At 39.8% G+C, this 243793-nt stretch overlaps 2 protein-coding genes across 7 annotated transcripts; one reads left to right on the top strand and one right to left on the bottom strand.

The window, feature by feature from the left end:
• Positions 1-2818: 2818 nt before the first annotated feature.
• On the top strand, positions 2819-66851 carry SLCO5A1 (solute carrier organic anion transporter family member 5A1; the record flags this gene model as incomplete). Its single annotated transcript, XM_080609714.1, has 9 exons — positions 2819-3734; positions 31956-32088; positions 37518-37744; positions 45688-45852; positions 50631-50829; positions 59624-59783; positions 63384-63625; positions 65126-65190; positions 66406-66851. 9 exons carry the CDS (start codon positions 2819-2821, stop codon positions 66849-66851), a joined length of 2553 nt encoding a protein of 850 aa, XP_080465840.1.
• Positions 66852-79637: 12786 nt separating this feature from the next.
• SULF1 (sulfatase 1) lies at positions 79638-141327 on the bottom strand (the record flags this gene model as incomplete). Of its 6 annotated transcripts, XM_080610896.1 has the most annotated exons (19): positions 80431-80461; positions 85678-85711; positions 86611-86734; positions 86845-86987; positions 87110-87282; positions 87674-87739; positions 88137-88231; positions 88317-88413; positions 89864-90110; positions 93034-93250; positions 106908-107037; positions 108045-108101; positions 108368-108496; positions 109058-109233; positions 110255-110405; positions 120840-121009; positions 123016-123167; positions 135426-135665; positions 141156-141327. In XM_080610896.1, 19 exons carry the CDS (start codon positions 141325-141327, stop codon positions 80431-80433), a joined length of 2604 nt encoding a protein of 867 aa, XP_080467022.1. The 6 variants fall into 6 exon arrangements, with proteins under 6 accessions (XP_080467020.1, XP_080467022.1, XP_080467023.1 ...); XM_080610894.1 differs by lacking the exon at positions 85678-85711 and having other exon boundaries at positions 79638-80461; XM_080610897.1 differs by lacking the exon at positions 108045-108101.
• Between the last annotated feature and the right edge of the window lie 102466 nt (positions 141328-243793).

The following is a 243793-nucleotide window of genomic DNA, read 5'->3' as shown; positions in this document are numbered from 1 at the left end:
CAGGGAAGCCACGCATTCTGGCACCTGTACTCAGCTGGAATAAATTCCTGAGACAAACAACTTCACTTAGTCTTAAGCACAATTTTATTTCTTGATAGGTTTGCTACTGTGGAAAGAATTGAAATTGTACCTGTTTTCAGGCTTTAGTGTTTGCAACTGCTATGTTATTCTCCAATAATGTCTTCCCTGAGCCTCCTTTTCTGCAGGCTAAACAACCCCTACTCCCTCAGCTGCTCCTCATGAGACTTGTTCTCTAAAGCCTTCATCAGCTTCATTGAACCTCTTTGTATGTACCTTTATGTCTTTCTTGGAGTGAGGGGCCCGGAACTGAACACAGTATTCAAGGTGCAGCCTCACCAGTGCCAAGTCCAGTGGGATGTTCACTTCACTAGTCCTTCTGGCCACACTATCTCTGATACAAGCCAGGATACTGTTGACCTTCTTGGTTACCTCAGCGTACTGATGGTTCATATTCAGCCTAGGAAAAACAAAGTATTGTTTTGGCCGTGTTGAGTTTAGCTGTTTGAGTGCTGAGCAAACACAAAGAGGTATCAAGCAGAAGCTTGATAAAAATTAAAAATAGCATCCTATGAAACTATCTTATCTATCAGGATTATAAATAAGTAAACAAATGTGGTGAGTCTTTTTTTTTTTTTAAAGGAGGGGAAACAAATCAAGGGTAAATCCTCAGTCCTGCCAGAAAAGCACTAGCTGTTCAGAAATGTCTAGGACATTGTAATTCTTTGCTGTATTCCTTGGCATTATTTTATGGCAAAACTTGGAGCAAAAAGAGGAATACCTCATCAGCTCACCCTGCATCAAACCACAACAAATGTCACCATTTGCAGGAATATCTAGACTTAGTACTAGATCTTTAAAATAAGAGTTGGGAGAAAAACTAGTGCAATTCATAACACTACACAAACTGAGAAGGGGAGTAGTAAAAAAGTCTGTGAGGAGTAAACATCAAACTTTTCCTGCACGAGCACAGGTTTTGTGCATGTTTCCCACTTTCGGAGATAGTTTACATTGGAGACAGGACCCTGGACAAAGTGGATCATCAGGTGGCCCAGCTTTCTATTTTCCTAAATCATTAAATAAATAAAATAATCACTGTGGCCTTTCTTATCACTTTGCAGCAGACACTATAATTGAGGTCTCGTCTCCCGAATACTTCATGACCTCGGTGTGTACCGCAGACACCTCGAATGCTGCCTGGGGCTGACCACTGTGCCTACGTCTCTTGCGGCACTCCGCTGACTTTCTCAGCCACCGCCGCGAAGCTTCGGCGCCCGGCAGCTTCCAGAGGCGGGAGAGCCCCGACACCGGGCAGCCGGTCGCAAAGCCAGCCCTGTCCCCGGGCTCACCCTCCCGCAGGGGCTCCGCAGGCTCTTGCGGGGAAGTGTTACTAGGGCTGCCGCTCCTGCCCTGTCTTTGCAGGCCGCGAGTGTCCCGGAGCCTCCTCCTTGTCAGCTACGAGGGGAGACTGGAAGAGGGGCGAGTGCCTGGCGGCTTCGCTCAGCCTTGCCCGGCCCGGCGGCGGCAGCTGCCGCGCCTGCGCTCCACTGAACCGCCCGGGGAGGCGGAGGCGGCCGAGGGGGACCTGGTGTTGGGTGGCGGGCGCGGGGCCCCGCTGGTTGCCAGGCTGTGCCGCCTCCAGCTCCGCAGGCACGGTGAGTAGCCCCGTCTTTCCGCCCTGCCGCAGCCGGGAGGAGGGAGCCCGGTGCGCCCCACCGGCTCCCCCTCTGCCCACACCGGGGGTCGGAGGAGAACAGCCTCTGGGGCCCGGCTGTCCGGTCTGCCGCTACCTCCCCTGCCCGCCCTTCCATGCGGCCGCACCGAGCAGAAGGCGGGGGGGAGACAAAAGCGAACAAAGGAGGCAAAACGCGTGTTTCGCTGCCGGGTAGGCAGGGCTGAGCATCACTGGTCGCTCGGCGGTCCCGGGTGTCCGCGGACTCGGGGGGCACCCAGAAAAGCTTTGGCGGCGAGGTCGGCCCCGTGGTGCTGGCTCCTGGGATGCCCGCCTCCGGTGCCCGGTATCGGCTTTGTTCCCCTCTCCGCGCGCTGCCGCTCCCCGGGCCGCCGGGTTGTAGCGGAGTATTTATTTCAGCGTGTTTATTTTTAGGCTGGAAAATAAAAGGCTTGGCACGGCGACCTCTGGTTGTCTCATCCGGCGCCTAATAAAAGGGTCGCACTCTGGTCTGAGGCCCAAGGACGTGTGTGTCAGCCCCTGTTCTTATGTAAATCCGTGTGCTGACCCCAAGCACGCGGTCCCTGGGGCACTCCCGCGACCCTCCTCCCGGTGTGGGTAGTAGGCGCTCCCCGGAGCTCAACACACCCCGTGGGGTCGGGTCGGCAGAAACCGGGGCTGCGGTGGTGGGGCAAGGGGCGGTGGGGCCGGCGCCGCTGACCTCCCGTGCTTGCTCTCCGCCCCGCAGATCGGCAGCACCCCCCGCATATCGGAGCTCTGACACCGGTGTCAGCGGCGCGGAGAGAGGAGGATGCGGTCGGCGGAGCGGCGGCAGCGGGCGGCATTCCCCCTCGGCGGGCGGCCTGCCCGCGAGGCCCCGGCGGCCAGCTGCTGAGCGCGGCGCCGCGGGCATGCTGCGGCGGGGTGCAGGAGCCGACGGCAGCGGAGCGAGACTGAGGGAGGATGGAGCCACAAAGGACTTTGGCTGACACGTGCGGCTAGGGCCACCCCTTTCCCTCCCTCCTCCCCTCCCCGCTATGCTGCGCTCCCGCCGGGCCCCTCAGCGCCCTCGACGCACGGCGGCGATGGAGCCTGCCGGGCTCCTCTGAGGCCGCGGCCGGACCCAGCATGGCCTCAGCGGGCACCCCGGCGCAGCGGCGCCCCGGGGCGGAGCGGCCGGCGGTGGCGGCAGGGGGCCGGGCGGAGGCGCCGCGGGACCGCAGCCTGCCCGTGTCCGGCGGGGCGGCGCCGCCGGGCCGCGGGGCCGCGCACGGCTCCCCCCTGGCGGCTGGGGGGGGCGGCGGTGGGACTCCGCCGAGCCCCGCCGCGGGACCGGCTCCCGAGGACGAGCGGGGCGGGAGCGCCAGCGGGAGCTTCCCCTGGAGGACGGAGAGCGGAGGGCCAGCGGTGCCCGGGCGCGGGGTAGCCCCGGGGCCCCCGCTGCCGCCGCCATCGGTGCTGCTGGCGGGCCCCCCGGGCAGAGCGTGCCTGCGGGCTGTGCTGGCGGACTCGCGCTTCTTCCTGGTGTGCATGTGCTTCCTGACCTTCATCCAGTCCCTCATGGTCTCTGGCTACCTGAGCAGCGTCATCACCACCATCGAGCGGAGATACAGCCTCAAGAGCTCGGAGTCAGGGCTGCTGGTCAGCTGCTTTGACATTGGGAGCCTGGTGGTGGTGGTCTTCATCAGCTACTTTGGGGGGCGTGGACGGAGGCCGCTGTGGCTGGCTGTAGGGGGGTTTTTCATCGCCCTTGGGGCTGCACTCTTCTCGTTACCTCATTTCATCTCTCCGCCGTACCAGATCCAGGAATTGAACTCCTCTGTCAGTAACGAGGGCTTGTGTGTGACTGGCAATGGCACCGCCAAAGAGCAGTGGGAGTCGCCAGCCTGCTTCAAGGACTCCGGTGGAAACGACCACTCTCTCTATGTAGCTTTATTCATTTGTGCCCAAATCCTCATTGGCATGGGCTCCACACCCATCTATACCTTGGGACCAACCTACTTAGATGACAATGTCAAGAAGGAAAACGCCTCGCTTTACCTAGGTAAGGCATCTAAGAACTAGGGTGCTTTTTGAAGGCTGAGCCCCAGATCTCTCTGAGGGACCAGTTGCAGGTACTGCTGCCCTGTGCTTTCTGAACAACATCCCTGCTAAGCTTTCCTTCCAAAGTGAGCTGTTGAAGTAAAATTGCCATGCTTTCTGGTTTTTAAGATGTTTTGTGGAGTGGTGAACCACAGTGACAGGTGGAGCTAAGGTGGTGGGTGTAGAGGCTGCTGGGCTCTCACGCTCCTGCATGGGGAACAGGATGCCAGAGAAGGTTGGCTTCCCTGGCACTTTTCAGCACTTGACATTAGCAGGTGACATGTTCGGAAAGCAATGTTAAAGTTTGCGATGCCCCTTCAAGTTTCTTTTTTGCTAATGCAGAAGCTGTATATTCCTAAATTTTGGTCAGGGTGCCTCAAGCCTGGAGTCTCTATGATGTTAATGTTTTATGAGCAGTTTGAGAGATTTTGGCATGCTTTGTTGTACTTTCCTAGCATTCGTTTATCTTTAGCTAGCAGTGAATTTCAGCTGGCATTGATAAGTAATCTGGCAACTCAGAAAGAATTAAAACAAGTTGATAAAACAGCAAGTAACACCTTTAAGAGCTCGATTACGGGACCTCAAAGGACACAACAAAACGACAGTCCAGTCTGGCACCTGGCTTTCAACAGGTACAGACAGGTCTTACTGATAGTTGTGTTCTTATCACAGGAGAAAGGGGTTTCTCAGAGAACTGGGTACTAAACTGTTTTGGAGTTTCAACATGATAATGAACACCATACATTTTTGATAGCTTGTATTGACTGTTCTATGACTTTGCATTAGTATCCTGCAGGATTCTGTAAGAAACGAACCTCACATACTCCTTCAAATTCTTTTCAATTAAGGAGAGGCACTTACAGGCCTGAGAGCTGCCAAGGGCTTTTGGATGCTCAGCATTACTGTCTGCAGTTCAGCTTACTTTGATTTCATGATAACAGTGGAGATAATCATTCCATGTAAAACAGACATGAATGAAAGGAATACACTCAGGAGTGTGTGTGTGTAATTACTTTATGAAGTGAAAGTAGTGATCCAGATGAGTATTTTTATTCCTTTTGACCTGTTGTTCTGCAATTTGTCTGTTCCCTGAACTGTTTTAAAGCCATGCATAGTCTGTGTGCCGTGTCTTGAGAGAGCCTGGGGCACTTTTGGTTTTCAGAAGGAGGGAGAGGTATTAATCTGTTTTTTTCTGTTGTTTTCACAGCATTACTAATCTGCCCAGTGAAATACTTGTCAAAGGGTTTTTCCTCTCTTCCCTCTGAGAAAGGTTAAGTGGTAAGGAAATATAGATTAACCTAGAATCAACTTTATTGGCAATATGAAAAAGCAAAGCGTCTCATTGGTGAGGTTAGTAATTGTAGTTTGAAGCAGCAGAGATGAGGCTGAAACTTTTACAAATAGATGATTTCATACCATCCTCAAGCACATGGGAGAAAAGGAAATGGAAAAGCTGTAGGTGAGAAATGAAGATTAAAAGTGATGAACTGTGGAGAGGAGGAGGAAGTCTTTATCAAAGGGGGCAGCAAGGTCAGTGGTTGGAAATCCTCACAGTGCGGGCTACTGAAGGGCTTCTAGAACAGGAAATCGTAATAAAGTGACTCAGGTAACTTTTAATTGCATCGAAGATCAGCCTTAAAGTTAACAAAGGTAAAAGACACCAGCAGCTGTTGGAAGACTACATGTGACCCTTTACCCGCCAGGCACTCAGGGCAGCTTTGATCTATACTGAGAGTCCCCTTGTGGAGTTGAAGGTTGTATGTTGTGATTCAGAAGAGTAAAGATGAGGTACCTGGCTACCGTATACATGAAAAAATTGATGTCTGATTGTAACCACAGGGAGAGGAATTAAAATAAACTCAAGGCATGTTTAAACATTGAGTAAAATGTACCATCACATCCGTTCAGTCTGTAAGCTACTCAGGGCTAGAAGTGATGTTGCTTCCCATTGGAAATCTTTTTTAAATAGTGTGAAATTCTATGTAAACTTTTAACTTGTTCAGATTTGAATATTTGCTTCACTACAGACTTAGGCAAATGACTCGGGCAGGAGTAAAGTCTGAGTTCTGCAGGAAAAAAAAAAATAAGAGCATTGTTTGCCATGTTGATGTGAGCAAACATGTTTTTTTGGAGCTTCTCAGTGGTTTGGAATGTTTCCTGTTCTCGAGGAGAGGGATTTGTGGACGGCTGGCAGCCCAGCTGGGAACAAGGATAGGATAGAGGCAGCTAGGGCATGGCTCTGCAGGCCAGCTACTATGGTATGATTTTATTACTGGGGCAAGCTATGCACATGATGTCAAAATGTAAAATGTGTGTATGCATGTAGGTGTGAGCTAACCAGAAGTCTTGGAGTGGGCCATGAGAGCTGAAGTTTTGAAAAGAGAAGAAAGCCTGTTGAAACAGATCCCAGTCACACTGATACCTATGTCTGAGTGAGGACAGTGCCTTTAAAAAAAGTAACCTCTAACACAAAGTGAAAGGTCACTAACATGTTTGTGATCATGCTGGCATTGCATTCTAGGGCTTTCTTGTGTCAAAGAAAAGTAGCATATATAAATGTGTTCAGATGAGAAACATTTGTTTACAAGCGTGCACATGATGAAAGTTCCATTGAGCTGCAGAACTGGAGAGCTCTTCAATCCTGCAAGTGTGTCCACTAAGGGTAGGTCAGTAAAGCTGCCCTGAGTATTACTAATCCTGATAGTACAAAAACTCACCTTATGTGGCTGTGGAAGCTATCTTATTTATTTTCCAAGTTAATCCAGCTCAGGGCTTGAGTGGCAATAGCATATCCTCTTAAGTGTAGGCATGCAAGCTGTATGTGGACAGCTGTTTTAACATTCCTGGCTGGAAGTCCTGCTCTCAAAAAACATATTTGATGCTTGGCTGGCTGCACTTAAGTCCATCTGTCAGGGTGGTGTGGGGCCAGCTTACAAGGTGTTATGTCATTTTTAGTAAGACAGAGGTGCCAAGCAGGGCTGTGTATTTGGGCTGCCTGCATAGCAATGTACAAGCTCACTCTTCTGTGGCATGTTTCTTCCTTGTGAAGGCAGTGCCATCTCCAGGTCCTCCTGCCCCTTAAACCTGGCGGTACTTTGATGCCTCGATGCTAACTTTGAGAAAATGCATGACATCAGGCTTGGAAGCAAGTGGTGATTGTAACAGGTGCCTAGGAAATACAAGAACCGGCTCCCTTAATCACAGATAATCCAAAATGGAAGTTACACACTTTCTATAAAAACTGGGCAATCACTAAATTGTCCTTGTCCTCCCCTAAGGTCTCTTCCTTCTGTGCTGAGTTGTACCATAGTATGTCTGTTGTCGGCTGCCTGATACGTGCAAGTTTTCCATTTGATTAATTAAATTAATTGCAATTTAATTTGGAGTTGAATTGTACTTCACAAGTCTTGGTGTTTCTGTTGCTTGTCAAATTCTAGCACTTAAAATACAGCATGTTTTTCCTAAAAAAAGATTTTTTTTTTGTTTGGGGTTTTTTTTTTTTTTTTTTTGATAGGGAGCCAGTAGTTTGTCTTGAATGTGAGTTTTCCTTGTGATTGTATCATGATTTTTAAAAGCAGTTCCTTAAAATTAACTGTGGCACTTGGAAAGGGAAGTTTTGTTAGTGGCATTACAGTACCTGAATCATTTTTAGATATTTTGCTTCTTTTGCAAGTGGGTATTGTAAAAAAGGTATTTACAAGGTATTTACTTTGAAAATTTATGCACAGAAAGGCAATATTTAGTTTTACATAAATATTTTAGCATTCAGGAGTGGCTTTCACCAGTACCCCAAGAATGACTAGTGGATAAATTAGTCATTGTGCTAAGGATGTTTTGTTTCAGTTTCCAGAACATTGTAGGTTAAGATATGATATGAGAAAAGTGTCTAAGTCGGTTTAATTTCATGCAGACTCTCCATAGTTTTGGGAACAAACTGTAATTACAAAATGCAAAGATAAAGCTTTTATGAGATTAGAGCTGGAAAATTGCATAAACCTGTGTAAGTGGGCTTGCTACAGATAATGGCTTGAGAGCTGGGGAGGTAAAATGCTTTCCTGACCCGGAAGAAGAATAAATATTTAGAGTAGCTCCAAAAATAGTTTGGACTCTGGCTCTGTTTTCATGAGGATCATTTGTGGGTTGCTGTTTATAGCATTAGGTAAACCATTTCACTGTGACTGTATTCTGCTTGGAAATCACCTTCTAACCAGTGTTTTTCAGCCAGGTGTTCTGTGTACCCCTCACATCTCTTACAGACTTACCCATAGCCTGTATATATTGTATATGTTGATTGTATTTATTGTATTTCTAGTTAAATCTACCCCTATATCCACGTCCCACCTGGAAGGAGAAGGCAGGAGGAGTAGCTTCACATACTCCTTAAGAAACCCACATTCTCTGCCTGCTGGGTCTCAGGGCAGAGTCCAGCTGTTACAGGGCTGAGCCATAACATGCCATTGTCTGCATATTGGCACAGGAAGCACTGGATATTTGTTTCACTTTGATTGATTTGTTTTGGTCTGGCCACTTCTGGGGTTATGAATGCCACTGGAGGACAGGAGCTGGAACCTGCTGAGGGCATCAGGTCCTCTGTATGGATGCTGCAAGATCACTGAGGATTTCCAAGGCAGCATCAACTTTCTGACTCAGCAGAACGGGCTGCCTGGAAGCAATGAAATGGCTGACCAACATTTCATTTTATTCTCATTATTTAGCCTATGACCACTTGTGGTTTACATTGAATATGCTTCCTGCTATCCGATACCTGAAAAGGCTAGTTTCCTACAGGGTTTTCTCAGCATTGATCTCTATAATTGGTAAACCATACAGACATAGTATATTTATTTTTACAGCATGCCTTTGAGGAGGCAGGATTTTATGAAACAAAAATTGAAGCAAAAGGGCATGTTTTTTCTTTTGCTGTATTTCCCTTGTAAAAGAGCAGCGTGCTGAGCTTATTCCTCAAATACAGGATCTGAGTTTATTTTGTTGAAAGCCACATCTTGGTGTATCTGTAGGCTAGCACTAAGACTTGGCCTATCAGCAGTCTTTTTTGTACAAGCACATGCTTGCTTTGTTTGCACACTCTGCTGGGCAGAGGTAGTTGCAGGCTGAGCGCACTGTGCTCTTGCCTGGGCTTAGAAAGCACCATGACATGCAAGTAAAGTGACTGCAGGTCTGTTTGTACACACAGGTTGTACTGTTTTCCCACAGAAGATGATTTAGAGGGTTCAATATTGTGCTTCTCTGGCATTTCTGTAACATCTTTTTGTTAAAACACTGATCAGGCACCAGGCATGGTTCCTAATGATTATTTAAAGTAGCGCTATGCAGTTTTGTTGCCCTTTCCTATAGCTGAGGAAATAGAAAGGATAAATTTTACTTCTCCACTTTAGTCACCTGCTCCATAGGTGGACTCATGCTTATTTTTTTTTTTTTTTCATAGATGCCATTTTCTTAAGCATTTAGAGAAGGTGAAGTTCTATGTCTGTGTAAGCAGTGTGTGCATACAATGAGTTCAGTGAAAGGTTGGGGCAGCCTTTCCTCTGGTTTTCTGCCTGAGGGATTTAGTGTCATGAGTGATATACCTTCCATTGCCCTGCCAGTGTCATGTCCTTTAGGGATGCTTTCTGCATCTCTTGCGTTGTGACCTTGCCATGAGCTATGTCATTGTTCACAAGCAGCTGTATTGACAAAACATTGCTTGAAGCAAATAGCAAAATGTGCTTTGCCCTTCATGGGAACAAGAAGAGACTTGTTCACAACTTCCCTGTTAGTCCCTTTTATGTTGAAGAAATAAAACTGAATTGGATCCAGGGGTCTGAAACTCACTGAAGTCCCAGACTCAGTTGTTTTCCTTGCTTAGCACTTGTCTAAATGCTTCACATTTCATTTCTGAGGCTGACAATACCTTGAACTTGGAAATGTTTTCCTGGGGAGCAGCTCCTTTCTTCTTTTCTGAGCTCTGCAGCAGGGCTGGTTTGGGCAGACAAGCATCTGAACCTGCCGTGGTCCCCAGAGAAGCTTGAAAACTTAGATGTGAGAGTGGCCGTTAAGTAACAGCTTGTTGCTTAAGGTACAAACACCTTCTCCCAGGAACTGAAGGCTCGGGATGTAGCGTCTGATTACCCTAGGGCTGAAAACTTTAGCTGTCTGCTGGGTACACCGACTGTTTTGTAAATGGTCACTGTAACTACACCTCTTGCAAGTAGATTAGAGATGCTTTGTGTTCCATGTATTTTCACTTAACTTTCATTCAGTGACTGCCTCACCTGGGAGGGCTTAATTGCAGTGAAAAGTGCTTATGCAGTCAAAAGAGAGGAGACCGGATATCTCTCTATCTACCCTCATTCAAAGACATACAAGTTTCTGTCTTGGCTGTGCAGGGAACGCAGGCCATTATATAAGTGAAGCTTGACCTGGTGTTTCATCCTGAAGGCCAACAGCTAAAAATTCCAGTTTTAAAAATAGGTAAATGGATTTCATCCATGAATTTTAAAAGATAAGTAAACAGCTGTATTAGACTCAAGTCTCATGCTGTCTTTTTAAATCCTATTTTAGGTTGTTTTTACCCTGCTAGCACTTTCAAAACCTCTTGTTACTTGGGAAGCATGAACTCAGCTTTCATTTTTTGTTGTTTTTACATGCCTTTCCTATTTCTTTTGAAAAGAGATGAGAAGTTACTGTGCAGAAGTGGCACAAACTTGTACTGGTCCCCTCTTGGCAGTTGTTGCCTATGGGGGTCAAAGTAAGTGTTAGCTCTGTCTGACACTGCTGATGGATGTGGTGGTGCCAGATGGACTCTGAGGGCAGGGCAAGCCATCGCCTGCCTTCCTGTGAATCCTTGCCAGAGCTGTCAATTTCATCTCCAAGTCCAAGGGTGCCTCTGCAGCCTCCCATAGCAGCTACAGGGGATGCTGGGAGTCATTAGAGCTGTAATCTGAAGGCACTGAAGTGACACGGTCAGAAGACAGAAATGTTTTCCTCAGGAAGCCTCTAAGAGGGAGGGCTCTGCACACGGAGCTAACATCTGAGTCCTGGTGTCCATGCTTTTATTCAAGCACAGTGGTGCTTTTAACACAGTTCACTTGGACTATCTGGGCACATGGGCTGGAGCCAGCAAAGTTGACAACAGACAGCTCTGCAGTGTGCATGCGAGCTAATTTCACTTGTGTCAGATCCATACCCCAACTCGTTTCAAGTGCTGAGAATATAATGGGACATTTCCTGTGATGGGAAAGAATATGTCAGCATCCAGCAGCATGGAGAAGCATAGGCTGTGTCCTGCTTTGCTGCTGAAGTGTTAGGAGTTCGGGCATATGTTGTGCTGTCACAAGCCCAGAAATTCATTCACACTGCATGGCATTAACGGGAGAGCTAGGAAACCCCAGTCTGTCCTCTTCCCTTCTCTTCTGCCACAGGGAATTTGGTCTTACCTGAGGAATTGGGAAGTGTGAACCCAGAAAATCGAGAGCTATTTTATGCTCCCATTGCACACAATAGTCTAATCTGAAAGTACTAATTCTCATGTAGATAAACAGCTTGCTTGACAACAAACACAAATTACACCAGTGAAAAACATCATACTCTGGTATGAATTGCATTTTATGGTGAGTTTGGAGAAGATGTGGTAGGAAACATGTTTATTTTTACTTGTGATTTGAAGAAGTAGATGCGAAAATTATTCAAAGAAAAGAAACTGTATCACGTGAAGTATTTGCCAAGCAGTGCTGCATGTCTACTAATGATATGCTGCTGTGCTGTTCCTATTTCAACACAGGTTCTTTTTCAGCAGCTTGCTTTCTTTTTGTTAGTTTGCTGGGGTGTTTTTTGGGTGCTTCCTTTTCCTTGCATATATTGATGTTGAAACTTTCTTTGCATTGCACCATGCACAGTAGGACCTAATCTGATGGTTACCCCGTGTCTTTTATCACTGATGCTTACAGGATTAGAATGAAAGCCTCGAGAGTGTCTCAGCATTGATTTTCTTAAAATCTAGTGCTCCACTGAAACCAGCTACCAGCTCTTCAGTTCTTTGAATCCAGTAAACTTTTGTAAATTAGCAGCTACTTTCCATATTTATGTCTGTTTTGAATCAGCTTCTTCTAAGTGATAAAAAGTAGATGGTGGATGGATTCTCCTGTGATTGTATACCTTCCTTCTGGATTAATTAAGATATCCTCCAGAGTTAGAATATTTCAGATAATCCATATGTTAGGTAAGTGGATCTTCTGATAACTTCTGATTTGCTGTTTGATACTCAAGCTGTAGTTTACACTGGTGTTTGTCACAGATTTGTTCACAGCTGTTGGCTTCAGGTGTCATATAGGCACTCCTGAATTCAAGTGCTCTCAGTCACACCTTGGTTCCCACTTCTCCTTTTTTTTCCATGCCTCATTAGATGAAAGTCTGAATACCTGACCTTCCCAGAAGTCATTTTAAGTAATGTGTTTTTATAGATAAACCAAAGTAGACAGGGAAATAGTTGTGAGCACACTGTGGTGGTTGTTAACCTATAATTACTGAAACAGAATGTGTCAAACAAGCCTCATTTGTGTCTAAGAATGTCTAAAGGAAATAATCTTTAAGATAATATGAGATGTTGCTATGTGTTAAGCTTTCCCTGTACTTAAAGAGATATTGGTGTATGCAGGTGAGCTGTTGGCTCAGTAGACTTTGCTATATGTAAGACAACTGAAAACACTACCTTTTCCATTAAACATCCCCAAGGAATCAGCTCGTAGACTCAGAGGTCAAAACCACATGAAATTCATGAACAGAATACCCTGAGAATGCTGGTTAGGTGGGATTTTTCAGCTGAAGAAAAACAAGGAAAGGTGAAGGATGAGGGGAGGTATAGTGTCGCACCAGCTGTGCCTCTGTGGTGCGGTCCAAGGTGGTGGTGGGCAGAGCTAGAAGGGGCTCAGGGCCATGGGCATCTGATGGGGCCACTTCCAGGTATAATCCATGGGAAGGGCTGAAGCTGCTGTAGGTGTCTGTGAAGTTCAGGAAAGCCCCTGGCAAGGCTAGGGAGTTTTGGGGAGAACAGAGAAGCTTTGCCTTCTGCCTATGTTTTTTTTTCTCACCTGCCCAGTATTTCCTGCTATTGCCCAACATGCCTCTCCACGCTGTTCATCAATCCCTGCCATTTCAGTAGCTGTAGTTTAAAAACAATAACAGAAGAATTTGACACTTTGTGATTTTTAATACGAGTTTACATTTCTGTTTGTAGCTTCATTTCGGTGAATTGAAAATGGCTTAATAGAGAGTGTAACCTTCTGGAGTGCAAATAGCTTCAGTAATAACCCTCCCATTTAAATTAAGTAAAAAATTTGCGGAAGACCAATACATAATATTAGTCTGTAATGTCTGTAAACAGGATGAGCAATTTATATCAACTTGATTTAATACAGCTGTCTAGTGACAGAAATAGAGGGTATCCCTAAGGAAATTTTATAGTCATGGGGGAATTTAGATAACACATGAGCTTTTGAATCTGCAGTTTTGTAGTGCTGAGGCACACAAATTCAGGCATTTATTTGTAAGTTACATAATTGACCTAAAATAGAAATTTCAGAAAACTATGTTTCTTCTGCTAATAGCATGACTGAGGGAAGGAATTGGCATTTTTGGGTTGTTTGAAAAAAACAGGTGTTAGTTTGTTACTAAACCTGCATTGTGTTATTGGAGGAATATACGTCCTGTTACACAAGGAGAGTAGAAAGGCTCAGAACTCCTCACTGCATCACTGTAATGTGATGCCATACTCTAAATAATTTTTCAAAAACATAACTGAGGACTGAATTGATGATTGAAGAGTAGTAATTTAAATTATAGTTCCTAAGTGGGAATTGCACTTTTTTTGATATGTGAAAACTCTGTATATTGATTGACCTAAATGATTGAATATTTTAATGGGACAGTGATTATAACAGCAAAGATATAGCTGGCTAGTGAATTCCTTTGGCTGCAGAAGCAAAGTAGGCAATAGTATCTGCATGTTTACTCCCATGGCTTCTCCAGATGCTCTGGGAGAAAGAAGGTGATCATTTCTGAGAGTACCTTCCACATTTAAGACTACTTCTGCAACTGAGCCTATGAAGAAGTATAAAACCTTTCCTCATTAGCTTTTGCTCCTTGCCTTACTTGAGATTTGTTAACAGTTGATTTTTGCTTAGATGTGGGCACTTATTATGCTTACTGAGTTTACAAATAATTGCACTGACTTCGGGCACTGAGAAGCAAGTAGGACACTGACAGCAAGCAGGCAGGCATTTTACCTTGAAAGCAAAATAAGGAGTGGATAAGGCTACCACATCCATGTGTTTGCAATGATTAAAAGAATATCAGCCTACTGTAAGAAATTAAGTAAACCTGATTAATTAGTATTTGCCAGGACAGCTAATGGGAAAAGTGTTGAAAAACGCTTTAAACGTGATGAGTCAGAAACCTTGGCTGATATATGCCTTCTCAGCCTACCATAAAGGTAAAAGGTTCAATTTACTAAAGAAAAATAGAGGAATATGTGAACTAATTTTGAGAGTTCCTATACTGATACTGTTAAAGCAGCCATTACTCCTTTGGGTAAGTAGTCATATTTGAAGTATTTGCAAAAGTAAAAACTGTTTATGATCAGAAAGATCTATAATTAACTTTCCTTCAACTTTATTCCCCTCTTTATCCTCCCCTGAAGCCCCACACTCCAAAATGAAATCCTACAAAGAAGAAGAGCTTCCCGTGGGCCTAATGCAGTGCAGTGCTTTTAAGAAAATTTAGTTCTCAGAGTTGTACTGTGTATTTATACCTATTTTGAGTCTTACAGAGACTGAAGAAGGGATTTATCTCATGTCACAGTTTCAGGATATGTGAGAAATAACATGTCATTGTTTGCCCAAGTTGGCGTACTGAAATCTTATACTAACTGTTAGGTCAAGATTTACCACTTTTCTGTAGGAGGAGAAGATGTAACTGATCCAGACAGTAAGAGGAGTGTTGAATGGACATGGTAGAAGAGTTTGATAGCCATGAGGTTTGTGTTAGCCTCCTACACTATGAGCCAGCTGATTTTTTGTCTGAATTGTGCCTGACAGGAAAAAAATGGTGCAGTGTGTAAGGAATGTAGTGAATTTCCTTTGTCTAGTTTAATAAGACGCTCAGAACAGTTATTTTGTGGTCTAAGCATTAGGATTTCTCCAAAGAACAACTGCTCTACTAAGCAACTCTTCTGGTTTAGTGCTGAATTAATCCCAGTTTGCATGGCCTGTCCAGAGATATTAGAAGAATTAGTTGCGTAGCATTAGAATAGATTGTAGGGTAACCCTTGTGTCAGAGAGTCCGTGCATGCTGTTAGGACTGCTGTCTGCTGCTTCTCTACTGAATTGGGATGTGGAGCGTGTGAGCAGTGTGGTGCTTAGTTTTTGTATACAGTTCTGCCCTTAATTTAGGCTGTGTTGCACTCCTGTTACATTGAAAACAAAAAACTTGACATTTTTTGCTTCTCACCCATTTTCTTGAGTTACAAAAGGGTGTGAAGCTCAGGGAGCTGGCAGCTGGTGTCTTTCTGATGTGGGAGATTTGACTTGAAGAATATATGTGTGGGTGTGATGATACGAGGCAGCCCCCTGGTACAACCCCTTGGTGATGTGCTGCATAGTCGTCTTGTACACAGTTCCAAACTAGACATTAATCCTCTTATGTGGGATTGTGAAGCAAGTAATAATAGAGCATAAGTCAGTGCCATCAGTTCAGAGCTGCTTTTTTGGTAAACATTATCTGCCACTTGTATCTCCTTGATTCTTTAGTACTTCTTAAACTTTATATTAACTAAGTCCTTCTTTCCAGCTGCATATGTTAATGCTTCACAATAGTAATGTCAGCTGCAATCAAGACCTTTCTATTCATCTTTCTAATTGATGCACTTGCTTTAAAAAGGCCACAGAGATTTTGAGTTTTATAATTCAACTCATTTCCTCATATGAAGAAGTCAGATGAGGAAATAGTGAGAGATTAGTCTGCATAAAATGTGTCAATTGTCTTATGAGGCACCCTGAAAGCAATCAGAGTTACATCTCTAGGCTGTTCATCCCATTTAGAGAATATGAAGTTGACTGCTGTGAAGCAGGGCAGACACGACAGGCGTGTGCCGGAGGAGAGAAGCAATTAGCTCTGCAGCAAGCACAGTCAGAGCAGAAAGGAAGGTCTGGAGGCGTTTAATTAATACTAATGTTTTTGTACTGATGAGGGCCAAAGTCGCGGTAGGTTACTGCTGCCTTGGTCTTGTCGTTCTCAGGTCTGGCTTCTAATGAACATTACATTTAGAAAAGCTTTCCAGAAAAGTTAATAAATCACACTAACCATGGCACATTCCCAGGCCCCCTGAAGGTAAGGAGGTACACCTAGTATTGAATGGGAGCCGGATCCAATCTGTAAAGCTTTTTCACTTTTAAACAGATAATAAGTTCTCTTGTGATTTTTTTGTACCAAATTTATTTAAGTAATCTGAAATAATGAAAATGCATGTGGTTTATTAAACATTTCTCAAGTCACCAATCCAATTAGGGAAAAATAAAACAAGGTTTCTTTGCCGTTGGGAAAACAGTTTGGGAGCAGGTATCATTTTCATTAATCTGAGTTCAATGGCAAAAGTACTTCCAGTGGAAAAATGTTTATCCATCAGTGTATACTTATTTTCATAATTTGACATTTTGAGATGCATTTTTTCTCTTTAATTCTTAGTTTTTACTATTGATTTCATCTTCCATTCATTCTTGAGTGGAAAGTACTAATAATATCCCATTTGGTTTCAAGACTCCTCTCTGTGCAACTCCTCTTGCTCCTATTTTCATCTAGCACATTGTTCAAGACATATTTAGACTCCAGTAGGCTGGAGAGGATGAATTTTTCCATTTGGTTCCACTGAGGATACCAGCTCTGTGGCTTCAGGCTTACCCAATCTTACATTTTGTAAATGTTTCCCTGATGGGTTTCAGTAATGTGTGTTAATAAAAGGATGATCTCTGTGGTGATTTCCTCTTTGTGCAGGGGCACTAATGTAATCCAGTTTGAGTTGTAATCACAGACAATTTGGATGACTCCCAGGGGCCATCCACAAACTTTTCAGTTTTGTTTAGAGATTGCCTGTGTTTAGGTAACCCTGTGTCACCTCTTCTACCAATGGTTTTCTGTACAAACAGCTTTATTGTTCCATTTTGGGAGCAAACTTCCATATCACATTGATGCTAATATATTGTTGCATTGCGCTGAGCGACTGTTGCTACATATATTCATATATTGTGGGCTTTGTGTGATTAAAGTATTCTTACTGCATATTACTATATGGTTCAAGAGTTATGTATCAAGGTAATTAGTCTATACTTTCTACAAGGAATAAATCAGAAGTACTGGATTAGAGTCACAAAGTTTAATGATTGCTTACATCACAAGAAAAAAATGGAATATAAATTTTCCTGGTTTGATGGATTTTTAAGTGTGTAGCACTTAATTTCCTTAGTCATCTGGGATTCCCCAGCTGAATGTTATTAGTACAGTGGTAATAGCTTACAGGTCTGGTAAACGAACATAACAAGTTGAATTCTGAATTACAGGCTTCTGAATCCCCTTAATAGCATTGATATGCTGTTAATATAAAGCAAAAAAAAAAAAACAACAAAACAAAACAAAAAACAAAACCAAAAGGCTAGTGTTGACTTGAATTGGATCTGGATGCCATGTTCTCTGAAGACTGTCCTTTAGTTTCTGTCAGTCAATAGTTGTGCTTTCACCTCAGCATGGCTCAGCAGGTCTTCTACTGAACTGCTCTTTCCCTTCCACTGTGGGTGTGTAATGTTGCTGCTTCCCTGACACTGGGTTCAAGGATTCTGTCACTACAGTGTGGATCAGATCTGCTGCTGCTCTGACACAGAACTCCTTCACCAGCATGGGCAGGGCCAGGTTCACCCCAGATCTGCTCCCTTGTCTTGCTGGCCCTTATGGGAAGGAGGAGGACAGCTGGGGCAGCCAGAAAGCAGCTCATATAGCTCATGTATTTTTAGTATTTGGAGGAGAGGATTTTTCTTTTATATCATATTTGGAATGATGACTTCCTCATTGCACATCTGTCAGTGCAATATTTTCTCTGCAGGTTTTTTACCCTCTGTTGTTGAAAATGTTTGAAGCTCACACACTGTAGTTAACAGTACATTAGACATTGACACTCTTTTTACACACTTTTAAATACAAATTTTCAAGGTAATATTGTAACTAATAGTAATACATTGTTCATTAATGTGGTGCTTACGTAGAATAGCAGCCAAATATAAAACTTACTTGGTTTTATGCAACACTGGATAGTGAAAATAAATTATAAAATAAATAAAAGAAAAATGATGGGAATTGATCATTCCTGTAAGAGACTGGCTTCATTTCTTTACTCTGTAGTAGGATATTTTTTCTCCCAGCATCTTGCACAGACAAGCATATATCTCCCGAGGACTGCTGTCAGGCTCACCTTGTGCTCCCTACCTGAAACATTTCAGTTTCATTTCTGAAAACCAGGACATTAGACTCATGCTGAAGTCTGCCTATTGTAATCTGCTTTCAGATGCTGTGATGATGAATCTAATAAAAAATAGATAAATAGTGTAGGGTAACCTTTGAGATTAAAATGCTGCCCTTTCACTGAGTAGCACACAGGAAGACTGATGTTATAGCCTAATAAGGTGTTTGATTCAGAATAGATTATTCTTACAATGAAAGGTCAAAGATTTTTAGTTTAAAATTAATAAAAGAGGAAGATAAAGGAAATGCAGTAACATTTTTTTGTTGTTGCCTTAAAAATGGCAGTAAATGGAAGTAAGTGGTTTTGCAGAAGTGTTAGCTGGTAAAGCTGTGTGAAGGCACAAGGCAGATCAACACCAGACACCAGTGCGAAAGGGAACCTGCATTGAACCCCACCAGTGGGGAAGGGCTTATTTTCAAGCCTGACTTGTTGTTCCCCAAATCTGCGCTCCTGTTTCCACCCAAAGGTCCTCAGGATGTTCCTGAAACTAGGCAATAAGGAGAAAAAAATGTTTTAAAATTTTGTTTCTTCCTGCAACAACCTGCAGATATTTCACTGACTTCTGGGGATTTTTTTTCCTCTGTATCACATCAGTGTAATGGAGAATATAGTGTGATCTAAGCTTTTTACTTTTTGGTTTCTTTTTTAGGCCTATGCAGTTTATTTTTTACTCCATCTCCTGAGCCAGTTTTTCTATGATTGAAACATTATGTATTTTCTGCGATTATATGAAAACTGAAAAAAAAAACAAAACAAAAAAAAAAAACCAAAAAAAAAAAAAAACCAAAAAAAAAACAAACAAAAAAAAAAAAAACAAAAAAAAAACCACAACAAACAAAACACAACAACAACAAAAAAAACCCCAAAACCAAAAAAACCCAAAACAAAACAACTCTGTTAAAGACAAGATTTTCTTTCTGGACACTTGCAAAGGTACAGCTGAAATGAAGGGATGGATTCATAAAAATGGCTAGGGAAGGCAGTGTCCGTCAGCCGTGCACTGAATATCTCAAAGATAAAAGCCTGGGATGGTAACTATGAATTGTGCTTCCTCCGGAAAAGGAGTTGTGTGCTGTTAATACTTTTCTACACATTGTTTCATATGTGGAAACTGAGAAGCAACATTTTAGTTTAGTTACTCTGTTATATTTGCTAAGAATAAGTGTCAGATTCTCCCGGTATCTCTGCTGGTTTGTCACTGCAGTGTTTCGATCTTTTAGTTGCTAGTTTATTCCCAGCATTTTTAGTATTTGAAAAGCATAATACTCTGTTATTATCATTTGTCTGTTTTGAAGGCAACATTTGCCTGTGTGTTTTATTATATGACTTAGCAGATGGTGATTTAACTGCACTTAATCCAGCAAGAATCCTCGTTCTGTAAGTATGTTTCTGGCTCAGAAAATCTCTGCAAAACACTTAGAAAGCAGTGAGCAAATTTGGGAGTGCAAATGGAATAGCCATGATGTGTTTGACAAGGGTTTACACAGTTTTGTGGGTTATAATCAGCCGCTAGACAAGGATGTGTCACTCCAGTGTAACGTTTGGTGACCTCAGTGATGCAGCGGGTGGGCTGCTTGATTTAGGGGAGGAGGAAATTGTGTCAAGAGGTATCTCAAATTGAATTTACTGTGCAGTGTTTGATTCCTGTATTCTGTGTATGACTGTTACAGTGATATACCTGATAAAACAGCTGAAGAACTTCACCTGTATAAAAGGCTACAGTAGATGAAGATCTGTATTTCTCAGAAGGTCTGTATTTCTTTCTCCAAAGACCCTTTTATAAGCTATTCTGTTTTATTTGAGCCGTTTGCGGTCTAAGTGTAGAGTCAGCACTGATGGCAGAAGTAGACTTTACCAGTATGACCCTGAAAATGTAATTAAGGGTCCAGTAGTGTGTGAAGACAACCTCTCTTCTATGACTCCCTTACACTGACAAGATGCCAGATCAATTTTCATTAGACTTGGAACAGCTCTGACAACAGCAGAGACCACTGGTAACACTTGCAATCACGGTTATTCCAGGTAACTCTGGTATCATTCTGACAGGACCTCCCTGTTAATCTCTCTCTTTCTCTGTGAAAAGAATTTAATAATTGAGGTTAGAACTTCCCAAGAAGCCTAAGAAAATCAGGAGGTCTGACTTTCAATGAATTTCAGTGGGATTTAGGGCTCAAATTTAATTTTCTTTGCAAACACAAGCCTAAAGGTTCAACAGGTAACTTGCTTGTGGTAAACTGGTGGAAAGCTGTGATAGTTTGCAGATCATATACATAAGTGTAATCTTCCAACTGAATTTTCCTAATATAAATAACAAAAACCATGTTTCCTATAAGAAGGGATACAAATGGATGAAGAAACTAGAAAAAAAAAGTCACCGAATTGCTTGAGAAAAAAAAATCTGTTATGAAATGTATTTTATTTTCATATGTACTTAATACTTTTTCCTAACCCTGGCTGAGCAGTCTCTGTGTCTTCAGGCATCAGTACCCGCTCATGTTTTTCTGGGATGTTCTTGCTTTTTGGTGAGCCTAACAGAGATGCTTCAGGGTGGCTCAGGACAGCATGGAGCTCCCTCACCTGCCACAGTCTGTATCAAGGCCACCTATTCTGGGTCTCTCTCTGCTAAATGGTCAACTGATACACCAGTGAAATATGTAAAGGACAGGGGGCCAGCTGTGGTCCTTCTCTTATCTGGGTAAAGACTTTTGGCCAAGAAAGAAAGATGAAGAGGTTTCTTGTCCCTTGGCATCCTTCTTCGCAAAGGATGATGACTTTTTGCAAGATCTACTGTTAGAGATGAAAAGAGAACTTATAGGATAATTTCACGCTTTATTGAGCCAGGACTATTAATGTTCATTTACTCTGATATCTGTGTTGAATCAGATTTCATGAGGGCATTGTCTCTATGCAAAGCTCTATTTATATAAAACCATTTAGCTTAAAATGAACCACTTACAGTTAACAGAAAGTCTGCCACATTCATAAGAATATAATATAGTTAATTATCCTGTTAAAAAGTTACTGCTATGAAAGTGTGCCTTAAGTTGGCAAAAAGTCATTTGTATGTAGCCTCTAGCCACCACATCTGTGTGCTAAATGCGAAAGCATATTTTACTATTGGAGAATAACAATATGCCTAATAATATACTAAACTAAGTAGTTGAGAAGCAAAGCTGCCATGCCTAGTTCTACTCATGGAAGACAGAAAGACACAGGAATGAACACTAATTGTTTAAAAAAATCACAGACTAAATAAAAAGATATTGGCCAATTTTCCGCAAAACATGGCAGCTGAGTACTTAAATTGCCTAATTAGTGTAAGTAACTATAGCTGATTTTGAATTTTTCAGGTTTTGTAAATCAGCCATGTATGATGTTTGGAAATGTATTTTTGAACATCAGGAAGAATCCCTGTAATATAAATACAGTTCTCTTGGAAATGCTAATACTGCAAGTTAGTAATACTTACATATTTTATTAACATATTAACATAACTTACTGTGACTGGGAATAAGCTGCAAATGGAGCCCTAAATCACAGTGACAATTTATATCTTAAAAAGGAAGACAAATGTAATTATGATATTAACAAGAACTTTTTATAAAAGCAATAAATTTTTGAGTGCTACACTTGGTGTTTAAACTATGCTATTTACTAGCACTGATAAAGATGTTCTGATGGTTTTGCTCTGGCAAATTATGATTCAGTTAAATATTGATTTTGAGGATATATTGATTTAGTATTTTTACTTGTGCAGATTTATTTTTTATATTTATATTTAACTTACATTGTATTATTTTGACCTTAGTGTAGTAATACAAGTTAGTGTTTTAAAAAAATCAAGTTGTTTTTACTTGACACAGACAAAACCAAACCAAAAGAAATTTAACAAAACCTCACATCCCTTGATCGAGGGGGTTTAGCAGGGCCTTTTCAGGGATTAACAACAGAAGCTCTGTGCTTCTATATTCCATACCACCGACTGTGTCTAGAGTGGTAGGGTCATTTGGGAACTATTTGTTTCTTCATGGGGCACCCATTAGCTCCTTAACTGTGGGGAAGGAGGTGCTGGGGCATTTCTTGCTGGCATTTCTCAGTAGTCTGGGATATCTGCATAAGGGTGAAGATAACCCTTTCCTAACTCAGGGTTATTTCTTCTTTAATTCAACGTATTAAATCCCAGGAGTCTTTTAGTTCAGTGAATCCAAGTCAGGGCTTAGAAGCTCACAGTGGTCCTGGTATGTGGTGTTGCCACAGGGATATACAGAACTTTCTTTTACTCTGCTGATGCTAAGGCCATGTAGTCTGTGGTTAGGCTTGTCATGGCCTGGGTTTCCTGCAAAACCTAGTATTTAGATAGTATCAAACTAGATATCTAACCTTGGCTATTGAAGATCTGACTAAGCACCGTTTTCTTCTAGGCGGTTTTAATTGTCCTGCCCTAATTGTATTAGAAGTTGTGATTAGAGTCATTAAGAACATTTTGCTGTTTCATCAAACCCAAAATCTTTTTTATAGTGGGCAGTGGTGGAGAAGGAAGAGGAAGCCTTTTATTGCCATCATCCATCTGCGGTTGATAAGGAGACTGTGCTTCAATGGTGAAGAAATTAATGCTGGTGCTGTAGAAAAATCTTTGTTGTCTCCAAGCAGAACATGAAGTTGGATAATCTCTCATGTCTATCTTATGATCCCTCTATGGAGACACAGAGAAGGAGAGACCCATTGCCCAGTATCCAAAGCTCAAGTTTTTTTTCTAGAAAAAAAAATCACCATTTCAACCTAATTCCAATGTCATGAAAATGCCCAAATAATGTTTGTTCCTCTGAGGATAAAGAGCAAATTTTGAAACTTTGGAGGTTTTCATAAAATGGTTATGTTGTCCTATAGCCAAAATAAATAGCCTCTGCTGTTTATAACTGTTACACATAAATGGAAATGTTTTTCAGACTCTTTGACCTGTAATAATATTTTCAATATGGTTTCAAATATCGCTATATGAGTCTGCATTTCACTTTGCCAATTTTTGTTGGATTTTTTTTTAATTGAGTCTATTGCAGCATTCAGCCTTTTTGAATGTAGAAGAATAACTTCTTAAGCAATACAATAAATGTTAATAAAGCTACCAGGGTCATCTGCAAATTCCTGGAATAATGTGCTTTTGCTTACAGGCAGATTCTCAGTCAGATACGAGTAATGAACTGTAATTCCTGTTATTTCAGTTGAAAGATGAAAATGTAAGTGCAATTTGCAAAGAAAACAAGAAGAAATGCTATTTGGCTTGCTTTGCTTTGCAATCTATTAGCAAGAGGTAGTCAAGGGAAAAACAATCCCCAACATTTTCAATAATTAATCTGTGCCTCCGAGACAGAAACAAATTTTTGAAAGGAAATTAATTCTGAGATCATGATTGAAGCAATTTCCCCCTTTACTTCTTTCTTCCGTTGTCTTGCTGGTGGGACAGAGGAAAAGTCAATATATATAGAAACTCTCCGACAATCACACCTAACCTTCCCTTTCAGTAGATATTTGGTCTATCTCCATTTCTTCCTCACAGTTTCTTTCCTAGGCACACAAAAGTCTGGTTTTGGATAATGCTGAAGTATGTAAAATGTGTATCAAAGCTGCCTCTGAAAATCAGATATTTACCAGTGCCATTACCTGGTTTATGAACAATAGCCAGATCCATAGACATTAGGTATTTAATGTACATAGATTTTGCTAAGGAGTTGGTACTTATTCCTGATTCTTCCCATGAGGCATGATGGCATACTCTTAACATCTGGTCCTGTGCCTGATAAATCTCACCAGGCTCTTCTCTGCTTTTCCTCCAGGAGTGTGTGCGTTCTCCTGGTTCAAAGAAGACCTAAATTATATATTCCTGTCTGCTTACGCTATTAGACTGCCTGAATGTGATAGAAACCTCGGACAGATAGAAATGATCTGAAAATCTCTGAAATACTCTTCTGGGTTAGGTTCTGCTGCTCTTGTAGCGATTGACCTGGGCTTTCTCACTGCAATTTCAAATTCATAGGATTTAAAAATACTTCAATATCTTTCTTTCATTTGCTTATTCATGATCTACATGGTAAGGTCTGCTTGCAGGCCAAATTTCGTATTTCACAGCTTGATATATCACAGTTATGATAACCTAAAGTAAAAGGTATCAGATGCAGATGAACAACCCAGCCTCACTTCAGTTTAATTAGAAGTAATACTAAAGAAATGAAAATTAGTTTTAAGGAGTTGAGATCAACAGATTCTGTAAGCACGTGCCTGGGGATTGTCCCTAATGAAAATTAAGTGTAAATGTGGTCTCAACTGCCAAAGCATTAGAAAAACCAAAGCCAAGCAATTAATAGGCAGAGATTGAGGTATTCCCATTTGACATGACTTAACAGAAAGAGTAAGTGTGAGTAAACAGGCTGCTTCAGTATCTCTTAAAGACACCCAACAGCTTCATAGAATCATAGAATGGTTTGGATTGGAAGGGACCTTAAAGCTCATCCAGTTCCAACCCCCTGCCATGGACAAGGACACCTTCCACTAGACCAGGTTGCAAAAAGCCCCATCCGACCTGCCCTTGAACAGTGCTAGGGATGGGGCATCCACAGCTTCTTGGGGAGCCACCTGTTCCAGCGCCTCACCACTCTCACAGTAAAAAACTTCTTCCTAATATCTAACCTATTTCTACCTTCTTCTAGTTTAAAGCCATTCCCCCTTGTCCTGTCACTACATGCCTTTGTAAAAAGTCCCTCTCCAGATTTCTTACAGACTCCCTTTCAGCACTGGAAAATGCTCTGAGCTCTCCTTGAAGCCCTGCCTTCTTCAGGATGAAAAACCCCAACTCTCTCAGCCTGTCTTCATAGGAGAGGTGCTCCAGCCCTTGAATCATCTTTGTGGCCTCCTGTGGACTCGCTTCAATGGATCCACGTCTTTCTTCTATTGAGGACCCCAGGGCTGGGTGCTGTACCACAGGTAGGGTCTCATGAGAGCAGAGTAGACAAGGAGAATCTTCCCTCTAGCTACTGGTCATGCTTTTGATGCAGCTCAGCATATGGTTGGATTTCTGGGCTGCAGGCACACATTGCTGGGTCATGTTGAGCTTCTTGTCAACAAGCATCCTTAGGTCTTTCTCCTCAGGGCTGCTCTCAATCCATTCTCTGCCCAGCTTGTATTTCTGCTTGGGATTGCCCAGAAACCATGTGCAGGACCTTGCCCTTGGCCTTGTTGAACTTAATGAAGTTTCCCTGGGCCCAAGAAAAGATTTCTTCACCTGATCTCTGGCTGCTTGGACAATTTCTCAGTATTCCTCCCAGTCTACCCGTCCTTGCTTCCACCCTGTGGAGATGAATTTCTGTATAGTCACTGTGACTCCACAGCAAAGCAAGTGACTTGGAGCAGTGATAGTAAGTATGAGTGGTACACTTTGGGACAGGCAGCCTATTTTAGCTTTCTTGTTTGGGTTTATTTTTCCTGTGTTTTTTTGTAATATTAGAATTGGATCCCATGAAAAAGGTTGTAATGGTTTAGAATATGACCACAAATGGAGAATACAAAGCATAAAGCAGCTTAGCTGTTTAAGCCAGGGAGTGATCCAAATGATATCTTAGTAATAAATCTGTAAGAGAAAAGTGAAAATGTAATGCTTTTCATTTGGCATTGGCAAGTCACTGGACATACTTGGATTTCAGCATTTTTAATGGAGTGGTAAGATGGACCACTCATTTTAGGTATTCATTCATACTAGAAATATAAAATTATGCTTTGGTTGTGCTCCTCTAAAAATTTGTCTCCTAGATCTGTGGAATCCACTAGTGAAAACAGAAAGATCAAGGGAGGCTGCCAGGATAGTTTTGTTGCTCTGTTTTATTGTTTTGAGTGGAGCACTGAATCTAAGAGACTTTTAAAGTCATGGTAACACTAATACATTTTGAAAGGAAGTGGTTTAGAGATTTGAGCTGTACGTTATCATCTGAACTACAGTAATGCTCAAAGCATTGTTATTCCCTGAGCAAATAACCACATTAAAGAAGAAAATCTTGAAGCATGTATAGATAGGCTTGGTTGTGTACTCATGAAGAAAAGCGGGAAGTAAACTGATTTCCTGACTTAAAACCTTTTGAGAAGTCTGCCTGACTTCTGCTCACAATTCCTCTCCGTTTTGTGTCCTCAGGCTCAAAAGAGTGATTAAAACTTACGGTTTTTGGGGTAGCTTCTGTGTGAGTGAATTTAGACAGGATGAGGTAAATATGCTGTTATGAATGAGACCAATGTTTCTTTGAAAGCTGCTTTATGTTTGTTCTTTGCTATCTCATCAAGGTGCTGGGACATGAGAGGGACAGGGGAGAGCTGAGGCATGTTCCCCATTGAAACCTCTTCCTGTCAGCTTTGTTCCGTGGGGAAATTAAAACCTGCTTTACACTCTGAAGAAACATCCTGCTGTTTTTTCTCCAGTGACGGCATAGCTCAGCTTTCAAGAGAATGCGCTGCTAGTAGGACCAGAGAGTATGCTATGGTACCATAGCATGGTGATGTTTCTTTTGCTTGCAAAATCCTATGGTAACCCCAGGTAGCTATAAGCGTGGGGCTCTTCTTGTGAATTCATATGAATGTTTTCTTCTTTTGTTGTTTTTATTCTCCCTTGTGCTGTTTCTTTCAGGATTAATGCAGGACACTGAGTTATGGCTTTGATGAAAAAGTTATTTTTCTGGACTTCCCACTCTATAACTATGGGAGATTCATTTTATCTTTTGTATCTCTTGATTTCCAAATCAAGACCCTCATACTAATGACAGTTAAGTTTTTGGAGGAAAAAATTGATATCTGCAGATATAGAAGGATTATCTTTCTCTGTCACTGCAAAATCTGCTAAAATTGCCATCCTATTCTGACAGAAAAAAACATGCGCATCTATCTGTCTATCTCTCTATCTATCTATCTCTCTATCTATCTATCTATCTATGTGTATCGATACAAATTCCTCCAGAATGCACACTGTAGCTTTTGCAGGATTTTACAAATTCTAAAACTTCCATTGAAAATATAATAAAGGTCAAATTCTGCTTGCCTTACACATGTATGAAATGAACAGTTGTACTACGATGGTGCGCTGCCAAGATCTGAACAATGAGATCTTTCAGAAATGTTCCTCCTCATCCAGTGATAAACTCTGTGTGGTGACATGTGTGTGCACACAGAGGAGATGAGAGGGGCTGGGCAGTTATTGTCTTTGTTTTTTCTTTTTACACCAAAGTGGGCTTTTAAGAACCCAGAGGCCAGAAGGCCTATTGTAGCTCACTGATGTTGTGTACTTTCTGTTCACCTAGGCACAATATGATGCTTGTAACTCTTTGGTTCTAGCATACTAGTCTAAAAAGGCACAGTCAGAGGCTTAACATTGCATGCCCTTGAGGATGCCATAGGGACATATGTTACATATTGCCATATGCAAAATAGATTGAAGTTATCATTTGGTGTGATTGGAGGAGGAAGAGGACAAAGTATTTTTATGACCTCTGTCTCAGTGTATTTTTATAGTGTGGGTAGATTAAAAAAAAAAAACAAATCTTTGGCAACAAATTTATTTCATGCATGTGGTGTGAACACAGGGATTTTCAGACTTGCAGAGTATGTGGCCAATTTTATTGTAGTTGTAGAGACTTTGCTGCAAAAATCTCCATGTAAAGCTTTCATCTGTTGAAGAAGAATCTCCTATGAACAGAAGCAATTGACAATATTATAATTTTATCAAATGTTGTCGGAATGGCAGCACTGCAGATGTCAGAATGTCAGAATTGCAGCATGTCTCTGGATAAATTTTCAGTGGAGAAGAATGGCATTGCTTAATCTTATTTCACTTTGGTAGGTAAATTCCATGTGTAATTCAATTACTGTTGCTTTGACTGTCTCTCTGTCTCCCATCCAACATCTTCGCTGTGATGGATGTTTGTGGCTAAGCCTGGCTAGCCATAGCCAGCTGCAGTTTCAAAACTGAACAGCTAGAAGTAGGTGATCTGCAGATATTCTTTCCTAGAGAAGTGTACGTGGTGACTTGCCAGCCTTAAACATGCATGGCTGATGCAGTAACTCTCAGGGGTATAATTTTTCATCTCAATTAAGACTAATCAGAAGAGAATCAGATGCATGTTGTAACCCATACGTCTATGTTAACAATAGTTTCTTCATTTAATCTTTTGAAGATGACTTATTCTTTGGAGTAGAGCTATAATGTGTAGTGTGTACATAATTTCTATTTTATCATGGGAAAGGGGATATCACTGCTATTTTATAGCATACTTTTTTATGACTTAAGAAATTTGAAGGCAACTTGCAAATCTAAGCACCAGTCAAGGTTATGGCTAAGAGATTAAAAGACAAATCCTGGATTTCCTTAAGTGCATTTTAAGGAAGCATCTAGATACCATGTGGCCTGCCTCTGCCTCACAGTACTCCAGCTATATGTCTTCTGATAAAAATATTTGTTCTGTTGTTGAAACCTGTCAGCTGTTGAGTCAGTGCAACTCCCTAGATCAAGATTGTAGATCGTGGCCCAAAGAGACAGGACCAAAAAGAGTTATCTGAAATGGCAGGTAGGGGGCTGAAAGTAAGGTACCCCTACATCATCTGCATGTTTCAGAACCTTTTTCATTCAGAAGCTGGAGACCTCCTTGTGACCAGAGTGGAAAATTCTCCAGTTCTCCATAGAATTTTTCATTTGTTGTGAAGTGGGTTCAGTTTTAATGATGCCCTGATTGAACCTTTGCATGTAGTTTTTTTTTTCTGTATCATCCAGTAATCTTGGTAGCCTGTGGGAATCAGGAGCCTCTTTATTCCTGGACATTGGGGTGCACAGCTGTGAAGGCTGTGAGCAGAATTTCAAGGGTCCAGGAGCCTAGAGCAGCCTGCCAGAGTGACTCTTGGAGATGGTTCTCCCTTCATTTCCAGCAAGATTTGGAGGTTTGGGGCAGATTTTTTAAATACATAATTTTGAAATCTCTATCTTTAGTCCTATTTAGAAGTCCAAATAGTTTATTGCCCTTGTTGTCTGGGTTCTGATAGTGGCCAGTACTAGTGCTGAGGAAGATGCTGTAAAGTGTCTTAAAATGTCAACTGTGGAACTCATCTGCTCACAGGTTTTATCCTGCCCTGAACCAGGCACATGGGGACTCTCTGTCTTCTGAAAGATCCAGAAAGTTTGTCTGTTAGTTATATTTAAAAACGCCTTAAAGCCTGAACAGCATATAGTAATTTTAAAATGCTTTTGAAATTGTCAACAGCATTCCCTTGTCTAATGGAGCACGGTGAACCCTGTCAGTTTTATATTTATTGTACAGTATTTCTGCTTACGAAGAAAACCCTCTGAAGTTACCAGGTGTACAAAATACACCGGGTAGTGCTTCTAAACATAAGCAGTTGCTGCATTTTGCCTGTTTCAGTGGTGGAATTGAAGCTGAATAAATGCAGCACAAGTATTTTTTTTGAATACTGAAATGAATGGATTAGGTCACTCTTTTACTCTCTTTGTGTTTCCTCTGTAAACTTTGGAGATCTGAATTTGCTGTAGTTGTTTGAATCAATCTTCCAAGCAAACATTTGTAAAACAAAATTTATTATAGCGGGTAGAAGTTGTGGTTTTTTTTTTTTTATTTATTTTCCTTTTTTCCATCCTTATGATGTGGATTTTGCAAGTAAAGTTACTGTGGGGTTTATCTAACTGCTTACTGCTAAGGAGCATTTTAGGCATACAGAGAATTGTTTACAATCAATCCAGAAGTGAACATGGCTGGAACAAATTTAAATAGTGAACATGGTTCTGGAAACCATTAAACAAAAAGGACTTCAGCAAAATCTAATTATTTGAAATTACAGTTTCATGAAAACTGAAAGTGTGTTTAAGAAGGACTAACTTAAAAGTGGTGTGTTTAATTGATCTATAGGCTGGAAGCATTTTTTGCTATAGGCAGTTTACTTTTTGTGGCAGCTTTTGTGATTTTGTTCCTTTGCAATACAGCTCTCAGATAGCAACCCCTTTTTACTCATGAGAATATGCTTTTTCTTCTTTCTCTTATTTCAAAATGTAAGATGAAAATGTATTAGTTCTTTTCATTTAATCATGCAAATTTAGTGATTTCATTTTGCTTATTTTGTGAGATATAGTTTACTATAAATGGTAATGCAGAAACCCAAGCTCTAACAACTCAGTTATGCTTTCTCAGCTGCTGCAGTCCAGGATGCAGCATGTCTGATTGAGGTTTGGACCAAAAAGGATGGAGGCTGCATGCTACTGTGGAGGATGACTGGTCCACAGAAACCCTGTGGAAATAAAGAGGTTTTGTGGTGAAGACTTTCCCTTCATTGCACTTTCTGTAGATTGGAATAACATTGGTTACCTTCCAGTCATCAGGGACCTCCCCAGACTCCCAAGACCTTTGGTAGATGATCAAGAGGAGTCCTGTCATAACATCTGCTACCTCTTTCAGTACTCTGGGATGAATCCCTTCAGGATTGTGAACTTGTGAACATTCAGCCGATACAACTGGTTCCTTACAATACAACAGTCTTTGCAAGATGGCTGTGGTCATGATTTTGTGGTCAAGATCATACAGATCTTTTAAAAGGTGTCTGAATTTAAAGTTGTGATAACCGACCTTGGCTTAGGTAAAAAATTGATTTAGGATTTGCAGACGTAGAAGAGGAAAGGAGAAGAACTGGCAAGGCTTAAGGGCAAGGCTAGTGACGACAGCCTTTAAATTATCTACCTTTCAAAACCTGGAATTTAGAGTGGGATTCCTAATTCTCAGCATTCAGTTCTTGTCAGCAAACAGACCAGGTGTTTTTAGCTACTCCTGCTGGTTTCTCACAACTGTGCCTCTATTGGGAGATGCAGAAAGGTTTCCTGTATCCCAGGTACAGTTGTGTCCTGCCCCCATTCTAAGATGTCGCCTCCCTGCCTCATTTTACTTGCCTTTTGAATTAGGACATCTCTTTTAAAGTAGCAGTAAGATTTTAAATCTAAAAGATCAGATGTTCTAAATAAGGCAGGTGTCTTGCAGGAAATACAGTGTATATGGTTGTGTGGTAGCAGTATGTGAAACAGTGACAAGTCCATGTCTACATAAATAAAATCATAATTCTGTCAATCTCTGAAATAAGAATATTTGATTTTATAATTTGGATTGTTCTTTTAAACCCAGTATTAGTCTTATGGTAACTAAGTTGGATTGTTTTACTTTATTCTTTGGTGTCTTACATAGTTTTTATCCTTTGCTTTCCTGTTTGCTTACCATTAATTACGTTTTTTCTATTTCTGTATTAAGTTTTGTTTTGATTCAAAGGAAATGTTACCAAATATGAAAAATGCTGAAGTCAGGTATGCTTTCCATCCAAAATGCCCAAGTATATACTTCCATCCATAGTTTGACTTGAAAATACACATAAAAATTTCTAATCAATATGCTACTTATGCAAAAGTTGTTACCTTTGAAGGCTGCAAAAAAGGGCTCTGAAGTTCTCAGCGTTCAAAACTTCCTGCTTTAAGAAGCATCTTTTGTTTTTGGATTTTATGTGTAAATTACTAATGAAACATTCATTTTACTGATGTACGACCCTGATCTTTTATTTCCTCAGCCATCATGTATGTAATGGGAGCACTTGGTCCTGCAGCTGGATACTTGCTAGGAGGACTTCTTATTGGTTTCTATGTTGATCCTAGGACAACCGTTTATATTGACCAGAGTGATCCAAGATTCATCGGAAACTGGTAAGGATCAAGCGTTTTTCAAAACTAATCTCTAAATGTCCAGGAGGGAATTGAGACAGGTTGGGAAATCATATTCCTTGAGGGCTTGTTTAAGGCTGTAGAAGGAGGCCAAGGAAGAGGAGACTTCTGTTGGTTGCTACAAGCTAGCCTCTGACAGAGAGGAAATGTTTGCCACAGAATCTCATGGGCATATTGCATGGAAAACCTTCTGCTTCTGGCTGCTTCTGGACTGCCTCTGACCACTGTGAGGGTGACTGATGGCAGGACAGGATATTGGTATTGCAGGAGGCCATCAGGGATCACAGCTGACCAGGGCTGAGCCCGTCCTGCTGGAAGATGGATTAATCCGTTATTTAATATTCCATAGCAGACAGCATCAAACACTGAGCTCTGCTGCCTGGATGGGAAACAGTAGGCTTAATTTACCCTGGTACAGAAGAAGGAGATAGGATGGCATCAGAACATGGCCTTTCCAGTCTTGCTTCGCAGGGTGATAGCTTGTGTTTAGCGAGCAGATGATGTAAACCATCACATTATTTTCTAGTAAATAGTATGCTTCGAGCAGCACTGAGATGTGACAGCTATAGTTGGCTGACGTCTTCAGGCAGTCTTTGAGATATGGCCTCCTTGTAAATGTTTCTTTGAAGAAGCACGTGTTGAGGAGGCTTTAACTGTCTTTTCTCAGATAATTCATAAATCTGCCTTGAAGTGTTCACGCAAGCCCAGGAAACACTTAAGTTCGTTATCCCGGAAGGAGACTTCTGGTTTGTAGTTGTGGAGTGTAGCATTCATTCTTGTACACTGGATTAGTGTTTGTCACTGAGCCATTGCAGTCAGATCGTATCCATTTCTATTTATCCTGCAGTGATGTCTCCTGACAGTTTGATGTGAAAAGTTCTCTCTTTGTAGTGTTCATAAACCTTTGACGATTTAGTCCTGCTTTATTTGTCATAGTCCAAGAGCATTACTTTTCAACAGAAACTGTGAACAGACCCATAAATATATTTGTTAATTGAAATCACTAAGTATAAAGAAATGTGGATTAAGCTTTGACTTTATCTATAATGCAACCAGTGATACAGCTGCCTTATCATCTGGGCATACCTGTGTGTGTTAACAGCTTAAACAGCTCTGGTGAAGGTAAAGTAACCAAAGCAGCATGGACACGTCAGTTTGATGCTTCTTGGGCCGTTTGCACCAGGCTCTGTGGATGGCCAATGCTGGTTGTTTAAATCTAGCTTTGATAAACATCCAATCGTGTCATAGCCAAATGTGTAAGAGAGATTGGTCAAAAAATATGCCTGTCCTTGTTCATGAATTAACAGTTTAACTACTCCTTGTCAAAAGGAGTGAGTGGCATGGCCAGTGCCAGGGATGGATCCCCAGCATCCTGTGGGAATACTGTAACTGCTGAGCTCCATGGCAAAAGTGGTGAGAAGTCAGCTATTACAACCACTTCTCTGGGCAGGCTTACAAAACATCTACTATGCAAGGCCTTGCAAGCAAAACAGGGAAAAGAGCCTAGTTTGTGCATTCAGATTTTATGCCAACTTGCTAAATACATTTTGTATCTCTCCAAGGTTTAATGTCACCTGAATAAATGTGTTGGTGATTTCAAATTTGCATGGGGGTGCCAGCAGAAGTGACAGAAATATGACTGAAGCAAGGGCATGAAATCAGCTGTCGTAGCCTTTCAGCAGGCAAATTGTATTCTAACCAGCTTAAACAAGTAAAAGTCATTCAGAGTTTCCTTTTTCCATCACGTTGATTAAAGAGTCTAGCTTTCCCTGAAGGGTGTTCCAGGTGCTTATGTTACTGTCTTAATTTTGGCTATCTCAATTTTTATTCTTAAATTTCTAAAGACTGTCGCCTGCTCAAATCTCTGGCAATTTGTTTCACAGTCTGTGGTGGCCTGTCATAAAAATTTGGTGATGTTCATACCATCTGCACTTCGTTCTCTTTTCTGTTTCTGAAGCTTTGTCTACCCATTAAAACGAAGACCATCATGGTGTAAGGATTGATCTTTTGTCCTTAACCATTCACTGCCTGGTTGCAGAAAAGTGTAGACTTTCCTATTTTTCAGTGGTAAATAGATTTCCACTAAAATCTATTTTCGGGGACCAGAGCATTTTCTATTTTTATTTGTGTAATGTAACAATTTGAAATATGAGTAGCCTAGCACTTACTTCGGATGACACACTTTTAAAAAGTAGGGTGCAATTGAGATAAGTTAATGGGCAGTTGTATTTGAGATTTCTCAGCCTTGTGAAGTGAATTAGTGTCTTTTGTTCCCATCTTTTCTTTATTATAGCTGTAAGGTTTCTAATGTAAGTTATTGCAGGGACCCAGTAAAAAAAGCCCACCATATTATTAAAGGAGGTAATGGCGCCAGGCAAAATACTAAGTACATTAACTATGATAAATGGCAACAAAAATTGCAGTAAAGCCTATTTTTTACTTAAGTTGGTCCTTTGTCAGAGGTATATTGCATGTATGCAGGGAAGTTAACTTGGTTCATCTTTTGTGAAATTTGATAAACAAAGTAAGTAGTTATTTCTCAGGGTTATTTCTGGTCTGATTCTTCCTCGATTTTCAGAGAACTTGGGCTTGTGCTCCTGGGTTTTACACACCTGGGCTTCCTGTAGGTGCTCTGGGCTTTTAAATTTCAGGCCAGCTGTCTATGCCAGCCCATCAAATGTTTAAAATTGCTTTTATTCAAGTGTGGTAACTGTAGGGATATCTGTTAGAAATCATCCATTGCAAGGCCAAATGCAATTTGCCTTTGAGAATTGTTAATATGCTATATAGGGACCTCATTAGTTGTGAAGTAGCCCTTGGCAGTCTGTCAGCTGCTTTGAATCAAATTTTCTTTTGCTGACACTTGTCTGAGTGTTTGCCTGGTTCTGAATCTGTTGGATCTTCCCATATAGTCTTTCATCAGCATTCCACACAAGAAGTTTAAAGGAATTTCTCCAGCACTATCTAGTCCTTCCTTAGCTTTAATTGCTTTTATTTGAGGTCCTAGGGCTTGTGCATATGCCTTTGAGGTATTCTCCTGCATATTTTCTTTGACTTTAGAAGACAGAAAATCAAGGGCTTTTTAATTAAAACAGATCCTGTTCTGACCTCTCATTTCCTGTTGTAGGTGTCCTTATTATAGAATCATAGAATAGTTTGGGTTGGAAGGGACCTTCAAAGGTCATTTTTTTTTTTTATAATGTCTTTTGTCTGTTTTCCAATTCTTCAATATTTCTCCAGGAAGATGTGTAGACAGTGCAGGTAATTTCATCCAGTGCTGCATCTGTAACATCTCCAGCACTTGGTATGCTACCATAACAGTCCCTGTGGTTTTAAATTTCATCTCGTGCTATATCAGCCCTGTCTCCTTTGCTGTTTCCTCCTGAGTGGGTGGTTTCAGATTTCTGTGTATTATTGCCACAATTTGTTTCTTTGATCAGTGCCATTTCAGCTTCTGACTTTGAGATCCTAAAAGGGATGTTAGTTCATTTTTATACTGTCTAATGATTTATTCCCTGTCTGATAGTGCTGAATAATCCTCCTAAAAGTCTGCTTTCTAATCCATGTATGTTATCAGCTAAAATGAATGGAGGATTTTCTGTTTACATAATATCAAAACTAGTCAAAACTTTCAGTCACTTAGATTTGCCTTGCAAAAGCTTCCCCTGCAATCTTTCTAACAAAAATGGCAATACACATGGCTGTTTGTTTGGTGTTTGTCTTTGCATTTGTTTTTGCTGTTTACCATACAAACCATTACACATGCATATGAATATCATGGAGCAGATTCTCCTGGAAACGATGCTAGAGCACATGAAAAACAATGAGGTGGTTGGTGGCAACCAACATGGCTTCACGAAGGGCAAATCATACCTGACCAATTTGGTGGCCTACCATGGAGCTACAGAACTGATGGATAGGGACAAAGCAGTTGATGATGTCTACCTGGATTTTTGCAAAGCATTTGACACTGTCCCACACAACATCCTTGTCTCTAAACTGGAAATACATCAATTTGATGGATGAACCACTCGGTGGATAAAGGACTGGCTGAATGGCTACATGCAGAGGGTTGCAGTCAACAGCTCAGTGTCTAACTGGAGACCAGTAATGAGTGGTGTCCCCCAGGGGTCGATGTTGCAGCCAGTCTTGTCCAACATCTTTGTGGTGACATGGACAGTGGGACTGAGGCACCCTCAGCAAGTTTGCTGATGACACCAAGCTGTGTGGTTCGGTTGATACACTGGAGGGAAGGGATGCCATCCAGAGGGACCTTGACATGCTTGAGAGGTGGCCAGTGCCAACCTCATGAAGTTCAAACAAGCCAAGTGCAAGGTCCTGCACCTGGGTTGGGGCAATCCCAGGCACAGCTACAGGTTGAGCAGAGAAGAGATTCAGAGCAGCCCTGCAGAGAAGGACTTGGGGGTGTTGGTTGATGAGAAAATGAACATGAGCCGGCTTCAGTGTGCACTCGCAGCCCAGAAAGCCAACCGTATCCTGGGCTGCATCAAAAGGAGAGTGACCAGCAGGTCGAAGGAGGTGATCCTGCCACCCTCTTCTGCTCTTCAACAGAAGAAGGATGTGGACATATTGGAGCAAGTCCAGAGGAGGGCCAGGAAGATGATCCAAGGACTGGAGCACCTCTCCTATGGAGACAGGCCTGGAGAAGAGAAGGATCTGGAGACTTCCAGTGCGTAAAGGGGTCTAACAGGAAATCTGGATTGGGAGTTTTTGTAAGGGCATGTAGTGATAGGACAAGGGAGAATGATTAAACTGACAGAGGGGAGATTTAGATTAGATATTAGGAATAAGTTCTTTACTGTGAGGGTGGTGAGACTTTGGAACAGGCTGCCCAGAGAAGCTGTGGCTGCCCCATCCGTGGAAGTGTCCAAGGCCAGGTTGGACAGGGAATTGAGCAACCTGGTCTAGTGGAAAGGTGTCCCTTCCCATGGCAGCATGGTTGGAACTAGATGATCTTTAAGGTCTCTTCCAACCCAAAGCATTCTATGATTCTATAACTCGACAATTCTACATTCTCTAGATAATACAGTATCACTTTACTGGAAATTACTCTAGAAAGGTAAAGGCGAGCATCTACTTCTCAGCACTTGGTACTGTATAATTACCAAAAGTGAAAAATTAGGGGAATTCAAAGCTGACACTGTTTCATAACATTTGGTAGGTTCTGGATGAATACGTTTGTGAGTAGACATGCCAACAGAAACATCTTCTAATTAAGGGTTTTAGTGCAGTGAAGGCTCTCACCCACTCCAATTCTTTACTCTTAATGTCAATGTTCCATATTTTGCAAATATGTCTTTCCAGCCAGTACAGTCTATAAGAATCACTTTGTTTTTTTCATTTCTTGTAATGCATTAACTTTCATTTCTGTTCCTGTCTCCTGGCATTAGGTGGAGTGGATTTCTCCTTTGTGCCATTGCAATGCTCCTTGTGATATTTCCCATGTTTACCTTTCCGAAAAAACTTCCTCCTCGACATAAAAAAAGGAAAAAGAAAAAGAAGATGAACTCTGATGATGTTTCAAGTGATGACGAAGTGATGAAAGAAAAAACAAATAGTAAAATACAAGCAGACAGTGCAGTTCCTGCCTCTATGGGATTTGGAAAGAATGTTAAAGGTGAAGTTTGTTTTTAATTTTTAAATACTTTACATTTTGTATGCAAGGTTATCTAGAATTATGTAAGTGTAATTGAAGGCAGAGTTGACGTTCTGTATTTAGTAGTACGTTTTGCTATTGAGGTTTGAATACGTGGTCATCTTCTAAAATTACAAAATGCAGTGATGAGTGTAAAACATCCATTTACTTAAATTATTGAAGTGTTTAGTGTGCACCTGTAACAAACAAGTAGCCTATTTCCTATATTTATAGGACCTCTATTACTAGACATATTTGTGCACCTTACAGTTTGTAACTGACATACTTCCTTTAAGTTGCCTTTCACAGAATAAAGTGAAACAAGTGAAAAGAACTCTAGTATGTGAGTTCAATTGCATTCACATATTTGGGTAAGCTAATTAAGAAAGGTTGTTTGTTTCATACAGCTTTCCTGGCTATTTTGCACTGCAAGCCATTTATTTGCAGAAGGCTATGACAAATGAAACCTGTGCGAATTTTGAGACATGAAGGGACTAAAAGACTGACAAGTAATAGAGATTTTTATTTTACTCAGGAAGTAAACCATTAATGTAAAATCTAACAGAAAATATTGAAAATTAATAAAATGCTACAGGAGGAAGGGTAGTGTTGTTAAAAATTAATTACTGTGAAGCATATGCATTTGGAGTTGACAATATAGGCTTAACAGTGTCATAATATTGAACAGCATAGGACAAGAATGAACGTGCCTTAATACTGTTGTGTTGCCAATGCTGTCGTGTCCTCCCTGGATTCCATGATACAAATACTGGTTGTGCCATTTTGTGGTAGCCAGATGAATGCAGTGGGACTAAATAAAAACATGAAATGTCATTTGTACCACTAGATGTAATTTAAACTCAAAACTTCAAGTGTTTCTTTGTTGACATGACCACTAGTGTATCTTTTTCACTGGGTATCAATCCAGGATATAGTCATTGGTAGATTTTTTAATGATGCATTTATGATCAGTCTTTATATTGAGTAGGCAAGTCTTAGTAAAACCAATATGCTGGTTTTAGACTAAAACCAGTGTAACTCTGGGTAATGTTCACCCACATGTATATTATTTGCTCTACATTGCATTTATAGCTGTACTCTCAAGGTACCTGAAGTTAGTGTTAATTTCTACGGAAGTAAATTAAAAACTGGAGACTAGAATTTTCTTATTTATTAGCTTATAGAACAGCATCTTAATCAAGGCACAGAGCAAGCAAGGTAAACCTGCAATATCAGATCTTTCTCCCTTTAGCTACTTTGCAAAGTAGCTAAAAAAGTGGCGGAGAAGGAAGAAGAGCATGTTGTCTACTTCCTTCTTTAAGACTCTTTATTCCCTTATTTTTGAGTCCCCATACATGATGTTTTCTCCTAAATACATACAGCCAGTTGTGGGTTTGGTCTTTGTTTAACTTCAAACCTACTGGCCTCTGATTAGCAGAAGTAGTTCAGGGCTACTCTGTTGAGGTTTTTTTCACTAACTTGGGGAAGTGGGAAGGGGAGTTAGTCTTTGCTGAGCTCCTTCCTAGTCATTGCAGGTGAAGTCATAGCAGAGGGGCTGCTTCATCCTGTAAGTATACCTGGAAAACATACAGGTATTCTGCATCTGAACGAGTTTGCTGGTGCTAGTTCTCTGTTTCTGTACATAATTTCACCTTCCATGTCATGTTGTGTCACTACAGGCACAATAGATACACAGAAAACAAGCATTCTTTTAGGAGAATGTTTCCCAGTACTTTTTTTTCACAGAAATTAAAACTTCTGTATATCTAATTTTAGATATTTCTTTGATATGTAATTGCCTAAATGTGTACCGTACCTTCTACAAAATCCTATACTAATATATTAAAGGATCTACCAAATCAGAGCTTTTCATACATGAAACTTTTCATTTTCTCTAGAGGAAACACTTCACCAGTGAAGCAGTCTTGTATTCCACATGTCAGAAAGATATTAAATGAGTTGAGATAACGCAGACAAAAGTATTTTGCTGTAAGCTGATAACAGCTTTCCCATTAGGTGTCGTTTACGCTAGCAAAGGGGGCCTGCAGCAGGAATGCACTATCATTTAATTATTTTTCAAGTTTAAGTGGGCTTTTTGGCATGAGATCATGCCTCAGGCTTCTCAGTTGAGGTAATTTCATCTATAATGGGAAGGAAAAAAGGATTGCATGTGTCTTAAGTCATTTAGCATTGCTTATTCTGAGATGCAATGTTGCATTGAATTCGCATTGAATTTCAGAGTTTCATCTTTTTATAGCACGATGGGCAGAAATTTCACTTAGGCAGTAGCCTGGAGACTGATGATTTAGTAGGTCATGTCTTCTGTTCTGTGTTAATCAGTATCAATGATGCTGTAGTCTGCCATGACAGAGGTCAGTGCCATCCCTGAAAATCCATGCAGCTTTGGTAAGGGAAGTCTCAGAGAAGAAACTGTTTTGATCTTCTGATATGATGTCATCTTACCTGGGAAGCCTGACAGAATGATTCATGGCCTGCTGTCACTTGTCCTAATTTCACATGGGTTAGTTCTCAAGATGAATGAAAAGGAATCAAAAAAGTATGACAGGAGAGGGATGGGGTCCTTTTTCCTGCAATGGATGCCAGTACAGGCTGAAGAAATAAACCAAAAATGGTTCCATTCTGGAAGTAGCCTTCAACTTGTGACCTGAGCTTTATTTTGGCCCACAGTAGACCTGAGACCAGTTAAAAATATAGATACATCTTTGCTTTTTCTTATGTTTTGAGATGTAAGGCTTTGGAATCCAATCTTTTCTTATCTATGTTGCAAGTAAAAAATGTGAGAAGGAGAATGCTTCTAAGACATATATCAAATGTATTAAATAAAACATTAAATAGGTCACATTAAATTTGATGTAGTTTAGTGAGAGAAATAAAGGCAACTAAAGAAGATTTCTAATGAAGAAGCCATGGTTCAATCCCATGCATGCAGATAAATCATGAACCTGAGCAGACAAAACCACTGTTTTCATTTATTACATCGATCCCCTTAGGGTTTTGTCCATGGAAACTGTATCTGCAGTCCTTACCAGTGTATTGAAACTTACTGCGCAACAAATAAAGGAGCAGTGTAAAGAAAGCACATGTATACATTACCTAAAATGTACTCATCTAATCTCAAGGGTATTGAGTATTTTGTAGTCTACGGGTTGTTTGTTTTTTTTATATATATATATATTTGTCCTTATATACAGCCCTTACTTAAACATGGAATATGAAATACGTCTGTCTTGTCATGTCTACCAGCTGTCACATGCCCTTCCCACTGAGTCCCTGGCAGGGACAGAGACAGGTTAATAACACTTGTCAGGGCATCAGCAAAGGTAAAAGAAACTCCTGAAGGGCTGGTGGCTGTAAGGTAAGCCCACTGCAATGCTTCCCCAAGGATCTGGATTGGAGTTTCTGCAGTATCTGGAGACCAGTTGAGTCAGAAGAAGAGCAGAAGACAGTGGTCTGTGTGCGGGGCTCTTGGTGAGCACTTAAAACGTCAAGGAGTTCAGCAGTCTGTGGGCTGGAGATCCTGCTGTGACACTGACCTTGAGCAAGTTGCTCTCCCCTTACGCTTTCTTAGGCTGTCTTGAAGAGCTCGAAATAGAAAAGGCTGGCATGACTCCATGCAGTGATGAGCAGTGTTAGTTGGAGCCTTGAGAAGCTGCTCTAAATCAAGTTAACAAAAGTAACAATCAGATCAAACTTGCTCTGAAACTCCCTACTTTTCATGGGATATTAGGGGCTGTTCAGCGATTTGGCCACCATCCAGGTACTCAAGGCATGTCCTGAAAATGCTTGAGGAATCAAGCTGAATGCAGTTGTTTAAATGGTATGTCTGTAGATAATGAAATTAAATACATAGGAAAATATAATTCTAGATTTCAGTGATTAGCTCCGTGCAGGATCTGTTTCAAGTAGTTGTGTGTGACTAAAAAATGCTCATTTCCATTCTGATAAACAAACCAGAAATTCTGTTTCAAATCTTGGCTCTGCTTTGTACTGCAAAAAAGTGGAAGCTAGCTCTGAGACCTTGATGCAGAGGCAGCCTCCTTCAAAGGCTGCAGACATGGATAGTATTGTCCAGCCTTGGAGCATCAGCAGAAAGGAGGTCTTTTAGCTAATATCTGTGTCACTCATACAAGGGGCTTCAGTGATGGACAACAAGAGAATAGTGCTGTAGACTGGGATGGTTTAATCCTCTGGTTGTGTTCATTGTATCACCTTGGGCTAGATGCACAAGAACAGGGATAAAAGAAAACACGTAAAATGATGAAAAAGGAGGTGAAGTCAGAATTACTTCAGTTTTTATTGAAATTCTGTTTATAGTGCTTTAAAAGTTTTGTTTAGAGAAGAATTTATGAATATTTGTATTGCTTGCAGATTTTCCTTATGCTTTTCCCTTACCATGGATCAAGCAGTGGTCCAGCACATGAATGAAAGAAAATGAATACTGACTAGAGAAAGAATATTGTCAAAGACCCTGAAAGGAAGGAAATTGTTGGTAGACTGTCTAACAAGTCCATCAAGGCAGGTTTTAATTTACTCCTAGTTACATATAAAGGAAAAGAAAGGAAAGGGAAAGGGAAAAGGAAAGAGAAAGGGAAAGGAAAGGATGTTTTAAGACTGGAATTACTACGCAGACATGTATGTTTGCAGACGTACTAAATGATAATTTCAGTTTTAGGAACGTAGTCGATAGAGATTTGCTTGTTCAAATGACAGAATGTGGGAAACTGCAAGTTCTCATTGGTTTGTTTCTGGTGCACACTTGCAAAAAAGAAGAGATGCTTCTTTAAGACCTAAAAATCAGAACCTGACAGGTTTAATAGTGGTTTGAAATCAAAACCTAGCCCTATGTCTAGTCACACAAAGATAATATGACATTGGAATGTTTTAAATCCATGATTGATTATGTAGTACAAAGGATCCTTGAAGATTTTAGCGTTCTTATTTTTTACTAGAATTAGTGTGGTTGAAAGATATGAGACACTTATAATGCCTTTTTATTACAGGTTTCTGAATTCAGAAGTGTAATACAGATTTTGTTGCACAGGATTTGACTGTAATCATAGGAGGAAAACAGGGAAAACCTAATTCTGAATAATTATTTTTTATTTGAGAATTTCTTTCCATATAACATCTTTCCCATGTATGCCAGGCAGTTGCTGTGTATAAATCACAAAGAGCTTCAAGTCTCAATTGCTTCAGGTGGTGTCTGTTAGTGCAGCATGCACGAATAAGCTGTTTCATTTCATACCAAAAATGATAGTAATCAGCAGAGCTGTTCCCTGAAGAATCCTCCACACGAGTGTAAGAGAACTTGTGCTTATTCTAAGACACTGAGTTTTATCTATTTATCAGTAGAAATCCAATTTCAAAATGCTAATTAGTTTTGAAATTAATAATGACCTTTAAACTGAGTGCTCAGATAAGATGCAAGTAGGAGTCAACAGAAGGTACAGCTCTACATCCAAACACCAGAGCAAAATGTTTGTTAACTCTGCAGTTCATTACCTTATTAGTTCTTCAGTATCTTTAGATCAAAAATACTAAACCAGACATTTTCCTGAAGCTCAATTTTACCAGGAAGAGCTAAACTTTACCAGGTATTATGATATTTGGGCCATGCCCTGTAAAGTAATGGATTTAGCAAAGATTCTTAACTTACCCATTGGCCAAGGACTTCCAGCTCATTTCTACAAAGAGCACTTAGTTCATCGTACTAGTGAAATAATAGTTCTCTTTCTAATATCCAGTCTTCTGAAAGTTACTATCTTATTAATTTTCTTCCACATGTTTTCAGCACCGGTGAGCAGCTGCTGCCAAATAGCTCATTTTCAATCCTGGCATCCCCTCTTTCTGCTTCCTGACTCCTTTCTTACAGCAGCAGCAGCAGCAGTATGGTCATAAGTTCTTGCTTCTGCTACAGGGGGAGAAGCACTCAATCCTGCACCTTGTCCCTGTGGAAATCCTGCTACAGCTGCCCTGCTGCAGCCGTGTGGCAGCCGTTTTAAACTTCATCATATAGCCCCATGAGAGGCTTTGCAAAAGCTGGGTTAGAGCATTTTGGCTGTTACCCTTTGATTTCTTTTTCCGTCTAAGTCCCCATCAGCTAACCCAACCCAACCCAACCCCAAAATAGACACAAAGCTGAAGCTGGTGAGATTTGAGAGCTGACATCTGATTATATTTTAGATCTTTTTTTTTCTCTTTCATTTCCTTTTGAACAATGAGATAAATTTTGAGCAGCTGTATTTTAAACGCGCATCATATGTGGCAACAATTACTGATACTATTTTATCTAAACTTGCCACTGTAATGTAGTTTCTGAAGGTGTGCAGTTTTGTTACAGTTTCCATATATTCATGTTGACTATATGTCTCATTCTCCTTTTATCTTGTTTCTGTTTTACTACTGCAAGCAGACACATATATTTGTGAAAAAAAGCTGTAGGTGATAAAAACCATTAAGATTCTAATATACGAATGCTTCTTAATGATTTATTCATTACTTATTTCCAAGTTTTGTGTTTAACATTTTGTACTTAACATTTAATACATTTCTTCATAGGGAGCAGTAAGGGAGCATTTGTCTACATTAAAATTATAAACCCTGTACTCATAATGAACTCAATATAAATTTTGACAACTGGCATAAGCTAAGACTGAATGCAGTAAGACAACTTAGGTGCTAATTTGCAGCCTGACAAGTTTCAACATGACAAGAGTCTAAATTCTGTTTGCTTTAATACATATAGCCTACTGGAATCAATGTAGAAAGTAAGACAGATTTTTGACTTGACAACTTTTAACATAATTGAAATTCTCACTCCAGAGCTCTTACTCAACGTGTTACATTTCTAATGGGTGCTGTTGTCATTGAATTCAATGGGCTTTGATTCAAGCAGCATTCAGTTTTTGTACAAAGTGAAAAGCAAATAAAAAACCCCAAACCATAGTAGGTTAGATATAATACTTGAAGAGAAGATCTGATCTTGGTATAAGCTCAAGGAAAAAGAAAAAAGTTTTAAATCACACTGTCTAATCTGAAAAAATTGTCTTGAATAGAGATATCATCTTATGATGATAATTTGACATCACTACAAGACTCACTTAGAATTATTTAGGAGTTTCTGTTAATTACAGTGCTGAATTTCATGGGGTTTTGATATTCAATTTGAGAATAATTGCAACATCTGTGAATACTTCTTCAATTTAAGTTAATGATGTGTTCTCATTTTTAATTGTTTTACCCTTCTGAGAATATTAGATGAGTTGTGTGTAAGCTATGTTGAGATTCAGTGATATCACTGACATAATTTTTCAGTATGCTTTGTCTGCATTTACAGTAGATACTTTAAAATTGTATAGAAAATATTTAATTAAAAATCTTTTTGTTCTTTTTTAAAATTCTGGTATTATTATCTCAGTTTTCAAGCATGGTCCTTGAAGCAGAGTTACAGGGGGGAAGTATGTGATCTATTTTCCTCCTGTGGAGTGCAAAACTCAGTGCTGTTGGTTCACAAGTGTGACATGTTATCTCATAGAAAATTTCAAACTGAGACATCAGAATACCTCCAAAATTGCTACATTTTATCGCTGTTATTTTTTTTCCCTTTTGAGTGTTACCATGTAGACCCTGTTTCTTCAGATGGTTTTGTTAAAACAGACCTCAGTTGTGTGTGTGAAAAGTAGGACTGCAGCCCTGGGGCGATGCAGTGAGATAGGGTAAGAGCAGACAGTGAAGACTGCAATCTCAAATATGCAGTCTCCCTTCCGCTTAGCAAATGTAGCCAGATGCTGGCAAGCCATTCTTGCCAGTCCATCTCAGAGAAAATGAAGTTGGTTTGTTTCAGTTTACTTTTGTTTCTCGCTCATTATTGATAACATTTGTTTGTAATTTTTGTCATTTTATAGAACTTCCAAGAGCAGCTGTCAGGATCTTAAGCAACATGACATTCCTTTTTGTGAGTTTGTCATACACAGCTGAGAGTGCCATTGTCACAGCTTTTATTACCTTCATTCCCAAGTTCATCGAGTCACAGTTTGGCATCCCAGCTTCTAATGCCAGCATCTACACTGGTAAGGCATTGCCACATAGTATAACCTTGCAAGGGTTGGTTTTCTTCAACTGATGAAATGAATCAACGTAGGAATGAACCAAAAATGTGCTTGTTGGAACAGGTGATTGGATACAGCTTTGTGTATTCTGTTAGATATTCAGGCAATTTTTTGATGTTTCTTATATGTGTTTAGTAAAATGTGAACCCATTTATATTGTTAAAGGGCTGGTGGTTTTTACATAAGCCTAGACGGACATTTTCTAATACACTAATGGTCTTCAAGGAGGGGAAAAAGCAACAAAAACAGGCTAGAGACCCCATAGGCGTTACTGCAATTTGTGATTTTTGAAGATTTTTGAAGGCTGTTCTTATTTTCTGTGAATATTACTTCCTCTTTGATCTTTAAAATACCCTAATCTTTTTTTCTTCCCCAGTGATGAGTTAAGATTTATCTGTCCCATCCTTCAGTTATCTCTCTCCTTCAGACTGGTGGTTTTCTCCTTACTTACTTTTTCACAGAGTGCATAACAATCCAGTGTAGCCCAGAGAGCTCCCCAGATCCTTTCCCACTTGTATTTCTAGGTCTGAGACCCCTGTTTTGCAGGTGTGGTTCTTTCCCTGCTGCTGCAGCAGTGTACAGCCAAGCACAACTTCTAACAGCTATGAAGTACCAAATTTTAGGCTTTGTATTGCTCTGCGGGAGGGCAAGGTGCGAACTTCCCTAGGGAAAGGGGCCAAAATATTGTGCAGAATTGGGGCCTGTGTCGTGAAGGCCATCTTCCTTCTCTCCTAGGGGCATCAAAGACACTTATCTTTATAAGCATCTTTTTGACTTCTCCATAGTACTTCCCATATAGATAGCTGCTAATTGCAAAGCAGCTAATTGCAAAGAGTTCTTTGCTCCCCCATGCTTCCAGATACTCTGTGTGAGAAGGAGCAATGGAGTGGAGAGTGAGTTGTGGGAACAGGGATGAAGTATGAGGCGAAGCTGCCCAGGGGCATCAGTCAAGGAAAACACAAAAAGTAGCAGAAGAAAGAGAGAAGACACATAGACCTCACGTGGGAATCGTGTCATCTGCAGTGGCTGGAAGAAATATGAGTCTTTCTAGACTGCAGAGGGGAAACATCAGAAAAGCATCATAGTGACTTTTGTTTGAGAGCTTGTTGAGATGAGATTTTCTTCAGGGCATGAAATCCCTGTGTACTGCATATAGTGAGGAAACATTGATTGATGGGAACCTGGTTCTATCAGAAGTTTAGGGTAGCTACACATGTGCTGTAATGAGTCTTGATGGGTTTGATACTCTGTAAGTTGCTTTGTTTGCAGGATAATCCAAAAACATTATTGCTAGACAAGATATTCAACAGCCAGTACATTAAAAGAGAAAAGAAAGTGATGCGACCCTGTCCAGAGTGTGAAGCTATGTTGTTTTCTCTGTTATAAATTCCTTGATAAAGACTATTATAATGAATCAGAAGAAGAAGATGGAATAGCTTGGGCTGGATGTGCAATGCGGACAAGTGACCGCTGCTTCCACAACCCCAACTCCTAAACTTAGCATTAAAATCAACAGTTGTTATTAGTTTTATAAATTCTTTTTGTAGCTACTGGCTGATTAGTTAAAGACATTCCCAGTTTACAAACTTCTGGCTAATAAAAGGAGGATTTAACATGTTATTTATATTACTACATCTACGCTTGCATGTGCATTGCCAGCTAAGTACATGTGTTTGCTGAATCCCTTCATGTGAGTAATGTGAAGTTATTATTGGTCATTTTCTATCTCAATTCATAAGCAACAATTCTTTCATTAAGTCTCAATTTCTTTCTGTTTTTTAAACAAACCTGGCATTAATCATCAGCAAAAATGCCATGTGCCAAACTTTATGTCTTGAACTTGTGCAGCTCGTGCTCCAGTCTTGTCTTGCTTGGAGTTTTGTTTATTTTGTGTAGAGAAGGTGGCATTTAGCCTCCAGGCTTTAAGTCCACAAAAAAAAACAACTTCTGACTTTATAGAATACAGGTAGATCTTAGACAGATCCGGGTTAAATTTTCAGGTGCTTTATTAACAGATTTACACGTGAAAGAGAGAATTACAATTCAAATAATTTATAATTGGAAGAACTGTGCGCTATATGTCATAAAGCACTGTTCTGGTAACATCTGCTAAAATGGTTACAAATGCATTGGATCTACCTTTAGCTTTAGAAAAGGTATAATATATATCCCAGACAGAATTAGTTTGAAAATGTCCATTGTGTTCCCTTTGGAAGTGTAGCCTGCTTAGCAGATATTGCAGTTTTCTGTTGCCAGACTATTAGTTGCTGTTAAGATCATCTCTTGCTGCTGTGGCAAGCCTCAAGTGCTGCAATATCCTGACAACAGCAAAAAGGACAAAGCTTGAAAACTGCTGACTGAAAGCCGATATTGCCTTGAAGCACTGTATCCAGGAGTGTATTTAGCACACGCACGATTCCTGTAAGCCAAGCTGTCATTATAAAATGAAGGAGAGTGCAGTGCAACAGCTTAGTATCGGATCTTAAGCTTTATTCCTCTAAATGCCTTTGAAAAAGAAGAATGTGTGTCCTGATTAGATGTACATGCTTTGCTTTGCCCTGGAAACTCTCCTGGAAGTGCTGCATTCCTTTGACAGTACATCACTTCTGATTTCACATTCTCCGTGGAAAGAGAGGGGCATAAGGATGAAGAGTTTGTACTCGGGGCAAAAGAACCTGTCAGGCTTCCTGACAGGAAGGGAATGAGTGCCTCTCTCTACAGCCTTCACCACAAACAACAAAATCTGCTCTTGCCCTTCCAGTTTCTCCCAGAGAGCGAGCTCCGTTACCAGCTCTACTTTGCATGGAGAATTGGTCTTTATGCATCTTGTGTGTAGGCTTTCATTCGACCTTTCCATCTTCCTGAATGAGAGTGAGCCTTGGTGGGCAATTTGCTCGTGTTCTTCTTGTGTTTAATGTTCTGATCTTCATGGTGTGGCAGAAGATGGATGAAACCAGCAGCGCAGGGTAACTCACTAATGGAAGAACCACTAACCTAACACCTAGCAAAATATTGACATGCTCAGTTTTTGCAAGGTACTAGACAGAGACACACAGAGTCTCAGTTTTAGTGAAAGGCTTTTCCAATATCCATGTCTTGAAGAGAGTAAGAAAGAAAAGGTAAATTCAGGTCCAAAAGAGGTTAAGATCTCAAGCCTAAGGTGGAAGAAAAAATAAAATGCTGAGGTTAATTTATTGTCGGTAAGCTCTTACCTTGGGCTAGATCCTTAGTTCATATAACTGATATAGCCATGGATTAGGTCCATGGAATTTGATTCGCCTAACAGAGGTGTTTTAGAAGACATTGCAAATGATCCTGGTCTGCCTTTGGTATGGATGTCAGCTTCTCTGACACAGATTTCATGGAGCAGGGCATGCCTAATAGACTCAGATGGCTGAGCTACAATTTTTACCCAGAGAGAACATTCTCAGTGCAAGTGAAAGGATTTGCATTATTTCTCTTCCTCGTTCATATTCAGTCATTGAATGTGAGAGATATAACAGCCTTGAACTTTGTGAAAATCATTTAATTCTCGTAGAAGGACTTAAACATCTAATTTCTGCTCTATGAGAAAGACTGATTTTGATTCTGTGGAGGGTTATTATTAAGAATCTTCCTCATGAAATTGCATTTTATTTTACAATGCCATTGGTGATGGCAGTATAATTAAAGCAGCAACTATTTTTACCTCTTATTTGTATTTTCATGATCTCAACATTTTGATAAAAATAATGTCCCCCTCAACTTTAGACAAATTGTCAGAGAATGAGAATACTTTGCAATAATATTAAGGACACTTGCAAATTATAGTGATGCTGGTTTCTTTAAAAAGAAGATCAACGTCTTTAAGAGTTTGGATTACAAAGTATAGCTCCTTCCAAGTAGATGAAGCTGCCAAAAGTTGTTCACATTCCATATTTATGGGGAATGCATCTTTATTAGCAAAGACCTAATTTAAAGACCTTCTTACATGTCAGTGAAAAGCAAAAGCCAAGATAAGTGAAGATGTGCAAGACATTCTCAGATTTAATGCCTCCTTAGGACCTGACAAATGAGGATGGACTGGTGATGTGTTGCTGAACTGCTACCTTATAACTACAGCAGCAGAGCAAGAGGAATTTCATAGGCACATCTTTTGTGTCTTAAACTTACCCAAATACTAATTCTAGTATCTTAATTTCTCTAATTGTGTTTGATCAATTTATACTCCATGTGGCTGTGCCAAGATGAATGAGGGCGCTGATGTAGGAAAGCTTAAGTGAAGTATTTAGAAGGCAGAATTAGCAGCCTGGCTCATGTGTGCACTCCCAGGTGGGCAGACTTCTGGGATCTGGCCTGAGGTTAGCACTTGTGATTCACTGGCATTAATTGTGAGAGTAGGGAGAAGAAGATCCATGTCCAAATCTGGATTTCTTCAAGTTTTCAGTACTTAAACTGAAGCAATATGTAGCCCTTCTCCCCATTCTAAAATAAATACAAAGCAATGTTTCTGCTTGTCAGTACAATAGTTCTCTTATAGTGCTTTGGCTGCTGGTAATATCATAAGGAGGCTTTTATTAATTCTTTGACAACACTCCAGAGGTTTGAAAAGTCTGACTCAGTTTGCTAACAGAGAATTAGACAATGGAGATCTTAGTGCAGCATTTGCAGTCATCTAATTAGGGAATGAAACCAATATTTATGTTTTATACCATTTCTATAGGTCCTGTTTTAATGTTGCTCGAATTTCTTCCTGGCAGGTGTGATTATTGTTCCGAGTGCTGGTGTTGGTATTGTCCTTGGTGGCTACATTATAAAAAAACTGAAACTTGGTGCGAGAGAGTCTGCGAAGTTGGCTATGATCTGCAGTGGTGTATCTCTGCTGTGCTTTTCAACTCTCTTCATTGTTGGATGTGAAAGCATTAATCTAGGGGGAATAAATATACCTTACACTACTGGGTAAGTATCTTGGAATCATCTGTGGTAAACCCATCATTTTCCAATAAAGAAAATGGTAAAGAAATATAAAAAATGCTGATGACTGATATACTGAAGAAGCCACATTGTTCAAGTGAGAATTTGGTGAGTATCGTGATATAAATACACACTGTTATTGTGTGTGGTCCTTTTTTTTACATCTGGTTTATAATGAAGGTTATGTAATGACTCACCTTTTTGAGGGGTGGGAAAATGCACCAGAATGGACTTTAGTGATTTTTGCAGGAAAGAAGGAATAGTGTCCCATAGAGTGCTCAGACTTTAGCTGGTGTTTCAAAATGTTTTTGGACCATGAAAATTGTGAAAATATTAAAGGGATTATAAGGATTATTTCTGAATAGGTTTGTTTATTATCACCATAATAGTGTATTATGTCTATACTCCCTGTTTGACAGTAAACACTTGGGCATGTGCTATCAATGTTAGTGATGTGAGCTGCTTCTGAACCACTTACTAGTTGTATGAATGCCCTCAGCAATCGCTGGGTCATCATCAAGACAGCAACTAAATCAGAACCCTTAAAGTTATATTGAGAAGGAGGAAGGCTATAATGAAGTTGTGGAGGGAGGAAGGTGTTTGGAGTGAGGGATTTAAACTGAGACAGTAAGAAATGCATAGAAGGGCATTTAAAAAAAAATTGGGGATATTTGGAAGGAAGACAGTGTGATAGAAGTTGTAAGAAAGTGTTTTGCTGGAAGGTAATTCCTCGGAAGCCTGATTAATTTTCTTAATTTTCTTGCTTATTTTGTTCATTACCTTTTCCCCCAAACTGCTGCCTTCATGTAGCTTAAACACTAGAACAGAGTAAGCATTTGAAGAGCACGAACTTACCTGAAGCAATTTATCCCTTTGCTTTTAGATCTGAGACAACATCTGCCTTTTATTTATGGCCAGATGCCAGGTATCAGATCCACGTGAATATCTTGCTTTTAAGGGCCAGCTCTGGACTCTTAACGTTTTGAGGTTTGGAAGAGAATGTAGAAGTGTGAAGCAGGAAAAGATATGATCAAATGGGGAAAAGAAGAACTGCAATGGGGCACTGAGTAAGCCAAGTGAAAAACAAAGGGACAAAATGGGAAGCAAGAGCAGAAGAAAATAGGCATTGTTTACACAGAGAATATTTCGCATTGCGTGTTGCTGGGTGTTATTACATTGCTGTCAAACCTTAATCCTAGGACAAGGAAAAACAGCAACTGAAAGTCATGAGCTGATGGAAAGCTGATTTATTCCTTTGTATTCTTATAACCTAGAGTTAAAGCTTGGTGAGAGGCTGATTGTAGAGGGGAGGAGCATGGCGATATATTGTCACCTGAGCATAGTGGGCTGAAGAAGGAGAGAATGAGAATGAGAAGGGATTGGAATGCTTTGATTGTCCACCTGCTATGATGCTGGTGGCAGTCTATGGTTGTAGATGAAGAAATGAAAATTATGAGGAATTAAAGCATAATTTCAGATAGCAGTTAGCTGAACTGTGTGGTAAGTCAGAATGTCCCTGCCTGGCTAATGAGAAGGCTGTAGTCTTCTTTTTGTGAAAAAGTGCTATGTAATTTAAATCTATTTCTAAATTGAAGACAAGGCTATATTGCTATGTAACACATACCTTCACACTGGAACTGTAAGAGTATCTAATTATTTTTTTTTTCCAGTAAGTGATAACATTTACAGTAATACGTAGTATGAATTGAAATAGGCACTTAATTCACAGCTGTTCTGAAATTCTGCAGTAGCATTACTTCTTTACCACCTTCATCTAATTGTTCTTAGCAAGAAAAGAGGTGAGACATGATAATGGCAAAATTCTCAAAGGTGTTGAGGTATATCGATTCTTTCAAATCAGTATGCAGAATGTAATGTCATCAGAAACTAAGAAATGCCCGGATGTTATATAGCATGGTTCAGGAGTTTGCAGCCCCAGCCCTATATGATTTTTTAATGCAGAATCAAATCCAAATTTATTATCAAAATGATAATAAAGAAATAGCACTACACATAAATTCAGCCTGAATATCTGACAAGATAAACATTCTCTAAATCCTCATGATCAATCATTTGATAGCTTTGAATCATTTACTTGGTAGGCTCTTTAACTCAGACATCAAAGAATGGTATTGTTCACGTAACAAAAAAGCATGCTTTCATTTTGAGGTTTAATAAAACACATGCTTCATTCTCTAGTTCCAATGAAGTGCAGTATATGGACATCAGAGCCAGTTCAACAGGCTAGATTGAATAGGAGAAGCAGTACAGCTCTTGGTTCAGAGCAATGCCTTGCATGATGCTCTACCTTTACATGGCTTTGCCAGTCTGATCTGAACTACCTCTGCTGACAACAGCCCAGAGATGTCAGCTACATTGGACAGTGTAGACATACCCTGCAGGAGAATCGTCTCTGGACAAACATGTTCACTTCTACTGTTCTTTTACATTCAGAAAGTAGGGTTTGTTTTTTTCCTTAGATGAGCTGAAACATAAACCAGTACAGAGGAGAAGGATAAGCTGGGGTTTAGTTAACATAAAAATATGTATATGCTGGTACTCAGTAAAGTAGGCAATGATATTTCATAATTCAGTATGTTTCATAACTCAGTATTTTTCTAACTGCAATGAAGTGGATGGGACCTGGAGGCATGCACAGATTAGAATACATTTGCAAGGGTTTTCTGCTGGTTTATGTTAGACACAAGCAGTTTTGCTGTTGTTGGTGTGTCATCAGCAGTTCTGCTATCAGGAAGGTCAAGGGCATCTCTGTATTATACATCCTAACACTTTAGAACCTGCTTAGAGGATTGCCTCTGAAGGTGTGTTTGTTATTTGAACACAGTGTAAGGAGCCTTACAAACCACAATACAGCATCCCTTTTCTTGCACCATAATCATCTGAATGGGGATTCCTGAATCGGTGAATTGTCTTCTTGTCCAGACAGCTTTTGAGTATCTCTGAGGAGGGTAGCTCCACAGCCTCTCTGGACAACCTCTGCCACACACTTCTCAGTCACCCTCACAGTGAAAAAGTGTTTCCTATTCAGAGGGAACATCCTGTGTTTCAGGCTGTTCCCATTGCCTCTGGTCCTGTCACTGGCCACCACTGGGAAGAGCCCAACCCAGTCCTCTTTGCACCCTCCCTTCAGGTATTTAAATACATTGATGAGATCCCTGAACCTTCTCTTCTCCAGCCGAACAGTCCCGGCTCTCTCCACTTTTCCTGAGAGGATGGATGCTCCAGTTCCTTCAGCACCTTAGTGGCCCCTTGCTGGATTCTCTTTTACTGGAAGACCACAACTGGACCCAGCACTGCAGGTGTCACCTCACCAGTGCTGAATAAAGAGGAAATAGCAGCGATCAGCTGCTTTGGTTGTTTATAGACCTGTCTCTTCTATGTTTTGTGATACAAGGCAACTAAAACAGGCTGCATTGGGAGCTCACTCACAGTAGCAGATTACTGGATTAGTTCAGTTTCATTTCTCATGTTTCTGGTATGTGACGAATCAAAGCAGACTCTTTGATTGCTTTCTGTTGATTTGGTGCAATTAAGGTTGAGTTAAAGCATACAGTTGAGTTACTGATACACTTCACATAAAAAAAAAGTAATTCTGTTCTTCCTTTTGTACCACCAGCTTGGGTTTCTGTTATTATTGTATCTCTTTCAGTCCAATCAGCCAGTTGGATCCCCTAACTTGAAAGCAGTGACTAATTAGATCAAAACAATAACAATAAAGGAGTCCAGCTAACACAGTGAGAGGGTCCCTTGTTTGACAGCTACACAAAAATTGCGTCACTTCTGCAATTCCAGCTGCTTGCGAAGAAGGAGACTGCAAATCTCTGTCATCAGAATGTCCTTCAATACCAATCCAAAAATATTGGTATCAAATTAAGATAATCCTTTTCATCACATAGCCCAATATTGTTACAGAAATTCTGTGGTGAGGACTTGTCTCCTTTCCTTTTTTTTTTTTTTCCTTAGTCCTGTAGGTTACTACAGTGCTCTAAAAAAATATGAATAAAACCATGTGCAAACCAATTCTTTGTTTAGCTGTTACCAAAATATAGTCAGTCACTGTGGGGTTTTGTTTTTTTCCTAAACTCCATTTCATTTATATTGTAGCATCATGGGAAGAGAGTCTACCTTTATGTTTTCCAATATGTGTACATTGACTGCCAGCACAATGAGATTTCAGTCCAAGCCTGGGTATCTGAAATAACAGGTCACAGTTCTAAAAACTCCAGGCACTAAATCTTACCCTATACTTTTCCTTTTCTTGTTTTACTACTATACCACAAGCCTTCCATAGAGTAGCAGTTGAATAGGAAAACAGGATTTAGAAAACAAAATGTTAGGAATTAGAGTAATTTTTATTGTTAGTCACATCTAATAAAGGTCTCCTCTTTATTAGCTTTACTAGCATCATGTCATGGAGACAAAGAACAGTCTCCCTGAGAAGTGAACAAATGCAATTTGTCAGTTGGGATTCTGGGTTTTGTCCCAGCACACACGTTTAGCAAACTTGCAGTTGAACCTTGTTAATGAAAGAAGCTGTGTCATTGTTTGCAATTGAAGGAATAGTTCAGGAAATGCTTTTGTTCGCGTCTGGTTTCTGTCAGTGTGCTCATGCATGCTGGATATCCTTGGCTGCTCAGGTGCAGTATCTGTACCCTCTGAAACAAGCGGGGCAGCTATTTCTTTGACATTCTATGTGTCTAGAGCAGTGGGTGCATTGAAACTAAGCTGGCTTAGTTTTTCCCACAGGCTACAGCTCACAAGCAGGGCTTACTAGCTTGGGTGCAATTTCTGTGAAGTCCTGCTTTTTTTTTTGACCAATATGGGTGCAGAATTCAAGTGTCAAAGCTCTGGTTTTCTTTGTGGAGAGCAGGTAGCCTCCCAGTGTCAGAAGGCAGCATTAGTAGAGTACTCTGGTTTATCTTACTGCTGGGAAAAATTATGCCCTCCTGGAAGAAGTGTTCATAGAAATCTGTTATAATATGTGCTAAAAGGTAGATTAGTGTGATGAGAATGGGGTTACATACATATGTGTAAGTAAAGATTTCACGTTCTCAGCATCTGAATTCCTTCATTAGTTTCTCATCATTGGCAAAGGAGTGAACAAGGAGTGAACAGTGAAGGTAATAAAGATGAAAACATGAACCTATTACAACTGTTACTCCTCTCCACCCAACCTGTAGCTGTGCTTGGGGTTGCTCTGACCCAGGTGTAGGACCTTTCACTTGGCATGGTTAAAACTCCTAAGGTTGGCATCAGCCTACCTCACAAGTGTGTCAAGGTCAAGCTTTTGGAAACAGAGCTAATAGGTAATTTTTGTATCATGTGCTCTTGAAAGGTTGGAAAAAAAATCTCTATGCAAGGTATTTGCTGTAAACAACAAAAAAATCCCCCTTACAGTGATGTGCAGAGGTACAAAAAGTGATGAAAGCTGCAGAGACACAGCTTGCAGTAGCTTGTTAGTAATTTGAGCATATTTGCTTTGCGTATCGTAAACTTAAGGCTTCTTCTGGGACAAACAAAAAAATGCCCCAGAGATTAAATTATCACAGTGGCCTCATTTCAGTTTCCAGTTTTGTGCTTCTCATTTCTTGCATGCCTGATTTCATTCACCTTTATTTTTAAGCTGATTTCCTAAGCTCTGTGTCATGGTAATGTTCAGCAGTGCAGCTGAAGTGAGTTAGCCACATAAGCAGAGCAAGCCAGGGAGTTCTTTTTCATGCGCGTGGAACAGCACAAGCCATCTGCTGCTGAGAATAGGTTTGGGTGACGGTGGAATGAGAGGTCAGAAGAATGTATTTCACAAGGTGGGAGAGGCTGGGGAGGGCAACCCAAGCTGTATCTTTCCTGGCAGCCTGGGTTGTCCCTGGACTTGTCTATGTGCAGAGTGGCAGAGCTCTGCTGGCAGCCAGGATGTGGGCAAAAGGGTCTCCCAGCCAGGCTGAGGAGTCCCTGCTTACCCCAAATATTCAGGCATCTGGGACATCAAGCTCATCAGGCTGCTGAGGAGTGTATGAAACTCCAGAAATGCTGCCTCTCCTGTTGGTGTGAAAAACTTCTGTCACTGTGCTGGTGAAATCAGTATGTTCCAGAGGAATGTTTTGATGATGTGGTGTTTTCCATTGGAAAAAAGGTTCTGTTGAGAGATTACTGGAAGAGTCTCCCCGTTGCTATATGATGTGTTGCTGTGTATTGCTTTCTGGAATCCAGTGTGATATAATAAGACAAGTTTCAGCTGATAGCTGAGAAGGCAACACAACCAATATCAATCCTGGATATTTAATTTCCTGGTCAAGCTGCAACTTGTTTCTAAAACTGTGCCTTGTTTGTTTATGGCACAAGAAAGAAAACACTCAGAAAGGCTTTGGTTAACATCCAACTAGACCATAAAGTGTGAAGTGGCTCCAAGAGCTAAATTTGTGAACCTGATTTGTGTGATCAGTAGACAGTCAATAAATATTTAAGAGCTACTTAGTAATATTTTATGGGCTGCAAAAGTGCCCCACTGGAAAGACAAGCATATTCAGCAAAAGCAAATAGTGGTGTATAAATACATAAAAATGAGTCAAATGGAAGCCACTAAGCAGCAGTCATACTTTTTAGTGTCGCTAATGACAGGAGGTGATGTAACGGACTACACAGGTGACAGTCATCGTGTGTAGAATGTCTCCCAAGCCAAGTCTCTGGTCTAGTAGGGTGTAAAAGATGGGAGCAAAAGAATATCCCTTGTGGTCCATGGGATAGTTGGGGTGCAGCAAGTCTGATGCTAGCTGTTTACCTTTACAGTGGTCCTGCCCACACATTACAGATGTGAAGGCAAGCAAAGGCAACCCTCATGGGGCTCCCCAGCCATGACAGTCTGTGAGCATGTGTACAGGATTTTAAACATTGCAGCCATCAACCCAAACCAGATTCCTGTTCAGCTCCTGCACAGCTGAAGAGGTGCTAAAATTCTCTGGATATCTACTGATGTGCTTGGAGCAGAGATACTGGAGGTAGTTTTAAACAGCAGTGGTCATTGAACAATACTGAGAGCAGCACAGTTAATTCAGTATTACATGGAAGGGTTGGCATACCAACATAATTCCGAAGGCAAGATGTGATATGGTCATCAACTGCTTCCTCATTAATGAGGACCTTCTGGATAATACAGATTGATACCTTACATCCTCTGATATTAGCTCTATATACACTGGGTCCAGTTATGCCAGTCTGTTTTTAATTTCAGAACAAATTAGTATTCATTTTCTCTTTAACTCTCTCTGTTTCTCTGTAACCAAATTTGCATATACAGTTACATAGGGGTTTTTAACTATTCTTTTTCTTCAGTGAGGTTGCCTTTGTGCCTGCTGATGCTTTTCCTCCTTTGGTACTCCAGCCCTTACCCAACCTAGGAATGTTAGAAATCCAAGTATCACCGTGCACTTCCCTTCAGTGTGGGAAGTAGCTGGGTGTCTCATCCATTTGTGCCTGCAGCTGGACGTTTTCAAGTGACCTGAGAGTTGCTTTTGGCAGCGCTGAAGTGATATGATATGTAAGACAGGAGTTGGTTAATTTGGTGACTGTGTGACTTAGCCTGTGTCAAAACCTGTGGTGGTGACAGCCAGATCAGTTGTAACCAGAGTTGATTTCTTCCTAGTGGTAGCAAAAAGCACTATTTTATGGGGGAAGAAAACTGCTTCCAAATTACTTGCTCTCTACAGACAGGGCCAAGATGTGCCATGCAGAGGTCTTAGCTTAGCTGGAGCAGAGTGAGTCAGGAGGGACTTGGAGCTGTCCCAGTGCAGTGCTTCATTTGGTCCTTGTTGCATGAGCCACTGAGCTCAGATGAGTGCCATGAGCTGCTGCCTTGGTGGCGTCCCTTTGCACCTTCATCTTATATGAGGATGTGCCCAAGCTAGCATGGCACTTGCCAGTGAAGAGTTGATAGAGTAGATGAGATCTGTCCAACTACCTGTTTGGAGCAACAGTGATAGATAGCCAAGGCCAGGTTGGATGGGGCTTTGAGCCACTTAGACTAGCGGAAGGTGTCCCTGCCCATGGCAGAGAGGTTGGAATGAGATGATTTTTAAGGTCCCTTCTAAACCAAATCATTCTGTGGTTCTATGATAGTGAAGAGCCTACTTTTGGAGGTGTATGTGTCCTTCAGCTTTTGAAATTTTCTTCAGTTCTTCGGAGTATACTGCCAAACCCTTCTTGAGAGGACAAAGAAATTTGGGCTTGGCAAGATTTTTAGGAATCATCTAGGGAAGTGGAGTAGTGGTTCTTTTACAGACATTCAGTAAAGCACAGCATTCCTCCAGATCTAGAGAGCTTCCTGTAGGTTTCATATGAATAATACAAGCATTAAGTTTTCTGAGCAGTTGTTGGCATGTGGGCAGAGATGCCTATTAGTTCACATAATGCTTACATCTTGTCACTGAGCCTTTCACTAGTAATCAACAACAAATTGCTGCACCTCAGGATAGATATATAAGATAACTCTTAAAGGGAAAAAAATAAAGGAAAAATTCAACTATCATCAGGCAAATAAGGTACAAGTTTTAAACTTCGGTATTATTTTTGTATTATGTTTTTAGTTAATGGCAAGAATGCCTTGGTTATTCTATATAGTTTAAATCATGGCTACAACTGGAGTTAATGCAGTCTTTCTGTGATAATAAATTCTCAGTTGCAGAGTTAATGAGTAGGATGTTTTCTGCCTCTGAACAGGAGGATATCTTTGCTTTCTCTACTAGCATGTTCTTTTTCCTTTCTTCAGTCCCACTCTTGCCATGGCCCACAGGAATCTGACTGGGAGCTGTAATGTTAACTGTGGATGTAAGATTCATGAGTACGAGCCTGTCTGTGGATCAGATGGAATAACATATTTTAATCCTTGCCTAGCTGGCTGCATCAGTGGTGGAAACCATAGCACAGGGGTAAGTGCTTCACCCTCCCAAACACCTGCCACCTGCAAGTAGCCCCTTGGGATTGATGCCGATCAAAGACTGCTCTGTTTCTTGCTCAAGCATCCCCCTTCTAAGCTTTGGAAGAAGTGTTCTACAACTGACCGGTCCATGAGTATTTCCATGTCCTGAGAGGCTGATAATGCTATTACTGCATGCTCTCCCCCCTCTTCATTTTAGTTATGTACAAATGTGAGGCACAAGTTCATTTGTACCAAGTAAATCCTCCAGCCAAGTGAGTGCAAAGTGCCACAGTGTAGGGAAGGTTGGTGTTTCTATTACAGACTTGAATGTCCCTGACGGCAGTGGCCTGTGTGTCTGCTGTTCCTGCAGGAACTCTCCTTGCCTGTTCCTGCAGGAACAGCACTTGAAGAGGCTTGTTCCTGCAGGGGTTGGAGCAGGGACCTCGAGTCAATGTCATCTAATTCAGCTTTCTCCTAGGCATAGGCAGCCATGACATACTATCTTTCTGCAAGCTCGTCATTGTTACTCATAAGACCTGTTTTGGGTTTTTTTGGCTCCCTCTCTGAATGGAAAGAAAAATTTGACTCTTCAGGTAGTTGGAAGTGTTTAAAGCTCCCATTTAAATTGAGTTATGGGCTGTAAAGTCATTGGTGTTTGTGACAGCCTTGTCATTTTGCATGTGTAGCTGTTGCACCTTCAACAGTGCATTGATAGGTCTTCTGTTTGCGTAGACTGCCAGTGTATTCTGCTCTGGTAAAATAGTTTGGCCATTCTCATAACCTTTCTTTAAACCTCTCCCAGGCTAAATGAAGTGAGTGTCATTGAACTCAAGTAACCAGAATGTAAAGGAGTTAATAATCTACTTTCTTTCTTGGAAATACATTGCCTGTTACAGCCCCGTCTTCCAGTTATGTTGGACTGGAGAAGGGCATCCTGCTGGTAAAATCAAACCATGGAAATTTGGCAGTTTCTAGGAGTGGGCAAAAGAAAATAGATGAAATGTAGAATCTGACCTGAATGTCAACAGGGCATTATATTTGTACAAACCCCAAACTTTTAAATTCTGTTACAGAACCATCGTTTAAAACAGAATAATTAAGACAAGATGTAAATACAGATTTTCTCAGGACTTGACTGTGCTTTCCAGAAAGCTTATTTGTAATGCTTTATAAATAAGGATTTGCAGTCCTGAGCCAGCCTGTGAAGCAGAAGGTTGTTAGGCGCAGTGCTCTGCTTTCTAAGTTGACTAAATAATGGTCTGAAATGTCAGGTTCATACACAAATGCCACAGAACAGATTATTTTCCTTTATATTTTTGTTTGTTAAAAGTATCTTCTTGTTTTCTAGCAGAAAATTGCTTTGGCCCAATTGGAAAAGCCTGTCATGTGAGCCTATGGTTAACTTTCAGTGTCTATATAAATCTTATTTGTACTTTGCTGGATTGAGACATAGATTTTATCTATCTTTGCTACATTTCACCTTATATCAAACTGGCACTATTAATACATTTACTAGGGAGGTAATTTGGGAGTGCTTTTCACTACAGATTTTGAAACAAATTATCTCCCTTTACAACTTAATAAAAAAATGCTTCTTGGCCTGAAATTTTAACTTGATAGATAACAATGAATAGAATAGGGCCAATACTGGTAGGAAAATGCATATCTTCATTAAATAATGCTTTATGCAGGGTACTTTTAAAAAACCAAATATAATCTTGTGCCACTGTATAACACACAAACTGTTGCTAACCTATAACATGTAGACTTAAATTTGTAATATACAGTGGTTTCAGAATTAACCATTTGAAAATTAGAAATGGGAGTAAAAGATGCCAGTGTGCAGTTCTTACCTGGGTTTTATATGTATGCCTCTACTGTATTGTTTCCGTTGTGCCATGTCTTTTTCATTTAGTGCACGGACTTGGTTTCTCTGGTGATAAACCCAGATTGTGTCGTAAAGATGGCTATTTTCTGTATAATGCCTATTTGGCATTTACATTTGAAAGCAGTGAGATTAAGGTGAAGGACTGTAGAGAGGAAGCAGGTACTCACTTGATATTAGAGTGGAGCCTTTGGAAACTGGGTTCTGTCATTGCCTTCATTGCTAAGTGATGTTGGGCAAGTCACTTAAGCAAAACATTTCCCAGCTGGTCATTAATCTTGTATTTTTCATATTCCAGAATGAGGGACATGAGCAATAACCAGAAATGTCATTTGTAGGAGCACTGACTGCCTAAATTGTATGTGAATGCACAAAAAATTATGTTTAGAATATAGTAAGTTATATATAATGGAAAATGTTCTGAAAAAAAAAAAATTCAATTGTCTAAAATTAGTCACCCACATTTATGAAACTTTTGATCTGTTTCAGTTACTTAGCTACAAAATAGAGATAACAGCATCAGTGCTTCATCTCATAACTGTTTTGAAGATAAGTTACTCGTTTTTGAAAAGGTTAAGCTATAATGGTGAGTGTGATAGAAAAATACATATGAAAAATGAGTTATTCTGTCTTTGTAGAGGAATATGTTTAGTGTGAGGAGAAAAATACCTGGAGTCACATTTTGAAAGTGGGAGGTAAAAATTGATAAATTGTTATGCTAACTTCCATGGGGAAAATATATAAGACTTTATCAGAGCACAAATACAAAGGTATACATTAAAGTTGACAAGCAACCATAATTTGGATATTTCCTTGTGTCCAAGTGCTTAAATTTGCAATCTTAAGATGGTGTCATAATGCATCTTCTGTGCACGTGTGGTCTTAGGTTTTATGATTGAAAACATTGAAAGGAAAATCTCCTTTGTGTAACATCACATGACCTGTTTCTTCTCTAGTGCTAGAGTATTCTGATCTGCTACACACCACTTTGCCATTAGATTTGTTGAAAACAGTAGTAAAATAAGTGTGACAGGAGGCTATTACTGATCTAGCTCTTTGTCATGGTTTACGCCCACTCTTCCTCACTTTGCTTAAATCATGATTCCCTTTGCCAATGAAATGCCACTTCTTTATTCAGCCTCTTCATCCTAATTTCAGCCTCTCTGTTCATTTAGGAGTTTTTCCTGTCCTCCAGTCTCACTGTTTAAATCTCTGCTTTCCCCTTATTCTCTGGTTTTGTTCCTGTGCACATCCCATCCACATCCACTCTTACATCCAGCTGGAAGGTCCTGAGCTCCAAGTGTGAAGTGGAGCTTGTTGCTCTTTAGCTGAATTTGGGTGTACTTCCACTGAAGTGGCAGAAGACACTTCCTGAGTATGAAAGTCAACAGCCTGCCAAATTCCAGAAAATGGCATTGTTAGTGTTGCTTAAAGAGTGTTTCCTCACAGTTTTTGTAGTACAGTAGATACACATGTTTTCTTCAGCCTCCCTTCCAGAAGTGATTGATTTTTTTTTTTTTAATGAAGCCTAAATGATACAATGGGAGGTCAATCTCACTATGGAGAGTCCTGTCCAGCTTTAAAACTACTTGGATGTTAACTTTACTTGTACTTGCGGTGATGATGCTAGAGACAGAAGACTGAGGCGTACCGTGGGACTGTCTCTGCTCCGTGTCTTTCTTGCATGGGTTTTTGATGTGGAGATGTTCTTTTCACTCTCCCCAGGTAAGAAATTACACAGAATGTGCCTGTGTCCAGAGTCGCCAGGTGATCACTCCCCCAACGGTGGGCCAGCGTAGTCAGCTCCGGCTGGTTATTGTCAAAACCTACCTGAATGAGAATGGCTATGCTGTTTCTGGGAAGTGTGATCGAACCTGTAACACGCTTATCCCGTTCCTGATATTTCTCTTCATTGTTACCCTCATAACAGCATGTGCCCAGCCATCAGCAATCATAGTGACACTCAGGTGAGAACTCAGTTATGTTTTTTTTGCTGTGCCTGCTATCATCAGTGCTTGTGTCAGAAGAGGTTGGGGCAATGCAGCCAAACTCCTTCAAGCTTATGTATCCTTCAGAAGTGAATAGAATAGGGCTGACAAGGACAGGGTGGAACTTGCTTGTATGTAGAATGTGTAACAGGATAATCCACTTTAGGAAACATGCAGTGCCCAGCAAATTTCAGGCACTATAAAGAGACAACAAGTCTTTTTGAGTAAGAAAAGAATTACTCCTGAAGAAGTTTTCAACCTTCTTAAAGCATGGTTTGGATTTTCAAGTACAAATGAAAAAAGTTAGTACCTAAAATTATCAGGAGTGGGCACATCAGACTTCCCATTGCTCATGCAGCCTTAGTTCAACTACCATGTGCACAGCACTGTCATAATTCAGAGACTTCTGACCTTATTCCTTCTGATTCCGGGTTTTCCATCTGTACGATGATAATTATAAACCCATTATCATTACGCTGCGATTATGCAGAAGTAAACTATAGTCAGTCAGTGGATATTAATGTTGCACTGAGTCTAACAGTAGAGACGTGCATAATAGACATATCCAGCAGGATTTTGTAATGTTCAAAGAAAAAGAGGATGGCTCACATACATGAACAGTAACACCCACTGTCTCAGACCACATATTGTGCACAGTGCTTCTGTCCAAGTTCTGTGACCCAAGCTGGTTCTCTGATTTCTCAGTTTCTGAGTGAGTGCTTGACTTCAAAACCTTGATTTTAAGGCTGCATCCCCTTGTGCGTTTTTATCTTATATTTCAATGTCATTAGAAACTGCCTAACTTAATTTCAGACCTTTAGGTTAAGATTTAGAAATATTTTTTAATTAGAAGAAAATTTGTGGTTTAGCAAAGTTGTACTTGCATTGTGGAATATCATTACTTTGTATCTGCTCTTTTGAAAGGTTGACATTTTCCCTTGAAAACCAGTGGAAGAAATCTTATATTACTTGTACTGAAGAGTGTTCAAAGAGACTGTTTGGATGTTTCTACCAATATTTTTCCTAAAGCAGCTCTGAAGTACTTAGTGCTGCACAGAGATCTGTTACATTCAGAAGCTGAGTCCAGCTTTCAGCAAGTTAAATCTCCATTAAGCCTAATTTATCTGAAAAAAATAAAGAAAGTAAAACAAGGCATTACACGAAATAATAGGAAATTATAATGAGAAGCCATAAACATTTTGGATGGATTCTCTAAATTTCCTTGATGGGTTTGAATCAAATTCTTCAGGCTTTACACAAGTAAAGAAAGGTTAAAAGGTGTGATTGAGATTTTGATTAAGCAGGAACAGCAGGGGTTGGCAGCATTTTTTTCCTAGCAATGAGAGTTAACAATATTAAAAGCTAAATGGAAGAAATTTAAACAAAGATCTTTTTATAGCTCAGAAAAAAACCAGGACATCCCACAATGATTATCTGTTATGACTGTTTCTTCAGAGGAGTTTTCGTTTTGCCTGCTAGGTCTGTAGATGATGGAGAGCGGCCCTTTGCACTAGGAATGCAGTTTGTTTTATTACGAACTCTTGGTAAGTTTTACAATTATTCAGCATTTCAATAAAGGTTCCCTGTATTCAGCTTAAATGTACCAGAAAAATACTAAAATTCCATAAATCTGCAAACAATTGTCTGACTAATTTTATTAGGAACTTAAAATTACTAGCTTCTAAAAATATTGTAGCTGATAATATATTTAATTTTCTTTTTTAATCTATTACTGACTTTCTGGAACATTTTTGTCCCAGAGATATTTTAACAGTTTCAAATTTTATTTAAAAATTAATAGTTACTAAATTTTATAAGGATTTTTTTTAGAAACCAATTCTTATTGCCTTTAGCAAGAACAGTAGCTTTTTTGCATTTTTAAAATAAGAAGCAATTGCTGCTTAGTGTCTAATTTCAAATGTTTCAAAGCAAAAAGAGTACATGTTAAAAGTCTTCCACTGAAGTAGTTTCTTTCAAGCTATTGAACTTCTATAAAGAAACACTCTGAAAAGAGCACTCGGGGTTCATCTACTAGAAAGCATACGACTAGAGCAAGCAAGGACTCTTTAAAGAGAACAAGAGGAAAAGCCTGTATAACCGCATCTGGAAGTTTCCTTTGAGGAAGGGCATTTTGGACTTGTCTTAAAGGTGTTGTGTTTCTGGAGAAAGCAGGAGCCTTCAGTGGGCTGGCTGCATTTCTAGCAGTCTTAGAAAAGCCTGTTTCTGTAGAAGATTGATTTGAAAGAAAATGTATAATCATTTTAGTAGCCTTACTGCTTCCATCCATCTTTAGTAAGACATTTTGTAGACTTTGGGGATTTTTCTCCTAATCTAAAGCAGCAACCTCAGCCCTTTCCTAGCTCATGGTCAATGGATGCTCAGCAAGGAATACTCTGAAGACAATGCTGTATTTTGTTCCTTTCCTGCGTTTTATTTCCTGAGAGCATTATTGGATTCTCTTCTGGGGGACACATAGCTCCAGAAGAGATGTATGTGGACAGCAAGTTGCTTGTAAGGTGCTGCTGCATTGTCTTCTTTGCTTGAATTCTTTCCCATTTGTGGTACATTTCATGTGTAGGATATGTAGTGTTGGTGGGAAGATTGGCTGACCAGTTTTCCATATCCTCCACTTCATGTGAGAACAGTGATATAGAAATCTCAAAAAATATTAACCTACACTGTTCAGCTAAGGCAAGTAGTTTCTTTAGAAGCCCTCCACTATATGCTAACACATTATTTCTGTTGCTATTTTCTTTCAGCTTACATTCCCACTCCAATTTATTTTGGGGCTGTTATTGACACCACGTGCATGCTTTGGCAACAGGATTGCGGCGTACAAGGATCTTGTTGGGAATACGATGTCACCTCGTTTCGTTTTGTCTACTTTGGGTTGGCAGCTGCTCTCAAGTTTGTGGGATTCTTTTTTATTTTCCTGGCCTGGTATTCCATTAAGTGTAAAGAAGAGCAACTTCAGAGACAGAGATGGAGGGCTTCGCCGGTGAACACTGTGAGTGAGATGGTTGGCCAAACTGGACCCCAACAAAACTATGCACGGACTAGATCCTGCCCTACCTTCGGCTCCCGAGGGGACATCAGTGTGGCACAACGAATGAATTGCGTAGCACAGACATACCCTGGCCCTTTTTCAGAAGCAATAAACTCCTCATATGAAAATGCATTGGAAGAAGTCACTGCTGAGCTATAGACCCATGGCTTGGTAATGTAGTATTTAGTTTTGTTGGTTGACTTACTTATGGCGCCTTGTAAAACACCTGTGCCTTCTATTTTTAACCTAGATGTAACATGTGATAAAACCAACAAAGCTTAATGCAAACAACCATAGTATGTTCCTGAGGGCTGGATACCTCATACCAACCTAAGTTCTTATTTCTCCCCTCCCAACAATGGAATTTTAAAAATTGTGTTTGTAATTATTTCAGATGTGTCCATTAAATGTCCATGCTCTGATCTAATATCAATGTAAGGGTGAGATACTATGGACAACAGAAGTCAGTGAAAGAGTGACAAAAACTCATATCATTAATGTCTAGATGTCACAAAAATGCTTAAACGTATCGTCAACTTCATATCCACAAATTGTATTTTTAAGAGATGAATAATTACTGTGAGTTCTGCTACAAAGCACAACTGAACTTGTTTAAACTATGCAACTTATTTGGACAATTGTATGTGCAGCAAATTAAGTTTAAAGTTTGCTTTTAAAGACATTACTGCAACTGAACTGAAAGGGGCTACTTTCAGACATAAGCATTAAATTTTAAAACAACATAAGGTTTAAAGTACTGTTACTAACATGTTAAGCCATACAAAAGTTATGCATCAGGTAACGTTTGCAAAAGTTGAGTCATAATATTTTTATCCTGTCAAAATGTGCATTAATTTTCATTTGATGGGATGTAGTCATTCTTCACAAAGTACACAGGCTGGGAAAGTATAATGCTTGGAGTAAAAAACTTCAGTATTAATTTATAATAACATTAAGATGTAGGAATCACACACACATACCAGAGCGGATATGTGCATTTTTCTGTCATGTTATCTGGGGAGCTGTTACTAGCATCAGATCCATACTTTTCCTGAAGAAGAAAATAACTAGGTATAGCTTGATAAGAAGAACTTGCCTGTGCTTCAGAAACACATGCCTGTCTACTCCAGCTTCAGTGAACAAATCTTTAGGAGAGCTAAGGGCCTCATTTCATGTTTGAGTGGCCACCTGGGACACAGCGGGCCCCTTGCAGCCTGTGACGGCATGGGGTTTGGGCTGGCGTCACTTGGTGCCCTGCTGTGGGAGTGAGCAGAGACCCTTTAAGTGGGCTTCAAGCAGCCTGCCCATTGTGGTGCCTGGTATGAGCATGGAGGGACAGGCCTGGAGGTCCTAGTTGAATGGTTTGTCCAACAAGTGGACACCTTTCCTTTTCCCAGCTTCATTAAAAGCTTCTGTGAAGGCAAAGGGCGAGTCATGTCTTCTTTGCCCTTCCAAGGGAAGAGCTAACAATAGAAATTATCTGCAAGCATGGAACCGCAGGGTGTGATGTGGCCTTTGCATATTGCAAATTACTGTAGTGTGCTTTCTGCCCAGGAGGTGCTGAGACTTTCTATTCAAATGTACTTGGCATTTCATTTCTTGCCCAGGAGGCTTTGTAGTGGCATGCACATGATGTACTAATGATGTCTCAAAGGGCAGAGAATGATTTCAGGTGGACGGTAGGAAGTCAAAGTTGTAATATGCCCTGCAGGGAAAGTCTCAGAAGTTTTGGAAGTTAAAAGCACTCTTTCAAGAAGACTCATTGATAGTCAGGTTTGGATTTTACCATGTAGCGAGCTTGCATGAAAATAAGTAGAAAAGAGCAGAACTTCTACATATTTTTGAACAGAGTTATTCTTGGTTTAATTTTTAATTGAAAGTTGATCAAATGTTATATGGAACCAAGTCCTTGAAATTAAAGGCAATACTCACCTTGGCACCCATTGCGCTGTCTTGGGAAAAGCAGATTTCCCTCTCCTGCTTTGCTGACTGCCTTTCCTAATCCCATGCCTCTTTTTGACTGGCACATGGGACTACCCATGGGGCTGTTTTCCTTGCTTGAAACAGTAGCTGCTTATTTCAGGGTATCTCAGCCCATTTATATGGCTTGGAATAATTTCCACTCGCTCTGTCTGCAAATTCAGATGCTTCTACCCCAAACTACAACATAGAGGAATATCGTTATAATCACCTCCTCCTATTAAGTACATATTAATAGCTTTCTGAGATCAAGCCTGAGAATTTTTTTCTCTTGTGCAGCCACCACATACAATATGTCCTCAGTCAGCATGTGCCACCTGTTACCTTCTATACTTCTCAGTCTGAGAAATAAATTTCCTTAGCTCAAATGTATTTGGTATATTTCTTTTCGCCATAGGAGGTCAGAATAGATGATAAAAATGTTCACTTTTTTCTAGTCTCAAATGCTTTTTGCACCAGGAATTTCCTGCCATTGCAAAAATTGAGGCAAAGTAGTAGGACAAAATGTAATTGCAGCCCATCACCTATCCCTTTTAATCATTTGGGCATTTTAATCATCATGGGGTGAGCTGAAGAACAAGTCTTCTCAAATACCTCAGAAACAACATTTAGAGAATTGTAAAAGGCCGGAGATGAATCATCTACTCTGATCTATTTTATTTCATGCCTTGTATGTGCTTCTTTTCCATGTAAATAACAAAGGAGAGAAGATTAGGCTTGTAGGATTGTCAGGAGCTGACACTGATGGCAAAGAATGAGAGTGATAGAAGCGACACATCTGCAACTCCTGCTGCTTCTGAGCTGATTTCAGGGGAATTCAGAGCTTGGTGGAATGGTGGCCACCTGTTTTTTTAGGAAATACTGACACTTCAGCTTCTAGAAACACTAATTTTTTTGAAATGTTTGAGAAACTGAATGTAGGATGAAAGATGTTCAATTTGGAAATACCAAAAAAGCCTTGTTTACAGACTTTCAATCGCTTTTTAATTTTCCTTAAAATCATATGCAAAACAAAAAGTAATTTGTTACTTTTAAACAAATTTGTTAGTATTTCTACAAAATCACTTAATTAAATCAGCATCCTCTGAAAGAAAGAAAACCCAAACTCTGGCCTGTTTCTGATTGATTCCTGAAAGAGGTTTTATTGTGAGAAAGCTGTAACAGTCTAAACCAAGCCAGTAAAAGCATACAGGGGAAGCGTATTAACTTCTTAGAGAACTCAATTTCAGCATTGTCAACATTGACTGAAATCTGGGCTGAGACCTGCTGAGCACACACTATTTTCTGAGGTTGTCATTGCTGAAGGAAGAAGCACAGTTGCTAGAGAAATTGTGTGCATCCCTAGCAGTAGTCATGATTGATGTATGGTGATAAACCGACTCACAAGAAGAAAAAAGGAACTTTATCTGTCATCTAGTGAAAGTGGCCATGTTATCTTCCTGCTGTGAAATCCTCTGACCATAGAATATATAATTCCATTAACTTGTAATTTGTGCCACCTTCCCTCTCTACCCCCAAATACTAAAGGCTGCATAGTAACGAGTACAAGAAAAGGTACTGCAGGTGTCCTGAACACTCACAGGATGCTATTGCTAGTAGCAAACCCAAGTCACCTACCTGAAGTTAACCAGCCAGGGATAGTATGGAGCAATCATATTGTCATTATCTACAAGTCCACAAAGTACCGTCATGCCAAGGCACAATGCTCAAGAACAGACTAATTTCCTTTTGCACCACTTATTCTTGATTTAGGGTGAGGGGCATGAGAGGAGAAGTAGCCCCTTGGACTACTTTTAGGGGGAAGCACTTAGAGAAAAGTAGCCCTCTATGGACCTGACTGAACTGGTCCCTGCTTAGCTTCCCATTCATCCTTGTTTCCCCAAAAAGGGGAAAACCTCAGAAAGAGCATAGCCATTGCTTGATGCCAATTTGCCTTTTGATTGCCAGTGCTGATGAGTTTAGCAGCCTCAGGAGATAGTTCACAGATCTTTTGGAGGTTGGAATACCTGGAAAGTTGGACTGTCCGTATTTCCCGTTCTAGGCAAAAGCCCAGTGGTTTTGTTCTCTGGTCTTCTCCATGAGCATATTGGATATAATATGGTATAATTTGTAACTGGTGGCATTTTATATCCTTTCAGTACAGTGTGAGAGCTTCAAGAAACACATTGAATATTATGGTGCAATTTATATTTAATTGGAAACATTTTGTTCTTTAACCAAACATTATATCTTTGAAAGTGCATGTAGTAACATGAAGATCTTCAGAATTTGCTGTTCTATAAGTGAAGAAGGGGCACAAATCTCCTCCTAGGTAATAGAATTATAAGCTTGAAAAGCCCCAGATTAGTTAACAAACACCTGAGTGTAGTGTTTTGAAAAATATGGATTCTTCTTTTTTAAAAAAATATAGCTTATTAATTCTTAGCATTAACTATCCATGCATTATGGCTCTGATGCAGCAGAACACTCAAATATGTGTGTAAGTTTATATACTTATTATTTAAGTAGTGCACTTAAAAATAATGCATGTATGTAAGTATTGGACTGAATCCCATTTTCATTCAAAAAGGAGTCCCTGTACCCAAAGAGTAATTTCCGTGCTGAGGTTTTTTCACCATGGATTCAGTGATCATTATAAACAGAACAGCGCAAAGTAGCATTTGAGTACTCCCTGGAGGCATTCGTGTGTGGCTACTTCTGTATCTGGCAGTGGAGGAAAGCCTTCATTTCCAAATAGAATTCAAATTAAAAATATTTTGTGGACATGCTCAAAGATACATTCTAGCTTTTCCTGTCATTCTCTTATTTTCTCAGTTTCTGGCTGAAAATGTGTGTTAGGTGGGGAGATAGATTAAATTAGGGCATTTTTCTGACCTTAAAGCTAATGAAATTGCTTCAAGTAATGCTTTAGATTGAGCCCTTTCACAGAATTTGGAGTAAAGGTTCAGATGGCAAATTTTCAGTATCTGGCACAAACAGAGCAGAGCACTGTCTGCTCAGTGTAACTCAGACAGAATGGCTGGGAGAGGGAGCAGCAGGTCCTGTACTGTTCTTGCAGGTTTTCCCCCAAAAGCCTGAATTATTGCTGCCTTATTACTTCCTGTGTGTGTAATATCACAACTCTTCATGGTGTTATATTGACATAAAACTGATGATAAATAGTCCAAAGTGTCTTACTTCTATTTTGGAGCCAGATTCTCAGTCTCATCAGTGTGATGATGAGGCTGAAGAGTTGGACCAGTAACTTGGGTTGGACATTACCAAGCTGGTGCTTTCACAAGTATGTGTGAGCTAAGACATATCAAGTGCTTGTTTAGCATTTATACTCTGTTCACTGGTTGTTACTACTCTGTTATTGTTTGTTAGATCAAAGACAAACTATTTCCTAAATAAGTTTATCTTTTTCTGTTTTCTCAATAATATGTATTTTATAGCAGCATAAGAGATGCTGTGCTGCATGCTGCAGTGTCCCCCAGCAGAAGCCATCCAGCTGTGGTTTCCTTCCAGGGGCTTAAAACACCTGGTAATAGAGATTTACCTGAACTGCAGTCTGAATCAGCATTGCTTTGGACAGTGTTTGCCCCTTGTAGATTAAACCTGTATCAATACATTTCAAGTTCTTCACAGATCAGACTTGATTTTACAGACATTTTTATCCCTCAGAGTGCTTAGAAGATGGACAGTCAACATGACATTATGGTGGTAGAATTAGGGCTTTCTTTTTATCTTATAACATTTTTTTTTATGAATAACAATTCAAAAAGGTTACATATATACACTGTTGCAGAGTAGAGATGTGGAGCCTTCAGCTTGGGCAGTAGGCATGGCCAGGGTTCACATAATTTGTCTTCTTTACACTGAATATCACAAATACATGTTATTATGTGGCCAGAAGTTTGAAAGCCTACCTGATTATCAGGAAGGAAATTTTTCTTATCCTTTCCACAGAATATATTACATAAATTAAGGAGGACAGCTAATACTGTCTATAGCTGTATCCATTATGCTGACTATGGTAAATAACTGTACTTTTTAACAATCCCCCCTCCAGTCCTTTAGATAAGCTATTTTCATTTGACTTAATACAGCCTTTTTAACACAGGTAGCTCTGCAAGTTCGAAGTAGCCACAAACATGTCTTGGTTTCAAGTGTTATGAAACAGATGGCTATTTATTCAGGTTTCATTCTACACTTCTGACATTATCTTCTACATATTCTTCTACTTACATTATCTGTTGTGTGTACTGTGTTGTCTTAACAAACCAGTTGTCACAATGTTATCCTTTAACAACATTTTGTTCATGATATAGAAGAAGTGAAAAGCTGTGGAATTCATGAAGGGCTACAAAAAGCATCCAAAACATTGTTCACCTCAAGGAAGGACGAGACAGCTTGATAGTCTTTGGACAAATGACTAAACAACACTGTGGTGCTACTAGGTACTGAAGTATTTTACGATGTATCCACTATGACTTAAATGACATATTCAAGGCATATCAGTGATGCAACTGCATGTGTTTTTGTTCTTGAAATCTGTACTGCTCCAGCAAAGACAGTGTTTTTAATTCCTGGTGGGCCAGTTCCTGCCTAGCTCTTCTGTGGGAAAGTCATTTCAGGAGGCTATATAGGATTTGGCCCAGTGCTAACAGCTAAGGTAAAAGCTGACCACAGAAATCTCATGTAGGATGTATTCATGCTGCTGTAGCATGTTATTTCATTTAGTGGCTTTGCTTAAGCAGAGGCTGAAAATAAATCCTATAGTAATGACGAGAAACATCAGGATAAATTCTGGGACCCATTAACCAAGCAACGTTAGTAAGCAATTCTTTTTTGTTAGTAAGCATTGAACTGAGGATTCGAATGTGAAATACTAACATTTTTCCATGGAATACCAAAAAGAGAGGGGTAGAATAAGAGCAAATTCTACCTTTAACAATTGAAAAAGGTCAAACCTGGCCAACTTTAAAGTGAGCTATGGTTTAAAAAGAGTTTCTTTCCCATTTTGAACTCTAAAAGGTAATTACTTTATGTTACTGTGCCTGGACTGCTCATACAGAGGAGGTATCTGTATTGTAAATAGCACTAGGAGGTGCACCTCTGACTGACAGGTCAGAAATGCTACCTCTGTAGCAAACCCTGTATTTGAGAACACGGAGGGTAATTTCAAAACAAAACAAAACATTCACAAAATCGTCTGGAACTGAGTTTTAGTACAAAAAAAAAGAGTTAATTTGGAGTCAGTGAGATCCATGGTTGAGTGAAGGGTTTTCTCCAAGAAGAAACTGCTCTTTTTCCCAGTTGAGCAAACTGGAGTTTTGCCCTTGGCTGCAGTGCATACTTCTACCAAGTGATTTAAGCAGAACAGCAAAGGTCTGGGTAGTATGTTAGGAGCATGGAGTGGGCACACTGCCTGTAACTGTTTAGTTTTTCAAAAACTCATTATTAAGCAAATGTGTAGAGTATTAAGGAAATTTGTAGAGTATGTCTGACCGTATGAGTGTGTGGGTGCTGTGCTGTGGTAAAAAGAGACTAATTGGTTTATGCGGTTTGTTTTGCATACTTCAGGCTCCTGTATGGGGTTTTTTTAAATTGGTATTTATTTCTCGGCAGAGCTTAGAATAATTTTAAAGCTGTGTAACACATCATTTAATGAAATCTGTTGTCAACAGCTGTTGTAAACATGTGTTTACAAAACAAACTCTTGAATACTTGATATTTGGAAATAAAAAAATAGCGTATCATGCGTGTTTTATTTCTGACCAAAAAAAGCAAGCAGCAAAAAAGGTACGTTGGTAGCAGTGCAATCATTCTGGATCAGGTGATGAAGTATTTGGTCTTTTAATGAGTCGTCACACAAAACCAAACCTTACCACTGAATTCAGTGACCACTGAATCCCAACTAAGTACTGGTAGTGCAGAAATAAACTGTAAAATTTCACCTTTTTCCTCTTTCCTCTAGCACTAAATTTGATTGATACTAGTTATATGCTAAAAAATACGGATTTGTTTAAAATAGATATTGACAGTTAGAAAAAATACATAAGGTACAAGTCCATGTGCATCTGTGCTACTCAGTAGAAGAGCGACAGGACATGAATCCAAGGACTGGACTCTGAATGTCCACACTGCTAAGTGCTTAGTTCACTCCTGGGCTCTGATTTGGACCACACCAACAAACTACCTCCATGTGGTTTGTGGGTAAGTGTTATACCTAGGTTTCCTACTCTCTGGACTCACTTTAATTTAAAAGTATAGGTGTATCCATGGACGGAAATTCTGTCCCAAGGCAGCCGTGTCTTTCAAGATCAAAAGAACAGCAGATTGAAGTTGAAAGTGTCTTTCTAGACATGTTTCATTACTGAGCCTTTATACTCAAAGTGTTTTGACCTGCTGTGCTCATCACGGCTGGATGAGCTGTGGCTTGTTTCTACGAAATTTTCTCACCTCTTGGTGTACTGTGAGTATTACGAGCCCCCACACCCCTGTAATGACCAAACAAAACTTTGCTGCCACAGGGAAGCTGAATTCGCATTGATTCAGGACATGGCTTGCCTTTTGGAGGTATCTGAGTGCATTTGGTTTTAGAATATAGGCAAAAACTGTGGTGGTGCACAGCACCTACCAGAATCAAGCCCTCAGCCAGCAGCACAGCTTCAGCCAATGTATGTGACGAGGGAGGAGTTACTGTTTTCATGAATGGTAGAGAAATCCATGTGGTCCAGATCCTCTCGGACTTCAAAGTAAGTCTTAACAGTTTAAATTTCCAATACATATAAGCACACAAAAAAGAATCTTGCAGATCCCCCTGAATGTCACTTGTGTCCAAGACTAGAACTGTTAAACCAAGGAATGTGCTGTGGATGAAATTATCATCAGTATAGTTCTAGCACATCACGGGTATCATTGCTATTTGAAAACTGAATACATGAGCTGCCTTGGCAGGGGCTGGAAGAACAGCAGGGTAGTACAGAGTCAAGGAGAGGCACTGTTGTGTTGCTCTGCACTGACATCTGCTGCCTGAGCAGGAGTAAAATTGCCCAGGGCAGCTCCAAGGGGGCTCAGGCTGTGATTGTGTCCCTTCAGGTGGTTCATTATGTTTTTGAAGTGACTCTGTGACTTGTACCCCACTTACTGCACATTGGTTCTCATTGAAAAATGGTGTCAAAGCACACAAACTGTATTGGCTTTTGCTGAAACCAAAAAGGGATGGTTTATTACAGCGTAACACCCACTGGGCACCAGCCACCCATGGGTGCTCAGGCCTCAAGACTATTCCTGAGCAGATCCTCCCTGAACAGGGCTGTTGCAGCTATTGCCTTCTCAGCCATCACTGGTTTACACACAAATGCTCTCCTGCACTGCTTGCATGACTTCCAATGTAGACAGCTGCAGGCATTTAAAGGGATTTTGGTGGGGACAGTGGAGGCGGTCTATGCTCAGACCTGCACTCTGAAAAAACCCTTCAATCGACTGCCACATAAACCTAGAGGTGGCTGAACTCCAGACTGATGCTGTGATCCAAACGTGTGAGGCTTTTTGTTTTGGTTTCTGTTTGTGTGATTAACACCCGTAAGACCACTAAGTCATGTCTGAAGTTCTGGAAATGAAACATTGCCTATCTTTGAGGGCTTTTCTTGAGGGCTTTCAGTTGGTAGGTCTCAGAAAATGTCTCACACAGTCCAAGGGTGTAAGGACAGTACTTGCTGCTTTATTTTAAACCCCAGAAGAAACATTTACATAACAACGACACCACCCAAAGATGTGCAAGCCTTAATGTTACTCCATTCCAGCTCCAGGCCCTCTTTAGAATGTAACTGTGTACTGCTTTTCAGAATAGACACACCTGCCACTATTCTTGCTCCCTGCCCTCTGCTTGCTTCCTGTGAGGAGCATTTGCCTATAAAGTCAGATTTAGGCATTTGTTTTCTTCCTGAGCCTGCAACTGCCTAGTGCCTGGAAGAGACTGACAATCAGCATGTGCTGCACATGGACTCAAATGCCTTAGCTACAAGACAAGTACTGTACAGAAAGAAATCCAAAATGCATTAGGATAGCAACTCACTGCTTAGGACATCTACTTAAGGATATGACAGCTTTTGGCTTCTTTAATTTGGTCTGGTTTTATATTTGGTGCATGTTTCCAGAGAGCAAAGTGCAGAGCTCATTGGTCCCTGTACCTCTTAGCTGTAGAATAAGTCTCTCTTGTATTTTTCCCCCCTCTATATTTCCGTAAGAAAGCTTAAAAAAGGCTCCCACCTGGTTTAGAAGATAGATAGATAGGACACTAAGCTTCTGATAGTCTAGAAGACTGGGCACTGTCCTGGAAGAAGGAAGGTTGATCATTTTCAACATGAGGAAGATGTGATCTCTTCCATTTCCTGAGCGAGTACTTGAAGCTCTCATGTAAGGAGGAAGGACAAGTAGGATGAATGGGCCGACCACACTATTGCACAATTCCCTTATCTCTAACCAAGCATTAAAAGAGAAGAAAGCATCTTGCTTTCAAAGTGCACTTTTAATTGGGGGCACATCGTTGGTGCTGGAGAACTCCCTGCACAAAGGTATGAGAGGTAATTGTATGGGACCTTGCTTCAACTTGCCTTTGTCCTTGAAGTCCTCCCAAACTTGCTGGCTCAGCCTGCTCTACATACTGCTTTGTTATGCATCCTGTGTTTGCCAGTGTGCTTTCCAGAGGTAGGCATCTCTCAGGGGTCTGTCTGGCATTGCAACAACTACTTTTTGCACACTTAAGTTGATCCCCTTTCCTGATTCCAACAAACATCACCTGTAACTTCATCTCTGCAGGAGCACCAGTGTCCAAGGACTGTGTAGAAGAAAAAAGAGTTCACAAAGCATAGCTTCAGAGGCTGATTTTAGCTATTAAGCTACTCTTACTCATAGGCCATGGAGCAAATACAGAGCACAAGTAAGAGACAGTCTACCTTGAAACCTAAGTTCCCTTTTGTTATGACTCTTGCACAAGGAGACACTCCTACTGACTAGAGGGCTGTGGTCCACCCTTGTTAAACCCTGCGAGTCTGGTCTGCTGTGCTTTGCTGTCACAGGGAGAGCACTGCAGGGAGGAGGGAAAGGTGGCACAGGGTAACTTTACTTGTGGGAACTGCAGTTTGTGCAGCTCGGTGCATTGACTTCAAGGAAGAAAGGACTCGGTGAACTGGGGATTTAAAAAAAAAATCACAGCATGTCTTACACAAAAAGTATGTATTATTCACATCCTCAGGAATAATTTATAAGTAACAGAATGTAGTGTGTTATTTCGTTACCCATTGCTTTAAATGTGGATGGATTCTTAAAACTGAAACTCAACATATTTTTAAAATGAATCTCAATTAGGAGGAAAACTGGATCACCTGGACTGCTCTGAAGCAGGTAAAGTAAAACACTTTTTATTTCAAGAAATATTGCTTCTAGACTTTCCTGAAGCCAGAATTGTACTATAAAAGTATCACAGAAATATTATACAAGATTTAAAAACACAGTCTGTATCCTAGTAACTTAAAACCTATGTACAAATAGCATCATTCATGACCATAAATACGTTTTCTATCAATCAGCCCGTGACACATACATCAGACAAAGAGCTAGTAATTTTAACATATTTACAGAGTCCATCAAAAAGACTGCTTCTTAAAATTATTAAAATCCTACCAAAAGAATCTCCTTTTTAAAAAGTTTCAACTTAAAATACAATGCGATGAATGTAAGTTTAATCTGGAGTGCTGGCAACAGCCAAAAAATACTCACTACACTAAATAACATGAAACAGATAGGAAACACACCCATGAATCTGACACTATGGAATTACATCTGTTTGAGGTAATTCTCTTTTGTTGTTGTTGTGCTAATTATTTAGAAATTCATAAAGAAGCAAGGGAAGATGCTAAGTTTCGATTAATACAGATTTTCAGTCATTTTCGTATATACTTTATAAAATTTAATGTTTGGTAAAGTTGAAGAAAAATTTAGAATACAACAACAAAAATCATCTAAACTACTATTTTCTTTTCTCATGTGCCTTTTTTATCTAAAATAATGTAAATCTAACATGATTTTATCATTCCCTTTAATACCTGTTGAAAAGAAAAAGAATTTAAGCCTCAAAAATGATGATAATGCTTTCAAGATATTGTTCAGGATAATAAAAATCAAATGTGGTGACAAAAACATATATGTATTGATGTAAACCTTTTTACCAGTATCAGAAAAAAAAAAGTCAAAAAACCTCATAGATTTTTAATACTGACAATATCAACATAGAGGGAAACAATCAAATTTAAACAAATCCTTCTACAGTTAAACAATCATTAGCCATACCTTTCTGAGAGTAAATTTAATTAAAGTAACAAAAACATGCAATACTTTTGCTAAAATAATATTCAAAGCATCTTTTTCTTCAATCCATGCTGTTTGCCTTCTTCTTGTCAACCTATTTATTGATTTCCCAATTACACGAGAGAATGAGCAAACTAACACATAAGGTATTAGATTCATAAATGGTATGGCATACAGATTTTAAAAGTGCATTTTACTTAAAAGCATGACATTAGGAATTTCCAGTGGTTAAAATAACTTATGAAAAAGACATTATGCAGAGAGACTGGGTAGACTGAAACACTCATTCATGGTGGGAACATTTGGGAATAAAGTAGCTTGAACATCCTCTTCATAGAAGTAACTTTTAGCCTTTGGAGAATGTGCTATTGCCTTTGAACATTAACACTGTTTCTTTTAATAAATACTGGAAATCTTGCTTCCCATTGGGGAGAATTACTGTGAGTATGTGTGTGTTGAATAAAAATAAATGCACACAGACAAATACTGAACTGGGCTCAATTTAGCTGCAAAATGTATCTACAATAAACCTGGAATGTCAGTTGTCATGATTACCTTTATTAGTTTGCTAATAAGAAAAGGGAGAACTTATTTAATGGTTTACAATTTGATCTAATCCAAGGAAAGTGGAGCAGAGGCACTGCCTTCTACATTTAGGATTTGTGAAGTTTCCCCTGCAAGACTCTGTTCTGTTTTTTTTAAGGAAGTTCTTGTTTTCTGGGTACCGACAGATGAATCCCTAATGGATACATTTACAGCCTGATGAATGAGGGGTTCATCGGACCTTATGGGGAGATACATTTGATCTTCAAATATATCTTCCACAGCATCACTGTCCTGATGAGTGTCTTTTTGAGGAATGCTGATGGGTTGTAGAATGAAGCTATGCCGGGACTCCAACTCTATCAAACCATTTCCACTGAAATCCATATCAAAACGGTCTGATTTTTTATCCTCCATCCATTTTTCAGCTTGATGATTATTTCTCCAGTGTGCGTCATTCAAACGACTTTTCTCAGGAATATCATTGTTTAATTCAAGTTTCCTCTCCTGACTTACATCCACTGTGCTCGAAGTGAAGGCTGCAAAGTCTGTTGGCACAATAAGCTGCAACTCTTCTGCAGGCAGGCCGCTCGATTCTTCAGCAGAAGTCATTTCCACCGAGGTAGATGGAGTGGATGATTCATCCCCATCCTCATTGGTTCGAGCAGTGTTAGCCCTGTCTGTTTTATTTTGCTGGTAGTAACTGTTCAGCAGTGCAAACATTCTATCTACATCCTTCAAGTAATTAGTCCAGTCAGCAAGACTAAGTCTATAGTTGTATCTGTATTCATATACACTTTCATTCACACTGTACAAGTCTTCCAGTCCTTGCCAGTTGATGTTGCCAGTGAAACTGGGCAGGTTAGCCTTCCCATCCATCCCATAATTGTCCTCTGTTGAAAGAAGGAATAAAGCTTAAAGGTGAACACCAGCTTAAAAGTGCAAGGAAAACTTCCACATGTGTTTCTACTCCAACTTGCTCAAAAGTATCACTATTCATACTGTAACTAGCTCAAAATGTACAATGCTCCATGTCTTCTGCATCAGATTAATGGTTCTGGCCTCAGGTGTGTTTGTAGCTTCTGCTAAACACACAGCAAGAAACTCCCTGTCTTCTGCTGCATCTTTGGACTGAGTAAAAAGGAACAAAACCTGGTCTAATGGACCTTTGTGATGACATTCAGAGAAAAGTGCTCTGATATTTCAAGGCAGGAAAGTTGCTTCAATATGTGAATAATCCATTCGCCTTTCCTGAACACTTAACCAAAATGTGCAATAACTGAATTATGGTTAAGTATGAAAAATGGGACTAATTCTGAAAGCCGTTAGTAACCTGAACTTCAACAATGCCCACAGGAATCTGGTTTCTGGGTAGCTTGAAACATACATCTACAAAACAACCAGCCACATTTTATTTAATAAATTATAGGTGAAGGTAGGCTTTTATTTACTTTGTAAACATTCATTTTAATTTACATCGAGCAATTAGGAGAAATAAAAGCTGTAAAAAATGTGTTGTGAATTAACTTTTAGCACTGCACAACTCTGTAAAATAGTGTTAAAATATACATACAGATAGAATCTTCTAAAGATTTTGGTTGGGGTTGGTTGGTTAGCTGGGGTTTTTTTATAAAAAAGCTTTCAAAGAAAACATCTAACAGCTTTATCACATAATAAGTCTGAATGAAGGGCACAGATACAAGTCTATAAGTATCTGCATTTTATAGTGATCACAGCCAGGAAAAGCAGAGACATGAAGCAAATTCTTTTCCAAAAGATTTTTGAAGTCACTACAGTGACTACAATGGCTCAGTTTACCAGCTGTAGTGTAAAGCCCATTTTATCTTGACAAGTAACACTGAACACCACTATTTCATTTAAATCACTGTGCAGACTGTGTTCAGTCCAAAGATTTTATCAACAAAGTGGACTACAAGTTAAAACTAATCAGGTAATGCAAAAGCCTGTCAGGGGAAGTGGCCAACTTGTCCTTACAAAAGATGTTGTAGGCAATATTTATTAATCAGTCCACTGAAATGACTTGCATTCTTTCTGGAAAACGTACAGGCAGGTAGGCTGATAGCAATTACCTTGGAAGCTGAAGTGCCTATAGTCAAACAGACTGAACTGAGCACAAATATTTATCTATATTGAGTCCTCCATTCCTACAGTGGCATCTCTATTAATTTGTTTGTATTTCAACTTGCCCTTTCTCATTATTCAAGTAAAACAGAAGATACAATGTTTTCTATTACAGCTTATATTCTTTGCTTCCTTACTTGCTTAGGGTTTCACAATAAAAAGAATTTCTCCACTATTAGTCCATCATACGGGAAGTCAGAAAAATACCATTATGGTCAGAAAAAAACTTCAGATTTTCTCCCACCAAAGGCAGATCACTGTTCTTACTTGGAAGCACCTGAATCTCTGCTTTTACTTGATATTTTTTTCACTTAATAAAACAGCTGTAAATACTTTAAAACATAAAATTTAAATATCTTATTTTTTAAAGCAAGTTCTATAAATACATATATCTTTTGCAAACACTTGGCAATCTTCCTGTTACAGGAAGCAATGCATGCTTTTTGGATTTAGTAGAACAGCTGCGACAGAGCATTTTCCTTCTTTCTTTTCCTGAGGTAGACAAGAGAAACAAAATCATGGCATGGCCACATAAGAGCCATCTTTTAAGTTGACTTATAGATAATTTGTTTCCTGAAATAAAAAATAATTAAATCGTGCAGAGGTTTCACGGAAGAAGTTTTACTGTTCCAGCGCTTAGAGGTATAAAGGGCCCTAGAAAACATCATAGGAAGGGATGCATTTTTCAGGAACTGAGTCACCAAACCCTGTAAGATATTAACCACACTGCAAATGCAACAATGTTTAAATTCTGCTCTGTTATTATTTGTACTGATGGTTTCATATTTTTTTTTCCTTTGCCAAATCAGATCCTGTATAGGAATACAAACTGCTGTAGCAACAGTCAGTGGCAAAAGTGGTTTAGCATGTGATGGCAGAAACTGAAAAAGGAGTGCTGCCATTTGACCAGTAACAGGCTTGGGGATGGATCATGGCAGTGGGGGGCAAAGCAGGAGTTAGAAAGATGCCTTTGGGCCCAGAGGAACCTTTTCTGCCTGTTCCAGGCAGTGGGACAGAGGGTTGAGCTGAGCAAGCTGGGGTGCAGGGGTGGCAGGGTGGGCAGTGGGGAAGTCTGGGGAGCAGCGAAGATCAGGGTTTCTCAGCAGCCTTAGCAGACGGGCAATGGGGCTGTGCTACAGAGAAATAAGATCAGCAAGGAGTTAGTTGTATTCCTACGAAATAGCTCAAAGACTGAGTCGGAGCTACATGGTCCTTCATGCTGGATCTATTTTTTACTCTCTAATTCTGGCATTGTTTCTGCACTCTCAGGGGTCTTTACAGCTGGGAAGGCACTGGAAATTGTTTCCATGATCTTCATGTCAAGCAGAAGAACTTGTTTAAACACATGGGACAGAGTTAACTTGTATTCATACATGTTAAACAAATACGAAAAAAATCTTAAGATCCTAGGCCTGACTGTAAGTTGGTTGGGTCAGCAAGTTGCCTCACAGCTTAATTCCATGGCTTAGCAGTAAGCATGAAAGTTTCCCACTGAAATTAAAGTATACAGGGGGGAAGGAGAGAGGAAAGAAAGGTTTTTTCCCTGTAAGAAATCTCATTAGAAACAGATGTGAAACAGGAAAGTGCAGATGAGTGCATGTGAGTAACAGCGTGGCAGTGGCTTCCTTGATTAGCATTTTGGAATTCCTTAGTTAGACCCAAAAGAGAGAAGTTGTTGCTATCTGTTCACAGCAAAATTTCCTCAGATTCTTTAAAAATCAAGCAGTAGCTAAGCTTCACTCTCCAGTTATCATACTCTGGAGTCCCATGACGTCATCCGCATCTGTGTTGTCTCAAAGCTAGTAAGAGATTTGGATATATCTCCACTGAGACTAAAGACAAGTAGGTACAATCATCTCCTTGGTGGTTTTGAAAAACCTCAGACTAGCAGGAGAGCAGGGAGTAGTGTGCAATTCCCACATCCTGCTGCCAGCCATGTCTGGAGAGACATCTGTCCATTAAAGGGCATGGATGACACCAGCTCTTCCCCGCTGAAGCCTTCTCCCTGTATGTTAAGCCAAAAGCACTATACTGGCTGTTTCCATACAGGCTTCTCGTCCCACCAGCGTACTTGAAACAGTTTGCGCCGTACTAATGCAGAGCATTTTAAATGGAACAAGTCTGAGTGAAGAAACCATATGATCTGAAGGAAGCCTGAGGGTAGTTCAATGACTTAGCAGCATAGGGCTTTTTCTTTCTTATTTCACTGGTTTCTCTGCAGGCATCAAGAAAAGAGATCATTTTGATGGTTCCTGATAAATTGTGTTTGTTCATTTAATTTTCTTTTGCTTGTTTTAGAAAAGAAAACCAGTTTCCACAAAGATGGTGCTTGAACCAAAATGCTGAACCTAGAAATCTGTATATATTGAGAAACTGGGTGTATATTGCAATGGCACAGAGCAGTATCACTTCTGTTATACTATACCTGCTAATTATCCCAGTAGCACAATATTTATTGACTTGGTATCAGAAGTTAAAATGTTTCCACTGCTAAACATTGTAAAAAGAGATAATTAAGGATTAATCCTGTGTGTTCTACTGTTTAATGCAATTCTACAGTTCAAAAACGCCATTTCTGTTAGATCCGTAGTTAAAATGAGGAATACTTACAAAGACATCTTCTAATGAAAGACTTAAAAGCATAATTACAGGGATTACTTTCTATCATTGTAGTAACCAATCCCCACCAGGCTGAAACAAGCAATGCAAACAACTGGGATATATCCAAACAAAAACATCATTTTCCTACATCCTAAAACTACTGAAGTGAGAAAATACAAAATTGGCTGCAAGGGAAAATTAGCTGCTTAAATTGGAGATCTGTAAAACATTGAAATACATTATCTTAATTGTTCACTGACTGCTGAGAGTTAATGACAAGGTTCTATTCAGTAGACCCTGTGAAAAAAAGGTTTATGCAGACTTGTATACTCCCTGGAGCCAGTCTACTTCTCAGGTAAACACTGTATACCAGAAGCTACTCCACCAAAGTGAATAGAGATGAAAATGTATAAACTTAATGTACTGTGAAAAGGCATCAAGTCTAAATATGACACAACAAACTTTAATCTGTTTTTCATCATGAGCACAGGTGTTGCGCAATGAAAATCAAGCCCAGTCCTGTTAAAAACTGAGTTTTTTCAGTTTCTTCAGGCTTTTGCTTTATGATTGACTGGTTCCTCCACCAGGAGAAACTGGGCTCTGCATGATAAACATGTAGGTATGATATAGCTGCAAACAGATAAATATACTTGCAAACAGCAGTCTTTCATGTATTCCTTAGGTTCAAGCATTAGGCATAAAAAAACCCTCACGTGGTGCCCTTCCTCAGTTCACATACTACAACTTTTAAAAGAAATTTTGTTTCATGCTTGTGTGATCTGGTCTGAAAGTAACACCCCCAGCCAAAAGGAACCTCTTCTTTCTGCTGCACTTATATTGTACGATCTCCTGCTGGTTTCTAAGCACATGCTGCTCATACTGAGCTTTGCTTTTGTTTAAAACAGCATCCTAAAGCCAGTAGTAAGATTTTACTTCATTTCATAGGTCTCATTAGGCTCTTTGGATACATATACCTCAGAAAGTTTTTTAAGCACATTTGGTTTATGTTTAAAAAGCAGCTATACAGGCTTCCTAAATAAAAGCAGAAAAAACTCCCAACCCAATAACAGGAAAACAACCCAAAAGAGGTGATACTTTTTGTGTAATTTTCCCCAGGTAAACATCTAAGGAATATAGGCATGAAGTACGAGCTGTATGAAGTCTTGCTATGACAATGAGCTACGTTAAATGCAGAATGGTATGGCTAAAAATATAAATGGCCAGGTTCAGTGTAAAGTAGTTAGAAAATGCATGCATCAAAAGCTACACTGTGTGCAACATGGCAGGATACAGACATTAGTTGAAATGAACTGGAGTCATGCAATTATTTGGAAAGAAGCTGCTGAGAATAAAAAAGTGTGGATACCTGTGTGGATCATAGCTTCCTCCATCTTTATTTCCTGATATAGGAAAATACAAGAGTAACTTTTGTTAGTGTTTAGAACTTGTAAAACCATTCACAATGTAGTTTTCCATGCACAGCATCTAATTCCTAAAAAGAAATGTACTGTGTTAAATAAAGACAGAGCTGTAGTCCAACAAAGATTTCCTGGAAGTCTTTTATAAAAGAACTGAAAAACCACAGTTTTTCCAAAATAATAAACCCCCCAAACAATTAGATATTGTAAAAAAGTGAAACATTTGTAGCTGAAGAAAGAGATACAAAGGTGCAACACCATAAATGATGTAGAAGGGAATGTTCCTGTAAAAAAACCCCACAATATTCAATTAACCAAATTCAAGTGTAGTGAATTCCAGAGTCATGAAATATAATGCCAGCTATTTTCATATTCAGAGTCTCTTGTAAAGAAATATTGCTTTCCTCAAAAATGGAGGAGACTACTGCTGTTGAGAAGTTTGCAATGTTAAGTCTCAATTGTGTTGCAGAGCTTCCTGAAATTGTTCATATAGGCAGACAGCAATTGGGATGTTTACAGGACTTAGTACCTCACCTGCTACTGGGAGGCAAAACCTAACCAAATAAACCCTGCAAGAGAGAAAAGTTATGATTGTGAAGACCTGTATATGCTTGTTATCAATAAGCTAAAATAACATGATCAACTTTCTGCAGCAGTTCTGTCAAATGTTTTTGCTATCAATACCTGTCTAGAATAACCTGTGCCAACTTGCAAAGAAGCTTCCTAGTCATGCAGCTGTGCAGGAAGTTGTATGTGGATCATCCCAAACTATTCAAAGCAACACTTAGGAGAGTGACACTTCATGGATTTCATTAGTATTTAAGCAGATAAAAATAAATATCTGAATAAAATAGAAATAAACACTTTTATTTTTCTTGTACCTGTATCAAGTCCCTTTGGCCTTGGATTGCACTGCTTATAACCTTGACAACTTCGCAGTTCCATTAGCTGTATGTGTAGTTGATTCAAAATGCCTCTTTCCACTGTGTGTACTGTATTTGTCAGCTGAGAGATAGAGAAATGGAAATAAAAAATGCGTGTTAACAGAAAAAAAACCCCACCAACCCATACAGGAGTCTGGTGAAGCAACATTTTGTAACAGGGAAAGGGTTTACCTGATATGGATCAGTGTTCATATCAAAATACTCCAAGAAGCCAGTCACAAACTCACAAAATAGAAAGTTGTGGGTGTCATTAACTGTTCGGAGACACCAGTAAGTGTTGTTGTTCGAGCTTGTGCAAGCACAGAAAGAGCCCACTATAAATTAAAGAAACACATTATTAATTTTCAGTGAAAAATGCTCTGACTGCATGAAGCAGAAACATGTTACATAGCAGAGGATAACCTAGACCACATCTGCATGTGGACATGAGACTTACAGTTCCAGAATGGTGCTGTTTGCCAGTGGTTGTTGTCGTGGGTAAAACACGTCAGTCCAGGAAGGCTACACTCATCTCCTTTCTTCTGGCGCCTTTTCCCCTTCCTTTCCTTCTTCCTTCTCCGGTTCTCTTTGAACAGTTGCAGTTTGCCATCCACTTCCTGTGCTGCTTCTCTGTTTATAGAGAAAGTTGGGCATGCTGACAGAGAACAGTCTCTATTTGGCTAACAACAGCACTAGCAGTTTTTACATCTTTGTCTTTTTTAAAGGTGGACTGATGAGAATATGCCCTTCTTCTAGTTCAGCTTCCACCCCAGCTGTTATGACAAGGCATTCTCTTCAGTAAGCATGAGAAATAATGCATAAATATTATCCATAAACTTTCACAAGTCTGTCCAAAACTAATGAGGGTTTCTTGTGAGTGCTTGCTATATGTAACCTTTTATTTCCCTCCTCTCTTCCCTTCCCCTATCCATAAAAAAAACCTAAACAACCCTCTCCCAGATGTATTTCTCTGGTCACCAAAAAGCCAGCTGAGAGGGTGAGAGGTTAATAACAAGCTTACTTGAAGGGATGAAGATGGCTCTTGAGTTTCTCTTGGGCCTTTACTCCTTTCTCTTTGTTGTAATAACTACAGAGAAAATTATTAGGAATTATCAAGTCAGGAAATCATTTTCAACATAAAACCAAACCAGAAATATTCCATCTATAACATTTTCTTAAAGAAATACACAGAATGATTTTTACTTCATTTAAAGAATGTGTGAGTGATTGTATGCTAAATTATAGCAAAACTACAGCTGGATTCAAATACGTCAGTAAAATGCAAACATATTTAATCTGAAAATGTTAATGTTTCTTTTAATTCACAGTAACTCCTACTTTTCAAAGGATCTAACTAAAATTAGTAGCTACAGTTGTTATAAATATCGATAAAGCTTATGTTCTTTTCTATCTCAAAAAACTTAGAAAATGTGTAAGCCTTACCAATCAGCATAGCTTTCGGTGTTGAAAGCCGTCTCCCTTACCTCTGTTTACTACAATCACATTCGTCTGGTTTTCTTCTTTTCAGGTGTCCTCTAACTTCCCTCAAATTCTTAATTTTGTCTTGGAGAGCTTCAATCTGAAGAAAATATTTCTGAGTCAGAATTCTTTTTCAGACAGGTAGCAGTGCAAAGGCTTCACTCAGATTTTAAAATACCTCTTACCTCCTTATCAATGTAAGCCTTGTGGTCCTTCCAGGCTCTGGCAGATTGGTACAGCTCCCTCTCACAGTGAATAGTGTCATTTGGAAGAATAAAACATCTGTAGCCATGAGTTTAAGAAATAGGAAAAAGGTCAGTGCTTTCTCAGTTGCCTACCCATTTCTTTTTTCTTCCAGCATTCCTAACCAATTCTTTGTGATATTATGTTAAGAAATAAATAAACTCTTCTCCTGTTGACTTAACAATATTAATAATTGCTTCAATCTGTTTTCTCTGCAAATTAATAATTAAAAAAAATCCTCAACCATGACAGATGCTCTGTGCCTGCTAAGCAAAAATGCAATGGCAATACCATCTTGGAGATTCTTTATTCAATTAGAGATTAAATTGAAACTGACATAAAAACCTGTTCAGAAGTTAAAGCTTCTTGTTAACCAAATGTGCCATTGCTTATTTAATCACCAGCTTCTGAGAAATATACTTCTCTTGCCACATGAATGTGACCCATCTTCCAGCTACACAAAATAGTCAAGAAAAAAACATAGATTCAGTGGACTGAAGATCAATATAATCAATAAAGATTAATAAAAATCAAAGTTAGAGCAAAAAGTTCAAACAAATGGCTTAAAAAACACCAATAGAACACTCAAGTTAAAAAGTGTTCAGAAATATTCATATGTGTGTTTGAAAACAACAGCTCTACCAACAGAAAAACACACAGGTGCAAGATCAAGGAGATGGACTGAGATGGCAAATCCAACAGATTGCAGGCTGGGGTTCCAAACTTATCATGCTGACAAACAGAAATTGCTTAATTGTGGAAATATTCCAATTTTACAGGCACAACCTTTCTTGGGTCCTGCTTCATCAGAACCCTTCTTGCAATTTTTGAGAAGAACAGAAAGGAAGATGTAGATGTTTATCTCTCTGCATGTTATCCCATTATGTGTTTTTTTTCACTCAAAGAATTCTGAAAGCAATACTGTACTCAGTAAAAGTCAAAACACTTTCTGGAGCAATAGTAACTTCCTCAGAAAACTAAAATCATTGTGGGTCTTTTCAGGGATAAACAGGTCTACTGTATTTCAGCTAGTTAGTGGCTGCAAACAACTAAGCATTAAGAAAGATGATGTAACAGATCTAAGCTTTCCTCGTCTAGAGTGGGATTTCAGTCATCTCAAATTTAGGCTTCTCTGCTAAGCTGGTAGCCTAGGCTTCTTTATAAAGAACAGCAGGAGTGTCAGCTTCACAGAGTGATTAATCTATCATAAGATGCATATTTCGATTTGGAGGATGAATCTCCCTCTGGATATGCCTACTCCTCCTCAGCAATTAGACCCAAACTAAATGTCTTCCTTTAAAACACACATGCTAAACTTAAACGATTCCACCTACTAACAAATACAACCCAGGTTTATCTAAAATCTACAATGACGTTTTTAAGTTCCGAAACATTGTAACTATAAAATCATTAAAATTTGAGAGAAAACAAATAGAAATTTAATTTTTTTCATTTTAAGAAAAATAAAAACACAGAAAAGCAATCATACTTGTGCGTCACTCTGACAGAGTTGGGTTGACCTATAACATCAGCACCATCAGCGATCATTGAGTCACCAGCAGCACCATCAGTTTCCTCTGCTTCTCCCTCATTTTCAGCATTGTGACGCTTGGTGATACTTTTGGTCTTTAACACTTGCAGTTCTTCCTCTTCCAGATTTATATCATAGATTTCACCTTCAAATTCCACAGACAAGGACCGGGTTTGGCGAGTGTGAACAAATCGGGGTTTGTATTCTGAAGCAGAAGAAAGAAACATTCCCATATGTTGCATATATATATCTACATGACCTATGCCATGAACACAAAACATATTCCAAACAGCATGAATGTTTTGCAGTAAAAGCAGTGGCGGTGAGGTGGGTTTGTGTCTTTACAGAAACTTATTTAATGATTTTTTGACACATTAGAGCCCTCGCTTTCATGAGTAGCATGAAATTTTGATTGCTTCAAGGTTTGTGTTTCAAGCTAGTTTGACCTTATGCCACAGTAAGCATCTGTATCTCCAAATACAATCAGTATCTCAGAAATCAGATGTCTAGAAAAAGACTCAAAAAATCAGAGACCACAGGATTAGAAACCACTTTAGATAATGAAACCATTCAGTACCGTGAAACAAAGTCACCACCTGTAAATTGGCACATGACATGTTTGAATTTTGCTTTAGAATAAAACTGAGTTTTTTAAAGGATAACACTTTTTTCTTTTTAAATATAGGCACTAAAAGGGCAAGAATCCATCATATATCAGTATATATATATACATACATATACTTTGACAGGCACATCATTCATATTTATGTGCACAAGTCAGAGATCACCAAAAACTTGCTGCACTATAAAGCTACAGTGAGATTTATTAGGTCACTTTTACCCATTGAAAGCTCTGAGCTTAGTAGGGTTACAGCTCTTTTAGTTACTATGTGAGTCAGATTAACTAAAACAATTAACTCTGAGGGGGTTTTGATGTTATATACAATAATACCTGTGTCTGGGTTCAGTCTGGAAGACCTTACACTTTCTACTTCTTTTGCTAAATGTACTTGTTGCAAATCAAGCTGATAAACTCCACAGTTGATACCACACCAAATCATGCTCTGTCTATCAAACATACTCAGAGCCCTAGAAATACATAAATGCTTGTAAAAATCAGTTGTAGGGCATTTCCATTTTTACATCTATGCTGACTACACCTTTGTCACCTAAGAGTAAGTATTCATGCAGCAGAATAAAATGGAAACTGTAAGAAAGTACTGCCTTTGGCCAGTAGCACCAGTTCTACTGCAGTTTTTATGTTAGTGTCTTTGAGAGACTCACACGGAGCCTTTCCTGCAGGAATCTTTTAGAAGTGCAAATAGAGATCCTCATCCATTCAAACCACCCTGTCCTAAACTGTTTCAGTGGTTGCCTGCTGTCAGGTGAAAAAAAGGCTTCCCAGTCAAGACATTCATCTTTCTAAAGAGAAAGCCCCTCATTTCAAAGCATCTTTCTCATCTAAACTCTTTAATAAAATAATGTAGAAAGACTCATAGGATCAGATGGGACAATTTCCAGCATTTTAACAGCCTCTGATGATAGTATTTATGAATCAAGAAAAAGAGTAGAAAATATAAGCAATTTATGTAAGTATAATCTAAAAACTGAGGCCCGAACTCATCATTCCCTTAACAATGTCTCATCATCATGAGTCTTTCCCTGCTCTACTCAGAGGAGTGCTAAGGTAGATTTGGAGAAGGAGGAGGGAAGAGGTGTAAGAATGCTGTAAAGGAGACAAGTATGACAAATGGACTTTTTCTGATGCCTCCTTCAGTTATTTTCTATCCTTTCTCTGCCTTCTGCCCCCAAGTCACTTTCCCCAGTTGCAATCCTCATTCACCCCTTGCTGGTGCCCTGGGAACACCTCTTTCCAAGACCTCTTTCCAAGGTACACTACAGGTACTTTGAAAATATAATTTGGGGTAACATTCCACAGGGTGACAATCACCCTGTCAGTCTGTGACATGCAAACTTTTCAGCAGAGGTCTGCCTGTACATGCTGTGAGGTTCCTTAGATCATACTGAACAAATGGAAAAAATTATATCAAGGCAGCATTTAGTCTGAACAATGAGACAACTCAAGACAGACAATATTGTGGTTGAATGTACAAAGAATACCAGGGATTCCTGTTCACATCCAGAGTGAGGGAGGCTTTAAATCAGGAAATATTTGGAATTATATTGACATTATTTTCTTATTTCATAGACATCTGTGCAGCATCTTTTAAATTTTGCATTTATCATACCACTTCACTGTCTTCCTGTTTTAAAGACCAGCCTTTATTTCGTTCCCCAGTCTAGTATTCTATACAGAAAGCAGGAGAATACAGCCTGCTCTTGAACAAAGTCTGAAATCCGGGTTTGATTGCATTGCTGTAGCTGCAGAACTTCATCACTGGGCAGATAGAAGAAAATACTTGTTCCATTTAAAATAATGGCTTTTTAAAATAGGCTTATTTTGTAGAAATCGTTAGCAGAAATAAATCCTGCCCTAAAACCTGCTTGTACATTCCATTCAGCTCATGGTCCACTAGAGGACACTGCTACCTCACTCGTGTCCCCGCCAGACAGTTGCAGCTGAGCAGTATTCCAGTGCGAAAGCAGCCGCAGCATTGCGCATGTCTCAGATGTCTTTGGAGTATCACCGAGTAGCATGTGAGTTCAGTGTTAGCAATGTAAGAAATCCCTTGCACTGGCCATCTTGACATGTAATGGTACCGATTCATCCGCAGGTGCCGCGGAGCTGTCATCGCCACCGTCGCTGCTACCACCACGGCCATCACTACCACCACCGCCACCACTACTGGCAGCATTAGCGCCACCACTGTCACCACCATCACTACTACCACCACCACCACTATTGCCATCACCACCTCCATCATCATTACTACCACCACCACCGCAACCACCACCAGCCTAAACACTATTCCTCACTGTGACGCAAAGGACAATTATTATTCTTATTATTACTACTACCATTATTATTGTTATTACCAAGGCAATTATGTAGAACCTGCTAATTACAGATGCATTCATTAGACACAAAGGTGAAAGCAAGGGTATACCAATAAGCCATTTCCCTCTGCCCTTTGCCTCAAAGTCCAAGAGATCAGATTAACACTTACTTTGCGTATTAGGGTTTCTCAGGAACTGTCTTTGATTTTTTCTTTGGGTCCTGCTGTTCCGGTAATCAGTGTCTCCACAGTTGCAGTCTTTGTCTTTACTGTTGTATCCCCGGGAGTGAATGCTGCGGGTCCTTTTCCTGATGGCAAGTATGTCACTAGATACCTTACACTTGTGAATTCGAAGTTTGCCGGAAGCATCCTCTGTGCACTGCCACTTCTGTGAAACAAAGATGATTTCCCAGCAGCCTTCCAAACCCCTGCTACTTTCAGGTGGATTATAAAACAAGACGGGCAAATTTCTTTAAAAATTAAGCAGTCCCTTAAATAACAAACTGAGAAGAGAAGCTAAATTTTAAGGACTAAATTCACTCACATTCTTCTCAATATCTCTCTCATGCTGGGCAAACATAAGCTTGAATGAAATCACTGCAAATCTGCATAAGAAAATACAGCTGAGCCAAAAAAAAGATATATAAATCAAGAGTATCTAGACTAAACATATCCCTGAAAGGAGCAAGTAAAAAGTCTTAATTTACTGAGCCAGGGAGTACAGCTGTCAGGGCTGTTTTCACCAACACTTTTATTTCTTTGAAAAAACAAACTTTTTCTTTGTTCTGTGACTTGGAATTTCTAAAATGGTTGAGGTGAAAATTAAAAATCTCCACAGATGAAGACAAACTGGCTTAGTTGTAGAGTTCCTTGGAAAGAGAAGAACAAATTGTGGGTGTGATTTATAGAAAAATACATAAACCACTAACAGCATGTAATTTATTACCTTTCCAGTGGCCAGAATTAGGACCTGCATCCTAAGACATGCCCCTGCAAACCATGACACTCACACTTGCAAACATTGCTGGCTCTTTATATTTCACATGAGAACACAAAAGCCTGAGAGCACGATACCCTCAGCCAGCCTCCCTATGCCCAGAAGGTACAAGTGAGGTGAAAGCCTTAGGGATGGTGAACAAATAAATCAGCTTGAATAAACTCCTTTGGATACCAAAGTCTTGAGATTTGTATCAGACTTGGGAGGAATAGGTGCAGTCTGGAAGGAGTACCTGTAAAAGGCATTGGACACATGCTGAGTATCAGAGCAACCGTGGAAGAATGAGATGAAACAGAGCTTTTTCAGCTTGCCTGCACAGTATCTGTCTGACTTGATTATCAACACCACTGAACCAGATGGAAGATTCCAGGTGGATTTTTCCAGTGGATCCCACTGTCTTCACATTTCAAATTAAAAAGCAACTGGGACTTTAATTTCCTTTTCGTACTGAACTGCCTTAACAAAGCTGAATATAATTTTTTTAAAAACATGGCTAGGTGCTGACAGACCAGAGCTCTTTGCCTGTGCCCAGAGGTTGCCATATACAGCACTCTGCACAAGTGTATATACATATACACCCTGCACAAGCTAAGCAGCCCGTGAAGTTTTTAAGTCAGTTGTAGCCTGGATAATGAAACAGAGAACTAGAAATAGCTATGCTTGTTTACAATTTTAGTACAACTATAGATGACTATTACCCAGTGAGTTTTGTTCACTTTTGTTCACATCTTTAGCCCAAATGACCAGAGTCTGCATACAGAGCACTTAAGTTTGGCTGGATAGCATAGAGAACAAAACTCAGTAATGTTACTGATAACTGGAAATTTCTAGTTGCAGTTTCAGCTCTTTCTCTATAATGTGTCATTTTTTGGTTCCCATGACTGAATATCGTAGCTTTCTCATGCCTCATTAATAATAGCCAGACAGCTAGACGCTGGCACTAATGGAGTCCCCAACTTAATTTTTGAAATGGATGCTAATATCAGAACATACACATTTCAGTAAGTCTCTTCCGTTAACTAAGGGTTGTTCTGGACTGTTTCTGGGGTGCTGTCTAGCTGCCTGAGGAAGGAAGGAAAAAAACTAAGCTGCGGGTATATTTGCTGACCTGATAACCCAAGGAGTGAGCTGACGTGGCCCTGAACAGCAGCACTGTGAGAGCACTCTCTGTCCTAACATGTGGGCTGAGTTAAAAGATGGATCCAGTGCTGCCTGTGGATCGTCATGATTGATCCCAGAACAGTAAACCATGTGTAAAAGGCCATAGACTGGCACAAGTCTGATGGCTGCCTGAGAAATCACACTCGTGTCTGGACTTTCAGTGTAAACATACACCTACAAGTGACAGGGTGACTTTCTACAAGTAAAGGTGCCTGAGAGCCGTAACACTTTGCAGGATTTTATTCTGCAACAGCATGTGCACTCTTCCTACCACAGCAAGAGAAGATTGTTACAGGATAAGAACTGACTGCACCACCATATTTCCTGTGTTTATTAGGTACATGTTACATTTATAAACATATGGCACTAGTTTTTAATGAGTCTCAAAAGCACCATTTTAAAGTAAAATAAGTATTCTCTTTGTCTAACATTAATTATAGCAAGAGGTTCCAGGAGTGGCTTCAGTAGCCATTTAGATCATTTTCAACAGTATTATGACTAACACTGAAACAAGACTCTCTGTGTCTAGTACAAGCCCATAATAGTTCTCTATTTAAAACAGGGATTAAATGTGATTCAGTGATTCAGTTACTCTTTTTTTTCTTTTTTTTTTTTTTAATTTTACTTTAAAAGATGTCATTATAAAGATGCTCCAGAGTTCTAAGATGGAATTTCTAGACTAACTTTCCTGAATCTTTGCCCATGCCAGTGTAATCAGGCATTGAGCATGCATTATGCAGTAAGTCATAATGATCCTTCTGCTCATCTTTAAATCTATAAAATGCATTAATGCACATAAAAGAAGGTTCTGGTTGATGCACTGCCCCTTCCCCTCCTCTGTTTTCTATCTTGCTTCCCGCTATGAATACCAAAATATTGTTTAATGTCCAGGACTATTAGGTTTGATTTCTGGGTCCCCATTTCTCCATCAATTAAAAAAAACATTGGCACACACACCACTAAATATATCTTCATTATATTTTAATTTGTATATGTTTTCTTATTTTCCTTCTGACAGTGACGTTTCACAAGATACCTAAGCCTATCTAACAATTCACTGTTGCCATAGGAATATGGGATAGTTCTTGCTTCTGGCTGCATGTTGACTGCACTGATTTATTCTCTCCACAGTAAGAGAAAAGGGAACTAACTCAGAGTTAAAAAACCTAAAACAGTGGAGGAAAAGCAGGACCCTGCCATTTTGGCTGCAAAAAGCTGCTCTATCATTTCAGTCATGTTGTGAAACTTAACCTGTGTCAGCCTTTTCCCTGTCATTGACTCATCATGTCCTTCTTTCACCTTATTTCATCACCTACCCTCCAGCAACTATTTCCCTCTCACCTCAGTTCCCCACCTTCATTTTTCCTTCTGCCTCAATTTAACTTCAGAGGGCAAGCAAAACATGGAAGAAAATACCCCTCTTCCCCCCTGCCCCTGGCAGAAAACTGCAGAGGCAGCTCAGGAGATGTTAACTTGTAAAAGGACTAAGCACCTCTGAGGAGTGGACAAAGACTTTGGGTTTGTCTAGTTTGAGAAAAAGTCTAAGAGGCAACCTCATTGCTCTCTACAGCTTCCTAAGGAGGGGAAGTGGAAAGAGAGGTGCAGATCTCTTCTCCCTGGGATTCAGTGACAGGACAAGGGAATGGTTCAAAGCTGCGCTAAGGGAGGTTTAGACTGGACATTAGGAAGCACTTCTTTATTAAGAGAGTGGTCAAACACTGGAGGTGTTTCCCACAGAGGTGGTCAATGCCGCATACCCCAAGCCTGCCAGTGTTTAAGAGTCATTTGGACAGTGCCCTTAATAACAGACTTTAACTGCTGGTCAGCCCTGAAGTGGTCAAGCAGTTGGACTAAATGACTGTTGCATGTCCCTTCCAACTGAACTATTATTTCTGCTCCTCTCCTCTCCTCTCCTCTCCTCTCCTCTCCTCTCCTCTCCTCTCCTCTCCTCTCCTCTCCTCTCCTCTCCTCTCCTCTCCTCTCTTCTCCTCTCCTCTCCCTCTTCTGTCAAGCCTGAAGCTCAAACACATACATACACACACCTGCCCCTCCATGGGGAGGCAAGCATTGGACTACAGCAGGACTGCAGCAGGAGCTTTTCCTTGGATGATGTCATCCTCATGATGCATTTTCTTCTGTGGATAAAAGTTTGCCCTTATAAAGTCATTTCAAAGACAAAGGGGAGCAAACGGGCTCGTTAAAATGGCATTGCTTGTACTTGGTTGCTTTGCATTGCGTTGCTACTGGCATGCTTCCAGTTGCAACTTACTGCTACATGAGCAAGACAACAGCAAATGACTTCATAACTACCTTGGGTCTCAGTTTTCTGGTATTAATCAGTTTGTGCACAGCCTTAAAATTTAGTAAGTCTATTTCATTACTGAATATAATTAAGACATAAAATATGCATTTGGCATGAATCATTGTGATGTGCTGCACTGTAAATATCTACTTAAGCAGGATTTCAAATCAACTTTGTTCAGTTAATAGGTTGTGACAGCTTTGAGAGAGTTGCTGCCCCCTTATATACAGGGGAAGTTAATTAGACAGTTCATGAAAGGTGTCTTAACAGTAGGCTAGCTAAGGGTTTCTATGAAATGTAATTACTGTGTATTTGCAGTAGACACTTCAGTGTTAAACATCTTGTCAGATTTTATCATGAAGCTATGAAACCCTGAAAAACATGTAACCGGAAATATAACAGAGCCACAATATTTTTACAGGTGCTTTTTCATTTTTGTAGTGTATTGTTCAGCCTAGGGAATGCTAAGATACAAAAAGGAAGACTTCATGAATTTAAACATGTCCTCAAGATCTCATTTCCCTTTTTTCCTGTTTTGAAAGGTATGATCTAAATTGCAAACCAGTTTAGATAAAAATGCCATTGTGGGTTGTGTATGTTTGTACCATTTTCCTCTATTAGCAGTAACCAGATCTGGGGTAGTGTCAGGGGACCTGATGGGATAATACTGGTAAGAGAGTCTGGTTTAGGGCTGTGCTACTGCAATAAGAACCGAGTCCTGTTTTTGCTTTCTCTGTGCCATTCAAAGAAGCCATGTCACACAGCACATTGAAAAGTGGCCTATAATTATTTGGCTGTGGTAAATAGCACAGTTTATTTCTGCTGACCTGAATACTGAGAAATGTTTACGGGCTAAGGCCATGTCCTCTATGCACTCCCACAGAGCAGTCATGAACCCAGATCCTGACTGAGGCTCCTAAATGCTCCTGGAAATATTAATTTGTGTTGTTACAACTCAGCAGTATTTGAACACTGCATGAGAGTGCAGCCGTTTAGCAGGGCTGGTGTGCCAGGTTAGCTCAGTGGATTTGGAATTGCTGCATTTTTGTGGAACAAAAATCTTGTCCTGTATTTTAGAACTGTGTTGACACTGCCCATAAGGGCAGATCCCAATTTTTGCACCACTCCCTCATAACTGGACCATGTTCTATTGAATCATGCACAGCTCTAAAGTCTACTGACATTAATATATTCAAAGATGGCTATTTATATACAGCCTTACCCCCTGAGAAAGTGTTCCCGAAAAGTGCAATGGTCGAAGGTTCAACAGATAAGGAAGCAATTTTTCCTATAAGAACTGATGTAATATAAGAGAAAAGTACGACAGTCTTTAGAAATACATTCAGTTAAATGCACAGTTAAATTACAGAACTGGAGGAAAAAAGAATGAAGAAATTCATCACTGTATAACAGAAATAGCCATGAAAATTGCCGATTTTGAGCTACAGTGTTTAAGAAATAGAAGAAAGAGAAAATAGCCTAGGAAGACTACACAATTTTTTCATTCTTGATGCATAAACAAGATTTATTTTAAGTGTCACAGTTATAGCAGTTCTATAGCTATAAAAAATGCATAGGCTGCATTGTCAGCTCTAAAAGTGTAGGCACTTAAGTCAAGGCATCAAATATTTCACTTCCATAGCATTCTCCACCAAATCTGCTAGCTCGTCTGAAGCTCAACATCAACAGACTTTAGTTATCATCCAATAAATGTCCATTCTCAGGTGCAAACAAATAGGAGCCAATGCAAAGGATAAATTTAGCCTTTCAGTTATAAATAGCAATACCAGTAATAATCCATTACTATTTGGTTATATGCATTTAATTTGCAGAGGACTTAGTTTATATTATATTTCACTGGATACTTTAAAATAGAAACCATGTAAGAAGAGAAAGGAGTATTACAGAAAGTGCTAAAAAATATTCTTGTGTAACCTATGTTTTCTGTCTAAACATTTTCGGTACACAGAATTGTTTTCAAAAGTACCATTCTACCATTTCTGTTAGAGAACATTGATAAGATAGTGGTAAAAATGTGAACACAGTTGTGCATCCAATGAAACCAGTGATCTTCCCAGGCTGGAATGTTTCTGGATTTTATCCAGAGTGGAGCTGGTACTTCAGATTAAGAATTGCTTAAATTTGAAGAATTGTCAAATCTGGAAAGAGCTGCCTTCTGTTTAATAGGAAATTTAAATATTTAGGCTGAAATATGAAATATTTAGGCTGAAATATGAAATGCCATGCTTTCAAGAATTATTTTTAGAGATAAAGGACCTTATCTTCATATTTGGTTTTAAGTCATAAACAGAATGGTATTTTAACAAGGGATATCATAATTTTGGCAATTCCTATGAATTCTTGAGCAACTAAGTTGCAGGCATGTTTCTGTCAACTATGAGGGATGACTCTGCAGTACCTAAAGTGAGCAATAGCTGCAAGAGCTCTTCGTGAAAGCACTGAAATATGTACTTAGTTTTAAGCACGACTGGTCCCAAACACATATGCTTCCAGTTAAGCCTTTGTATAGATGGTCTGCCAAATGATGTCTAAGAATAGGTGGTATCAGTGGGCAGATGGCAAAGTTGGGGCTGTTCAGCCTGGAGATGAGAAGGCTGCGTGGAGACCTCATAGCAGCCTTCCAGTATCTGAAGGGGGCCTACAAGGACACTGGAGATGGACTATTCATCAGGGACTGTAGTGACAGGACAAGGGGTAACGGGTTCAAACTTAAACAGGGGAAGTTTAGATTGGATATAAGGAAGAAATTCTTTACTGTTAGGGTGGTGCGGCACTGGAATGGGTTGCCCAGGGAGGTTGTGAATGCTCCATCCTTGGTGGTGTTCAAGGCCAGGTTGGATGAGGCCTTGGGTGACATGGGTTAGTGTGAGGTGTCCCTGCCCATGGCAGGGGGGTTGGAACTAGATGATCTTAAGGTCCTTTCCAACCCTAACTATTCTATGATTCTAAGAGCCAGCTTTGAATCGATGTTCTGGTAAAATCAGTTGACCACCAGGGCCTTTTGAATCCTGCAAGGATCAGGGGGTTGCTCTGAAACTGGAAGGATCTATGAGTGATGTTTATATGCTATATCATAATTTCAGTTAGTTAGGTTTTAGTTGGTGTTTGGGGTCTGGCTGTCAGTGGCTAGCCAGCCATCTCACACTTCTGGCCAGCTATTACCGGCTTATGTGTTTTTATTCATACTTCACAGCTGGTCATAAAGCTGACCTTTACAAATGTATGGTCTGTGATATTTATTTTATGAGAACATAGATACTTGAGCCAAACCAGACTATACCTAATAAGCCCCATTCTAATTTCCTTTACAATATTATCTGCAAGCTGATTGATGGCAAGTGTTTTAATGTTACGAATAGACATGCTTTCAACTGAATGCTGATATGATAATGTGATAAATATGAATATGAACAATAAACTTACATCCTTACACTAGATTTTTAAATTATGAAGGATATGTGAGAAAAACGAGGTATGTACAGATGACATAACCTGCTCTTTGGATCAGAGCCAGAAGAATCTTGCACATTTACCACAGAGCTGATGCGTGGATTCAGCAACATGTCTCCAGTGACTACCTGTAAAGCCTTAAATCACTGTAAAATACCTTGAGACCTAATTCATTAAAATCTCACTGTACTGTTTTCAAGCGTACTCTTCAAATGGAACATTATTTCTTTAGGGAGATTTGGGGATACATTTCCTCAGGAGGAAACACAGTATTCTGCACCTCTAAAGCTGAGATGCTTAAAAAAAGAGCACGAGGAAGGTTAGCAGCTTCAGCATTATACCTGTCTTGTTCAGTTTGTGTTCATGGGTATGCATGTCATACAAACACAGGCAGCATGACACATTTTTCCATTCTGCCCACTGTCAATGCTCGTTGGAGCTGGCAGCAGACCACAGATCTTTACAAGTTTCAGACCTTTGCTGTTCAGAAACTGGCAGGTAGTGCTGAACAGATGGTAGGAGATGTATGCCCATAAAATAAACAGACCTGCGTCTGGGTTTGGTTTCTGAGTCATCCAGCCTAAGAGCTGAAATGTTAAACACAAAGGTTCACAGTCCTCATTTTGGGTGGGTTTGTTTGTTTTTTTTTTTTTTTCCCTGTTGGGAAATTTAAAATAAAGTTGTGGGTTGTGTAGTTTTTGTAAGAGGATAAAAACGCATGTTTGGCTACAGATTGAACAGTACACTGGAGACACCCGGCCTGTAGGTCACAAGAGCTCAAAAGGTAATTGCTATCTGGGAAACAGTGTTAAGTTCCAGAAGTCAAAGTTATGCCTCAGGAAAATCTTTTATGACTCAGACTGGTGGAGAGAAAAAGAATAGATACTTAGGAATTAACTTATTAATTACATGTTTAGGTAAGCAAAGAGAGAAATAAAAAGTATAAATGAAAACACAGTTAACATGCTTTTGTTTGATATTTGCTAAGTATCCAGAAAAATTTCATGGGTGAGAAGATGGAGTGAGTTCAACAAAAATAATTGCCAGAAGATTTAAGAGCAGCTTGCCTCTAAACCTCCTGAACTAACATATATTCTCATCTTAGGTTATTTCAGTGGAAATCTGAGAGGAGATTTGTGTCATGATAAGGTTGCATTAATCCAGAGAAACACTTGTTCACATGCTATTATTTCTGCTCTACTGGAAAATTAAGGAAGTTTTAGTTAAAAGTTTGCATCAATTGTTTCCCATTTTAAAATGACAGGGAAGGAAGCAATGTTACAGATGAGTAGATATTTCTGTACTGTGTAGCTTATTACAGTAAAGCTTAGAGGGTAAAAATGTACCACTGAAATATAAAAAAAAACCCTGCAAACAATTTAAATGTTAAACCCCATCAATAGTCACTACTAAACCAACAGGGCTCAATCAGGTGACCTCAGTAAGTTACACTACATAAACTGGTGACAAATTTGACATATAAACTATGAAGGAAAACTCCTGTTCCCATCATAATTTCTAGAGCACTGTCTGCGATGTGAAAGAAGGACTGCAAAGGAAACCTCTACCCTGCCCCAAGGCCCAGAGCTGAGCAGAGAGCCCACCTCACTGATGCTCCCTTTGCAGGGCGAGTCAACGTGGCCTGGATGTGATGAGACTGGCTGTGCTGTGGGTGAGTGCAAGTCAACAGCTGAGTCAGGGCGGGAGCTGAAATCTAATCTGTAAGCAAATACAACATGGGCAGGTGACCCATAACTCACAAGATGGACAAAACTAACAACACTTCCCAAGTTATGAAGCAGAGGGGAAAGAAGAAAATGTGAAATCCTCAAGCTCAGGTATTAAGCAAGCAAAAATTAAGAGCATGTGCAATTGCTGGAAGGAACATCTGGAGGTCATTTAGACCAACTCCTCCTCAAAGTAGGAACAACATTATTAGGTTTGAAAATATCCCTGGATGGACATTTCACAGCCTCTTTGGGCTCCAGTGCCTAATCAGTCTTATGGTAACATTTCTTTTTCCACACACCTAGTCAGACCTTCCTTTGCTGCTACTTGTCTGTTGCCGATATCCGTTTTGCTGTGCACTTTCAAGAAGTGCTTGGCTCTGTCTTCTCTCTAAGTAGCCATTAGTTGAAGGAAGCAATTAGATTCCCCTTTTGCCTTCTGTTCTGCTGGCTAAACAAAGCCTGCCTCTCCTCAGTACTTCCTCACGACCTCTGAGGTCCTTCACTGGACTTACCAAAGTCCCACCGCTAATGGAGGTCACAACCCAAATGCAGCACTCCAGCTGCAGCCCACAAGCACCAAGGATAGGCAAGTACTCACTTCCTATGACCTGTTAGCTGTTCTTTTGCTAATGCAGCTCAGCAGGCATGGTCCTCACCTCCACGAGGACCCACTGCTTGCCCAAGTAAATGACTGTTTAAACAGAACTCAAAAGTGAACATTTACATGCAGTTGTGCATATCTCATTTCTGATATGTTCTCATGATGGGGACTGAACTTTGAGAAACTGTCCTCCTGTAAAGGGGATTATGGAAAAATAGCTAGGGGAGAACGCTCTGCAATGGAAGGGAAGAAATCTATCAATAATGCTAAAAAATGTACATTAAAAAAAAAATCACAGTGAAAATAGTTTAACTCAGCTTTATATATGCATTTTATACCTATTTTTTCTTGATGAAACAAAACTTTATTTATTTAGTTATTCTGGTCATTCAAAGCCTTGCTGATTTGCAGCTAAATGTAATCCATAATCTAAATTTCCTGTATCTTTTTGGCAAACAGCCATTTAGAACTTACAAAATTATCCAATAATGATAGCAATTATACAGAGGTTTAATATTTCCTTTTTTTTTTCACATTTTATGTTTACCTATTTTCAGATAGCCATTGAACATAGAAAAAAAATTAAATTTCAAAACCTTTAATTTAAAAATGTCTTTATTCAGCCAGTGGGGGTTTTTTTCTCCTTTTTTTTTTTTTTTTTCTTATTTTAGTTTATTTAGAAGTTACTTATTAAATAGAATATAAGTTGAAGCAATTATGAGTACCACATCCTTGAAGATTTTAAAACTTGTAGGTCTCAGGATTACGTCTCATTTTAATACAGGAAAAAGAAATTTTCTTCTTTTTCAACTTCCATTTGTGTTTTCCATTTCAAATATACTAGACATTGACCAAAGCAAATTAAATTGCAGATCAAGCTGTAAATGTACTAGACAGTACATTGGTGTATTAATTCCCCAAATGCTTAATCTTAGTTCCATACATTTAGCAGCTACGTCCCACAGACCAGTAATTTCACTATTTAAAAATCTGTCAGCAATCACTCCTTCTGTGAAGGTAGTTTTAATTTAAGTGATGTTAACTGCAACTGGTTAGAGTAAATGTAGGAAGTATTATAAACCGTCATAATTAAAATGAAGATTTCTTTTTTATATATTCATCTTTGTAATTGAAATTAAAGAAACTAATCTCATAAGATAAAATTAAGTTAAGACCCGCATAATAGTACATCCTCTTTCTCTTTTCCAAGAAGTGCGAAATGACTAGGAGAAATGTGCTGGAGGAACACCATAGTAAACTATGATGCCTCATATTACACACTGGAAATTATCTGGGCTAAAGTAAAATTATTCAGCTTATTAAATTAAACTTTAAAAGAACTTTTTTACATGGAAAAAGGCCTGTGGACACTTATTTCACACTGCAATGCCTCACTGAAGTTCATGTTATTCCAGTGATGCATTTTAAATTCACACCCTTCCTATTCATAGAATCATAGAATCACAGAATGGTTTGGATTTGAAGGGACCTTCAAGATCATCTAGTTCCAACCTGCTGCCACAGGCAGTGACACCTTCCACTAGATCAGATTGCTCAAAGTCCCATCCAACCTGGCCTATTCTACTTTGACTTCCCTGTGAGCACTTCATGTATTCCATCCCTGAGAAAGAAACTGCCCTTGCTTCTCAGGGCTGGTGCAGGAGGAAATAGGGCAGGAGAAGAGGCTCCATTCACCATCGGTTGAACAAATCCAGAGGATGCATTATCACCCCGTTTAACTTCAGCATCCCTGCAGAAATCCTTCAGGATGTTAGAAGTATCAGGGGCAACTCTGATCTCTTTGTTTTGAAAAAAATAATTTATGAATACCAATGGCTGGATCTGAAAATTGGTCTTAAAGAGATCAGTTCAGCCCTGTCCTTCATTCAGCTGTGAGGGATGGCTGCTGGGCTCTAAGTGCATCTTCTGCACTTAAAGGACCTCAATGGGAGTTTATAGGTGCACGAGTCATTACCAAACACCATGGCTCTCATAAGCCCCTTGCTGGCTCAAGGACTTCTCCTTCCTTTGATTAAACAGGATTCACCAATATGGGATGGAAAGACCAGTCTACCACAGTGGGCTGGGAACAGGGCTGTGAGCACTGTTTCCTGCTGCTTCAGGTGTAATATCTGGTCAGGACACTTAACCTCTTCTATTCACATGTGGAAAACTAAAGTTGTCCAAAACCTGGGTTTTGGCATAAGAGGTAATAAATATAAGAAATAACTGCAAAGAAAATATTTTGGTATTTTAAAACTAAACATTTTAGCGTCTAACAGTCTAAATGACTCCATTGATCTCGTTTAGTTTTTATAAAAATACACAGTTTTTCAAATTTAATCTCTGTTTACAATGGCAGTGTTTAAACTCCTGAAAACTTTGCCCTTGGGTGAGACTGTGATATTGTGTATATCCCTTCAAAAGTGGCTACGTTTAAGGAGCATGTGTGAGGGTGAGAGCTGTGGCAGAGGACCTGACTGAGGATATGCCAGCCAAAACATATTCTAGTCCAATCTGGGATTAACTGAGATTCACTGTAACACTACACTTGAATGAATGAGAAGGGGAAAGGCAGGGACAGAGCATTTCTCTAAGTGAGCAAGCTCTCCCCAGCACCCTCAGGTTTGCTGCGAAAAGCTCTACCTGCCATGAGTGAAGCACCATGGGTGGCTGCAGATGGAAGTGGAGCACAGTGAATGCTTTATGCCCCCGTTCAAAACAGTTTACCAATATTTCAGCACCAGGTTTACAGCTGGCTGCAGTGGTCTGAGCAAACATCTGAGGGAAAGGAGCAAGCGCCTGCCTGGGAGAAATCAGCTCACACTCCAGCGAGGAGGTGTGTGGGGATGGGGATGGAGGGGGAGGATGGCAGGGCAGGCATGAGCTGCTGCCTGGGGCCCCTAGCATATGCCTGGTTGTAGGTGGTGTCAGTGGGAAGGCATACAGCTCCATTACACATGTCCCCAGTAAATTCATCTTCATATGTTACCATAGGTATAGCATTAATTCAGAATGGATTGAAAAGAACTGGAGAAAGACTCACTTTTTCTTAATTTAGCTCCCTCCCTGTATACACACTACAGAGCTGCAGGTGTAAGCATAGCAGTTAGTGATGCAGTAACTTCAGGTTTTATGAGCAGGCAACTAGACCTTTGTATCAGAGTCAGGAGTTATACTGAGATCATTAAGTTTCCAAGAGGAAAAGCAAGGCTTCGGTAGCGGGTATCACTGTCTGAATCCTTACTGTGACCTTAAACGGCAAGTGTATCTGAGCAAGGGGCCCTTCTATTAAAGGTGTTTCAATAAGTAATAAAGTATGATGATTACCAAGTGTGTTGTCCACTTTATCCCAGCAAATGAAATCATGTGTAACCATAGGACTAGTCAGTTTGCATCAGTAATTCTGAATTATCCCAGAGAGTACAAGCTTTCAGTGCTCAAAAAGGTTACCTCTCTTATTTCTAATTATCATTGAATTATCTTGCATATTGAGCTATACACTGAATCAAATTAAAATTAGTTATCTCATGTTATATTTGAGCATGGGAGTTTTATCATAAGCCCTGTACTGAGACAGCAAACTATGGACCAGCCCTCCAACATCTTAAATTGGACAATTGCTTAGAACAATTTGTGTCTGGTTTTCTTTGCTCTGAAGGTATTGAGAAGAATAGCAGTTTAGCTATCCTCCAAATGCATATTCTTTGAATTCTTTTGACCCATAGCAAAAATATGTATTTCTCTGTGGCACCAAGAAGACTGCAGTTGCTTGTGGCTTACCTGTCCTGGTTGTTCACAGGCTGTCTGGTATTTTGCTTGCTGGCATAATTCTTTTACTCTTTCATATTTTGGTAGCTGATTAGACTGCTGAGTGTTTTTGTTGGGTTCCTCCTTCTTGCGCAGAAATTTGCTTTAAAAAAAAAAAAAGTTGAAAATTTTAGATATATTTTTCTAAACTGTGGAGATAATGAATTTAACTAGAAAAGCAAAGCTACTCGAAGATTTTACATCTCAAGATAAAAAAATCCAACACATTTCTGTTACTGACCTTAAATGTAGGTCATGTAGTGAAAAAAAAAAGGCTCAGGTGATTTGCTGGAAATTACCCAAAGAGAAATAAGGGAAATAAGGGCTGCTGAAATATGTCTAAGTGATACAGTTCAGCACCATTCATATATAAATGGATGTTCTTTCACAAAGCAAAGCACGTTGAATCAGTACTCGCCTGGCTGAAAAGCCCAGCTGAAGACACTACAGGGCTCCCATACTCATTCAGCTTTAGCCTGGCTGTATCTTATACATTACAATGTGCCTATATGCACCATTTCATACTACATCACCCAAAATTTCCATAGTCTGTAAAGCCACAAAGTGCCATGAGGAAATTGCTGTAAAATTTTTACCCAGAGAAAATTTTCACAGCAGTAATTGGCAAGATGAGAGTAAAGAGTGTAAAGAGGTATCAGTGAAATGAGGAGCAGTTACAGATCTCATTTATACATAAACCTTTTCTTAGCTAGAACAAAAATGAAGAATGCCTTGGATATGTGATAGAAAATACAAAACTACTTGGTAAAAGGATTCTGCTGGATTTGAAACAGAGATTTTGTAAGAAAATGAGTCAGATAATGAGACATAAATGGGCATAAGTACAATGTTAAAGAAAGAGGAGGTACAAGCTAAGAAAGTTACCAGAAAAGCATGCTTTCAAATTTCTTCAGAGACAGGGATTTGGGAGCAGCTTGCAAAGCCAGTGGTGGGAAAATAGGAAACAAGTCACGCCTGTAAGTTTGCTTGCAAAATTTACTACTTTGCTGACCATAAAAAGGAAGAGGAGGGAGCAGAAAGGAAAGCATGTACAGGAGAAAGTTCTCAGCAGGCAGGCTGTCCCAAAACTCTCTCACCCCTAATAATTACCCTCTTTCCACCAGAAATGTGTCACGCCAAATTTTGGTCTTCTTGTTTGTTCGAAATCTGAAAGCAAAATAATAATATTTACTGCTGCCACCTATGTACAGCACTGTCAGTGTTAACAATTCATTTTTGAAAAAAACCCACCTCTCCACTTATATGTACACCAGCAATTTTATAGATGTGCTGTTTAAGAGACTCTTCAAATGCAAAAGCTGTGGTCATTGCCATGACACAGCTCATTTTCACAGAATCTCTTTTTCCACTCAGTTGATTTACTTAGGTGTTTTCTTCTGAACTGGCTAAAAAGATACAATGCTGGGACCCACCTGTTTCCTGGTCTTTCCATGTCCAGAAGCTTTAGGACGGATTTGCCATCCATATCTGGAGGCGTGTCAAGTCCTGCTATATCCAGAATTGTTGGAGCGAGATCAATATTCAGAACTATCTGAGGCACTCTGCAAATCAACAGAAAAGGTCATAGTTGTCATATGTTCAATATGTAAGTCTTCACATTCTCTTGGAAACAGAGTGGTAATTAATGTTTATCAGGGCTTTGAAGAGGTAAAGCTCTACAGAAGTGCCAAGTTCAGAAAACCCTCTTCGAAGTGTACAACTCAGAACTACAGGCCAGCACTGCAGACTGTCATCACAAAGAAAAAGATAAGCCCAATAAAACACTGAGAAGCAGTAGCCCCACTACTCTTATCTCACTGACAATGACGGCATGATGCCATCCATTTTGATAAACCAGAAGGTGAGCAATAAAGATGAGCATCTACTTTTTAAAAGGAAAATCCAAAGCCTAATCTTACAGGACCACACATCGTACAATTTTCTCTTCTGCATTGTAACTTAATAATATGCAAAATGAAAGACATTCCTCTTTATTAGACTCATTGGTCTGCAAAAATATGACATCCTTTATGAAATGAAACTCCACAAAGCAATAATTACATGCTCTTAAAAACATTTTACATTAGGCTCAACAGCTGGGCTAGAGACAAAAGAGAACGCACACTGATCCCGGCTCTACACTTGGACCACGAATAAAGAAGGGAACTCGAATATCAAAGTCATATGGCATTGACTTCCCCTTGACCAGTCCAAACTGCCCGATGTGGTAACCATGGTCAGCAGTGTAAATAATGTAGGTATTCTCCAGTTCTCCCATCTCTGCAAGCATCTGGTATAACTGCAACAGAGCACAGGAAAAATTCTGCATTAAATATATCAAAACAAGTTTTGTGCATAATCAGGTATAACCATCATTTTACTCTCTTAAATTTACTGAATGAAATATGGCCTTGATGAAGTTGTTGAAGCGGTCATTCTCGGGATGGACACTTTTACATCTTGTCTTTACTGTGCTGCCAAAAATATCAACTTACAAGTTTAATTTCACATTTGTCAGATGAGAAAATTAAACAGGTCTGGAAAATTAGAGTAGCAAAATATGGTAATACTGGTGAAGTTGCATTAGTGTGTCCAAAAGTCGTGTACTCAAACAGCTCAAACACACTCGAACAGCTTGGGAAAAAAGTCCGCTACAGCTTTAGGGCAAATGGTACTTAGATTTGATTTACTGTGTTAGTCTACAACTTTCTCATTCCTTACAGTTGTGGGCTTGGGAAAAGGCTGTAAATTTTTATTAAAGTTTAAAAACATCTCTCTGGGGGAAGATCTTTGGTCATGGTGCTTGATTTTGGAACAAAAAGTCATGCAAAGTACACCTAACAGTTTGTGTATCATGTTACCTATAATTAGCTGTACGCTGCATTGCCTAACTTCTGCAGACACTAGCAGACTGACACCTGAGTTGCTTTGATTTGCCGATTCCCAGATTTCAGCTGAAGGACGAACTGTGAAGGGAGTGTGTGAAATGAATAGAAGCTGTCATATGCACACCTGTGTCTATCCACATGTACACGCAGGTAATGCATCTTCTGTTAATACCAGGCTTTATATTAGGCCCAGTGACTTTTCCCTTAAAAAAAAAATCATCAGTTTATCCACTCAGCAATTAAAAAAAACAAGCAAGGAGCTTGATACTACGTTGCAGAGAACCAGAATTCATTTCTACTGAGGATACATGGAGTAATTCTTTGTAGCCCAAGGTCTTTTCCCAGGCTGTGGTTGGTGAAGGTAAAGAAGGAAATAGTTTAATTTTATTACCAACTAATAAGTTTGTATTCACAGCAGTTTCTTGAACTCACTCTTTCCATAGAGTCGTCAACAGACATCAGGGTCTGAAGCCTTTTGCGCTGCAAGACATTTGTAAACTCCATGTGGATAGGCAGCATGGGCCCTGTATACTGCATGATCCAGTGCTTATCCATGTTTGGTGCATAGTTATAGCTGGGAGTGCTGGGAGGAAAAGAAAGGATCACAGGCATCAGAGGAATGTGGGAACTTCCCTAACACAGGAATAGCCAACAAACAGTTAAACCACAGATTCTATGTTGTATCTGGTATTTCCAATGTGAAATATCAACAAACATTCCTTCAGTGGCTTCCAAGCTTCAGGGGTTCATACATCACTTCCTCAAAAATTTTAACCACTTGCTTTCTGAGCTTTCTTTCAGGCTCAAAGACCACTACAAGATCCATATTAATATCTAAGATATGCCCAAATGCATTTCTCAAAGGAATGTGTAAACATTAAAAATGCTTATCTGAATAGTACATCCCATAACAAGCAGAAAAATGAAGGAAAGTCAGAGATCAAAGATGATTACTTCCCCTTAGTACTAAGGTAAACTGCCCTGATCTTCCAGTGGGGAAATTACCTTTATATTAGCAAAAGTTAGACAAAAGTCACAAGGAAGATATTTTTCTGATGGATAAAGAAATTCAGTAGTCAGTTCTAAAGAACAGCAACACTCGGGTTATCAGAGAACTGAGAAAGTGCTGCAGCCAGTGACATTGACCCCAGACCCATGTTCAGTCTCCAAGACTTTCCCTTGGCCCTCACCTGAGCTATGTCTCAGTGACACCCAAAGATGTGCAAATTCCATTCATACCAAAATAACATTTATTTATACATTGAATACGGTTGAAGTGTTATTTTTATAAAGCAAAACACAGTGCTTTACCAGCATAACATGAACTGTGATAACAATGTTGAACTAATACCGGTAGTGATACTATAGTACTAAGAAGTATGTCGCAGAGTCCTACTGAAGCAAAGAATGATGCTTTAGGAGTTTGCACAAACATCAAAGGAAGATATAAGAGGGATGTTCTGTCCACAGCCAGTGAATTTTTGAAGGACCTCATGTAAGAAACAAGAATCCATTCACAGATCTATCATCTCTGAAGGAAAGGCACTGCAAAAAATATGCCAAGTAATTCTGCTGTATAGATTTGCACGTTACAAAAGCTCTCCATTAATCCTGCTTTTATACCTAGCATACATGATAACTTAAAGGTGAAAAGAAACCAAAAAAACCTATCCTGTAACAGTTTCATTTGTGTATGAGCATTTTCATTCTCTAAAAGTTGCAGAATCTAGGCTTTGCCATTTTGATTTCCAATACACTGCAGTATATGATAGAGGCATTGCAGCCTTATCTTTGAAAAATAAACATAAATAGAAAATGAAAAAATGCTGTTGTGTGAATTAATTTGACTTCTGCAGTTGTCTTTTCAGTTTATAACAAAAATTCAATTCAATATTGATTTACTGTTTAGATACTGATAATTCTAATACGTGCATTATCCAAAGCTACATTTCCCCCACATAAATATTTATGTGTAGTTGTCTTTTCATAAGAGGTAGCATGGAACATTTTCAGAACATTGTATATTGATAACTTTAAGTCACACCTTTGACCAGTCCTTCATTTAGCTTTCATTTTTCTTGTCATGGTTGTACATGACCACAGAATGGTGGAAGCAATTTATTTTAGTGAAGCAGATGATTTTACTTTATCAGATATCATCTGCATAACCTATAACTATATATTCTGAGGATAAAAGTCAGCTCAATGGACAACCTAATAGACTGATAGTCAACTGCAATAATTTAATGGAGTCCATACTTTAATTGGAGACTGTTTTTGAGAATCTAGGTAGAATGTGAGAAATATGTGTGTGTCTAGTACATACAGCTAGTTTTGACTAACCTATTTAACCATTAGCCCTGGGCAAAACAGAAGTGAGACAGTGGTATCACAGGATATGTGAATTTTTGCTTCAGATTAAGAAACATGGAAAGGTTAGATTCCTACTTAGCAAAGACTAAACATAAACTACAACTACTCTTCTGCTGGGAAGTCTTTTATTTCAGGCTGAAAAGTCAAAATTTTTTACATCTCCCATGGTTAAAATCTGATTTTTAAAAGGGATGTTTCTACTACTACAAAATTAATGAAACTGAGCCCAGAAGCGCAGCCCTCTAGGTTGCTGGCTAGCCATCAGCCCTAGTAGATGGACTGATGGAGCCCCAGACCTTGAAGAAGATGCAAGTCGTCAGAGTTTTGAGGTATTAGGCACACTGACAGTGCAAACTTTCCTCTGTTTCTGTGTAATTTTGACAAACAAGATGCTTTCCCATGAAAGAGCTCAGTTTTGATTAACCAGTGTTTTCCAGCAAAAGCCTGGAGTTTTTTTTAAGTGGACTACTGAGTGTGCCTGCCACAGAGGGATGAGGTGGCTGTGAGCTGCACTCAGCCAGCAGCACTGTGACAGCCTGCCTCTGTGCCAGGAAGGAGAGCCAGCTGCTGAAGCAAGCTCAGGTCTCATGTTCCCAGGCCATTCTGAGGAGCCTCCTCTACATAATGGATAGTCTCTAAAAGCAGCACTCAAGGGTTTAGCAGGGCAGTTAAAACCTTTCACAGACACTTTCCAAATGCATTGCGAATTTTCTGGGTGAGAAATGCAGTAGGCAGAGAGTGAGCAGAATTTTCCTCCAAGACACTTGAAGGAACAGGACCTTCTGAGAAATATCCAGTGCCAGTGGCTGATGGAGAAATGTGACACAGGGGTCCAAAGTAGAGGGGAAAGAGTACTAAGGAAGAGACAGAAAGGAATTCAGATCATCTGTATTCCCTGCATACCCCTTTTGTTGTGCCTTGCAGAAATCCACCAGAACAACACTACTTGCCAGGCACAAGATCTGATGTTGCCTTCAGATCTGTCTACCTTTTTGTGTGTAAAACAAACAAACAAACAAACCCAACAGAGGTGAATTCTGGGGAGAATATTGCTGATTTTTGAAAACATTTCCAAGCAGACAGACATCTTCCATGTCAGTGATAACTGTTTATCACAACATTTTTTCTTGAAGCAGTTGGAGATATCAACTAAATGTTCAACTGTTATAAGCCCTTGAAAGTCATCATGGCACAGTCTGTCACTGTTTCTATTCTTCCATTTTGGGGAACAACTTTACTGTGTATTGACAAGTACTGCTGTAAAGTAACATCGACATCTACGTTCCCTTGATTCCTCTTTGCACTGGGAATATGAGATTGCAGATACATCTTGTGTCTTCTATTGCCTCTTCTCGCTATTGCCTTTTTGCAGTAATGGAGCCTATCTTGTCTTGAGCACATTTTGTTGATCCATGATTAGGAGACAATGCCAGGTACCCCATTATTTTCAGGTTATCCATGGCCTGTAAGTCTGGCAAGGAGCTACGGCTCACCTGCCTTTTGATCTTTGCTGGCTGCTCTGAATAGCTCTCAGATGCTGCCCCAGAGTGCAGTTTCTCATTTCAAGGTCATTCTTGCTAGTTGATCAGCAAATAGTAAAGCACTTAAAATTCTGAATGTGTGCCCGGAGACTGACTGAGAGTTCATTTTACATGTTACAAAAATAGATACATGAAAAAGTGCTCCACCTCATGTAACTGTTCTAAAAACATACTACACAAAGATTAAATTTGTAGAGAGGGTAAGGACTGAGAGAGCAAACAATTAGTTTACTAAAAAGGTACAGTATTTAGAATTCATACAGGCTATACTAGCTTGGACAAATCTAGATCGCTCAGTTGCTCACTTACATTTGTCCAACACATACTGTGTGGAACGTACTACACAGAGACTTCTTGAAACTCCACGATTGGGCAGGACACTGGAACATGTCAGGTTCATAAAATTTCAAATTGCTGCGCTTAATTTAACTGACAAAAAAACCCCAAAACAAATACTTAAAAATAACAGTGCTGAACCCAGTCAGGCACTTCGCCATAAACACATGCTCAGTGTGATAACAATAAATAAACCCTGAGATTTCATAACCATTCACCTATGTGAATAAATTTACAGAGAAATCACCCCATTTCATGTATACATTTGCAAAAAACCAAAAAAGCAAATTGGTATTAGCCTTCTCTAGGCTTTAGATTACAGTCTCCTCGGGAGAGTAATAACTTGTGGTTTGGGTTCTGCTAGCACTTAATTTCTCTGTATCAACGTGTATTATTTTTGTTCATGCTATACCATGAAAATTGCACTTCCTGTCTATTTACCACCTGCTAAACTGCAACAGGAAAGCCCTCAGCGGTGATATTAGGTGTTCTGTAGGTTATGGAAGGAATAAATACCTGTAAATGCTAGTGCACTTTTCTCTTTAAAGAAAGATTCACCGTAAGATCTATCATTTGTTTATCTGTAAGCATCAGTTCAAACAGATAATTAAAGTTATAATGAGAGGAAAGGAATTAGATACATGAACAATCAGCATTTCATGTCACACATTTTAATTACTCTGACAGCATATTTGTATTTAAATCTTAGCTTCAAAATAGAAAATGCATCTCATTTGGCTTTTAAGGTATCACAATATCTTCAAGTTTGACAAGAAACAAAAAATCCTCAACAACACAAAAGAATTGATGTTTGTACTTGAGGACCTATTGAAATGGGGTCCTCAAATAGCAAATCATTCAGAAATTATTTACACTATCTTCTACTAGGAACTGAACTGCTTTTTGGGTGATATTCCATGAATCAAACGGAAAACAATCCTTCTGCAAATCATTATTACAAAAAGGTATTTTACAAGTTAAGCAAAGAATGGGAGATTCGGCTTGGCTGATTCTGTTTACACAGTTGTGGTATCTGAGTGGAAAAGAAATAAAGAAGAGTACAGCATGTTTCAAAAGCTCCCAGAATTCAGTGCAACTTTAAATTAACATTTGTTTTCTAAAATTTGATCTAAATATATACATGTCCCATATAGATGGGTTAATGTGGAAAGAAACAAGGATGTTTACAAACATTTGCTCAATTGCTCACACTAAAAATCTGTATTTGCCTCTATTTACAATCTCCTAATTCCCTCCTGTTCCTATTCAACAAAAGAAAATTCTGCCCACAAAAATACTGCCTAAAAATGTTGGTTTTGATTAATTCCATAGAGCTCTCAGGGGTTTTTATCCCAAAAGTGTTTGGCTAATCTTCTGTTTGGATTGGGAGTCCTCCAGTTAGTGAAAATAATACAGTACTTGTACACCCCAGGAACATTTTCATTCCATGAAAATAGAAGTCAACAAATCTTTAAAATAATATCCAAGCTAAAACTCATTGTTAAAATTAATCGGCTTTGTTCAAAATTAACACCTATATTATTCCTTGAGATATGATTAGCAAACATTGCATCAGCGATCATGTTTCTTCAGAAAAAGTGTAAATAAACAAAGGAAGCAAATCCTTTGTTTCCAGAGAAAGTAGACTTCCAGGCTTAGACAAATGTTCTTGGAAAGCAAGAAGCCTTGGTTCTGGGCAGAACTGAAAGTCAAAAAAACATGATCAGTGGCATGGTCAGTATTAATGTGAAGTTGAATTTCATCATTCTTGGTCTATTTTGTTTGCCTTTTAAATGGAGAATCTTTGAAACCCAGTGACATTTATATATTTGGGGATGTGAGGTATGAAAGTTTCACTCCTGAAGTGTAAACAACTGCTATATTTCACAATAAAGAAGAAAAAAAGTTGCTACCCATTAAATATAACACCTTTTTATTTTAGGAAAAAAATATTTGTTGCTGATACAGAAGTTAACTGTGTAACTAGAATCTTACTGCATTTCTGTATCACACTATTTCTTCTAGTCCTGTACACTGGCAATGATGTGTTCAACGATTTTGATCATTAATCTCTAAGTTGGGACTCCAAATAGGCCTCAGGCCAGCAGTGACAACACAGATTAACATGTGAAGATTTATTACTGATTCAAATGTACGATCCCACTCTAATGGGTAAGTGCCCACGTTACAAGAAGTACCATCATAACTGATGGATATGTGTGACTCAGACTCAGCAATTAGAAGGCACCCTGAATGCAGACATCTCACACCCCAGATTCACAATTAAGACTGTGAATGCGGATGCAGAGGTGCAACAGAACTGTTCTGCATGCTTCACTACTGCAAACACACGGCTACATCCAGACATGGTCAATCAGCACCCTTCACAGTATCTTTAAATATAAAGCTTTGCCTGTCGAATTATCTACATTTTCTCACATTATCTTGGGAAAATTTCCAGTATCTTCCAAGATACCATTTGTAGCTTCTCCTCCTTAGATTTTCAGCTTGGCAACAGTATAGCTTCTAGTCTATCTAATCTGGCTGTCAGTCCCCCGCCAGCCCAAGGATCTTTAACTCAGCAGAGACATCAGTGTTTCAGATTTCCATTTTTTACATTCTTCAGTAAACCTGCCTCCTGCAGATTTTTGCTTCTAATGTTTGTTTACTTCACAGCTTATAAACAGCTTAGGTATGATTCACAGTTCCCCAAGACTAGTTCATACTGGAAGGTAAAGGGAAGCTAAACTGCAAGAGGCCCTGAACATAACTGGGAATTCAGGTTTTCATTAGACCCTCTTTTTGGGTCAGTGCTTTCCCGCTCAGCTGTCTGATGGAAGGAGATTGCCTTGTAACAGCTGCCAAGGACACCTAGAGAGCCACCCCTTGTGTCATAACTTCATATTTAGCAATATTTCTAAAGGTCTACCAACCCTACTCCCCCACAGATGATGTTCATTACCACAGCAAAAATCTAGCTATTGCTTTCATCTTCTCAAATCCCATTTTCTTCCACAGAAATGACTTCTAGAGCCACAGCTAGAGTAGATGCATTAGTATGATTTCTTTTCAGAAAATATATCACTCATTATGGTGATAATAGCCAGGATAAATTTCCAGAAATACTTTTAGGTGTCACAAATAGGACATATTTAAGGTGGGAGAGTGAGAGAGAGAATGGATGCTTAAAAACTGTAGAGTGTCTGCTGCTTCCAGGATGATATAGTCTGTGTTTCATGTTAAACTGGAGCTAATGAGAATTAGCAGGAACCACTTAAAATTCATGATTAAGCAATGTATACATCATTATCTTTCTTGTCCTTGCAAGACTCTTCATGCCACTCAAGTGGGTTGTTTTTGCTGAGGACAGGACTGTAAAACAACACTGGTTTGTAATTCTTCCTTTTCTTTTCGTCTTTGATGATGTTTCCTACATCTTATGGACTTTGCTGCTGCTTTCATTTGATTTTCTTCTTTCCACGTTGTTAAGTGGGGAAATGAGACCAACAGACATCTACATTTGAGGGCAGAAATACTCTCTCTGAACTGGAGTATTTCCTGCTGTGGCCGCTCCCCTCTTCATATGTGCAAGTGGAAAACTTCTTCTAAACAAATATTTTATTTGTGTTTGGATTTGTTGGTTTTTTTTTGGTTTTTGTTTTTTTTTTTTTTTAATTTATAAAGACAATATTTCAATCACATGAGAGGTACTTTACCAGCAAAGAAACACCAGGTAATTGAAGGGTCTGCTTCAGCTACTGTCCTTTTAAGCAAAACTTCCCCTCACAAGTGGTTGACAGGCTATCTTAATCTTTGGTTTGTAGGTATAACCTTCCATTTCAGTTTGTAAAGCCAGCAAGCAGCTTTTGACCTGGTTTCCCTTCTTTGTAGGAGGTAGGCGTTACAGTAACACGATATAGCAACTACATTTTTAAAAACAAAATCCAAGGTCAGATGGCTGCCACCCGAGGTCAGAAAGAAAGGGATTCAAATGGTGCTTGACCACCAAGGAAGAAAACCTAAGGGTTAAATGTTCAAATTACACAAACCTTGGCAGGAGAGATTTTATTGTTCTTGTGCTGTTTTCACAGGGAACACAGAATATTTCCATGAGAACTAAACTTCCTATATCTTTTAGAGCATGTCACTAATATTTTTTGCTAGGGAAATCAGTTATTTGGAGGCCTCAGCCACCCAGATTGGCAGTTTATCTTCAATTTGTCTCGTTTCTTAGTCTGCAGACTGAACTCTAACACATGCAGTCAGTCAATGAAATAAGAAACACAAAACAACCCAGCAAGGATCTCTTAAGGTCATGAAAGAAAAAATCCTCTTTGCAAGAAGGTTGCCAAAAAATCAACAACACCAGAAGACAAGAAGCACCACAGCTGAATCTCATATTCTGCGCTATCTCATAAGCAGCCTAGCAGAGCAAGGTATTCAGACCCCAGTAGTCCACGCAAATAAAAATTAATTTAAGTACTGAAATGAAACTAAGCCTGCAAACAGATAACTCGGATCTTTACTTGATATTTGCAGATAGCATCGAACCTGTAAGGTGGAGAGGGCATTATAATTTTGGACACTAGCTAAACCCTTGGTTCTAGCAGCACAAGCTAGAAAACAAGTAGGCTAAAAACACAAAGCGGTAGAAAGTGCCAGGAGCATGATAAACTAATGCAAGTTCCTACAAGCACTCTTTTATCAGAGGACACTGAGCATAGAGCCTAAAATGAGTTGCTTTGGCCTGAGGAGAAGTAGGGTGAGATACAATGATTCAGTGCTTTTCTTCCAGACACAGTCCCCACAGCTAAGCGGAAACAGTTTCGATCCTACCCTCCTGAATGATGGATAGTCCCCCAGCAGACAGGATGGCTTGCCTGAGGCCAGGCAATCTGTGCCACTAGATGGGAAGCAATCTGTTGAACACAGCTACAACAAATAGATATAACTCTCTTCCTATGAAAAGGGGTGATTGAAAGAAGACATGGGAGAGGTCCATTAAATTTGATGTAGTGACTTTCATTATTCTTCACAAGATGGGAAGCAGAGGACACCCTGCATGGGCAAGCTCCAGCTTAGAAGGAAAGAAAAGGCAGTCCTTTGTCCCCAGTACACGGGATGACACTGTGGAACTTGTTGCCACAAGATGTGGGGCTGCCACCCCAGTTCAAATAGTGATCAGACCGATACAGAGAGAACAAGGCACAGTGGCCTGATGCTTTGCCTGAACTGGTAATTTTCAGAAGCTGGAAAAACAGGGAAAAGGAAACCCTCCCAGTTTTTTGGTGAGGTTTTGTCTATCTGAGTGTTGTCCCCTGCCTCCTCAAACAATCTCTGCTGCTTTCTGCTGGATCACATAAGTCAGGATACTGAGTTAGACAGTTCTTTCATACAACCCAATATGGCAGGATTTAAGCGTTCATGTCTATCTTATTTTACCTTTTGGGCATAAAAAGGTGATAATAATTCTTCAGCATGACTACTTGAGAAACAGTTTAAAGTGAATATATACAAACTTGAATCTCATCACTTCTGTACACAGGTAGAAGTTATCCTGAACATCTAACTAGCTACGAAACACTGCTGGCTGGTTTGCTTTACTTGCAAAGTCGACTCAGGAATGTGGGATCATTGAGAATATAGGATAAGAAAAATACAGTTAAGCGTGTAAGGTCAGGGAAAGTGGCATATCTAGAAAGTAGCAGCCAATAAGAGGACAAAAAAGTACAAACTAACAAATATTTAACCATGTGCCACAAACAATGTTTTTCTGGCCATAACGAGTGATGAGTTTATGCATGCAGTTTATGCAGTGACTACTACTTGCAATTTTAAAGTAGTTAATGTAACTATGAAAAACATCCCCGGGTGTGAGCTAGAATGTTCAAAATGCAATTTGTAGTTCAAAGAGCTTTTTCACTGTGTGATGAAGGTGATTCCTCCTCATTCTCAGAGGTCAAATCAATGCATAGTCCAGGTAAAGTATTTTATTAGACTTTTTTTCTGTGTGGAAAGGGGTGCAAAGGCATCGTTTAAGCACAAATGGAAAAAATGGTCTACATGCCCATGGTAGACAGAAAGGCAGTGGAAAGCTTCCATAACACCTCACTATGAGGAAAAGGACCCAGAATATGCCTAAGAAGGTATTAAGCAAGATGTGGAATTCAGGACTTTCCACAGATTTTTACCTGGAGTTGGTTTCAGTTCTAGAAGCAAAAAGAAGAATTCTTTAAAAATTATTATTGTAGCTCAGTGACCAGAAAAGATTAAGCATTTAATTTAAAAATGCAGTCTTTAAAAGGCTATTTTGGGAATCTGCTGGCATCTAGTCTATAAACAAATCTGCTGCACTCAAAAGCTACAAAAGGGTGTTTTTACTCTCAGTGTATTCACTTAGTTAGAGCCCAGGAAGCACATATCTTAGAGGAAGACGAAGGAAGTAATATCTTTCCAACAGATCCTGACCTGTGTCTACATATTTTCAGGGTATTGTAAGAAGCTGCCCTTACAAAGCCAACTACTGACCTTTTAATCTTCCACAACTTCCCAGGAGGAAAAGAGCTTCTCTCTGCTTTAATAATGGCCAGAGCTGTCACTCTCCTCCCTGAGAGGAGCAAGCATGGCAAAAGAAACAAGCAAATATTTGCTGCTTACTATGAGTTTCTTATATTTGAATTCTCTGTTCCTGCAACGTCTCCACAAACAAGTATCTCACAAGAAGCAGCTACAAGGAGTGGGTCTGGCAGTATGTGAATTTGACTTACATATGCTGTGAAGCATTGGGGTAGAGCTCTGAGAATTGTGGTGCCGAATCCTCGGGGCCATGGGGCGCAGCGTGGCTGATGACCATCATTATGGGCCTATGGGGATATATCCTCTTAGACATTCTGAAGTAATTAATGCTCTCATTAGTGATTAGGTCTGTGAAGTAGTCCTGGAACATACGATTAACACAAAGCAAAGTTACAAAGTGCAAGATTAATTAGATCACATACTATCATGTTATTATGCTATTTTCAAACCCTCATTAAAGCTTGGATGAGGAAGTAAAAACATACCATCAAAGAGATGTATGATTCAAGGGAGCATAGGGGAGACTGAGCAGTAATTACATTCTTAAGCAGGTGATGCCACATAAAATGAGACAGTATTTTGCAAATCAGATACAACAGAAGGCATTAAGTAAATATGATTACCAGATTTTGTAATATAACGCTAGGTAACATTTAAAAATAACAGACTATACTGACAAAGATATGCTTCTTGAATTTCACTGACAAACATAAGGTAATGGCTCCTAACTGCAAGAAATCATTGACGCTTGCATTGGTTTTCTGTTTACATAAACATTTCTTGCCCACATTTTGTTCAGAGTGTACTTTTACATATGTACAAAGTGGAAGAAAGCTACAACAGGCAGCAGATTGCAAAAATCTTTACCAAAGAAACTGAAAAAGTCAATGCACGGAGCAGTTGAATTCCTGCAGGCTCTGTTAATTTAATTGTGCAACTTTAAGATGTGCAGCTGCTGAGATTAAGGTTGTGACTCGCTAATAAACTGGCTTAACCCACAGCCAAGGTGGCAAATGGAAGCCTACGAGGGGAAGGGAGGAAATGGAACTAAGAAAAAAAGATGAAAACTTAAATTAAACCACCTGCCACCTTGGAGTATTCACTGTTGGCCTGGAGGTCTAGCGTGAGCTTCATTGAGAAAGTGCTGAGACAATGTTCGTAATTTCAAGCACTTCCAGGCATGACTAATCTCATGTTGTGGATTCGGGGCCCCGAACAGCTGCAAAAGCAGAGCCTGAGGGACAAGGTCTGTGTCGCATGTCAGTACTAGGACAAGCCAACCAGCTGTGACCTCCATGCTCGCCCGTTCCCTGTCCCCCCTGCCCCTTCCTCTCTCCTGTAGCATGCTCGGAGCACACCCAGTAGCCCTGACTGCTACAATCTCTGCAAGGATATGGAAGAGACAGTGAGTCACCTTTTGGTTTTCACTTTTGGTTTCCAATGAATGTGAGGCACCAGGGTTGTGATAATTTCTGGGTTTGTGGCCTGTTAAGTGAAATGCCTGTATGACTGTTTTCCAAAAGCATTTACTCCCCTCCTATTTCCCTATTTATTCTAGCTACATACGCAGGGTGTGTAAGGAATGTATAACTAACCAATATTCTTTTTTTTTTTTTTTTTTTTTTACTCTATATAAATATATAATCATGTAATTTCTATGTGTGGGGAAATCAGAAACAGGCATTGCAAGCTTCCAATAAAATCTCATTACATGGGTCAGAAACCACAGCTGCAACATCTGTATCATCTTCCGTAAGCTACAGTCTGAGGAAATTCCAGATTGCTTTCTCCAGGCTGGAAAGTCTGCGATCTGCACTCCTAAGCCTTTCTGAGAAACTTCACAGCAGGTCACCTTGGCATACTTTCCAAACTTTGTCAAGAGCATAAACAAGCTCTGAAGTTTTCCAATGGCTGTATTCTCATGCTTATCTTTTCTCATAGTCACACCCAGAGTCTGACACCAAAGGCTCCCAGCCTTTTTTTGGTGTCCACTGTATAATAGAAAACAACATTAACCAAGGTCTCTTATGTGGGTAGTAACTGACAACATTCAGCTCTGTTCAGATTTCAGTAGTGCAAGGGACACAATTATTTTGGGGAAAGGTCTTTATTTGCTATTTGCTTCTGCCACCGAACTATCACTTTCTAGCAGAGGGAGGAGGAAGGGAGAAAGGAAGGGATGAATCACCAGGCTCTATTGTGATTAATATTCTTATGTGGAAATTGATCTGTGGTGCCCTGGAGAGAAAATGACATCTCAATTTCGTGGTTGTAATTGGTTAATTAATTAATTATCTGGTTAATAAATTATCTGAAAGTTATCTTAATATGGATTAATGATGTGGCATTTATGTGCCTGGAAAATACCTTTGCATAATCAAATCCATGCTTCTCTTTGTTACCATTGCGAGAAATGGTGTAATTATAGAAGCGAGAGTTCTTCACTAATCCAACCCACTCTCTCCACCCAGGAGGGATGTAGCTGCCATTGTATTCATTGAGGTATTTTCCAAAAAAAGCTGTGAAGGTAAAAAATAAAAAAGAGCACACACACACATGAGGCTTTGCAATCCAAGACACAGTCTGCGTCAAAAGCATGCATGAATGAAGATAAAATGTGTTAGAATGAGTCAGAGCTGCTTTATCAAAAACGTTCCTTTTATACCTCAGGGGGCTTTGAAATTAAAATTAAGTTATTTCCAGAGCTTTTATGAGAGTTGAAAGCCTTCGTGACTCTTAATCTTTAGGAATCTAGTGCTCACACGAAATATTTTCAGGGTTTTTTTTTTTAGAATAAGTATGTTTCTCTTGGTTTCCACTTGAAAATGGAATAAAAATGCAGTGCCCAGAGGAAACATCTGAGAAACACCTTGTGGTTTTAAGCAAGTTCTGTGATGTTTCGGAGCTGTTTCTGACTTTCAAAAGTTTAGGCTTGGCAGCCTGGCTGCATTTGCTGGTTTGATAAAAGGCCTGGAAAGTCCAGATCTGCATCTCACTGGGCCATGTTTGGGTAGAGCAAGAGGGAATGCCCACCCTGCTTTGCTGCTGCAGCTTCTCTAAAGCAAAACTAATGAAGAGACGAAGACTTGGAGGTCAAGCACCTCTACCTGGCCTGCCAAACTAAGTGTATTTTTTTCCATTAGCTCCAGGTGACAAGTCAGAACCCACTCAGACCGAATCTTTCAGCTTTCACTGTTGGGCCCAGGAGGGTTTGCAGTGATCCTGCCAATTCCTCTAGAAGGAAGTAAAAAGAAAAACAATATCACGGTGCAGCGGGCTCCCAGCTATCTGGGAGTTGTGAATTGCTTATGCCAAAGACACACAGACACCAAAAGCCAGCCAACTGGCTTTGGGAGGGAAGATTAATGCTGGCATGGCACCCTGGCAACTACAGTCACATTGCTTCTAGGGGCAGATGGGTATGAAGGCTCTTTAGCTGCTTGTGTATAGTCTTTGGCCTGGATAAAAAAGTCAGTTTGGATGGCTCTGTCCTGGTTTTCCATTGCCTGGGAAGTGCAGTGGCAAAACACCTGACAGGGCCTTCAACTTGGGTTTTTAGGGATTTATTAGCTCCAGCTCCATCCCAGCAAGTTAATGGGGTGTCCAAGTAACTCCGCTGTTTGCATTCTTCATTTTCTTGTGGTTTACAAGAACCTGGAAGGTCACCTGTGACAGCAGTTCTGCTGCGCATGCCCCAGCAGTCAGCACAAAGGTACTCACAAAATGAGACACCTCTGGCTAGGAAGGAATGACAGAGACCTCTCCCTTTCCAGGGACAGAGCTCCTCTGGGTGATAGCTGCCCACCTCTCTGCACCTCTCATGGTGGACAGCCCCTGTCCTCACTGCCAGCCCCGGCTCGGCCAGCCAGGCCTGACTGCAGAGAGGTGCTATCTCCTGGGCATTGGGACACACATCAAGCCCCCACACTTCTTTTGTACTAGGAAATGAAGTCACTTTGGAAAACCTCACATTCAACTGAGACACATTCAATCTAACCAAAAAAGCATATTTTTGGAAGGGCTTAAATAAAGCAGATCTGATTGATGTGGGCATGGTGAACTTCCTGGGAAAACTGGTGGAAAAATCAGAATGTTCATAATTAAGACTTGCCTGAGGCAACATAAATATGGTGCAATCAAACCATATAACTGCCAAATGTCCCTAACCAGAGGTTACGGTCATATATAATATTACTTTCCTATACCACGTGGAATGTGACATATAAATAAGTCCTACAGATACTAGACCAGGCTTCCAGCTCTTCCTCCCACAGCAACCAAGAAAGCAAGCCAGCCCCTCTCCTTTTTTCTCTGGAGGCCAAACAGAAGTCAAGAAGCTTGAGGTGAAGAGGGTGAATGTGGGGAGAGAATATGTACCCAGCTCTGTTGCCTGCTGGAATGGAAACCATTCCTCTCCTTGAAGGCAGCCAAACTGGGTTAAACTCTCAGGGAGTCAGATGTCCAGGGAAAGTGTAAGGGTGAATGCTGAAACACTGTGAGATGGGAAGCCAAGGAAATTGTAGAAAGGGAAGACAGAGACAACCGTGAAGAAAAGTATGGGAAAGTGATGTGACCAAGACAGAGAAAGCATTACCAAGCCAAACAAAATCAAGGACAGTCTGTGGTTATAGCAGAGATCTGAGGTCAGCCCTCCTGAATGCCATCCCATATCCACCAGCAGCTACTATGTGACCTTGGGGAACCTCCGCATGCTGTACTCCTCTGTAAGGGACTCTACTGCTAACCAACCTCCACGAAGATCAGAGGTTTTCAGGCTGTGAAATTCAAGTTATGGCAATTTATCATGTAGAATGGTTTGATAGCCCCACCTATAATTAACATTGACTAATCCAGAGACCTGAACTCTCCTACCTACAGTCTTGCCAAACTTCAGTCATTAGTGATGATAGTTTCCATGCTATGTGACTCAGGCAATATTTTGCTCTGTGGAATGTTTTAGCTGAACAGCCCAGCAATTTCCAAGAAAAAGGCTAGGGAAAAATAAATGGATTTGCCCATTTAAAAATCATTGGCAAGCTTTTCTTTAAGCAAAGTTAGTGTCTGTAGGTTTTGATGTAGTGCCTTTGTAAATAACAGGGCTGGCTATGAACATCTGTCTCAAAATGGCCAAGCTCTGAAAAACTGTAGCACATGGATTATCAGGAAAGACTTACTACAGCTTCTCAGTTTAATGTCACTATAGGTTGTTCCATTAGGAACCTGAAAAAGTCCCCACACTTTCAGTATTGGCACTGAACCAAAGAACAGTCAGCTTCTTTCTCTCCTTCTTTCCTCTCTCTTTTTGATATTCAGGCATCACCTGAGAGAAAGCCCCCAGCATAAAATGCAGAGATGAAATGACCTGGGCATAAGGACAAGAAAAGATAAACTGAATTTAGAAAAGGAAAGGGAGGCTTGGAGCTGGTGAGGGTCAATTCATCTTGGAATTTCCTTGCTTTAGATTACTTAATTTTCTAACTTTAATAATGTTTTGTTAGCTCCCCTGTGGCCCCCTGAACTCCAGATTTTGGTCCATGTTATGAGACTTGGGATTGACAGCCTGAACAATTCACCTTTGTGTTGGCAACAATTTAGTATTTTATCCTAAAAATAATCTCGGAACTGTCAAGTTTTAAGCAGCCTCTGGAGTCATGGTTTGCAGAATTAGATGTTTCCCTCTGTTGCAGAATAAAGCAGTTCCCATGTCAAATGTATAGTAAAGCCCTGAATACTAATAGGAGCAGTGGTAGCCATGATAATGGAACATCACATTTACCACATTGCTTTAATCAAGAGTGGTTTGTTGGTCAAAAGCTCAGGAAGATACGAGCTTTTGACAGATGAAGGGAAAAAACAGGCTTTTACTGAAACATAAGATTTGAGTCCCGTCATGGCAGGGTTTTCTGCGTAACACTGAGTATAAGATAGGGCAAATGAGTCAGAGCTGGAGCCCTGTGCCAGCAGTTAGAGTCTGGCTGTTCACGCTCTGAATGAAGACAAGTGCCACACTAAAAGGAAAGCACAGTAGTGCCCATGGGGACAAATAATAACAGCATGTAATCGCAGTGGGTGTCCTGGTTGTTTTTTGTTAACCAGAGGATTGTAAACAAGTGCTACAGAATATGTTGCAGAACTGCCTAGAAGCTGACACCATGATGTGTAAATGTCCTTGCTGGATCTTCACATGCTTGGCTTGTAAAGACAACCCACATCTTTAACTTAGCTGTAGCCCAACACTTGCTGAATTGTCCAAATCTGACTGAAATCTGCTCAGCTTTAGAAGCCACTTGAACTCAGCAGTTACAGGGTTTAGGAAATCGTTTCTGCTTGTAACTAATAAAATGGAGATTATGGCTCAATGAGTAAAAGCCTCATTAAAGAGTAATGCCATTTCAAGGGACATCTTTTCATTATTGCATGTAATGGCCCCCACAGGGATAACAGGAAAGATAAATACCGATTTTTGCATTTTAATAAGGCAGTTTTTATCTGCATTCTGGCAGTTTTGCTAACTGTTCCCAGGACACATTGTTAGTTTTTAATCACATGTAGAGTAGCTTAGTATATCAGAATAATTGTATTCTGCATGAGTATGTTCAATTAAGTTTATGCAAACAACAACATGGTGAACAGTTATACAGACATCAATGCGTCTCAGGAGTGGTTGCGGAATGTACATGCTTGGTACCTAACATGAATAGACACCTTCATACAGGTTTTGTTTTCTCTTTAGCCATCAGCTGATGATTCCTGAACTGTTCTGAGAGTTATAGGGGCTCCAGTGCATGGAAGAAAAGGAGAATTTGACCCAGAGGATCTCTTGAGTTTGAAGTCAGGGTATTTATAGATGAATGTGATTCAAATTTTCATAATTTCCAGATTCCCGGTACTTTTTCCCCCAGTATCTTCCATAAGCATTATGACTAATGTTTACAGCATTACACAATAGAATTAGTCCCGTAATTTCTGCCGGCATTAGTGGATTAGAGTACAGGTGAACTGGGCTACATTTACTTGGTGAGACATCTCTGCACTCCCATGGATCAAAGGACGTATATTATCTTATACGCCCTTGTTGTTTGTTGAGGCTTACGGGAATGTTTCCAATTTAAAACAAACCCAAGCCTTTAAAAAGGCATGCTGCAGTAAGGTTTAGTCACCGTGACCCAGACGAGAGCTTTAAGTAGACAGCCCACTTCCTTTAACAAAGTCAGGAAACCATTTACAGGAGTTGCGAAGCACTGTTTATATGACATTTCAGGGCTGACACACAGTGATTCTGTGCTTCTGGGGACAGAGCCCAGCAAAACTGCAACTTCCGGATTATTCCAGTAAATTCCTCCTTGCTTTCTTCCCATTATGCAAGTGATAGATTCAAAACCGAGAAGTTTGATTTTTCCCTTCTGTGAGAAATTACAGAGGATTAGTGTATCACGTCATTAAAGTGCAGAAAGCCAGTTCAGGATGCCAGCACTGCCTAGGAAATGGAATAAGCACTGTCCCAAAAATGTGGTGAGGAAACTGAGGCACCAAGAGGTTAACTTTTAGCTAGACCTAAGTCATGCAGGAAGCTTGTGGCATTGCCAAGAATATTATTCAGATTTCGCAGTTCCCAGTCTTGTAATTTAACCACAGTAGAAAACCTCAGGTTTTCTACTTCTTCTCCAGCTTTGTAAGTCTTTCTCAGTTGCTGCCAGGTTTACCATTATAACCAAAAAGAGCATTAAAGATTTTATAACTCAGCAGTTGCAAAAGGCATTAGCCTATAACTTGATACAGCACTCGTTAGACTGGGTGATGTCTTTAACAAAGCCTGTATTATGGGCCAAGCTGGTAGCACTTTCCAGCACTGATGTTGTCTGACACTTCTCATTATAAGACCCTGTTTTCAGTTGCTTATAACTTTCTCATGCTTGGACTGAAATTTTCCACACTGGATATCTGCCTCAGGCTGATTTTTTTGAAACTTCTTAGCCCAAACAGTAGCCATCTTTGAGAACCGCAGTAATGGAAACCGAATTACATTTAACATCTGAAAAATATTAAGTGAGCTTTCATTTGATAGCACTTCCATGCTCAGCACTGAGAGCACGAACCCTGTCAATGATGGACTCTCTTTCAAGGAGGTATCTTTTATCACCCTGGTGAGAACTGTCCAAAGTTTTCTGTTTTCAAAAAAGTCCTGCAGTTTGCATGCGCTGGAGACCTGGGCACCTCAGGGCTTTATTTCTTGTCCACCTGTGAGCCGTGTCAGTAATGGGGAGAAAGTTGATTAAAATGCAGAGGGCAGGAGGTAACCAGATAAGCACAAGCAGTTTGGGGAATGGCAGGAGACCCAGCATAGGAGCTGGGTAGAGCAAGAAGAGGGGGCAGTGGAGGCTTGGGGGCCCAGGACTGGTAATGTCAACCACAAGAAACTGGACAGTGAGTGCGAAAGGAGAAAGATGCTGACTGACAAGGCAAGGGGGGTGGGAGAGGAAGATTTGCTGATCAGGCCACCAAAGGACATTGCTAATGGTAAGCAGTGGAAACAGGACATGCCTGTCAAGGACTGACTGGACCCAGGGGGATGGTGGGTGGGAACATCTTGAGGACATACAAGCATGGGGACAAAGATCAGAGCAGAGGCTGAGGTGAAGTCCTGCAGGGCCAGAAAACTGGGGTGAGAGAACCAAGGAGTAGAGAGAATGCATCACCCAACAAGGTAGGATGGAAGGAGCTAGAATTGCTTTTGGATAGTGGAGAGGCCACAGCAATTCCTGAAAGGACTTCTGATCTCACTGGTATCTTCCTTCCAGCATACTTCTGAAAACATATAGCTGCCTCCCCCTAAGCCCATATATGTTATAAAAACCCACCCTGCTTAGTTACTTAGTAAGAAAGCAGTAGATATTTGCAGAGGGGATCTGAGACCCCCATCCTTGCTGACACAGATGCCAGCAACATGCCTTTTGATAAAGCTGGTCTATCTTTCTAAACCAAGCAAATTTCACCCTCTAAAAAGTGGTTTGTTATTATGTAGTTATTCAGCCATGTGAACAAGAGATGCAATTGTTGCACAATGTTCTACCCAGATTTTCCTAAATGAAGCACTTGAATGCACAAATTTGCTAAAAATCTTTTAGTGTACAGTTTTCTGTACAATATTTAATAGTACAGAATTCTGCTTTAAGCCTAAGTAGGCAGAAGTGATGTGGGTTTTGATGAGGTCCTAGACAGAAACCAAAGTAAGTTTTACTTCACATGATACTATAGAACTAGAAAATCCTGCATGTTATTTTTTTTGGCCTTTTCCTTCTTCTATATTTCACTTTTTGTGAACTATCTGAATATGTTCAGCATATTTCATTTTTATTTATACATTTCTTAGTTTGATTGAAAGTGCAATTCTACTCTGTAAAGTGAGGCCTATTTTTAATCATTTAAAATATTTACAAGTTAAATTGTATTTGATGCTTCCCAGCCTCTTTTATACCAATTAAGAAAGAACCTGAAAGTTCAGAGTTTTCTCTCTCTTCCTTTATTTTCACTTTAGGAATATTCTGAAAACCAGGACTCATCCCCTGTTCACTCATCCCCACTCCTGTATCATATTTTGTGACTCTGTTTTGAAAGGGTGCATGAGGCAGGATACAAATTAGGTCACTGAAATGATGCAGATTAAAAATAGCATGTGCTGGCACTGAATTATATTGTAAGGCTGCAAACAGGAAACACACTGGCTTTGCCTCCAGAGGAAACATATTGTCTGCCTACACCTTCAGCAGGCATAGCTTTTGCTCCCTCTGTGAAAGATTAACTTTCCCCTGTGTGTCAGAAGGGAATGGTGCACAGTTTAAATACTCCTTAGCATTCAGTTTCCTGTCATCATGGCATTTTATTAGTTCTTTGGTCACTACACTAAGAAATGTACCCATAAGTGACAGATGTCAACTGACATGCATCAGAAGCTGACGTACTGTTGAACATATTAACTAGATGTCAACCAAGTGACCATTTCTGTTCATCACTACACAGAAGTCTGTGAACAATGTCCAAATGTGCCAGACAGTGACATCCTCCTGTCCAGTCACTTCCTGAGTTTTGAGTTTTGCAAAAGCAAGTAGTTAGAAATTTTTGAGTTGCTCCATTTTTGTCCCACAGAAGGCTGAGAATACCATCAGGACACTTCCATGCATGAATCCTGAATGTTGTTCTGCTTGGTTGATATTTCTGAGCAAGAAATAAAATATTGGGAAATAAATCTTCCCCAAGGCAATTCTAGAAAAATGGTAAGCAAATAATTGCCTACTTTGGTGATCTCAGCTCTTTCAAGTGGGATTCCATAAGGGGAGAGCCTGGTCGTGAGTTTGGTATGTTGCTGTGAGGCTGTCAGCAGCTGCTGAGCCTGGGCAGACTCCTGTTCTCTCCTGCACAGTTACGCTCGCTGTGAAGGGCTAAGAGGAGCCAGGATTAGAAGGTAGTAATCCTACAAAGTAACACTAAGCAGAGAGGGCTCTGAACGTATAAACATGGTCAGTCAAGGTGAGAATTTTAAACTTGTATTTCTCTTCGTATCTGCAAAGGGATGAAACTTCAGCTAGTAAAAATCCTGCAGTATACAAAGTGTGACATACTGTTTAACAACAACAGGATTGTCATATTTATGTCTCCTGAATATTGGCTGTGTTGCTGTCTTATCTTAATCTTCTAAAATACTAAGATAATGCTTAGCTACTGCTTGGTTATTAAGATGGAGGAAGCCAAGGTTGAGGTAGAGCACTCCTGAAGTTTTCCTTTGTGTTTGTGTAGGTGAATGGCAGTGTGAACTGGCAGCACTAAAGGCACATCTGAGAGGCAAAGTTATGTGCTGTAGGGCTGGCACAGAACAGTAGAAGGCAAAGAAAGTAAGGGACTTCAACAGAGCCGCAGGGAGGACTGGAAGAACAGCAAATAACCAGCCAATACTTTGAAAAGCGCAAAGCAAACTCTCTAAATCCTGCATCTAACAATCTTCTGAATAAAATTTCTGAATCTAAATAGCCGAGGGGATGCCTACTGACATTAACAAGTACAAGGTGAAAGAAAACTTCCCAAGCTTTTCTCCGTTTCCACAAAATTTGAAAGTGATTAAAGAATGACTCTTTTTCCTTCCCAGTATGAGCAGCTAGAGCCTATGTAACTGAAACAAATATCTCCTCTCTCTGAAGCTCTCCAGAATTGCTTTGTTTTCTCTTTCTACTTATGTACTGTGTCTTCCCTTCTATTTTCTACGAATTCCAGTTTCATGTTACCAATTTTGTGAACTTCCAACAATTAGGAAGCTGTGCAGTTGACTCATTGCTGCCCTCTAACATACAGCTTGTGAGTAAGGGAAACCATAAACATTAGAATCATAGAATCAGAATACTTAGGGTTGGAAAGGACCTTAAGATCATCTAGTTCCAACCCCCCTGCCAGGGGCAAGGACACCCCACACTAAACCATGCCACCCAAGGCCTCATCCAACCTGGCCTTGAACACTGCCAGGGATGGAGCATTCACAACCTCCCTGGGCAACCCATTCCAGTGCCTCACCACCCCCTCAGTAAAGAATTTCTTCCTTATATCCAATCTAAACTTCCCCTGTTTAAGTTTGAACCCATTACCCCTTGTCCTGTCACTACAGTCCCTGATGAAGAGTCCATCCCCAGCATTCTTGTAGGCCCCCTTCAGATACTGGAAGGCTGCTATGAGGTCTCCACGCAGACTTCTCTTCTCCAGGCTGAACAGCCCCAACTTTCTCAGCCTATCTTCATACGGGAGGTGCTCCAGTTCCCTGATCATCCTCGTGGCCCTCCTCTGGACTTGTTCCAACAGTTCCATGTCCTTTTTATGTTGAGGACACCAGAACTGCACACAATACTCCAAGTGAGGTCTCCCGAGAGCAGAGTAGAGGGGCAGGATCACCTCCTTCGACCTGCTGGTCACACTCCTCTTGATGCAGCCCAGGATACGGTTGGCTTTCTGGGCTGCGAGCTCACACTGAAGCTGGCTCATGTTCATTTTCTCATCGACCAACATCCCCAAGTCCTTCTCTGCAGGGCTGCTCTGAATCTCTTCTCTGCCCAGCCTGTAGCTGTGCCTGGGATTGCTCCGACCCAGGTGTAGGACCTTGCACTTGCCATGGTTAAACTTCAACAGGTTGGCATCAGCCCACCTCACAAGCGTGTCGAGGTCCCTCTGGATGGCATCCCTTCCCTCTGGTATATCAACCGAACCACACAGCTTGGTGTTATCGGCAAACTTGCTGAGGGCGCACTCAATCCCACTGTGCATGGCACCACTGACAAAGATGTTGAACAAGACCTGTCCCAACACCGATCCCTGAGGGACACCAGTCGTTACTGGTCTCCAGCCAGACGTCGAGCCATTGACCACAACTCTTTGCGTGCGGCAAACTTATCATAATATCAACTTATATAATATCATCCTATGTAAAAAGTGAGAGCTAAATTCTCAACATTTCAGACACTGAACCAGGTTGGAGGTATTGCACATTGCCTCTTCTGGACTGGAACTCTCTGGATCAGTGCCTTATTAGGACTGTCACCAAACTGAGTGGCTTTGGGTCACCCACTTGTTTTTCTTGTTGATTTCCTCTTAAAACACACAGAAATGCACAGGATAAATACCCATAGCATCTGGAATATCATCACAGAGTCACCAGTAGCCTATGTGGCATGTAGCTACTCTCTCTCCCCAATTCCTTCTTTTTCATTTCCAATTTTTCTTCACCCCCAGGTATTCTTGAGTCATTGCAATTTTACTAAACTTTAGAGCTGTGAAATGTGGATTATTAGTTGGTTGGTGAATTTTTGATGGTTTCTTAATGAGGCAACACTGTTCTTGAAAAATGTATTATACAATCTGCTGATAATTAAGCCGCCACTTCAAAAAAATAATTGTGGGGCAATTAGAAGGTAGGCTCATCTTGCAAGGAGTAAATGGTTAAATTCTTTGGGGCCATGTTATTATAGGGTTGAACAATGTACTTGGTCAGAATTGGAGTTCCACACAAGTATTTTCATTTGTTTCCATTTCCTTTTTCTCCTTCCTGCCCCTTGTTAAAACTCACCTACCCTGACAGTTTTAGGACTGATGTTCTCTCTGCCTACTTTTGGAAAGGGATTCTTTTCTTTTGATCCTTTTTTTCTTTTCGATTTAATAGGCCCAAGTCTGTATTTAGCAGACATCTACACATGGCTTCATAATACAAGGCAGTGCAGAAGATATGCCCAAAGCAGAGTGTTTCCTCCCAGAAGTGCAGAGATGGCTAGTGACAGAGCTATCTAGTTAATGCATGAAGCATTCAGCTGTGCAAGTATTAGATTACAAATCAATATGATAATAACTTTTTTAAGAAAGAAATCCACATGAAGCAGATCAAACAGAAAGGATTTCTGAGACATAAGCCATGAGACAGTGCTTATGTTTTAGGGTGAATTCTACACCTTTTTTAGCAGTGATTGCCAATTCACTCTTGTTCTCCAAAGTCTTGATGCTGACCCTTACTTGGGTTTAGCAGTGCTGTACTCAGATGGAAACTTCACTAAAACCAGCTTAATAGAGACTGAAATACTATTCAGCACATGTCCAGCACCAGGTTCAAAGAAGTCAAGTATTTGTCTGTTTTTGCTTTTTACACAGAGCAAAAGCTCTTCAGAACTACAGATGCAGAGAGACAGAATTAAGAGTGAACTGTCTGTGTACTGAAGATGGCAAACAGGCAGATAAATTGAGGTTTTGGATATAGCAGCATTAAGAGAATTAGGGCAAGCAGACAGCATGGAGACATTCGCCTGTTCTGTGTTTTGAAAGGGATCCATTCTTGTGCCTAAGTCACTGATAGAGACAAATTTCTTTGCTGCCAATTACATTGTAAAAAACACAGCTGGCACCAAGATCTGTGCCTTGTTGGTCCTGTAAAGGGGAGTCTTTGTAGTCAAACGGCGCTTCTGGACAAATTGCACTCTGATGACCTCGCACAACTCCTGTACCTTACGAAGGGGAAGTCAGGCTGGAGCCTAACGTGTCTACAGATTGAATCTTAGGGGATAGGTGATGCAGAAATGAATCAGGTTTTACATCAAGCTGAAGCACAGACGAGAGGAATAAGAAGAGTTCTTTGTAGACAGGAAAGGGATCTCCTGTCTACGGAAAACCACCAGGAATTTACAAGAAAACTATCAAATCTTATTGGTGCACAGTAGACAATCCTTTTTAAAGACATGTTTCTATTCCTTTGGAGAAAATGCAAATGAAATATCACCCCATGGCAAAGTTTAAATTATACCATTCACCTTGTTTCACTCCCATGACAGGCACTTCGCTCCTGTGAGGTCTTTGGCACCAGTCTCCAGCCTCGCCCTGGCATCTTCTTCTATAACAGTTAGCAGCTGTCCACAAGCAGACCATAATGCTGACCATAATCATGGCTGGAACTGCCAGTTCAGACCCACAATGCCACTAAAAAGCACCTCTTTCACACTAGGTTTAACTGCTCAACAGCTAATTTCCCACCTGGGACATCCAGATGTGAAAATATGCTGCTCATTACAAGTGAGTTTCTTTACATGGCTGTTAGTTGCAGATCTGGACCAGCAGGCAGCACTACCCTCCCTCTCCATAACACTAAACCTATGCTCTGTAAACTCAGTTTGGGACAACAATTGCTTCATTTTAGGCAGTGATTTGAGACCCGTTGCTGACTGTCATCTTCACTTTAAACAAAGAACTACTGTTGTTTTGTTTCTTACCTGTTCTATACCCAGTGTTATTGAGATACACAGCGAAGGTACGTGGCTCATGAGTAGCCTGCCATGAGGGAGAAGAGCAGTTTTCATTGTTGGTGTATATGTTGTGGTTGTGCACATACTTCCCAGTCAGCATGGAAGAACGTGATGGGCAGCACATTGGGGTGGTTACAAATGCATTGATAAAAGTGGCCCCTCCATTCTCCATAATCCTCCTGGTTTTATTCATCACTTGCAAAGACCCTGCAATAAGAGGTACTGATCATTACTGTGCTTCAAAAAAAAAAAAATAGTTAGAATATATTGGCTGCTATTATGCTATTAAAAGTAAAGTTTCAGTGATTAGCTTGCCTTTGGACATCAGTCTGTTCTATTCTGTAGCTTAGGTAATTTTAGAAGATAAGGGTTTTATTATATCACCAAAAATATTTTTCAGGATTCCAGAAATACAGAGTTCTTTTATCTCAGGCTTCAAAACTCTAATGTAGAAACAGAATGTTAAACTTTAAAGCCGTATCAGATTTATAGATGCATAGTTCTTCAAACATGGCTGTAGGAAAACAGTGTGTTACAGAGACTGTGTCATTAGTCAATGCACCAGTAAAATATGTAAAATACTGTGATTACCAATGAATCTGCTACAATTCTTTCCATTTTATCAGATTATATGAGAGAGAGAGGGAGAGGAAGGAGGTAAAAGGAGTGAAAGATGGTGGGAGGAGGGGCAGAGAATTCAGCAACAATTTTCTAGAGGAAAGTTTATGTGGATGCAGGATCAGCATGTCTGGCTCCAATGCCAAAGCACTGTGCTCAAAATCAGCTTCTAGGGATAAATCTGTGTACAAAAATATTGGCAAAATTCATCACCTTTCTCAAGAAATTACATTGATCCAGTTTAAAGTACAAAAACCTTTTTTGCATTCTTCAAAACATTTTAATGAACAACAAGGTGAGACAAGCAGGGCTTGCAGTCTTCTGATTGCAGAAACACTGAGCAGCTCTTAATAGGGCCTGTCAGTATTTGCTGACAGCTGTCAAACTTTGATTTCTGTTCTCCAACAGAGCAGAGATTGAAGGGTGAGGGTGAACCACAGATATGTCAGTATGCGCCCAGGAAACATACTGACATTGTGAATTGTAATACTTCCAAAATTTTGGTGGTAAAAAGAGGTTTCTGGAATTTTACTTTTTTTTCTCCTTGGTTTTACAATTAATTTTGCACAGTTAACAATTGCAGGTTTAAGTTTAAGTCCATTGATGCCACTGATAGAGTGAGAGTTTTTCTTGGTAGTTTTGTTAGGGTAACTTGAAAATAAAATTTTAAAAAAGTTAGAATTTATATTAGTAGTTAAAGTAGTGAAAGTTTTGCCTTTGGACTAAGGAGTCAGTGCTGAATACAAACCTTTTGCATCAAAATTATTTGGTTAAAAAGAGGAAGAGACAGCTCTTCAGCATTTCCTTTGCAGTGCCAATGTCTGTGTCTTTAAGGATACATTTAACACCCTGCATGTAAGTCACCATTTTGGACTTCTCTTTCACAGCCGTTCTTTTCCAAATGCAGAGTATCTGCATCCATGCTTTCCTGAACTTGATACATACAAAAGCCATGTGTTTAAAAATATAGAGGAGTAGAGGAGTAAATGAGAGGTCGCTGAACACAAAAATCCATTTGTATGAGCGGGCACATTTCAATGAGTTGTTGAGTAAAAGTCAAATGATAGATCGTCCTCATTCTACCTGTCTTTATCTTGGACCACAAGCTGGCTTTTTCTTTTTAGTTTTTGTTTTGTTTTGTCTTGTTCAGTTTTCGCCATAGCTCTCCTGTTTTTGAAATGTCACAGTTTATTGCTGACAGCTTAGCTGTAAAGTGCTTTGAGGTCCTCAGATGGAAAGTTCAGGTACAGTAACGCACAGTAACAGCAGAAGAGCTGATATGCACTTTCATGCCTTTATGCATTATGAATAACTAGCTGTTAGAGCGCTTCCTCATTCCTCTGCTTGGTCAGCCCTCTGCTCTTGCAAACCTGCTGTTTATGCGTAAGTTTTTCTTCCAGGTATGCACTCACTGACACTGGTAATAGATTTAGCCCCTCTGGAAATTCTAGAATAGGCACTTCAAAGCAGGTGAGAATTCCTCATTTGGAAAATTAAACACAACTAGGAGATGAAACTTGCTGATATAAGTTATAGCCCTTTGCTGTCTGTAGCTTTTGTCACAGCTTGTGCTCTTTACCATCTGGTCCACAGTCTTCAGGGCACATGTACCCAGGCACTGTCTGACAGCAGGACACTTGCGCTCTACCTGACCAATTGGGGAGCACCTGAGGGGAACCAAGTAACTGGAATGACCACTTTGGACACAGAAGTTAGCAAATTCTGTCAAGCAAGAAATGCAGTGTTACTTCTCAGGGGATTCTCATATATCAAGAAATATGTTTAGCAATCAAGGTTTCACAGCAAGTCTTAAAGTAGCTATGGATTTTTATCCAGGTACATCACAGGTGGGCATCTCTACAATGAAACAGAGCCACCTTGTCTTTACACAGGTTATCCTCATTTTGTCATTTTTATGTTTTCTGGTGCTTTAGTTCTAGTGCAGATGGAAAGCAAACCAAGCAAATTATGCTTTGTCTGATGTATCCAGATGATGCTGTGATCTCTTCAGCCAGTGCTGTACTCAGTGGATGGTTTCTATGGATTTCACTGGGTGGTGCATTGGGCTGTGAACAAGGGTACAGAAAAAAGTAGTTGTCTCAAATGGACTTCTCCCTCCTTTTTTTTTCCTAACCTTTTCCCTCTTCCCTGCCATCTCAAAGGCCTCTAGGTTGGAAACACTGAAACTACCAATGTATTCGTTAATTTTGACTCCTTTCTGACAAGATGTTATTTACAGTGAGGATTGTAAAAGTGGTTTGGGGATCACGGTTTGAGTACTGATGTGTGCAATTGATAGAGAATCTGGAGAGGAGGGGAAGAGACTAAAGAATGAGCAAAAGGTTGGAAATACCTGTCCTCAGGCCTGAACAAAGTACAGACCTGACCTCAGTGGGAGTTGGGGCCACTGCCCTGAAGAGCAACAATTTGTTTACTCGAGGGGCAGTTCTGGGCAGTTCTGGTTCCTGGGAGCTGGTGCTTTGCCTTGAGCAAGATGCCCATCTGTTTCAGTGCTGGGCAGTTATTTCTTTACCCTCAGGATCTTGGCAGGGGAGAGAAAGTGCAGAGGCATAATTTAACCAGACATTTCCCAGCTTCTGGGCCCAGGTGTTTGCTGAGTTTCTCCAAGAGCTGTGGGCCAGGCTACTTCATACCACGTGAGTTACCATCCACCAGCTGATCTGTAATATCCTCTGTGACACATTCCTCCCAGCATAAATAGGAACCGACTGGAGTTGTGGAGCAATTTGTGCATTTTATCTGATAAGTTGAACGAGATAGTAGCTCTGCTAAACTTCTTTCTATTTAGAACGCAAAACTTAAGGGGATGGTGCAGATTGATAAGAAGATGTGCATACTCCTTATGCTTCAAGCACTAGCTAAATGTATGGTCTCTGCCTCTTGTAGATTTTACTTTGGATAACTCCTGGGTATATCATCTGCACTCAGGCAGCTGAATATTTTTGTTCAATGCTTATACGTGCTCTGGAGACAAATTCTTCCTGATTGAAGTCTATAATGTACTTTTATGCTTTTATGTTAAAACATTCATTTAGAACAGCTTTTAAAAATGTTCATGCAGGGAATACAATAGCAAAGAATCCATATCAAGAGACTTTCAGTCTTACGATTTTTGGATACCAATGCCCAAGTTTTATTCTGTTTGTGGCAGAAAGTGTTACTTTGCACTGACCTTTGGGAAACTATTTTTTTCGCAGGAATCACTGAAGGGTGAGGGGATAATTCACACACGGAAAACAGTATGGCTTTACTTTTCAAATAAACAGAATGATTTATTAGCAGAAGTGCGAATAATGCAGTACAGTAAGTCTTGGGGCTGAATCCTGTTTCCTGTGAAATGATCTATGAAAAGAGGAAACCTGTGTCTTCATTCAGTGCAGTGGGAATGCATACACATCCAGACTATTGCTCAGCTGCCTGCTAATAGGAGCCAGAGTGCCCTGTGAACATCCAGAGCAGCTTTCAAAGAGAGGGGCTCCACAATATGAACAAAGTGGCTTGCCACATCCTTCCTCCTCATTCACCACTTGCAAACCCTCTCACAAGACTGAAGACAGCAAGTCAGTAACATTGCTCAGACACCTGTGTCTGCTGACCTACCTTCCCCAGTGTCTTGGAGAAAGTAAGCCTTTTTTAGACCACAAAAACAAAGGCATGACTTGACCCTTTTAACGAAGACTTCAGAACAACTCTATCAAGAAGAAATGCATTCCTATTGTAATAGCTGTATTTTAGGTCAGAAATAGAGCTGGAAACAGCCATTCATTATGCAGCATGGCTAAACAGAGCAGATGTTTGAAAGAGTGAGAAATAAAAAAGATAAGATGTGCTCAGATCTAAAGGCCTGGTCTTGGATCCCTGCTACATAAAAGCACTAACTCTCAGTAATAAAATATAGTTCATTAATTGTGTTCTCACAACCCTGAAGGACTGTGTAAATTATTATTGCATCATGACAATACAAGCATGCTAGCAACTAACGAATTATTTTTAGACCTACGCTACTTTTTGTCTACAACTTTCTGGCTAAAAGTATGTGATATTAGGAAAAAAAAATGAACTATTTTGTTATAAGTTTTCTGGAATGAAGTGTTTTGATTTTTCAATGTCATATGGCATTTTGGTTAGAAATTCACTATAGTTTTATTAAAAACATGTCTGACATTAAAAAACACTAAGAATGCAAGATTTCACTTTCAATTGATTTGCCAGTTTTTCACCTTTTTGATCCTACCTTCCACCCCCAAAACTAAAATATTTGCTTGGGGGTAACCTAAAATGATCATCTTGCTCTCCTTGATTTTTCACTTTGGGCAAGGAACCAAAAAATCAGTTATAGGCATAACTACCATTAGTATCTTTCTAACTTAATGGAAAACATTCAAAGGCCTCCTGGAACATCATCCAAGGGTTTTAACTTTTTCCACCCTAAGAAAAATACATAAAAATCACTTCTGGCTGGTATGTCCAGATTGTGCTCAGATATTTAGTATACTTGTGAAAGTAAAACTATCCTATTTTTATACATATAGCATAGTTTAAAAGCAGATGGATTTTAAATGGTTTAATAATTTATGGAAAAGATAAGCATCTGTCCTGAAACCAGACCAGTTTGTCTGTGTGCATAAACATGTCAGAAGACATACACACATGTGACAGATATGTAGAGAAAACAAATACTCACCTATGCAGCTCTGAGGGAAGGGTTAAAACCTTGTAAAGCTCAGATTTTCATGTGCTACAGAAAGCCACAAAGTGAAAAAGAGTTTTTGATGCAAGTTTTTTTTTGTATATCCTTGCATGTATTATTAAATCCTTTTATGGTGGTGATTAAAACCTTCCTTGATGGATTTTGATAAGCATACATTTCCTAAAGTCTTTAATTAAATGTGATGAATGTTATTAAATTAAATTAGTTAATTCATTTTCCAAACTTGTGCCACATTCTGATATTGTTGCAGTACTAGTACCTTCTCTGAATTTAAAGTACTTTCTCCTTGGCAGAAATTACTGAAAGACACATGATAAATGAAGGAGCAAATAACAATTATTTCTCACCTAGCTCCACATCTTGATCATCTGTGAGTACGAGGATGATATTTGGTCTGATATTTTTTCTCTCCTGCAGCACACGTCCTCTAAACCTTGGGGACTTGACAGTAGAACAGTGACTTCTTAGCAGTTCAGTACTGAGCACTGCCAAGATGAGTGCAAACCAGGAAGACTTCATAGTAGTTCCAGTATTTCAATGAAAAGACTGGTCCAGAAGTGCCTGAGTTCTCAAGACCTGCAGGGAAGAAAAGAGATTCTGTTCAAGCAATAAATAAATTTTCAGTCACACAGTGAAAGGATGACACTTAGTAAAGTCAAGCCCAAAACATACCATTTAACAAGATTATAAGCCATATTGTTGAATAAGAGCTCTACTCTGTCATTCTCTAAAAATAAATTCGGTCATTCCGCAACTATGCCTTCCCAAATAATTTTTTGCTTGAAGTCATGCCACTGCCTGAATTTTGTATAGACATGACTTCTAGTATACTCCTCACAGTGCTGCTTCTCCTACACCCCACACTTCTTTTTATGCAGCTTGTTCCTTATACGCAGTACCTGGGAGCAGTAAAAAATTGCTGGGATGCAGACGTGTTCAGAACATCTGTAGGAGGAGCTCTGTAAGAAGGAGAAAGCAGAAGGCTTGTCAGTCAAAGACCTCAGTACTGTGGCTGTGCTTCAAAGTCTCCAGAACTGTTCACTACAGCTTCTTTCTCTGCCCTGAAAGAAAAATGTAGAGAAAATTTGCATTTCCCCCCAAGTTCCCTACTTAATTTAATACCATACCTACGCAGTCGTTAGATGGCACCTTAGCTGCTAGAGATGAAGGACATGTATCTCACGTCATCAAACACACGTACTTTTCCAATATTTATAGCCAGCATAAGATTCCAAGAACAAGAGTTAATTCCATCATATGGCACGTGGTAGAGCAATAAAGCTATTTTAGGTTAAATCACCTGCATGAGCAACTAAACCCTTACAAAGCAGAGGAGAGAGCATGGCTGTCTTTTGCAATCTGCATTCGATCACTACGTGAAAAGTCATCTTCTCACTGACAAGAAAGCTCATACTAAGTGACAGTCCAGCATATCTTACCCAGCATTGTGAAAGAGCCTAACTGTCCCTCAATCAATCAATAACAGACCTGAGTGCCTCATCCATGATGCACAGTACCTCTGGCACAGCCTCATCCTCGATACTCTGCTTCCAGACTCAGCTTAGTACATTATCAGAACCTCCTCTCTGTACCTGTCAGTCAAACAGCCTTGCTTTTGTAAAACCTAATGCAAGCACAGAGACTTGTCTTTGCTGCAGCAGATTTAAACCTGTGACTGCAAATGAATGATTTGTGCGGAGAGGAGTAGGTAGCCACTTACACTTTAACACTTTTGGCATTACTGAATGAAGCTTTGCAAAATCATCCTGTTACGCAAGGGAAGGAAGGGAATATCTGAGGGCAAAAAGGAAGGGCTTGGGAAAGAAACCTCAGAGTCATGCCTACTCCCTCCAGGGTATTGACCTGCCACATACGTCCCTTCTGATTTTATTCTGGAGCTATGGATAATGTACAGTGGTATCAGTCAATAAAAAAACCTCAAACCACAATCCCACCCAAGCCCAAGAACATTCATGAGGTCTGCTCAAGGTGAAGCCTGCTTGGGAACTGGGATGCGCAGTATATAATTAGACTGGAGCATAATTCACCAGGAGATCTGCGTGCACCCACACCTGAGACTTCGCATTCAGACATGCAACATGAGCTACAAACAGATTAATAAGTAGAAATAATTTAATGAGAGCTACAGAGAAGACGCAAGAGGCCTCATCACTCACCTAAAAATGCATTAATAAAAATGTGCTCTAAATTTCAGGGGAAGAAGTCAGAGGAGAGGCAGCGGATGGGACTTGGTGTCGGACTGCTAGAAAAAGGATCGTGTTCTTATTTTCACATACACCTTTTATTTTAAGCTTCACAAGCTAAACAGTTTCATGCTCCTCACTCTGGCAGGCTGCAATTACACCAGAAGAGTGTGAACATCTTTAAAAGGAATATCCAAGTGTCTGTGGCAAAGAAATCTTGTCTTTCATTGTCTCTATACCAACAAACAGTCCAGCCTCCCACTTTACATTAGAGCACTGCAAAGCCAATACAAGGGATTGGAATTTTAAAGTTAAATACCATTTCAGTGATTACACAACATTCAGATAAGTACACTGGAAGTCTGTAATTAGTCTGGACTGACTTTTAAAAATAGTTCAATTTTCACGTATTTGTTCTAAGTCACATAAAAGCTGATAAAAGCCCCCAAGACCAGGGTTACCGGAGAAGTCAGCCTTCTTCTGACAGACACCAGACACCACATCCTCTCAGTGCAACAGCAGAAATACAATTTCTCTAAATGTCTGATCATTAAATAGCAAACTTTTGACTCATTTCACAAAGCACGAAAAGCTATGGGAAGTGAGACTCAGTGTTTAGTTTCTTACCTCAGTTGTACCGTACAGCAAACTCTTTCAGACAATGTTGACCCAGAAAGCACAGTCATCCTGACTGCACTGAGCAAACACTGGCACCAACATGTTTGAATAATCCCCCAAGGACAAAATTGCAAGTTCCTGACAATTACACCTCAGTGCTAATAAAATTTACACTAATCTAAATGAACATTAACAAGTATTCTTCATTTCATCCTTTTGGGGCTTCATTAGTTTTAAATCTTCCTTTTGCTTTAGTATGTTAGGGCCACATTAGACAAGTCTTTTCTAGGAAAAAGTGTGAAGGGTTTCTTTACCAACTCTTATTTTTGGTCTTTGCAGGACAAAGGAAGATATCAGGACTGATCTACGCATATAAAATTAATTACCCAAGATTCATTGAATGTTTCTTGCACAAAAGCACAGTGATGACACCTTTTCTTGCTCATTTCAGTTTTGCATATGATAAATCTTTATTAAAAGGTGATCTTTGATAACTTGCCCTTTTAAAGTCTGTTTCCCAGCCCTAGAAGGAAACGAAGTAAAGAAAATTATCAAAATATAGGCTTGATAGGGAAGACAAGGCTGCAATGTTTGTGTGGGACACTGGCTGGTAATCTGTAAGTGCCCCTACGGACACTGCAATTGTCTCGAGAAATAGATGAAAATAGAAGAAATTCTAAAAGGAAGCTTTTCAAATCCACAGAGAGAAGTAAAATTTTTTGTGCAGTGTTCAGAAATTGAGGCAGTAAAGATCTATAAAATGCTTTTCTCTAGCCAAGTAAACCAGTGATGATCATAACTTCTATATATGCTATTTGGGAAATTTAAGTGATATTTTCCCTATAGAATGTACATAGGACAACTGAAATGTAATCAGTAAATAAATGAAACCAGAAAATTCCAAAGAAATTGTTCTTCCTCATCTGGATGCAATTTTTCATTCAGTGATTCCTTTTTTTTTATCCTCCAGGAGCACAAATTCACAGTTTGTACTCACCTTTCATGGGATAAAATCTGATTTTTGATTGGTTCTATGCCGCTATTATTATAAAAGGCAGTTCATGGACTCACTGGTGTGGAGAATTAATTACCCGTGAAACTTGAATTACATTGGCAGGGCACCACAAAGAAAGGCTACACTACCACTCCATGTGATGTGGCACAACAACTAGGAGGACTTTATTTCTAGGTCTCTTAAGAGGATGTTTAGTGACTAGGAAGAAAAGCAAAAGGGAGCATAGTATTTTTTTAAACAAATCATAGATTTTATATACATTTTGGCCAAGATTTTTCAGTGCATTGACTGGAAGTGCTTAATTTGGATCACAACAAAAGACAGATAGTTTTCAAAAAAAGAGAATTTTCCCTTTGAATATCCACTTTGTTTTCATGTCCACATTTTTTACTATGATCACTAAAAGTGCCATTTTGTGTTTGGCCAATAAAAATCTGTCCAGAATCATACACTTTACTTTTGAAACAGGGCACTGAGCATCAACAAGAAGACTCGATTATGAGCTTTAAAAGTGTATGAATTTCTCCATATTTAACATTCTACAAATGTGGCTTCCACATACCCTTACACAGGGCATCTGGCTTACATGAACAGATTTCTTTCTTGCTTGTAAATCTGAAATCAAATGTGGGGATAATTAATAAGGACAGTGGCTATGCAATGTCCCACATTCATGGCCAAGTGAGACAACTTTGTCTTCTCTGCACTACAGAGCTGGTGCTTTCTTTTGATCATGATATTGAGGACATCACATTATCCAAAGTCATAGGTTAAGGCCCACTGTTCTAGTGGCCTTTCCTTAGAAACAAATACGGATCAACTATGGACAATAAAGGAAGCCGCAGTAATAATAAATAATAATAGTACTAGTAATAATGCGGACTGTGATTGTGGAGCTTAAGCACCAGAAGTCTGGATTCTGTTCCGCTTATATTAGCAATACATGTGCCCAGTGACTTGAGAATGTAAGGTATCATAGGGATCCTATATCAAGAAACTCCTAATGCAGTAGTAATTCTGTGGTTAAGTGTTTTGTTCCTCATTACTATCCAGTATCCTACCGATTATTTCTCTGTACTTAGATTTCCCTGCCTTTAAAAATTTACATAGTTGTATATTATTAAGATATAGTCCAAAAATGAATGTTTTGCTACTTAAGATATTTCTAAGATTTGCAGAAAAGTGCTAGGGACTTGCATAAAAATATATCAAATCATAGAAAAGAAGCAGGTGGCCTTGTCATTGCAAGTGAAAAGCTGCCTCATTTCCTTAATGCAAAAGATCATCTTGAATAATTTCTTCTTACAGGTTTCTCTGATAAATAAATGGATAAAACCTCTCAAACAAACAAGACTTCAGATATCAATCACCACAAGAAAATGAGTTTTCCTTCCTCACCCCAAGCAGAAAAGCATTATCTTCCTATGCATTTTGCCTATGACCTGCTGACAGTTTTAGCTTTAATGAACATTTTTTACAGAAATATGACCCCAGTGTTCTCCATTTCCTTAAAATCAGACTCTCCATAAGAAAAGCAGAAAGGCAAAGGACAACAAGAAGAATTCTTATAACTCATAAACAGCAGAGTAGAGATTCTGCTGTTGACAGAGTTTTGTAATTTCCAGTATGATCTTGAGGGTTGGTCACATTGATGAGCACCTTGTCAGCACCATTCCAAACACCTGCCAGTCTGCCTGTAGTGCCAGAAATCACTGTCACTGTCATCAAGTTAACTGGAAGTGGCTTCACACATCCATACCCCTGCAAAGGTCACATTCCATGGTTTATGCCTACCATTTTCAGTTCCTTGCTTTGAAGTGAGCTGTGTCCACCTAGCAATGCCCTGTACTCTGGAACATTTTGCATATGTGGAAACTCCAAAGTGAAAGGGAGTGAAAGATGTTTTCTCAGCCACACACATATGGCTTCTGTGAGCCTTTGATGTTTGTGTCAAAGGGTGGATGGACTTCTTAAAGCCTCACATAGTCTATGTTAAATAAATCATAACAGGTATGTGGTTAGAGACCCAATAAAATTAGTAACTTCATGAGATCAGTAATTGCATGAAGATTGTGCAGATAGACTGAAATTACATAAGGTCAGGCAGGTGAAATGTTCATCTGTCCAAAGCAACCTAGTGGTACAGAAGTCTTAAATCTTTCCTTAAAGCATATTACCTTGACAACAAGAGGGTTGTAACACCCTATAACAACAAAAACAACTCTCAGTTTCTCTAATACAGTGAAGCACTTAAGTGGAAAAAGCTGTTGAGAGATGACTGCTTAAAGTTTAGTAATGTTAATGCTCTTCTCACATCTTACACTTCTATCTTATATTTAAAAGGGAAACACTGCAATCTCAGACTACCAGGCATGACCGCGTAAATCTGCAGGTCAGTTTCCTGTGGGAATAGCAAGCCTGCAGCCATGGGAAACACATTTACAGTACAGCAGAAGTCAGGAAAAAAGTAAGATCTACCATCTCTTCTTAAAGGTTAATCCCCTAATCTTAGTTGTAAAGTAGAGGATTTGCAGTGAACAAAAAGAATGTAGTTCCTATCAGGGTCTAATCTAATAATTATCTATTGGCACACTTTACTAATCAATCAGTTATCTGCTCTCCTTCCAAACATAATATGTGTACTATAATGATGTATCATCAATGCCTCAGGCTAGATTAATTTAAAGTAACTATAATTTAAAGCAATTGAAGGCAGAGAGAATCATAACCTTATATTACGTTTTTACATTGTAATTTCACAAACAGTTACAGACAGGAAAGGAAAAAGCCTGCAGTGACTTGAAAGTATAATGCACACTTGCTAACCCACTTTTATAGCTTTGTACAGGTTAAGGAATATTCTTTTAGGTAAAAGTTTCCAACACTTCATATGTGAGAGTAAAACAACAAACTCCAATCACGTTTTAAAAATATGTAACTGCAGAAGAAATTCTCTGTATTTGAGAAAAGGAAAATGTGTCTTTGATTTTAATGCTATTATTATAGTTGAATAAAACATTAGAGAAAAATAAAAATAATGTTTTTTTGTGTTAGCTTCAAATCTGTGAAAGTTTTAAAAGAAAATTCTTGCATATTTTTCAGCATGCTGCTAAGTTACAAACTGCTAATAATATACAGTTACTTCAATTTATTTCTCACCATCTGATTTACTTTGTTTTAGAATTTCATATTTCAACACAGCCAAGAAGAGCACTTGTCATACAAAAGAGCCTGGTATAATTGAGCCAGATGACGTGCCCCACAAGTAAAATCAGCCATTCATGAAAGCTGGTCACCAGAGGCCATTTCAAACAATTCACATTTCAAAGTAATCTAAAGTAATCCCTTTTCTCTACTGATTTGGTTTCCAGGCAGTCTTAAGCACATGTGTGCAGCAAACAGGAGGCTTATTAAAACCTGATGTTATATTGGAAGTTATAATGCCATTGCCTTGTGATTGAATTCCGTGTCTGTTAGTCTTCAAAGAGAGGAAAAAAAATCAATTAAATTTATATGCTTATTAAACATGAGTGTCATGATACGTGCACTTTATTAGCACTTGCTAAATAATTAAGACTGAGAAAGATAATTAGATGTGCACTAGGGTCCAAACAGGCTTCTCATATCAGCTTTTTTTATCTTTAAAGAAAGTGGCTTTCCATCTACCAGGTAAAATTATTGCTAAGGGACTCTAACTGTTTTTCAAACATGAAGAGTAAATTCTGTGCATGAAAGAATTGCAGGCAATTTTAAAATTCCATTTTAAAACCACATATCTTTGCTATATCCCTGCTCACTTCAGCAGTGTGGGGCATTATGAAAACATACCTTACAATAACACAGTGCTGATTCAGTAATTCAGTAAGTAGTCTTGGTTGGGAGATCATATAACAGAGCTGAACAACAGCGACACAGTTTGCACATTTCTATTTAAGTCCACCAGCTTTAGAAACGGTGCAAGAGCACAGATTTTCACATCTCCTTTAGGTAAAGAACTCTTTCAATTTAAAAAGTTTGCTTCCTAGATATGTTTACTTCCCCTCAAAGTTCTGCAATTCTCTTTGAAAGAGGGAGTTTTTATTTTTTTATTTGGTAAATAGTTTGTTTTCCTAAATAAATGGACACAATCAACTTGAATACGAATACATCATCTTTAGCACAGACTATCTATGGATTTACGCATATAGGAGAAGGCAGAGAACATGTCCATTTTCTCATGGCAATGTACACATCTCCATTATCACAGGGAGAGGTTAGGGTAGGTTGTGCCATCATGTAGGTGGGTGGTCTTCGGGTGGGAGCAGAGCCTAATGCATGGCTGCTCTGGCCACTCTCCTTGCCGAAAGCACAGGGGGAAGGATCAGGAGCTCATGGGGACCAGAGGAGCCTATGTCAGGACTGAAGCATGAGGAACTGGCACTATGAATCTATATAGATGTCTGTACATAAACAGCAGCACCTGTACGCCTAGGAGAGGATCTCAGATGTACTTTAAGGTGTAGTGCAGTGTATTCAAATGACTTTTACTCTCCGTAAGTTCAAACTGACTTTAGTAGGAATTCTAAGATAGACCCAACAGATCAGGTCCTGAGTACTGCTTTTAAAGCAAGATTTTCCTCACTAGCTTACTTCATTTTGTCAAGCAGCTTTTCCAGTCCTGGCACAGTATAAATTTTACCTTCATTGATATACATGTAAAAGCTCCTTGGCAGATAAAGAAATCTGTTTTCAAATAAGTTCCTCCCTGACAAACCTGTACTACAGAGAAACCAGCTTATTAATAATAGTAAACACAGTCAGACAAAACAAAATCTGTTACAAAAAGCAGATGCTTCCTATCCTTTTCCATAAAGACTAGTTAGCACTGACTTGAAGCACTGCTGAGAAGCACATCACTCTTGCTATCAATCTTACTTTTAATCTCCTTTATAACCAGAAGGCCCAGTGTTCCCCAAACTGCTTTACCTTGGGGGGCACAAGGTACAGCCCCAGCCCCAAAACACAGGGGACTTGTGTCTATCACAGCAATCCTTCCAGTCCTGTCACCTTGCTGTCCCACAGCCCCCACTCAAGCACACACCTGCATATGCTTGGGGGGATTCCCAGTGACCTGCAACTGACACACCATGGGGAAACTCAGAAAGTCAGCTCCACATGGCCATGTCCTACCAGGTGAAAAAGGTTTTGCACAGGAATGGCAGCAAATATGAGCAAGAAACACAAGTGATGGATTTACTGCAAAATCAGGTGTTCCAGGTCCTTACTTAGACCCCAATACATATGTTCTGCTATGTAAAATAAACATGCCTGCTGGATTCAACAGGACTGGTCAGCTCCTTGAAACAACCTCTTGCAGGCTCTTTGATATATCCCTTGTGCAAAGCTGCTTTAAGATCTTTGCTAAATACTTCAAGAAAAGCTAAATACAAGAGGAAAGGCCAAAATATAAGAATCATCTGGATACTGAATTTCATCTGAAAATTAGTATTCCTTTCAAAAGAGCCCAAAATCAGAGTCACCCTTGCCTGTTCAAGGACAGAATATACCATATACAGCTTATCTGTCTGAGGAATATCAGTTCTCTCAGCCTGAATTCTGGTAATCTATTCTCAAAGAGCTGTTTGAAAATAATCTTCAGTCTGAGATCTAAGAGACTCCAGAAGGACTTGTTGAAATTATTCTGTGAATAATTTTATCTCAGAAAACATTTTGAAAGGATAGCACACATAAATGCGCTTGCATTTTCCAAGGGAAAATGCCTACAGAAAGGCTTTCTTCATCTTTCAAGCTCACATACAGGTACTTTCAATTTCACCATCCTAGCTTTTGTAGATGAGAGAACGGTTTTAAAGGATGCAAGACAAAGATGAATATATTCAAACATCCATAATCTTATTTACAACGCATTTCTTACTAAGCGAAGTTCCTATTTAGCAATGAAGAGACATGATTTTATATCATATTTATAAATGATATATATAACATATCTTTATAGATAATTAATGATAAGCCTGCTCATGAGCCAAGCTTCTACTAAGATGCCTGACACAACACTTATTGAAATATTTTCTCTATCAGTGACAGAGCAGGCAGTCCACCTTATGTCCCAGTGTCTGACTGTGCATTATGCACAGAGAGGGAAGACAGGAATGGAAACTCGTAATCATTAAGTAGAAGCATCTGAATAATACAGCACAGATCAGGAGTGGGAAGGAGCAGGATCTATCTGAAATCATTCCCACCTAATGGAGAGGAGATAGAAAGGCAAACTACAGAACTGTAGTGCTTTTCTTCATTTTGTGTAGGAAGGAATCTGGGAGGCATCCCAGTTTACACTGATTATTGTGGGGAAACCATCAATGATTGCTTTACTTGATGGTTTGTTTGTTGGTTTTTTTTTTTCCCTAAATGTAGATGAGATGTTCTTATGTGAAAGGCGTCTCATAAACTGCATCAATGACCCAATTCAGGAATGCTTAGACCACCATATAGAGAATCCACTTCTTTGTCCTTAGCAGGCTCAGCTGTGAGGTCAGACCAGGCTGCTCAGGACTTTACCAAGGTTTGAAAACTCCAAGGACGGACACTGTCCAAATGCACTGGGGCCCTGTTTTACTGCTTGACTGAGTTGAGGGTGAAATTTGATTTTCTTTACATTCAGTCTGAACCTTTTTTGTCCACATTTATGCCCACTGCCTCTTGTTTTCCTGGCATGCATGACTGTCAAGAAAGAGGCTCCATCTTCTCAATGACCTCTCTGTAGGCACTGAGGGACTGCTGTTAGACCTCCCAAAGCCGTCTCTGCTCCAAGCTGAACAACCCTGCTCCCTACACCCTTCACCCAGGACAAGGGCTCCAACCCCCAACCATCTTAATGGCCATCTGCTTATGTCTTTCCCATATCGGGGACCTAGAACTGGACATGGTATTTTAGATGCTGTTTAGCAAGTGTTGAGTCAAATACATTTTAATATTTGTTTAAAGTGGTATTGCTGTTAGGGAAAAGTGAGATGAACTAAGTGAAACAAAACTTCCACAGAGCCTTTCCTTTCAAAGTGAATGAATCAATAAAGATTTTCAAAGAGCTGGATTGACTGAAAACACGATTTTTCTATTTCTGGTTATTTCTGAACATTTTGTGTTTTTCTCAGGACCAGAAATGAATAGTGCCAAAAAACCCCCACAAGTTTTGTTACAGTTACTGGCTGACCAAAATCCAGAAGGCAGCAGTACACTAGTAGGCTGTTTTCTTAAGGACTCTGGCACCAAAGCAAGTCCTGGAATTCAGTGTACAGTAGTATCACAGAGTAATATCCGTGTCTCTCATTGCCCACAAGGCTAACACTCTTCCTACTGTCTTCTTCTTCCACTTATTTCATCATTATACACAGTTAATAAGAGATGTCTGACATCTGTCCCTCCCATTTAAAAGTCTTAAATGTTAAAGGCCAAATTCTGTTCCCCAATCACAGGAATTAGACAGAATTTCAGGCCTTATCCAAAGGCCCTTGAACTGGGCAGAAGTCTTCCAATTATTTAGGTGGGTCATTGCTTCAACAGAAATGAAAGCTTATTTAAACATTCTTTTTTTGTGTGTGTTTTGTTTTGTCAATAAAGCAGAGTGATTAAAGAGTCAGGATTTGGAAAAGAAGTGCAACTCTATATATGAGGGAAGAGAGATTTGAAATCCCAACTGTCCCAGGCCCCATGTAAATGTAAAGAGCACAGCTGGAATGAAACAAATGATCTGACTGGTTTCTGATGAGCTGGGTGGTGTAAATGTTTCACACTAACCACACTGCACACTCATAATATAGGAGCTAATTCATCTGCCATGAATACATAGCTGTGTATATTGTCCTTTAAAATAAATAAGCAAAAATGAGTAATTTATCAAGAGTTAAATGAATATTTTTCCAGAGGGACCTTTTCTGTCCCATATGGCTGATTTTAAAGTCTAAATGCAGGCAGCTTTTAAGCTACAACCTCTGTCTCACTATGTGAAACAGTTATTGCTTTAAAATATGGAATTTCAAATTTTTAGCACTGTCAACAAGTTCCAATTGTTCCTGAAAGTATCATTCAAGCTGCTTATGAGTTTCTTAGACGACTGAAAAACTCTAAACACAGGCTGCAGACAGTGAATAATGATAATTTTCCAAAGCTTCTATTTACAATGGCGCTGCATGTACAAAATGCATTTATTTCTAGATTTTATTTAAGAAATTTTGATGGAAAGTTTATAACTGCAATAAAGCAGTTTTATAGGAAAAGTCTAGCGGAAAAGAGGGAAATCATAACCAGTCCTTCATGTATTAAATTTTACAAATCCTTTTTATTTCTTGTTGTCTTAAAATCTATCAACCCCCCATATTATTCTTGAAGATATTATTATGATCTATTAATGCATTTCCCAGAGTTTTTTTACACTACGAATGAAGCTATTATAATGCATTTGTGTCCGCAGAAAGGCAACTCTGATCATAAGCTCTTATTAATAGAGACTGTCACAGGTTTCTTAGACTAAGATAGCTTCCAGATAATTTCCCCCCAAATTAGAGGTGCTTTCCATGGCTTACAGTGAAGAGCAAACAGTGCCTCTTGGACAGCAGATGCAGAAATTCCTAGCTTTCCTTAGCATCTCCTTTAAAAGCAGAGTGGTTTTAAGCAGACGAGGTACCCTAAATTCCCTCCCCTGGGCTGTGGGATGTGGGATGACAGCACCCATATATAGCACATAGCATAACCCACTGCTTGGTCACCTGCTCGGGTTACCCCACCTTCTTCTTTTTCACATTTTACTAGAAGCTCCTAGAAACTTACCTTTTCCTTAGCTGGTAAAACATGTTTAGATTATAGATATGTTAAAACTCAGGCAAAAAATATGCCAAAAATTTCAGGGTTTAGAGAGAAAGTTCTGAAATTAAAAATGCATTACACTAATGTATCATATGGCATTCGATTATGTTTCCATTAACTCCTGCATTTCAAACTCTATTGATCCTTGGTCAGAGGCATTTATCTTAACACTGCAACTATTTGTAAAACTCCTGCATGATTTTCTCTCTCCAAACTAGGCCTTTATTACAATATTGAGTTACATATTCAGATTTTCATGGAATAGAAATGCAAAGAGATATAGTGAAATGCCTGAGCGTTGGAATGTGTTTCCTATGTTTGCTAATGTAATTTTTATGTATCTGCAAATTAAATCCTCCTCTGTAACACCTATAGCCACATTTTCAGGGCATAGCATGGGCTCTGTGGGCCATGGCCAGGAGCAGCTGGGCAGGGATATGGCCCCATGGATGATGGCCTGGCAGGGCCAGGGGGATTTCAGGGAGATGCAAGGGGGCTCCTCCATCATTGTGACATGGGTAGGTGATGGAGGAGCCCCAGGGGGTGGGCAGAAGCAGGAAGGGCCAGAAGTACCTCATGGTCGTGACATGCACAGGCAACAATAGAATCAGTTGTAAATGAATGAAAAAGTATCTACGCACCTGAATGAGAATCAAAACCCATTATCTATAACTGCAGAAAGGTTGCCCTCAAAGCTGCAATGGACAAGAACCTTTCACAAGGCAACCATTAAGGATAAATCCACAGTTTTGTGGTGAAGATTGTAAATAGAAACAAACAAAAATTGTGATACAGTAGAACGGAGCATGTCACAAATCATCACCTTTATGAGTATGATAAAAAGGGATCTACTTATTATTAAATTGTCCTATCTTCTATGGTTTAACGTTGAGTTCAGCAGTCTATACAAAATAGAAATCAACTGTTAACAGTCAAATGATACAGATTTTAGCTTACAGGTGAGGACACAGTGGGAAGGCAATTTTAGGAAGCAAATACCCGCAACCAAATAGAAAAGAGCTTTTACTAATATGTTTTTCTTTTTAGCGTGAAATTGCTTAAAACCAAGGCAGCTGATTGACTAGTGTGAATCATATGCATCTCCTAGACAGCGCAATGAATATCACAAGTTAGCGTCTAATACCTGCCTAAGGCTTATGGCTGAAAAACTAGGCCTTCTGCCATATGTTATGGAAATATCCTGTTGAATAGGACTTTTGAACAAATTTTTAATGTGTCATTCTCTGTTTGCAAACTTTACATTGGATATAAAACCTTCAGTATTTTTTCCTGTTTTCTTACACATCTTTATGTAGTTTCTTGATTCACTGTGCAAAGAATTAGCTAATTGATTATCACTGGTATCAATAAAATAACATTGAAACTAAAACATAGAAGGATCAGCTCAACTACTCTGAGTCCAGGTTAAGCTTCCTACTTACTCCAGGACTTTAGGCTCAGAAGAAAATCCTTAACTGTTCAACCTGAAAATAAATTTCAATACAATTTCATGTTGTGGAAAGAAAAACAACAAAAAAACCCCACTGGAAGGCTTTTGTTTTCATTGCATTAAGAAATCAAAAAAACTGAATTCTTGAAAGCTAAACTGTCATCCTCTGTCCAGCTCTACCTTTAATGAAAGACATAGTTCAGATCATACATCCCTATGATAATAAAGGACAACAGTCAGAAGTACAAGACCTCCCTTAAAACCTGATAATATTACTGCTAAGGATGTTATACCAGAAGGGCTTTCCAAATCCAACACCATTCTGTAATTTATTATGGATGATGACTTGTCAAGCTAGACTGGACAAAGAGCTTTGATCCTTAATAATCACCCAGCTAAGCCTCCTTGAAGATGTATTCCTGACTTGTTTCCGTTCATCAATCTTACATTTGAGCTAAGACTGTCTTACACTTAGTTCATCTCTTTACCTGTAAACTTATCACACACTATTCAGAAATTATTAAAAAAAATTATGAGAATGCTGCATTTGGGTCTGTGTTCAAAGTATTACCATGGTTTCACTTACTGCTCCATACTGTAGGAATATCAGACAGAGTGTATATCCCGGTTTTGGCTGGGATGGAGTTAATTTCTTCCTAGCAGCTGGTGCAGTGCTGTGTTTTGGATTTAGTATGAGAATAATGTTGATAACACACCAATGTTTTTAGCTGTTGCTAAGTAGTGTTTATGCTAAGTAGCGTTTACACTAATTCAACGACTTTTCAGCTTTTCATGCCCTGACAGTGAGAAGGGTGGAGGGGCACAAGGAGCTGAGAGGGGACACAGCTGGAACAGCTGACCCCAACTGATCACAGGGATATTCCATATCGCACGTCATGTCCAGTATATAAACAAGGCGGGGGAAAGCTGACCAGGGACTACTGCTCAGGAACTGGCTAGGCACCAGTTGCCAAGAGGTGAGCAATTGCATTATACATAATTTGTTTTGTATATTCTAATTATTTTATTATTATTATGTTTCCTCTTTTTTTTCCTTTCTTCCTTCTCTGTCCCATTAAACTGTCTTTATCTCAGCCCATGAGTTTTCTTACTTTTATGCTTCTGTTTCTTGTTTCTTGATTATGACCCTGGGGTGCGTGGGGAGTGAGCAAGCATCTGGGTGGTGCTTAGTTGTTGGCTGGGGTTAAGCCATGACCCTGTATTTTTTCAGAAGTGTATAGTGCTTGTTACCTTAGGAGCCAAATAAGGGAACCGGGAAAGATTTACTGATGTTTAGCTATTTACTTAAACAAAATTCAGACTGGTTCATATTACAGTCTTCATCTGTGTTATGGTCCTCTGCCATATGTAAATATGGAACATTCTATATTTAAATGCTCCTCAACACCATTGCCTTTTCTCTCTTTGAAGACAGAGGGCATTTAAATTGCATAATCTACAGGGCATTCAGACTTCAGTAATGACAATACTAGTGGGAACTAAACTATGACATATCATTTGCTGCTGTTGTGGACTATCATGGCAGATACATAATTTGTTAACTAGGCATGTCATCCATTGCAGCAAGTGGAGCACATCTTGAACTGTAAATTAGCACAGTTGTGGCAGTGGATGAACTTGCTGATCCTACAATCAGGCTTTTGTTGTTATCTCGTACTTTGTTCCTAGGTCTCCAAACTACACGCTCCCACAGAAAAAAAGTCCTCACAACATGCTTGTGCCTCAAGGAACAGCACTTGCTGGCATTCAAGCAGGAGTCACCATCTGTTGTTGATGTTTTGGTTCATTACTGGCACAGACACAGGTAAGATGTTCTTTTCTATCCACCATTGCTAGAATTCTTTTTGAATCTATCTAACAATATCAACTCACATCTGAACCTAATTTTTGCTCAGCATCTTTCCCCTGTCCTTGCAGCAAGAAAGGAGTTTAAAATAACTGTCAGCATAAAGTCAAGGTTCCTTACCAGAAAGGAAACCATATTGCACATGGGAGGAACCACAAATTACTAGTGTAGTGAAAATATTTTCCCAAGTCTTTTCAGTGTAACACACTGGAACTTCAGTAAAAGGAAAATTTTATGGTCTTGTAATCAAAGTTTTCTCTACTTCCGTGTCTAACTATTACTCCTCTTGTCACCTGTGCTGACAATGAAGTATCTCCCTCCCACTTTTGGCAATTATTCTGTATCTTACAATAACCAGTGGTTATGATTAACATATTATTCTTACTAACTGGCCTTCTAGAAAAAGATATTGACAGTTGAAGACAGGATACAGCCATCAATAAGGCATGAAGCCTTCTTTATTTATCGATCTTTTCTGAACTCCACAACTTTTCCTTGATGCTCAGTGGTTATGCATTCAGTGAATATTTCCTGCCTTTTCCCTTCCTCCAAGAAAATCTCATAGTGTAAGCACATCAAAGCTGTTGGCTATAAGGAATTAGCAAGTGATCACCCTGTGGAGGGTCTCTCAGTCTACGAATACTACTACTAAGGCAATAAGTATGAGAGTTTCTTCAATGTGTAATTGCTTACTCTTCATCTCAGCAGGTTTTTCTTTACTTAATCATCAGCAAAATAACCCATGTAAATCACAAAATAGCTTGGTTGTTTGATCATTCCCTTTCTTTGTGTTAGCCCTTTATAATATTTAAAGGATATTTAACCTCCTATTTTGGTCAGCTTTACAAGGATGTTTTCCAGAGAAACAGTATGTCTCATTTGATGCTAAATTAATCATTTAAAGAGAACATGTATGTTGCTAGGCTGACAGTAAGTGTCTGCGTACGAAAGCAGGCCCAGTTGTAGGCCACAAGGAGTTGCTTCTGCAACAGACCAAGAGCCCTTCATCTTTATTGACCTAGGGAGCAGGTCAGATATGATGGCTGCTATAACAAAGGCATTTCTTGGATACAAAAATGCCTTTGCAGTCACACCAGCTAATCAGTCTGAAAATCTCAATTTTATTTGGCTTTAAAATACTTCAAGATAACAGCACAATACGGCTGAAATGGTAGTAGAAGAAAGGCTAATACTTAATCTTTTCCAAGCCACGACAAACATGCAAATTAACATCTGACTGGGATGATAAGCCTTTTGGCAAACTCTAAGTGTCTTTTCACCTACCAACTGTGATTATGATAACCATTCTATGATTCTATGAACTAAAGCAACAACTAACTCCAGAAGAAAGCAACTTTACGAGGTAAATAAAACACTTGCATCTTTATTATAACAAAAATGAAGTCTTTGCAGTAAGCAATAGGATATGTTGTCCCTGCTTTGTTCTGCAAACATTTCTCTTTTCTCCCACCATATGAGAAAGCAAGCGAACTATATGCTAACTATAGCATATTTAGCTGTTATTTTCTAAGATCAAGCAGATGGTAGAGAACTGTGTGCAAGAGGATGCTGAAAAGTAGTAACTTAGGATCCACCTGGATTCAGTTCTAAGGCCACCATGACGGAAAATTAATACTCTTACACATGTGTATGTGTTACATAAGAGGTAAAAACTTAATACTTAAAATAACATTTAAAATTAAATTTTAAATGACAATTTCAAAAGAAGGAAAACCTAACAGAAAGAATATTCTTCTCAATAACAGGATAAGCTCTTAGCCACAGAGATACACAGCACTCTGTAAAACTGCTCCAAGATTAAGGTATGTAAGTTACGTGGCAAATATCATAGGGATCTTAGTTTCTATCCTGCCTCATGGGATGAAAAGGAGTGTTTAACTGCTGGGCTCCTGCTGGTTTTGAATGAATATCCAATGCTTCATTAATATTTATCCCTTTTTCTTCTAACCATACTATACACGATCTCTTTCGGAGTTTCAGGAAAACCAGCAATTATCACATCAAAGGTCATCAGTCCACCAGGGAAACTTCAATCCTTAACTGGTGGAGAATTGCTTTAGCTTTTGCAAACATCTCAGATCAGGCGAGCAAGTGTTTTCCCTCCTCCCTTCCCTCCTGTGACTCTTGTTGGTTTTATTTAATCAGCTTAGAAGACCTCCTTAGTTTTCCTGTGATGCCATACGCTATCCTAGACATCAAAAAGACTTTTATACAGCTGTTGTATTTATATAGAGGAAATAAAAGAATAACAATGATTTAACAATGCTGCACAAAAGGTCCAGTATGAAACAATCTGAAAGACTCCGCTTAAATTTACCAAAAGATATTTTTGTTAAGCTCCATTCTGAAGTTATCGGCAACACTCTCTTACTTCAATAATAGTGGTAGCATTAAAGAAAGAAGGTGCTCCATGCAGATGACAATGAAAACAGAAATGTTCAACTTTTACTGAACAGCAGAAATCAGGAGAACTAAAAAATTAACAGACTCTACTCCTGCCAACAGCAAACATTAAATAAAAAAGGTATGTGTCAAACGCCAAGATTAATTAAGAAATTGTTTTCAAAATAATGATAATTTAAAAAATAATAAATGTTACTTATCTTTTGGCTTTATTGCCCTTATGGTTGTGCATTTTGAAAGTTTTTTGGCAATCCTAAGTCCTAAAGAACATTTATTTTGTCTTTCAAATGAAAGATAAGTTTTCCTAGGACCACACCATGCCAAAAATTAGGTGTGTGATAAAGCAGAGAGAGTTGGCAAGGCTAAAAAGGTGTTTTCTTCAGGGCTGAGGAAAAGAGAGTTCTGATGACACACAATGGGAAGGGCACCACCTTCATCTGTGTTTCCAGCCTCGCCAGAGAATGGATGACCAAACTTCATTAATTCTGAGTATTACTCTTTTTGGCTCTTGTACCTTTGCATAATAAATTGATTTAGGCATGTAGGAATCTTGATGCTAATCAAAACATGACTTCAGTGTCATGTAGCTTGCTAGCTTGGGCAGGTTACCTCCACTAAAACAAAGCATCATTCAGTGCTTAAAAAAAAATGATTAAAATAAATCAACAAATTTGGCAGAACTGTCAGGGAATACTGCTCCACTTTGTCTGAAGTATCATTTCTTTCTGACTGCTGTTTCTGGCTCTGATCCTCTGCATAACTCCCGTGGCCAAATCCCATTAAATAAGAGTCTTTCCTACTTTCTGTGTGAAGCTGTGCAGGGAATTAGCCTCCAAAATATTGTAAAGCAAACCCGAATAATTTTATCCAACTTACTGCTTTAATGTAATTAGTTAATTGATTTGATTTAATAATTTAATCCATGTTCCCCACTGCCTCCTTTAAAAACAGTGAGTAGGAGGGAACACTCTTATGTACTGAGGCGAGCCAGCTACATGTTTCTGAAGCATGTTTTTCATTTTGATAGAATTACAAGTTTGTAATTCCCTGTTTTCTGTTCTTTACAATAAACTAATCTCACATCTGCAAGGGTGGGAACCCATCTAAGAAGCCACAGAACCATATGAATCTGAAATTTCAGCCTTTCCCAGCTCTGCAGGCCTCCTTACCAAGACATGAGCTGGTATGTCCCTCCTGCATGAGAAACTTCCCTCACCAGGCACTATATAGAATAATAGAATAATTAGGGTTGGAAAGGACCTTAAGATCACCAAGTTCCAACCCCCCTGCCAGGGGCAGGGGCACACCACACTAAACCATGTCACCCAAGGCCTCATCCAACCTGGCCTTGAACACTGCCAGGGATGGAGCATTCACAACCTCCCTGGGCAACCCATTCCAGTACCTCACTACCCTCTCAGTAAAGAATTTCTTCCTTATATCCAATCTAAACTTCCCCTGTTTAAGTCTGAACCCCTTACTCCTTGTTTATCACTACAGTGAAGAGTCCATCCCCAGCATCCTTGTAGGCCCCCTTCAGATACTGGAAGGCTGCTATGAGGTCTCCACGCAGCCTTCTCTTCTCCAGGCTGAACAGCCCCAACTTTCTCAGCCTGTCTTCATGTGGGAGGTGCTCCAGTCCCCTGATCATCCTCTGGCCCTCCTCTGGACTTGTTCCAACAGTTCCATGTCCTTTTTATGTTGAAGACACCAGAACTGCACACAATACTCCAAGTGAGGTCTCACAAGAGCAGAGTAGAGGGGCAGGATCACCTCCTTCGACCTGTTGGTCATACTCCTTTTGATGCAGCCCAGGATACGGTTGGCTTTCTGGGCTGCGAGCGCACACTGAAGCTGGCTCATGTTCATTTTCTCATCAACCAACACCCCCAAGTCCTTCTCCACAGGACTGATCTGAATCTCTTCTCTGCCCAACCTGTAGCTGTTCCTGGGATTGCTCCGACCCAGGTGCAGGACCTTGCACTTGGCATGGTTAAACTTCAACAGGTTGGCATCAGCCCACCTCACAAGTGTGTCAAGGTCCCTCTGGATGGCATCCCTTCCCTCCAGCGTATCAACCGAACCACACAGCTTGGTGTTATCGGCAAACTTGCTGAGGGCTCACTCAATCCCACTGTCCATGTAGCATATTTGTAGCGTATTTGGTGAGGATACTGTTCTTGTACCCATCATGATGGGGCAGAAGGGGAGAAGAGAGAGACAGGCAGAAGAGCTGTTTCTCCTCTCAGACCACAGAAAAAACCTATCTTCTTCTTGGATGCTGACAAGGTTGGGAACATTGGCATTGCTACTACAGCTCTGCATCACATAATTGCCTTAAGTTCCTTGGACAACCTGCTAATGCAGGGCCTCCTATACAGTTAATTTACTTAAGGTAAATACAATAATTTGTTTTTACTGTACTTTCATATTACTGCACCTACTCCTTGGGTGTTCAAGAGTTCAGTGTTGTTGGCCTAGGAAAGTAACTCAAGAATTAACTAGGAGCATTACTATATAGAAATGGACTTAGTTAAAAAGTGACTTGAAATGTTAAACAATTGGTTTGTTCAAATAGCTAAAGTGACTGAACACTTGAGCTTGACTTGAGAGCATGAATATTCTCACAGCAAAACACAGCGCACTGAGGAATTTTGCCTATGGCTATGGTATGAATGAACTGAATCATCCCCTGAAAAAGAGACATTTCTTCAATCTTCAGCTGAGCATGTAAAATACAGAAACCAGTATAGAATAGCAAACAAGCTGCCATTTGAGCAGTGAAATTTTACTGTTTTGTTTTATGATTAGTACATTTGGTGTCACTGATATTGTAATCTTCATAATTTCTAGTTACTGCTCTGTTTTTAGCCCTGTCAATTTTGGCACAATTCAGATAGATTTGAGAAGCACAGAAGAAGGCAGCCACAGAATCAGCTGAGAAGTTTCATTTGGGTGCACTGAAAGTCCATTCACATAGCTGAAAGAAACTCCCAGGTAGGGAAGCATTGGCAGCAGACAAGGGACACATCACAGGTCTGTCATGTGAAAGCTAAGTATGCTGAACTGCCCTTAAGTTAGATCCTTAAAGGTGAAAATAACAGCGGAAACCACCAAGGCTTTCTGAAGCTTTCTGTTATAAAAATGAAGACACTATTCCTCTAGGTGAAAAACCCATTATCAATATCAAAACCTTTGTCCCATCAACACTCAGTTACAGTACTACATCATGAGTGTCTATGAATTGTTAGAAACACACTAGGGCTCTGAAGCTGCTACAGAACATTTGACTTGGGGAGTTACAGGACAGAAATGATGTAAAGACCTGCTCTGGTTAACTGTTTCTGGATGGTGTGATAAGCACTAATTTTCATCTACAAAGGAATGGACCTAAGCATTGTACACAACAGATCGCCTCTTCTCAGTTCTGCAACAGGGACACCCTGAAGATAGATTAGTTTACCTGCTGTATGCACTTAATGTTTCTGAAGCTTTAGGGAAAGATGCAAGTTTATGGCACAGGAACTTTTGCAGTCTGCACTTTCTTTTTCCAACAGGCTGAGGAAATTCAGTTGAAGAATGCAGTATCTGGATTACATCACCGGAAGGGCACAGGTTGTACAACAACAGGTTTTGCATTTTAATGAATTTATAGTAAGTCTAGCACAATCACAGTGAAATAAAAAAAGAAATGTCTCCAAAGCTTTATGTGAGATATGAGTTTCTTACCTATTGCCCGCAGGCACTGCATACTGCAAGACAGTTTCTTGTCTAAATATAAGGCCGTGACTACCTGATGGTTAATTAGCTTAACTTGCTGCTCTCATCAGATTCACTACTTTCATAAGTAATTTCTTAAATGCCTTAGCTCATGTAGACAAACTTAGGCAATTATTGACATAGTTAAAAAGGCTCAAGGAAATACAAGGAAACTGAAGTCTTACCAAATGTCCTTAATGAAGTTTTCTCTGGGGTCACAGGCAAGAGATTTTTCTGGCTCCACAGAGCTTTCAGAATCTGTTCCACATGGCATGTCTTTCTTTGGTCATTGTTTTGTTAAGAAAAGATTAAGAGACTTGCCCAGGCACATAGCAAGATGTGGTTGGAGCTACCTGTATTAGTGGGAGTTCCCAGTGCATTTAACAGACAATACTGACAGTAGTTTCCTTCTCAGTTTAGGCAATGTCTTAATTTTGCCACTGTTTACATTAAATGTCTAGGAAGTTTGGGTCAGAATCTTGTCTACAGTTATAATCTAGAAATACTTGCTGTATGTGATTGTTACCATCTAGATCAACAGGACTATACACTGTCAAATATCAATCATAAATGCATCAGACTCCTATAGTAATAAACAGGACTATCCCAATAAAACCGTTAATCACTTTTCAAATTGTGACACTCAATTAATGTTTTAGAAAGTTCTCGATTATAAGTTGCTATAGAAATTAAAAACATTTGCAGTCCATAGGAGCCTCTGCTTCAGCATATCTAAAGTGTTTTTCTTGTTACATTTTCTCTAGTTATGTTTATCTTGCCCATGGATCTTAATTTTCCATTGTCTAACAGAATGCCTTAAGCTTCTGGGTTTCATTTATATGCAAGCTAACATTATAGTTTCAGAACCTCCACTACTTGAAATAGGACTTTTGAAAAGAAAATTAAAAAGATCAATATACAATCATAAAAAACCTGGAAGAATATCCCAAAAGTTTATTGTCCGGAATTCTCTACAAAAGCAGCAAAGAACAACTTCATTTGGAAGTGCCTCTATGAGGTATAGAAACAGCATGTTTCAACTGCAGGAACTTTCACAGCCATCATAAGCCACTAAGATTTTAAGAAATCTGAGGTTAGACTTTCAAGATTACTCTAGAATATAGATGTCTCAGTGTCATATGAAGAAATGTGTATGAATATTAAAAGTTTGGAGAAACTGAAATAATCAGTGCTGGAGCACTGCTTCTTGCCATAGGCTTTCAAAAGCTGCCCAGGTCATGGTTGCCAGTGTCAGTCTAGGATTGATACAATAGAGAATCCTGATGTGAAGTACAGTTTAGACATGAATACACATCCTTAAAATCAATCTCTTATTGACAACTTAAAAACGTCTAAACTACTTAACCTAAATAAGCACCAAACTCCCTGTAACGTACAAGTAGCCAGAGTGAATTTTGGAACACGTGGATCACTCTGACTGAACACAGGTCCAGCAATTCTTCCTGGCACTTCAGAAAGACATGTTAGTTAAAATTAAAAAAATAAATAGTAAAAAAAAGAATTAACAAACTGTCTGAAATCTTGTGGCACTGTGCTTCCACTAATGAATAACAACCTCTTCCTCTAGATAAACAGACCATGCTATAGAAGCAATTGTTTCACTCCCCCCACCTTTTGTCACCTGCCAGGCTCAGGGTTACCACCCATGCCAGCTCCATTATAGGCTTGGCAAAGCAGCATGGAGCCCAGATTAATAAAGCCCAGCTGGATACAGGTTGACACCATCAAAAGCCTCTGTGTTTCCCAGGGAACTGGCTTAACACGGAGCCAGATAAGATTCATATGGGGTTATTAGCTCCAGTTCTGTGTAATGCAGAAGCAGCTGTACTGATTGTGGAATTGAGATGCTCCTGGAAGCAGTGTAGCCACATTCATGTGGCTCTGAGCTTCAGTTAATATCTGTGGCATGAATAATCTGCAACACATGGATAATCAAGCGCTGACTGTACCCTGCTACTGAATGGGTGCACAACCAACATATCTAGTGAGGCAGTACTGAGACAGAACTTAAGAGCTCTGAGCCTAAAAGAAGTTCAAAACCTTCTTTATTTTGAGGGTGTCAACAACTTCTTTTGCACAGAAAAACAAGACTGAATCTTATTATTTACAGGAAGGAATTTTATTACTTATAGTCAGAGTTACTCAAGCACAAAAATCTAGGAATCACTTCAGGTCTGTTGCAACCAGTTGTTAGTGCTGAGCCTCTTTCGAGGCTCACGTATGAACGTGACCCTGAGGACTTCACCCTGCTTAGCACTAAACAACTGAAGGCGGCGAGTGTTCATACTTTCTGGTACTAATCATTATTTGGAATTGTTTGGACTCTACGGAACTAGTTTTCTAACTTCTGGTTTTAATATTTTCATTGGAAATGTGTAAGTGTAATAGACTTATGTAATGCTTAATGGGAGTTAGCATTACTAAATGCTTGCCGAGCACCCTGAATATCTTAAACATGCGAAGGATACTCTACAGTTACTTGCCTTATGAATACAGGCATATATATCCCTCTTATGATAGGTAAATGCATATAAAAGTAAGTTAGCCATACACTGGATTTTAATTACCCCTGAGGGACACATAACAGGTTGAATAGGTTGGATTTTATTCACATTAAAATCACAGCAACAAATTTAATCCAATCACCATCTTTACCTCACACATACATCTGTATGTACATAAATAATTACACTAGGTGAGATTCACCTCCACATTGTAGACACCTAGATTTAATTCTCAAAATGTCGGTGTCACTACATGCAGTAAGTGTCTAAGCTCCACAACAGGCAGAAGAGAATCTAGTCTATTCAGTTAGGGGAACCTGGAAACTATTTGGCTGTCCAGGTGCAGCTCTTCAAACCTCACTGGCTATATCAACCCAAATGTTATTTCCTGTAATGGGAGACCAGATCTTCACACACTAACACCTACATCTAGATCTCTGAATCCCACACAGTAGATAAGGTAATTTGTGTCATTTCTGAGTTATTACCTACTCCCTTCTACTGAAAATATATGAAAACCCCACAAACTTGAAAATGTTTTAGGATATAATCAACCTACTGTACATACATGGACTAAAATCTCCCTGGAGATGCTCCTTCAAGTTGTGCTTAAAGGTACAACTATTGTACAACTACAAAAGGTACAGAGAAAGAGGAAGAGGATGAAAGAGTCACCCTAGGCAGAGTTTCTTAAATTTTTATGATTTCCTAACTTGTGTCTCAGGAGTCAATGATCACTACAACAAAACAAACCTAGACATTATATCTTATGTTTTTATCTACATCTACCTACAGGCCCACACAAACATTTATATATGCGTTATTTTCCTTTCTTATACATGCATTTAAAACTCGGTACACTTATTTCCTAGTAAGGGTAGAGAAAATATATTAGTGTCCTGTAATCTGTATCTGGCAGGAAAAACATAGGCTTGTGTTCAGAAGCATCAACTGTAATCTTGAATTTTAACAATATAAGCCAACGTAATACCACTGCTTTTGGAAGAGTGACACTGACATAAGACTTCACTTGCAACACTAAAAATATTCACTTACTGCTTTTCCTTATGTTTTAAGGAAGCTGTGCCTGAGTACCCAGTGCTACTGTGAGAGAAAGCTTAGCACAACTTTGCCCTCTAATGTTTTTTTTTTAGTTTCTCCTGAAGCCTTTTATGCCGTGGACAGTTCCCTATTCCCTTTCCTCTGCTCAGCTGTGACAAGTGACAAGCAAGCTAAGGAAGCTGTCAATATCCCAAATTTTGCTGTGAAGGGCTTGGATGCAAACTACATTGCATTTTCAGACCATATTTAGTCTCATCTTCCATCTGCCATTTTTACATCTTCCACAGCTTTCTACAAAGATAAAAAGGCAACTGGGAAGACCATAAAAAGGAAAAGATTCAGGGATGTGTTTAAAGTAACGGAAACTTTGATAAGAAAAAATGTGACAACAGGAAAGAGAGGAGGGAGACAGATGTGAGAAAGGCATGTCCATGCAGAAATCTGTGCTGATTAAGCTAATCAGGTTCAGTTAAACCTCTGCATGGACACTTCTGGGAACTGTGACATATATGTGAACAAATGAAAAATTTCTAACAGTACTTGGGTCACTACAGCATGAACCAATGTGCTCTTCAGCAAGCATGCAACAAATCAGTGCCCTTTCAGAGAAATTTAGGAGCTTAACTTCAGAAGAGCAATTAAATTAATCCATACCTATCGTACTGCACAGCTTAAGATACCTAAAGTTCCTTGGAGACCTAATGCTAGACTTCTGGATCTGCTCAGTTGTCACCTTGTCTTTGTTGCACTAATTGCCTAAGATCCTGCCTTTTAGCTAAAGCTGCTTGGGAGATGCAAAACAGGCATATGTCTCCAAAGAAGACCAATTTATGAGGCACACATTGGCCACAGAAATTCGTGGGATGTTGGGGATCCACCAGAAAACCGGAAGTTCAAGATTCAAGCTCTCCTGTTCGTGATGATGTTTGCAGCTCTAGCTCCAGTGCCAGGAGAGTGCCTCAGTCACCAGGCAATGGAGACAAAAGGTTCAGTCAATCTCTCCCGAGAAAGCTGCTCCGAGGCAAGATCCATATGCTAAGGAGGAAGAAGAGGGGGGCTTGGTTCTGCAGGTTAGGTCACTTGATGTGGGGACGGAGTGCTGGCATTCTTGAGACCTTTCTGCTCTTTATCAAACGACAATTTGGAGATAATGTACAAACAGCCTAGGAGCAAGCACTGAGACTGAGGACATGACTTCAGGCTCCAAGTATCTGCCTCCCAGAGAAGCCTGACTATAGCCCTGACGTAGGTTTCTGCGTTTATGCAAGAGACAGATAGGTATCTAGGATATCTGTCCCTTTGTGATCCACTATAAACTGTTTCCATTTCGCCTTTCTCAGATCCCAATCTGGGAGAAAAAATCTACCACACAGATTGTAGGTGTCTGATAATACTTAGCAAATTCTATTCCCAGAGTGTCATAACCTTAACTCCCTTTACTGGCTTTTGCCTTAGAGAATAAAACATTTCTCCAAGCTTTCTTCACCACTAAAATGTACAGGAGTAGCCATGTGTAGTCTATAACTGTTTGGGAAAAGTCAGGATCCCATCTGAGCGGCTTAATGCATTTTCTGATTACCTGTTAAAGATGACTCACAACACTGTGTAAATCTTGGTATTGTTACATGACTTGCTTCATCACTCAACAACCCGGGAAGGAGGCAGGAAAGCAGCACTTCAGCTCTGCTGAGTTTCAGATGTCTGATCAGGCTTCCTTGCTTAAGACCAATGTTTACAAGATTTCATAGAAGCTGCGGTTTTTTTATAACTGCAGTTGTAAGACTAATTTGACCTACTATACATAAAATATATTTGAACAAAAATGTGCTTAGGAAACAGTAATTATATAAATGATTCTTTTCATTTCTTCTTCTGATCAAAAAGAAATTTTCTACCTAGGTAAAGTCAGCTTCAAAATTGTTTGTCATTCAGCTAAAGGCATAAGAATTCCTTTGGGAGGTCTGACTAAATGCAGCTATAGATTTCAGAGCTGGAGGTTTAATAATTTCCTCTGCTGTACACTCAAAGGCACAGAGCTGTCTTGGGCAGAGGCTATGGTTTGCCAAACTCATTGAATGAATGCTAAAAAGATCCTGATCCACTCAAACATAGAAACAACTTGTCATTACTTGCACTGTCAATACCTGAAAACATGTGACCTTTGTTGCTGGCAAAGTGACATCTTATAGCCCAGAGGCACATTAAATGAGCTTAACACAGAATCAGTTTGACACTAACATTAATCTAGGGCATGTGGACTTAGGAGAATCACAAATCTTCTTTTATAACTTAAAGCAGGTCAAACATCTCCCTTTATAGAATCAGCATTTGAGTTCACACAGCTAAAGAAAATAACCATTATTTAAGACAACATCTCTAAGACATATACAAGATTTTTTAATTAAGTAGCTGCATTCTACCCTGCTTACTTTTTGTCTGCAGTTTTAACAGCACACATTATTCTATTCCTTACTAAACTCTTGTTTAGTTTGCTAGCACCAATAAAATTACACACCTCTGAAATGGCCACATTTCAATGACAGGTGAAAAAATCCCTCTTATTTCCTTCATATAGTGAAGTAACAGTGCTACATGAAAATGTATTTCTTTATACTTATAGAAAAGACATAAGTCTGCAAACAGAAAATTAAAAATGCCAGTGAAACATAAGGGCCAGAAATCTCTTCCCTTGTTACTTAGATAGAAGGCACACACATTTCAAGTTTGCATTTTAAAACTCTGATCTATGGAAGTATTTTGTTGCTATTCAATGCACTGATCAAGAAGGTACATAAACTGTTGTCCTGCACTGAAAATTCATCTTGCACCGAAGGTGACTCCTTCTTATTTAGCAGCATTTGCTTAGTGAATAACAAACTTCATAACTAATTCAATGGCAAAAAAAGAAGAAAAGTTTAGTCGTCTTTTTTTTTTTTTTTTTCCCCTTTTATCTCTTTCTGCCCACTAATGTTAAAAAAGCAAATGGGCTTTTAGAATCATAGAATAGTTAGGGTTGGAAAGGACCTTAAGATCACCTAGTTCCAACCCCCTGCCATGGGTAGGGACACCTCACACTAAACCATGTCACCCAAAATATATCATCTTGTGTATTAACTCAATAGTTAATTGCATACATGTCAGCTACAGTGGGGCAAGTGCCCCAGCAGTAAATGGCTTGTTCAGACATTATAATGGCGATATTCTAATAATTAATTTTATATGGGGCATCTAAAGATTTTAGCCAGCAATTTTAAAGGAATATGTCAATGTATCCTATATACCCTTAGAACTAGTGATTTATAAGATAGAAGTTATGTTTGTAAAATTGCTTGCTAGACAGTGGAAGCTGTATGACTTTTAATACATTCATTTTAACCATTATGAATCACATGCGAACCTCATAATATTGGTCTTATGACAGAGTTGCACATTAATAAAAATCACCACAAATTTTTCAGAAGTCTGAGAACCTGAATAAACAACTCTACCTTTGAAATGTTCCTGGAATATGACAGATCCACTCAGCTCTGTCTCATCACCTTGTTTTCAAGCAAACACCTGTAACCATCCCTGTGCCATCTATTCCAGTTAATATCCTTATTCCTATTATTAATATCCAGTTAATATGAGTTCATAGTCAGATCTTTGCTGCTGTTGCATTTCAGCATCATGCTTCACCTTCATCTCTGTATCACCTCTCTTTATTTTTATCCCAGCCCATGCCATGTGTGTGATTGAAAAAACAATATTCAGACTGGGAGAAAATCTCTCAGCAGAGACCCAGCAGAAAATCTCAGCGTACCTGAGGATCAGACCATGCATTCAGAAGTTGATACAATAGCACTTGGTAGTGACTAGAAGGGAAATCATGAGAAAAAGACAAAATTTACCAAAATAACCCCAAATATTCTCAAAATACTTATATTCTTTCATAAGGTAAAAAATTCACCATGATCCAGCTGAGTAACTTGACATGTAAAGGCCATTCATTATGTTTGTTCTGAGCATCACAGAATATAATCCTTCTATAATATTTAGTGTAATCTAAGCATGAGACACTGCAAACACCAATTCTATGGCATCATGGCCACCACTTGGGATATTTACAAATTTATCTAAATCACAACCTAAATTCAAAGTCCAGGTTTCCATAGAAAAACTGTATCCTTTTGCTGGTTTATGGTAATCTGGATGATTTCAGTATATATGCATAGTTTTAAATATTCAGGAACACACAATGTACATGATGGTTTAATTTGGTACTATTTCAACTATGAAAAATTGTGGGGAAGGCCTCCTATCTAAAAGAAAAAGTTAATGTGTGTATAACAATCTAAAAACTCTAGTGAAGAATGCTTTAATTTCAATTACAATTCCCCTTTCATCATATCTTTATTTGCTTTCAATTAGTTGCATGGTTGAACATTGTCACTCAGTCATGTCTCCAGCTACTTAGAAATAGAGTATTAATGTTTACAAAGACCTGCTTTGTTAATCAGTGATTATATTTTATTGTCTTAGTCATTCTAATTTACATCTTTCATGATTTCAAAATCCCACAGAAGCTCTGGACCTAATAAGCAAGGGGTCTGAGAACTCTGTCTGTCGGAACTGGCTTGGATACATTCCTAGAGGTAAACCTGCCCACTGTGTGATACACAACTGTTGAGTCATGAAGCCTGGGATTTCTCTGTGGCATTTATGATCATCCCATTACTGCATTATCCAAGCACCCCACAACCTTAAATGTATTCATTTTTTGCAGGTTCCCTATGAGACGGTGAAGCACTGTTTTCCCTGTGGCACTAACTGTAGTACTATCATAGAGGAAGTCTAGACTGGAGCAAGAAGGTGAGACTAAATTCTTCTAAATACCAGGCTAATCAATTAACTAGCTTTCTCACTGCAGTGTAGCAGCAAAGGAGCTGAGAAAAAGATGATGAATTCTTAGAGAATTGCTTGTGTACATCTCATATCTTGTCTGTACACACTCCTTTAGGAACTGCAAAACTGGCTGGAAACCCATGCATTCTTCCACATGCAGAATGAAGTGCAAAACATGGTTGAATTCTTCCTCAGAAGTAAAACCCTCACACTCAACATTTCTTCAGGTGAGAGCCTGTGCATCACTAACACATAATTTGATTGCTTGTAAAGAATGAAACCTACCAGGCCTTCATATGACACAGATAATAGGCCATTTTCTTCTTCCATCTGGGAACAGACTGAGGAGGCAGTAGGGAAAATGATTGCAACTTGAGGCAACAATGAGCAAAGAAATGTTGTCTTAGTTCTGTAAATCTGCAAGACAACAACAAATGCTGGAAAGTTTTCCCATTAGGGTTTCTTGGCCCTGAGTCAGTAAGCTGCTTTATTGCTATGTCAATAGCACATATACATACATAAACACATGTCCAAGTGCTTTTCCCACTGCAAGTAGATTTAAGCAGTTGCAGATATGTCTTTTTTTTTTTTTTTAGATGACCAAAAAAGGCCTCTGTGAAGAAATGTTAATCTTATCCATACACTTCACTCAAAAAACATTTACAGTTTTAATGTTACTGTATCTCACCACTGATGTCACATTAGGCAGTTCTGTCTGTATGGTTTTGCTCTAGCTGTTTTCTTTAGTCATTCTGGTTTTAAAACATAAAGACATAAAAAAGTTCTCTTTCTAGTATTCTTTCTTTCTATTTCCTGATTATATCATGCAATATAGTTCCCGTGTGAACCTCATGATGTTCAACAAGGTCAAGTGCAAGGTCCCACCCATAGGTTCAAACTATCCCAAGGAGAAATATAGGCTGGGCAGAGAATGGATTGAGAGCAGCCTTGAGGAGAAGGACATGGGGTTGTTGGTTGATGAGAAAATAAACATGAGCCAGATTTAGCGTGCGCTCACAGCCCAGAAAGCCAACTGTAAGCTGTGTTTACTGTGAGGGTGGTGAGGCACTGGCACAGGTTGCCCAGAGAAGTTGCGGCTGCCCCATTCCTGGCACTGAACAAGGCCAGGCTGGATGGAGCTTTGAGCAACCTCGTCTAGCAGGAGATGTCCCTGCTGTACCTAGATGATCTTTAAGGTCCCCTCCAACCCAAATATTTCTGTGATTCTATGATTCTATGATCATTACAATCTTAATGATGTTATAGGCCTACTTCCTAATAAAGACATTTGCATTTTTGAAAGAAAAACTGTGGGATGCCTCTGGGTCAAGCTACTGGCAGTAGATATGGGTGGCTGAAAAATTCTCCATTCTTCTTAAACATGCAGCAGAATGGAAATTTTTGGATGGAGTAGAGGAAATAGTGACACACAATTCTTTTACAAAATCCACTTTAAAAAATGACTGCATGAAATGTTAGAATTATTTTTGTCAGACTATGTACCTTATTTCGATGCTCTTCCACAGGACCAACTTTCCACTAAGGCGTGTTAATGAAACTGATACTGGATAGGAAGCAAATGACTTGGCTCTTACAGGAAAAAACCACCACCTAAATGTGGGAAAAGGTTCACAAATACTTCCAGAGACTGGCATTTAAAAAATGATCTTTAAATCTTAACAGTACAGTTACACAAAAGTTTCTGCCTTCAGTTTGGTGCAAGGTAGGGAGGGAAGTTTATGGATCTATTTTTCTCTTGCCCATCTCTTTTCCTGAGCATACTCTCAGCATACTGCCCACCAAACTGCTGACTACCATTCCCTTATTAAGGCATGCAGCGCAAAGAAACTTGCTTCTCAGAAAGCCGATGAAGCAACCTAATCAGCAGCTGAGAACCCCTTCCACTAAGGAGCAGGAGGAAACAGAGGAGAAAAAACTTGTACTTCCTCTTTGTACCTCTACTGGTGTGAACTAATTTAATACGGATGAGCAGCCACAAAGGCAAATAAGTGCCTGTTGCTTTGGGTGACATGTGGTAGGTTATGGATATACTAAAAGTATAAAAGTATATCCAGAATCTTCATTTTCACAGCTTCTAAAGTGAAAAATCCTAGATCACAGAGTTTCTACTGTATTGACAGGCTGTAAAAAACTCCCTCTGGGTCTTAATCGATGGTGTATATAGAGAAACATAAAACGTCTGTGTGTAAGAGGGTGATGGAAAAGGAAACCAAATGGAAAGAGCATGTGTTTACCAGGTCAGATCAGAAATGTGCTGTGGGCAAGAAAGTCACAAAATAAAGAGAAACTGAAGGCACGAATTTGTTTCTCCTTGGAATACCTCATTAACTATACCCATTACAGTTAAAAGCTATTTACCCTAATGCATTTAGGGGGAACACCCTTATCTTTCAGCTAATAGTCCCCTTCTGCATAAGCCTGTTTTCCAAACTGAAAAACTTGACAGCATGAGAGAAAAAATAGTTGAGAATGAATCAGTTTTGTTTCCAAAAGCGGAATATACTGAGATAGAATTAAGGTCACTGACGACAAAGGTCACCTGGGAGGGATGCAGAAGCAAATAGTTTAATTCATGCTTTTTAGCATGATAATCTTTGTGTGGGTGCATGTCTCAACACGTATATGCATGCAACATGGAGATGTATCTCAGTGACAGCGGATTTTTCCCAAGGGATTACCCTGGTTTTGGCAGGTATTTCTTTGTGAACTTTCAGCAGAAGACAAAGAAAAAGCCTCTACACAAGGAAATGAAGATGCTTCACAAGATCATGGCTAGAGAAAGGTTGCATAATTACAGATTCAGCATGATCTGGCTGCATCCTGTGCAGACAACTGATGACAACAAAATGTCACAGCACAGAAAGAGGAACCCTACAAAAAGACCATGGTTCTGTTGTACACCTTCTAGCAGGACAGTCAGCAATACCTTCTGCTGATAGACCAGTGGATGTTCCCTCAGTCTGCGTAAAGGGTAATGTGGTGAACTGTAAAAAATTATACTTGCACTTGCTGTATGTTTCTTTTCCTCAGCTTCCCAGCCTCTCCTAATATTTTACTGCCCATTGGGAATTTTCCAAGTTATTCTGTGAGACCCATCTGATCATGTGTTTACATGGTCAGATGGATCTCACGGGTTTCTTGCTTGGAGACACCAATGGTCAGCCCAGTACTCTTGACCTATATATAGATCTCTCACACAGATTCACTGTCCTAAGCCCTGTAACCTGGAGTAAAATGCCATAATGCAAGCCTCTCCAGTTCTTGTTTCAAGATCCTGTTCATTTCAGATGAAGTGAAACGGATTTTTCAAGCCCTTATACTTCCCCAAAATAAACTGATATCCAAAAGCCTTTTTGGAACTGGGACTAGGATATGTGTGTACTCAGTAATGAAACTACATTTCTAAAAAACCTGACCCCAAGGGTCAAGTTATATTCAACGTAATTAAATGAAGTTGGCTTTTGGAATGTCAATGGATAATGTGCCAGGAAAGTCTTTGCACTGAGAGTGTCATTAATAGATTATATACATAAGAGATATGATTTTTAAGCTCCAGGTCAAAAAGCCACCTTTTAATTTTTCTTGGAACTTTCCAACTATTTTATCCATAGCGCAAATGATAACACTTTATTTCATAATAAATATTCTAAATTCCTAATACTGACAAATATGAACTACATTTATGTATACTTCACAGTTATAGCTTCATTGTATGAGATATCATGACCTTAAATCTGTAGAGAAAAAGTATAAATTTTTCTTGTGAAATCTCTCTACAACAGCAGATGATGTACTCAATGAAAAGTGAAAACCTGTAAAGTTTCAGGTTAGATAAACAACACCCAAGCTTTTTTATTATTATATTTTTTTTATATTAATCTTTGTATCTGAAAAAATTGCTTCAAAATCCTCCAATATAAAATCCTTCATGAGATTATTTGTGCTTTCTGCCTTTGGACATAATAATGATCCGATTCATTCTCTTCAACAAAAGCAAAATCACTCATGCAAATCATATTATTTCGTAACTTCCACTTCTATGAAAATCTAAGGCCAAATTCTTGGCCCTACTCTAGTTGACCTCTTTCAAAGCAATCTAGGAAAAATATAGATAAACCTAGTAAAAAATTAGATAAAGTGGGGGGAAAACAAAGATGGAACTGGAGATAATGATTATATTGATGGCATAGGACAGCCGTGATATGCTGTATGCGAGCACACAATATGAGCTTTATACAGCCCTACATCTGGAGGGAAAAGAAAGCAGATTGAATAATCTTATATTCGTTCTAAGTGCTATGAAACCTTATCTGAAGATCTGGCAATTTAAATATTCTGTAATTAAAATAAACTATGAGCTAACATGTCAAATAGTAACGAGTTCCAAACAAAATTCCATACAAAGACTTGCACGTGAAATAAACTTGATGTATACCAGCTGTCTTGCATTGCTGGTAATGTCTTAATTTTAAATCCAAATTTACCTCTGCCACACATATACCTGCTATTAAATCACATGCTTTTGCAAATTGTTTAACCAGATATACTTTATGTAAATGAGGTGACAGAACATAATACAGATGAGAGAAAAAATGAATCTCAGAGCATTTCAAGCTTCCTCCTCTGTGCTCTGTCTTGTGGCTTTATATTTTTATTTGTTAAGTTGAGACATATGATTTGATACACAGCCTAGTGCCATAATTCCCACATCACAAGGTCACCACACAACTTGCTGTGACCTCCTAATCCTACCTAAAAGTCAGCCAGGCCTTGAAAGCACGTAACTACTGCAGATCTTTTGGAATTGCTTTGGCAGTCACATAAGACAGCTTGCATAATGCTTTTCTTTACCATGACCAGCTGCATATAGTAAGATTAGCTTCAAGTTTTCATAATCGTCATTTTCACATAAACAAGGGAAAATTCCAAACCATTACTTTTTGTTTCATGTATATATTTCCCTGCAGTTAAAGCACACTTTTATCTTGACATAACTCAAGCCTATAAAGTATCCTTTTTCATAAGCTCAAGAAAGGCATACATTTTGTTCATAGGATATTATTCAACAACCACAAAACATACAATTTCTGGATGTCTTAAAAAATAGAAAGTTAATAGTAGCAAACTTTAGATTGAAAAGCTATCTGTGTAATCATTTACTGGCTCACTAAAGTGTTAAGGGTCCTTGGGTTAGTCTTGAGCCTTTAAAGTTTGGCAGGATAGAACCTCCAGAAGATTTACTGCAGTTTAATTATTGACCTAACATAATACTCAGGCCATGTAGCACATGCTGATGGCTTGTTTGGTTTAATTAATTACTGAATAAGCATTTTATTTTTGTACCTTTGAAGATTTCCTGTAGTTAATGTGCCTCGGTTAATTCTCATAGCATTGGACAGAAGTCTGTATGTGTTGCTCAGTGAATTTATTATAGGCAAAGCCTGCAAAAAGGGGAAAACACATTAATAGTAATAGCTCCTAGGAGTCATACATTTTAGCCATAACACAACCTCTGTTCATACTAGATTTAAAATTTGTTTGCAAAACTAAACTTATTCATTCCTATTTACTTTGCTAAATCATCCCTCAGAACCAAGTTTATCCATGTCTAACTACTTTACTTAAAACTTAGTAAGATGCCACAGTTAAAGTGATCGAAACATTAGAGAGCCTACATTAATTTTTCAAGATCCAGACTTCCTTGTGTTTTGTTCATTATTAAAGTACCAAGCAATGTGTACCTGATTTTTCAGTGCCTTAATACACTGAAAACTTATGTTCTTATAAGCTGAGAAAACTTATGGCAGATATACTTCTACATGAGAAAAAATTAAATTAACTGTATTGTGAAATAACTGTACGGAAATGATAAGCTATATTTTATTTAGCTGTCAAAATCAAATGAAAGTGCTTTCCTTTTGTATACCTTGTGGGAAAGCTCTATCAAATTTAACAGATGTGTGTTATTTTCAAGAGTTATCTTACTGTTTGGCAAACAAAATTTTTGTATCTGCAGCCTCAGATTCTAATGGATTGCTCAAATAGCTACATGTGCATCATTAAATTCTGTCACTTGTCAGGATATTTTCTGAGACTATCTATAATATTTTAATAGAATTTTCAGGTTTCAAGATCCTTGTCTTGGTTTTCATAATGTTCATTAATTTATTTGTTCTTTTCTAAAACGAGGTAATATTGAAATCATGCATAAATTAGCACAAATGAGTCCATTTTGTCTTTAGGTAACTGAAAGGTAACTACCAGTATCTACTATATTAATTTAAATTCCTCGCTTATCTTCCTTTGACAAGAAGCAATTCAGATCTACTTTCTCCTTTTCTGACCAGAGCTACTATTAAGCTGCAAAATCTTACAGGTGATTCCGGTCAGAAGAAACTTTCACTGACAGAAAAGAGCTCTGTTTCACGTATTTTCATGAATACAGGAAATATTCTGTTGACATGGGCTGTAGCTTCACATTCCCTTAGCCCTGACTAGTCACAAGCTTCTGACAAAGGAGATATCACCACCTTCTCCCACCTGGCTGTGCTTGTCTCCAATGTACATTAGCACACTGGGTTGCTAACTGGGTTGTTCCTGGGTTGAGGGGAACCAGGTGAAAAAACTAATACGACCAAGTATTCATCGTGCCAGCCACAAACACCAGCATGTCAGCAAGCAGGTTAGTTTTCTGATGTGTCAGCTCTGTCATCTGGCTCCCTGTCTTGTCACACCACTGCCAGTGCTGTCACAAGAAAGTAGCAGAAATTGGGGCCATCACCCCAGCAGTCAGCACATACATCATGAAACCCTTGCCTTGGACATGGGGCACTAAAGCCACCAGACAAGTCTGTTCTTCCTAAACCAGCCTGTCAGTCAAAAAAGCCTCCTTTTGGGCTTTAGTTTCCTCTGTTGTGAAGTCTCTGTCAGTCTGTCTGCTTTCCTTCTTCAGGATCAATCTCCATCTGGTGCACCACCCTTCTGGGAAGGGCCAGCCAAAGCCTGGCGGCCTTATGCTTACGCTCTCTTGAATAACTCTGGGGCTTGACTTCGGTTTTGGACCAAGCATGCTTTACTGTTTCTTACAGCTGTTTTACAAGGGAAGTGGCAGAGAAGTCTATCTGTCTTCAGGATAACGAATGCAGTTAGATTCTCCATTTGAGAACTTATGAAAGATCAAACCTGGCCTTATTAGGAAAACTCTGGTGACTTGCACAGACACCAGTAATGGGAATGATGAACACATATGGGGAGCATTATTTCATGCACAGCTGGGTACCTGGGACAAAAAAAAAGAAATACCAGGAAAAATTGGGGCATTTATAGCTTTCAGGGAATGGAATGGCAGGAAAAGAAAAGAATCCTCCCTTCCTCTTCAACAAACCCAAAATGTAAATCAAGGAACCTGAAACACATAGATCCCTAGTGTGCTGGTACAAAATGAAATGTAATCTTTTGCTTATCCAATGCAGAAAAGGTCAATATAGTGGCACATACAGTACATGGCAGTGTACTCATTGTGTCAGTTAATCAGAAAGGACTGTGAATTTTAAATCACTGTCTTTTAGGTAGACAAGATTGTGAAGGTCTGAATAAGTTTAAATAAAAAGATGCCAGTATTTGTGAACTTAACCAATTACCTCACAGTTGTTATTATGCTGTAAATAAGTACTTGCAATATTACAGTCTTCTGAGTCTAACCTGTTTCTTACACAAGAAAGAAATACTGTCTTTATTTTCCCGCTCTTCCTCAGTTCAGTCTTTTTTTTCCCTGTAATAATTGAACCAATAGAAAGTTACAACAGTTTCTAAGCAATAAATTCAATGATACTTTTAAAGAAAACAAAACCCAAAAAAACCAACAAACCAACAAATCACTTGCATTCATCTATACATTATTTCTAGGGATATATCCCAGCACAAGAAGAAAGACATTTCAGAGAATAATGGTTTTTTGAGCTGTCCCGTAAGTCTCACTGGGACCATTGCCTCTAATTTCAGCACAGAAGGGTTACAGCAAAGTACATTGCTACTGCAATTTTCTTCATTTATCAGCAATTCTCTTCCTTCTTTTATTCTTTTGTTGAGAAGGTTATCTTGATAGTGTACAATATCTAGAGAGGGCAGTAGATCTCTAAAGCTGCTTCTGCAGGTGTAAAGCAGAAATCCAGCAAGACTTACTTAGATTCTGGCCAGTAAGTTCAGTTAAGCCTGCTTCCTAATAAATCAAAAAACCAAACCAATATGCTTTTAGGTTTTCAAGCTGGTAGTGGTTTTAAAAATCAGATCTTCCGGGACTTCACCTTGAAAATTTAAGCCCAGAATCTAGATTGAACACTCTTAATGTACAAAAAATTACACAGACATGAAATAATTAGAGACATGAAAAATGTTATTATTTTATTACCTAATATGTGGGGTTTGCTCTCTTTCTTTGGCCTCTCCAGATTTTAGTAATGTATTTTTTGTTGATTAGTTTCCAATTTTTCAGCAGTGCTGTAATAGCTATGATAATCAGACTGAAGGGTTTCTTTGTCATTCTCACTAGCTACTGTTGAACCTTTTTGCTTATCATTAACATCACATAAAGTTATGGGCAACTAATGAAAACTTGCCTTTCTCTCTGGATACCCTCACCACTCTTGGGCATGTATATTGCTTGGGCCAAGAGCCTAGGAATTAAAAAAAAGCACTCTCATAGTCAATCACACTGAACACAACTTATCTGTCCTGATGGCCACATAAACCCTCCTTTGACCACATGATAGAAGCCAGCAATGCCCTGCTGACCTTCTGAGCGCAATAACTCCTAGGTGAACAGTGCTAGGGATGGATGAGTACACCAAGGCCTCTTCCCACAGGAGCTGGCTGAATGCACAGTAGTGTTACAGCAATTTCCCTCCCCCAGCAAAATCTGTGACGAATAGAAAGGCCAAGAAGCCACAGCTGATATTTTTTCCACTTACTGTATTAGCTAGTCCAAGGCTCAAGCACATGATGCAACGAAAGATTAGCTATCAGCTACAGCACGAGAGGATATGAAGGAGGGATAGGTATGCAAACAGTAGAAGATAATTAATCATATTATCCCCTCCATTTTGAAGTAAATGAATGAAGTCTTGCTGTTTTATTACAGTTACTTGTAGTAGTTACATGGAAGGGTAAGCTGTGATACACAGGCCAGACTTTTAGCCTCAGTAATGAGTGCAAATCCCACTGAAAGGGTGACTGCATGTAAGTACCAAAGGACGAATTTTGGCCCTTAAACTGCTAAAAAAGTAATATTTTTCTTCTATTATTGTTGTTGTTATGGGAAACAAATTGGGCAAAGAGCTTTTGGAAGGAAAGTATTTTCTAATGGCCAAGAGTGTAAGAGTGAAGAAAATAAAGGAAACAAATTATTGAGAGGAAAATAAGATAATGAAGAAAACAGTTGTTAGAACACCAAATTAAACAGAGGGAAGACACTTAAAAACCAATCCGCACATCATTCCTGTTCAGAGTCAACAAGCTGACTGCATGTGAGCTATTCCCCCCTTTTTAGGATACTTCCTTTCATTGTGAGAGAGCCATGACTTTTTAAATCTTTTTTTTTTCTTGCTCACCACTGCATTTAAGATGATAGTTTCAAGTACATGTGATAAGACAAAATAAAGAATCACCTAATAGCACCAGCTAGAGTTAAACATTAGCTTTAGAAGCCTCTATCTACACATATAAAACAGTAAAAACATTGGAAGATGAATCAGAGTGATGATGAAATAAGCCACTGGATGATATACAGAAGAATGAATCCAAGGAATCTTTCCATTTACTTTACTGAGCATTGAACTAGTCCATACAGAGCAGAAAAATACACACAGAGATGGCAGCTACCATTGTCAAAATGCCCAGATCCCTGTTTTTCACCTGCATGAGTATATGAAAATACAGTGCTTTCCAGTAGGTGCACAAATGAGTTCATTATGACCTTATATTTTTGGCTGGATGGCTGCACGCAGACAGTTGTGGTCAATGGCTCAATGGAGACCAGTTAACCAGTGGTGTCCCTTAGGGATTGGTGTTGGGATCAATCCTGTTCAACATCTTTGTTGGTGACATGGACAGTGGGATTGAGTGCACCCTCAGCAAGTTTGCCAATGACACCAAGCTGTGCGGTTCGGTTATTACGCTGGAGGGAAGGGATGCCATCCAGAGGGACCTCGACACACTTGTGAGGTGGCCAGTGCCAACCTCATGAAGTTCAAACAAGCCAAGTGCAAGGTCCTACACCTGGGTCAGAGCAATCCCAGGCACAGCTACAGGTTGGGCAGAAAGCAGATTCTGAGCAGCCCTGTGGAGAAGGAACTGGGGGCATTGGTTGATGAGAAACTGAACATGAGACAGTAGTGTGCACTTGTACAAAAGCCAACCATGAAAGCCAGAAAGCCAACCATGTCCTGGGCGGCATGAAAAGGATTGTGACCAGCAGGTTGAAGGAGGTGATCCTGCCCCTCTAATCTCCTCTCATGAGACTTCACTTGGAATATTGTGTGCAATTCTGGTGTCCTCAACATAAGAAGGACGTAGAGCTGTTTGAACAAGTCCAGAGGAGGGCCACAAGGATGATCAGGGGACTGGAGCACCTCCCGTATGAAGAGGGGCTGAGAAAGTTGAGGCTGTTCAGCCTGGAGAAGGCTGCGTGGAGACCTCATAGCAGCCTTCCAGTATATGAAGGGGGCCTACAAGGATGCTGGAGGGGGACTTTTCATCAGAGACTATAGCAACAGGACAAGGGGTAATGGGTTTAAACTTAAACAGGGGAAGTTTAGATTGGATATAAGGAAGAAATTCTTTACTGAGAGGGTGGTGAGGCACTGGAATGGGTTGCCCAGGGAGGTTGTGAATGCTCCATCCCTGGCAGTGTTCAAGGCCAGGTTGGATGAGGCCTTGGGTGACATGGTTTAGTGTGGGGTGTGCCTGCCCCTGGCAGGGGGGTTGGAACCAGATGATCTTAACGTCCTTTCCAACCCTAACTATTCTATGATCCTATAAGATTAAGGAGGATGTTATGCCATAAATTTACCCTATTGAAAAAAAAAAAACATTACTTCCTTTAAATGTTGCTGTATTTAAAGAAGCGTTTAAATTTTTTTTCTTTATTTCATTTTTCTTCTTCAGGTTTCTGTGCACCATTTACTACCTAAATTCTGAATACAGCCTTGGTCAGGAACCTTGCCACAACCTATTTCTATCCTGTGATACAGATGGATACTTAACAGCATCCCACAATAAGGAAGGCTTACAGCATGCTGTAATGCGAGATTAGTATTTACTGCTCTGCCTTTGAACAGCAGGTGTTTAGATGCTGCTGGATGGTTATCATTTGGGAATTTTGGGGAGCGTAGGTGTACGTGTGACAGTGAGAGAAATGTTTCCTACATAACACAGATAACCAATAAAATAGAAGGGTTTAGGATGTGCAGAGCTTTTTTCCATACCTGGGACATACTAGTGACAAAGAGTTTTACAAATCATTTCAGAAGTGGTAACACATGACTGTTACCATGCCCTGGGGCTGCAATCATCTGATTTAAGTTCACAAAAGAAACACAGTCACAAAGCCTCCAAGGAAGACCCGAGAGACTGTGGAGAGTGTTGCATGTGATTCACTCCATCTCTGAGTCAGTCCTGAATTTACATTCTCAATTTCCTTCCAGAAGGGAGTTCTTTCAGAAAATAGGAAAATACTAGACCCACACATGTCCATTACTTACTCAGACCAACACTGTATAAAGAATGTCTTTATGCAGCAGCTTCCCATTTCAGTCTGAAACAACTTTATTGCAGTGGAGAACTCAGAAATTTCTGTATGCATAAAGTGCTTTTGTGTTTCCAGGGTTTAAATATTATAAACACAAGTTACAAATGCAAGATGATTGCAGTTGTAAGTCACTGAAAACAGAATTACCTGGAAAACACTTAGGTAAATAACGTCACAAATGCCAATAAATGGACAAGAGAATCCAGCTCCAACTATCCAATACTTTTTTGCTGGACCATTTACTAAGAATGATTGCAGACTAGTCTGAGGAACTGCAATTTATCTGAGTGTTTCATTCTCCTCTGGCCTTGTATATCTCATTGCCTTCAGTAGGCACTGTAAAAAGTATTTCTGAGTAAGGAGATATCATAATATTTCTCAGAACTGAAGCTCCATTACTGACACATAAGGGAGCTCCAGCATACACAGAGCTCTCCTGCTGCCTGGCACTGTTATCATGCCATCATCTAGCTTTGCTCATAATAGATTCAGAAGTCAGAGCAGTAAAAGGCACCAAATGCCAGCAACTTACAAACATTACTGACTTAACCACTCATTGCACTATTGCTATAACAGTCAAAACATCTATTGTCTAAAAAAAATAGATGAGCCTATGCAGATCAATACAACCTCTATTTCTATTTGCAAAACAGTAATGTTTAAAAGTGATCTCATATGCTTCTAGATAACCATAACTCAGCAGGATTATATCAGTTTCTCAATTTCTAAAGGGCTTCTATTACTCACTGCTAAAGATTCCTTGCTAAGAGAACTTCCATCATCAACACACTGGACATGCTAGGGGCAATTCTGCATCAATCACAAAATGATCCCTGCCCCCAATTTCTGGGTGAAACAGTGAAGAAGAAAACTTCTTGGTGTCAACTTATTGAAGTGTGCAATATTGCTTTTAACAGTCATGAGCAAAACCCTTAAATTAAATAAAATTAAATTATACAAATATTTTTTTTCTGAGAAAACAGATTCTGTTCATTTAATTTTTTGCCATGATTTTGGTGGATATGACTAAAAACTTACCATAGTCTCTGAGTCTCCATTCAGAAAAATGTGTTAGCCTGATGCAGGAGTCTGTTTTGCTACATAGTAAAAATACATTTGCTATAGGATTTAGGTCTGCTTCCAAGTGCTTAGGTAGCTATCTAGTGACGAAACTGGACACAACTCTTACACTTCAAAAGAACAAAGGGAAAATTCTGCTTCTAATTACAAAATTTAGAAAAGCCAAATAAAATTTTGACCATTAAGTGAAGTAAAAAAATCATAAAGCTAAAGTAGTAGACAATACAAATATAATAAACAATCTAAATTTATAAAAAAGATTCAAATCAGCTCTGACACAATAAGGCACTTTAACTTGCAATTTTTCCAACTTTTATTTAACCAAAAGGGTTACAGCATTGGTGGATAAGGGAAGGGCAGATGATATCATCTATCTGGATTTCTGCAAAGCATTGACAATTCTTGTCTCTGAATTGGAAAATATCCTTGTATCTGAATTGGGCAGACATGGATTTGATGGATGGACCACTCAACAGAGGAGGAATTGGCTAGTTGGTTGCACTCAAAGAGCTGCTGTCAATGGCTCAATGTCCAAGTGGAGACCAGTGATGAGTGGTGTTCCTCAGGGGTCAGTGTTAGAATCGGTGCTGTTCAGCATCTTTGTTGCTGACATGGACAGTGGGATTGAGTGCGCCCTCAGCAAGTCTGCCAACACCAAGCTCTGTGGTTCAGTTGATACGCTGGAGGGAAGTAATTCCATCCAGAGGGACCTTAACAGGCTTGAGAGGTGGGCCCCTGAGAGCCTCATGAAGTTCAACAAGGCCAAGTTCAAGGTCCTGTGACAATGTCCTAATGTCCACACAATCCCAAGAAGAAATAGAGGCTGGGTGGAGAATAGATTCAAGAGCATCCCAGAGGAGAAAGACTTGGGGGTGCTGGTTGATGAAAAGCTCAACATGAGCCAGCAGTGTGTGTCTGCAGCCCAGAAAGCCAACCGTATCCTGGGCTGCATCAAAACAAGCGTGACCAGCCCTTCTACTCTGCTCCTGTGAGACCTCACCTGTGGTACTGTGTCCAGCTCTGGGACCTCCAACATAAGAAGGACGTGGACCTGTTGGAGCACATCCAGAGAAGAGCCATGAAGATGATCAGGGGACTGGAGAACCTTCCACATGAACACAGGCTGAGAGGGTTGGGCTTGTTCAGCCCGGAGAGGAGAAGGCTCCAGGGGGACCTTATAGCAGCTTTCCAGCACCTAAAGGTGGCCTATGAGAAATCTGGAGAGGGACTTCTTACAAGGGCATGTAGTGACAGGATCAGGGTCTGCCCTGAAGAAGGGTAGATTTCAGTTAGATATAAGGAAGGAATTATTTACTCTGAGGGTGGTGAGGGGCTGGCACAGGTTGCCCAGAGAAGTTGTGGATGCCCCATCCCTGGAAGCGTTTAAGGTCAGGTTGGACAGGGCTCTGAGCAACCTGGTCTAGTGAAAGGTATTCCTGCCAATGGTATGGAGGTTGAAACTAGATGATCCCTAATGCCTTTTTCATCACAAACCATTCTATGATTGTATGATTGGTTTGATTTGGTAAATGTTCAAATGAATGCCAATTGAATGGAAGTATAGGCTTCAGGGACATTTCCATTATCATTATTTCAATGGAATTAATCACTGAGAAAAGTGGAAACAAATATGACTGATTTTGGAAAGACCAAAAAGGTGGCAGAATCTTCTTGTAAGAGACTGAACTTGAAAGGCACTTATTCCTCAAAACTAACTTCTATGCAAATTTCTGTAACGTCTCAGGGTGTGAGGTATTCCTGTGTTTCTGCTACCAATTGTCAGAGAATAAAACAAATAATTTACATTTTAAAGAATATCTGTCTTAGTTTAGGTGTGTGGGAGACTTTGGCAGCCACAAAATACACTAAAAATGTTAACTGATACTCAAAATACATGAAGGAAGAGGTGGAGCAAGAAATTTCTCTAGATGTGACTTGATGAGGGTTAATAAGCCCCCAATTATATGCGTGCTTTCTTCGTTGATATAATACAGCATCTCCCTTTGCCTGACTGCTATGGCAGACTTTTATTTTTTTATACAACCAAATATAGCCTTTTTTTTTTTTTTTTTTTTTTTTTAGCAAGAAACACAAAAACAACAGACAAGGTTGCTTCAGACAGAAAAATAACTCAGGGGTTTTGTAAAGCAGGCTTTTCCTATATTTCAGGACTTAAAATAACAAAGTCACTGTGACTTGAAACCTGATTACGCCTTGCCTTCTGAACATAGAGAACAATGCCACTACAATCAATGAATCAAAAAGCAAGATGACCTTAATTTAAATACTTAAGGAGCAATTTAGAAAATGAAAAATGTGAAGGCAAGGAAGGAGGGAAGGAAGGCTACTTGCTGGAAACTTTGTCTCTTTGATTTGGAGAATGCACAAGATACTGAAAAAGACAGAAAGAAAAAGAATTATAAGTCATAAATCTTTTATGTTGTGTTGTTAATGTCAATGCTTTTAAAATTTTTTTTGTTTGGTGTTTTTTTGGGTTGGGTTTTTTTGTTTGGTTTGTTTCCTTTTTTTCTTAGCAATGTGGAACCATTCCACAGACACAATTGAGCTCTGCCTTCTGTTAAGGGTTGCAGCACCATTGAAGTTTGAATTCATTTAAGCAGTTCTGTTGAGTTTTCAATTCCCCCTACCTTCTTTTTTTTTTTTCCATGTGATCAAATAGCAGCATGACTGTGACTGGGAAAGATAATTCTCACACGACATGCTTCTCAGTGCTTTGGGGAAAACACACACACACAAATAGATTTGCTCATGTCTGATTCAAGATGTGAAATAAAAAAAAAGGCAAATCTATGAGGTTTTTTTTTTTTTTTAATTGGAAACACACTTAAAAAACTCTCCTATGTATTTGTTTTGTTTAGACTAATTATGACTTCTGCTTTATGTCACCACAATAGATGCTAAACATTTGCAATATATTTACTGAGGTTAAAGGAATTGTGGGATGAATTTGTATCTATTACACCATTATCCTTAAGCAACATGGCTTTAGTAATCAGTTGGAAGATATTTTTATCAGTCGAAAAGGTGACTTGTCAGCCTGCCCATAGATTTTTTGCATCCTCATTACATTACATAATACCTAATGATAGCAAATTCTGTTCCTCAAGGAAAAATCCTCCTTCTTGAAATTTTTATCTTACCATACTGGCATAGCTAGATCAAAGATGGAGGCAAAAGAACTTGTGGACTGTCTGGGAGTTATAGTTTGCACTGCTTCTACATACTAATTGATATCCTCATAATAAACTGAAAAATAGTCAACTCCTGAAGTAAAATATGTCCGACAAAGTGAAAAATGAGTGAAATATTCTAGCCATGTATACAGGGATTTACTTCTGTTGTGCACAGGCACACACAGAACAAACATTCACTTCCCTTATTAAAACATAATGGTAGAGCTAGTTCTTACTAAGACAATTTTTTTTCCATGTCCAACTCACAAAATCTAAATTAGATTAGAGTCAAGCTTCAGGAACATTAAGTCTCCTTTTCAATGAGGTTTTTTCAAACATATATCTTTTGAGTTTCTCCAGCAATATGAAGGACCGTGAAATCTCTCAGTTATAAAAGCAATTTTAGGTCTTGAAAACTTGGGCCTACTTTCTTTCATTCAGATTTTGTATTGTACATTGTTAACTTTTCCTGAAACGTTGAAGCTAGGTAATTGATATCAGCAGTCTTGCCTTAATATCACTATATAAAGGACAACACAATATGAAAACACCACTAAAACTCAAGATCCTCGTGCACAATTCTGGAAATTCATACCCTGTTAAATTAAGAAGTTAGTTCTTCCAGCTGTCCCATTTTCTATACCCCCATCTCTGGCCAAGGTAACTGATCCTCTAACATAGACAGCAGAATGGGAGATCTGTCTTGATGGGAGAGCTCCCCATCAAGAGTACTTATTGTTTATGGCCCACATATTAATTACTATTGAAAAACGGCTACTTCAATTTACATCAAGATGCAGAGTAGTTAAGGAGATGCTGTGGAGCACATTCAGCTTTATTTGTAATCTCCAGATTAACAGAGCAACAGCTGGGAGGAGTAATTCTGAAATCTCTCCAAGGCATCAGAGATCATGAATCAGCGCAGAATAAAGATTTGTGTTGAGGCTCCAATCTGCAAGTGAGGATTCCAAGACTACGTTTCAGACCTATTGCCTTGTTATGCAAAGATTAGACCTAAGTAGCTAGCAAGAAGGAAACTTCTGCCTTCTCAGGGTCTGGGTGTCTTAACTTTCTATGCACAGGAACAGACAACTCATTTTCTTGAGGAGGTTCTAGGAGGTCCTCAACCATTACATGGTCAAAGCTCTTGGGTTGAAAGAGGACTACCAAAGAAATTAGAAATATCCTCCAGATTAGAGTGGTCACACACGTCTGTTCTATGAGAGTATATTTACCACACAGATGGTGTGGGTCCAATGTTCCTTTTGCCTGAGGAATGCTGACCAAATTTCAATACATTTATACAAGCAGGTCTGCACTGATTTAAAAAGTCAATAAATGCCACTGGAGACAAGTCATTAGTTTCAGAGACATTTACATGTTCGTGATGATGACTGCTATCATATATTGGTTACCTATGAGTAGTTACAAGATGACAGATAGTGAAGAAGCATGGGTAAAATCTGAATCAGGCCATGCTTGCTAGGAACTCAATTCAGTGAAAACATCAAAAATAGCAGGACAGTAACCAGATTTTATGAAACAAATGTTACTGAAGTTTAGGTTATTTTCAATGCTAAACCTTCTAAACAAGTATCAGAAACAAGTTTTCCCCTTTACTGCAACCCTAGAAAAATCCATGAAAATTCCTTTCTCTGTATTTCCTCACAGTGGAACTCTGACAAAGATATCTCAGATGTGAACAGAGCTTCAGGAAATATGTATACTACTCTCAGTATTCAAGAACTAGCTGAATGGCACAGGTGGTCACTTCGTTTGCATAATGTATGAATTGGTAGTTGATCTCTCTTCCATGCTGAACAACATTTTCACTAAAAAAGTGATTTAGATACTTTTGACCCAAAATTATGACAGGTGAAACTAAAATTATATTTCCTAGAATACCACCAGAATTTGGTATAAGTAATGTGCTCCAATCAAATGCTTGGCATTGAATGAATTGAATTTCAGTGATGAGAGATGCAAAATTGTAAAGATTGTTTTCAGGGCTCTAGACTGTGGGCTGCAGTCTGAAATTGATCTATTTATGTCAGGACTCACAAAGTTCCATTAAAGTCCTCTCAAACTTCTTATAAAAATTCATAATTGACATAAAGCCTAAATTCAAAATAAAAATTTTACATGGTTTTAGCCGGTATGTTTTAAGTAGTAGCTTTCAACACTCTGTTTAGTTGGGCTGCACAGAAACACATTGAATTTTAAAGAGATTCTTTGAAGGAGATCTTAAAGCTGTCTTTTGTGACAGACCTGGTCAAACCCACAAGAGGATCATCCCAAGTTAACATATTTTCAAGAAATAGTTGTCCTACATCTCCCCGTGACCAAGTCAAATAGCAGAACGCATTGCCCAAGACATTGTGCACTCTCCCTCTTCTGGGATTTTCAAGATCCAGCTAGGCAAAGCCCTGAGAGACTGGATCTTATCTCATAGCTGAACCTAGTTTGAGTAGGACCTACAACCTCCTGAGTTCCCTTCCAACGTGAATTTTCCAGTGATCATTCTCTGAGTATAAGAAATGTTTAATATGTTTGTGAGAACCCTGGTTGAAGGTTTCTTTTCTTTACAGGAAAGGGTGACTTTCCTTATTCTTGACAGAGGGATAAAGAATTTACTTGAATTCAGATTATTTATGGGAGAACACAGTGCTAATCATATGATTGTGCTTTGTGGGAGCTTGAAGTGGCTAGATTAAATTGGGAACTAAACCAAAATTAAATACGAGGTTAGAGAATGGCTTTTTTTTGCCCTGCACTACACAGACAGCTCTCACACTCTCTCTGCACATTGTGGTGTCCCTCATAACAAAGCTCCATGGAGCACAATTTGCTGTGGCACAACAAATGGAGACATCCCAAACTGCAAAATGCTGTAATGGTTATGACTGGGACTGGGGGCAAGAGAGAGGTTCAGACCTATCTCTTCTCCTCTCAAGAGTGTGGTAACTGAAGAATAAGACAGCTTTTTCATTAAAAGCAGCAGTGTCCTGATGACATAGATCCTGCTGTCTCTGAAACTTTAACAAGGAGACCGCCAAAACATTTTGGAGCGAGCACACCAAGAACCGAGAGCAGACCCCTCACTAGCCAAGAGCTAGTCTCACTCTGTGTATGTTACAGAGACACAAAAGATGCCTGGATAGAGATGGAAAACATGGCAACATTTTGAAGTTTTTGCAGAAGCAATGCACTCAGTATTCATAAATTGCAGATGTAGCAATTCTCTACATTTGATCTTACTGCCAATAAAGAAGATGCTTGGGAGGAACCCATTACCCAAACATATTTGCTTCTGAGATTTGTTAATCTTTAGCAAGAGGACTGGCAAAATCATTACTAGCAAAATAGAGCTGGAGACATGAGAGAGGATGGCTTTACACTTCATCATCATTGCCACAAGCTATTAATTTCTCTCTGAAAACCCAGTTTAACAGTTTTGATTCAGGAAAAATGAATGCCCTTAGCAGGGAAAGTAAACATGAACTGTGGAAAGTCTTTCTGGTTAAGCTGGAAAGGCTGCAGCCAAGATATTTCCCACTTAACCTTCATCAAGGAAAAGGTCAAAAAAGGATAATGTGTTTAAGCAGGGCACAGGACAGAACAGAACAAAACTTCCTATGAAAAAGATTAAGTTCACATTCTTTCGGCTTTCATTAAAACTATTCCACATCACTCCACACTTATTTAAAGCAGTTTCCTGAGAGCATTGAACACAAGATCTTAAAGTAGGAAAATCAAAAGATAAAGGTGTAAATGAAAACAGTTCATGTACTGTATACAAAATAGGGAAAAACATGAAGGATGCATAAGAAACAGCAAAACAGAAATATCTTTAACCTTTGCAAATTATGTAGTATGTGGTACCTAAGATAATCTCCTATCCAGTGTACTTCTATGTACACGTACTTAAACTGAACAGTTAGCAGGGCATATATGGTTTTACCGAAGTAGAAGAGTTTTGTTTTTCATGAGTCTTCTGAGGAAGAAAAAAACTTCATCCAAAAAAGTAAGCTGAAAATTAAGGTCTCTAGGCATGTGATTTCCAGACTACTGAGGAAACAGATTAGCTCCTCTTTGACACTACCACTTCCCCATGTCCATTACAGCAACTAGAGGTATCTTAGAAATGTTTGATGATGCAATACCACACTGAGAATTTCTCCTGGAAGAAAAGTATACATTTGAGCACACTAGTATGTGGATGGATCGATAGATATGTGTAAGAAGCACACTGAAATGCCACTGAGTCAGGGAGAAAGTGCATTTTCTTTTCATTCTCCGCTTGCCAAATCTGGTCTACATTCCTTTGGGAGATATATCAGCCATGATTCAGACTCCTACTCTGTTTTAGAAGTTGCCTATTAGAAGTTGCCACTCAGACTCATTTACAATGCCTGTATCTATAGTGTCAGCACGGCAGTTTATTGCCCACCTGAATTTTCATCCTCCACTGTTCAGTCACATTGTTTCTATTAAGTGTGGATGTCAATGATTCATGATGAAGCGAGACAAGGAGCTTCTTCAAACAATGACAGTGGCTCACACAGAGCTTTGAAGATAAGGGCTGAGACATGGGCTCCTCATTTCATAACAGATATGACTCAACAAGGTGTCTGGAAGAGAGGAGTGAGGCATTCTGGGAGACCTGCTCTGCCCTGTGTTAGGCACTCACTCAAACATTTTTTCTAAAGATGAGTTGTTTGGTAGTAAGGTATGACTTGAAAAACTCTGGGCCCATAATTACATGCATACTGAGATTGATTCCAAACTGAATCCAGCATATTCTTCAACTGCAAGCAGGGAAGAGTGGCAGTTCTCGCAGCTATAGGTGGCTGGAGACTAAAAAACCAGTGAATAGTTCAAATAGCTACCAAATTCAACACTCTGGTGCTCCACATGTCTGTATCTCTTTTCCACTGTTGTGGTAGCAGTAGTGTCACAGTTCAGGCTTCAGTATTGGGCTGTATTAGTGCAGCAAATGTAGAATGGCTGAATTGCTGTTGCTCATTATCTGAACTGCCTGTGATAGAAGGGCAAGTATTATTGTGGCAAATTAAAATTTGCTCTGCAGTGGACTTTGCACTGGAGCTCCTGAGGTGTGTGCATGCACTCCATTAGCAACCTCCAGCAGAGGAGCAGAGTAGGCAGGTCAGAGCAGCAGCATCACTCATCCCAATTGGAGTTGCTGATGCTTGTTTCAATGACCTCAGTAAACAGTCCATAATACGTAGAAAACAGCTTTATTCAAACCAACTTTGAGCCAGTATCCAAAGGGAGAACCTACAGAAAGTCAGCAGCGTGGTAGGTGTACTCCTGAGTATGACTGCAGAACTCACTCAGCACAGGAATATGTTCAAGCTTCTTGGCACATGATTCTCTCCAATAATCCTGTGGGTTTCTGACAACAATTAAGGATTCTTACATGACACACAAAAGGAGGAACACACAAAATACACAATATTCTCACACTACCCATGCTGTACAGCTGACAGGAGAAGCAGTGAATTCTCCAGGCATAAATACAAGGTAGACAGGGTTCCTCAAAACAGACAATGTAAAGATACGGCTCACAATGTCACTGTCCAAGACAGCATGGACTTCAGTTTTATCTATCCATGCCCTTCTTTTACGTGGCTTTTGCAGACCATGCTGACAAGTATTCTTCACTCTAAAGGATTCACAGGATTTGACAGAATCTTTTTTTATGTTAAAGTTAGCCATGGTACTCAAGACCAAAAACAAGTATCTGTAATACAGATCTATTTCTTGGAATATGGTTATACTACATCTCAAACTCTTCACAAATTGCTGAGGTGCAAAAAGTTGCATAATTTGTGAAAAGAAGAAGTTTCCAGAGTAATTTAGTGAAAAGGAAAATTGGGATATTAGCTACATAGGATGGAAAAGCCCTAAAAAAGGGATGGACGTGTTTCAGCATTTTTTTGTGGCTGCACATCTTCCTATGTTGAACTATTTGTTATTTTCTTGAGAAGCCTGGTGATCCCTGACTATGCGCGCCTCAAAGTCTCTTCATTTTACTCTTCTGCACTTCAGAAAATCCAAGCCTTAGAGGAATTCTCCATACCAAGCATAAGTAAACAAAAAAAACCTAACTTATTGGCCTTTTGCACTTAGGAGTTGAGTCGCAGAGCAGTAGAGCACAGGAAGCCTCCCTCTGTGGGCCTATACACCAGCAATGGACTGAAGTTTACAGTGAGATAAGAAATGCCAACCATCTACTGATATAGAGATAAAAGAAACTACTGGAATGCCAGGCAGATAAACTTGTGTTATCTTCAGAACATTTTTATTGGTCTAACTATGGTAATGCTCCCTAAATCTGACACATGTTGGCCAAGCAGATAGTGTTACAGTCTCAGTTCATAAATTGGCTTTAGATGCAGACTAGATAACAACAAGGTAAATTCATGTGTGCTTTGCTAGGGATACATTCAGGAATTCAGATATTACAGCTATTCTCCTCAATAAAATAGTAGAGAATGACACTAAGGGAAACTTTTCTAAAAATTACTACAAAGGTTGGCTGAATGCATACTTCTTTCTTTATTGATGCTAAGCTACCAAAGCCCAAGTATTATTCTAAAATCTCTCACTGTTGGCATTTTTTCAGTCCTTGGAAAAAGTGATAGCTAAAAGGTATCACTGTGCTGACTATTTACAGCATATTCAGTTTACTATTGCATTACTGTTCTCTAATTTGTGACTGGCATGCCCTGAGGCAGTCAAGTCAACGGGAGATAATCCTTAAAAGATTTAGCATGGCTAAATCCAGTAACATTGCTACTGAATTTTTTGCAATTCTGACTTCCATTCTTTCAATATCATACCCCTGTAAGGTCCTCCATTATTCCACACTACACCTTTAATGCTTGCAGGCACCAACATCTCTGATCACCCTAAGCTTTATTTGACCCACAGGCCTTTGAGACATTCCTTCTAGTAACAACAGTGAGTGATTTTTAAAATGCTTTCCTGTAACTTAAATTCTATAAGTTAAGAAAAGAAAATTATATAAGTTAATAAGAAAAGGCTATGTATTTTTCTTGCTGGCATAACCCAGCACTGTATCATGACACTTTGGAGTGCAGTGCTCCATTTCCACAGTCAGTACCACAATTACATTTAATCTAAAAGGAGCATCCTAGTCTATTCAAATGAATTGCAGCTTCTGCTGTTCAAATGGAAGACCTGCTTCATGCTTTCTCCTGTGGAAAGTATAGGAGACACCTTAAAGAGCTGTGTAGGAATTATATCACAGCTGTTCAAAGAGACAGTGTTTATCCATTGCATTGCTGATCCATGGGCCAAGCAACAAACTCAAGATGATATGAAGTCCCTCCAGCTTAAGCTCCTTAGCAATCCTTTTAAAGCAAGTGGGTAAGCTCCATCCCTACATGTGCAACTGAAAGATGCAAGTGCCTTTGAAGATTTCCTCTTGGAAATCCTGCCTCCCCAACTGCAATGCCTGGAGGTCTTCAGAGGGACTCCCTTCATTGATCAGAGAGAGAACATGCCTTTAGAAAGCTGCTTTATAAGTATTTAAGACCCAGGGACACCTCCAGTGCCTTGGCTCTCCAGACTAGATCCCATTCTCAGAATCTCATTTACCTTTAAGGCAGCAGCTCAGTGAGCACTTGTGTTTCTTCCTTTCTCCCCACACTTCTCTCCAAAGCCTATTTGTTGATTTAAAAAGTCAGAAACAGTACACAAGGCCCTTCCATATTCTAAATGACACTGCAGCCATCCTCTCCATAAGCAACAGATAGGCTTTCATTGAAAGTGCACATTTAGCCTTCTGTTCACAGTGACACTGGCATGTTATTGCATATCTATTATCACACCTCCTGTAGATGCGCACAGTGCCCCGGTTCACAGGGTGAGATGTCACCTCGTAGCTGAGTGATCTTACAGCTCACACTCCCCTAAAAGGGTTTTCACATTTCTATCCCTCACCCCAAACCACCAGCTCCAACTGTTTCCCTGGTACCATGTGGACCTTCTGTCCACTTGCTGAGCTGAACCACCTCACTCAGCAGACAGCCAGTGCAGTCTCCCGCTGCTGTGGTGGGCTCGTTCAGCATGCCAGGTCAGCCAAGAGGCAAACCTGGTGCAAAGGAGAAGATGGGAACACACTGCTGGAGGCAGAGGGTTGGAGGATCAAGAATGGGTTTCTCCAGGACAGCACGCCATTCCACTGGCTGAAAGGAGTCAAGGACCCTCACCCTCTCTTGTAATAAGACCTTTTTAACAAAATGGGAGTTATCAGGAATTTTGGGAGAACCTCATTATGGTAAACTTTGTTTAGGAAAAAAAGGGTTGTTTTGGTTTTCTTCCAACTGCCAGGCTGGCATAAACAAATCCACCTTATTCACAAAGTCTGCATGCATTTACATAGTGAGATTTGGGATTTCCGTTAGTTGCCTTCACATTTCTGGAGCTGCGTGTAAGTGAAGCTTCCTCAGCAACCAGAAGGATTAGATTAAAAAAAAAAAAAACAACACAGAAAGGAGAGATCTGAACTTCTCACGTTATATCTTGACTCTAACACTTGGAGTTTTACAAAGGAGGCTAGATATCATGAGACTACTGATAAAAGTCAGGAGAGTTGGCAGTTCTACAGACATTTATGGGCTTGGTAACACATTTTTCTGTTTTTAAGTGAAAACAGACAAAACAGTGCACATGCTAGAATAATGAACATCTTGGCACATTGCAATTACAATACTGGAACAGACCACTGTTCTGTTTTTATGGATGCTTTTGAGAAAAACAATCCCTATGTTCAGCTCCCTGTTACATTTATTCTCCAGAACTCCAGTGCCAAAAGCTTCCTCTTCTTCTCTGTGGGCTTTCCAAACAGCATTCACCTCCTGTGAAGCACCACAAAAATACAGCTGCTGTGGAGCAGCTCCTCTCCTTACTAAGATGGGTTAGAGTTACACCACTGAGCAATGGCAACATGCAGTGTCATAATGACATTCAGACAGTATCAGGGGAGATTTTTTTATAAGACAAAATTATTGACTTTCAGTATTTTGTTTCCATTTGGAAACTCCATGAAATATTCTGTAGATAATCTAGCACTGAACTACAAAACAGTCTAGATTTCCATAGCATGGTACCACATCTAGAAATCTTCAAGAACATAATGGTGGTATCATCATACTAGTCTGTGATAAAATTGGTGAACAGGAATATTTTTGTTTGGAGTTCCAGCAATATCACCAACTTTGCAGGGAGCTATAAAAATTACATTGTAGAATTACAGTCAATTGTAAGTTAATTTTTGCTATAAAATAAATTGAAACAAAATTTTAAGAAAGTCATGATAAAATCTTGGGTGAAAAGGTCAACTACTTCAGAAATGTTTCTCTGTAACCAAATCACCAGTGATGGTTAAGGCTGGGAAGGCTCAGAGCTCCAGGATTAATAAAGCACACACAGTAACAAAGGCTTACCAAACCTTTTAAGCAGGCTCTGAAAGTGGGAATTAAAGTTCTGGGAAACCACTGATAACAGATCTGCTATGTGCAATGCATAAACCAGAAGATGAAACAAGTATTAGTTTTCTCAGAAAATAAAAGTTTTAAGACTCCAAAAATTAAAATGGAATTACTCTTACCAGTTAACAACTTCTGAGCATGAACAAGCCATACTAAAGCAAAGACCTTGCAGGGGCTCTCAGAAGGAGTCTGCTGACATAACTGAGATATGCTAATTCAGCTAAAAAGTGTGTGGCTTGGCAATTCATATATTACTGTGTTGCATTTTGAGGTGACACTGCTGAAGGCTTTCAGTCTTTCTACTTAGTGTCCTCTACAAGCACACAACAATGTTGAAAGTGCCCTACTTGGTAGGAACAGTAGAGTTACTGTGCTCTGATCATAAGGAAATGGTCAATCAGTGCTGGAGCAAGAAAAGTGGAAGACAAAAAAAAAAAAAGAGGGCGGTGGTGGGGAATATTATGTTGCTGGTCCAGCTGGGAAGGCAGAGAGATGATTTAGGACTTGTTGCAGGGAAAGGCAGGCAGACTTGCTGCCACTACTGAGGCACAGCAAGGGGATGTTATCCCTTCCCGCTCCCTTCTCCCACTGCTTTGCGCTTGTGTAGCTGCAGAGAGACAAGGTCTACAGGTAACTGTAGTGCACGGACAGCCACAACTCAATGGACTATTAACTATGCGCATACACCCCCCATTCTTCATCTGTAGCCTCCTTAGAGCAGCTCTACCTGTGGTGGAGGTGAAGGAAACTCTAATATAAGAAAGACAACCACCGGGTGACAGGTGGGTCAGGCAGCTCTCTTGTGAGCTGTGCTATTCAGTGCCTTCTAATTTAATATCCTCAAAATCTCTGAAGACGGCAGTTAAAATTTAAACCGGCATTCTGAAAACACACTCTTGATCCCATTATCAGTGTCGTGGATGGGATTACAATGAGGGTGGTAATGGTGGAAACGTTTTAGGTGAGATCTAGTATCAACAGCATGAGTGGCCACTAATTGGATTCTTTCATTGTCACCGCAGAGTTGTCACGGGACCCTCGTTCTCTGTTGAACACTGCAGCTCTCAAGGCACTCAGAAAGGAGCTTTCTTAATTGTTATCGCATCAGTCTGCCTTCCCACTCAAACACAAATCCCCCAAAGCACTTTCTAAAGCTACGGGAATCATGGAACCCATGACTCCCATGACATCTGTGACAATCGTCCAGCCTCCCCCAAGTCCTCCTGTTACGCAAGGCTCAAACTCCTGATCCTGCATGAATAAGCATATAACATTAAGTGCAGTATGTAAGTTAAACAAAGCTAGATAATAAACTGCAAACTGTCAAAATAGCCTGCAATGAAGTGGTCTAGTCAGAACAGAATTTGCAGATCTTTCAAAATACTTTTTTCCATAGCTGTGCAACTTCCACTGAGTGTGGGTTTCATAATGGCTTCCACATTTCGAAACCCTGTCTCCAGCATCACAACAGTCTTAATACTATTTTTATCAGTTCCTGATTGGAACGAGAGCTGTTACAATAATTTTCACACTGATACTTGCCATCTCTAGGATACTTCTGGATTCCTACAAGCTTTCTTTTTTTCCCTAACGACCTCTCATTTAGCCTACTTTTTGAAGACATATTTACATGTCGTATGGAAATTTACCAAGGGAGGCTTTTTCAGGCAAAATTACACCAATCATAATTATTTTTTTTCCCCTCTGAAACAGAGACAAAAATCAATGAAAGGCCGAGGAGACATGCCAAGCAGCAGAAATTGAAGTTGCATATTATGACAGAACAAGCTCACCCACCTCGATTATAAAGTGCTAAGAAGAGGAAGCCCCTGACAAGCAATAAACTGACACATAATTAAGTCAATTCAGGGCAGAACACATTCTGGCTGGAAAACATTGTCTTGGGCTCTACCTCACTGCTCAAAGCAGGAGGGGGAAAAAAAGAGGTGACACTTTGAAAACAACTCTATGGATACAATCAGTATCCCACCTAGTCTTCACTAGCTGGGGGAAAAAGAAACCCACCAGCTTTTGTGCAGTGCAGATTCCCTCACATCGCAAACACAGTTGATAGTACAGACATGCCTGGTATGTTCAGCATTCCGTATCAAGCAAAGATGAATTAGCCGCAACAAAAATGTGTTGCAGCTTTCATGCAGCAGTTTATGGATCTTTTTTGTACCTCTGGAATTTTTTACCTTGAGCAGATCTACTGTGGTTGTACTGGTCTCAGATCTTTGTCTCAGATTATTTTTATCTCACTGTGAGGAACATCTTTGTGAGTTCTGAACACTTTTACAGCTGCTAGGATGCTAATGGGAACTTCATGTGTGTACCCAGCACAAGTGCTCTCAGGGAAAAAAAAGCCAGTGTCAAAGGAAGGTATGTAGAAGTCACCATAAATATGTCTTTGAATGTTTACCATCTGGAACAGTAGATTACATTTTGACAAGAAGCTGGACTGCCCCGTGGGCATTGTCTTTTAAACAGCCCCATCATTATAAAGGAAGGAAAAACATGATTTGCTGTTCCTAGTTTCTCATCAGGATTTTCTGGCAGTTCTGGAGAAACCCGTTTTTTTTCCTAGTAAAACAATAACAAGCTGAGCGTGTGTAGTTAGCTATGCAGTTTCTTGAAAAACACATTTCCTTATAGATCAACTGATGTGTGATCTGATGATACCCACCAAGAGGGATGCACCTCAGTTAGGCTGTGACAGCAGCAGGCTGTGCAGCTTATAGTGCTGCACCTTTGATTTGCTTCCCTGTGCGAGGAAATTGATTGGGCTTCTCATAGGACACACTGGGAGGAGTGAAGAGGAGAAATCCAATATACAAGGCTTTAACACAGAGTCATAATGAGGGTTTCCTTTGGTTTTGTTTTTCATTTCAAGCTTGTAAAACTTTCCATCACTTTTACAATGAGAAAGAGTGAACTACGAGAAAAATCAAAACAGTCAAATGTACTCACATATTTCTGGTCTGGTCATGCAGTTATAGTAGGGATTTAGCTATTTCTCTGTTTCAAATTGCTGTGGGTCCCTTCTGAGGACACATTCCTACTGAACAGTGTGTTTGAAAATACAGGCTGAGAACAACCTGTAAAGGGGCCAAATAGCCTGCTCAAAAAAAAAAAAAAAAAAAAGAAAAAAAAAAAAAAGGTTAAAAAAAGTTGGTTTGAGGCAAAAATATATGTGCAACCTGAAACATGAGTTTATGGGCATCGTTACATAGTTGAACGCCAAAATCACAGAACACTAGCTATAAATCCCCTTGCTCAGCCTACTAGACAGATCTTATTTCAGAACATACTATAGATGGTATTATTTATAGAATATCTCACCTGTAAATGGTGAGGACAGTGTTAGATTTCTTTCACAAGTAAGAGGCCAATAATTCATAAGCACCACAGGTATCTGAGAGTTAGTGTGAAGATCTGTTATAGTGAGAAAGAAACAAATCATTCTGTTACTCTGCACAGGAAGACAGTATATATATACACAATAAATCCTCTATTAAAAAAAAAGGGTGGGGGGAATAACCCATCCTCTAGTTTCTCCATCTAGATCATTTAGAGTAAAACAATCAGAATATCTTAATTCTCTGACAGGCTAACATACTGTAAATACCGATAACATTTCTGACTTCATAGTTAATTTGCTGGGCTTCCCATGGTCCAGACATCAATGAACTTAATAGCAGAATTAAATGAAAATGATAACAGAGTACTTCCATAACTAATTTCTAATTACATTTCTGCCACTAAACATAAATTTTTGCTTACTTTAATTATCACTTTAGATCGCTAGCTTAGCATCTACAAATATAGCGAGACTTTAATGATCCATTATAGTGATGCTACTTAGTTTGCAATGACTTGTAAAACTTTCACAAACAGATCTGCAAATGAATTACATCCATCTGCTCTGCCGCAGCTGCAAGAGCAGTGCTACATTGTACCCTGCCTTTTCCTACTTTCCTGGTTTTCTCTTTAAGCCCATGTGTAAACCAAACCATCTCGATGCCGATCATCAGAAGTCCAGCCAGGTCTCTATAAAGGAGTCTTCAAACTTTACAGACATCTCAAACGCACTTTCAAAAACACTCCGGGTTGCCTCCCAGCTGAGCCCCAGACAGGCTGCACACTGCTCAAGCATCCTCCTCCAACCCTAGGAAATACTCTGCCCTGATCCCTTCCACGCCCGGCCACCAGTTTCCACGGATTTACGGAAACACGGGGGGGTATTTTATACCCGCCGAGACAGCAGCCAGCAGCTCCCCGCTGCAGCCCCCCTCTGCAGCCCCCCTGGCCCGGTTGCCGGCGGTCCCTATGCGACCCGTGTGTGCGGGAAGCGGAGCAGAGCCAGCCGGAGAAAGAGGAGAGAAGGGGTGGGGGGCGCAGAGGTGGCACCCGCAGCGCTGGGATACTCCTCTCCAGAGGAGATTTTCCAATCTACACCTTCAAAAGCGTGACCTTAGCCGCGTTAAGAGTGTTAGTTCTATGAAGACAGCCAAGCATCAGGCTGTGCTCGCTGTTATCTGTCAGCCGTACAATAGCAGCATTGATAAGGCAGCAGCAACTGGCTTTGACAAGTGTGCTGTGCTAGCATTCCTCTGAAATCCGTGACGAAAAAAGGGGGGGGAGGGGGGAAGAAAAAAAAAAAAAAAAAGAAAGGGGAAAAAAAAAAAAGGGGGGGGGGGGAAATCAGGGGAAAAAAAAAAAAAAGGAGGCATGAGGTGCCTTTTACTTTACCTGAACAAAGTGTGGGGTTTTACTTTTCCCTCTGAGCTGCTGAAAACGATTGCTCCCTCTTCTCCCCAAAAGCTAGGTAGTTCTTCTTTCGCTCTCAGCTCACACTTGGGGAAGACCACACAGCTCCAGCAACGCTGCCTCTCTCCCCTAATCCCCACTCGAGTGTGATGACACACACTAACCCCAACCATCTGTTGAAACACGTCCTCAAGCACTCGGCACAGTGGTGTGTCAAGGCGGGCTGCCCAATCCAATCGCTGGGGCTGGGTGGCTCTTAAGGAGCTGGAGGCAGAGACAAGGGCAGAAACTATAGGGCTGAGAACTCTTTAGCAAAGTAACCTGAGATTTTGAGAAAGGGCTGCTATTGAAAAAAAGAGCAGAAGGGGGAGGTACTAGCGGGAAGGTAGAGGAAGTGGATTAGTCTGGTGGCCAGTTGTGTTACTTCTCACAACTCCTTGTATTCCCAAGGGACCACTAGGACCCCCTCACAGTGGGATGCACAGAAGCACAAGAGCAACACTAAAATCTCTTTTTTTATGGCGGGTCTATTGAGGGCAATCTCCTCCGAGACGTAAGAGAGATAAAAGATGAGGTTGGAAATCCTGATAAAGTGCTAATCTGGGAGTCGTTTGCACCGCAACGTGACGTTTGCATCCCGAAATCTCAGCTCTTTACCGTTTCGCGGTTACCCCGTGGCCGCCTCCAACCTTTCCGGGGAACGCGGGAGGGAGCCTGAAGGAAAACCAGGGGGTACGGGCGAGGCGGGGAGAAGGGGGCAAATCCAAAGGGCAAATATTGTTACTTCTACCCAGATACCTGCAAGTCCTCCCCACGAGCCCGTGGTTTCCCGCACCTGGTGTAAACTCCCGCGCTCCCCGGCGTGCCCGCAGCACGCTCGCAACCGCTCCGGGGCTGCTGCCGCCGCTCCGCCACCGCGGCGTGGCTGTCACAGCCCCGGCTCCGCGCCAGTCTCCCCGCACCGGGCTCCCTGCAGCGGGCGCTGCAGCTGGCTTCCCGCACCTGGCTCTCCGCACGCGGCTCGGCATCGAGCTTCCCACACCGCCCTACCCGCACCGGGCTCAGCACCGGGCTCTCCTCGCTGGGCTCCCTGCATCGGACTCCCCGCACCGAGCTCGGCGCCGGGTGGCCGGGTCCCCGCGTCCCCTTCACCCTGCTCCGGGAAACGGTCCCAGCAGCCTGTGGCTTTTCCCCAGTCCAACCGCTTCCGCCACCACCGCGCCCCCTCGGACTTTCCCTTGTAGGGTGCAGCCCGAGAGTTTAAGGCTTGCTGCCCTACCCCTCAGGATCCGCCACCCACCCCTAGCCGGGGCTGGGGTCTCTGGGCAGTGCCTCGTCAGGTCTGGACTGTGTCTAGTCTGTACCTCAGTTTCCCTCGCCCACAAAGCCAGCATTATCACAGCTTCCGCCCTCCCCGAGACACTGCCAGGAAAAATACACTATTTTACAGAAGATGTGCGGGAAGGATAGATAAGGGACATAGAAAAACTGCTAAATGCCAAAGAAACAGTTCTTTCCTTTCCCCTCCCTGTAATACGATAGCACGGAAGAGAGACTTAAAATCTCAAGGGTTTTTACTTCATTACCAAGTGCCTGACTTGACACTTGCATTAAATCTACATTTCACATTATGACAGATGTTGTGTTTTCTTTGAACTGAGAAGGAGGAACATTGTTTTGGCATGAAAAGTTACTCCAAAAGTGTTAACATCCGACTTGAAGAAAGGTTTGCAATTGTGAAAAGACACTCTACCCAGCTATATGAAAGCCATATGAGAGTCTTCAAATGTTGATTTGGCTTACTTGTTCTTTAATACCTTATACAAAGCTATTTCTGAAATCACTAGTGGCAAAGTGAATACTTAATAAAAAGTGGGATTAAAAAGCTGTGGTTTGTGCCTAGTTAGTTGTTATCAGAGCAGACCTGGAGAAGAAGGGAAAAAGAAGAAACTCTAGTCACAACTGCATTTGCTCAAATTAATCCCCAAAGTGATGATACAGTGTCTGTTTCAGCCTGTTAAATTGAAACTGCTTTCACAGATATTGCGTATTCACTAAAACACTACTCCTTAATCTGCTACTTCCAGATAAATAAACAACTAAACAATATTTTTGACAATAATATGCAGTGAAGTAGGGATGCAACTACTGTCCCTGGGGTATCGTAAGCTTTATAATGTTGCCAATTATGTCTTCAGGGCAAGGGTTTGGTTTGATTTTGTTTTATTCTAGCAGAATGTGGTCTGTAAACAGGCTGGATAAAGTTACATACTCAGAAAACCCTGGAGACGTTATTAAACTCATTTGCATTTTCTTTAGCTGTACTTCTTACCAGTGTTGTATTAGTAACTCTGCATTAAAAATGTATAGTGAGCAGAGATGGGGAGTATTAAAAAAAACCCAAAATTGTGCTGCATCATCCTGTGTACTGACTCATTTTCTAAAACGCAGCTCTGCTCATGACTGCTCCATTTGATATTGGTCAGATTAGATGCAAACTCAACAAGGTTCAACCTCTAGCTACTTCTAACCACCATGAATGACAGTTATGTGCAGTACAATTATTTTACGTTGTGTTGCATATGTGCTTACACAATGTTGTATATTATATCAGTGTGTAAATATACATAAGATACTGAGCATTCACAAAATGCACAGGCCCAGTTCTGTTATTTTTTTAAGCCTGTGTAAGTCAGGGATGCTTCTGCTGATGCCTGTCAAGTCACAAGAGTGTAAAATTGACACGGTTAAAAGGACCCCTAATTGCCCATCTTGTACACAGACACACATGCATGCCAACATTTATCTTCAAAGACTCTTCAGTTACTTGAAATATAAAATTTCATCTCCAAAACCAATATTAGCAATAACCCTCAAACTTCGTGCACAAACATGTTTTCACATAAAAGCTACTGCTGATGTTGTGGGATAATTTAACCGCTACTCTTATGACTACAGCCAGATTTAGTTTGCTGTGACAGTTTATAAAAGACTTTTCCACTGCTTCTCCTCTACCCAGACTGTCATCTGCAAAGAGTTTAGGTTTTAAAGGCTGAAATGAAAGCTGCACTGGAAGAGCTGTACCTGAATACTAGAAAAATAATGCATCATAAAAAAGGTTCTCAAGTTGACTATCGAACCTGAGAACTCCTGCTAAGGTCAGACTGACCCCACTCAGGTAAGACTTGTAACAAAGTGAATAATGCTTTACCCAAGTAAATCAAGTCAATCCTAATATGCAAGATTGATTGTAGGCAATTGCGATATTGAGAAATAGTCTTGGGTTTTTTTCCACAATTAACATGTCCCTCACTTATTAGCTCCAATTAGTTTCCATGGTAGCCAGCAGCATCTTTAAGCCAGGGCTCTGAGCTTCACTCAGCATTGCTTAGACTAAACTCACCGCATTCCGTCCAGCACAGATGGCCTTGGCAGTTTTGTGTGTCTTTGCAGACATACGTACACGGCCCCACACGAGCACTACTGCTCAAGAACCTCATATAATTTTCAGCTCAAGCATTTTCAGCTCTCAGAAGTAATTGAAAGGGATTTTTCATGGTTCCTGCAGCAACCTCGGTCTATCTCCACTGCCAATATGAAGAGAATTTGCTTTTTTATTTCCTTGAATCATTATAAATCTGCCCTGGATTTAATTAGTTTAGAAGAGTTTATATAGGAAAAGAAGAGATTCTAGAACAAAACTATAAATCCACAGACAAGTCCATGGTCAAATTCTAGCCTAAAATGTATAGGCTTATGTTGGGCTTGGGTGATATACTGATGAGATATAATCAAAAGACCTCTAAAATCCTGAGTGGCAAAAAAAACCCCAGTTAAATAAGGAATTACTAACAAACATTTCCTTTAAAGATCCCAGCAAATAGCAGGTTCAGAGAAGCACAGAAAGATACGCTTCCTCATATGGAGCACAGTGAAGACCTGGAGCTCTTTGCTGCAGAATGCAGTGGGGAAAAAAATTACATGTATTCAAGTGTTTTGGCAAATTAATGGAAAAAAAAAAAAAAAATAGTCTACTGACAGCAGTTGAATCCAAATATAGAACTTCTGGTCCAGGGAATCCCTGAACTGCCTGGACAGCTATAATTCTGTGCCTCTATTCCTACACTTTACCCCAAGCATCTACTATCTTCCACTATCGAAGATTGCCAAGCCTAGTATACCCACGATTTAGTGTGGTACAGCTGTTCTTTCTTTCTTAAAGAACTTAGCCATTGGTAGTTTTTTTGCCACATCAGGGGAAGTATAAGAGAAATTGATTCCTTTTAAGAACTTCAGCCAAGGTTTTTAAAGGTTGGCTCATAAATCTGTGTTCAAGAACCTAAGTAAAAATGATCTGGTCAAACGTATTGAGTATACAGTAGCTGCTAGTGAAGCCAGCAGTTAATTTTATTTTTCTCCATATGTAAGCATTGCAAAGTCAGACATGGGCTCGTGTAAAATTTGGATGCTAAATCCCAAACTATATTCTGTGTGAAACTCTGCTCTGTTTCCTAACCTGGAATCACCTGAATTCCACAGACACATAGTCTTTAAAAAGCATTCCCTTTGCTTTTAAATGAGATTCAACCATTCCGTGAATTCTGTGCTTTCACCCATGCTGAAAGCTCTTGCCCAAGGCCAACCAAGATTCAGGAGTCAAGCATTCCTTCACTTCAATCTTCTGAATTGCTTCATTGGGCTCCCAGGGTGCACCTACCAAACTTGGAGAGCTTTGAGTAGCATAGTTAAAGATCAACACTTTCTTCTAAAATCTGGGCAGAGGAAGAAGGAACAAAATATTTATAGGACATGCAACCAAATGGAGTAGAACATGCTACTACTGTGCTTGTTGAACTATTCATTTGAACATAATATTCCAACAATGATTATTCTGTATAAAAATACAAGGTTAATGCACAAAAACCACTGCAAGATTCAGTGAGCTACATACAGTGCAAGTACTGGAAAATGCAGGATTCTGTATCCTCGAAGCATGGATGCTAGTTCAGGTGTCCCAGAGCAATTTCTGTATTTTCTGGGGTATGTATATCAGCATATACACATACTCTGTCTGTATGAATCCATACATATGCTAGGTACAAAAGGACTGCTTTAAAAATGCATTAAGGGTACAGTTCCAGACTCACAATTACCTTCCTGTGCATAGCTGTTGTGGGATGGCAGAGTCTAACCTTCTTCAATTTTTAAAGGAAGCTCTCCTGCTCTTCTCCATCTTCCCGGCAGTGGAATTGGATGGTATGGAAGTTATCCCCAACTACAATTTAACTCACATCTGCAGTGCTAAAAATGGTTCCCCTAAGGGATAACCAGAGCAGAGGATAGAGTGCAGGAGAGACAGACAAAAGTTCATAATTGACTCAGTGCATCACAGGACTTGACAATTTGTCAGATTGTTGTCATCTCCATCACTTGTCCCCAGGAGACCATCAATGGTTGCAATGATCCTCCGTCCCAAATTTGTATTGCTTCCCTTCCATTCCCTTCCAAAATACTATTTTCCTCAGTTACTGTTTCTCCTAAGGTAGCTCCCTTATTCGTGGTTGCATAGTAATTTACTACCAAGCAAGGCCACTGCAATAATGAAAAACCACAAGTTTCTTATTTGTCTTGCAAGTTTCTTACTTACTTACTTCTCGATCATCAGGAGAGATATTAGATTTGTCATTGTTAAACTCTTTTTTTAAGTATTCAAAAATAAAAAAGAAGAAGAAAAAATCCCAGCAAATGAAACCCTGCATATTTGTCATGTCATGCTTAGGGAAAAAAAAAAACCAAAGCCAGAAAAAGTTTTTCCAAGCTAGAGCCTACTACGACGATTTAATGCACTGAGAAGCTGTGATTCTTCCCTTCTGAGCTGCCAGTTGGCCAAGAGTTCCAACTCCAGCACAGTAAACAAGTGATCAGTGAGTCTGGGAAGAGCTCAACAGTTGGAAAATAGGGGCAAATAAAGGCAGGAAAATCAAAAGACTTAAGCAGTCAGCACAAGGTAGGTGATCCCGTGCTCAGCAGCATGGAAAGCGCTAAGGGGAGAGTATATATGGAGTCTGTAAGGCTTTAAAGTGTGAGAACTCAGTGAGCAATGTGCTCTCAAAACTTCTGCTGACTTCACAATTTTGGACAGAGTTCAATTTCATTACTGGAAAAAATTGAGGTAAACCATCCAATAGTTAACAAAAATTGAAAAAATGCCAACAATTTAGAAGTCAGAATGTCTCATAGCTCTTAATGTTAATTATGAGCGAACTGATGACCAATGGTCACCTTTAATCCTTCCGTTTTACATAATTCTCATCTTTGCCCTTACTCAAAACTTTCAGCCCGAAAAAACTGCAATGACAAAAAATGAAGGACTTGAATTACTCCTAGGTTAAACTCACCAAGATTAGTAAAACTGTTATTATAAAGGTTCAATCTTACATTTCCCCCCTTGAGTATGACTCCAATATTGCATATAATCAAGGTATCACTTGCCTAAGAAAACAACTATGTTCTTGATGTCGATCTGGGCAGAGCGTGGGAATACACATAGTATAACATACAGATTAATTTTTTTCCTAGAGTCAAGGAAGCAACAGCCTCTGTAGCCCTTTTATTTTTATAACAAAAAAGCATCAGCAAATCCCATAACACTTGAGGAAAATATTTCATTTAACCCCTTTGTGATCTCATCTCAGACATAATGATAAGAATATTTGGGAGCAGAATGACCAGACATATTGCAGGAGCAGCTATATCTCTATATAGCAATTTTTATATGGTAGCAAGGTCCTTTCAGTCTCACTTCTGTTTTGACTGAGAAAACAAGCCAATATGATTACGTTACCTCTTGTATATAATTAACTTCAGAGTTGCACCTGCTAAGACAATTAACCTCAAGGAAATTGGCACCTAACTTAAGCACCTAGAAGTAAACAGGTAGGCTAATCCAGCTGTAATAACTGGTAGACTCAGTCAAGGCTCTTTGGATCATAAATCTTGACCTAGTCATAACACCTAAGGTAAGCACATACTAACATCATATAACAGCCCTAAGTCACCAAAAGAATGATAAGCCAGTATTCACTGCATAGGAGAATGCATTTGCTGGAACCAGGTCTTCCTAACGTTGTCTCGGGTGCCACTAGTACCTTCTACACATAGGAACGACTTAAATGTCAATATCTATCCCTGAAAAAGTATGTGTAGACATGTCTAGATAACGTTTGCATGCAGAATCAAATGCATGTGCATATAAAAATACATGTATGCATAGGATTATATATATACTATTCTACATCTAAGTTCTTGTTGCTGGGCCTAAAGTAAGGATATCATAGCTTGCAAACCAAAAAAAAACAGCCTTAAAAAGTATGTTTATAAACATGACCTTTAGATATCAATTCAAATGTAGCCAGCTACTTCAAGAAAAAAAAGAAATAAAGTTAATATGCTTATCCCGCTGACCCAAACCACTTGTCATTCCCTTTCTAGGTGACAAAAGCCCAGAATGTTCTCATTCTACTGCTGAAACCTTTAGTCCACCTCCTGAAAACAGCTATGGCTCATATCTTGTGTCATTAAAAAGAAGTATCACAGAGAAAAGTCAAAAATGTGAGGATGAAGTACAAACTGAAATGTGATATTGAAAAGGGTCAAGAGAGAACTGCTAACATGGGGTGGAAAGCTACTGGAAGACATCATGATTAGTTTGCAGGTCAAAACAACCCTCTGGATGTACAAAAGTCCCAAGAACAGGTGCAGGTCCTGTATCAATGTTGGTGGGGATCTTCAGTGATGAAGAAAATAGAGATATCATTTTTTTCCAAGCAGAGCTAGTTTAAGCAGATGTGAGTGATGCATCTGAGGGGCCTACTGAGCAGCAGATTGTTTGGCTGTATTGACTGGATGTAACTCTGTGGTCCCAAGGGTGAAGAAAGGATAGGTGAAATTCATCATTGTAGTAGTGGCAGAAAGATAGAAAAAGATAAAAAAAGATAAAGGATAGAAAAAAATCACAGTACTTTGGAGAACAAGAAAGTATTGGTAAAATTTCAGGAAAGCAAAAGAGGCTAAGGGCATTCAAGCTGGGCAGCAAGGAGCTGGAGGGTTTTCAAAGAAAGGGTAAGCATTTGCAGGGCTTAGGGAAAAGTTTTAGGGAATAGTTGCAGGAAAGGGGCGTTTACAGGGGTGTTTGAAGCATTTCAGGGAACTTTTCACAAAAGACAGTGAAAAAAACAGACACTGGGCTGCAGAGCCTGCTGTCTGTGGCATTTCTGAAAAGCTGTGGGTAGGAAAAGAGATTCCTGACCCTTCTGACAGTCTGCCCTCTCTGTACTTTCTCTTCAACTCTGTGGCACAGGAGGGTCTCGTTCCTCATTTTCATGGCTTCACTCATTCTCTATCAGTACCCACAGCTCTCCCTCACTGCCATTTAACACAGCAGTCATGTTCCCTGTAGGTAGCCCCTTGGCACTTCCCAGGCTGTGACCACTATAAAGGGGATGGGACACAGGAGAGAGGAAAGGGGCAGGACTGAAAGGGGCAAAATGGAAGTCTGGCTGGAAAAACATTTGCTGCTCCTGGTGTTACTGTGGGCCTAATCAGCCCTTTAGCTCTCCCTATCCTCTCCATCAAAGCAAAATCTACTACAGCAGCAAAGGGAAAGTCCCAACACAGTTCCATCTGCTGTCCTTAGGTTGACACTTACCCAAAACCTCCTCTCATGGCAAATATAATTACTATTTACTCTCAGTGGTAATTTAGGGCACTGAATCTTTTCCAAGCTTGTGTCAGTGAAGTTGAGTTTAAAAAAAAAAAAACGAAGCAGGAAGTTGTAATATTTGCCTGGCTGGTTTATTTTGTTTTTATTTGAATTCCACATTTGATTGAAGGGAGGGAGAAATATTTCCCTCTTCCTTCATTATGGTATCAATGAGTGGGAAGGTGGAACCTCGTTACTTAGACTCATATAGGAGGCAGAGTCATTTTTTACTTCTGTATGGTCCTAGGAAATTCTGAGTATTTTTTAGTTGGCTCATTCTCGTTCCGAGGCTGTACACATTGTTCTAAAAGGACAGAAATGCCATTTTGCAACTAGTTTTGAAATTTGTTTTCTTTCCACACTTTAATAAACCCAAGGCCTTTCTAACACTTTCTTCAAACTGAATGCTATTGGAGAGTCACTTTTACATTGAAAAATCAGAATTAGCAAAAGAATTGTAGTAAGGTCTGTGGTCTGAAATGCAATCCAACACCCAGCTCTACCGAGGCAGCTAGGAGCTGCTTTTCAGCTGCAGATGATGCAGCTTCAGAGGGCAGGTTCACATCCAGCAAAACACACTGGAAGCAACAATCCATCATTTTCCCTTGCTCTGCTCCTCCCGGTTCTTGTTCCTGCTGACTCCTTTACATAAACATTAGCTAATCACTTTTTTTTCTTTTTTTTTTAATGCCTAAATTTCAGTCACATTAAATCAGACCATAAAGCTATAAAAATGCTAGTGCTGACACAACAAAAGGCACAGAAATGTACAGCCAATGGAGAGATGTAAGAAAATACATTTCCTTTCAAAGCCAGTCTCATCTTAAATGGTGTTAAGCTGATCTTAAAATCAACTTTTGGAACTCAAACAAACTCCAGGTAAGTCAGACTGGAGAAGCTCTACAAGTGTCATTTGCTGAAAGATGGCATGAGGGATAGAAAGTGCTCTACTAGTGGGCAATTGTCCCACTACAGGAGATGAGACTTGTCACTGAAATGCTGAATTACTTCAAGAGGCAATCATCAGAAACAAGCACTTTTTTTAGGCACTAGCTCAGGTGCTATTTGAACCACTCTCATCAATAATAAAGAAGTTTTCACTGGAGCCGATTTTGATTTCCTCATACTAGTAGTCTTAGACTGAGGTTAGCGCCTCTGCCATATTTGTTTGAGAGACATGAGGAGGCTGACCTTTCCCGTCAGGAAGATAGCTTGACATGGGAACTCCATAAATAGCCTTGGCTTGTGCTGGATATATATTCTGCCAAAGAGTGCCCTTTTGAAGTAATCTTTGGGTCTCAAGAAGGCCTGGATGTATTTTCCAGTTAAATGAATACAGAGTTTTTTAAACCTGCTGTAAGGGTTTTTTAAACCTGACTATTATGTACTATCACATCATGTGCTAGCACGCTTTGCTTCATAGGTGGTCTACCCAAACTTTCTGAGAAGAAAAAGAAATTTTTTATATAAATATGTAAATATATATATATACACACATACACACACCAGATTTTACTGCATTTAAGATTTACTGCATTTAAGATTTTCCCTTTTAGTTGAGAGCCTCAGTAAGAGAAAAAAACTTTTGACCTGTAGTTTTTCCAGAAGCAGCTGACAGCCTGCACCAAGCTTTGTGCTTTTACAGCCTTGCCCTGCTATGGGACCAAGCAGATTGATAATCTCACTGAAACAAATAATATTTACCCTTCTACAAAATACCTTTTCACATGAATCCACAGCTAAGTTTTAAGACAGCAGCACCTGAATCACACATAGTAATGTGACAGCTGATCAATAGCTGTGTCACAGCAGTAATAATAAAGACATGCTAACAAACCATGCATTAGAGCTAATTGCAGATATTGATCCCTGCCTGTCTCATATGCTGATGTAGAAGCCCAACAAGTGAAAGTAATGAAGTTTGTTGACTATTTTAGCTGTAGTTTCAGCTAAAGATCTGATCTGCTCTCCTGTTATCTTTCCTTTACTTAAGAAAATTCAGAGAGGTATTTGACCACTGAATGACAGTAATCATTGGCGTATTTTTAACAATAAAGCTTTCCACTTGTGATGAATTACTTAATAAAATAAAAGTTAGTAATTTTTATTGGTACAGCATAGTTTCCTGTGGATTTTTTCTCATTCCAGTGTTATCCCTGAAATTAGCACAACCTAAGGCAGCTTGTGTTAACTCTTTCTTATGCTAAATAGCCCTTGTTAGTTTAACAGAACAAAAGCTCTGATTGTAAGTGCAAATATGTGTGAGAATCTAGAGTCAAAGCACATTGGTGGCTTTTTTTCTGAATGACTTGCCTTGGTGCAAGTTTCCAAATAAAGATTTAATTGCACCCACTTGCATCAATTACAATATCAAAGCTCAGAAGTTAAAAAAACAGAAGGTGCATACACAATGGCTATTTCACAGTCTGTTTTGAAAACAGATTAAACACAGTTATAATGATCATTTCTTCAAAAGAATTTAGAGATTATCAGAAACTGAACAGATTGTGGGGTTTAATTGAAAACTCAGTCCAAATTCATTGTAGCCCTTCACCCCAGCCTGGTCTCCTTCACAGCATACAACAGAATAGTTAATGAGTGGTTTTAACAGGGGGAGATTGGAAACCAGGAAATAAATATGGTTGCAGTATCCAGTTCTTAGTATTGCAGTACCAGTGGTATCTTTGGGTGATCTCATTTCCTGCACTTATATTTTGATGCAATAACTCTTAGCTGCTGGATGTATAACTTAGCAATTCATTATAATAACCCAGACACTCTTCACAGGCCCGCTGGATTTGAAAACAGCTATCTGCACATTTCCAAGGAGAAATGTGTCCTATATACTTGAAAGCCCTTTGTGACTCCGAAATTTCAATATCTTTCTCAAAAGAATAAAACAAATAATGCAAAAAGAATAGAGCATCTTTTTATATTTTGAATATTAATAATCACAGACATTTGTTTAGACCACAGAAATTCCCTGAAAGTGTTCTGATGCAGACTGTACAATACAGTGCATATTAAAGGTAAACAACATCAATAATACTTTTGAGAAACCCAGGCCTAAATTTGAACCTCACTTAAGCAAATTAAATACGTTTAATTAATATAGCTCAATAGTTATTTCATCAAGATATAAGTTCCACTACATACTGATTGGTGAAAAGTCAGGGATATATTAAAAAATGTGGAGAAAATAGATATAAGGGTCGACAGAAAGAACTCCTTTATGAACAGATGTATTGGTTAGGTCATTTAATCTTTTTTACGCAAAGATTGTATTTCCTGAGGTAGCTATTTCCACAAGCAGAAATACATTATAGACCTAAGGCCCTTCATATAGTATGTTTCCTCAAGACTGTTTCATTGGAAGTTGAATCTAATCATTTCGCCAAAGCAGCAGCCACTGCTGAGAGTGCTTCCTATCCTGAATTAAACCTCAGGATAAGATCTGGATCATCTGGACTCTTCCTAAACACACCCATGTGGTCTCTCAATTGACTCCAGTGTTAGGTCAGGGCTTACCACTGCTTTGCTGTCATACTCCCTTCAGCTACTTAGAAACTCTCTGCTGGCCCCAAACCCCACCTCTGGAGCACCCCAGTTTTATGAAAACAGAAGACATTCCCTTATATCTGCATAGCACTTGCCTCTGCAAAAAACCCATCTCAATGTTTCAGGCAAGCGAAAAAGCCTTTTGGAAAAATTGCTGCCTCCTAAGTTTACCTGGCTTTTTACTCCCCTAATTCTTAAAGCTGAATTCTAACAGTGGTTTAAATCATTTAAATTTCTGTGAGGAGATGAGGCATTTTAATCATACTGACATTCAAAGTATCCGGTGATATATTCATTGCATAATTGAAAATAAAAATTAAAATATTCTAAAAACATTCCCTAGTCTAGAGTATCAAGGACACCAGCTAAGGACATTGAAGGATTAGCAATCACAGCCAAAGATAACCAGGTGGCCAATTCAAACACATTACAAAACCTTTCTGAAAAGTAGAAAACCGCTGTGGTTTTACATCAGATCGTATTTCCATGCAGTTCTGTCACTGTCTTTTTTCATATTGCAAGCAGTCTCAGAAACAAGTTTAGCAATCACCTACATCTCACACAAGTTCAAGTGCTGGCCTGACAGGAGCTGTAATGGACATCTTCTCCATGGTCTCTGCAGAGCCGCTTCTCATCCTCTGCCGGGAAGATCTGGTGGCTTTGACACACAGCAGCAGCCTGCACACAGCCAGCATGGGCCGCCTCTCACAGCAAATGTTACTGTGGGAGAGAGAGGCATAAAAACCTCTCATGTGCACAGAGTTGGAACCACAATATATTTTGTTCATGAGAGACTTATCCCTGGTATCTGGCATCAAGTCTTGGGTTTTGGGAAAAAAATGTATAATCCTAATTCACCTGCTGTCACAGATGGCAAGCGTGCGAGGTGCCCTAGGTAACAAGGGCCACAATGACAGCTAGCATGCACCTTCAGTGCATGGCAGGGAAACTATAAAGATATCAGACACTGGGTGGTGCGAGGAACGGGGTGCCTGTCACACTGGTGTCTTCTCTCAGGATCAATAAGCGTGGGCCAGGCAAGTGCCTTATGTCCACTGTTACCACCGAGATCACAACTTCTAATCATTTCCCTTCACTTCCATACTCTCTCCAAAGCATCTTACTACTGTTTTCCTTGGTTTAGATGTATATGCTGTAGTCTTGAAATAATAAACAGACACTGGAAGAAGGATACACTGGTTTAGAGAGGAGATGATTGAGTAACTCAGAAACCTTTGAACAAGAGAGCAGAAATTCCATGAAATTTATTTTAATTACCTGGTACTCTGGGGCCAAGATGTTTTGAAATCAAATTACTATAATAAGCCTTTAAAATCTATATTTGGATAGATAAATAGTGCTGAGCATTGCTATTGCCTCCACCTTATAAGGGATGAGCAAATGGCTCCCAGGAGATGTGTAGCCACTCACTCAGCTGAGTGAGTCAGTGGCTCTGATAAGCCACCAGTGTAAACGAAAAGCAGGGATGAGAACTAGCTCTGAGAAAGACCCTGGCATAGAAGAGTTACACAGTCTATGCCTGCACACTTCCACCAGAAAGAGCAGTGAAAACTGTGCTCCCACACACACCCTCCTGCCCCAGTAATGCTTGATTTCTTCTTTAAAACACAGAACTAATGAAACTTAAAGGAAAAGTATATGAATTAAAGGCTCCTAGCAGAAGAGGGAGAATGTTTTTGGGCTGCAGCAGAACAGAAATGAGCACAGAGACATTCTGCTAACAAAACAGTGCAGCTAACCTCAGGGGCAGAAGAGTGAGGTGTTACAACTGAAAAATGCATTGTAGAGGTTTTGTCATTTTACACATATAGGGGCAAACCCAGCAGGACAACGCTGGTGTGCGGCCAGGAGATTTACTCTGAATTCACACCAGCGCCACACAGCAGAATTAGCATCACAGTCCCTGGGGAACAGCTCCCTTTTGGTCAAAGTATTTTACAGATAGGTTGCCAGGAACTGAAACCCAGTGGAAACAGCAGTTCCTAAACTAGGACTCACCCTCTGGGAAAGAAGGGGGGAGTACTAGAGGTACTGGCAGGGCTGAAAGCTGAGATGAACAGCTGTAATCTTGACTGCTGGATGCTGGATGAGTTGGGGAGGAAAGGGGGGAGAAACAAGGGTCACAAATAGTAGAGTTCACTTGGGAGAGGGCACAGGAAAAATAAGTTTGGGAAATGCTGTGGTGCTGTAGCAGAAGCTTTTTTTTTTTTTTTTTTTTCCAAATCCCTTCTTTTCCATTGTTGTTTCCTTAAACAAAAGCAACCCATGCAAAGACAAAGGCTTAAAACTGAAAGGCCTGGCACATTTTTCCTCATTTCAGTATCAAATATCTCCTGTGATATTTGCCATTCTTACACCATAAATAGACATGTTTGAACACAAAGCTCATTTCCTGGTTTCTCAGAAAATGACATCCTCTTCCTACTTGCCAGTTTCCCACATCTCTCCGTGCTTAGTGCTGGTGGCCTGCCTTTCCCCACCATTGTAGTGGTTGTTCTCTTTTCCAGCAGCCACAGCCTCGCATTCAGTAACCTTTGCCCTTCCATTTGATCAGAGCCAAAATGCCACCTTTAGAAAAACAACATACCAGAGAAAATGGAAATATGAAGCTGGGCAACCCAACATGCTGTTACCTTAGCCTGTTTGCCACTGAGGTTTATTTTCTGGACTTCACCTGTGGGTTTTAAATTCAGGAAAGATTTTCCAGAGGAACTGGGAGCATCTGAAGACTTGGGATCTCCTCACGAGCACAGCCCCCTTTAAAACTGAACCTCCACCAATATGGTAAATTTGAGGCAGAACAAATGTTTACTGAAAAAGAGCAGTACTTTACCTGCAGGCTTCTTTGAAGTCTTCCTGTCATTAATAGGAATTTCATTGAGTTATCTCGCCATCCCCCAAATCAGCTTTCTGCTGACACAAGAGAGCTTCACCTTCTTTTTGATCCTACAAGTGAAGCCATGTGGAAATGATTGAGAGTGACGTCACGAGTTCAGCATTATGATTTAAATTTGGGATCAAGGAGGAGGAGGGGAAAAAAATTACACGCATCCATGATTACTGTGTTTGGGTCATTCACATGCAGGCTTAAAAAAAATGTCTTGTCTCAGTGAATATGAAAAGTACCATGGGATCTTTTAATAGGAACTATTACTTACCCTCATATATATATATCTCCAAAAATTTGGCTTCTTCCCTAGTCTTTCATTATGTGACTTTTTCTTTGCTGTTGCCCGTACTGGAGGTAAATATTTTGGTGATGCTGTATGTAAATAAGTTTTAGATGTTTCAAAAGGAGAAACATGTTTCCATAAACTCCAGACCTTTTCTAGCCTTTCAAGCAACACTCAAACCCATCAAGTTTAAAACACTCACCTGCAATTATTACTAATTATAGTAAGAATCAGGTAAGTGTCTGGGAGGTGACATTTTTAGAAAGGACATTTACATACAGAAAAAGCTGAACAAGTAAATTAGGGGTCAGAAAAAACTCTATATGCTTAGTTCATTACCACAGAATACTAAGAAAGGAGTGGCCAGTTTCACATCAGCAATCCACCAGGAAGAAAGCTCCTCAGTTCCCCAGCAGAACTGGGAGCAGAGCTGGAGATGAAATGGTAAAGTTTTCTCAACTGAAGTGATGCTCCACTGGAACTCACTAACAAAAAAATTACATCTCCTCATATCATGAAGAACATGAGCAGCCCCTTTTGTGAGCCTTGCTTTAGCCAGTCCTAGATTCTGCTTTAGTCTTGTACTTTTTACTGCATTCAGATCAGAAGAAGCTGTGCAGAATGTGATATGCAGGACTGTTAGTTCACTTTGGATTGTATAAATCTAAAACAGTCTCAGGAAGTTTTCTTTTCTTTTCTTTTCTTTTCTTTTCTTTTCTTTTCTTTTCTTTTCTTTTCTTTTCTTTTCTTTTCTTTTTTCTTTTCTTTTCTTTTTTTTCTTTCCTTCCCTCCCTCCCTCCCTTATTTATTTATTCATTTATTTATTTACCAGAGGTCTTTGGAAGGTGAAAAGAGTTTTCCTATAACAGTTTTAGGGCAATGTGAGCAGTGAGGGTTGAGAACAGAATAGGGCCAGTGGTAGGGTATAAGAGGACATCTAGAAGCATTACGGCAGGCACAAAAATAACCAGGGATCTACACAGAGAATTCAGTTCTTTGACCTATCAAGTAACATAGTACATGCATATGTTTTCTTAAGTAGAGGTAGATATCTTTTGCCACCAATGAATAATGTTCATCTTTAACCTCTGATTCAACAGCAAGCTCATACTAAAAGTATATTTCTCTGTATGTAACTACTTAGATTCATATGCAGTCTCTAACTTGCAGTATCCATTAAATCTCCCTTGTACTACACCGCAAGCAAATAAATGAACAAGACAAGAACTTTCAGCCCCAAGCCTCATATTGATGTTTAAGCTTTTCCTTGCTCCTCCAGGGATATTCATGTCAACATCTTAACAAGGGAATGACAGACATTTCCATGCCTGAAAAACTTGTGCTCAAACTCAGGAAACCATTCATGAAGTGGGATAGGGGTCATATGTTTTCTCAGAGCGATAGAGTAATTCTCTATTGTGCAGCACAAGCCTCAGTCCATAGTTAACTTTAACAAAAGCATCATCATGATCATTTCAAATGAACAACCAACCAACCCTCAAACAATAGCCAAGGAGATGATCACAAAATAATATGCCTTCAAAAGTACCTGTTGTAGTAATTTACAGCCGATTTTGCTGCTACTGTGGAATAGCTTCCTCAAAGTTTTCTGCTGTCAAGCACAAAATATTGCTAACTCCAAAAGTGATTTACAGTTAAGATCCTGGTTAATCTAGCTGAGTGCAAGTGTCTACTATCTTTCCCAAATTGTCCTTTAATTTGAACATTAAAGAAGAATTAAACTAGGATGTGGTCTTTATGAAAACAATGCTTTCAAATGGAGTCACTTATGAAGAGTTATGCAATAAGCACAAGTTTTCAAAAATAAAGATATACGAAAAAGAATGTGGACATTTGCATTAGTGTCACATTCTAGTACACACAAAACATTTATTTTCAGAAAAATGTCGTAATTTACAGAAGGAAGATGAGGTTAATGACAATTATAATGTTTAGATGACATTTAGATGATACCACCTGTTTTATTTATCTGATAATTGAATTGATTGTCTTTATAAATTGCTTTCTGTTGTGTAAAATGGCAATTGCTTACCATGGAGGTGAATATCTGTCCTCATATTGTAAGCTGAATGAAATACACTTGAAATCCAGAGTTCCTAAGCAAAGACCTGCAAGGGAATCTACCTAGGAGTTACAGCCCTGAAGGAGAGATGGAACTGCCTCCTCCATGCAGGAATTTCCAGGATGAAGGCAGAGAACTGGCAGCACAGACAGCTGCCTTGGGCAGCAGCCTGCAGGGAGAAACTGCAGTTGATCCATGCTTCATCTGCCCAGCTCACAGTCCCATGTATGAGGAAAACTCAGTTTCATTGTGTTCTTGGGTTAATACGTTGAAGAGGCTATTTCCAGCAGACATGGAGAGGAGGCAGCTACACGCAGTCCTAGCATCTTAGCAGGTTACAGCTAAATCCATCCTGCTGAAGGCATTACAAATTCTAGCTATATCCAGCTTCTCTGCAAGACATTTGTGATAGTGGAGTACAGCTGGGGAGAAGATGATGCACATCTCGCCTTTCCAGGCACCTCTTGGTGGTGATAACCTGTCAGTCTTCAGGGCTAAAAACTGGCTGGAGGATGCAGTCCCTTATTGTTGTTTGCTAAGCAAGTAGAAACACTTGCCTTGCTGGAATGGCAGTAATCTTTCAATGAGCATTTCAATATAGCTTCAGCCCAGAGTGTATAGTATGTGTAGTTGTTTGTGCACAATGTGAAGTTCACTGGAAGTCTAAGTCCAGAGGCATCTTTGCATTGCCTCTGCTTCACCACAGTGGCACACAAGTTTTCTTCCTTGCCGTCAGTTTTCTTCCACATGTACCCTGGCTTTCTTAAGCGTAGCAGACCATACAGCTTTGATGGACCCACCCAGTTATAAATCCTACCAGTCCTCCAGGCCCCTGAACCTAACTGCTGTAGCAATTTAATTTAAGCCATATACCTTCCGAGACAGCAATTCCATACTTTGAAGCAATCCAGTGAAAAGGAACTCACTGCACTTAGACACCGACCTCAGTATTTTGTTCTTTGAAATATGTTTTGCACTTTGATTTTTTTTTATGAAGGAATTTAAAGAAGTTGAAAGAACATTTAGATTAAATGATCGAGTATTCAAAGCACTTAGAAGTTCTCAAATTAAGGTGTCAAATTAAGGTATGGGTCACATACAACTTAAGATTATAATTGGGGATGTAAAAGAGAATCCTGAAGTTTCTTAGATTATCATAATTCTGGCTGAAGCCATTGTCCTGGAATTTTATGAGGTTTCAACTGTTTTGGTAACATCTACATGGGGGAGTTTGACCACTTTTTTTTTTTAAAAAAAAAAAAAAGAAAGAAAAGAAAATTGAAAAACTGATGTTACCTCAGTACTACCCAGCAGAAGTCTATTGCAGATTTGGGTTTCCAGGTTCTTGAATAAAATAAAGTAGGATATCATGCCCTTTGTAGACCAGCTACTAAGGGACAGAGAAGAGAAATGGTTATTTCTGATGGTTATTTCCTAGTGAGGGTTGGAATGTTCATAGCTATTCCATTTTTAAAATCAGTCTTCTATTTCTAAGCTAACCCAGTGTTCTTTGACTCCCATTCATCTACCTGCTCATTTTGCATGTTTATTCCTGCCTCTTTTTAAACTGCAGCTTTCTATTTTAATTAGGTTGTTTCTTCCTCCTTCTCCTGTTTTATGGCAAACAATATGTGAAATTCATACACAATCTTTTTTCCAGTCTAGTAAATATCAAGCAATGTCAGGGGACACCTGCCCCTCTCTTGTAGCTCTGGGAAGGTACATGATCAACCCAGCTGACATGTCAGAACTGTATGAGGATGGAGCATGTTTAGTGCACTGGAATTTTTTGCAACTCTGTCATTTTCACATATATACTTCATCCAGTTGTAGTTAGATTTTCAAAAGGATGTCAAGGAATAATTATTTTTATTCTCTGTTGCCAAGTTTTTAGTCTCTTATTGGGAATATTCTATTTTGCATAAATAATTACACATCCAAGCCAAAGCAAGACTGGTTTTATAGCCCCAGTGGTTGTCGCATTTCTCTGGTCCATTGTACATATCCTCGCTTGAAATTGGACAGCATAGCAATTTTTAATTTGGTGTTCTAAATTTCAGGCAAATGATGTAACCAGCAGGCTTTTCTCACATATCACTGAAAATAATTGCAGGAGAGCCTTCGTTTGTTCTAAAGTCAACCAAGTGAATTCTCATTTCTTGGCCACATGTAGCCTTGAAGAGTGTGCCTTCTATAAATACAACAGGTATAGACTAATATTAGTAGAAAGAGTTTGAAATAATTCTTATAATCTTTCTAGAAGAAACAGTCTTTACTTCTTAAATGTCTGAAGATCTGAATTAAAATCCTTGTTTCACAAGCACTTACATATCTAGGGCTTTAATCTGCTCCTGCTAACCATTTATTTTTCTTTTTCTTTTTTCCACTGCTGCACACATCAAGTTCATTATAGAAGATCAGTATGCTATATCATAAGCCAACAAAACACTATACTGCAGCCATCTGTGTTTGTTTCATGATAAACAAGAGGAGGTTTTTAACCAAGACTTTTGTAATTCAAAGGAAATTCTCAGTTGAAATCACGATTAATCTCTGAATGCTCTGCTGATGACCAGCCTCTCTTCTCTTTTGGACACATATAGATGCCATCTAGAATGCTTTGCTAGTCACTCCTCTGCATTTAGCCTCCGTGTACAAGGGAAATCAAGAGCAATGATCACCTGAGAAATGACTACACTATGTGTGGTGTCACCATCACTGCACACTTTGGGGATAGGCTGACTGAGCTCTTACAACCTCCGGGTTTGCAAGATGATGTCAAGCATGGAAACAAATGGGCATTTGTAAGGGGAACCTCCTAGTAGCTCTTAACTTGAAGTGAAAGTCTCTAAATGTGGAAGGGAGGAAGAAGGTGAAGGGAGAGGGAGAAAATGAATGTTATACCTCCCGTATCAGTTTTACCATTTCTACAGAAAGATGTTATAGCACAAGTCATTTGATTTTACAATTTTTGTACCACACATTCTTTAGGGAAAACACTGTGAGACCTGAAAGCTTTTGGGAGTAATACAGAATAATCTGGAGAAAAGTTGGTGTGTTTATGCCATGTTTTGTAAATGACCACTAATTCCTTAAATTAGTTTGCAGTTAACTCTCTCTTTGTGTAAGTATGTAATGGAATGTGGAGTCAAGCATTTTACTGACTTCAATTTGTGATAAGTATGCTAGTCAAATGCTACAGTGATGTGTGTTAAATGAGTTGCAAAGCAACGACTGAGTTATGCTGTCTTCCCCATGGAGCACTAATAAAAAACTTTATACATTACAAAACATCATAACTCTGTATATGCCACATGAAATAAGGCATTAAAATGTTTTAGAGTGCTTTAAAAATTTTATTGGTACTTTTTTGGTATTGCTCCACCTATAAAGCTGGACTTTCTTAATTACTAAGGACATGGGTTAGAGGAAAAAAATAAAATGTCTGGGAAATATTGAACCCTTTAAATTTTAAGTACTCCACCTATAGTAGGTTTTTCTGTCATACAGTTAATGAAGTATGCTTAGACCAACTGGTCATCCATCCTAGGCAGAACATTCATACAGATAAGTCAGTACATTCATTTGAGGTTTCTGGTTTAATTTCAGAGTGAGTTAAGTTCTTGGTTTGCAGGAATTGTTTTACTCTTCCCAAGACCTTGCTGCTTATTAAAAGATCACTGCACGCAGAAGACACATTAGCTATTCCATACTTCAAGAACAGTACCCAGTCAAAGTGTTCCTAGCTGTAGATGGATGGGACAGCAACGCTCTTGTCAGAAAACATTTCTCATGAAAGGAGGCAGTTGGACATTCCAACTACTTTAAAACTCACAGAGGAGCATATGAATCCATTCCCTATACATCCCAGAAAAATCAGATAGTAATATTTTTTTGCAAATGCTGTCTTTCCCTTCCTCTGGCAGTTTGTCTGATGGACATGTGCTTGAACAGAGCACTGGAGCCCATTACACTTCCAAATGAGGCCTGGAGCCGTAGATGTCTGTGATGATCTGCAGTTTAACCCTTTCTTGCAGCTGATTTTTTCTGCCTTAGCAAGTACCAAACTTGTGATGTATAAATTTCTAAAGTTGCATGAGGCACTTAGTTATGCCTACCCTATTGGCCAAAATTTATCACCCTGGAGACCTCCATAAAGCAGTTTCTGCTTTACAGGTCAATGTGTGGAGTGAGGAGAGGGCAAACAGCTGTCCCAGACCCTGGTGGGGGCAGAGCAGATGACTGGGGTGAGAATGTTGAATAATGGGAAAGCATAGCTAGGGCTATCTCCCACTCCTATAACCTAACACCACTGGAGCACTATTGTAGAAGCTTCTCATGGCTCTCACCCCCAAGAACTGTGTCTGTGCTGTGGGGTTTTTTTCACGTATTGATGATATAACTTCTGTTACAGTCCCACTATGCATTTAAACAAATATATCTTCTTCTTTATTCACTAAATCAGCAAGCTACAATGGTCTCAGAAACAGCTACTCAGTTTCCTCTTTCCTTCTGCATCTAGGTTATATTCTTCAACTAACCCAGACAGGCAAATTCAGGGGAATGGGAAAAGGTGCAGCGTACCCCTTCTGCTTCTCTCTGCAGAGAGCAGTAGGTGAATTCTGACGGCTAACTCTACACCTGCTCCTCACCCATTTTTAGTACTGAGGGGTTACAGAGACTCTGAAGTGTCACCCAGGTCTCCCAACAGCATGCCATCCAAAAGGCGAATACAGGCAAATGCTGAGGATGATTCCTTGCTTAGGATACCACTGCAGTGCAAGCTATCCTGAGGGAAAGCTACTAGGACAGTGAGAACAGGCCCACGAGAGGCTACACCTGCACTACAGCTGGAGGTTCAGCTGCAGAATACCAAATGAGTTTAAATGGGCTGCTGAGAGGGGGATGGTACTGCAGCAATGAGACACCAGGACTTTGCCTATTTGATTGCTGCCAGCAGTACTCCACTGTTATCAGGACCTGAGATCAACTGTAGCTTTAACATGCATACATACTTCTGATTGCAACATGGACAGGAGGTAAATGGTGGGACCTGAATATCTCTGTAGAAAAAGGGAACCAGCATGTTTTCTTTGGTGCCATTATGGTAGAAGCTAGTCAGACTTTCCACTCACTAGATCTAGGAGAAGGATCTTCACCCTAATATACCAGAAACTGACAAATTTAACCCTTACGATCCCACAATACCTCTGCATATAATTCTTGCTAACAGCTAAAAATCAGGGCTTGCAAAGAACAACCGCTCAATTACCTTGTGTATAAGAACATAAGCAAAGCATTTTTAATAATGACTGAAATACCAGTGTGCATTTTTATGGTTTGGTGACTAGGCCATAAGGATGTCAGTATAATCTCTCTATCCAGGACTTTGCACTGCTCATCCAATACATGCTCATGGAACGTAAATATGATGTGAAACATCTGCATGACACTTGTGGAGTGTCAGCTGGACATTGATACTTTTCTGTATGCAGTTCATAAGTTTTCCCCTGCAGCCTCTTCCAGGGACCATTTTAAGTCATTTAACTCTTCAAAAAGAGTTAGGAATTGCTGCCTTAGTCCATAGCATAGCAAGAAGAAACATAACATACAATTCTTTAAAAAAAGAAGTATCTCTCACTCAAATAAACACACACATCCTGTGTGCAAGACCAACCAAAATTTTCTTTTTCTTTGTCCCAGATCCAAATTACTCATATATTCTTTTTTTTCTTTTTTTTTTTTTTTTTTTTTTTTTAAAGAGATTATATTAGTAAAGTATATGAGTTCCCAACACCATGGTAGATTCTCTAAGATACCTCTTTCTTAGGTCAATGAAGCTGGGCAGAGCATTTTGTGGTGGTATTTCTCTGCTTCCAGCACATGCTCTCGCTGTGGTTTCATGTGCTAAGCTGGCATCACCTTCTGATTGCTCTCCTTCACCCTGCACCTTCCACTGTCTGTCCCTCTGCCTCTTCTTCATCTCATGCCTTCCTCCCACACTTGCCTTGTGGCAGAGTCCATTAGCTGAGAGATTTAGCTCACCAAAGCCGGAAGAGAATTGCCCATGCTTTTGTTGTCTTCCCTGTCAGCCTGGGGAGTTGAGCTGGCTTATGGACAGTGGTGCCAAAACAAAGCAGTGGGACAACGTGGCAGAGAGTGAGGAAGGAGGGAGATTTGCAAAGGGGGAGCAGGACCTCGGTAGCACTGAGAAATTTTGCATCTTACTCCATGCCTTCGGGTCTATCTCCATCAGATGCAGCAACCACAACAGAATCATGTCCCCTCTGGATTTCACAAACCTTATGCTCCAATTCATTGACCAAGAAAAGGTCTCAGTTTCAACGAGGAGCTGTTAACTACAGGTAATGTCTGAGTGGCCAGGAAGCAACAAAATTTCTCTCTCGTGGTTTGGTTTATCTTTTTTTTTCCCCCAGAGTGTTCTCTCTAGAGTTATTAGGTATTTCACAGTGGCTGGGTGGAGTAATAACAGTATCTAGACAAAAGATCATGGATTTTTAAGTGTACACCTGAGAGCAATTATGTCAACCTTGTAGGGATTGGTGCACGGACGGGAAGCTGCTAGGAGGGACAGGAACCAGCTGACCCTGGGGAGGTGCTTAGGCGGCAGATATAAGGAATTGTAACTGCGCAATAAATCTGTTGTTGACCCGCATTCCATGAATGCTCTATGTCTCAGCTCTAGTTCGGAGGGAACTAGTGCTTCCGTCCCTCACCACATGAGTAGCAAGAAACTACAAACCTTCCTTTCTAAGTTTCCTCAGCATGCCAAGACTTTATAGCTGCTTTTCTGTTAGTTGCCAGTTGCCAGTATCACAGGCAGCTAACAGATTCACAGGCATCACATGGCATCTGATGAATTTATCATTACCTCCCATCTTTAAGTCTGGAAATTCAAAATTACCCCTACCATAGAATCAGAGAATGGTTTAGGTTGGAAGGCACCTTAAGGATCATCTAGTTCTAACGCCATGCCATGGGCAGGGACACCTTCCACTGGACCAGGTTGCTCAAAGCCTCATCCAGCCCCATCCTTGAACACTTCTGGGGACAGGGCGCCCACACTGTTGAACATCCATCATTGCTGAACATCATTTGGGAAGCCAGTGCACAGTTAACTTCAGTGATTAACCAAGTCTGTGGAAATCTAAGCTTGTATCACCTAAAATCCTAATTATACATTTAACTACACAAGTGCAGACGGCAAAAGTAGAGATATCAGATTACAAGGAATATCTATTCATAAACTCCAAACCTAATCCTAAGCCACAGTTACCCCTGCTCTTTCAAAATATAAAACAAGAATGATTATCCTCTTTGCTGTCTTCCTTGCAAGCTATGAGATACTTTGGGAAAGAAAGTAGTGAACTAAATGAAATAATTTTATTCCACTTAAAATGAACCATATAGTGCCATAGGTAGTTACTATCAGAAAATCACAAATAGAGAAAAAATCATTAGAAATCTTTTCTAATGGGATTTGTTAGAGAAGCGTAAAAAGATTGCCACTTAACTCTTCGTTGTAAAAAAATGATCAGTTAAACTTTTATAGTCAGGTGCAAAGTGACTTCAGTGGTTTTTGGGCAGCCTGGCAGTCCATAAATAGGACACATAAATGCTTAGGCACCCCAGTATCTCCAGGAATCTTCTGATTCTGCCTAAAGAACCCATTTCATGGAAGATTGCCTTTCCCATGTTAGACAAACTTACTACCTTTCTGCAGCTCAGAGTTCTGGTTTTCAAGGCTGTTGGATATTTGGAGATCCTGTTGACATCTTCGTCTCTTCAGCACTGCCTGTCACCACATCTTATTCCCATTGTGAAGCTGTCAGAATGGCTCTGACCCTCTGTCAAGTTACACAGGGGAACCACAGACTAAGTGGGTAGCACTGACAGATACGCATTCATGTGGATATCACTGGCAAAGTTAAAAACTATTTTTGGCTTTTCATTTTTAATATCCACACATCAGCAAAAAATGAACTGGAAAGTGAATAGCCTTCTCCAGTAACATTAAGAGGTTATAGTTCTTAAAGTGTTTTCTTTTTGGGAAATGTGAGTACATACAATTGGGTGACAGCTCATAATACCCCATATGTTAGCTCAAAGTTGAGAGCATCAGTAAAACCATTGTCCATTAAAACTGCCTAAGTGCTTTCCTGTTTTCTTCTGGCATCTGTCCTACAATAAAGTACCTTACCTCAAAATAATCTCCCGTTTACTCATGGGGACCACTACATTAGCTAGGAGGATGGAGTCACTCAGCAAGGGAGAAAGTAGTACCAAGTCCTATGGCCAGCTTAAGCATATGTTTATATGACAGAGAAAGGAATGGAAAGCATTCCCCCACCCCCACCTTTTCGGTCGCTGTCATTTTGAGCATGGCTAGAGGTAGGATGAGGTTAAAAGTTCAGGAAAGACAGAATACACAGAACAGCATCCGATGCACCAGCTATAACTGCAACAAGGGGCTTAAAACCCTCCCCACGTATTGCCATATACAGTACTCACCACAAGTAGTCTCCTATACTGTCTGGCTGTGATTACAGTTCATTTCTCAGCCAGGAAGGGGGTAGGACAGTGCCGAGCCTGGGCAGGCGACTGTGCTTTCAGCACGCTTTGCTGGATGGATGAGACCTGGCATTCCCAATTAGGGCACTCACACAATGCTGCAGCCTGGCCGTGCCATTGCCATGCAGCCCAGCTCCTCGGCACAGGCTCCCTCCTACAGCCCCGCTCTGCCGGCACAGCGGCTCCAAGGTAAGGATTGTGCTCCCTGACCTATATTTGGGTGAAATAACCACCAGAAAATTTATACTTATTTTCTGTATGCACTGTCCTCCTCACAGGGAAGTGCATATCAGGGTTTCTGTACAGCACCATATTGAAAGGATGACGAAGGACTGCTGGTTTCTCCCAGGCTTGTGAGCTGCCACCAGAAAGCAGCACTACAAAATGGAAGGGGCAAGTAACACCCTCTCAGCCAACACCAAGCAGATTGTCCTGGGGAGGCAGGGAGATGCCTGCCTGTAGAGCCAGCAGGTATTTGAGACTGCTTGCACTGGAAAAGGGATCTGCTTGTACTTTGTTTGGGGTAGACTCATCCTTTTTTCTGATAAGGCCAGAGTAGATTTGATAACGCTCATAAAAAATGCCAAGTGATTCTCGCAGCAAATTTTGTTTGTGGCTGAATGACATTGAAACACAGGATTCAACAATTAGCTTGCCTCAGATTTGCTAGCCTTGAGTTTCTGACATTAGAGATAAAACAGTTAGCATACATTGGCAGTGAGGGAGGCCAGACTATACACTGTGTATTCCTGAGCTTCAACATTCCCACTTCCAACAGCACTAACAATAACCCCAGAAACCCCTGCCTCTTATTTCTGCTTAACCTGAGTGGGAGGGAATAATTTTTTATTCCAGTTGATGGGGGGATTTTTCTAGTACCTCAATTCACTGGCTGAATCTAATCCTTATCTCAAAGCTTTATATGGTAGTATGTAGCTACTGACTCTTAAAGCCTTCTTGCAGCTATCATGAAAACTGTTCTGGGCTCATGAATATCACCAGCTTTGGACAACTGTGAGGAGTCTGATATTCTGGAGGAAACTGTTAAAAATAATTTGATCACTTTCATCTCCAGCTCTCAACCTGCCACATTTTAGCGGCACTTTATCTGTTATACTGTTCCCTGACTTCTTTACCACAGTAGGGAATCTGCCAGCATTTTTTTCTTTTTAGTCAATATTATTGAGGTTTTTTGTTCATTGATAAGAGGAGATTTGATGTACTGAAATAACAACAGAGAGCTTCTAACAGGTGCTGTGATAATTGTTCCTTCTAGCAAAGATCTAATTCATATCATAATCTGTCATCGTCTGGCATTTTATCCTAACTGATTTTTAATGCTATATTGATCCCAGCTTCCATAATTGGCCTCTTCAAATAGTCCACTTTCTTCTTCTTCGAGAACAGGAAATTGCAGGTTTTGTTTCTTTTAGCCTCTTTTAGTAACTGGTATATGCTGCCATGGAATTTAATTCCTTATAACTTAAAAAGACCCCAACAATTAAAAAACAAAAAGCCCCAAACTGAACAAAACCCCAAAGAATCTACATTTCTGGAGCCTAAATAAAATATAGTCAACTTGCACGTGATCTTGAAATCCTTCTACAAGCCAAGATTTCTGTCTTGAGAAAAGAAATGATAGCTAAAGAAATTGTGTGGTAGTAAGTTGCCTATCTTTAAAATGCAATGATGTGATAACTTCACACAAAGGGTGTCACTTCTCATAATATCTCAGCTGGGAAAAAAAAAAAAAAAAAGATGAAGAATTGTCAATAAAAAAAACCCAAAACAACAACAACAACAAAAAAGAGATGCTTGCAGGCTTTTGTGAATAGCTTTTGAACGGTTGCATTCTAACCTATATAAAACAGCAGCCACAGATGCAGGAGTTAAGCTAACAAAGACTTGCAGTGCTCTGTTACCCTCATCATCTCTGTGTGTCTGAAAACAGAACTCAAAACTACAAGGTTACTGTGAATGTGGAAAACGGCAGGCAGGCAGCTTTTTCACCAGACTTGACAAATTCATAAGAATAAATGAAAAGAAAAACATGTAACTAGTTCTTTGCACAGGGACGGGGAGAGTGGGGAGAATTTTAGGTCATCTAACAGCTAATATAAACTACAGGGTGGATTTCTTCCAGAGCTAAACTTGTGATTACATTGATCATACACACTAGAGCTAATGCTATACATTACACTTCCAGGATTTCAATAGCGGGTTAGAGCTATAAAGGAGGGAAACAGCCCCCAATATTGGGCACACCATTAATAGAAATAAAGAACAGGAAAATAATTGCTGAAACAGCTAGTCAGCTGAATACCAAGGAAATAGTGAGTGAGCAATTATCAGTTTGTAATCGATGTGACCATTACCCTCTTTTATAGTCTCTTTCTGAGCACATCTTTTGCACCTGGCACTTCAGCGAAACAGCAGCTGAAAGAGGACTCTGTAACACGTCCATAATAGACTGCTCCCCTGCCTTCAGGAGCGAGTGGCCATTTCAATGGCTGCAGATGTTAATGTAAGAATGGACACTGCTAGGTACCATTCTCTAGTAATGCCGGAGTCCTTGTAGTCAACAGCTTGAGCTCTTTAATTCATGGTACAGTCTTTATGCTAAAAGGTCTCAAGAAAACACTGATAGCTTCTGCTTCAGATGTTCCCAGCAGACTGCATAAATGATGTGCTAGTTTAGAAGATCGCCTAGTTTTCCTGTATTTACTTACAGTAAAGCCTTTTATTGTATCTTTCTGATGCCGTCTGCCTAAATGAATGGATATGCATGCCAGCTGTGTAGCTTGCAGAACTCTGAACACAGAAAAAACCCAAACTATATTATAACTGGTTCTCATTAAACTACTAAATGGGATACTAAAAGGTAGCTTAAAATCAGGTGCGTTTAATAAAGCTGTATTTGAATTGGCACACATACGTGTCCCATGTGTTTTTCGGTTTGTTAGCATTGCAAGTTTATCATCTCTATTACCTATGCTTAAATGTTACTTCACTCCAATAAAAACAGGCATCATTTACAATTTCTATCAAACATTGCTAAGTAAGTCCATGGCCAGATTTGTTAGCTGTTTGAGGCAGTATAACACACCCATTGAATTTACTGTATCTTGGAAAGTGATTTATATCTTTAGATTAGATACGGGTTTGGAGGATTAAAATAAAACAAAACAAAACAAAACCAACATAGAGGCATGAAAAGAGGATTTTCTGTAGAAGATACGTTTTTAGTTTGAACAGAAATGTACAGAGCATACCTTCACCATAGTTCACTTGCCTTGTTAAACCTGCAGAAGTCCCAGAAAATAAATCATGAGGAGAAGTTTCATCAGTGCAATTATAGAAAAATTCCACACTGAAGAAAGCTGTGTGATGGGATCTGTTGAGAGAGTGTTTTCCTGTTTCCTCACCAAAATTTCTTTGGGGTGGGACAGCATAGAGACCTCTGTGGTAAGCGTCTCCTGCAGGCTCCCAGCCCAGCCCAGTATGGGGCTGACACCCTTCCAGGTCTGTCTTTTTCTGACTCTTCAGATGCATTGTTATGACTCAGGTGAGGGCAAGTCCTGGCTCCGACACAGATCTCAAAACTGACTGGTATCCCAGCAAGACTGCGTAATACACATTCATATCCAGACTGCCGTAGGTAACTTTGGCCATAGGAATGTGGTGTCTTTGCAACTCTGGAGACATTGATTTCCTCAGATATGACAGACTTGTTGAAATATGAATAGTAGTTTTACAGATTTGCCTCAAACCGCCTTTCACAGTCACAGCCATAGAAGCCACTCCTCTGATCTGGGACTCCACCATACCTCCACACTACTTTGTTTGGTTGCTTACATGGAAACACAACAGTAGGAAACTATTTTATGTAATTTAACAGTGAGAAAGAGAGCAAAGAAGCCAGCATTGTGTGATCATCCAGCTTTCTGGACCACCATCAGGTACTGCCTAAAAAAAAATTTGATCATTGGTGCTTTACAGTGGCACCAACATGCAACAGGTTTCTATCTTTCCTTTTTCAGATTATAAAGCTGAAACAACTTATTAGAAAAAAAAGGATCTGAATTTTAATCAATAATCATGCCCATGGTAAGATAAATTTATGCTTGCAAAGGCTTCAACAGATGTTTTTCATTGTAATGGCTGAGATCCAGAATCTTTTTACATTCTTATTTCTTTCCTCAAACTGAAATAAGACCAGAGGTCACTCCAAATTCTTTTTTGTGTGTGTGTTTTTGTGTGTGAAGAAAGTGGACACATGTAGAAAAAAAATAACCCTCTAAATAGGAAAAATAAATCAGAAATACCACAAACCAGGATAAACTCAGATTTTCTGAGTGATGCAGACATTTGGAAATTAAAGCCATCTGAAACATTAATTTAAAAAACATCCTAACTTCTTTTGAAGTGCAATTTCTCAATGAGGAAAGCAACTTCTTTGGCTCAAGGAAGGTGCAGTGGCACCACAAAGCTCATGCAACTTTCCCAAATACTTCAGAAACCCGTATAAGCTCATCCAAACCAAAAAGGAAAACATAAACCAAGATACTTGACTCACAAACTAGCCACTAAAATGTCAGCTGGTTACAAAATGCTCCACCTGACAAGGCTGAAATCTAGGACAAAGATCCCAGAGGGGTCAAAATCCTGTAATCCTTACTCAGACCAAAATACTATTAACTCTAAAACTACCTTAAAAAAGGGAGAAAAGACCTATGCTATACAATGAGACTAGAGTTAAACGTATTTTATGAAAACAACATGCTTGTGGAAGGTGCCAGACCGCTAGTCCCAGAAATCGAAGGCAGCTATAGCTGAGGCAGAAGTAGGACATGCTTGTTCATCAACCTGCCATGACCTGAGGCCAGGACAAAGAGTTCAGTCTCCTTGCCTGCTTAAATCCTTGGCTTGGGAGCTTTTGTAGCCAGCAAGGGTGCTAATTAGAGTCAACTGTGATGTTGACACACGTGTGAACCGGGAGGAGACCAACCTTATTTTTACAACAGCATCACACAGAAAGAAGTTTTGGTTGGTTTGATTTAATGATCTGATTAGAATTCGAGCCGATAATTTACAAGGGATAGGTGTTGCATCCACTGCCAGTCCTCTAAATCAGCCAGATTCATACAGGATCAAATTTATATAACAGTCCAGACTCTGTGGTGACAAAAGGGTATAAATTTAATTCCAAGTGTAAATGAGTAATAAAGTAGTTACAAAGTAGTATGCCTGTATGCTGATTTGGCATTCCATGTGTGTGCAGAAGCAATTTGGTATGCTATGTGGACAAAATTCAGCCCTGGCATAAATCAATGGGACTTACATCTATTGAACACCAGAACTGAAATAGGACTCAAAAGCATTTTAGACAGTGTAGGAATAAGTGATGGGAAGGATATGTGAAGGGCGTATGGATGGGGAACAGAACAGAAGGGGAAAAGAGCAGGAAAGAAGCAAGGAAAGAGAAGGGTAGAAGGTGAACAAGACCTTCTCTGTTCTTTTTACTGTTCCTTTTCTTCAACTGGAACTTGACTTATTTTTTTTTTTTTCCTCTCCTGCATCCAAACTGTGCGATAAATTGGGGAACCACTTGGAAACACTTAAAAGCCTTTTAATGATCAGTTACACCTGATGAGTAACAATCATTCAGGTCAGTTCTGAACGAGGTCCAGAGACCTCTGCGGAATTTCCATCTGCTTGCCGCAAACAGCTGCAGGGGCATTTGGCCGCCAAGTACTCTTGAATCCATAGAGTTATAGTCGAGGTGAACTGAGCCAGCATTACAGTTTTCTAGACCTAGTTTCCCGCAGCAAACCGACCCCAAGTGATAAAACTACAGTAACACAAACACTCAGACACATGAAAAGAAGGATAATGCAAATCTGGGTGAAAACCGAACTATTCAAATGTAATACTGGTAGCTGAAAGCAGGCATGGTTTTTACCAGGTGGCTAAGGAACCTCGACTGTGACTCATTTTATTGGGCACGCTTGCATTGCAAAAACTGAAGGAAAGCTGCATGTCTTTACTGCTGCCCTATGTAAACTGAAGCATTCCTTGCAGTGTTCATTATTGTGCTGTGTAAGCATGGAGGAGACCACCAAAAAATGGTATATTCTATCGCATATGGTATATGGTATATTGGATTATTCAAATAGTCTGTAAGTGGGCATGAGGGAGCAATGCAGAGGTTCTGCAAATTGTCACCATACATTTCAAACATTTATACGCTCTCAGGTGTTGATCACAGTGGTTTATTTATATACTACGTGCACAGTGCTAAGGTCCTCAGCACTAATAGGGAACAGAAAGCAGCTTTTTGTTATTGTTTTTGTTAGACTTTTTTTCCAGACTGAGCACTTGCTACCAGCTTTAGGCAGCAGTTTTTGATATTTTAGTAAAAACTTACACTGGTGCCACTTTTGAAGAAACTTCCACTATGCAAAACTGCAGACATTATAGGCATGGGCGTTTGTCTCACCATTATGTATAAATGCAGCTGGATTATAAAAATACTGTCTGATACATATTCGGAGGCTTCCCAGAGCAGGAAACAATAACATTCAGGATAAAGCATGAGTGTGTGAGATCTCCACTGTCAGCAAGCTGTACAATTTCACTACATCTATTTTGTGCACATCACCTGCATCTTGTTACCAAACCCAGTAGAATCTACTTAACTGTATTCAAATCACATTTCAATTAAGCAGCACAGTCTCTCAAAATGTTTTTTTGCAACATACTGAAAAGATGCTTATAGCTTATATTGGTAAGTGTAAATTTATTACAATTATTCACCTATTTGATCAACATCCACCCACATACTGTCACTCGTAGCTGGAAGTTTCATCCACATATACTTTGAGAAACACATTCAAAACCACAAAATGGTGTCATGTTTTCCCCAGTGCAAAAGCTGTTTTCTTCTGTACTACTGGAGCAAATTGTAGAAAAAATACAAACTGCTCTTGGGCTCTTAAAAATGCTCAGGCATAGGCTTCCAAAGGCTATCAAGCATAAACACACATCACAGCACATCACCATCACCCACCAAAACATTGGTTGCTGACAATTACGAATACCTCCACGGCAACGGGTAAAAATTAAGAGTGAAATGATGATAAATACCTTCACATTGGTATATTGACCCTTAAGAATTTTTTTTCAGATCCTTCCCTGAGAACAGAGAGAAGGGGAACAGCAGAGGAAGCTCATCTCTCTTACCAGAATAAGGTTGATGAGATTGCCTTTGAATAAACTAAGGACATGTCCAAGACAGCTTCAAATAACATCCAGTATACCTAGCTCCTGGCTAGACTCCATCAGAGGGCAAAGGCTGGGTTAAATGGTAAGTTATCTAACCACCTGCTTGAATTAGACAGACCTAGCTTAAAACATGCACTACAGTAATCACCAGCTTTTAGTTCATTAGAGTCTAGGGCAAGGTTTATGCATGAGCACACAGTAATGCATGTACATTGTCAGAGCTGGGCTAGGAAATGTTGCAGGGCTGCCTTGACTCCCAGAAGGCTCCATAAATTCTTGACCTTTCTGCCATTAAGCAGTCTAAGTAGTCACACTGATTTGCAGAGCCAGAAGTAACTAAGATGAGAGAAAGATCCCACAGGATCCCTGGCCAGCTCAGTTCTGCACAGCACAAGTTCTCCTTTGCAAGAGCAGACATGACCTGCCTTCCTGCTAGTCTCACAGGTGGTACTAAAGTTTAATCATAGTGATAGAACAGGGGATAAGAAGAAACTGATTGGCATATAACTATGTTAATCATGGTACCTGTGCACTTCATTCAAGATTGAAGCTCAGCAGCTGTATAAATGAGGTGTTTGAAAAGGAAAGAATTTGGTGACTAACCTTGAATCTACCGTCCTTAAGCAAATAGGGATTTACTTATCAGAGACATACTACCATTTGTTGGAGAATGTCATAAAAAGGTAAGAATTCAATACTTTAAAGCCCATGAGCAGCATCTTAATAAAATATTCTGCCAATCACGCAGCAAAGTTCAAGCATCCTCTTTAGATCAGACTGTATTTACCCAAGGTTAACAGCTGTCTTGTTTTCCTCCACCAAACAAATTCACTACAGCTGCCTGGAAGCAACTTCCTGGTCATCAGCTTAGTCGTCTGCTCTCAGATCATGAAATTCCTTCAAGTACACGATGTCCCTAAAATCAGATTTATTTTCCCCTCTCTCCCTCCTTCCCCATCTTCCTTTGGCTGAAAGTTTGTTTCAGAAGCTGACGGGACCTGTCTATACCTGGCAGAGAGCAGGGAAGGAGTGTAGGTAACAAAGTTAATTTGGCTTCAGAGCACAAAAAGTGACTGGGACACACCAGATGAGACAGCCCAACTTATGCATGAAACAGCTGTGAAAATGGCGAAAATCTTTTTCTTGCTACCATCTCACGCAGTATCTTTGTGAAGATCACAGGACAGATGAGATGCAGTATTCATTTTTACATTACTGCAGTGGAGCACAGTTTGTCAAAGTCTCCCTGGAATCTCTGTCTTAGTTTCCCAGGAGCAATCAGTAGCATGTTCCAAAGAAAATCTTATCTGCTCCTGGCTAGCTAGCATCAAGCTGAGGAACAGATGGTATGATCCTTTAGAAAAATGGAGATAGATTGGCTGAGGCAAATTAGACCATTCAAATCTATTTATCTGATGAGAAATAAAGTCCTGAGCTGGCATCACATTTTCCTGAGGTGGCAGTGGCACCAGCAGGTGTGAAGATGAGTAGGTGAGATGAGATCAGAAGACACTTGGTGCGGAGATGTACATCTCCTTCACAGCAAACTTGTATAATGCTGGCCAGCTGCCCAGCTGAAATTAGCACCTTCTCAAGGTTTAGCTATCAAAACAGGAAGCTAGGTAAGACTGGGTGATGCTAACAGAAGAGGGAGAAGTCTTCTGTCAGAATACCTTTCCAGGGATTATCCGCTCACAAGGGGTTTGTTAATCTTTTTTGGATTCTTGCCTGTAGCCACAGCAACTGACAAATCACCACTTTCTCCTGTGACCAGGCAGGATGCTGTTCACGCTTTGTTAACAGAGGTCTGGCAACAGCCTTTATGATTTGATTATTACAGCTCCTACTGTTGAGCGATCCAGCCTCCTTGAAAAAGCTCCAGTGAATAAGGAAGTAACAGCCTAGTTGAGGTGTTCCCAACATCATCTTCACTCTCTGAAGTATCTGGTCAAGAGGCCTTCATAGACCACTGCAGAACTGGTCCTTAGCACTCACTGTAGGTGTTTGTTATACAGACAGCCTCCTTATGTGGTTCCTGTCTCTTCACTGTGGCAAGGCAGAGTGGTATGTGTAGGTACAGGATCAGACCTTGGTGGCTGCACGACAGCCATGTTCCTTCAGAGCTAAATAGCTTCGTTGAGTGTTGCACCAGGAAAGCTCCTTCCAGTTCCTGAACCAACATTTGCATCTGGGCTTGGGACTGACTGCTGTTTTGTCAGAAGCCCCTTGCTTTTGCATTCATAAGCATTTAGGTCTGCCCATGAGAAGGGTGGCTGGGGGGACACAGTGGACCCTGTCCCATTTTCTGAAAGGACTTTCTGCCTGACCAGCTGGTTAAATGGGAAAGGAAAATGGGCAGAGGTAGATTTCTCTCAAACAGTCTCACTCCTCAGCTCTATGGAAAAACTAAAACAATTAAACAATAAAAAAAAATAAATAAAGGAAGGAGAAAAAAAAGCAGTTGTCTTCTCCCCGCAGCAGGAGTCACAGTGTGAACAGCTACTGAGTGACAGAGTAAGAGTAGGAGGTTGGGCTTCACTGCCTTTATTCCCAGGTGCATGTGGCTCACAACAAAGGCCATATGCCCTGATCCTAGAAGTCTTTAGTCTTTTAAGCAGTCTTCAGCAGGCAAGTAGCTCTATTAAGCAGCATTAATTATTATAGCATATGGCTGTAAAGATAAAAATGAGAGCTACTTTATAAGTCGTTTAGTTAAAATAGCTATACAGCTAACCTCCTAGACAATGTTTGTAGACAGGGAGAAAAGATAAATGAATCATATTTTTTTGGTGGGTGAGTTATTTGCAAGGCACTCCTGATCTCTGCATGAGTGCTCATTCTTCATAGAGACTGAAAAAAAACCCCAACTTTAGAATAATACCTGTCAAACTATGAGGTTATCTGTGAACTGTTCACTTTGACCATTCACTATCAATGACATGCAATTTGTCCCATGAAATATTTTCTGCCATCTCAATGGGTGAGATAGTTTTATATAAAAAAAACAGCTGAAGAAGGCCAGGATAGGTTTGTGAATGCCACCAAGCGAACTGCTATTCAACAAAGACATGAGACAGATTCTGCTCCTATTACTCTTGTTATTTCTAAGTGACTATTCAATGTAAGATTGATCAAGTTGTCAGTTACAAATGACATCAAACAAAAACCTGTGTGGCTTATTGATGAGTTTATTTGCAATGCTGCATTTTCTGTTCTCTGCTATTGCTGAAAACCAAAGCATATTGAATTTGCTTGCCATAATGAAGCTGATTCTTTATCTGCCATATTCTGGCACTGAGCAATTTTATATACATTTACAAATAAAGCCCTAAGGTGTAGTTAATTTCTCATTTTTCCTCCTCAAAACCAGCAGAAGTCTGAATACTTAGAATTCCTAGAAATAGAAGCCTGAATACTTAGAAATACTTAGAGCACTGAGCAACAGAAATGTCTGATGAGATCTTTCCCATTAAAAAAAACGATCGTTGCTCAAGAAACAAAATGCTGACATAGAAAAGTAATCCTATTCCTTATGTACATTTTGACACAGGCAGTCCAGTTAATCAGCAAATCCAGTTGTTTAAAATATTAATCTTACTAGTCAAAACAAAGGAAACTGTTACTTCTTATCCTTGCACTTTAAGAAAAATGCTCACTTTAATACAAGAAAACAGAGACCTGAGCATTTCAGTAGAAGCAAATGGCAAAAAAACCAAGCCGTATTTTGAAATATCCCTCAAATTTTGGAAAGAAAATACAGCTGGGCCGTCTTCAGTCTAGTCTGTTAACTAACCTCATCAGGTTGAAATCCAGCCCTTTCCTATAAGCACCAGGCTTTTGTAGTGTTTTCTGACCCACAGTCAGCTGCCCAGCTCACTAAGTGCTTGCATATGCATAAACAGAACAAGGCATCCTTCCCCTGTCTGCCCCCTGAAAGCCTCAATGCTGAAGTAAAGAGGAACCTTTTAAGCAGGGTTTTAATTAGCACCCATTGTTCCTTGGCTGGCAGGACAGGCAGAAAGGCTCATTGGTTTGAAAACTGCCATCACAGTGGGAATCTAACTTTGCAATTGAATCAATCTGCAAACTCCGCAGGACTTGTACACTGAAAATAAAAAAATAAAAGAGGGAGTAGACCAGGACAGTGATTACAGTGGTGTACTCGTACTGCTGCATTTAAACATCTGAAAATTTATCTCATATATTTTAAAGAGGAAAATCGAATCATATAAATTCACTAGAGAATGAGACCTGGTCATACAAGTCTAAACATAAAAGTTAAATTCAGCATTAAGTCTACCACTTGATCTTTAACTTGTAGCATCTGTGCCACAGATGGTTATTTCTGAAGAGTTTGAAATGGCTAACTGGGAAAAAAGGATTTCAGGAGAAAGATATTATTTAGCTTTAGTAGGCTTGGTATATAATAAGCAGGGATTTAGGTTTAACAGAAATTCCTTTGCCTTCAGTAGAGAGGTGCATGTGTGATGATGCAAGACATGACACGACACGGCTGTTTCAAGAAAACTAGACTGCAATTGTTGACTTGAATACCCCAGATAAGAACCTGTATTAGAGGCTATCTTTTCAAATTTGAACAGGTAAAACCTCACTGTTTAATGGTTCTGCATCAGCCCAAGCAGGGCTCACCCCCAGCCATTCTATCTACCCTTGCAGCAGGCAGGCAATTCACCTCATCATATCAGCTAGTTATTTCTGCAGTAGGTTTCTCCCTGCCTTTTCAGGGACCAAAGAGAAGTATATCTCTGATTCTTACTTAAAAAAAAGGATGGAAAATAAGCAACACCAGTGAAAGCAAACTGTACTCAAGCTCATTTACCCGTATCATCTATTTTATAGCTATACAGAGAATGAAAAGATTTCTATCTAAATCGAATGTAGGAAAGAATGAACATGAAATAACATCTTACCTTATTATATTCAAGTTTTGGAAGGATTCATTCTAGATATTTCTTTGCTATGCTTTAGGAATGATAGGTCCTCTGTTTTGTATGACAGGATGCACCATCATCAGTACTGTTTTCAGGACAACGGTCAGTATAACTCAGAGACAAGACCAAGCAAAAACCTTTAAGTTAGACTTTGGAGTGAACAAGATAATTTTAAATACTAAAATGAGCAAAGGTAGGGAATAAAAAAAATCTTAAAAAATCTATTTTGTGTTAATTTAAGCAGTCAGTTCTATGAGGAATTGTATCTGCTTTCAGTGCCAAAAAATACAATAAGGCTTTCTTATCAGCATAGGTTTTCTTACTGACAGCAGCTGAGATTCCCTGACATCAAGACGGGGGAGCAGTGAAAAGGCCCACTCTGAGGAACAGATACATTTATGGACCTTTTTCAGCTGCCTAGAATCTGATCTGGATCAAAACATGGATGTAGCCAGGAGCAATTTGGGAGCTGCATGCAAAGCAAACCTCCTGCTGACTTGAAGAACGCTTTTTTAATTGCATGTTAAATATATCTTAAAAGTCCACAAGAGCTGGCAAGGCAAGCTTTCAGAAGCTGAGAAGAATCAAAAGCAAAAATGTCTAGGCAAAAGCAAGCATAAAAAGTAAAATCAGCTTTTTTCTCTCCATTCCTCTCTTCAACACACAGGATGGGCAGAGTTCAAATAATGAGTAGCTTTGCAATATTTGTGCCTGCAGGCCTTATTTACTATACACGATTCATATCCTGCTCTGAAGACAAAGTTATTAAATTCCCCATGAACTTTTTCATGGCTCTCCACATGGTATTGTGTCTAAGGGCTTTGTGAACAAAATGAATTTATTTTTAAAGCATGTTTCTGAGGACAGGGACACACTGCAAAAGGCAAGTGTTACCACTGTTTCATGCAGGGGGAACTTAAGGTCAAAAGGCCAAAACTATTTGGGGCATGCAATTTAAAGCACAAGGACCTGATATTTTTGAGAGTACTTGGCGTTAAGAAGAGCTTCATCTATTCAAAGCACAAATAACTTTGTTTACTTCTTACCCAAGTGTATTTTTTTTCCTCTACAAATGTACTCACATCCATCCAGAAAAACATGCCAAATATAAGTGACCATTTGAAAAAATTTGGCTCCATTGAATGGCCACAAATCACAGAGAAGCCCAAAATTTAAGGACAAGGTTCATTTTTCCCTTCTTGCCATTCCTACCCTGTTTGCCCTTAGCGAACAGCAGAGTCCCACAAACCACAGTGTCTTTGTTAAATAGCTTTGATTATTTCTCAGAAAAGGTGTAGCTTTTCTGTACAGTGAGGATGATGTCCTGTGGGATAAAAGCAGAGTCAAGATCACCTGGATGCCTTTACACTTCAGCATATACCTTATAGTTAGGAACCAAGCTCATGTATAGTCAAAGAGAGGTAAGTGCCTCCAAAGAGCAATTCTGACCACCTCAGTGGGGTGGATGGCTAGTGTCATTCAGTGTGACTCCCCCTGGATGCCCCTATGAGATCACTGAATTGGAGGATGGGATTGTACAGGCAAGGGTGTGGTGCATGAGAGAAAGATGTTTTGCAGGCAAACTACTTTCTGGCATTTTCCATCTTTCTTAGCTTAGCTTTGCAACATTATATTCTTCCAAGCTGGTATTTAAAGAGGAAAATAACTTGGGAATTTAGTCACAAAATTCTTGGTGGAAAACAGAAAGTTTCCCTTCTGTTCTCATAACAAAACCTGTGCTGGACACCCCAGAGCTGGAAGGCTTAGTGCCATTACATTAACTTCTGATACTTGTGGGTATGGAGAACTTCTTGCTGCTATGGGCTCTGCACAAGCTGGAGCATATCTGGCATGGGCAGCTGTGGTGTGGAGGTGTAAGAGCTGTATCCTGACTGCAGACCAGTAAGACTCAGAAGCACTGTGATCTATTCTTATCCTCTACAGAAAGGTGTGCTGGGGCATGCATAGACCTCTGTCTATTCCCCACTGTCTCATCTACCCTGCACAGCAGCCAGGCCCAATTACCTTAGATCCAAATCCTCTTCCCACCCCAATTCTTTCTGCAGTATTATTTTCCAGTCAATCTCTTTCCCTCTTTAATTCCTATTGCCATCTCTTTCTAGTTTTCCTGTTGCTGCTCAGCCATCCAAGCCTTGTTCTTCATTCAAGCACACCACCACTTTTTTTCCATGCTGCCAGGACCTGGCAGGAAATCCTTAAGGACATGGTTAAATGGATTTGAAAGCCTGAACATCCCAAACTAGTCTATTTCAATTACACATCCAACTTATACATAAAAATTTTCTTTGGAAACCAAGTTGCTTATGGAGTTTCAACTGAGAGTGTTCAACATACAATTTAAAGAGTCTTAAAAATTGGCCAGATTTGGGTAACAGAATAGCCCAGCCCTTTTCTGACACAAGCCTAGCCTGAGTCACTCCCATTGTGTGTCAGAAATGCACACGTTTTTATATTATACAAGATGGGATCATTTCATATGGACAATTGAGGAGTGTTTGCCTCAGAATACTCTATAGGACCAGCAAGTCGAAGGAGGTGATCCTGCCCCTCTACTCTGCTCTCGTGAGACCTCACTTGGAGTATTGTGTGCAGTTCTGGTGTCCTCAGCATAAAAAGGACATGAAACTTGGAGCAAGTCCAGGTGAGGGCCATGAGGATGATCAGGAGAACCTCCTGTATGAAGACAGCCTGAATAAGTTGGGGCTGTTCAGCCTGGAGAAGAGAAGTCTGCGTGGAGACCTCATAGCAGCCTTCCAGTATCTGAAGGGGGGCTATAGGGATGCTGGGGATGGACTCTACATTAGGGACTGTAGTGACAGGGCAAGGGATAATGGGTTAAAACTTAAACACGGGAAGTTTAGATTGGATATAAGGAAGAAGTTCTTTACTGTAAGGGTGGTGAGGCACTGGAATGGGTTGCTCAAGGAAGTTGTGAATGCTCCATCCCTGACGGTGTTCGAAGCCAGGTTGGACAAAGCCTTGGGTGCCATGGTTTAGTGTGAGGTGTCCCTGCCCATGGCAGGGGGGTTGGAACCAGATGATCTTAAGGTCCTTTCCAACCCTAACTATTCTATGATTCTATGATTCTATATGAGAAGCATAATTCTTTTAGCAAGGTAGAAAACTCTTAGCTGAAGAAGATCCTACCTCTAATGTTTGATGGCTGGCTGGGGCACTGCTCTAGAAAATAGGACATGTATGCTAAAATCAGGAGAATCAGAAAATTGATTCCCGCTTTCCAGTTCTGGAAAAAAGACCTAACTGGTATAGTCTCTGATAAAAGATGTGAAGTTACCAACCTTTAACTTACTTGAAATACCCTTCCATTAGCTTTCATTTTCTTGAAAGTTTTCCCCAATTAAATGCAAAAAAAAAAAAAAAAAAAAAAAATTATTAAAAAAGGCATTTTGAGGTTACCTCCTGTCCAAACCCCAAAGGTTTCCTTCCCTTTTTCCCTCTCTTC

The sequence above is a fragment of the Psittacula echo genome, assembly GCF_963264785.1.
Source record: "Psittacula echo genome assembly, chromosome: 2".
In the NCBI taxonomy this organism is placed as follows: Eukaryota; Metazoa; Chordata; class Aves; order Psittaciformes; family Psittacidae; genus Psittacula; species Psittacula echo.
Note: the sequence above shows the minus strand (reverse complement) of the source record. Positions and strands in the feature narration are given on the sequence as shown.